Raw genomic sequence first — 288,358 nt, 5'->3', positions numbered from 1 at the left:
GATTTGTTTACAGCTATTAAAAGCTGAAGTACATCATGGCAAAAAATTTTCTCAACAATGCAAATAGAAAATCTGCGATGAAAGATCCATGACTCAATTGAGAATAGACAAGGCATCTCTGAATAGTCTTCCTAGGGTAGGTTTCACCAGAAAATTCCTTTAATCCAAACAGGGTTTTTCATCATAGTTCATTGATTTTTTTAAAGATTTATTTATTAATTGGAAAGTCAGATATAGACAGAGGAGGAGACACAGAGAGGAAGATCTTCCATCCAATGATTCACTCCCCAAGTGAGCGCAACGGCCAACGCTATGCCCATCCGAAGCCAGGATCCAGGAACTTCTTCCAGGGCTCCCACGTGGGTGCAGGGTCCCAAAGCCTTTGCCTGTCCTCGACTGCTTTCCCAGGCTGCAAGCAGGGAGCTGGATGGGAAGTGGAGCCGCCAGGATTAGAACCGGTGCCCATGTGGGATCCCGGCACGTTCAAGGCGAGGACTTTTTAGCCACTAGGCCACCGTGCCGGGCCCATAGTTCATTGATTTTGCAAATAGAAATTTTAATTCTTTTATGGTTTTGCTCACACTTAAAACTTTATGTATGCTAATTTGGTTCTATAAAACTATGTAGTGAACAGTTTCAATTGGCATAACCAAAATGTTGTTCACTCTGATTAATACCTTAGAATTTTCCTCTCTCCCCATCATTTACTCTGCTTCTACAAGTTTGTTCTAGATTTATGACATAATATACTATTGTATTGTCCTTCTGTGGCTTACTTCACTTACATACATTCCAACATACACAGATTATCAAGAATGGTAGCATTTCCATCTTTTTAAACAGATTTATTTATTTTTAGGGGCAGGCATGATGACTCAGTTGGCTAATCCTCCACCTGTGGGTTGCCAGCATCCCTAATGGGCACTGTTCTTGTACTGGCTGCTCTGTTTCCCATCCGGCTCCATGTTTGTGGCCTGGGAAGACAGTGGATAATGGCCCATTGTCTTCAAAACCTGCACCTGCGTGAGAAACCCAGAAGAAGCTCCTGGATCCTGGCTTTGGATTGACTTGGCTCTGGCTGTTGCAGCCATTTGGGGAAAGAGCCAGTGAACTGAGGAGCTTTCTCTGTTCTCATCTCTATAAATCCACCCTTCCAGTAAAAAATAAAGCCTTATATCAATATATATTTTTTAAAAAATATTGAATTTCTGTTGGAAATCTGGAGTTGCAGAGAGAGGAAAAACAGAGATCTTCCATCTACTGGTCTACTCCAGAAATGCTTACAATTGCAGTAGTCGGACCAGTCCGAAGCTGGGAGCCAGGAGCTTCTTCTGGATCTCCCATGTAAGTGAGGGGTCCAGCAACTTGGGCCAGCATCTTCTACTTTCCAAGGCCAGAGCAGGGCATTGGACTGTAAGTAGAACAGCCAGTACTTGAACTGATGCCCGTATGGGATTACCAGCACCATTGGCAAAGGCTTAGTGTGCTATGCCACAGCACTGGTCCCAGCATTTCCCATCTTTTAAAGACTGAATTTCCAATTGTACAGGAAAATATGACATTTTATTTATCTAGTAACATTTAGGTACCCCCCCCCCCTTGGCTACTGCACTTAATGCAACAATGATTGGAACATCATGTATGTTGTCTGTTGGGACCATTGGGTCAATGGTATTATCCAAATCTTCTGTTCTGTTTTTGATTTTGTGCCTGAATGATTTGTCTAACATTACAAATGGGATATTGTACTCTCCTGTAACTGTTGTGTTGGCATCTATCTTTTTGTGTGTCACTTTTTTGTGTGTATTTAAGAGCTCTTGTGACAGTGTTGATCTAAGGTCTATTATGTTTGATATAAGAACAACCACCTCTGTTTTATTCAGGTTACCATTTGTATGTGGTGTCTTTGCCATTTGTGTCCTTAAATTTAAAGTGAGTCTCTTGCAAATAATATATAATTGGCTCTTGCTTTTTAATCCATTCAGCCGATGTCTTTTGATTAATGAGCCTAAATCATTTATATTTAAATTAATATCGATAAGGATTTATTATTGCCATTTAGTTGCTTCCTGTTTTGTAGTCATCTCTTGTCTTCCTTTGTTTAATAATGTTTTGAAGTAGCTTTTAAAATTTTTATATCTGGTATAGGCTTTCCAACAAATGGTTACTATGAAGCTTGCATAAAACTTTGTACTGTTTCAAGTCTTTTTGAGCTGATAACCACTTCATTTTAATTGTGTATTAAGTCTACACACTTGCTTTCTACCCAGACACATGCTCTACTATTGATGTTAACATTTACTTGCTTAAGAAGATTTATTTATTTGAAAGAGTGAGAGAGAGAGAGAGAGAGACAGACAGAGAAGGAGCTCTTCCATCCACTGCTTCATTCACAAATGGCTGCAAAAGGTCAGAGCTGGGCCAGGCAGAAGTTAAGAACCTGGAGCTTCTTCCTGTTTTCTCATTTGGACACAGGAGCTCGGGCACTTACATTGTCCCCTGTTGCCTTTCAAGATGCATTAACAGGGAGCTGGTTTGGAAGTAGAGCAACTGAGACTTGAACGTAGGCCCAAATGGAAGCCATTGTTGTAGACACCTCTTACTGCTATTCCATAGAGCTGATCCCCAGATTTAGTTATTTTTATATTGTATATTCATTAACAGTTTTTGTGGGTTTTTATTTTTATTATTTCCCATTACACAGATTTGTAGATATAGGGCTTCTCTCCATCACTTGCTTTCTTTCTCCCCTTGCCCCACCTCCATTTTCTCCCTATATTTTACAGTAATATAGTCCTTCATCTACGGTTTCAATTCCAACATTCTGCTATTTATGTGTGTCCTGACCTTGCAGGTATAGGCAATGTTAGAGAGCCTGGTATCTTGTTGTCAAGGTATATTTAACAGTTTCACTGGGGTCCTTTTCTTTGGGAGTAGAGATGCATACTGCAGTGCTTCTTTGTTTTCCAGTATTCTAGTCTCCATCACACTGTTTATTTATGAGAATAAGAGTGCATACTTGTTTACCTATTTTTGTTTTGTATTCTGCATGAAGTTTACCTTATATTAGAGAGAGCATATGGTATTTGTCCATTTGGGATTGCAGGAGTCATTTTTGTAGTTAGAGTTACCCAGAACACTTTTGTAACTTTAATTTTAGAGGGAAAAATGTTTGCTCCGCAATGACAGCACTACATGATTCTGTCCTTGTCTCTGTCGTTACCAATGAGATTTAAACTTTTGCATGCTTTTATGTGGCTGAAAAAAATGTTAATTGTGTATTGAATTCCTTGGATGCCTGAGTGTTTTATTTACTACTTCGCTATTCGGTGATGCTACCGTTAATGAAGACAGTGAGGAAGACATCAAAGTGAAATATATCAGCTGTTTAATACTGCTTCCAGTCCCATAAAAGTAGAAAGACTAACACATGTAAAATGTAATTTTATATTATTCACATCATTCTCCTTGGTTGTGCTGACTCTTACGTTCATCCAGGACTTCACTGATTTGCATTTGTCCTCTCATTGCATCGGAAGTCTCCAGACAAGGTGCTACTACTTCTGCACTTTATGTAAAAGGGAAGTGGGTCTAGGAGAGGCTGTGTGGTGGTTTTACATTCCCCACTGGGAAGTGGCAGAGTTAGGAGTCAAAGTGAATTTCCTGATCTCAGGTCACCTATTGAATAACCAAAACTTCTTTGAGACAGCAGGCATCAGATAAGAAGTGGTCCCTCAGTCTGTTCCTCTTTCTTCCATCCAGGTGGACCCCATGAAAATGAGATCTCTTGCAAGACTCTCACTTAGGCATCATTGTTCACCTGAGAAAAAAAAATATTCAGTAGTCAGGATAATATTCAATAAATATTTGCTAAATGAGTTAATCATTCAGTCCACCCTCCTTTTTATGGAACTACCTTATCAGTGGGAGCTTGTGAATTGGAAGCTGTTTTCAAAATAAGAGACCCTTGAAATTCTACAAAGAATGGCAAAACATAAACATTCAAATACGATTTCAGAAAAATTAAGAGGAAATTAGTCCTGAAAAGGACCTCTGCCTCTCTCTCATTCTCACTCATGTCATGAGGTTTTTGAACTTGGTTTGAATCCCCTAGGATTTAAAGCTGATTATGTGCTCCAAGCATTTATTACTAGTTTTCCTTCAACCATGTCTCACTACAAAAAGCCCAAGCAGCCCATGAAAACCCAAGGGACCTTCCTAATCAGGACCCAGGTTTTGCCTAGGTTTGTGTGTAAAGATCAAATTATTTTCTTGGCGAGTGGATTTGTGCAGTGTCAGTATAAAGAACTGTCCAATTCAACTTTTAGTTTATGTCTTTTCACATTTCAGGAAGTTGGAAAAAAGTGTATAAGTCCAGGGGCTAGCATAGTGGTACAGTGAGTAAAGCCACTACCTGCCCTGAAGGCGTTCCATATGGGCTTCTGTTCATGTCCCAGCTGCTCCACTTCCCAGCCTGCTCCCTGCTAATGGCTTGGGAAAAGCCATGCAATGTGGCCCAAGTGCTTGGGACCTTAAAACTCCTGTGGGAGGCTTAGATAAAAGTAGGACCTAGCTCCTGGCTTTGGCCTGGACCAGCAGGGTGGCTGCAGCCAGCTGAGGAGTGAACCAGCAGTTGGAAACTCTTTATCTTTCTGTTTTTTTTCTCTCTCTCTCCTCCATCTCCCTCTCCCTCCGCCTGTTTTTGACTTTATAAATAAGTAAATGTCTAAAAAATTAAAAACTCATTAAATTATCAAAAACATTGTGGTAATTAGAACAATAAATTCAGGATAAAGTTGGATTTATCATAAGCAGCCATCAGGAAGATGTTCAGAACCTTTAATTACTGCACAGACACCCTGCATTCACTCATTCATTCAGTCACAAATTTCAGATCAAATCATGAACCAAAATGAAGATGGCTTCTGTCTGTGTGCAGCACACATTGACTATGATTTCATAGCTTACTTGGTTCCATTCTGTTTTCTTTCTTGCTTTGAGATTAATTTTTTAATTCTGTTTTAATTTCTCAAATGATTTTTAGCAATATCCTTGTTGTTTTGTAGCTAACGTTATATAAGTGATAGTTCTAAAAAATTAAAACTTATTGTTAGCATTTCAATGTCCTTAAAGTCAGTATTGTGTCACTTTTTATAAAATGAGGAAATCTTTCAACAATTGCAGTCAGTTTATCTCCAAAATTGGACCTTTTACTATAATTATGCTTTTTTGTATAGAAATATTGTAAATTTTATAATTTCTGAATTAACAAAAATTTCCTTAAAGATTCATTTGTATTTTAAGGAATTTAAGAGGAAAAATAACTTCTAAAATATTACATATTTATGATTTCTGGTTATCTTTGTTTCTTATGGAATAACGACGTTTTAGTCTGGTGTGATTTCCCCTTAGCCTAGAGAACCTACTGGATTCTTTCTAGATTATTCCTGCTGGTGAGGAATTCTCTGGTTTTCTTTCACTTCACAATATCTGTATTTCACCTTAATCTTGAAAGAATAGTTCTACTGGATATATAATTCCAAATTAACACATTCAATTTTCTCTTTTTCTAAATCTCTCTCTCCTCTCTTTCTTGGACTCTGAAGACACAATTTTTCTCTTTCCTGGCATCCATTATATATATATATATTTTTTTTTTTTTTAAGATTTATTTACTTTACCTGAAAGTTAGAGAGAGAGAGAGAGAGAGAGAGAGACAGACAGACAGGCCAGCCTCCCACCTGTTGGTTCACTTCCCCAAACAGACACAATAGCCAGTGCTGGACTAGTCTGAAGTTGGAAGCCAGAAGCTTCTTCTGGTCTGTCATGTGGGTGCAGGGGCCAAAGCACTGGGCTGTCCTCCACTGCTTTCCTAGGCCACAAGCAGGGAGCTTGATGAAAAGTGGAGCAGTTGGGACTCATGGGGCTTCAGGCAGAGGATTAGCCTGATATACCACCACAGTGACCCTTGCATCCATCATTTCTGATGATTGAGCAGAAGGAATTTATAGTATTATCTGATAGAATATACCATTTTCAGGTTAATTTCAATATTTAGTCTTTGATATTCATCAGTTTGACTATGATACATGTGCATAAGGATTTATTTGAATTCTACTTGGGATCCCATTTTTTTAAATTACTTACTAATTTATTCGAGAGACACAGAGAAGCCCTCATCTATTCTTTCATGATCCAAGTGGCTAGCCTGGCCTGGGACCAAGCTAGACCAAAGCCAGAATCAGGTATTCAATCCCAATGTTTCATGTGGGTTTTAAGGATCCAGCTGAGCCATCATCACCTCTAGGGTGTGCACTAACAGGTAACTGTAGTCAGTAGCCAAAGCTGAGACTTGAGCTCAGGAGCTCTGATGTAGGATGGGGGGATCTGGAGATTTTGGTGGTTTGATTGTTCAGCTCTCTTCATTCTATATTTTTTTCCTTCTTTTTTTTTTTCACTTCTAACTCCTGTGATCACTCCAATCCCTGTGTTCTAGTTACTCAACCCATTGACACTTCATTTTAGTCATTCAGGCTTTGCCTATTCAAGACTAAGAAAAATTGCTAAGAAATTGTAGCCCTTCTAAGTGCCATTCTGGCCACACAATTGTAGACCCTTGGACAGTTTCTGTCTAAACTTCAGTGTATTTATACACATGCTTTTTAATTTTTGTCTGGAAATGAAATCTTTAGTAGGGGTAGAATGCTAGGAACTACTTTCCTGTTACCTAAAGGCAGATGAAGCTCATTCTAGCAAGGAAGAAAAACATAAATAAAATGAAGACAAAATCCCAATTATTGAAAAGTACAGAGTGACAGTATTGATAACTCTATACTTGGTGTTATTGGCACCACCAGTTCTTTATTGAATTGCTTTGATGATTAAATACATAGAATAAAAAATGTAAGATCCTTAAAGTACTGGAACATAGTAAGCATGAAAAATGTTATTATTAGGAATATTGTGAAGAATTCTCTGAGGAAGAGGTACCCAAACTTAGACTTGAAGAGGAGCAAGAGTTCAGATGGTAAAATGGAAAGGCAAGACTTTCTTAGGCGTAGTGAAAAGCACAGACAGAAACCTGGTCATAGCACAGAACAAAGCAATAGCATCACTAAGACCCAGCCTGGCTGGCCTGGCGAAAGTGAGGAGAGGAGCATAGTGAAAGGGGATCCTGAGAGCAAGTAGGGACCAAACCGTGGAGGGATAGGAGGCCCTGCGGGCAGGTTAATTTTACATTGGGAGTCATGGAAAGCTGCAGAAGTGATTTAAGGAGAGATGATTACACTGTTGTTTCAGAAAGAAGTTTCTGACCATTGCATGAAGAATGGAGTGAATAGGGTAGAACAATTCAAAGGGGCCTACAGGAATGTAGGCAAAGGGGATTATTCACATGTAGGGAATGTGGTGATGCAAAGCCTAAATTAGGTAAAACAAGCTGGAATGATGAGCTGTCTGGAAGGAGCTTGGATACACTCATGCATGACTTAATGATGGGGATACAGTCTGAGAAATGCATCATCGGGTGATGTCACCATGCAAGCCTAGATTGGGCTTACATAAACCTGGAAGTGTAGCCTAACCCACAGCTAGGCTACACAATACAGCTCTTGCTCTTGGGCTGCAAAGCTACACAACATGACTGAATTCAGTAGGCAATTGTAATATGATAATGAGTGTCTGTGCATCTAAACTTAGTAGAGTTAAACACAGTGCAAATGGTAAAAATATGGTACACCAGAGTCGGGCATGTATGAGCAGAGCCTGCTCCGTGTGAGTCAGTAAACGGTGAGTGAATATGAATGACTAGAACATTGCTGTCCACCACCTCAGCCTTTCTGAACACTGTATACTTAGGCTACACCCAACATATAAAGTCTTTTTCCTCACTAATAAATTAATCTTAATTTACTACAAAAGTTTTAAAGTTTTTAAAGCTGTTTTTAAGTCCCTGCCCTTCTTTCTAAAGTGTTGCTATCTTTACCTATGACTACTGATGACAGACTTACTTTATCTATTTGAATGAAATAAGCTCCCAACAGACATTCCTCTATCCAGTCTTAATCTCCTCTGTGTCCTCTAGCCAGCTCATAGGCCACCATTCCCAAAGGTACAATGTATGATACATTGTGTCAGAGTCTCTGTTAGTTTCAGGATAAAGCAGAAATTCCATAGCATGGATGATTCTTATGATGTAGGAATCTTTCTTTTCATTCTTGGAGCAAGTATTTCTGTGATGCTGCTGTTTGCTAAGAAGGATGGGGGAGTGTTGTCTGGAATCCCTGAACTCACATTACCAGTAGTCTAACCAGGAAAACAGACCTCTTTCAGACTCACCTTCCTCAACTTCTGTTCTCTGCCCCTGTGGATGCCCCTCAGTTTTCTCCTGTAGTTACCAGCCACTTTGCTCTGTCCCTTAATGCCTTGGAACCTTTGCATATACCATTGACTTTTCTTCTTATGCAGAAAAAATATTTTGTCTAATTTCTTATATACTTAGTAGTAATTTTCCCCACGTATTCTTTCAAATTTCTCTTAAGAATTTACTTTTTTAATAAGAAGCTACTTTTAAGCAATTTTCCCTCCTGTCACTTTCAGTAAACTAAAATCTTGAGGACAGAAGGTTGTTCCAATTTTATTCTCTTGTCTACTGCAATGACCAACCTATTTAGCCATCAACTGTTTATTTGTTACATCCTTCTCATTTTACAAATGTGGAAATTAAAGCACAGGGTGGGGGGAAGCAGTAAGTGTTACAAAGGTCTTGGAGTTGTTTTAAGATCATTGTTTCTAAGCAAGGGGTTGTCACTGTTTCTCTGAGTACAACATTGAAAGGTTTCATCACAGATCACAGTGACAGGACAGAACACGAGTTGATAAGCATGGGTAGGATTTGGAATTATGTTTAGCTGGTACAATTTGGGGCTAAGGAACATGATTAATAGTTTAATGGCTTCTCCTAGCAGAATCTAGGAGCACAGTTTGATAGATGAGAAGCAAAGAAGGTAGTGAAAAAGAACTAATATTCAAGGAATAGACACTGAATTCTATTCTTTATATACATCTCACTATACACAGTATCTGTCTTCCTTCTTCAGAAGGAACCTTTGATAATAAGCAACATGGAGGCAAGCACAATGGCATAGCAAGCTAATCTTCTACGTGTGGCATTGCCATCCTGTATGGGCACTAGTTTGTGTCCCAGCTGCTTCACTTCCAATCCAGCTCCTTGATAATGTCTTGGGAAAGCAGCAAAGGATGGCCCAAGTCCTTGAGTCCCTGAACCCACGTGGAAGACCTAGAAGCTCCTGGCCCCTGGCTTCAGGTCAGTTCAGCTGTGTCTGTGGCAGCCAGTTGGTGAATGAACCAACAAATAGAAACATTCTCTCTCTCTCTCTTTCTCTCTTTCTCTTTCTCACTTTCTCTCTCTCTCTCCCTCCCTCCCTTCTTCCCTCCCTCCCTCCCCACTTCCTCTCTCCCTCCCTCCCTCTCTTTCTTTTCCTTCCCTCCCCCTCCACTCCTCCTTTTCCTGCTTCTGTCCCTCTTTCTCCCTCCCTCCTCCTTCCCCTTGTCTCCTTCCCTCCCTCCCTCTTTCTCCCTCTCCGTCTTTCCTCTTTCCCTCTCCCCCTTCTCCTCTCCTTCCCTCCCTCCCTCCTTCTTACCCCTGCATCTCCCCACCTCTCCTCCCCTCTATGAATCCCTGAGGAACACAGATTCCACCTTCCTGTGGCTGCTTCATGGCTTGTTTGAAGCTTAGAGTGCAGAGGGAAATTCGAGTTCTTAGATCCATAGCTGTTCTCTCTTCAACACTTCTGCCTTCCAGTTTTTTGAATCACCCACATTAGGAGGCAATCCATCCTCCAAAGGTAGCTGTGATGGTTCATTTTGTAAGTCATCTGTGAACTTGGTCTCTGTTCCTCATGTATAATATGGGCATAGACTGGTCTTTTGTAACCTTCACAGTGCTTCTCAAACTGTGATTGTATGGTATATTGATTAAATGTTCAGGTAACTTTAGGCAAGTTAGAAGGACTTGCTTGCTGCCAGGAACTCCAGAAGGCAAATGTTTCTAATACTTTGTCTGTTGTGTCTTTTCCTTCCTTTCATTTCATTTGTGTTTTTTCAGAGATTTAAAAAGACAGTCCCAAGAAGGTTGGGTGGGGACCCGCCTGTGTGGATATCACCGTGTGGCTGAACTGGGAAGAGAGTTGAAGTGGTTAGAGCTGCTGAAAGCTGAAAGAGAGAAAGTTAGTTTCCATCTGCTGGTTCACTCCCCCAAATGGCTGCAGTGGCCAGAGCTGGGCTAATCCAAAGCTGAAAGAAAGGAGCTGCTTCTGCATCTCCCACATGGATGCAGGGTTCCAAGGCCTTGGACCATCCTCCACTGCTGCTTTCCCAGGCCATTAGCAGGGAGCTGGATCAAAGTGGAACAGCCAGGACTCCAATTGGTATGCATATAGGATGCTAGCACTGCAGGTGGAGGATTAGGGTGCTGTGCTACTGTTACCTTTATGAAGAGCAGAATGGGGGGGGGGCTGTATCCCATCAGTACTGGCTCATACCCCCTCCTCTTCTACATTCAGATCTATTTTTTATGGTGTTTTCAGTTGGTTCCAAGGAAAGAATTATATAATTTATTGCCAGAGCTGAGATATTTTTGAGCATATAAAAGATTTTTATTAATTTCATTGAAATTATGGGTATAAAACATGGTAGTGTCCTGTACAAATCAAGAGATGTGGAACTCTACTGGTAAGGAATACAACAGGGAAACTCTTGGTTCTTTAAAAATCTGAATATAAACAATGAAGAATCCAGGGGAAGGATTTTCCAAGGGTCATGTGGTAACTTAGGACCACAGCAGTTCACCCTGGAGGCCCTGTGTTAACTTGACACTGGTTTAGCCCCCACGATTTGCTTCAGCAGAGGAAATCATGACCAGACTAGAACCAGGAAATCCAAAGTAGGTGCTCTGCATCATCTCTGTGTAATTCATCAGATCTAGATCCAGCTGCTACACAAGATAAGTGAACTAGGGCATGACTGAACACTTTTCTTTAAAACTTGTGCTAATGTTAGGCATTTCAGAATTTGGATACTTTTGGCATAACCATGCATTACCTCTACTGTTATTTGTTCCACATTGTTCAAATCAAATCACTTTTACTTTCAGAAATGTACATTAGCCTCACTCAAAGCAAGAAGATTTTTTTTGATTCCATGGGACTGTATCCCATGGCCACATTTTACTCTATGACTCATTAAAACATGAATAACCATTAAAATGTTTACTTTTGTAGCCTCTAAAATGATCATTAGCACACCTGTGCTATGTCAACAGTATCCTGTAATGTGCCCAGAGGCAATAAATGAACTTTTCTTAATTTAATTATTTTATGCTATTAGCTCTTACTATTCTGGCTTTCCCCCAGTTTAGTTGGAATTGGGGTCCCAGGGTCATACAGTAGGTCAATTTTCAGTTATTTTTGCACTCTCCATACTGACTTCCTAGTGGTTGTACAAGCCTCCACTCCCACCAGCACTGGTAGAAGGTACCTTTCTCCCCACATTCGCTTAAAAGATTCAGTAAATATTTGTAGAACTTCATACAATATAGCATCAAATTCACCACAGTTTGCATAGCCTTTTATATTTAATCTAGCAGTTTCCAGTCCTGTTCTATGAAGAACACAATAACTTCTAGGAACTTTGAAGACAAGTATGATTTCTAGGAACCATGCTGTTCTTCATAAACAAGAAGGCCATTTTATGCTGTCTAATTTAGCCCACTGAAACAGGCCTGTGGTTCAATTTTCCTATCTCTTCTTTTTTAAGCATTTGTATGTATTTGCTTATAGATATCTCTCCATACTTTTTGGTTGTCCAAAGGATTCCTGCCAGTTATTTTTTAAAAGGCACATCTTATATGTCAGAAGTTAAGCCAGTGGCATTGAATGACCCTGCAAATATCTGTTGAACGTCTGCCATTTCTCAATTCGCATCCAAGCTGAGGAAAGTGAAGAGCATAAAGTGCTTGAATCAAGTTTCTTCATGCTAGTAAGGCAGAGAGATATGTAAGCAGACACTCATAGTACAATGTGTTACATGCTATATGAAGAGAGAATTGAATGTGCCTCTTGCTGTTGGCAAGTTTAGCAGGAAGGAAGACTAATGTTTGGCTCTGACATAAAAAAACTGCATTCAACAGTTCAGACAGGTGAAAATGAATATTTCTTTACTGTTATTTTTCATGATAGTTTTAGAGATCTATTTATTTGTATTAGAAATGCAGATTTGCAGAGAGAAAGAGAAATATTTTCCATTTTCCAGTTTACTCACTAAACTGCCAAAACTGCCAGAGCTAAGTCCATCCAAATCAAAGACACAGGAGCCACTTCTGGATCTCCAACACAGGTGCAGGGTCCCAAGGCTTTGGGATATGCTGCACTGTCTTCTCAGGCCACAAGCATGGATGTGAATCAGAAGCAGAGCAGTCAACACATGAACCGGTGGAGTATAGGACGCTGGTTCTTATAGGCTGAGGATTAGCCAGTGAGCCATCGTGCTGTCCCCAGGATACAGTTTTGTGGGTATAGGAATTCCACCCTCCCTTTTCCCTTCCCTCCCTGTTTTCCCCTTTCACCATTTCCCTCCTTGGTATCACAATGGTATAGAATAGCCCTTTATTTATGTTTTTAATCTTACGATACAGTTCCATAGACTCTGGAATTTCCCTTATCTTCTACCCAATTCTGTTCTCCCCACTGATTTCCCTGATATTATTACAATAGTATAGTCCTTCAACAGCAGTCACAAGTCCATCGTTATGCCACTTAAGTGTGTCATAACATTGTAGGTATAGACAATGGCAGAAAATCCAGCATCTCAAGATGTATTGAACAGTTTTGTTGGAAACCCATCTTTTATTCAGGAATAGAGATCCATACTGCAGTGTATCTTTACTTCTTGGTATTCTAATCTCCATTATACAGTTCCTCTAGAAGACTATATGAATATGCATGTTTACCTATGTATCTGTTGATCTTGTGTTTTGCATGAAGGTTGCCATATATCAGAAAATATGATCTTTTCTTTCTGGGAGTGGCTTATTTCACGGAGCATAATGGTCTCTAGTTGGAATCATTTTACTTCAAGTGGTAGACTTTTATTCTTTTTAATGGCTGAGTAGTAGTCCTTAGAATAAATGTACCATAGTTTCTTTATCTCCTCCTCTTTTGACAGACACCTGTTTTTTTTTCCCTGTAATCACTATTGTAGATTGTGCTGCTGTAAATAGAAGATTACAGATCCCTTTCTCATATGCAGATTTCCCTTTTTTTTGGATATATCCCCAAAAGTGGGATAGTAGGTCAATTTTCAGTTGTTTTGGCACTCTCCATACTGACTTCCATGGTGGCTGTACTAGCCTACAATCCCACCAATGGACATTTTTTTTTTTTTTGTATAATCACTATTGTAGATTGTGCTGTTATAGATACAGGATTACACATCCCTTTCTCACAAAAGTGGGATAGCAGGTCATACAGTAGGTCAATTTTCAGTTGTTTTGGCACTCTCCATACTGACTTCTGTAGTGATTATACCTGGCCTACACGCTGACCAACATGAAGGAGGGTACCTTTCTCCCCACTTTCATGCCAGCAGGTAGTGGTAATAGAGTTCTGAATGTAGACCAGTCTCGCTCAAGATGGACCCTCAATGTGGTTTTCATTTGATTTCCCTGAAGGATAGTGAGCCTGACATTTTTTTCCCATATGTCTATTATCCATTTGAATTTGTTCTTTTCAAAAATGTCTTTTCATTTCCTTTACCTATGTCTCCACACGCTTGTTTGTTTTGCTGTCATTGAACTTCTGAAGCTCTTTGTAAATCCTTGATATCAGTTGTGTAGTGTGCAAAGATTTTCTCCCATTCTTTTGGTTGCTTCTTCACTTTGTTGGTCATTTTCTTTGCTGTATAGAAAAGTTTGATGTAGCACCAAAAGCACAGGGAGTAAAGTAAGTATAGTCCTTCAGTAACAGTTACAAGTTCAGCAGTGTGCTGTGTAGGTGTGTCCTGGCATTGTAGGTATAGACAAATGTAGAAAATCTAGTATCATACTGTCAATTTATATCTAACTATTTTATTGGGAGTTCTTCATTAATTCGGAATTAGAGATGTTTACTGCAATGCATTTTCACTTCCTGGTAGACTAGTCTCTATTATACAGTTCATGTATGAGAATATGTGTATATACTTGGTTATCTATATTTATTTTGTACTTTTGTACAAGCTGTCTTAGACAGAACATATATTTGTCATTTTGGGACTTATTTCACTAAGCATAAAAGCCTCCAGTTAGGACCATTTTGTTGTAAATGGTTGTGTTTGTTCCATAGAGTAGATGTACCTCATTTTCTTCATTCATTCTTCTTTCCATGGGCATCTGGGTTGTTTCTGAATCTTCACCATTGCAGATTGTGCTGCTGTAAATACAGGGTTGCAGGTCATTTTATTTTATGTAGATTTCACTTCCTTTGGCTATAGCCCCAGGAGTGGGAATAGCTCGATCATATGACAGGTCAATTCTCAGTTGTTTGAACATTCTCCATAGTGACTTCCATGTGGCTACACTAGTCTACACTCCACCAACAATGGCTTAGAGTACTTTTCTTCCACATCCTAGCCAGCAGTTGCTGTTAGTTGATTTCTGTGTGTAGGCCATTCTCATTGGAGTTAGGTGGAAACTTAATGTGGTTTTTATTTGCATTCCCCTCCTCCTAATAACTAGGTAGCCTGAGTTAAAAAAAAAAAAAAGGTGTTTCTTTATTTTTCTAACAGAATGCTATTTTCTTTATCAATTACCCCTCTGTGAAAGATAGTTATAAAGACTCAGTAAATTTGCATTTATAACAGACTGTCTCCCTCCACAGTATAAACTGGAGCAATGGGTAATTCAAACCACATGACTGGACTCTTCTGCCCTGCTCAAGATTCTCTACCCCAGTCAGGCCTTACAGTGGCATCTGGGCTGAGGGGAAAGTGAGCCAGGAATCATTAGGATGTGACATGAAGATTATTGCTCCATTAGCTGGGCTCTGAAACCTCACTGACTTTGCACTTACCATTGGTATAAGTTGACTTATCAGGTGACCTCCCCACCTATATTTGAAGGCATGACACTAACGTGCACGAACGATATCCATCAAATACGAACACTTAGTGTCTTCAATCTAGATGAGCCTTCTTGGCCCAAGCACAGTCTCATTTGTCTACTAAACCTCTCAGCTCTCATGACATCTTTTGGGCCTGGAGAACTCTAAATATGCTATGTTTAGATAGGACTTGGCACACAGGAAATGTTCAATATGTATTTGTGTAATTGAGTGTAAGGTAATGTTTGCTTTGCATAATTTTTTTACTTTAACATAGTAAAATAGAGTCCTGTTGTACAAAGAGCTCTGTGGCTTCTGGGACTTTGAAGAGAACTGTGGACACTGCTTCTCTGCTGCCTTACTGCCATGTCGCCAGCAGTGCCAGCCACTTCCTGGGTTGTGCTCTGCTCTGCAGTATCTCTGATCCTTTTGGGGTGCTTCCACATGCCCCTGACCTTCATCCCAAGTTTTGTGGACTACTTCCTCATCTTGCAGAATTGCCTTTATTTCATTTTTTCAGCCTATCTCAATCCATGATTAATCCGAAGTCTGTACTAAGGTGCTTCTGGCTTGACTCTTTTCTTATATAAAGCCCATATTTGAGAAATGCTCTCATTTTATTAAGATGTTTTTCTGTCAGTCTACAATGTTCCTGTGCAATAATTCATAATTTTACCTACAGGCTTATAAAAATCTTTAGAACTGTTAGAGCTTTACTTAGAATCAAAATTGGCTTACTAGTTTTTAAAAGCTATTCCCAGCAAATATTCAAAATCACCAAAGTGGTTTTTCTCAAAAATCTGAATCAAATAGTCTTTTTTTTTTAAAAAAAAAAGATTTATTTATTTTTATTGCAAAGTCAGAGGAATACAGAGAAGAGGAGAGACAGAGAGGAAGATCTTACGTCTGATGATTCACTCCCCAAGTGACCACAGTGGCTGCTACTGCGACGGTCCGAAGCCAGGAGCCAGGAACTTTCTCCAGGTCTCATGCAGGTGCAGGGTTGCAATGCTCTGGACTGTCCTTGACTGCTTTCCCAGGCCACAAGCAGGGAGCTGGATGGGAAGTGGGGCTGCCGGGATTAGAATCGGCACCCATATGGGATCCCAGCACATACAAGGTGAGGACTTTAGCTGCTAGGCCACGGTGCCAGGCCCTAAATTCCTTATCTTATCCTCTTTTTATCTGACAAATTAAAAGGCTGAGGTAACTGAATGAACATTTACTGGATGATTCTAATCCCAATGTATCATTCTAAATGTATATGGTTTATTTCTACAATCCTCATAATATATTCCTGATGCTTATATAATGTTCATCTTGCAGAATAAAGAGCCAAGTGTCAGCAAAGAATCTAGGATTTTCTTCAATGATCTGACTAAAAGTATTGAAATTCACATCTGGGCTCATCTATTTACAAAGTTCATTTGATTTCTCCTTTTCTACAATAAGTAAAATATCTGAATGCCTTGAATGTCAGTCTGACAGTGTAGTTAAATTTTATGTACTGCATAGGTTGTTTGTACCATGTAATGCTCTTGCAGTAGTCAATGGACATGATACATTTATACGTGTTTCCCTAGTTTTTGAAGTAGCATGGTGAATGGGCTAACCTTGAACATTTGTGTAGTTGATGACTGAACTGTGTTCTTCAGACCTACTCTTAGGACTGGTTTAATGTGGAAGCCTTAGTTACCAACAAAGAACAGATAATAATAATATTGGGAAAATTAAACCTGTTGTTTGATGAGCTGCTTTTCAATAGTTTCCAGGAAAGCATTAGAGAGAAGAAAGGGTGCTGCTCATACACATAAACACACATTTCCTGCGCAGACTCAGTTCCAACAAGAAGTTTCCAGGTCCCAGAGGGAGCAGAGCTTTCTGCTGAGCAAAAGAAAGCCTCTCTGTGGCATGCAAAAAAGTCACAACTGACATCCTGGCATCTGTGCCATGAGAATCCCCAGGGATGAGGATTGTTTAAGTATATCTAACTTCCTCCCCAGGAAAATCCTCTCAGGCCTTTGCAGGAAGCCTGTGAGGCAGTTGCCCCCTGAACAAGGTAGCAGCATCAGTGATAAATTTCTCGAAGGTTCAGGCACCAAGACTTCCTAGACCAGGGGCAAAGAAACCAGTCCGTTATACATAATGTACGAATACTTCCCCCAAAAGGATCATGTTGCTTATAACAGTGTAACCGAAGAGTTGAAACTATACGTGTGTTTTTTTATAGATGAATATAATCAAAATTTTGAATTGATCATACTTTAGTTCACTTTGTAATAATTTAAACATTAAATGTGCATAGCTAGACATATACTTGCACATATCTACATATAGATTTGTGAGCTAGGGGTGGTATTTAGAGTATATAATCCTGACTTTTTAATCAACTCACTGAGCTCCTCTGAATCCATTTTCTCAGCATTGAAGCAGAAACGTTAAATTCCCTTCAGGGTCAGATGATGCATTGTAAGCACAGGAGGAGTCCTATATTCTCAGGGTGAACTGCAGTCAGTTCTCCTTAAAAACTAGGTCAGATGTGTTCTCAAATGTCCTTCCATCATAACACTTGCTATAGGTGAAATCAAGTAATTTTCATCATTTTGGGTTAGTATCTGTTTCCTTGGAAACATTATAAGCCATAAGAAGACAGGAAGTGGGCCTTTGTTGTTCCCCACTGGGCCTGTGCACCTGGCTCAAAAAGAGACAATAATTTGAGAGGATGTGTCTGGTTCTGAGATTTTGCAAAACAGTGATTTTTTGGTTTTTTGTTTTTAAAACTTTTTATTTCAGAATAGGTTAAATTCAAAAACAAAAGTTATAAAGTAGTACAAAGAGTTCCTGTATGCGCCACATCCAGTTTGCCATGTTGTGAACATCTAAAACTAGCATGATAATTTGTCACAATCTGTAAGTCACACCCATTAACAACTCAGTATATGTTACAATTCATGAAATACACCCAGCTTCCCACATAATTTTTTTTATTATCCCAATTCTTTCCATACCTTTCAACCTACCCAAGTTTTAATAATAATGTAAATTAGACAAATTATTTGGAGGGTAGCCTGGCAGTATCTAACAAGGTTGTTTATGTAATCTGTGACTCAGCAAGTTGTACTTAGTGGAATGTATTTTACAGATAAATCAACTGTGCCATGGCAAAGAGCAAAGTCGATTATAAAACATTAGAAAGTATATGAGTATCCATTAGGAGAGAACTATTTAGATAGAGCATGATGTGGTAGTTTCTAAGAAATCAAAAAGCTAATGCAAAGATGAGGAATGTCCTCCCAGTGTATTACATTAGAACTAAAACACATGTGCAGAACTCCATGTTTAGTGGGGCAAAAATAATCTGCACGTGAACTTTTGTTGGGGGGGGTGAAGAATGTCCGCTTTATTATGCAGAGGTTACAGGTTTTAGAGGGTAAGGAAGGGGAGGGCAGGAGGGAGCCTCCGGCAGACCCCACGCCCACCAAAGATGCTGTAATTGGCTGTATGACAGGTCTATGTCTCTAGATCTTCCGGTGATGTCAGAGGTCATGTTCAGGTATACTCCCCTTGACCTTGTGGCCATATTGGGAGTCACACTCCATGTGTAGGCCTGAAGGCTGTGCCTCAGGCCATGGGGAGGGTTATGCTTATGCCACAACTCCCTAGGCAGTAGGGCAGGGACCTGGGGTGATCGCCCACATCGTCCCCCTCTGCTTTTAGAACAAATTCTACCACAAAGCCGTCTGCCATAAGGGCAGTCATAAGTCCTGGGATTCTAGGATGTTGGTACAGACATCTGAGGGCAAAATTAAACATAAGAACATCATATGCTATAGCATCACATTGCAGGCAGAATGCCTATCACAGCACTGTAGAATGTCCCTGATAGATATTAAGTCCAATACACCATGGAAACTAAAAGGTAGCTTCATCAGGGACCAGAGACCCTATTACCCATCTGGCTATTACCCATCTGGCTCCTTATATCCCCCCCGCCAGGAGAATGGACCCTAGCTGCTGCCAAAGACATAGGACGGCGACCACTCTGGCTTCTTCGTGCTGAAAGGGGGGCATCAAAATGCCAAGGGCAGCAGCAGGGCACTCTCCAGGGGCTTATTTCTAAAGGTCCCTGATAGAAGGTAAAAGTCATCTGGTGTCTGATGTATTGATTGGAGCTTGGAGACTTTTCTTGCTGACTTTTGAGCATTAAGATGTAAGGCCATTTTGTATCTAGGCAGGAAACAAATAATATTAGATCCTCTAAAGCAATTACAGTATCCTAGATCATAGCACAATAACGAAACACTTGTAATTTACTTAAGTAAATCATATAGTAGGTTGTAAAGGATCTACACAATAATCCAGCAGTTATTAGTAGTACTCTAGTAAGATTTTGCAGAGTTTTATATACTTATGGCAGAAGCAAGTGATTAAATGGTTCTAAGAGAATAAGCTATATATTGACAATTAGGGAACAGAATAGTCTTAGATAGACAAGAAAATCCTCAATAAGTTTACATATGAGGAAGACATGGACTCTGCATTAGAGCAATAAAGTTATCCTACACCTTCATGGGTCTAGCAAAAACTCTTAAAGGGAGGCTGGTGAGTAGTCCTGTAGGGGCCTGGCCAATGGAACAGGCTGGGTAATAACAGGCCAGCCAACTTTCCTGGATATTCTGATCTTCTATATTAATTTTTGTCTCTAAATGAGAACAGAGGTATTTGCCTGAGCTAAGCTGGGTTCCTGAGAGATCCTTATGGTCACTCTAAGAAGAAAGGTTACCAAAGCTAGAGCTAAGGAAAGAGAAAGCTGCTCTCCCGTGTCCAGAGGGGAAAACTTTGTTTCCCGATTCCATGAAGACCACCTGGGGCCCCTGGGTGCTGACCTGGTGTGGCACCGGAGTCTTTGGAGAATTCTGGGCTGCTTTAGTCCTGAGTGGGAGACTCATTTGAGATGGCTGACACCAAAGTTCTCGGCCTTGTGCAGTGAAAGCTCTTGGGAGGTCTCTGAGAGTTTCACTGGGACTGGGATTACAAACCTCCTCTTGTCCTGCTGCTCAGCCAATGGATCCCTTCCTGGTCTATAAGGCACAGTGTAACCACCTCTAAGAGGTAATAAGGATGCTCAAAGGTCCCACTGTAAGTCTCTGCAGCTTTTCTTAATGTCCAAGTCAGTTAAGAATCTGTCACTTATAAACCACCTTTTTCTCCCAGGATCTAGCTGAGGATTTTTAAGATCTTTCTCAAACATTTTAAGGTGGAAGATTTCTCTGTGGCCCTATTTGTTAGGGATTTGAATAATTCATGTGGTCAGGAACAGTTGCTGTGCTTGATCTGCCAATCTCTTAAAATCTCCTATATCACCCGGTGTTGGAAGGTGGCTGGCCTCCTCCTCCATTGTCTCCTAGATGGTGATGGATCTTTCAGGAGGAGATTGCGGAGTTGTCTTACTGCAGAGGCATCCTCCAGTGACAGGGTCCAGGACTTTACATTATGAGCAGGCACCCACACAGGCTGTAGCTCAGTTTCTCGGAAAACACAAGCAAACCCTCTTCCCATAGTTAGTAAGGGGTCAGGACCTCTCCAGTAAGGGGTGGCTGGGTCCCTCCATCGAACCAAAGGCACTGTGTTGGGCATGCAAGTGGTCTCCAGTGGTGCACAGCTGGCAGCTCGCCAGAAGGTGAAATCTGAAGAAAATTTAGGGTGAATATGGCCAAGTTAAGACGTTCACAAGGAGTAGTATATTCCCCCCTCTGCTTTTCAAGCATGTTCTTAAAATTTTGGTGTCTTCCTCTAACTATGCCCTTGCTTGAAGATATAGGGAACAGTGTAAAGTGAAAACTGTCAGATAATAGCTTTGCAAAACATTTACCCCAAAGACCTATTGCCTGTGTAAATGAGACAGGAGTGCAGGTTAACAATAAGCTTAAATATAAATGTATCAATGTCATAACATATTTTGAAAACAGCCTATTAGTAATTTAAATTACATACATCAAACAAATCGGTGCTAACTAGTAATTTTATTGCTGAACAAAGTAAAAGACTTTTTGGCAATGTTTTAAAATCATTTAGATACTTTTACAATCCTATTAGAAAGCTCTGGGAGTGGCTGCAGAATCCAGGTACTGCCACAGTCACAAGGCAAACCTACTCTTGCTGTTGATACACAAATTATGCACCCTGTGTTTGTGACTGAGGATCCAGAATGCCGATGAGATGGACAAATGAATAAACTTACCTGCTTTAAACTTAATTCACAAAAGCTAGGACATTTTCTGATTAATAGACAGTAACACGTGATAGCAATGTTAAACAATTTGTTCAACAAACGTTAAGATACACATGTGCACGCGCACACACACGCTTTTGGAGACTTTAAAAAGTTATTCTCAACCAAGCTTAGTAATAGTAATGTTCACCAGAAACCAATACGTGAAAAGCCATTAATTCAACAGTCTTGAACCAAGACCCTGAGAGAAAAAGTAACCACTATGAAGTCCCTCCATCAACGCAAAAATCTGAATTTCAGTCTTCCCAGTAAGATAGCTATCCTAAGAATACGTAGTGAACAACCAGATACAACTATTTGTGCTTTTAATTTTTTAGGTCTAAACTAAATGATGGCTGCCCAGGGCACTGGAGACGAGGGGCTGGTCTGCTCTGCATGTTTCCCAGGCATGAAACTGCGAGGGCTCCCTGAACTGGTTGAGCACCCCTGCTTCCTTTTCCCACCTCCGAGCCACCAGCCCCAAGGCCTTTGCCGGCTGCAAAGTTACAGACGTGAGGTAAGCCCTTCCGCCCTCCTCCTCCTGTCCCAACTGCCTGCAGATCTCCCAAACCGTGTACACATGGTCTGCTTATCCTAAGCCCTCAGCAAGACGGGGGCTGGTCTGGGGTGTGAGACATCCCCCCTACTGACTGGCCCTCCTTAACAGGGAACCAGGTTTCCCACTAGTTGGAGGTGATGCCTTTTTTGTGTTTAGATTAGCAGCCAGATACAGGACAGGCAACTAAATGTTTCAAGCCCATGGCCCCCAAATCCCCTTAGGGTGTTTATTGGCCAATTTTAAAACTCTGGGTCTGGGCCAGGACTTACGCATTAAACGCCTTGTTCATTTTTCAACCGTGGCCTGGCCACAGTAAGTGTTGGACAGTGGCTCCAAATGGCCAGCGGAAGGCACGTTTGACTTTCAGATACTCACGGAATTGGGTAATTTCTGTCGTCACGCGGGTAAATGGTCTGAAGTTCCGTATGTGGAGGCTTTTTGGAATCTCCCTTCCTGCCCTTCCCTATGTTCCTCCTGTTCCACGACTCAGGTTCTCCTGGCCAAGGCCAAGCCCGCCCTGTCTCCCAAGGTCTCTTGGACTTTTCACCTAACCATATCTTTTCCGAATCGTCAGAACTTTTAGGACTGAACCCAACTCCGTCTTCTCCTTCCCCGCCAGCCACCCTGCCTGCACGTCTGTCTTTCTCTGAGCCTTCGGCCCATCTGCCTCTGTACGTTACCCCTCCAGTCCCTCTGCCCTGTCCCGAGGTCACCTCCTCTTTGGTCATCTCTTCGCTGCTCCTGGTCCTTCTGTCATGTTTCCAGACTCCCTCTTCACTTCCTGAGTCGCTGCTGGATTCCAGTGTCACTTTTGCTTCACCTTCTGTTTCTCTGCTATATTCCTACCCCTCCCTTATTCTATCTACTCCCATCTCTTGCCCACCTTATTCCACCTAATCCCACTCTTCTCTTTGTTCCTCCTTTTTCCCACTGTGTGGAGGATCCTTGCTGCACAGAGGGTCCCTGTCCTTGCCCAAGGACCTCTCTGACCTCTCTGCCTCCCATTTTCCCCAGTTCACCCTCCCCCACTCAGAAGCTTCCTCCTTCATATCCTTCACTTCCTGCGCAGATCCCATGTTCCCAAGCCCCTGCTCTCCACTTCCTGCTCTGACGCTATCTTCCCAGCTCTACTCCCCTCTGTGTGGTAGAATCCCATCCACCACCTTGCATTTTTCTTCCACTTGACAGGACCTTGCTCACCATCTTGCCTTTCTTCATGTGGCAGGACCCTGTCTGCCGTCTGGCCTTTCTCCATTCTCACCCTCAACCTAACCTGCTCTCCTTCTTGGGGTTCAGTAATGCCTGTTTCCCTGCTGCTGCTGTGCAGCTGCAGCGACTGATTTTAACTGTTCCTTTCGTCACCCCCACTCCCACCCCTTAGCTAAGAGGGGTAAAAGATAAGCTAAGGAAAAAAAAAAGCAAGTTACAGGTTTTTCCTTTCTTAAGTTTGTTCTGTAACTTAACATTTGTATATCAAAATAATCCAGTATAGAGTTGCTCTAGTCTACTACTAAATTACTGCAAGCCACGAAGTAGACCCACGTTCTTACCAATCGTCTTACAGAATATTTCTGGGTTAAAGCATATTGTAGAAGGAATGGGAAGTCATGAAAGTTTTGACAGGAATATATCTTGTATGGTTTATGTGCAGTGTAATTATCATTGGCCTTAAAAGTTGTCTAAAGTATTTTCTAAATATTTGCCATTGGTATTATTGCTTTTTCTAATGTACAATTTAGGTTAATTGTAAACCTGTGCTTGTTTCAAATTTGTAGCAGACCTTTGGCAAATGTTTTCTAAAACTTCTATTTGAAAGTTCTTACTTGACAATGTTATGTAATTAATCTGGTGTTTCCAACTCCTTTCTTCACTCCTCTTTTTTCTCTCTCTGACACTGAGGGACTCAGGCTGCACAGTTTGATCTCCAGACCTTAACGGGATGTCTAACTTGTCAGACCAAGGAGCCTCATTTTCTTCTTATAGGCATTACCTTAAAACTACCAGGACTTTACCTATAACTACAAATTCCTAGATCAGTTCATTACGGAATTCAGGATAGAATTGAGCATCCCTTTGGCTGACATCCCAAGGCTGCCTCTGTGGCCCACTTAAACGGTGCCCAGAGGAAGAGTAGTGAGCTAGGCATCAGGAGGCTCATTAATGCTGCTTTATACAGTAACCTGTTCTCCAGGAGACCCAGCAAGGCTAGTCTACCCTCAAGTAGCACCCGGTTATAATATGGGAAGCCGGAATACTGGGCAACAAGCTGCCAGTGATAGAAGTGGCTTTCAAAGAATCTTGTTAGCTCTGCCAAGAGCCAGGCCACTGGAAATGGAACTGCCCTGGGGGTCAAAGTATTCCTGGGTCAGAACCATGGTGGGCCACAAACTAAAAAGCCCTTCACTCTGCCCAGCTCCCGAAGCATGCGTCGCTGTGGAGGGATGGCCTGGGGTCAGCAACATCACAGGAAAGCTGTATATTCCATCCACAGACACCATCTGTTCTGTACCAGCCTCCCTTTCAGGCCAGCTCTCCTCTCTGTCCAGCCAGGTAATGGGAGTCAATGGGATGTCTCCCCAGTTTCACACTTCTTTTATGATGTCTCTTCCAGTACCTCACATGAAAAGATAGATGGGTCCTGGACCTTACATGCACCTGGCCAACTTTTGAATTTGGGTAACAGCAGAACTTTCCTGGGTGCATCTAGACTTGAAACTCAAGTGTCCGTGTGTGTAAGACCTTAGAAACAGTTTTTACTAGCTGGCACTGTAACCTTGAAGGCCACTGTCTACTGGAGCCCCGGCCTTACCATAGGCCCTGACTTAGCTCCTGCTTGCAGCCACAGTCCCCATGAGCAGAGGGAGGGAAAGAACACAGGATTAGTAGCAGGCCAGACTATACATCCTGTCTGCTTCTCAAGACCTCACTAGATAATCTTAACCAGTTTTTATGCGTGCTCCTACCCAAGCCTCCCCACTAACTCCATACAACAAAAGCCCGGGACATCGGGGCTGAGCAGAAGTGTCCCCAGTTCTCTGCCAAAGTCAAACAGACACTCCATCCAAGAATGGCTGGAATGCAGAGTCCACACAGAAGGTCAACACCTGCCATGATGATCCATTCGTCACCACAGAAGCACCCCAAAGAAGCTCTTCAAGACCAACCCTGAGACTACATATTCCAGTGAGCTTCAGGAGGAACTCAAGTCATCATTTTTGATAAGTAACCCCTCCCTCCATTCCTGTGTCATCCACTCAAATGTACAAATTTTTTCTAACCAAACCAGTTTCTTTTGCAGGGCTAGGAGCCTGCCATTCCACCCCAACACATAACAAATGGGAGGAATGTGAGAGTAATTCCAACATCCCATCCTGGACCCTGGCACCACTTCCTGCTTCCCCTTTCCCACAGCTTGCGAAATGTGTGCTGTTCTGGTTATGCACCACCAATAAAAAGTAACTTCATGTCTTACCTGAGAACTTCACCCTCTGTCCTCTCCCCTTAACACTTTCCTCAACTCCTGATCTCTCACTCTTGCCAGCAGTCCTTGATTCTCATCTCCTACCTAGGGAAGGCTTGCTGCACCAGCCTCTACAGTCTCCTGACCTCACTCTTTTTAGTGGATGGTAGCTCACTGTCCAACCTGCATGGTTGCACCATGTAGCCTTTGTGGTAGTCATTCCCTAGTCTGTCCTGGAGGCCAATTGCCTCCCTATTCTGCCATCTGACGAGAGGGAATTCCTTACCACCAAAGGGATGCCCATCACCAATGCCTCACTCACTAACTCTCCTGCCCAACGTTTTCCACTGTCTCTCCTCAAGGAGCCCTTAAGCTTAGGTTGCCTACTCACCAGCTGCAAGGACATCAACCAGATGAGAATTGGCAGATCGATTCCACCCTTGTGCTCACGCAAAAAAGTTTGAGAACAAGTGGACTGCTATCTTCCAGACCTAGTTGCTACCACACCATCAGACCCCAATGCCTCTCCTCTTTAGCCTGGTGCTTGGTCCTCCTCACGACCCTCCACCTATGCTCACTCCAACCTCAGTGGACCAGACCTCACTTGGTGACCCTGCCTGTGGCTGCCAGACTCCTTGGTCACACTTCCTGGTATCATATTTCTCACCTCAAACATTTTAGTCCTTGTACCAAGGATGAATTGTCTGCCACTTCCTTGAACCACCAACTCTGCCGACTACCTCATTCCTCTCTTATTGCTCTTCTGGACAACAGGTAACCCCTTCCTCTTCATTTCAGCTGGATTTACTCCATTAGGGTATTGGAACCCATGCCAATGTCAAGGGCATGTGTCTAACCCACCTCTCGACAAATGTTACTATTCCAAACAACTGCGTGCCCTGGGAAACCCAGTATCATATCACAGTCCTATGCAGAGATATATCGCAGGGTGTCCGGGATCTCCATTCTGTTTGCCAGTCCCTACCCCATCTCTTAACATGGCTCAATGTAATTGTCTTGCCTCTAGCACCAATTCTTCTATTTCAGTCAACTGTTATGAATTTTCTAGCAGGTGCCCCAACTAATACTGCTTTCTTGGTCAGAAGCTAAACAGGAAATTTTAAGCTCCCAGGATCTTGAGAGAACCAAACGGGCAGTCTTCATTCCAACTTTGGTAGGCATGTCAGTTGTGACCTCCCTGCTGGTGGTAGGCCTCAGTGCAGGAGCTCTGGGTCTCACTATCATTGAGGTCAACAAGCTCCAAGCGGACCTCCATCAGGTGATAGAAGACTCAGCCCGGTCCCTGGCATCCTTACAGTGACAAATTGCCTCACTGGCTGAAGTGGCACTCCAGAATTGATGAGCCCTGGATCTGCTGACTGCAAGCAAAGGGGGAACCCGTGTCTTCCTACAGGAACAGTGTTGTTCTTATATTAGTGAATCTGACATAGTAGAAACTGGGATAAAAAAATCTCTCCAGTCAATAAGGGATCGACTCAAAATGTGGGCACTCAGGTTTTAACATCTGGGAATCCCCCTAGTAACCTGGCTCATGCCTATACTAACCCCATTAATAGACCTTTTATTAACAGTTGTCCCTTGTTTTCTAAGGTTCGCCAAAGAAAAAATCCACGAAGCCTCACAAGTCACACTCAACCAACTGTTACTCCACCCCTACATTCTGGTGCCCACCAAGCCCTCTCTGGACAATTAAGGACTACGACTCTCTCCAGCAAGAAGTAACCAGAACAACTTCATCACCCCTTTTCCTATTACCAAGAGTCCGGAATGATGGCTGCCCAGGGCACTGGAGACGTTGGGCTGGTCTGCTCTGGATCCAGCATGTCTCCTAGGCTTCAGCCTGGAAAGAAGGGGCTACAGGAGCCAGTTACATCACCAACCTGGCAAGATTCCAGTTGACCAATGGCACACCTGAATGGACATTCCTTACATAGTTGGGGCACACACAGACCCTTTGCCTGCCCACGTGTCTACAGGAGTTTGGCCTCCCTCTTACTTCCCTCCTGTGCCCAGGAGCAGATTTTCTAATAAAGCTTCCATTACAACTCTGAACTTGCTGATATTATTCTACCCGCGGGCAGGCAGCCAGTGGTCATCATCTAACACTAAAATTAAACCTTCACAACTCCATGGATGTATACAATATTCTGACACAACAGAATTTTACTCCATTTGGCAAAAAAAAATCTTAATATAATCCAATCAGCCTGATCTGCTGTCTCCACAAAACAGGAGATAAATCTGTTGGCATTCTTATGAGGCCTCAAGAATGCCAAGAGAAGCCCTCCCTAGGATTCGAAACCTCTGAATTCCTGGATGCCTTTTTAAGGATGGCTAAAAATATCTGAAACAAGATTTTTTTGTTGATGTTAGCATAATACATTATAGATTAGACTCAGTTATTGACATGAAATCATTACTCAAATATCTTTAAAACAAATATAAAACCTTTACCAACTTAAAGCAGTGAGAGATTTGATAACCAGCGAAAACACAAGAATTACTTTAACATATAACAATGCTTTCTAGACGATGAATAGCACATTATTTCAACTTATACCTTGAAATAATTCAATAGTGCATTAGTTTAATTGCATACCAAGTTATTTACAATATAAATTTCACATTTTTGAAAATGTCACAAATGAAATCTTAAGAGTTGCAAGAGACTAATATCTTCTTTCAATTCTAAATTCCCAAAAGTTGCCATGGATACACAGATGAAGTTCACTTGCTAAACATTTATCACAACAAAAGACCTTCCAAGGTAGAATTTGCAAGTCTAGGGAACAAGTTCTGTAAAATCGGTCTTTTTTCCTTTACTTTTTCTTCTTTATAATTTTATAAAGATGACCAGGCAACAGAAAACTTAGGGTCAGGTAATAGAAATCTGGATGAATCAAAAGCATCCAGCTATGGCAATAGAAGGTCAGGCTAACAGAATCAGCATCCCAAGAACTGCTATCAGAGCAAAGCATTCAGCCAAGCTTCCAGTGGGAGGGGTCTCACCTTCCTCCTGTTCAAATTCAAAATGGGAAGCTTGACTCTGCACTTCCAATTCCAACACTCTGAAATTCCTATGCCTCATGACCACAAACAAGCAAACAGTACATGCTAGGAGCTCCACAAAAAGGCAAACACCCTCTAACACAGAAACCGAACCAAAGGGTCGAAATCTCAAGAGCACAGACTGCGGGTGCTCACCTCTGGGCAAAGTCTGAGCCCACAAATTGGGGCTTAAAATCTCAGAGCCCACTGAGTAGGGCAGAAAATCTCAACCCACAAGCCGAGGCTGGGCCTCACCCGGTTTTACCTGAGGTCCTGAAATTCCGAAGATTTGAAGTTCTGATGTCGTTGTTCTCAAGTCCTGAGGTTTTGAAGTCCCTATTCTGAAGTCCTGAGGTCTTGTGTCTTGAACTTCTGCTGTCCCTGTTTGGGCACCAGTTCTGGGGGTTTAGGCCTGCCAGCAGGCCCCTCGAGGTCACCGAGGGTGAGGCAGACGGTGGCCTTCGGCTGCAGAGACAAGCTCGTGAGGAATGTCCCTGCGCATGAACTTTATATACATTCCACCCTGTAGCTCTGAGGGGTACTCTGCATCTTTAAAAGTTTAAATCCCAGGAATATTCTACTTATGATTCACTCAAACTATGTTACTTATTTTTAAGATTTATTTATTGAAAACACAGATTTGCAGATAGAGACAAAGATCTTCCATTCATTCATTTATTCACCAGTTGGCTACAATGGAAGAGGATTTTAGAGATTACCATTGAAGCACATTAGATTGTGTGGTTTGTCTCTTCCTCCTGCTGACACCCACTAAAGGGACAATAAAGGACTTTTTTAAAAAAAAAAACATCCTAAATGGACAAGAGTAAAGGACAGAAAGAGAAGATGCACCCAGATTATTAAAGGGAAGGGGAAGATGTAGCACTACTCACCAGAATGCTGGAGGTCGAGGATTTTGGAGACAGGTGTCTGAAACAGAGCCAAAACACAGACCCGGAAGAGGCTCCTGGCTTCGGATCGGCATAGCATCGGCCGTTGCGCTCACTTGGGGAGTGATTCATCGGGCGGAAGATCTTCCTCTCTGTCTCTCCTCTCTGTATATCCACCTTTCCAATAAAAAATAATAATAAAAATAAATCTTAAAAAGTAGTAATCCAGCCAGGCCCTGTGGTGCTGATGCTGCATCCTACATCAATTCCTGGGTTTAAATCTCAGCTCTCCTTCTTGTCTTTAGCCTTCCATTAAAGCAGACTGGGGGAAGGAGGTGATGGTGACATGACTGGCTTCCTGCCACCGGTATGGGAAACCTGGATCGGTTCCTGGCTCTGGGTTGTGGATCCCTGGCCATTACAAGCATTGGGAGAGTAAAACATGAGCTAGGAAATCACTGTATCTTCTCTCTGAGTGTGAGTGTGAGTGTGAGAAACAAACTTAACTTTTTAAGTAATGACAATACAAACAGGCTATTCAGAAATACTGTAACAGATAACAGTAATTCTCTGGGAAACAGCTAAAGAAGAGCAGATGAAGGGGATTACCATTTATCACTGTGCACTATAATCCAAATTTTAAACTATATGCATGCATTATACCTTTGAAAAACACTTTTTAAAGCTGTTCTTTTTTTTTACATATTTATTTATTTTTATTGCAAAATCAAATATACAGAGAGAAGGAGGGACAGAGAAAAAGATTTTCTATCTTTTGATTTACTCCCCAAGCAGCTGCAACGGCCAGAGCTGAGCCGATCTGAAACCAGGAGCCCAGATTTTCTTCCAGGTCTCCCACGTGGGTGCAGGGTCCCAAGGCTTTGGGTCATCCTCGATTGCTTTCCCAGGTCACAGGCAGGGAACTGGATGGGAAGCAGGACCACCGGGATTAGAACCGGTACCCATATGAGATCCCAGTGCAATCAAGAAGAGGACTTTAGCTGCTAGGCTACCAGGCTGGGCCCAAAGCATTGTGCTAATAGATTATATTTTCAGTGACATGGATGAGCCTTTATAAAAATATAATCGACTTGAAAGAGAAATGTAAACTGATGAATAAATCAAGTTATAAACTGGAGAAGTCTCTAAAGAACTATTTTTTATCAAAAATTTAAATTATTGATAATTTTTGAAATTTTCGTAATGTATAAAAACTATATTTGCATAACAAGACAATTACTACATTGGTGATAATTCTTTATATTATGGAATTATTTTAAACAGACCCTATGCAAATATAATTCAACCATATACCAAGAGAGTTATTCTCTGATCAAATACGGTTTATCCAACTATTGCAAAACTGGAAAAATTTAAAGAAAACCATGAACAATAAATGAAGTCAAGAACAGTGAAAAGACTTTTAATAACATTTGGCATCATTCCTTGACAAAAACCAGGCTAGTTTTGGGAATACAAGGAAATAAGATATGTGTCCTGTCCTCCAAGAATTTAGAGAGGGCTAGTTTTTTTTTTTAACATATTAAAAGGAGAAAGGATTATAACGTTAAAAAACAAACTTAAAAAAATGGCTATTAAAAATCATCCACTCATTGAGTAAATAACTTTGGAATGTCTGTGAGCAAGACAAACGTTCCTGAGTTCTGTGTTGGGTAAAGATGAATAAGACCCTGACCATTAATTTAAGAGCAATCATAATTATAAACACAGTCAATATAACAGCAAATATTTCTTGAATATTTTTCTTTTAAAGGGCTGATTTTTTAACTTCTTAAAAATTCATTCATTTTTATTTGGAAGGCAGACTGGGAGACAGACAGGGATCTTCCATCTGCTGATTCACTCCCCAACTAACTGCAACAGCCAAAGCTTGGCCAGGCCAGAACCAGGAGCCAGGGGTTTCTGCTGGCTTTCCCACAGACACAGGGGATCAAGGACTTGGGCCATCCTCTGCTGCTCTTTGAAGATTAGCAGGGAATTGGAACAGCAAGACTCAAACCAGCTTCCATATGGTATACCAGACCCACGGGCAGAGATTTAACGTACTATGCCGCAGCACTGGTCCTTTGAATATTTCTTATGTGGTTGAAATAGAGGCGCTATTGAGACAGAAGCTCCGAAGCTATGTGGTGGGGGCGGGTTGTAGAACAGAGGTGAATGAGTCAAACTAGTACCTCACTGGGTCTCATGGATAGGTATTTAGAGAACTGAGGCCGAAGTCTATAGTTAAGAAAGAAACTTCAGAGTTGAGGATCTCATGGGTGGGCAGTTATGGATAAGGACGTGTATTGAATGTTATTTGGCAAGGCAGTACATAGTGACAAAATTGGAAATCACAAAAAATGCCTCAAATTTAGAATAAGATTAAGTTAGCTGTTATACATTAAGGGACTAGAATACCTCGTAGCCACAAAATAACAAACCATAGAGCCATAAAGATCTTAAGGTATATATGTAAAATAATGCTAAGCCAGAAAAATGAACCCAAGAATTAGAACTGAGTAAAATCTATTTAAAATCAATGACAAGAAGCAATGGGACAGTGGTTAATAGATTCAAAAATAGACTATTTCCCTGACAATATAAGCACACACTTTTAAAGATTTAAATATTAATGTACTTAAAAGGTAACAAAGCAGAAAGAGAAGACAAGAAAAAGACAGTTGTCCCGTACTGGTTCAAATCCCCAAACACAATGACTGAAGCTGGGCTAGGCCAAATGTAAGAGTTGGCAACTCATGGGGCTGGCACAGTGGCTCAACTGACTAATCCTCAGCCTGCAAGTACTTGCATCCCAATATGAGTGTTGATTTGTGTCCTAGCTGCTCCACTTCCTGTTCAGCTCCTTGCTTATGGTCTGGTAAAGCAGTGGAAAATAGCCCAAGTCCTTGGTCCTCTGTAACTGCGTGGGAGACTTGGAAGAGGCTCCTAGCTCTTGGCTTCAGTTCAGCTCAGTTCAGTCTGTGGCAGCCATTTGGAGAATAATCCAGTGAATGGAAGACCTTTCTCTCTGTCTCTTTCTCTGTACATCTGCCTTTCCAATAAAGTAAGTAAATCTTTTTTTAAAAAAAAGATTTATTTATTTTTATTGCAAAGCCAGGTGTACAGAGAAGAGGAGAGATTGAGAGGAAGATCTTCCTTCCAATTATTCACTCCCCAAGTGACCGCAACCGCTGGTGCTGTGCCAATCCGAAGCCAGGAGCCAGGAACTTCCAGGTCTCCCACGTGGGTACAAGGTCCCAATGCTCTGGGCCAGCCTCAACTGCTTTCCCAGGCCACAAGGAGGGAGCTGGATGGGAAGTGGAGCTGCCGGGATTAGAACCTGTGCCCATATGGGATCCTGGCGCGTCCAAAGTGAGGACCTTAACCACTATGCTATCGCCAGGCCCTAAAGTAAATAAATCTTAAAAACAACAACAGCAACAACAACAAAGATAGCTGGCAACTCAATCCATGTGTCCTATGTTGACCTGGTTAACAGGACCTCACCATTGCCCCTATGGTAGGCACCTCAGGAAGCTGCAGTCTGGAGAACATACCAAACTCAGGCCCCCAAGTGTGCGAGGTGGACACCTGCGCCATCAAGCGCTTTAAGAGAGAAGAATGGTTTCCTTTGCTCATTCAGAAGAGACCTGTCATGACTCTAGATATTCCAAATGTAAATCTCTTGTTCTTACCCTTAGCTTAGTTGTATCCTCATGCTGGATTGGATAAGCATTTATAAATAAAAGATTTCACAAACCTATTCAGAAATATCAGCAGATGTCTGGAACAACAAACAAAAATAGAAACTTCCTGCTTTGTTTTCCCTAGAAAATCTGTAGTGTCAATAAGTCTTTATAGTTGAAAGTCTAGAAATCGAGTCTAGTAGATTTAAAGTTATTTTAGGACAATTCCTTTATCTTATACTCCCTGCTCGATTGCCGAGCACACAATTGGCTAAAACAAACTGCTTCATATGCTGGCTTTTCCAAATGCAGCAGCATATAAAACCCAGATGGGAAGTCTTAAAACACACACACTTGTGGGCTGCCTACCTGATCTACCAGGTTAGCCTCTCTGGTAATGGAGCCCCCAAACTGGTGTTGGTGTTGGTGTGAAGCTTCTCATTTAATTCACGGGTAATCAAACAATAGAAGCCTCTGCAGAGCACCACTGGCAGGGCAGATACATATGGTCTTTGCTGGAATACTTCCAGTGATAACCACTCCTTCCTCATGGAAGGTATTTTAATTACATAGAAAAAAAAATGAGTGACTGTCTGTAGAGCCAAACTAGTTCTTTTTGCCGTCTCATGCACCAGTGAGCTCCGGCAGATGAATCAAAGTTATGTGTTTGCTCCCTCAAAGAAGTGCTTGCATCCTTTCTGTACATTTACCCAGTTTCATCTGTCTTGCCACAATGATCAGCAAGATTCAGGGTGGTTCAATTACAGTTCTTCAGTCTTTGGCTAGAGTTTAAGACTCAAGCCAATCCAGAAACTTTAAAATGTGAAGCTCAAACAGAAAATCTTCCCTGTGAAGTTTCAGAGACAGAGCATTATAAATCTAGGGCTAGGGCCAATGGCAGTCATGTGTCCTCCACAGTAGTGGGTACAGTGACAGGCCAGAAGAACAGAACTGATGCATTGGCACCGAGGCTCCCCATGTGCCATGCGTGCTCCTGCTGAAGGCTCACAGTGGAGTCCCCAGGGAAAAGGACACTGCCTTTTCCATGATGGTGGCCTTTGTGGGTGCAACCATCCTGCACCAATAACTGGTCCATTTAAGGTGAGAAAGACCTAGCTGGGTGTTCTGCTTTAACTGGAGATATCCCTGCAGAGTTATCTCAGCTCCAGGGCTCCCTCAGGGGATGGGCTGAAGCTGCTACTGTGAGAGTACCATAGACCAGCTTCTTTCAGCCTCTCATTTCCTTCATTTTCATGGCTGTTTCTGATAGGAACCCAACCTAAGCCACTGAAGGAATCCCACCTGCGTATGGAAGAAGCAGGACTGGGTTGAAAGAACTCGGATGGAATCCTGACATCATCTGATGACTTAATTCTATTGTCCCAAATCTCTCAACAACATAATCACACATGGTTCAAATATCTTACTCTCCTAAAGTGACTTCTCAGTCATGAATATAAATGTCCCAAGTGGGCCTGATAGAGCAAAGTATGGGGAGATTGTTTGGTTGAACATTAGATCAGCTTTTTTAGCAGCCCCCAAATTCTGAGTTTATTGCATCTGTGTCCAAACAAAATCTCCTATATTTCTTTCTGTCAAGCCAGTTCTCTCAAGCTGGGTCCAAACATCATTTATGCTTCTCAAAGAACTGTCTGTGCTTTATGGCTAGCAGTATTTCTTAGACATTCTAAACACATGCACCAAATATGAACAAAGTTCTAGAAAGAGTTGGGGGAGGAAAAGAGGGGAGTCGTTTTTTGCAGTTTATAGCATGAAAACAGTCAGTGTATATGGAACACAGTTTTTTTCAAAACTGTACACACTGCTCACCCAATCCTACGTCTAGCCCCCTGAAAATTGCAGCACACTTCTCCATGGCCTCTTGGAGTTCTTACAGTTCTTATTTGGGATTTAAATCAGACTTAATGTGTGTTGCATGTAACAAAAGTCCCAGAGACATTCACATTGCCCGTAATGTGGTCGTGTTTAAAGATTAGATCCCTTGTGATTAAACCCAACTGAGAAAAGTGATGTGGTGAAAGATTCAAGAAAGCTTATTTTCTTTCATTTCTAACCATAACATTTTTGGAGCTGGGTGGGACTTTGGATTGTCTAGTGCCAGAATGTTTGGATGTGCCCACTCCCCTGATACCCTCCCTTGCCTTCCTCCACAAGAGACCATGGAAGACAATGCTAATCAAACCCAGAACTCTTCAGTGAGCTCCAGTGCTGTGCCTTCCCCAGAGTTTCTTCGCACAGGGCCTCAGTGATGCCCCATAGTGCTCAGCATAGCGCATCAGACAGTAATTATCAATTGATCAAGTCTGATAAGCCAGATGCATTTTGCTATATTTTCCTGTTGCAGTCACCCTACTCTGCTAAAAGCATAAAATAATTGACCTACATTTACCTTATTGCTAGTAACTGTACTTAAAACTCCTACTTCTCCAGGGATGAAATTGTGGCTTAGTAAGTAAAGCTGCCACCTACTTCCAATCCAGTTTCCCTGCTAACGGCTTGAGAAAGCAGCAGGAGATGGTTCAAGTGCTTAGGCCCCTGCCATGCATGTGGGAGACCCCAAAGAAGTTTTTTTGTTCCTGGTTTCAGACCAGCCAAGCTCCCTCTGCTGCAACCATTTGAGGGGTGAACCAGTGAATGAGAGTTTGCTGTTTCTGTATAACTCTTGTCAATGAACCACTGTCTCCATCTGTTCCTTGCCAAAATTTTTTCAATAATTTCAAACAGTTTAGGCCTGCCAGCTGGTCAGGTGCACACGTCCTGCATTACAGAATGACTGTGTAGCCTTTACTCAGGATGCTGATGACATGCACAAGGATATAGGAGTCATTTATGGGGCCAGAGATGGTCTAACTGGACTGTAACAAGGCCTTAGATATTTCAGTACTACTACTAATAAAATGCTACGACAAATAGAAACATGCCCTGTATCCAGTGACTCACAGCTCTAAGTTAATCCCACAAGGGCTCCACCTCATTGTTAAAAACAGAGAGAGAAAGGGAAAAATACAATTCCATGTATGTCTGTCTGTTTGGTAACCAAAACAATCAGCCATAAATGGGAAATGACTCCTGATAAATGGTTTTGTTTGAAGTTGAGACTACCCTTCTGGCCCTTGATATGTCACCTAGGGCTTGAAGAAGCAAGCAGCCCTCAGGCTTCTTGAATCCTTTGAAAAGCTCTCCAGCACTGGCAGTTTTCCTTATGCCCAGAGGTTGGCAGAGCTATAGGTGAAATGGAAAACAACTGGCTGGCAGGAGGTGTCCTGGGAGTCAGTCATAAATGACAGAATGATGTGTCAGGATCCAGGAGATGTGGACATGATGAGTGGATCATTCTTTCTCCTTGGCACAAAAAGAACACACCTGGAATTCTAGTCCCCAACCTTGAGAACTTAAACACTGAAGCTGAGTAAACAATAGACACCAGACACAATCCCACTGCTTCCTCGATGACTTGAATGATGATCAAAGAGGAAGGAGACCCTCCTAGGATTCATATAACTATAACAACTATATATTTTGAGGAGTCAGAAGAAAAGAACTAGGCACATATAACTATTGGGAGTAAAAAGAATGGAAATAAGTCATCCAGTGAAGCACTGTGTGGTCTTCATTGACCTGGTAAAAACCAACTATCAGCCCCATGCCTACCTCAAGCCCACCACTGAATCTCCCTTCTTCACAATGTCTGAATATCACTAAAGCACAACGCTAGATACAGAGTGACTCATCTTGGAAACAGCATTTGTGAGTCAGCCTCTGGTCTGTAACCACTAGACTCAGCTCCAAGAGACTTTGAGATTTTACTTTATCTACCAACAAGTGGACATTAAATAGGTGGTTTATATATCCATGGTAGACTGCATAAAAGTCATAATTAATTTAGTGTGTTGAACTAGAACCAACCCAAATGTACTATCTCTTTTCATCCTCATAATAACCCAATGACTTAAGATTGTTTGACATTCTGACTTACCCAAATGAGCATGGGTGGGTTATCTTGAGGTACCCTTTACCCTTGCCTCTCAAATTGTGCCCCTCTCCCACGGTAGCCTTTTTCACATGGTCCAGTATAGCCACTCCTACTTCTGTTTTTTTTTTTTTTCAATATAGTTCTGTGGATATTGGCAAAGTAAATACTTGTCATTTTGTTTTCAAAAATACTTTAGGGATAGAAGACCCTTGAGTCTTAAAGAAATCAAGTCTTTCCTATCAGTCTTCCTCATCCATAAGAGTATCTAGCCCAAGACTCACGTCAAAGAAGATTTAAGACAGCCAGTGTAAGTGAAAAACACTTTGTAAAATTGCTAAGTGTCCTTCAGTGAAAAGTGAGAGAGTTCAGAGAATTATAGAAATGGTAATAAGACAAGCAAGACACTAACCCAAAGAACTCTGGTATAAAATCATTATTTGAACTGTAGTAAGAAGTAGTAGTAGCCACATATCTACCTAATGCTTGCAACTGCGTAACTTATATACACCTCTTTCAATACCAATAACATTTTCCAAGCCATTTTATATGTTAAATAGAATTACGTATAATTTCTAACAGGCTGCCAGAATTTAACAAAGCTGTTTTGACACTGGGATTGTACCACAATTAGGAATTGAGAAGCTGAACTTTGAACCCAGGTCTGGCCTTCATCTCTGACACACTGAACACACCATTTGTTCACCTAAAGCCACAATTTCACTATACTTTTGCAGGGCATCAGAACATAGTGTCATCCACTCGGAGAAGGGAGATAGGAAAATTCATCTCAGATTTCAAAACGGCTGCCCTGTAAGAAATCGGAAGCTCTGCAAGGTTCACCTCACATGACTTTCTCTCCCCTCTTGCTCCTCTGAGCCAAGCCTTTTGTTTCTCATATTTTCTCCTTAACATATTTTCCCACAGTGCTTTTTCTGAACTTCTTCTTTCCTTGAATCCTCAATTCATCCTGAAGAACCCTTGCTCTCCTTTATCCCTAACCTTACTTCCCAGTTTTCCTCTCTGAGGCCATGACTCATTTCAAGAGTTGGTCAGAAAGGCTAGCCCAGCCTCACTCTGGCATGTATGTTAGCCCACCCAGTTCTTAAACAATGGGAAGCCCTAGGAGACTCTAAGGTAGACTGTGTCAGCCACTGGACCTTGAAAGGATTTCCTCATCCTTGGATTGGTGAGATCAACAGCATCTCATAACTATCAAGACCACTTAAGCAGAACCCTCAGAGCATGCTCCACATCGGGGACCCTGCAATGACATCAGATGGTCATTCCCCAGCCCCGGGTACTGAGGTGGTTGGGAAGCTGAGTGCAGCTTCTCCCTTATCATTCACACCTACCCCCCATATACAGGAAGAAGAAAAAGAAGGGCTCACCCACTTTCCGGTTGTCCTCAACCATTCCAACCCTAAACAACTATGTTAACATCATCAAAAATAAAATTTTATTTTAAAAATGGGAAACCTAAAAAATTGAGCAATGGGCTCTATAGAAATTCTGCTCTCCTCTTAAGAGGTGTGCAAACCTGGGCAGGCAACTTGGCTTTTGTATAAGCTTCAAAGTGACCCTGGTCCCAGTGAACCACAGTGAGGATCAGAGGTTTTGCTTGACAAGGGCATGCTTTAGAGTACCTATTATCAGCATATTTGTGTGCATAACAGATTCAGTCATTGGCATTATACTTCTCCCACTGCATCTCTGATTGCTGGGAAAACAACTCTTTCTTAAACCAAATATTCAACTTACTCATCCCTTCCAACCTTCACCTCCCCACCTTCGGTCGGGAGCCATTCAAGAGCCATTCTTCCTCCTAACGGCATCATCTACTTCCTCTTCCACCCTCCACCCTGCTGCAGGATTTCCCTTCTCTGTCACAGTGCCACCCCAGTAGCTAAGGCTGGAAAATCAATACTGTATGTTTGTCCTACTTATTCATGGTCATCATGTCCTACTGGACTCTTCCATATTGCTTCCCTGGTTTCACCTTGTCACATGTTGCTCTTTGTTCACAAACCCAGCCCGCCCCCCTTTACCATAACACTCCTTTCTAAATATTTCCCCATTGCCCTCTCCTTGTGGAGCCCATTCCTCTTCCTCTTTCCTGTCAGAAAGTACCTAACATTGTAAGGTTGACCTATCCAGACCTCTCTCGTTTTCAGTAGAGTTTCAGTGCTCATAGTTTTCCTAGTTTTCTGGCTACTTTATTTATGAATGCTCTGTCTCAAGAACATATCTTATATGTCGACTATTTCTAAGATTGCTTGTAGATTGACAGATAAAGAAAAGGCTCTGAAAGGATATACAGTGACTAATTAACAAAGGATCAGACTGCAAGCTTTAACAAAAAGGAGATGACTGAATTCGAAATTATGCTAGCTAATATATTTACCTATGTGCTAGCAAGGAACTTAGTGATGAAAAGTAAAGCGAAACAGTAGTATCTACTACCATACCAAAGATATTACATGTATTGCTCATTGAATTTTAACAACAGTTCTATGCTGGAAATGTTACTATCATCACACCATTTTATAGTCAAAGAAGCTTAGACTTGGAAAACTTAGATGATTTGCTGCCTAAATTCATCTTGTGCTTCTATAACAAAGGAGAGAGAGCAAGAGGGCTTTTGCAACAAACCCACAATCAGAATAACAACGCCACTCCCATAATAACAATCCATTCCTAAGAGCATGACCCCTCTCAGAGATCCTACCTCTCAACCCTGTTGCATTGGGAATTATGTTTCCAATGCATGAACTTGGATGCAGTTTTTAAGGATAGCATTTTTAGCTGTCATACTTGAAAAGAATGTCAAAGCTGAATACATTCCATTTACTGATGCATTCAATCCAATATTTATTAAATCCTCCATTACCTTTCTTATTTTTAAAGGCTTACTCAAGATCTTCAGAGTTCTCAAAGTGATTCTTGATCCCTCAAGTAGTCAGGTTAATGCATAATCTAAAGCTTTTTCAGTCCACAATGCCTGTGAATTAGGATATGCCTGAACTATATTTAGTAGTCATCGAGATTACATAGATTGTTCACAAAGATCAATTTTTGGAAGTTTAAAAATAGCACTTTGTTCTAGAAAATATCAAAAAGCATATTTTTCATTACCATCAGACTGAACCAAAAAAATGTCAAGTATTTTAAAGAGTTGAATTAGCTAATCAGAACTAGAGAGTCATACCAATAGTGTCTTTTGTCCTTCAGGTCCTGTGCTTCTGTACATGAGTTTTTGGGATGATAAATAATACACTAAACACTTGGTATTTAACCTGCAGTCTACTAACTGGTTTGTTGAGATGAATATAAATACTAGAAATAGTAACGGCCATCTCACTGATTACAATGAGCTCTAGGGGAGGGAAACATAAATAGAGGCTCATTTGTTCCGACTAAGATATGTGAGCAACCAGAATTTGAAGCTTGACTAAATATTTTTTTTACTTATTCAATAAATATTTCTTAAATTCTTATTGTGTGCCAGGCATTCTTCTGGGCTCTGGAGATAGAGGGTGAGGAACAGCAAATTCCTTTCCCTGTTGGATTGTATATTCTGGCGGAGAAAGCAAATACATACATGCTCATGTAGACTGTCGAAAATCAGAAAGTTGTATAAGTTAGCATTTCTATTAACACTAATCTCCTGGTATATAAATAAATGTTACACAACCAAGGGTAGGGTCAATGTAGGAACACTGTGTTCAACTTGGGTGATAATCAGAGCCCTTTACTGGAGCACTTCTCAGAGCATTCATTTGCATCTGATCTTTTCCATACAGGGCTGACGTCTGCAGAGTTCCTAAGTTTTATTTAACCACAGGACTCCTTCCACATAAAACACACAGTAAGAAACTATAGCATAAAGACTTCAGCTTCAAATCGACTAATATATATCCGAAATGCACACTAGGATGCAATGCTTAATGAACCTTAATAGACCCTGAACCCAGAAACGAGCTATTTCTGGCTACTAAGAAATCAGAGTAAATTTACCCACTGAAGAAAATTTATAACCAAAAAATATGAGATTGCTGTTTATGTACTATTTAGAACTAGAGAACAAGGTAGAGATTCCCAAACATTTTAAGACATTTGTAAAATAACCCACTAGAGTGTGTTAACAAAATATGATTCCTGTTTAAAACTCATAAAGAAATATTCTTTTATATATTGCATGAATTAAAATGGTACAAGTGTGATTTGTGAATATCACATACTTAAAATTGCACAGCAAATATATTACATATACAGAGCTTAGATATTCAATGTCATATGCAAGAATGCATGCCAAGGTAGGACAGATTACTCACAAGGATTACAGACAAGGGGCCTCTCACAGCTTATGACTAATGGGGCTGAATGGTAGGATAGAGTTACCTTTTAACTGGATCCTGGAGTCTTAGAGAACTGACAAAGAAATTATCTATGGATCAGAAGTTGTTAATAACTCAAGTTCTCATGATACCAGTGGAACCGTTCAAAGATGAATCATTTGGAAACACTTGCGCTATTTGGTGACTAGTATCACAAAAATCACTGCCTACACACTACATTGATCAACTGACTTGTCAAGTAATGTGATAAATATTTTTAATTGACCACAAGTTTACCATGAGCAGGTAAAGAAGTAACTACCAGAAATGAAAATGAAATCTTAGTCAGATCTCATAGACTTCGGATACTCAGAAACTGTGACCTGAATTCCATGGGAAGCAAGGGCCAAAAGAGTCTATTCTGACACAATTTACAAAAGATTCAAGATTATTGTTTGAGGCTTGAAGAATGCTTAGTGTTGATTGAATTGTTTCACCCCCCCCACCGCCCCAAAAAGTTCTAACCCCCTGTACATATAAGGATGACCTTGCTTGTAAATAGGGTCTTTACAGATGACCATGTTAAAATGCAGTCATTTTCGTGACTGGCACTCTTATAAAAAGAGGACATTTATTCCCAAAGCCAGTCATGGACACAGGGAGAACACCACATGAAGAAAAAGGCAGAGATTAGGGTTATGCATCTGTAAACCAGTTTACCAATCAACTGCTTGAAGCTGGGAAAGAGACATGGGAAAAATTACTTTCTAAAGACTTCATAAGGAATTAGTGTGAATTTAGGACCTAATACAGTGCTCTAGAGAGCATCATCCATACTTCTTCCAAAAAGAAGCACGGAAAAACCACCCACTCAAGCTCCCACACACAAAATCATCTCTATCACAGGGCCTACTACGCAGCAGGTAAGCATTGGCTATTCATTTTTTAAATTAACTTCAAAGTAATTAACTACAGTCAGGGGAGGGGAAAAGAAGTTAGCATACTAGACTCCTTCCTTTCCACTTCTCCCTTTATACTCAACATGAGCAATTTTAGCCTTAATCTACTTACAGGGGATGAATCATAAGATGTCAGACATAGACAGTATCATGAAAATTAGAAGTTCAACCATCTGCTCTACATATAAGGAAAACAAGACTTGATGAGGAAAATGAGAGATAATTTCTATGTGTGTGTTGTCTTCTCCTGTAGAGGCACTCTGTATGTGTTACTATATTAACACATATATTAACATTCCTCCTGGCATTTTACTATTGACCATAACTTACACTTTGTGTGTACATATGTATACAGAAAGGAGACAGATATTCCACGTACTAATTCACTCCCCAATGATCCCAATAGTTGGATCAGGCTACAACTATGAAGCCAAAATTGAATCTGTTTCCCACATGGGTGAGAAGTCCAGTTCTTGAACCGACTCCTGCTGCCTCCCTCTCATGATATGCATTAGTAGGAGGATGGATTGAAAATCGAGCCAGGATTTGAACACATGCACTCTGACATGGGATATGGACACTTTTGATTGGATTCTTATCCACTGCACCGAATGCTCACTGCCACCATGCCCATAGTTTAAACTTAAAGTGAGGATTATTCATGACAACTAAAAGGAAAGATATAAAGCCTACTGGTGATTCTTGTGAAGGAATAACAATATCTAATATTTAGAGAGAATTCATTTTGGGCGAGGCCCCTTCATATAGTACCTAACTGAACTATCTCATTTAAGAGTTAAATAAATGTTTAAATAAAATTCAAAAGTTTTGTTTTAGTCTTGTTTAATTGGTGAGCAAAACAAGGTCAGAGAAGTAAAGCAACCAGCTCCAGTGCTACAGTTCAGATTTAAACCTAAGTCTGGTGGTTCCTGAAACCCATTTTTCTTGTACAACTGTGCTATGCTTCAGTTAGGATCTTGAGGGGTCATAGAAAGCAGTGGAAACGGGCCATCTATCTGCTCTGGCAACTTAAAGCAAGTTTCTTCACTTACCTGAGCCCAAGAAGAAGTGGCTAGATTAGGTTGTGTTAATTGGGCCTGGTGCGATGGCCCAGTGGCTAAATCCTCACCTTTCATGCGCTGGCATCCCCATATGGGTGCCAGTTCATGTCCAAGCTTCTCTGTTTCCCTTCTAGCAACCTGCTTGTGGCCAAAAAAAATCAGTAGAGGATGGCTCAAATTGTTGGGAACCTGCACCTTTCTGCGAGACCTGGAAGCTCCTGGCTCCTGATTTCTGATCGGTTCAGCTCCGGCCATTGAGGCCACTTGGGGAGTGAAGCAATGGATGGAAGATTCTGTCTGTCTGTCTGTCTGTCTGTCTGTCTATCTATCTATCTATCTATTGTAAGGTTTCAGTTAGATTAAACTTTCTTGGGGAAGTCCTCACAAATATTTTGCCTCTTAGGATTGTCATGAAAATTATTTGAGTTACTATTTTATTTTTATTTTTATTTTTATTGGAAAGGTAGATATACAGAGAGGAGGAGAGACAGAGAAGAATATCTTCTATCCAATGGTTCACTCCCCAAGTGGCTGCAATGGCTAGAGCTGAGCCAATCCAAAGCCAGGAGCCAGGAGCTTCCTCCAGGTCTCCCAAGCAGGTGCAGGATCCCAAAGCTTTGGGCCGTCCTCGACTGCTTTCCCAGGCCACAGGAAGGGAGCTGGATGGGAAGCAGGGCTGCCAGGATTAGAACCGGCACCCATATGGGATCCTAGTGTGTTCAAGGCAAGCAGGCCCAAGTTACTACTCTTGTATCACTCACTATCTGATGTTCAATAAATGCTCAGTAAATGCCATATAACTAATGAGTTTTGTAACATTTAAGTTGGGGGCTTTCTTATGTTCTTCTCATGTGCTTACAACTGAAAACTCATCACGGTGCACTGTACTTGTCCATTCACTGACAGATTTTCCCCTCATGAGTTCAAACTCCTTGTACACAAGGAGTGCTTACTGCTGTATTCCAGAATCCAGAGGGACCCTAAGTAAATATTTGTTGAATGAAGTAAAGTTAATGTCTCTCCCATATTCTGGAGATCACATCTTTTAATGGTTGTATTGATGTTTAGAAGGAGAACTCTGTAAAATGTAGAAAATAATATTTTAAAAATAGCATGTAAGTCCCAAGGTTTAGCTAACTGCCTAGGATGCCTTGTACCTAGGTAAGCATCACACTGCTGGGAGAAAAGTAGCTGGTGTGCATTCTGGCCTGGCTAATGCCAATCTGTACTAACTATATCAGTATGCCAGCATAGTTGCTGCTGCTTTTTTTTTTTTTAAGATAAGTGGGGAAGGCAGAGAACTCTGAACCAGGATAGGCCACTCCAGTCTCCAAATGGGGTTGAGGGGTGCTGCAGATTGCCTGGAAAAGAGGTCTGGGGACTTATTGGAAAGGAAGTGGCTAAGGGCATCAAAACCACTCAAGTAACACCCTTGAAACACTCTTCTCCACATTAGGATCTCTGAGGTGTTATCAAAGGACTGTCCTCATCCCTGGGTGCTTATGAGTTTGACAGCAAGGAGTGGCCCTCACCCCTTCCCCTCTGTGGACATAGGAGGAAAAAAGCTGGAACAGTTGTCCCATCTATTTTCCTCTGTGACTGACCCTCCCTGCCCTAGTCAGAGGCCCACATGGGCATGTATCCCTCTCAACTATGTGAGCAATCTTAAAATTTAACAAAAAAGCTTTAAAAATGTAAGTTTGAGTTTAATTTCAAGATGAGCAATCATGCTAAGTACTTCCAACAAAGGTATTTAAAATGAGGAATTGATTGTACAATCATTGGAAGGTCATAACACAGAAGTTAACTGCTAAGAAAATCCAGGTATGAGTACCTAGAGGAAGCGACAGCTACCTACTATAGGACTGAGAAAATAGAAAGGAAGTGGAAAGTTTACAAGAAACTGGGAGTTCACAGGATATTTATACTATATTGATGCTTTGACAAAGAAGGACCCACAGGGCTGGAGTTCAGGCCTATTAGTGAAGGAATACCCACAGCTTTTCTTGGGAAAGCTAAAAGATCCAGGTGATAGAGCACTAACGGTCCTTTGCTTCCTGAAGGAAACAGCAAGAAACTCTAGGTATTGTGATTTTCCAGCAGTGGCATCACAGAACAGAGACCAGCAGGTCAGGCAGGAGCTAAGAAACAATAGGATCATAAGCAACACAGTAAAGAATCTGATATAAAATGAGTATTGATTTCACACAGGAAAGAGTCCACCCCTTGGATTTCAAAAAATAGTCACAGGATGACTACGTCAGTGGGCACAAATCTTTCCTCCTATGAGATTTTCATTCCCCATTCACGGCAGGGAAAGGAATGGGACGACCTAACAGGTTTTGCCATCTAAACTGGGACTTGCAAGGAAAGCACTAAGAGGTTGTTGGGAATTTCTGAATCATGCCGTCACTCTACAGCATCCTAGCTCAGGTTTTAGCCATCAAGTGAATGAGGCATTTCCAGCGTATGGTCCTGCAGCTACTGTTCACATGCTGTAATAAAAGGAGAGGAAGGAAGCTGCTCCAACATGGTGACTCACAGGGCCAAGCCAATTCCCAAAATGATTCATTACAAGGTGCATGTCACTTTAAATTTTGAGCAGCAAATGGATAAATAACCCAAACAGCAAACAGACAGAGGAAGGCATTGAGGGGTAGGAGGAGTGAGCAGGGGGCTTAGTGAAGACAGCATGTCAATGTCACATACCCAGGGCCTAGATTTTCTGTGCATCTAACTCACAGAAATGTTGCTGCTACAATCTTTTCTCCTATCCTAGCTTCCTGTCAGTGCCTGTCTCCTTCCACGGCCCTGTTGAGAATTCCCTTGTGACACAAGGAGACTGAGTCCAATTCTTAGCTCAGCTCCATACCAGTTGAAAGACTGAAAGTGAGGGAGGCATTTATTTTTGCCTCCTCTCGGATGTTTTCTCATCTGCCTTCCATGTCAAGACCTGAAGGATCAGCACGTTAATATATATGGAAGTGCTTTCTTGATGCAGGTGTTATTTCCAAAAGTAGTTATTTTATAAAAAATACACTAAATATATTTAAGATCTTTACATTTACTTGTACTTCAGCAAAATAACTACAAGGAAAAGGTAAAATAATGGGAAAGAGTAAAGGTGACCAAGTTTAATTTATAAATTAGTGGTAGTATCATCTGATGTGACTTAATTCAAAAGAGAACTAATAATTTAAGAGAGGTAAGTATCGAGTCTTTTGTAGGAACGCACTAAAAATGCTGTAAAGTTGAATAAAAATATGGTTTTATTTTAGTGCAACAATAATTTTGAAATCTATGTGTAATTTTTGAAATGTACACTTTCCATACATTATAAAACATTTGCACCAAAATAAACTCCTAATTTTACTTCCATTTTAATTAATTTTTTAGTCTATATACATAGGTAAAGTTCTACAGACCCTTTCTTAAATTTGTAGCTTTGCAAAAGGAAATATTGTAAGAAATTCAGAAAATGCAGGGAAAAAATTTAAATAACAATAATTTTAGCCAGTGTCCAAAAAAAAAACCACAGAAATTTGTGAATTGTGTTACTTGTCTGTTAGAGACTGTTATTTCCGCTTGTATTTCTTGACATGCTCAGACCTGGAGAATTACCATAAACTAGAAAGGGATACCAAGAATGCAGAAGGTAGGAAGAAAAAATAAACAGGTAGGGCTGTGAGAGGAGTTGCTGCAGGAACAATGATAACCTGCAGCTGACCACTACACCAGGAAGCCAGGAGACATTACAGTGTGATGGAGGCGACAGCCAACTCCAAGTCATATGACCCAAGGAAGCAGCCCCTACTCAGCTCCAACTCATTGCCATCCTATTTCCAGTGGGGTTGGATCACTAGTATTTTTAAGAGAAGGGATTGCATGTGGAAGTTCTCAATTTTAAAATATTAAAGTTGAATTTTTTAACCCTGTAGGTCAAACCAAAGACATCTGTAGGCCAGATGTGGCCTGTGGTACCAGTTTGCATCAGCTGCCAAGAAGAAGGTGGAGGAGAGTTCGTGGATGGTCTTAAGCAGGACAGCCCCAGAAACAAGTTCCCCATACAGGTGATGTGAAGGTAGGACTGCAGTGGGGAGAGGCTGGAGCAGGTAGTAATATAATACACCAAGTGAGGTATGCTGGGTGCTTCAGCTGGAACAGTGAAGAGGGAACGTGGAGAGGTGGGGAAAGGAGAGCTTGGAGAGTTAATGCAGGCAGGAGTACAGAACTCAAGCAGGTGCTGATGCTGTCATTTGCTGAAGCCCTGGGGACCCACTGTTTGAGTATGAGGAAGGAAGTGCCTTGTTGATAACAGACAACTGTAGAGAAGGAACTGCTGGGTATTAGAGATGCCTCCTTCCAAAATAGCAAAAAGATTAAACAGACTGTGGACTGGATGGCAGAGCCCTGAAGGAGGGAGTGGAGTGACCTCCCCAGGAGGTCAGTGGAAGGGAAGGGGAACCAATTCAGAAACCAGTTCTTCCCCTGGATGGTACTGGAAAAGATCAGTGCGAGGAGAAAAGCCACAAAGAACACAAAAGCTTGCTCCCTTGGTTGCAACAATCATTTCCTGAATATCAACAGTTTTAGGAGTTGATATGGGTGCTCAATATCGTGGGAAGCAAAAGCAAGGCAAAACTACATTGTCCTTGCCCTGGGGAAGCCTTTTGGAAGAGAGAGTCAGAGAACAATCTGGCAAACAAAAGCAAAAGGTGGAAAACTGAGATCAGTGCTTCAGCGGGAGAGGGCCTCAGTGCTCTGAGTCTGTCACAGAGGGCAGGGGCTGACTCCCAGAGGAAATGGTGAGCAAGCTCAGAACTGAGAGTTGAGAAAGCATAAATGATATTAGCGGAGGGAAAGCAAGGGTTTAGGCTCCAGAACGTACATGTGTGCATGGCAAGGACTGATAAAGGTGCTGTGGGTGCAGCATGCTGTCAGGGGCAGCAAGGCTGTCAGGGGGAAAAGGGTAGTGATTCATTCAATGTAATCTACAAATGCATCCATTAGAGCTGCAGACCCCTCGTGCAGACTCACTGTGGAGGTGTCTGCGATTTGTTTGTTTTTATTGATAAAAGTTAAAAAGCCGCCATTTATGCAGTCTCTGTCCCAGGCCTTGTGTGAGCTGTTGTCTCATGAGGCCACTCAGTGATCTCAGCACCTCCCTTACCTATCACTGTGTAAGGAAAACCCAAAACATGTAATAGTCATTGTTTTATGGTGTGTTCTCTTAGTATGGCGGGGGCTCCACTGAGTAGGTTTGACTTGGGGCTTCTCGTGTGTTTATAGCCACATGATGTCTGGAAATGGAATTCTGCGAAGGCTGCCTGGACTAGAATATAGGGAGGGTCTCTGTCCATGCAACTGCTTCATGTCATCACTGGTTTAAGCGTGTTTGTGCATGGAGAGAGCTCTGGGCAGTGTGCTTCTTACACAAAGAAGGCCTGCTTCAAAAGTAAGCAGCTCAAGGAGAGACAGGCAGCTGTTACCAGTCTTCTAAAAGACTGACTCTATTTGTTAGTATTGCTTTCATTATGTTTCTTAGTGGACACAACAGTCACAAGTTAGTCTACATGCAAGGAGTGGAAGCATAAACCTCACCTTTTCATAGGGCAATGTCATGTGCATACAAGAGGGAAGAAAGTCATGGTTGGCCTCTTGCAGATAAGTCGGCATCATCATTACAGTCACTATCTCTGTTTCACAGATGAGATTAATGTTAGAAGACTAACTGTTCCAAGGTCACAAAGTCAGCAAGTGGCAGATCTGGGGTGCAAATCTAGATATACCAGATTCCAAAGCATTCTACTTGAATTTCTGTTATGTTCCTTTTGGGGAATAGGCTAGGGTCAGTGGGAAAAGTCCTGGATTGAGAATGCTGGGCTCTGATCCCAACTTGCCATGTGATGTTAAGTTCTTCCCACCTGTGGGCCTTACAGCCCACAACTGTGTGAGGAGGATCAGGCTCCAGTACCTTGCACAGCATCTCCAGCTGTAGGGATCTGGGGCTCCTGGGGTCTGTGCTGCACTCACCGGGCTTGCTAATCCCCGCCTGGCTGCCTTCCCCACTGGACACAGGCCCATGTGCGCTCCATGCAGAGGGCGGGAGCCTCTGCTCTTCCCGTTTCCCTTTCCTCTTAGCAACGCTTCTCTCGGCTGCCTGGCTGCTGTGTTTACTCAGCTTCTAGTCCTTTCCAGACCCAGTAAGCAGTGCTTTGCATCTCTCCGTAACAGATCCCTTGGGAGGCAGGTTTCATTTTTTTTATAATCTCCTTTTAAATGTATGTTATTTGAAAAGCAGACAGAGATTTCACATCTGTTGATTCACTTCCCCCAACTGCCTATAACAACCGAGGTGGGGCCAGGCCAAAATTAAGAACTTAGAAGTTGGGCCCTGTGTGGTGGCACAGTGGTTAAGGTCCTCGCCTTGCACGCCCGGAATCCCATATGGGCGCCGGTTCTATCCCAGCAGCCCCACTTCCCTTCCAGCTCCCTGCCTGTGGCCTGGGAAAGCAGTCGAGGACAGCCCAAAGCTTTGGGACCCTGCACCCGCGTGGGAGACCCGGAAGAAGTTCCTGGCTTCGGACCGGCATAGCATCAGCCGTTGCGCTCACTTGGGGAGTGAATCATCGGACGGAAGATCTTCCTCTCTGTCTCTCCTCTCTGTATATCTGCCTTTCCAATAAAAAAATAATAAAAATAAATCTTTAAAAAATTAAAAAAAAAAAAGAACTTAGAAATCAACCCAGGTCTCCTGTGTGGGCAGAGCAGGATGCTGGCCCATGAGTCCATGATGGGTCATCCTGGCCTTATCTCCTCAGAAATGTCTAGAATTCCCTGTAGGAACCAACCCCAGATCTTGCTTAGCCCACCATGATTAGTACCCTCTGCGCTTCAGGTCACTCCTCACATGTGCAAACTGAGCTGCTGTCTTCTCCCATCACCAGCACCTAAGTTCTGTGTACCCAGCACTGTATGCCAGCCCAGGACTGGATACCACGGGCAGTCATTTCCCTCACAGTCACCTTGCCAGGTGGATGTGATCCTGTGCTGCCACAGGATCCCACCAGGGAGTGGTTTGTCAGACTCTCTCCTCTAATAAAATCCTTTGCCTGAATTAAAGCCCTCCTCTCTGTCACTCTCAATCACCAAACTTGACAGGTAGTAGGGAGCCAGCTACTTGAGCCAGCCCCTGTTGCCTCCGAGGGTACACTTCAGCAGGATGTAGCAAAGGGAAATGGAGCTGTGCTTCAAACCCAGGCACTCCAGTACTGGATGTGCACATCCCAAGCAGGGCCTTAACCGCTGTTACAAAGCCCCAGCCGGGTTTTGCTCGAGAGACACTTGTTATGTCAATATCTTGTTATGCAACAATAGAGAATATCAGGCTTTGTTGCACTTTGCAAACAACTGTAACTCACCAAAGTGTGTTGAATGAGAGAGCATTTACATAAAATTCTCATTTTTGTGCAGCTGTACACTAGACTACAAACCCTCAAGGGCAGGGATTATGTCCAACTTACTCATCACCGTATCAACATTGCTCTACCCAATGCATGTAAAAATGGCAACAAGGAAACTTTATATATTTATTCAGGCTAATCTAAAAAAATGTGTGAAAACTGCTGCCTATTTTCAAGGGTTGTTTCCCACTATTCCTATGATAGTCTCAAATTCTTTGTTGTTTCCTATTTGGTCCAAAAAAGAGTTGAAATATCTGTGAATATTTTCTAGCAATGAGAAGTTTGCATAAATACAATCGCATGCAGAAGCAGGGTGTAGGAAGTAGCTGGCAACTGAAGAGCAGTGTTTGAGGCAGGGAGCCCAAGCCTGCTACCGCAGAGCCTGCTGCTGTCTATGGCTGCCTCCGCTTAGACGGCTACTCCTCACAGGCAGGCCTCCCCTGCGCGGGATGATCTATAACCGTGTTAATCAGCAGACACATGCAAAGATAACACACTCACGTACACTCAGGAAAGTGGCCCTTGGAGACGGCACCAGTAAGCCCCGTGTCCGCTCTCGGAGCTTCCTCTTTTCTTCAGATGTTGTCATTTCATTTTCATTTCCTGATTTTTCTCCTCACATACCTTCTCCCCGCCCCACCCCTTCCCAAAAGTGAGACTAAAATTCTAATAATTTCTGCTTTTACTTCTTTTTACTTTTTAAAATGTTTCCCCCATTTCCACCCCTGGTCTCTAGGCTCACACATCTTCCTGTCGGTTTTTGCTTAGATCGAATCACACACGGGGATACACAGGAAAGGAATCAGGGTATCTGTAGCCATGACAGTATGTTCCAGAATTGCATTTGATAATAGGGCACACAAGAAAAATTCAAACATGAGAACCAAGTATCAAAACGAAAGTAAAAGGCAACTGGCCTTACCTACGGGTCCTCGGTGTTTGGTATACACGTTTCTGCTTCTGAGCTGCTTTCCAAAATGTACCTGTGAAAATAAAAACTCATGTTATTCTTATTAAAAGATGGTTTCCACAGCAAATACACAAAATTACTTTTATGAACTACCTCACACATACCCACAGCCTCCTCCTGTGAACAGCTTCCATCATAGTGGTAGGTCAACAACCAGTGATCTGCACTGATGTTATCACCCACATATATATTGAGATATATATTAGATTAACATATATCTATAATAGATTAATATATATATGAATTATTTCTTCATGTCCACTCTAAGATTTTAACAGATATATTGTATCTTATGGAACAGTTCCATTGACCTAACAATAGTCTCTGTATGCTCTACTTACTCCTCAACCCTTCTGTCCTGGCAGTCAGTCTTTTTCTCTCTCACTCACTCGCTCTCTCTCTCTCTCATCCGCTCGCTGCCTCCATAGTGGTTATTCTAGATCACTGGGGTTGGAGTTCCATAGCATGCAGCCTTTCCAAATTTTGTTTTACTTAGAAATATGCGTTTAAGGTTCCTCCATGTACGTTCATGGCCTGATAGTTTCTTTTTAGTGCTGAATACAAATGCATTGCTTGAGTGTCTATCCCTTTGCCTACTGTAGGGCACTTTGAATGTTTCCAGGTTTTGCAGATTATAATATAATGCTTCAGGGCCCAGCACAGTAGCCTAGTAGCTAAAGTCCTCGCCCTGTACGCACTGGGACCCCATATGGGCACCAGTTCTAATCTCAGTGACCCCGCTTTCCATGCAGCTCCCTGCCTGTGGCCTGGGAAAGCAGTCAAGGATGGCCCAAAGCTTTGGGATGCTGTATCTGCATGAGAGATGCAGAAGAAGCTCCTGGCTCCTGGCTTCGGATCGCCTCAGCTCTGGCCATTGCTGTCACTTGGGGTGTGAACCATCGGACAGAAGATCTTCCTCTCTGTCTCTCCTCCTTTCTGTATGTCTGACTTTGTAATAAAAATAAATAAATCTTTTAAAAAAATGTTTCAGTAAGCATCCATATTTACATACTAGTCTATAGTAATCAATACATGAATTTATTAGCAATTCTCCTTTGATAAAATCTAAATGTTTCCAATTCTAACATTATTTTGCCCAGTGATAAAGCAATGAATGTATAATCTTCATAGTCTGTATGCACCAGTTTGCAAGAGAAACTCCTAGTGATAGGACTGTTGCATTTAAAGGTACACGTATTTTCAGTTTTAGTTGTTGTTGGAGCACTAATTAGGTGTCTACCAGTGGCTTGCTGCAACCCTGAGAATGAATAAGATATTAAACTTTGCCAGTGTGGGAAGAAAAAAGGAGGTTCCTGCTTTTCTGGCCTTTGCATGCTAACTGCACACTTTCCTCCCTCACTGACAAATATCCACAACTTATGCCATCAGAGCTTGCTGAACATCCTTACCCCAGAACCACCTGAAGGCTCCACTTGCCTGGTGTCTATCTGCTAGTCTGTCCTCTCTGACAGGCAGCCCTGAAATGATATGTGCACTTGTTCATATGACTTTGGATGCCAGTCTGAGAGCAGGGAGGAAGAAAAATTGGCTTTACCAGTGAGGAAACAAAGACCTGGCACATGACACAGTCCAGCTGCAGTGGTTTCATGTCACTCCCTGTGCCAAGTTCATTTGTTCCTTCATATACTTCTTTGGAACAAGGCTGCTGGGCGCATCCCTGAAAAAAAAAACCTCACTGGCCTCACTGTTAGCTGTCCTCCAGCCTATGCTGCTTCTGTGAGCCTCAGTCCCTGCCCTTCAGCTCTCTACACGCCTGGGGTCTCACTGCTCACATACTGGGTGGTCCTGCTCCCCCGGATGCTTGCTGTTTCTGCAGCAGAGTTCACAGCTTCGCACCCTTACGGCTCCGTTCACACACAGACTTCCACTGGGCCCTCCATCATCACAGTCCTTCAAGCCAAGCTCTGTGGATGTCAGGTGAATACAGCTCACTGTGACATCTCTTCATCTCCCCTACACGGCTGGTTCCCCCCACCTGGCTTCTGGTGAGTGCTGGCAGCTCCCTTTTGACAACTATTGTACCGCCCTTACTAGGCATCCTGTCATGATCTGAGTGTCCTTCCCAGCTTTGCCACAGGAGTCATTGAGAAACAGCTTTATGTGGAACCCTAGCCATGCGCCTGCAGCAGGACCTGGAAGTAGTAGCTTAGTGGTACGCCACCCTTTTCAAACACCTGTCTTTTTTTTTTAACATGGCACAGAATTATTTTATATATTCTGGAACGCAGTTTGACACAATGAGGACAATTCCATATGTTAGAATATTTAGATATATTCATACTTCATTCTTTTTAATAACTACAAAGTCAAAATATGTGGATTTCATCTGATTTACTTAGCCACTCTGCCTTTCTGGACATATGGATTTTTAAAATCTTCACAAAATTTTTAATATCTTTGCTACATACTTGATCTTTAGGAACAACTCTCTGACAATGATATTTTTAGGTGAAATTATATAAATTTTAATAAATCCTGCCAAATTGCTCTCAAACAGCAAAGGCATTTTTTTCTTTTGAAAAATCACAATATTCTGGCTGAAGATTCCATGTTAATGATCACCTAATTTTCATTGAATCTTCCCGTAACTCCATGTTTTCTTCTCAGACTTTATGTGAGGAAATGGCATCAACTCCAAATTCATAAACAGAATTCACCCCAGGCACCCACAAAATCAAGTTCTGAGCCCTACTGTACTATTGTTGCACCACAGGGAAACCGAGAGTATGTACTAGTTAATCCCACTGCCAGCCTGTGGGAGCCCACCTTTGTTCATGTCTTTATTTTCTTTATTCCTCAAAGAGTAGCCCAAGAACAGCAGAATTCACAGCTTCACACTCCTGTGTGTGTTGCATTGCCTTCTATATTCTAGACCTGTGTTGGGGTGTTACAGATAGAAGTAACTTAGGGGAAAATAATAAGTGCCAGAATGGACATATATGGGGTGATCTAAAAGAATAATGAAGAGACATCTAATTCAGCCTTACAGTTAGCAAGCACATGTGTGGGTGTACAGGAAGGGGTATGAGCAAAACCCAAAGGCTCATGGCTTTAACATCTTCTCTTTTTACAAATCGTAATCAGAATTCCAAGCTCCTTTTGAGCAGCTGAAGTCATGGCTGTAGTGTTGTTAGACTCAACTGGAGGGTGGGCTCCTAACTCCAAGGTATTTCTTCCTGGACCCCTGAATCTGCAGCTCTTCCACCTGACCTGGACAGCTGCACATGGTGGTGTACACACACTACCAAGACAGAAGGCCACCTCCTCCTGTGCCTCACTGTGTAATGTGGGACAGACTGCTCAGAGTCATTAAACTGCAGTTTTGCCATTGGTAAACTGGTGATAGCTGCTCATCTCCTAAGCTCATACAGAAAGAACAAGGTGCCACATCAAGTCCTGCTGTGGAATATCTGTCATGAATAGAAGCTATGCTCATTGTGTTTCAGATTGCTTCCCAAACACTAAGTGACTCCTAGACCCCAAGCACTGTTTTCAAGGCAACTTTACTCACCTCTACTACTTTACATATAAGGAAACTGAGACCCACAGTAGGGCAGTTCAGTAGGTGGGTGGACTAACCTCCAGGCCCAGGACATGTTCTACTACCTGACAGCGAGTGGACTCAGCTAAAGCACCTTGACTTCTGCTTTCACCATGCCTCCCAGCACAAGTGCTTTAGAGAGAAACCACTGTATCCTCTCCTGCACACGTTGCAGGCTCCTCTCTCTGCCCTTCACCCAGTCTCAGTCTCACTTTGTCTTCACTTCAGCCTTGCCTCCTCCATCCGCTCCAGCAAATACTGCTTGCTGCACAGTCTGCTTCACTTGTTTCCCCCAAGACCACAAGCCATTTGGGTTTCGCTTTCTTAGCTCTGGGTCACTTCTTCTCAGAGGCTCTTTCCTCTAAGGAGGCTTCCTGTGTGCCATAGTTCATAGACCTTTCAACAACTCTTCCTGGTCTAATATCATTCATTAATTTGGCACTAAGCCTTTGCCCAGCCAGTTCTAATTACTTTACAGATAGTAGTTCATTTGATCCTCATAGCAACCCCAAAGGGGTGTGAGATACCATCAGTAGCACCCAATTTACAGATAAGGGAAGTGAGACACAGGAAGATTAAGTCACTTGTTCAGAGCTTTACAGCCAGCATTTGGAGGCAGTTCTAGGGGTTTCTCCTGAGCTTCTGCCAGGGTCAGGCTTTGCCTGGGTCATGGCCTTTGCTTCTTCCCCTCTCTGTTCTGCCTCTCTCACTGACTCTCTTGGGAGTCCACCCCTCCTCAAACACTTGCACACAAATAGTCAGATGCTAGAAATCCAGCTTAAGACTCTCTCTCCCAGTCCACCCCAAAGGTTACCACTGTTAAAAGTCTGATATGGGCAGTAGCGTTGCGGTATAGTGGTGTAAGCCACCAGTCACAATGCTGGTATCCCATATGAACTCTGGTTCAAGTCCCATCTACTCCACTTCTAATGCAGCTTCCTGATAATGTACCAGGGAAGGCAACAAAAGCCCAAATGCTGGAGCTTCTACCACCAACACAGGAGTTGGAGATGAAGTTCTAGACTCGTGAATTCAAACTGGCCCATCCCTGGCCATTGTGGCCAGTTGGGGAGTGAATCTCTATGTTTCCTCTCTAACTCAGCTTTTCAAATAAAGATATCTGGTGTGTACAAAGGATTTTCTTTCCTGTCAGGTCAGTTTATTTATTTAAAGGACTTTCCTTAGGGAAAATGATATTTCCTGAAATTGAAGCTGTCCTAGAGAATTCAAGATGATACTAAGGACAATAATGGTAAAAACTTTCTCTTATAAATGCTAATTGCTTTAGGTGCATTATTTCACTTAATCATTCAAAACAGTTTTCTGGAAACACTACTATTCAGTGAAGTCCTTCCCATTATGACAACTCCCACAGACCTATCACTCCAAACGTATTTATTTCTTAATCATTACTGTCTAGTTTCCACTTGCGCGTCCAACCACAGACTTAAATTTGATATTGTCTTTCTGGCATCTCCTCACCCACACAACCACACTCATATATCTCTCTGTTCTCCTGCCATAAAGACTGCCTCCTTTGACTCATCCTGTTCATCTTTTATCAGACTGATAATGTGTTCTGTTGGCATGTGTCTTAATTCTCTTCCTTGCTTGCAAACCTAGTTTTTCATTCTTTCTAGTCCCTCAAAGGATTCTGTCCTCATTTTACATGTGAACACCCCAAGGCCCCACAGCTGGAGCCCTCGCACAATCAGGAGGGGAGCTCAGATTCCACTGCCTCTACAGCCCATGTGATCCCAACAGAGTGTCCAGTTCGCACAGATTCAGTGTTGGGATGCCTCTAGGAGTAATAAACTAACTGAAACATTACAATGTATAGTGATACTGCATTAAATAATGTATTGTTTAGGAGTTATTCCTTTTTCAGTTGACTTTGAATCTTTTCAAAACAGATGAACAAAGTCCCATCTGTATCTCCCTAGCACTTTCCAATCTTCCTTTTCAATAAAAAGAAAGTATGTCTCAGGCTCAGGCCTTTGGCAAGCAACAAAATTTAGCTAGAATTTACTAGCATTGTTTTGTTTTCATGGTTACTTTCTATTTATGGCCAGTGACATCAGTTTTCCACGTGTGGTAATGGCAGTGATATAAAATTTTCTTTAAAAATAAATGCATTTTGGAGTTTTAAAAATGAGTCAATAATCCAGTAGGACAGTTACACCTGCTACTCAGAGTAACATAACTGATGGTGATATGCGAATAGCAAAATACAGGGAAATGTCCATAATCACATTTTTTTTTGTAGGATGTTGGTGAATTTTTGCTTGGCAAAAACACAGGAGCACCTCAGATCCAGGAATTCATTACCTCAATGTCCCTCAGAACACTTGCTTCTTGTGACAGGCTTGTTCACTTTAGGAAGCTCCTTGGAGGTCACCAAGCCCAACCACCCATTTCATACCAACAGATTGAAGCTCAAAGAGAAAAAAATGACTTACTTAATGTCACCTAGAACATGACAGCTATTCTGGGACTAAAGCCAAAGATTTCCTAGTTTTTTACCCCTGCTGTTTGCATCAAACTGCTTCCATCATACACAGCTGTCACATCAGACATTCATCTTTACACACCATGCATTCCCATAACTGAAGGAGACGCCAAGCAATCCCTCCCAGGTTCAGCAAGAGAATCAAGCCTGTTCCAAGAGGCATCCAATCCATGGTGTATAATAATTTCTCTGCTATGTCCCTAGGAGTATAACAGTTTTGTGCCAGTCTTGGAAGAATGGGTAAGAATAGTCCCTCAAATTGTTTTCTATATGGTTTAAGTCTCTTGCAAAATATCCATTGAGAAAAACTGCTACAGATGAGCTAGAGTCAGTCCTAAGACTGACTGCTTTTAGATTAAGGAGTTCCTTAAATGATCAACTGAATTCTCCCCTACTTTAATCGGAAGCCATCTCCTTTAGTTCAGGACTCATGAGAAGTGGAGAATTGATTAGCATGTCTCTCATAAAACTCTAGCATAACAGGAAATTAAATTCACCTGGTATAATCAGCGCTTTGGAAGGCTTTGCTGCTTGCTCTGGTCTACTTCAGGGTTGCCAAGGTGATTGCAAATTGACTGATGACATGTCCTAGGACCTTTCCAGGTAGTGATGTTAAATTTAGACATCAAGAAACAGAATGAGCAGAAGAGTCTGCCATGATGGTACAGGATACTTTAGTCCCATAGGAACAAATATTATTTAACCCTGAGAGAAGAATCTTAATGAATCCTTCCAAAGGATCTAGTGTAGGAGAAAAACAAAAGACACTTACACTGAATGGCCTCAAGGGGGCAATCTTAAGATCCTTAAGCAGAAGACAGACGAATTTCAGTTAAAAATCTAGACAACATGCAAATGACAGTGGCTGGTACACTTGCCCTCTCTAGAAATGGGTCCCCAAGAATGTTGGTGGGTGCAGTGTTAAGGATTTGACTAGACTCTGAGACGTTTCATTCAGAACTGTCAGTGCTGGTGCAATGGCTCAACTGGTTAATCCTCAAACTCCACGCATGGCATCTCATATGGACACCATTTCATGTCTTGGCTGCTTCACTTTCCTTCCAGCTCCCTGCCTGTGCCCTGGAAAAGTAGTGGAAGATGGCCCAAAGCCTTGGGACTCTGCATCTGCATAGGAGACCTAGAAGAAGCTCCTTGGCTCCTTGCTTTGGTTTAGTTCAGCTTGAACCAGCAGATAGAAGATCTGTCTCTCCTCCTCTCTGTAAATGCCTTTCCAATAAAAATAAATGTTTAAAAAATAAATAAATAAACTGCTAATTACCCAAGTTCTAAATATTCTTTCACCCAATCTGAAAAGGTTAATAGGTATCTCACATATGCATTCTGATTTTGACGTAGGATAATAGAAAACAAATGTCTTTACTAAAGCATATCAGCTACATTACATGCATTTAATGTAAATTGGATCAGACAGTGCTTTAGAGAAATTATTAAATATACACATTCTAAATAAATAAGAGATGCACAGATATTTCTGTAAGAATCATAAGGATGGGGGTGCCTTTTATCTAAAGCAAGACCCACAATAAAATTTTCCTAAGTCATGCAGCTTATGTTGCAAGGACATTCCCTCACACTTTGGAAGTCTTAATGCCTATCCAGATACACATTAGGTAAACCAAAAACTATGAGGATTTTTCCTTTTTTTCCCTCCCTACCTGGCAGCAGAATACAACAAATCAATATCTTAAGGGATTGACAAAATATGCAATTAGACACTATCAGTCACCATAGAAGAGCCTGCTCTTTCTTACATCTGTTAAAGGTGCATTTAGTGTACTGAGAACTTCCCAATTCTCCTGGAGCCTTAATTCTGCAAGGTCACATCACCATCAGCACCACTCATCTGTAGGCAGTCTCCTAGGGAAAAAGCGGGGTTGGACAGACCCAGCAGGAGGTCCAAAGGCAGTCCTGGACTCTTTCTCGCCCTACACCCTACACTTTGGACCAGACACTTCTCAATTCTTCACTTTTCCCTTTTGCAAACGCAGGGAAATAAACTAAATGATCCATTATACTCTTTCTTTCTAGTTAAACTTTCTCTAATCCTGTAAGTCTAAAATCAGGTCAGGAGAAAAGTCTCTTAGTAAGAACATCTTGAAGTTCTTTCCAGCTTAGTGATGAAAGAGAAAGAAGGTTGGCTGTTGGTCAAGGTTGGTAGACATACATCCGAAATATTTGTGTATGCTTTTAAGAAAGCTGTTTCCCTAAGTATTCCAATGTAGGGTTTTATGTAAACAAGCAATCACACTCACCCTGAAGAGCCTTTCTTCATTCTCTATTCGCTAGGGGAAGGTAAACAATATGCTTGCTTATTCCATAGCTTCACAAACAGGAAGGAGGCGTAAAATGGTTTAGTTCCACATTCATGGTGGATATGTATTTAAACAAACTTTGTTGCATAACAGACACTGCCTCTTCCTAAAATGCATCACACTAGAGCCAATTTTGGAAAGTACAGTGAGTATATTTTGCAAACTAGATGAACATAATAGAACTTTAATATTTGTGGTTTTTGGGGGGAATATTTGTTTTGTGAGCCATCTGTCTTACAAAAAGACCGCTTCTGTTATTCAAGGAAGGCAACATGTAGGTTAGATATTTGAATTTTTGTTATCGAACAAAGACCCAACTTAGTTATGTCCCAAAGTAGTTTATTTTTCTGGCAGAGAACACTACCAACATATTCTAAATGATTCAGTGATTTATAAATGCTTTGCCTCTGCTCTTTTCTGCTTGTAATAACACCCCATACTGAAGAGATTAGAGAACAGGTCTTACAGTCCTGCCTTGGGTTCAAATCCAACAGCAGGCACTAACTAGTCATAGCCTCCAGGCAAGGTATTTTTCTCTGACTCCTATTTGTGAATTAAGTTAAAAATAGTTCATTCACACACACACACACACACACACACACACACACACACACACACACACACACACTTTACCCCATGAAACTGTGGGAAGGATTAAATGGAATAATGTATGAAAATCGTATAGCAGAACTTCCCATAATTGGTGGCCATTGTAACAGTATCATGCAATCTACAAAGCATGCTTGGTTAAATTGCATGAAATATTTTGTTGTTCAAAGACAACACTAATACATATGAAGTCCAACTCTGAAAGTTGAATTTCTTTTTAAGAATAAAGTCATTTGTCAGATGCAAAGGATAATATTTAATGAACAAGGACCTTCGTTTCAAGGCTTTGGTTTGACTTATTTAAGAATTACATTTCCATGGTTTCAAAAATTACCACATTCTGAATCTTAGAAACTGTATGAAATTGCCATTTTTCTAAGTCAGAGGCAGTCAAACTGTGTCTATTTCATAAGGTTCAATCAAAGAGATTTACATACGGTCTGGCAGCTGAAAAGACTTTTTTTCCCCTCATACTTGCCACTTTTGTTTGAAAGGAAAGCATTTCAATAATTGGCATGAGAGATGACACTCTCAAGGAGATACAGCTTTCTCTGCCCACACAAACTAGGGATACACCCAGCCCCAACCAGTTCCAGCGAAATCTGAAAAGGGTAAGACCTTCCCAGTGGCTCTAAGTTCCCAAGGAGGGCACCCGAAGTACTTGACAGCCACTGTGCTGAGGAAATCGGCCCTTGCTGAAGTCACCTCCTGCAGTCTTGCCAAAAGTTTGAAAAAGAATATACAGGGTGATAGGGTGGAGAGGGGGGGTGGGGTGGGGTGGGGGGATGGTGATTTTGAGCTCGAGGTGGAGAACTGAGTACTCACAAGGGGTCACGCGCAAGAGTGCCTGCAAGCCCATGTGCGCATGTTTGCTTGACTCGCTGTTGCTGCCCATGCCTTTGTGTGGGAGCCGTGGGCTGAGGCGACAATGCCTTGTGGGCTCCTTGTGAGCGTGCACAAGTGTGCATGTCCATGCACTGGGCGGGAGTGTCCTAGAGTCTCCGACTGTAGTTCCGGATAAGTCTGAGCACGTCCCACTGTAGGGGTGCTTAGTGCCTGTTTGAGCGTCTCTCAGGGACACTCAGGTCGCTGTTTCCAAACTCCCGCGGGCGCTGGTATGCGCTCGGGTGCCCTGGGCAGACAGGTAGTAGGCACAGATGAGCTCAGCTCCTGGGTTGGCTGTTAGGCACCCAAGCCCTAGCTTTAGCCCTGGGGGGAGGGGGTGCTAGCCCCAGGAGCCAGGAGGGAGTGGTGGCCAGCCTGCCAGGGAGCAGCTGAGCCCCACCCTGACAGCCCCAGGAGGAGGCGGGAAGGGGAGGGGAGCGGAGGAGACAAGTGCCGGCCCTTTCGGGGCTGCAGGCGCACCATTGGCCAAAAGTTGCCCTACGTCACTGGGGAGGCAGTGCCCTAAAGTCCCGTGCACATAACGGGTAGAGCACAATCAGAGGTGGCTTTTCTCAAGCTCAGGCGGGAGCTGGCTGGCACAGCGAACTCAGAGCACCCCACACGCTGAGTGGAAGCGCCTACCACATCCACCCCACAGCGGCTGAATGAAGCTTACAAGAGTCCTCTCACGGCCCGCAGCGCCCCGCTGGGGGCGCGCTCGCTGAGGCGCGGCCAGCGTGCAGCCGGCCACAAGTACGCTCACCTGCCTGCAAGTGTGCCATGGGGCAACCGGGGAACAGCAGCGGCTTCTTACTGGCGCCGAACGGAAGCCATACACCGGACCACAACGTCACTCAGGAGCAGGACAACGCATGGTTGGTGGGTATGGCCATCGTCATGTCGCTCATCGTCTTGGCCATCGTGTTTGGCAACGTTCTGGTCATCACAGCCATCGCCAAGTTTGAGCGCCTGCAGACGGTCACCAACTACTTCATCACCTCTCTGGCCTGTGCTGACCTGCTTATGGGCCTTGCTGTGGTGCCCTTTGGGGCGAGCCACATCCTTATGAAAATGTGGAATTTTGGTAACTTCTGGTGTGAGTTTTGGACTGCTATCGATGTGCTGTGTGTCACAGCCAGCATTGAGACACTGTGCGTGATTGCAGTGGATCGCTACTTCGCCATTACTTCTCCTTTCAAGTACCAGAGCCTTCTGACCAAGAATAAGGCCCGTGTGGTCGTTCTGATGGTGTGGATTGTGTCCGGCTTGACCTCCTTTCTGCCCATCCAGATGCACTGGTACCGGGCCACCCATCAGGAAGCCATCAACTGCTATGCCAAGGAGACCTGCTGTGATTTCTTCACAAACCAAGCCTATGCCATTGCCTCTTCCATCGTATCCTTCTACTTGCCCTTGGTCATCATGGTCTTCGTCTACTCCAGGGTCTTCCAGGTGGCCAAAAGGCAGCTTCGGAAGATTGACAAATCAGAAGGCCGATTCCACGCTCAAAACTTCAGCCAGGTGGAGCAGGATGCGAGGGGTGGGCCTGGGCTTGGACTTCGCAGGTCCTCCAAGTTCTGTTTGAAGGAGCACAAAGCTCTCAAGACATTGGGTATCATCATGGGCACTTTCACTCTCTGCTGGTTGCCCTTCTTCATTGTCAACATTGTGCATGTGATCCAGGACAACCTCATCCCTAAGGAAGTTTACATCCTCCTGAACTGGTTGGGCTATGTCAATTCTGCTTTCAATCCCCTTATCTACTGTCGGAGCCCAGACTTCAGGATCGCCTTCCAGGAGCTTCTGTGCTTTCACAGGTCTTCTCTGAAGGCCTATGGGAATGGTTACTCCAGCAATAGCACTGCTAATTACACTGACTACCCTGGGGAGCAGAGCGGATATCACTTGGAGCAAGTAAAGGAAAGCAAGCTGCTGTGTGAGGATCCCGAGGACCCCGGAGGCATGGAAGACTTGGGGACTTGTCAAGGTACTGTGCCTAAAACTAGCGTTGACTTCCGAGAGATGAACTGTAGCACAAAGGACTCACTGCTGTAATGCAGCTTTCCAACTTCTTAAGGACCCCCACCCCTGCCACAGAACACTAAACAGATTATTTAACTTGAGTGTAACACATTTAGAATAAAATTGTATAGAGATGTGCAGATGGAAGGTATCCTTCTGCATTTTTTAATTTTTTTTTAAGCTGTAAAAAGGAGAAAATGTATCTGAGTGATTATTTGTTTCTTGTACAGTTCAGTTCCTCTCTGCATGGAACTTGTAAGTTGATGTCCGAAGGGCTTCAGTTCCCAGAGGACCTGGGTCTGCTACATTGTGGTGACTTTTCTATGTATCTACCTCATTGGCCAAGTATTAGGGGTAAATGTATTGCTGCTGCTAATTTGTATCTGAAGGATATGTTTCCTTCCTGCACCTTTGGACTTGAGGATCTTGAGTATCCTGGACCTTTCAGCTGTGAACATGGACTCTTCCCAGCTCCTCTTATTTGCTCAAACCGGGTGTTGTAGACAGGGATTTGAGGGGCAGCTTCAGTTGTTTTCCTGAGCAAAGTCTAAAGTTTACAGTAAATAAATTGTTTGACCATGACTTCACTGCACCTGTTTCTCCAAAGCCCCTTGACTGGAGTGTCCTTGCCTCTCCCACTGGAAACCACAGGTAACTATTTGTCATAACTGCCCGGCGGCTTAATGTGGAATGGTACAAGAATGACATGCTCTGATTGCTTAACCCTTTTCTCTGCCTCTGTCTCTGCCGTGGCAAGTCTGTATCTCTCTCCTAATGCTTGTGGTCCACATGCATTCCGCCTGCCCTCAGCATAGCTCAGCTTGTCCTGGGGTTGTTATTCTCTTTTGTGACCTCAGATGCACTGACTCATAGAAATGGAGTTCTGGGCATACATTCTGTCCCTCCACACACCCCTGCCACCCACCCAGCACTACTTGTTTAAGAACTGTTTATATTTCTATCCTGGCCATCTCATTTCACCAGGGATCGGCATTTTAAGGAAAAGGAAGATGTTCGTATAAGAAAGTTACTGAAACCTAGCACCATGATTCCAAGGGAAAATATAGGGTTTTGGTCCTCAGGAGAGAAGCTGGGAAGCACATATTGATTTTAACCCATTCTTTAGTTATGCCCCTTCTTCCCTCGCCCACTAGCTCTTCTCGCTATCCTCAGCACTATTAGCCTTAACAAAGTCTCTGTTGTGGAATTGTCCCATTGTTGAATTGGGAGTAGCATCGTTAACTTCTACCCTTCAGCTGCCAATGTAAGAATTGAAACAAATCTCCAGCACTTCTAAATACCCTTATAGGGATGAAATCGCAACTAGTAGAGAGCCATGGCGATCAACTTTAAAATCTAAGTGAACATTTAGATTCTGTCTGGTGCAAGTATCTTATTCTGCAGGGCCTGAGAGAAAGAATTTTAAAGATGAAGTCCAGGCCAGTGCACTCTCCCTGTGTCCTGCTATCCCTTTGAATCTGCTTTACAACTACCCAGATAGTGAGCCCAAGCCTTGAAGAAGGTTTTTGGTCTGTATGTGAGCTGTTTGGGAGGGTTATCAATAGAAGCAAAGACTGGGCCGTTACTGCCTATGTGTAGAGAGATTACACTACTGTTAAAAGGCACAGGAGGGGAAATCACAAAAGTAAACACATTTCTTCTCCTAGTCCCTTTCTATTTTTGCCTGTGTGTTCTGAGCCAGAGCTTGGCCCAGGTTTGATGAAGTGGCTCGCCCTCCTTGGCAACATCGGGCTGTGGAGGGAGGATCAGCCCACAGGGGTCATTGCCATTTCACTGGCTCATGAACCTGACTTCATTTCTCTCTTCCCTTCGTCCCCAGCCAAGGTCCCCAACCAGAAAAGCACTGGCCTTCTCTGCTTCCTTTCAGCGTGGTGATGGGGTATCTGGGCAAGCGCTAGCCATCAGGAGAATGCCAGGAGTATGGTTTGGAATCAGAGAGCACATGCGTTTAGCGTTTTTACCTTTCTCCTAGAGTACTTATACCTGTTTTCACACTGCCCTTCTCCTGCACTGGGCAGCTCCTCCAGCTTTTCTGCATGACCCTGTAACCCAACAGGAACTCCCTATGAAAAAGCCCACAGAAAGCATTTGACACCTGAAGAAACCAAAAGCCTGAGGGGGTGGAGGGTGCATGAACTGCCCAACAGAAGCAGCCAAGGATGTCAGAGCAGCTAACCAAACTACCCTGCCAGGAGCCACAGTATTCTTGTAGTCACATTGTCATTGCATTATGCCCTTACCCTCAACTGGGAACTTTTTTTCCCCCTGGGGCTGTAACATGACAACTTTGTTGCAGTGGATTTTTAAAAAAATTTACTTCAAGCTGCTAATACAAAATTCAAGGAATAAGTAATCTGCAGTAGAGACTAGAGAAAAAAATATCATTCATTTCAAGAATACACTATGAAATCCTTTACATTTAAGAACTTTGGGAGATTTCTTAACTCTACGACCAGTCAGGACTTTCAGGCTACCCCAGGCAGAAATTTCCCACAATTGTATTTCAGACACAAAGGTTGGAAATTTGTTTGTCATCATGTGTAAGTCCTAGGCAGTAAGTATAAAGTACCAGTAAGTATCACTAGTACACTATGTCAATAGAATATATATATATATTCTTAGAGTTAAAGGAATTGTTCATTTTAATTCTCAGCTAAAGGAGAAAACCAGCTACATTCAAGCCGTTTAGGACTTGATAAAGACAAGCAAGTGCCTCTGAGCATGTCGCAGTTCCCTGCTTTCCAACTCCTTTTGTGTGGCTTTGTGTTCCTCCGTCTCTCCGTCTCTCCGTCCCTCTGTTTGCTGACGTGCTGGTTACATAAGGTTTGTGCTGGATTCATCAACAAAGTTTTCTTTGCCTGGACAGCAAGTTCTGAGTCTGTCAAATGAGAACTTTCTCCTGAGATGCAAACTGACATGTGTGAACAGTGGCACCACAGGGTGGGCCTCCCACTGAGACAATCACTAGCGGAAGGAATCTGCAGGGAAGAGACTTTGGGAACAGGAATGGATCTTCTATAATCTTTGGATCTTTCTGATTGTGAACTTATCACCAAACAACCTAGACCAGAATCAACTGGGGATATGACAGTGCAGGTGTTTCATTTTTTTTTCTGCACCCAACTAAACTTATCTTTTAATTTCATTTTCCACAAACTCTTTAAACTCCTGGAGAGATTTATGGAGTACTTGCTGTGTGTAGTATGAAAAAATATGCATTATAATATCAATATATTGATAACACTAAATAAATTTTTCTGGAATGTTACAGAATGATAAGGACTGTGCTGGGCATCTAATAGGGGTCAGGTCATGTTTACAGACTTTGGATATAGGCAGCCTACCCATCCTCATCTGGAAAATGATAGAAATGAGGTTCAGACACTTGGATAATTTGCCCAAGTCACACTCAGCTTATGGCAGAGTCTGATCTAAAACACACATCTGTGGCATTCCAGGGTCCACAGAGCCATGCATCCATGCAAGCCAGGAAGCAGCATGATGCAGCTTCCGCTATGTGCCAGAACAAGTATAAGAATTGGAAATGCAATACCTTGTTGCGAGAAGAGGGAGACTGTTGTGCAGTGGGGCAGGGAGGAATGTGCCCTCCCAAGCATGTGACTTAAGGTTGCCAGGGACCTGGACAGGAAACCAATCACTGAACTATCTAGGTTGCTTCTCTGTGTCTCTGCTTCATCTTTTCGTGAGAGAATCAGGGCAGACTGTAAAGAGGATATGAAATTCTAAAGAGAACATAGCAGGATCAAGCAGAAACACAGGCTACCCCATATTTTGCTTAGTTAGTTCTCAGTGCTGAAGTGGAGAAGTTCTCCTAAGTTGGACAGGCAGGTGACTCTATACATAGGCTGTCCGTTTGGGTCTAGCATATTAGGGCAAAACAGGATTTTCTGACAGCAAAAAAAAAAGATTAATGCACTTTGAATGGTACTTTTATTAGCAGTACAACCTCTACTGACTTCAGCTTTATGCTAATTCCTACTTAACAGCACAGATATAATTTGAAGGAGAGATTTTTGAAGTATCTATGAGAACAAACTTTCCAAACATACTCAAGAGCATGAGAAATGCTCATGTTTTATGATTAAGAGGCAGGATGAATTGGACAGGGCCCTGGATCAAGATCGACACAGTGAGGGTTTGAGTGAATGGAGAACTCAGCCCCTCCTTTCTCATTGCCTTTCTCGGTCTCCCTGAAGCTGGGTAACTGCAGCTTTGCTGAGCGGACCCCAGTCTGCATGGCTGTGAAATAACAAGGCCAGTGTAGTCGGTGTCTAAGCTCTGGATTTATATAGCTATTCGCTTGAAGGCTCATTAGAGATAGTCATTTATGTTTCCAATTACAGTTGATGACATTTGTCATAGAAGTAATGACGGCTCTCCCTGGGAGTGGCCAGCCTGCAGAACACAATGCTGAGCAGCACTAGTCAGTGAACAGTGCCTACGTTCCAATAGTAGAGGACCGCCTGAGGAAACAGAGTGGGACACCAGGTGACCATGAATACTGGAGATAAAGGAGAGCCTTTTAGGAAGTCAGGTTGCAGCTAAGGTGCAGGAAGGCTTCTCTCGGTGGGACAAGTAATGTCTACCAGAACAGCGAGCATCCTCTCTAGGGGAGCATGCAGGAGAGGCCCAGATGAAGCCTGCAGCAGAGGGAAGCATAAAGTTCCTAAACTGAGCAGGGCACTAGGCTTGTCTTGTTCCAGATCTATGATCCCATGTCTTTTTAAAGCAACAGACTTCAAGTATCCTTAAAAAGTTTTCAGAACACTCCCTAATTCCAGCTGGCCTTCTCTCCAATTCCTCTCGATTTCAGAGGTTTCACTGGATTCCCAAATGGGAAAGCTCCGGGGGAAATCAGGATCTCAACAGCCCTTGGCCATGGGGGAACATCCAGAAATAGAGCAATAAGGTTAAGCAGTTTTCCAAACTGTTAGACCTTTTCATCAGCTGCTCTTCCCATGCCTTTTGCAAATGACCTACTAACTCCCAAAGAGAGAGGAATGAGAACTGCAAAGTCGCCTCTGCAGAAGCTAGTACATCCTTCTTCACCCTTGGAATCACTGGACTTCCTGTGGTCTGTCACCCTCACGGGTGGGAAGGAAGGCAGGCAGGTCCCTGGCCAGTACAGAGCATTTCAAAGCCCTTTGACCCCAAACCCTGCAGACCTGAGGTCTGTCCTAGCACAACCACAAACAGCCTGGGTTACCTGCTGCTCACCTTCTCTATATTGTCATTATCGCTAAAGAATGATGTTCAGGGTCTACGTGAGTCCTGTGTTTCTTTCTTTCTACCAAACCGTGTAAGACTGCAGGAAGTCATCTGTGCTACACATCTGGCTGCACTGATTTTATCTTAAAGACACACTTTTTTTCTTTCATGGATAATATATACTTATTGGAGAACAGTTGAAAATAAAACACAAAATAAGATAACCATTTTTACATTTTATGTTATATGCTTCCAGTTTGCACAAATGTATACAGATTTTTTTTTTTAGCAAAAAATGAATTAGATTCTTCATAATGTTTTGGCTCTACTGCTAATACTTTCACAAATGGCAAGTTGAAATGTATTTGAAACGCATAGTGACAGAGAAAAAGGAAATGACAAAATGATTTATTTTCTATGCTTTGATTCACTTCCCAAATGCCCGAAATAGTCAGGTCTAGGCCGGGATGAAACCAGGAGCCAGAAACTCCCCAAGTTGCCCCCAGTGGTCAGGAGGTACACATGTACTTGGGCCATCATTTGCTGCCTTCCCAGGTGCATTAGCAGGAAGATGGATCAGAAGCAGGAGCTGAGACTCAAACAGATAGTCCAAATGGGATGTGGGTTGTACAGAGAGAGGCTTAAGCTACAACACCACAACGCCTTGCCTCTTTAACTATATTTCAGTGTTTACTATGGGCTAGATTCATAATTTCTGCTGACTAACGGGCCTGGTTTTTAACAGTTTTCAAACATGATGGCACCCAGGAATCCCTACTTCAGTCATCTGAATTAGGGGATCTGAGGTGAGGATGCAAGGGTCTGCATTTTACAAGTTTTTCCAACTTCTCTCAAACACAGGTGGTCCATGATCCCATTTTGAGGAACAAGAATAAATAGATATGACACTGAAGTTGAATTCAACCCTACGCACACATTACTATTTGTTACATGTAGGTGAAAGGGTGCTTCTATACTTTCCTTTTTAAAATCACACTTTGTGCTTCTGAATTCACATGTCTTTGAAATCACACTTTCCTGTCCTCATAATCTGCTTCAAGAGCATAGGAAACTAACCACTGAACTCCCAGCACAAAGTCCTTTCTACATTGCTCGGTGCCTCCAATTCTCCCTGTTGGTTCATGTTAAAACAGGCTCTTCAAGTCACAACATGGACTCACACCTACTATTTGAAATGTAACAGTGTGTTCCTATCCTGAGAGAGTGTCTGCTGTGACAGTGGTGATGATGGCTGATCACGGCCAAGTTCTTCCTATCAGTCAGCATTGTATTTGGCAATTTTCACAAACAGTACTGTTTAGAGCTGGCAGCAAACCCTATACAATAGAACTGTTAGGTATGTGGTCATTCTATAAATAAGGTGAGACATAAAGAGCTGAATTGAGTTGTCTGAGCTCACCCAACCCACTGGAATAAACCTAGGTTTCTAAACTAGATTTTTGTGTGTTTTACCTCCAGTTATAGGTTGTCTGTCTAATGTTGAGGATTAGATAAGAGGTAAGCAGGGAGAAGATCCTGAGTGCACATGTGTTGTGGGTATATTTTTTCCTTTTTCTCCAGGGCTTCTTTTCAGAGGGGCCTGATTAATTTCTAGTCCTTTGGACTAAGGGACAAATCCACGCTGTCTAGGGAGGCTATGACTAAGTACCTGCTGGGAAACTGTCTCCCATCATTAGTCAGGCATGAGTTGAGTGAGTTTGTCTTGCCAGGTAGGAGGGCACGGGGAGGTGCCCATGACGGCACATTGGTTTACATTGAGTCAGGTCACCACTTTTGGGTCATGAAGCTCTCAACATCTGGAAATCAATTGAGCACTCTTCTCACTTTTCTGCCCACATCTCTGTCCACATCTAGGGGTTCTCAGGAAAGAACATCAGTGTGGGGCTGGCCTCCGCAGAGCCAGTAACTCTTAGCTCTTGCTCAGGGCACCTGGGCCCACCAGACAAAGTATAGGGGCTATGACCCTGCAGTCTCCCCTGGCTTGTTTTATTATTGTTATTCTTGCACAGACGGAGGGAAGACTGGAGTTGCTAAATCTGTACACTTCTCAAGGAAGAGAAAACAGAGTTCAAATCACAACAGCAACACCAATGACAGAGAACAAGTGGAATCCTAGGGAACTCCTACATCCTTTTCAACCACACCATACTGGTTTTGCCATCTAAGGTCTGTGCCCAAAAGCTACAGCTGCCTTTGTATGGGAATTTTCCTTCATTATCCCAACTCTGTGCCTCTTGTACTGTATGGCTTTTCTTTTTATAAAAATCCCTTTCGATGTTTCTAAATATTGTCGACAACACCAACCATCTGCTGGTGGGTGGGTGTTTGTTTTCAAGAGGCACTGTACTGACAGTTCTCTCAGTATGTGTTACAAGTCTGTTTGGCTTATGAACAGGCAGTCTTCATTTCTTGTTTCGTTTCCCACAGCATCTCTTTATAAATCCAATTGCTCACCTAACATTCTCAACCTAAAAGACTGCAGAGCTAACTAATATTCAGTATGTAAGGTTGCCAGCTTTAGAAAAATCTTTTTTATTATATGAAAGAGGTATTTTAGTTATTTGAAAGGCAAAGCAATGTAGAGAGAAGAGACAAAGGAAAAGGTTTTCCCTTCCCCCACTGCACCAAGTGGTCACAATAGCTAGGGGTGGGCCAGGCTGAAGTCAGAAACCTGAAGCTCTAGCCAGGTTTCCTACATGGATAGCAGGGACCAAAATACCTGTGCCATCCTCAGCTGCTTTCCCAGGTGTGTTAGCAGGGCACTGGATCAGAAATAGAGCAGCTGGGACTTTACTCAGCATTCTGGCATCAGAAGTGGTGGCCTAATCTGAAGCACCACAACACCAAGCCCAGAATCATGGAGGAGTTAGTGACATTGATTTACGTTTGAGTTTCCTGACATTATTGTATATTATCGCAACTGGTTCCCAAACTATATAGAGTCTAAAAATGATTTGGGGGAACTTACGAGAAAATGCATATTCCTGACCTTCCCATCTCTGACATTCTGGCTTAACAGGATCATAGTTGGGGGCCAGATACCTGTTTGGCCACAAATTCCCTGACAAATGGTGAAGCAGATGTGCTAGGGATCACAGCAGGGGACCAAGGAGGTCTCATTGCCGCCCTCTGTCTAGTCTTCCTGCTCTGGAGTAAGAAACCTAAAACCTGATCCTTTACAACTGCCCTGCATTCATACAAATAACCACCCTCCAAATGCAGGACCCTAACTTTCCTTGTGTAATCTGATAAAACAACTTTTAAGTGACAAAAAATTACCATCAAAGAGGAAGATAATCATAAAATGCTTCAAGCAATTAAACTTTATGATTTGTCACAACATGACATTTCAACAGCATCGTTGTCATTTGTTCTCGTGCCCACTGCACAGAGGTCTAGAGGTCAGGAAGGAAGAGGGACTTTTACTCCAGTGATAGGCTCCTTTCCTCCCCAGGAACCCTGCCTGGAGTTAAGTCAAACCATACCAAGGTCTACATGAATCAATTTGCCTAATGTACATAAACCCTCCCACTCAGAAATCCCAAGGGGACCCCGCCCAGCTGCAAAAGAGACTATGACTCACACATATACATACACCTCCACACTTGCACACACCCAAAAAAACACACAGAGCCTTTCACATGGATGCTGCCATGGTGTGTGAATGCAGCTTGCGCCTTCTGAAACTCACGTTCAAATTAGATTCCCTTGTGGGTTGGTGGGAGGTGGAACTCTGGGGAAATGTTGGGTCCTTCTCATAAGAGCAGGTTGTGATAAAGTCACCTCTCTTAGCACCCCATGTTTTGGCTCCTCCACTCTTCTGCTTGCTCTTCTGCAAATTCCTCACCAGACCTGTCAGCCTTCAAAACCATGAGTCAAAATAAATCTCTTTTCTTTGTGAATGACCAAGTCTCAAGGTGTTTTGGCTGTGACAGAAAGCACTCAGGACCTACATCAACACAAATTCACATGCCTGCATTTTCTGCATTTTCTTTTTCTTCTTCTTATTTTATGATACAGTTTCATAGGCTCTGGGGTTTCCCGTCCCCCTCCCTAACTCCTCTACCCTCACATTGTTTTCTCCTCTGGTATTTACAATGGATGGTCCTTCATGAACAGTTACAAGTGCATCATGCTGCTATTGAAGTGTTTCCCGACAGTGTTGGCATAGACAATGTCAGAGAGTTAAGTTTCCTACTGTCAGGATATATTCAACTCCTTTGGTCTGGACACAGAGAGGCATACTCTGTCTTCACATCGGACATGCCAGTGTCCACTACACTTCTATTGTACATCCCCTTAAATACAGAGCCAGAAAACACAGTCCACAACAGGGAGAGAAACAGAACATTTACATCATCATCAATTTAAACAACAGGCTACAGAATGACCAATGTGTCGCTTAAGTTATGAAAAAGAAAATAAACCTTCTTGTAGAAACTGGTGCTCCTGCATGTCCCAAGTGACACATCTGCATTTTCACATGGGTGTCTGTATACCTCTAGGGTCTTCCGTGTTTAGCCCTACATGAATACAGACACGTGTACGACACAAAATATTCTAAACAGCGTTCTGTTGGCACATAGCAATTTCTGAGCACAGTTTTGTTTGCTCCAAATGAGCAAATTTGAAACCATGGTCACACTGGTACCCAGGAGCACACGGGATCAAATGCTGGCCCCTCCCCTGTGAGAGTACGTACAGCCTTATTTCATTTGGTACATGTTTGTTAAGCTCTGACTATGTCATGGAAACCATTAGAAAGTGAAGGCCATTGAGTAAACAGACTATCAAAAAGCAGTTTCTCTTTGCCCCTGCTAAGTTTGTGTGGAAGAGCTTTTCTAAAATACAAAATGGCAAGTGTGGTAGAAGCTATGGAGGACTTACAGGTATTTGAGGGAATCTGACTAATTTTATGAGGTCAATAAATGTTTCTCCAGAAAAGTGAAGTTTCAGCTGACAGCTGATGAATGGCTACAAATGTCTTAAGAGTGTTAGGTTTGGGGAGAAAAACTACATGCAGATGTTCAATGATAAAAGGAAACTTCATGTATGAGAAAGTCAGAGGGCAGGTCAGTGTGGCTAGTGTGCAGAGGGGGAGGGCTCATCTGGGAACAGAATGTGTCCATAAGGGGCAGGTAGAAGCCATACCACACAGGGCCTTTGAGGTTGCACTGTGGACTTGGGTCTTCACCTTCAGCGCGATTAGGAACCATGATGTTTATGCAGGAGAGAAGAGACCCAGATTTCTGACAGAATCTAAAGATGCACTTACTCATTCAAAAGCATTCTCACACCGAACAGTGTTCACAAAAGGGTTTGTACTTGTCTGTTTTCTTATAAATGCTCATTCACGTGGAAGTATTCACTCACAAACTCTGCCTCCTAAAACACATTCTTAAGCATTTCTATGCACAGATGGGTAGATACACATGCATGGGCATGGGTACATGTACATGTATATTGTGTAGAAAGTCTGAGTGTTGGGAGGTGGCAAAACACTTCCTCACTGGGGGATCCCTAGCCCCATGTGTCCTTGGAGTAAACACTGGTGCACGGCTGCTTCCACTTTGAGCACTCTGCCTGTGGTGCTGCCTCTGGGCTGGCTGCTTGGGCGCATATATATGCCTTCAGCACTGCTCCCCCTTTTCTTGGCTCAGAGCATCCAGTTGCAAGGTGGGGTTTCTTCCAGAACATGATCACTAACTATTCTTGGCCTGGGCAAGGAGGGGAGGAGGGGCAGATCAGGTTGCATAAAGATTGCCTTGTGCCCTCCCAGATTTGTAAGCAGAGCCTCTGGCCAGCCCCAGGTTTGCAGTCCTCCTTTGCATAGAGCCAACAACATCAAGAAGTGAACCTGAGTAACTGGGGGAAATCAGAGATGGTCGGGTCGAGGTGGGAACAGTGGTGGGAGTAGAAGTGTGCCAGTAAGCAACCACTGCACCAAATGTGATGGTGGAGGGACAAACACAAAGCTTGATAGGAAAGATGTCCATCTGGTTCCCTAGTGCCTTGTCACAGGCGACACAAATTTAACAGCTTGGGATGTTGATGTAAAATATATAAGTATATAGTAATAAACATAACAACACATTGATGTTAGTGAATTTGCCTCCAGTGCATCTAGCATCTTATAGTAATGGAAACAGCCAGCAAATCAGTTACAACAACCCTGTAGAAGTTTCTCCAATGAAACAGAAACATAGCTGTGTGTATTTGACTCCTGTTCCCTACTAAAGCCAGCAAGAGCCTTGGCCAGCGCCACTGACGGGCTCCAAGGAGAGCAAAAGCAGTGTTCATGCAGAATCAAAGGATCACCTAGAGCCTTAAAGGTGTAGACCATTACATTTCCGCCAAGTGATTGTTCAATATTCCAAAGACTCCTACCCACTCACATGGACGTTTTCCAGTGTGAAGTCAAAAAATGTTTTCCTCCATAACTAAAAGGAACCCTATGTGTATTATGTCAATTGAGGTTATTTACATTTTGCTTTGGGGTGTGTAGGCAATGCCCTTCGTTTTCTCCAGTTGGATGTTCTTTTGGACTACCCTCACAGCGACTCCCAGATCCAGCAGGCTGAGGAAGACCTTAGGGCTCAAGGGAACATTCTGTAATGTCAGTCTCACATATTGATCCAGTGATAGGCAATCTACCAAGGGCTTTTAAATCTGCCAGGATGATGTCTAAATCCTCAATGTGACTCCGAGGTGTCTGAGGAGTGCTTGGACCCATTTCATAGACACAAATACTAGGGTTTAAAGACTTGCTAGAACTGTCACTCAGATCTTCACACTCATACTTGGGAAACCACATAAGTTTCACTACCCTCTCTTGCTCTCCTAGGAGCCAGGGCTCTTATTGTCCTTCTCTGTCTTTCTGATACATTTTATCTTCTGAAGTCACTGCAAGCCTTCCAAGTACTGAAGCCACAGCTGCCAAGTGGTAGATAAGCCATTTTCTTCTCCAGGGACAACCCCTAGGGTGCATTTAATGCTGAGAGGCCCTGAGCTGGAGGTGCTGGCTGAGCTCTATCAGCTATGTGGCTCATCATTTGCACTGTGGCCATGTCAGAGCTTTAGGGGTCTCTTGCCCTGCTTCTCACACCTTACCCTCCTGGCAGCTCAGGGTCTTCCGAGGTTGTCCTTGGTCACCCTGCCCAATTTTTTTTGGATCAGGCTGCTTCTGTGGGAACACCTGGTAGAATTTGTCCCAACCCCACAATCACTAGAGATGGCTCTTTGGTAGAAATTGCAGGCTCTGGGAATTCATTCAACTTCTTGAAGACAGCTTGCGTTGGGCTGAAATGTTTTATTTTAGTCAGAGCAATTAGATGTTCTTGTTTTGCACACATGTCTTCTAACGCGAGTGCCTTTAGCACAGGTGAACAGCATATTTAGTAACGGGGTTAGAAAAGCTTAGAGTAGATGACAGATCCAAATTATAAGCAGAGCAGTTGGCGAGTTCCTTCTCTGAATGTTGGTTTACCTAGTTCTTTCAGCCTTCCAAGTAATGTGACTCATTCATTTGCTAGTTTGGTCTTTTTTTTTTTTTTTTTACTTTGAAAAGGCAAAATCAAATAAAGAAATCTTCTATTCTCTGGTTAACCCCTTCAATGCCTAGCTGGGCCAAGCTCAAGCCAGAACCCAGGAACCCCATCTGGTCTCACACATGGGTGGCAGGGAGCCAGCTACTGGAACCTTCACCTGCTATCTCCCTGGGTGCACATTAGCAGGAAGCTAGAGGAAAAGCAGAGACAGGATTTGATCCCAGGCACTCTGGTATGAAATGTGAGCACCCCAAGTGATGACTAACCCTGCTGCACCACAGTTCCCATTACACATTACACATTTTTGAACATCTGTATATGCTAGTACTTGCACTAACTACCTGGGACATGGTTGGCACTTCCCTTTGGGTTACTAATAATCTCATGGAGAAGACAGACAAGAAATGGGAATTATAAATTGCATTTTTATCTAGTTCCTTATATTAACACTTAGGGAAATGTAAACATACAAGGAATACTCGAAGTGTTCATGAAAAGTGCATATTATTAAAAAAAAACTATGCATGTATTTCAAAGACCTATTGCAGCAAAGATTTTTAAATCATATTTTTCATGATCTTTTCAAAGTACTTCATAGTTGTGAACAGAGGTGTGGGACAGAAAATTGGTTTCTGTATTTTGCTAGTAGTTTTGGAAAGTTTACTGATATCTGTGAACCTCAGACTGTTCTTGAATCATCCATAAATTATAATTCTCTTCCCTTTTGAAATGGCTAAAGGAAAAAAGCAGGGTTGAAAACGACTCCCAAGGTTTTCAAAGTCTTGGCCTTGTCTTATCTCTGGAATAGTCTGCCTCATGCTAAGGGACTGGTGGTTTCAAGGGAATGGGCCACATGAAGCCATTTAGAATTGCCATATTTAAGACAATTGTTTGTTTTTGAGGCAGATGGGGGGTGGAGAACAAGGGAAGCAGAGAGAGAGAGAGAACTCCTGTCTGCTGATTCATTCCCCCAAATACCTATGATAGTCAGAACCTAGTCAGGCAAACTCTGAGCCTGCATGTGGGTTGAGGGACCCACTTACTGGAGCCATCACTTGTTGCCTATGCATCGGCAGGAAGCTGGAGTTGTAAGTAGAGCTGGGATTTGACACCAGCATTCAGAGCTGGGGTGCTGACATCACAAGAGGCAGTTTTACCACCAGGCCTAACACCCACATCAGGCTTACCAAGTTTGGCAAATAAAAATACAAGAGGTCAAGTTCAATTTGAATTTCATATAAGCATGGATATTCTTTGTTGTTTAAGTATGTTCCAAATGTTACATGGGACATAGTTTTATGATAACAAAATTATCCTTTATCTGCAACTCAAATTTAACTGGCAGTTCAATCTGACAGCCCTAGCAGAGAATGACAGTGAAAACAGTGAGAAAAAATCTCAACACTCAACACTGTGTCTCAAAGTGAACAGTGAGGGGAGACTGGCTGGTTTCAAACAGTGACAGTAAGAACCTAGAGATGGACAGAGAAGCATTTCTAAACATAGGATGCATAGAAAAATGGCAAAAGGTATATAAAAAAGATGGAATGTTTGGGAAATATTTCAGTTGTTTATGAGCCCAAGTTTGCAGCAGCATCATGAAAGTTCTGGGACATCTTGCAGGAAGCACACCTGCCTCACCTGGCCGGACCTGGCTTGTCCAGAGAGGGCTATTTATGGCTTGTCTGTTTGTTTTATAAGGACACCTAGTAACATCATGTGAACTTACTACTCTGTTCAGCACACCCAGGGGTACACTAATATATGAAATGAACATTTCCCTGAAATAGCCAGGATGCTACTGGGTAGGGAGGAAGTGGGCTCAGCACAAACCCAAAGGGCAGATCTAGAGTATGCCCACGTGTGGGAGACAGACTTCTGGTTGAACAGGAGGACAAGAACTTTCTAGCAATTAGAATAGTCTGTAAGGTACTGAGCTGCCTGTTGCTGGAGACATTTAGACAGAAAGAGAATGTGGCCCTCAGGGACACTAGAGGAAATCAGCTGTGAATAAGTATTTGCCGAACACACAGAAGAGGCCCACACCATCAGGCTGTGCCTTGTATTCCATGCACTTTCTACAGTTGAGGTACATGCCTCCTACACTCAGCCTTAATATGTTCTCTTCAAGTCTAGGGCCAAGTATGTGTGTGTTAAACCCCTCAGGGAGATGAGCTATCTAAAGAGAAGTCTTTGATCCAGGCCTTTCAATGGCTTAGCCAGCAAACTTGGATCACCCACCTCAATCGTTTGGGAGGGACTTAGTAATCTCAGACATCACCCAGAGCCTGCAGCTCCACTTATGGGACCCGAGGGTAGACTTCACAGAAAATCAGCCCTCCACTCTGCTAGGATTGTGAGAAGGCCTCACATAAGCTGAAGCACACAGCAGTGTACCAGGGTCCAACAGCCACTCAGGCCCTCCCTTTGCCCCTGGCAGCTTCTGTGACCTGGAGAAAAGTCCCTAAGCCTTTCCCGGCTTTATTTTTTTCTCTGTGGAAAAAACAAAATCAAACAAGAACAGGAATGACAATATCTGTATCATCCAGTACATAATGGACGTCCAGTCAGTGTGTATGCAGGGGATGCTGCAGTTGTTACTGTCATTGTAGTCCAAACTTCCAAAGAAATGGAAAACGTTTTTAGAAACACATTAATCAGGCACCTTGCCAAATAAGTTTCAAAAAGTAGTAAGGTGGAAATGGTCTCCCTCCCCAATATCTTCCTTTTGCAAATATGTGCTTGAGAGCAGAAACAAGCACGCTTGTGTTTAACAACCCTTTTCCTTTTTGCAGCCTGGAAAAAGCCAGGGCATCTGAGGGCAGGTTGCTCTGGTGCTTGGCTTAAATGACTTTGCGAACTCATATCCTTAGGGAGCCCAGTCCTTGTCTGTAAAATAAAGGGGCTAGAGTAGGACCAGCATTGCTGTGGGTTCTAAGAGCTGCACTGAAATGAGGCTGTCAACACAGATACTTAAGGAATGCTATGGGTTCATGGTACTCACTTGAAAGCATGCGTTCACACACACACACCCCCCAAACCAAAGGTGTGTGCCTACATGCACACCACAACACACAGGGCAAACAACATGCTAAATCACTTTGATGACCCTTCTTGCCTGCTATGTCTATCTTAGGTTTGGAAGTTAGGCCCAGAACTAGTTTGTTGCGGCTGGGGGTGCTGTGAGATAACCATGAACTTGAATGAGGAGAACTGGCATCTAGCCCCACTCTGCTGGCCAGGCTGATTTTTCTCGCTGAGGTATGACATTTCCTTCTCCCCCCACCTTTCATGTGAGGGGCTGGGTCCCAGGATCTCTAAGCTGTGTGTCTCTTGGGGAAGAGTCTCTGATCTATTTTTGTTGGATCACATGCTCTGTATACTGATTGTCAGCTGGCCGGCCCCAGTTTTGACATTTTTTTTTTCCTGTATTTGATCTGCTCCAATTTCATTGTGCATGAGTTTTTCAGCCAAGTTTAGCCCTTGCTGGATTACAAGGGTATCAAAATTTAGGTACTGGAGCCTTTGTCACTGTTTCTGCCCAGGAGCCCTGCCACCCCGTTCCTCCATCCTCTCTCCTCCTTCTTTCCATTTTGGCACAGACAAAAGCCCCACCTCACCTCACCCTTGCCCCTCCCCACCCCACCCCCTGCCTAGATGACTCCCTAAGTGGAGTCTGGTTTTCACATTAGTTGAGAAGGCCCTGCAGTCAGAAATCCTTGGCACATGAGTCATTTTGTCTCTTTGTGCCTCACTTCCCCCATCTATAAATAGGTGGAGCCTCGCACTTTCTCATCTCGCAGTGTTGGAGGGCCTGCCATGGCAGGAGGCGTGTATGGGCAGATCCAGGGCTCCTGCCCCACATGCAATCTCTGCTCTCGCTAGAGGACTCCCTGGATAGCCTGGCCCAGAGGAAGCTGCTACTGAAACAGTGTGCGTCTGCCTTCCTGCTTCCACTCCTGGTCGCTTCCAGGCCCCCTTCATGCCTGCCCTACAACTTCTACCCTAAGATGCAGAAATCGACTCCCTGTGATCTTCCAGACAAGGCCCTCAGCAGATGAGTTTGCAAAGACACACACACGCGCGCACACACACACACACGTTCCACCAAGGACCCAGACTGCCCCCAGACATAAAGCCATTGTGCTGGAAACAGATAGAGGAACAAGACAAGGCGCTCTGTTTATGAAACTTAGCTAAGTGCCTTAGAAATATATGACCTTGGACCTGACGCAGTAGCCTAGTGGCTTAAGTCCTTGCTTTGCACGTCTGGGATCCCATGTGGGTGCCAGTTCATATCCTGGCTGCTCCACTTCCCTTCTAGCTCTCTGCTTGTAGCCTGGGAAAGCAGAAGACAGCCCAAAGCCTTGGCACCCTGCACTACTGCGTGGGAAGACTTGGAAAAAGCTCCTCGCTCCAGGCTTTGGATCAGCTCAGTTCTAGCTGTTGCGGTTACCTGGGGAGAGAATCAGAGGATGGAAGCCCTTTCTGTCTCTCCTTCTCTCAGTAGATTCTTTCCAATAAAAACAAATCTTAAGAAATCTCTATAACCTTGCTCAATTGTCCTATTTTACAGTTGGGGGAACAGAAGCAGTGGCAATTTACAAACCAAAAGGTGTTGCCTAATTGGTTTCCCCACTTGCATTGCACCTCCAGGACCCTTTTCCCTTTTCCATCACCACCAGCATCACCAGAGGGGTACATGGCTTTGTCATTTTCCATGTGAAAGCTTTCACCACCCTGTATTGTACGTGGATAGAATTAGACTTCTTCCCAGGCCTTACAAATCTGGCATGGCCAGATTGCTAAACATACACCTCAGCTTGTATTCTTTGTACATCGTGCTGTGACGACCCTCGCCTTCTGTCTGCTCCACAAACATGCTCAGCTTTAGCTCTTCTCCCAGATCTCTGGTTTCCTTGTGTGGTTCAGTTTCAGCTCAAAGACACCTCCTCAGGGTACCAAAGGCAGGAGCATGACCCTCTTCGCACTTGCCAGCCGCCCTAGTGGATGCCTTTACAACACACAGCCATTGCAGCATCTTGCTTGCTTACTCAGTTTTCTTGTTTCGTGGTTTGTGTCCCCTCAATAGAGGGAGGGCTAGGATTTGCCTCTATCTCTAGTGTCTAGAACATAATTGGCTCATAGCTGACACAAAAGAAATATTGCTGTCTAAAGAAACAAATGCCTATGGAAGAAAATCTGAAACAGAGGATAGTATAAAAAAGCAAATAGAGTTACCCATCTTTCGCTTTTGAATACTACTTCTGCTGACATTTCTGAAGATTTCCTTTTTTTCTAGATCTTTTTCCTGTATATATTTGATGCACAATATAGATTCAACAAACTGAGATCATGCTGATCATAGTTTGCATTTTGCTTTTTTCATTTGTCACTGCATGTGTCTATATGTTACAAAATTAGCATTTTATAAAGTATCACATGATTTCTCATGATATATATACACATTTCATAATGGTCAATTAGGAATATGTATAATAATCTCTTGAAACTTTTGCTATCCCTTTTCAGCAAAAACATTCAAAATCTTCTTTCCCAGCACGGGCGCACACACACTGTGATCTGTAGTCATCCTATCATAAAACAGAATACCACAACTTCGTTTTACTAAATACCTATAACTTAGCATCTGCAAAATAATCTTTCTCCAATCCCTCCCATCTATACATCATTTTAAATGTTAAGTGTTACAGAATATTAAAATGAAAGCATCAAAAATTAATACTTCCCTATTATTGGACCCTGATAACCTATCTTTTTTTCCTGATTGATCTTTCCTCTTCACAAGTCACTACAATAGAACTTGACCTTAAGATACTGTGGTAAACTATTCCTGGGCTGTTTGAAGTTTGGTAAGACAGTTTCTTTCCAGGGTATATCAATAGATCCATCCTTAAGTTGGTATGTTCTCTGTAGCTCTTTTAATGGCAACTGCCTTAGTTGAGGATTTTGTGTAGATAATAAAGAGTTGTGCTTCTAAAATCTGCTGATTGAAGGATAAACCAATAAATGTGTTCATAAGTAAATGAAGTGAACAGAGGAGCTGGCATTCACAAGGGATGCCAGCACAATCTTAAAAAATAACTATTATTTATTTGAAAGGAAGAGAGAGAGAGACGAGAAAAATATTCTATCCACTGGTTCACTCCCTATATGCCTGTAATAATCAGGACTTGGTCAGGCCAAAGCCTGGAGCCAGTAATGCTCCTGGGTCTCCCTTGTGGATGGCAGTGATCCAAGTACTTGAGCTCAGCTGGAAGCACAGTCAGGACTCAAATCCAGACTCCAAGGAGGGATGCAGGCACCCCTACCTACAGCTTAATTCTCTGTGGCAAAGACCTCCTCCATTTGCCCTAGAGTGAATAAGGCAGAGCCAATGAACTTCACATAGAAGAACTGAGACCCTGCTCTGTAGTGACTTTTAGGCTAGAGGCCGACCAAGCTAGAAGATAGAAACACAAATAGAAATGTCTTTGAGAAATTCAGTCAGGAATTATAGTTATTGTCCTGTGATTAAACAAACTTATTTATTTGGGATACCCTTGATCCTAGTCTCAAAACTTCTCTACAGGTGCACCCTCTTTGGTGAAGGTTTGTTAGCAAACCACTATTATGTGTATGTATTGTGTCTAGTATATACACATACACTCTCATAATGGATTATGTGCATTTTAAAACATACACAAAATGAATGTTTTATTCACAATAAAAGCAAAGCAACACAGATAGTAATCCTATCATTTTTCCCTGTAACTCAGTAAAGTGTCTTTTGTGCTGCTTCAGAGAGCCATGGTACGTTGCAGAAACCACTATTCAAGGGCATTATTATTCCCTAGAGTATCTATGACTCATTACTGTACCAGACAATCAGTTCAGCAGGTTGTACTATTTTAGGTGGTCTGTAAGGGGGTGATGTGGCATAGCAGGTAAAGCCACCATCCACAATACAGCATCTTATATGGGCACCAATTCATGTCCCAACTGCTCCACTTCCCATCCTTTGTTAATAGTCTTAGAAAAGCAGTGGAGGATGGCACAAATGTTTGGATCCCTGCCACTCAATGACAGACGTGGATTTGGCCTGACCCACCCTCTGGCTATTGCTCCCATCTGGGGAGTGAACCAGTGGATGCAAAATCCATCTCAGTCTCTTTCTCTCCAACTCTTTCAAATAAGTTACAGTTTTCTAAAAAAAAAAAAACAAAACAAACAAACAAAAAAACTAGATGAACTATAATGCAGCAGACAGAAAAAAAAAAAAGAACAAATGGCTTAGAGGTGGCAAGGGTGAATATTGTTAAGTGTTGTGTTGTGTGAGATTCGCATATGAGAGGTTTGGGGTGGGACGGTGACATACCGTGTGACTCTGTAATGTGTGAACTCATCCGAACCAGCCTTTCTGGCAGCAGAGCTATTGCTGTATGACTTCCATCATCTGACCTTACCATTCATCTTCAAATGGGCTGGTTGTCACTAGTTTGATATCTTTAGTGATCTGACGTGAAATCACAATCCAATCACTCTTCTATTCAGAAGCCCTCAGTAGTTCCCCACTAACTGCAAGATGGAGTTCTGACTTCTCAACCCTGAGAGTCTCCAAAAACAGATTATAACACACTCTCCCAGTCCAGTCTTCTCTCTTTTGCAAGTCAAGTCCATGGGGTCATCCTTCCTTCCTCCTTTTCTCTTGCTTGCCTGCCAACTTCCTCTTTCCTCCTCCTTTCCTTCTCCTCCCTCCCTTCTTTATTTCATGAACTAGATCTCAGGAAAAGATTTCAGAGATAGAAGGGACTTAGAGCTACAGTACCCCAAACTTCATTTCTGAAGATGAGGAAATGGAGGTCCAGACAGGGGAAGGGTGTTGTCCCAGGTCACCGCCAGCTTGTGGCAGATCTGAGACAAGAACCCACTTCCTCTTCCTCCTCATCCATCAGTTGTTCCACTGCCCTTGTACCAAATGCTAAGAAGTCACATTGGTCCATCTAGAGAATTGAGAGTCATGGGGCTGTCCTTAAAAAAAAAAAATCCAACTTGCATTTACAGAGTACTGGCTCAGAGCTCCAGCACTGTGGCAAGGCAGGGATCAGTTTCCAGCCAGCTCTGCTGCACGAGCCCTCAGCCCTCCAGGCTGTTATCAGCTTTTCATTGTGGGTCTCTCCCACTAGTCTGTGGGCTTCCTAACAGCAGAGGTTCTCTCTCTCTCTTTTTTCCATTTTTCTCAGTACTCTATACTCACTGCATCAATCAGAACCTAGCATACAATAAATCGATCCTCTGGAAAATGTATTGAATTGATGAATAAAATCATAGTTTGTTTGTTAGGCTGCCATAATAAAAAGCCACAGACTTGTGGCTTAACACACTGAAATTCATTTGCTCATAGCTCGAGGGGACAGAAGCCCAAGACCGCAGTGCTGGCTCGGCTGGTTTCCTGTGAGGCCTTCCTCCTGGGGCTGCAGATGGTGTGCCTCCCATGGCCTCTTGACATAGTCTCTCGTATTTGCACACACCTGGTGTCTCTGTGAGATCCCTAATTCCCCCTTCTTATAAGGACACCAGGCAGATTGAACTAGGGCACATGTCAACAGTTTTGTTTTAGCTCAATCACACTGTTAAAGGCCGTATCTCCAAAATAGCAACAATCTGAGGCTCTGGGTGGGCTACAACTTCAATCTATGAATTTGGAGGAATAGGAGTTGATCCAGAAGGGTCCTCTCGTCATTCATTAGCTCATATTTTGTTATAAGCAATGGCCTTACAAAAATATTATGTGACAAAGTCATGCTCACTTTCAGAGGAAAGTGCAAGCCTTATGGAATACAGAAAGTGGTTAAATAATCATCCCAGCTGCATCACTGAGCACCTCTAGGCACACAATGTATTACCTCATTTAATCCTTGCCACAATGTCAGCAAACATTTAAAAGTGTCTGCCATGGCCATCACCGTCCTAGTTATAAAGATATGTAAGCCTGGCTCCTAATAGAAAGACTTCCAGGGTATAACATGGAATTGCACACACAAACAATTCAGTCTGTGGTCAACTGGTAAACTGGGAATGATTCTAGGTCTTCCAAAGTAGGAAATTTAATATAGATACTCTCCTTGCTCTCCTTTGCAGCAGAAGGTGAACAATAGCCAGTAGTAGCTCCTCTCTACCATATTGCTAGTGGACAGGCCCAGGCCTTGAGCCCACTGCACTGTCTCCAAAGTCCACTTTCTTATCCAATACCTCATACTTCCCTTCAATGGTCAAGAGTCTTGATATTTTTATTCTGCCAGAGGGCAAAACCTGCGTCCACTAAAGGGACATGAAAAATGAGCAAAGGCAGACAGTGGGGTGAAGAGAGCAGAGGAAACAGGATTGCACAGGTCAAGGTGTGTGAGTAGGTGAACAGGAGCCTGAGCAGGGCTGGAAAGTGAAGTGAGGTGGGAAATGTAGGCAGGAACCAGAGCAGGTACAGTGTTCTTGAGTGTGATAATGAAATCGACTTGATTCTCTAGATGCTGGCAGTGACCGAGTATTTGAGCAGGCATTCCTTTCATCTTACCTCCCCATGTGGTCAGCAATGGAAACTGAGGGACAGAGAGAAGTGACTCCCTGTTAGCACACAGCAACTGATTGGTAGAGCTGAGGCCAGCCATTAGCTCTCCTGAGCCCCACTGTCCCACTTAGTGCAACTCTCTCTGCAAAAGCAGATAACTACTGGGACCATGTAAAATACATTTATCCCTGTTTTCATATCTCTTTATTAGAGTTTTTATCCACTTTTAAGGCAATTGTGCATTTGCTGAGCTTTCAACCAATTAATATCATTCCATCTAAAACACTTTCTAAAAGATGTACTCATTTATTTGAAAGGCAGAGTTAGAACAAGCAAGAGAGAGAGAAAGAAATATTCCATACACTGATTCAGTCCTCAGATATCTGCAGTGGCTGGAGCTGGGCTGGTTGGGAGCCAGGAGCTTCTTCCAGGGAGTTAGGCCATCATTCACTGACTCCCCAAGTGCAAGAGCTGGATCAGAAGTGGAACAGCTGGAACCTGAACTGGCACCCATAAGGGATGCTGGCACTGCAGCCAGAAACCTTCCCCACTATACTGCAACACTGGCCTCTAAAATATGATTATGGTTCAAAGCCTGAATGACTATATAGATATCGCTCATGATGTTGCTTCCTTGTGAAGCTCTGTAACATGCGACAGAATGGCTTGCTGATACATTTTATAGACTAGAATGACCTGTATTTCTTATGTTCAAGTCTCATAAACACTTAGAGATATAAACTGAGCAGCTGCTCTGGCTGAGTTTGTTTTACCAAACAAATATATTATTTTAGGAAACAGTTCCTGATGCCTGCTACCTGCCAGACATTGTGCTAGGGCCTCAAGCACTAAAGATACATAAACTCAGCTCCAGATGAAAAGGTTGTCATTGCTACTGAGTGGGTACGCCTACACCACCATGTGCTTGAGTCTGGCCTGCAGTTTTGCTCTGCCTTTACCATATTTTGGGGTCCTCGTGGTGGTGACTCCCCAGTCAGCTGATGCTGATTCCATATGAGTGCAAGAAGGAAAAGAGGAGCCACTCTTGGTCTTCCGATGTACGAAACAGAATGCCTTGGTCCCCCGACCACCTGATCCTTCACACCACCCCTTATCCAGAGGTTTGTTTTCCACAGTTTCATTTACCTTTAGTCCACTGCAGCCCAAAAATATTAAATGGACCATTTCAGATAGAAATAATTCATGTTTTAAATGGCATGCCACACTGAGCAGCATGATGAAATCTCACATAGTTCTGATGCACCCCGCCTTGAACATGAATTTCCCTTTTGTCCATCATATCCACACTGTTTATACTACTCCCTCTCTCCCTTGTTGGTCACTTAGTTACCATACTCCCTGAATATAGGTTTTGGTTCAATTTGTAACTTTAGACATCAACTGGGAAACATGCACCCTACAGAGAAGGGGGAACTACTGTATGAGCAATTGGATGCATAAGTGATGGAAAAGCTGAGAAGCCAAATAGGGGAGGGTAAGCCATCACAGAGATTAGCAACAGCAGGACCATGCTACTGCTGCTGAGCCTGGATGGACACAGGAGAAGGTGGTGTTACCAGATCCGGGGAGCCAGGGAATTTGGCCAGAGCCAGACACACCAAGCACATGAAGTCAGTGTTGGGGAAGGACCGTGGGAGAAGCCACTGGAGACAAACTGAAGAAACTCCTTCAGTTCCTTGTCATTGACTCTGCAGCAGCCAACCTTGCCAGAAGCCCATTAAAGAACCTGGAGCGTGGAGGTCTCTAGATGCTGAGCAGAGCAAGAGAAACTGGAAGAAGCAAGCCAAGAAAACGTGGCAGCTGCTAGGTACCCTAAGTGACCTTGGGCAAATCTTTGAGCCTGCAAGAGTTTATTTCCTTGTTGGTAATCTGAGAAAAGCACTACCTCCCAAGTTTGTTGTGACATTTACATGAAATAAAGTATGTGAAAGAAAGCATTCTATAATCTTCAGAAGGCACATATACAAATGCCGGGGCTGTTAGGCTTGGTTTTAATCCAATGTGTTTTTGAACTACAGGCTCTAGGGAAGAATAGTGTGGGAAGGACTGTCATCCAAAGCTCTACAATGCTGCTTAATTACCTCAGTAAAAGGAAGTGTCTTTTAATTTTACTGCTTGTTATCTCATTCTGTCATTCGGGTCCATCAGCTTTTAAAAGTAAGGACTGCTCCTGAATACATTTGCTAAAAAAGATTGTTGGAGCATGGCCTAAGCTTTACCAGCAGATCTGTCCATGGCTTTAAATGAAAATGTGACAGGTAAATAGGACTCTAAGTGTAACTGCAAGACCATTTCTTCCTTCCTTTTTAATTTTCTAAGGGATTTGCACAACATCAGGAGCCAGATTCTTGGCAGAGACACACACAGGATTCCGGAGCACCTCACTCCTGGTCGGGTCAGTCTCACCTGGGCCCTGGGATCTCAAACAAGTCTCATACGTTAACAGTTAAGATCTACCCTTTTCCTTCCTTCTTTATCTCCCCCCCCTTTTTTCTTTAGAGTTGATATCTCTCGTCTCTCATAATCTTTGACAAGTTCCACGGATTTCCTCCTCTAAATGGTGCTGGTGGACAATGAAAGCTTAGTATTAAGCCCTATCTATTTTAAGCTGACAGGGCATAAAAATTTCTTAGAGAACTCAATCCCCGTTTGATATCAGATGTAAGCAAGTCACTCACAAAATTTTTGAGAGTAGTTTTTTTGGCCACCCTCAGGGCTTATGGTGAACATCATAAGATGGGGTGCCTTCCTTTCTCTTGGCGCAAAGTTGCCTGAACTTCTCCCTCATGTCAGGCTATTTTCCTGAGACCATGGGAATCCTAGTGTTTCTATCAGTGGCACGAGGCAGTTAGCCCTTCTGCACCAAGGTGATTGTGTCTTCATTAACTTTAATGTGTTTATGGCAGTTAATAAGTGGACAGCACCATTAAGTGAATTATTGCCCCCACTAGACTGTGCTTTGAATTCATCTAAGTTCTCTTCGAGCTCTGACATTTAGAAAATCTGTATCAGTCCACTAACAAAGGCCTATTATGGTCAGAGACACTGAGAATCCGCTGAGGGACTCAGAATTCCCAGTGGTCCCCCATGAACTGACATTTCATTGGGGCAGACATTTTGCCAGGGCATCCCAAAATATCAGGGCTGGAGGAGCCTCGGCCAGCATCAGCCTCAAGTGTATCGAGGGCTCCTGGGCCCGGAAGCTCACTGCTGTCATACTCACTGTTCCCTCTAACAGAGACTTTCTGCGCTCAGGCTACGTGTCAAGCCCTGGACTAGGTCCTGGGACTCAGTAATAAACAAGGCAGGTGAGGCGTATAACCTCAAGTATACAGCTGAGACAAAATACATGGTAGTGGAGTCACACATTCCATTAGTTTAATATTGAATAACAGCGATGTGACATCTGCAGAAGCAATACTCAACACAGGATCTGAATCCTGAGAAAATCTCACCTACAGAAACCAAAGTGTAAAAGAATAGACGGAGGAAGAAGCCATGCCAGGTTTGGTGTATTTAAGACATTGAAAGGCAACCGACCTACCTAGAGTGAAGTAAAAGGAAGGCAGTATGAAGAGGGCTGGAGGAGTCAGCTGGGACTAGCCTCACGGTCCCTAGTAAGCAACCTGGCTTTTATCCGGGGGGAGGGAGGGGAAGAAAACATGGAATGCCTTCAAAATCTCTTTCATGGGTAAATTATGTGATCTTACTTTCTAAAGACCCCCTGCCCCCGCAGACTGCATTAAGGAGATTGGATTGTAGGAGAGAGAATGAGGTTATTGTAATGGTTCAGACCAAAACTAAAATTAAAAAAAAAAGTCTAATTACCATAAATTGAAAAAAGGTGGAAGGATTTGAGACTGTTTATGAGGTTGAGCCTGTAAAACCTCCCGATCATTTGGCTATGTGAACTGAAAAAAATCAGAGGAATCAATGCCGCTAGATGTCTGCGCATCTGGGTGAATGGATGTGCCATTGTTGACATGGTAATGAACCCTAAAGGCAGCTGGGATTACACACCTATCTACTGGACATTCACTCTCCATATCCACAAGTTCAACTAAACTTGGATTCAGAAATCTTGCATCTATGCTGAACATGTATGGTTTTTCCTCTTGTTATTTACTAGGCAATACAATATAGCAACTATATGTAACATTTATGCTGCTCTATGCATTATAAGTAATCTAAGGATGATTTAAAGTATAATGGAGAATTGGGTAGATCAGATGCAGATGGTAGTCCAATTTATATAGGGGACTTGAGTATGCATGACATTTGGTATCTGCAGGGGTCATGGAACCACTCCCCCTCAGATACAAGGGATGATGTGAAGAGAAATGGAGGGCCTCACAGCTAAATCCTCACCTTGAATGCACTGGGATCGCATATGGGCACAGGTTCTTGTCCTGGATACTCCACTTCCCATCCAGCTCCCTGACTGTGACCTGGGAAAGCAGTGGAGGATGACCCAAAGCTTTTGGATCTTGCATCTGCATTGGAGACCCAGAAGCAGCTCCTGGCTCCTACCTTCAGATCAACTCAGCTCTGACCATTGTGGCCACCTGAGGAATGAATCAGTGGATGGAGGATTTTTTTCTATCTCTCCTTCTCTCTGTAAATATGCCTTTACAATAAAAATAAATCTTTACAAAAGAGAGAAAGAGAAGCCCATTTGGAAAGAATACAAATCCTGCTGGTTATATGAGAACTGGAGCACCAACACATCTGATCTGTGTCTTAAAACAATGTGAAAGCTTGCATTACTTTATCACAGAACTCAGTGGTACAATTCTGTCTTTAAGACTTTGGGGCCAGGGATGATGGTAAAAATCCTCTAGTGCACATGACAATCCCACAATAAAGAATCAACCAATCAAATTAACTAGGTCCTGGAAGATGTCATTCCAGATGGAGCGTTAGGCCAGCACCTGAACTGGCTTCAATGCAGAGGCTGACAAGAGCTGGGAAATTATGAGTTTTGCACCGTTTTCCAGTGAGTGCAGCTAGGGCCCAGGTGAAGGGAGTGAAGTCTCTGGGACCTTGGTCAGATCAGAACCTTGATGAGATCCAATCAGAAATTGCTGAACCCAATGTGAAACCAGGTGAACACAATATTAAGTAAGGACTCAGTAACTGGGAAAGATTGATGGGGTTAAGTTGGGGCAAAACTAGGGGTCCTCAGAGGTAGAAAAGGAGGCTGAGAAAACTAAGGAGCATAAAGAGAGGGAGCAGCACATCTCTGTGAATCTGATTTTGGAGGGAGACTTCTAGACCAGGGGTTATCTATAGTCGACTGGGACTCAGGCCCTTCTAATACTGTTAACTCACCTGGAGAGTGTTAAAGTGTCAATACCTGGGATCCCCTGCAGAGGAAGGGAATAAATCAGGTAGGTCCCACAGCATGGAATTTTGAAAACCCCTGCGGGTATTTTGTGCTGAAAATTGCTACTCTTATCCAGTTGCCACATGCAAACATATATATCAGGCCCAGAGGGAAAGAGGAAAGAGGGGGCAGCTCCCACACTGGCAAGTGGTACCCCTGTTGACTGCTGAAAATCTGGGCTCAGTGTCGCTAGGGCTCCCCATCTTTTTTTTTTTTTTCCTTGAGAAGTCTTAAGTCTGCTTTTTTTTTTTTTTTTCAAAGTTAGCTCCAAATATTTTAAAATCCCAGCCAAGCAAAACATGTCTGTAGAATGTATTGGGCCCTTGGGCTGTCATTTAGCAACCTCTGCTCCAGTCCACTGGTTTTCACACTGATTTTTCCAAACAAGTTATTTTAATTAGATTAAATAAATCTAAGCAGTACTCAGTGTTGGTAGTACAAAGATCTAGCCCCTCTTTCTGGGCCCAAACCACTCTGACTGGGGCTACTCCTAGGATCCCTCTGAACCCAGGAAACCTCACTGAGCCATTTTACTAGGTGAGGAAATAGAGATCTCTAGAATACAATCCTGGAGCAGAACTTACCCCCACAATGCCATTTGGAAATGCCCAGGTTTGTCTGTAGCAGCCACAGAGAAAAACCAGCCCTCTTGGCACCTAGTGGTTATGGGCCAAGAGTGCTAAACTTCCTGCAGTGTCCAGGACAATGAAGAATTATCCCCCACAAAATGCCGGTAGTTCCCCATTGGGAAACTCCAGGTGAGGAAACATAGACCCAGAGAGGGGACACTAGCTACAAGGTCATAGCTCACAAACGCTTTGACTTCTGCCCCACAGGCCTGAAAACTTGCACCTGTACCTGTAAGAAAAGTCACTGGCTGAGCTGGATCTGCCATCCTTAACACAGAACAAAGGGGATTTATAAACTAAAATCAGGTAAGACTGTTGAGGTGGAGTAGCCAGGATGCAAAAAGCGAAGTGCCAGATTTTAAGAAACAAAGAGGAAAAGAGATGAAGACTGTGATATCTCTTCAGACTGGGCTGGGAATCCAGTGGTTGGCACTGGGTGGGCAGATCAGCTGCTACAAGGAACAGAGGTGCCAGGAAATTCTGGCGTCAGGGCAGTTGCATAGGTTTGTTGGCTCCACTGGTCATTTAATCCTGAGGCCAAAATATGCCAAGATTAAAAATAGGTTGTGAGAGCAGAAGGTGAAAGGAAGGTGTTCCCCAGCACTCCAAGGAAAACAGAGCCAAAGGAAAACTCATCCTCCTATTTTCATTATTATAACACCACACATTATACAGTTTCACTGCTTATAAACCATCACTACCGAATCTCCCTCTCCACAACCAACAGGCCAGGGCAGAAAGAGCTCCATTTCACAGGAGGAGGAACAGAGCTTCCGAATCATGTTTACATGCACCCGGTTTTTCAATATCCAATTCCAGTTGTCTACACTTTTGTTTACAATCATTATGAAGAAAACCAAGAGAGAAATTCCTACCTTCACCTTATAGCTTTGACCAGAAGCTCTTCTACCGCAGCAGGCATCGAAGTCATCCGGGAAACTGGGAGATTGTAGTTGGTCCTGCGCAAGTAGAGGCAACAGGGTCTCAGCTCTGTCAGAACTCCAGGTGAAAACCTAATCCAGATCAACAAGACAAGTTGCACGTGAGTAAAGCCACCTCCTGTGATGTTAACATCTCATACGGGTCAGCTGCTCCACTTTCAATCAAGCTCACTGCCAAAAGCACCTGGGGAAGCAGCAGAAGCTTGCCCAAATGCCTGGACTCACTCGCACCCATGTAGAAGATCTGGAAGAAGTTTCTGGATTTGGCTTGGCTTAGCTTCTGCTGTTACAGCAATTTGGAGAGTGAATCAATGGGTGGGAGATCGATCAGTCTATCTGTCTGTCTATCATCTGTCTCTCCCTGTGTGTGTGTCTATCTCTTTCAAATAGTCTTTTTTTTTTTTTAATTCATGTGTCTCAGCAATGTCAGATTGCTAGAAGCTTCTGAATGCCCATTCCCCCCAGCTTGTGATGGGGACAAGATAACATCTAGATGTCCCATTAAGCCAGCTTACAGAGAAAGATGAGTGTTTGCCTATTTCCATGGTGAAACACTTGTACATTGGCCAACTTCAGAGTCGTAATGTCACATCACTAAATATGGAGTTTGGAACAGGTGCACAGATTGGCCCTTCTGAGACTACTCTCCCACTCTAAAGTAGGAAATCTTTTCCCTAAAATGTCCAGGCCTAATGGGGAACCAGAGTGCATCTTCTACAACAAAAGCATTTTCATGGGACAAGCACATCAATCACACTACCCTGCCATGGTCCTTGATAAGCCACACACAAGGCTTTGAATCTCAACCTTGTGACAACTGGCTGTATGACCTGGACAAATCTCAAACCTCTCTGGACTTCAGATCCCTCACCTAAACTAGGAATAATAATACAAAGGTATTCCAAAACATTTGTGGGAGAATGGGATAAAATGAACAGCTTATTTTTCAAAAAGTAATAAATCCACACAGTTTTTTAAGTATATAAATTTTCCAAAAATTTTTTGTGAAAACTTTATATATGCATGCACTTCAAAAACTTTTGCACCAAAATCAAGTTATCTTTTCATTCTGTTTTTCCAAATATATATATATATATATATATATATATATATATATATATATATATATATATTAGAGTCTTCTTGGTGATTTCTTCAACAGAAACCATAAAGTATAAGGGTGTGATATATGTGAAATATGTAAGACAATACTTGGCAAGTGAGCTTTGAGAAATGTTTGTGTTTCTTTTCTCACATCCCTCACATTTTTTTTTTCAAATTAGAAAAGATTGCATGACTCTGCCCATCCAGATGCTTTACTGGGGAATCACTGGCTCAACAAGTCGGTGGCTTTGCTCAACAAACCACAGGCAGCTGGCATGGAAGCCACTCTACATCACAAACTCTGCCACTAGGCTATGGTATCCTCTCTGCAGACCAACCTGGAGACCAAGCTGTGGAGACTGTGCATGTTTGCACTGGAATGACTTTGTCACAGCCAATGTCTGCGTGGAGCTTTTGAAAGGGAGGAAGTCCAGAGGTATTTTGCTAAGCAGCCTGGACTTTGGAATCAGGTTTTCACTACAAAAGGTCGCTTTCACCTTTTCTGCCTGTGCATGACGGAAACATTTCAAGCTATGGATTGTGTCTCTGCATCCTCTTCCCTTCACACCAGCTAATGTGTTTTTCATTTCTCTTGGCTGGATCCATTTCCCACACGTTCTCCCAAGCTCTTCCTCTTAGCTCCCCAGGGCTTCCCACAACAAACCTGTGTGCTTTGGCGTCCTAGCGGAAAGGGCTGCTGGAAAGCCTACCGGATGTGCCTTTGCCTGAGCTTGTCAGCCCCAGCCCAGGCTTCCCTGGCTGAAGGTGCTCAGGTGGCCTGCTTGCACCCTATTTCAATAAGCAACTTGCCATGCAACCTGCCATTTGCTCACTGTTCTGGCATGTGGCCAAAGACCTTCCCATCTGTACCTCTGTTTCTTCCTCTTTTAGAGAATAACAGTAATAGTAATTCTGTTTCGTAAGAACACTTTGTCATTTGCAATAGCCCTTGACCTGTGGCTTCCTGTTTAATCCCATTACAACCTATCAAGTAGGGGCTACCACAAAAAGCAAACTGCAAAGCAAGAACTATATCTCAAATCTCCTCACATCAAGAGTGAGCGAGACTTTTTCTCCTACCACATAGCAATCTCTTACATTTAATGAGAAGGTTGAACTGCAGCATCAAGTCTGGTTCAGTGTAGTCTGTACAAATCTGCTTTGTTTTCTGGGTCTCCCCCATCCTCATCCTTTTCTCCACCTAAAGAGGTAGCTCTGTTCTCCAAGCCCTATGGGGCTGGACATGCTGAACACACTGAGGATGATATCAGAGTGTTCACTCTTTAAGCTCCTTAATGGAGTTCTTGATCAGAAGGGCCATCACACATTTTCCTGCAATTTCTCATTCTTTTTGTGCCACCCCAACTTTCTTCTGTGCACTGTGTCCTGCCTCCCTCAAAGGGCCTCCTTTTGGGACCCTGAATGCATTTGGTGGGTTTTGTTTTCTCTCTTCCTGGCTTCTTATGGTAGAAGGGTCTTGCAGAACATTGACTGTCTGTGGCATACATCAGTTCCACAGGCACCAAAGCTAAATGCGGGACACTGTGAAGCAAAGTTATACATACTGTTCCACTGTGGTTAAAGAAACTAAAAGGGAGGGGGGATAGACACTTCGAATCAGAAAGCATTTCAGGCAAGGGGTTTTTCAAACACACCAGAAAATATCCCCACATCTACGCCCAAACATACTGCCTTTTCCATCAAGTAAAGTCTTTTGTCCCTCCAATTGCTTTAATTTCTCCTTGGTAGATGCAAGGTCCTACTTTGTATTGCAATAGACTGACTGCTGCCTATTACTTCTGCCTTTTCAGTGTCACTTGCCTGGTATCCCCAGCAGATTTCAAAGACTTCTACTGTGGCGATTTCTTCATCACTTTTTCTTTTAAATTCTTCATTGTGGCTCCCACCACCACCAATAATAATAATTATGATAGGTACTTCCATTTACTAAGGGTTTATTCTACGTCAGAGATGATACACAATACCTTATTTGACCTTGAAAAACAGCATTTCTGCTCCCATTTAAGTAAATTTTTAAGAGTGAGATGCAGTAAAAATGGGAGCTAGGACTTCTAGTTCAGTTTTTATCAGATTCTTTAATTCCTTGAACTGCTCTTCCCAAAGTTCTGTGATAGCCTGCCTTGCACAAGAGGATAGGAGACTAGGCCCTCTATGACAGAATTTCAGTCTTATCCTCCTAAGATTCTGAACAGAAAGAAGTCTTTCTGTCCCATCCCACCTTTGCATTTCATTGATGAAGGCATAAAGCCAGAGAGAGACACAAATCTGTACTGGATTGCCTGGACATTTGTAGGGTGGCATCATGCCAGTTTGGCCCCATTTCCTCTGCTGTCTGCAACCTCTCGGTCTCTTGCTTTTTTCAAGAGCTTCCACAACAATGGGATTGCTCAGTATTGGGAAGCTTAGACAGGAAGAGGGTGTGGGCACAAACGTGTGTCTTGCTTCATGGATCACACTATATAGGATGTCAGGGACATCCAGGTTCCCTGACGCTTTATTTTTCCTGAAAAGCCGTGCACAGATCAAGTGATTGCGTTCCCCTTCCAGTAAGTCAGCCTCCTGTAAGTGAGTCAGTTTGGCTCATGACTGAGAGCTTGTGCCATGGCTTTGTCTTGGTTCTGCTTGTCAGTTCATTGTATGGGGTTTATTTCATAGACAAGGTGACACATATGCGTTGTTGGTTACAGTTTAACCTACTACTGGCATTTTATATGAGTCAATCCTGTGTTGTACGGCCTGCTTTGTGCACTCTGGGATGCTAAGCAACCTCCTTGGCTTCTACCCACAAGAAGCCAGTAGCATCTCCCTTCGCCCAAGTGGGACTACCAAAAATGCTGCAAAAACACTGCAGCATGTCCTCTGAGAACAAAATACCCTTATTTTGGCTTGGTCTCTAGTCTTGTGTTTTTGAGTCTTGCTGGGGTGGGAAAGGGAAGGGTATGTTCTGAAGGCAGTAAATATCCCCGTTTTCAGCTGGAATCCACTCAGGTATCCTAAGGATGTGCTAGTCTGAAATTACAAAATATTCTGTGGCTCCAAGACATTGTATGCTTGCTTGGGGCCCAATAGTAACTGAGAAAACTAGTTTACTTTTCCCTACAAGAATCCTATAGGCAGCTACTATTGTTCCCATGTGGTTCAGTCAGGCTTCTGGGTATGTGTGTCAGGGGTGGGGGGAAAAACCCCATATATTTACTCTAAGAAACTGGTGGTATATGTGATTGTGGGGGTTGGCAAATCTCAAGCTGGAGTCAGTAGTCTCTGATCCAGTCTGGCAAGCTTGATATCCAGGAAGACTACATATTTCAGTTCAAGTCTGAAGGCAGGGGAAATGATGATAATGTTTCAATTCAAACACCATCTAGCAGAGTAGCCCCTGTATGCAGAAGAAGGCCTGCCTTCTGTTGTTTCCTACATAGGTCTTCAGTACCTAAGATGAAAGTCACTTGCATTGGGGTGGGCGAGTTGTTGTGCAAGGTTTACAAACCTGTGTTTTGAACAGAAACACACTCCCAGACACATACAAAATAATATTTGACCAAATGTCTGGACATTCTGTAGCCCATTCCAGTCAACATACCAAACGAACATTCCATACTATGTTACAGGTGAAAAAACTGAGTCTCAGTGTGGCCTGTCCAAAGAGCCACAGCTGGTAAGCAGCAGGAGAAAACGACAGGATGAGACCTGTGCTCTCAACTTCTGCATGAGTGTTTCTTGGTCCAACAGACTCATGCTGGGAGTGTGTTACCCTCTCTCAGGTGCATGGGACAAAAATAAGGCTTGAGAATCATGGATCTATCTGCTGTACCTTAATGGTTAGTTATACTAGCATCATTCAATACCTAGATGTGTCTCCTTCAGATCGTCAATCAGGCCCTGCCCTGAGCACCATCCCGTCCCTGTAAGATGATGACCACAGCCAGGGTGTGGACAAGTCATCCTTGTGGTTTCCTGTACTCCTCTACTCTCTCATGTGTCTTTTCTACCTTTCAATAAATCTTGTTCTTGTGTTAATATTTAAAAATAAAGAAATAAAACAACAACCCAGATTAGAAGAGACCATCAGTATAACTGAACCCAGTGGAACTGTTTCAGTAATGCAAACATAGATGGAAGGGTGCATATTGCTCAGCCGTAAAACCTGGTCTGAGGTCAGGAGAGGCTGGCCAGGGAATTGATGAGTAGAGCTCTTGTAGAGAGAGAATAGAAAGGAATTCAAGCAGAGGGAAACTCAGGGCGGCAAGGAAGGAGCAGCTGACCCAGGCTGGTCTTCAGAATTGGCTGTTCAGTATTGGTGGAAATATCTTATATTAAAAGGGACACTGGAAATGGGGATGTGGAAGTCTTATAGGAGTGGGGCTCAAAGGAAGTAATGACCACCATAAATTCATGGAGTCCCATCCATGCCCACATCTTCTTTCATGTGGAGGAAAAAGACCCAGAGAAGGTACTTATTCAAGGACATACAACTAGAGAATTCCAGAGGCAATGTGAAGACTCAGATTGCCTGCCTCTGTCTCAGCAATGTTTCAAGGTACCATCCACTTCTCCACATTCCCTAGACTTACCCGACCCTCCTTTCACCTGTAAAGGAGTCCTGTAGTGTTTGGAGCCCAAGAATTTCTGCTCCTGAGTCTCATACTGCTTGTCCCTACACAGTAGTGTAGATGCCTTTGTAAGTCACCCTCGTAAGTCTGTGTGTGCCGTAAGTTCTGAGTGCAGTGATGTGCAACAGGAGCTGCCCCAGGGGCTACGGGGGAATCCATGCTCAGGCTTGGCTACCGCATCAGCAGCTGGGAACACCAAAATAGTCCATGACCAATACAGGTCGAAGTGATCCTCGAGCCAGAACTAACCCACCAATGTGTTTTTTGTTTGTTGCTTTTTTGGCTACACAATGTTTCCCAATATTTTTCAAATTCACTGCCACCACTTAAAAATGAAAATCTCAACAATAAAGAAAAAAGGTGGATTCTAGACTGCCTGCCTAAAACACAATATCCTGGAGCTCCTGACTTCCCCTCCACTTTCCCTGGTGTTACCTGTCCACTATGTTCTTGACCCTTGAGGTGGCAGGTGGCATCTGCCAACCAGGGCTCTGTGGACAGGCCACAAAGTGGGTCTGCCCTGTGCTGTCCTAGCTGTCTTGTCCCACAACAGCCCTTCAAAGAACTGCAGCAGTGACCTTAGAGTGGTCCCAGAGGCCATCTGTTTGCAGAACAGCCAACACCAGCTTCTTCAGCTGCTGCTCCAAAAACTGGCTGCGGTTTCCTCCCTCTCTTCTCACTCTCTGAACACAGTGCCCAGTGTCTGTGTCCCTCGGAAAGGAACATCTTCAGAGTCAAACACAGAATTCCCCAGGTGGATTTGCAGAATGTCTTGATATGGACACACCATTCATTTGCAACTTAGCAACCAACACAGCAAGCACAAAATCAGCCCAAATAGAAGCAAGCCTCATACCACACCAACTTGATTCTCACTTTTTATGATTCCATCAAAATAGAATAAACTCCCAAGGGAGAACATCAACTCATTTCCTGAGACTACACACAGGCAAATCTCTAACAATGTGGGAGGAATGACAAGCATCTTGAAAAATTTCTTTCCGCTTATAAGTGTAAGCAGTGAAAAGAGCCCATGGAGAATGCTTATAAAAGTCCTTATGAAGTGAAAACAAACCAACTGCCTGTGCCAAGCATTTGCTGCTTCTCTCTGCTTTTGGAATGAACCCAAATGAACTCTCAGGTTAAAAGTGCACAGGTAGGAGCCCGGCGTGGTAGCCTAGTGGCTACAGTCCTTGTCTTGCATGCGCTAGTATCCCATATGGACCCTGGCTCTAATCTCGACAGCCCTGTTTCCCATCCAGCTCCCTGCTTGTGACCTGGGAAAGCAGTTAAGGACGGCCCAAAGCCTTGGGACCCTGCACCTGCATGGGAGACCTGGAAGATGTTCCTGGCTTTGGCTTTGGATTGGCTTAGTTCTGGCTTTCACAGTCGCTTGGGGAGTGAACCAGTGGATGGAAGATCTTTCTCTCTGTGTCTCCTTCTCTCTGTATATGTGCCTTTCCAATAAAAATAAATAAATCTTTTTTTTTTTAAAGTGCACAGGTAGAAAGCAGGAAAAAACTAACAGTGTTAGAGAAAAGGGCACTGGGTTAGGAATCTGGTGTCCCAGAGACTCTCTCCCATTCCGACATTCTGGACCTTACTCTCCTCCCTGTGAAATGAGACTATTGAATCAGACTAATGATTCCACAGAGCTTTGCATCCAAAATCCCAGTTCTGTGTGTGTAGCCTTTTCTACTGGTCTTTTGAACTGCCAATCTAGGCTCAGAGCTCTTCAAAATAACTTCAACCTTGATCATAACTTAATCACCAAGCAGAAACATTTACAACATCATAGGTATAATGTGCTAGTGATGATGTTAGTACCTACCAAAATAAACTCAGGAAGTGGAACTAAGCAATAATTGCTCATGTATCGGCATCATCCTGCTTGTACATCTCACGCTGGGAATTACAAATGTGGGGTTCATGGAGGAAACTTCAGGAGGCCCTTGAATACCCTAAAAGTGTATGTATGTGTGCCTGTGTAAGAGACCACATGAATTCCTCTAAGTCTCAGAGTCTCTTTGTGGCACAGCAAGTTAATCTACCCTTTGTGACGCCAGCAACCCATAGCAGAGCTCCTGGCTTTCCCACTTCCAATCCAGCTTCTTGATAATGCAATGTGGGAAGGCAGTGGAAGAGGATCCATATACTTGGACCTCAGTCTCTCGTGTGGGAGACCTGGATGGAGTTTCTGGCTCCTACTACAGTCTGCAGCTGTAGCCCAGCTGTTGTGGTCATTTGTTGCAAATGAATCAGCAGATAGAAGATTTTTCTACCTCTCTCTCTCTCTGCCTCTGCTTGTCAAATAAATAAATCTTTAAAAAAATTAATTAGTTTTAGCAAATTCAGTGTGATTTATAGATACAGTTCTAAGTACACAACAATATTCCCTTCCTCTATCCTTCCTACTTTCATTCCATTTCCCTTCCCTCTCCCATTTATTTTTGTTTTAGTTTTTGACATAATATCTTTTAAATTTGCATTACAGTAAAAAGAAATAATACTTCGCCAAATAAGAAGTTTAACAAATCAGGGCCAGGCAAAGTAGCCTAGCGGCTAAAGTCCTCACCTTGCACATGCCAGGATCCCATATGGGCACTGATTCCAATCCTGGCAGCTCTTCCCATCAAGCTCCCTGCCTGTGGTCTGGGAAAGCAGTTGAGGATAGCCCAAAGCCTTGGGACCCTGGACCTGCGTGGTAGGCCCAGAAGAGGATCTGGGCTCCTGGCTTTGGATTAATGCAGCTCCAGCCATTGCAGCCACTTGGGGAGTGAATCAAAGGATGAAAGATCTTCCTCTTTGTATATATGACTTTCCAATTAAAAAAAATAGTCCTTTTAAAAAAAACCTTGAGCAAATCAAAAACTAATAGACCTTAGTTTCATGAGAATATGGACAATAGCTATAAATAATAATTGAATGGAATTAAATTTTAAAGTAATTATAGATCATTAAAACTACAGTAGTTTTAATATAGGAGTTCAGAGCCTTTTCCGGGTCTCCCACACGTTTGTAGAATCCCAAGGCTTTGGTCTATCCTCAACTGTATTCCCAGGGTACAAGCAGGGAGTTGGATGGGAAGAGCTGCCAGGATTAGAACCGGTGCCCATATGGGATCCTGGCATTCACCATTCTTAAGCATTGATTTGGCAAAGGTATGAAACAGAGGTTTACAAATTATACATAGACTTTCTTTTACTTTTTGCTTTTAAACTTTTAGCTCCCACATAAATCTCAAGAAATATTTTCCAACGTCTTTGTCTTCCATGAATACGCTGAGATCTGGTACATCCAGTGGGAACTCTAAGAACCTGCCAACACTTTCTTGGGAAAGGACCAGACAAAACGACTTCCATTTCTAAGCAGCCTGCCCATGGCTCCTCCCAACAAACTTCCTTCAGTACCTGTAATACACACCATTCAGTACCTGTAGGGTGGGGACAGATAAGACTTCCCTGGGCCTGAATCTAAGAACTGGGTTCACTTTGCTCCCCTTGTGTCCCAGGCAGCTTATTCTTGGAGGGGCTAGAATGGCTATGCCTTAGAGGATGGAATAAGATTGGTATCAGAATGACTTCATAAACCTTTGGCCAAGGCTCCCAACCCCAGAACCATACAAAGCATACACATAAGCAGATTCATTCTGCTCTCTTCAGAAGACTCAGTAGTTGATCTCTGTGAGGTTGCTGTGTGGAAGAGAGTAAGACTTCAGATCCTGTGTCTCCTTGCTACTCAGCCTCACCTTGCGGAACTCCCTGCTATTTCTCCAGCTGCTAGTTTTGCAGCTTGCTGAATTTCCATATGGCTGACCTGAATTGTTACTGGCTTTGATGGCCTAGCTATAGGGAAATACAGCTTTCCCTGACCCTGGAAATGACAGTGGCGGCTGCTAGAAGCAAACACAAACATGAGGAATACCCAAAAAGTCATGGAAAATGTGTGGATTTTAGAAGTTTTTATACCAAAATAAACTTATCTTTTAATTCCTGTCTCTAAGAACTTTTTGAAGTACCCTCATATGGTCATACCAGGTGTATCACATAGGAGTCTTCATCTTGTCCTGAATAACTAGACAAGAGATTTCTCAGGAGGAACAGCAGTACTCATCCCAGAGCCAAGTCCAGAGAGGTTGTCAAAGAATGGCTAGTAGAGCTGCAGTACATGCTGAGTGAATGAATGACAACTGCTGCTCCCATCAGTTACGTGTGCCATATGCTGGTATGAAGGAGATAAAGAAGGAAAGCTGCAGAGGAGAGGTCACGGTTGAAACCTTTGAGCTTGGTCTGACTGGGACAGCATAAGGGGCTGCACCACTTTGTAATTAAACACAGGGGCTCTGCAGTCTGGCATTGATTGCTTTGTGCAAATGTCTTAACTCCTCTGAGCCCGAGAGTCCTGCAAAAACTGGAATAATGGTAGTGTCTATTTCGGGGACTGTAGGTATTACATGAGAAGACCCCCACAAAGTGCATGTAAGTTCCTTATCATCATTATCGTCGTCATCATCAGGAAAATGGGGAGGATAATGCATGAGGAGTGCAGCACCAAGAGGTCATTTGCCCATGATTCCTCCAGCACAATCAGCTACTTTCAGTTGAAATTTGCAATCCAGCTAAAACGCCTTGAGGATGCGGTTACGGGAATGTAGAAAAGGCATTGCTTCCTTGCCCTCCTCAGCAGGCTCCATCCTAGTGGGCCATTTTGCATGTGTTGCCCAGTGCTCTAAAGCTTTGTTTCCTTCTCTGACAGTAACAGTCCTGGGCTCCAGGACAGAGCCTCTAGGATGCTTCCAGGCCAGCACCTGCATCTGCAAGACTCCTGCAGGAGGAGCCACAGAACTACCAGAGGCTGTTGTTCAACTACAGCCCCTAGATAGGGCCAGCTCTCCTAGCAGGTGTTTCTTTGATGCCATGGGTCCTAATGGACCTTGTTTCTTTCTCATCTGTTTACTTTTGCCCTCTATGAATCAGACTTAGCTGCTTTATATTCCTCTCACTGAATTAATCACTACCTGATGGACAATGGGTTTCGTATATCTGTATTAAGACAGTGCTTTTCTTAGACATTTGGTGCAGTGTTTAAGATGATATTTGGGATGACTGCTAATTGGAGTAGCTTGCTTCAAATCCGAACTCTGCTCCCCATGCTTGCCTCTGCTACTGTGCCCCTGAGAAGGCAGGAGATGGCTCAAATTCTTGAGTCCCTGCTCACCCATGAGACTCCAGCTGAGTTCTGAGTTCCTGGTTTCAGCTTGAGGAGTTTCCAATGGTATCTCAGGAGTAAACTATTCGATGGTGTATCTCTCTCTCTTCTCATCTGTCTTCAAATAAAATAATTAAATATTTAAAATAAAAATATAAATTTGCCACACAGCAAACATTTAGTGCAAGAAAACTTCAAAAAGTTCATGGAAAGTATATATTATGGAAAAAAATGCACAAGTTTCAATTTGTTACACTAAAACCAATTTATCTTTTAATTTACTTTTTTCCCATAAACTTTCTGAAGTCCCTGCTGAAAGTTGAGAAAATGCATATCCACAGTGCCTGACCACATAATGTATACCCCATAAGTAGTTGTCATGTTGTGAAAGTCTGCCTGTCTAGCTGGGGAAGCAGAATGAGGTGGCATGAGAAGGATGCTGTTCAGGGAAGCCTCATGGAGATGGCATGAGAACTAGATCTGAAGAGATAAAGTGGAATTTCCCAAGAAAAACTGAGCAGGAGAACATTCCAAAAGGAAAATATTTTGCTATGGAAGGTACTGGGAACATCTGAGGACTGAGAATAACTGGACTTGGCTGGAGGGCTGGAAGTTGAAAAAGGAATTACAGAAAGCCAGGCCTTGGGTAAAGTTCCCAATATCACAGAGGGTCTTGAAGGCCAGGCCTTCAGAGTTAATAAGCTTTAAGAAGGAAAGCTATGTGACCTGACCAAAGCTTTAGGAGACTGACATAGCAGTGCCTGACAGAGTGGATCTGAATTGGGAGGGAGCCAGAAAATAAGGATATGAAACCACAAGATGGGACAAGTGTCAAGAGCTCAGTGCCTCAAAGAATTTTGATTTAAATGTGATGTGAGGCTTATAGCTTAAGGCAGGGTCCTGGGCACTCTTTTAGAAGATGAAGTTGTCACTTCCTCCGCTAGCGACATCAGTCTCCTTATCCCTCATGTGTGACAAGATGTTCTTGCTGACAATGACCTGGGGGCCTCCATATGTGGTTCTGAGATCCCTTGTGTTGGCACAGGCTGCGTCTGGCATTGATCTCATCGAGGAGATGGTTCATGTGAGGCATCCTGCGAGGAGAGCTGTAGGAGGAAACCAGACTTGGATTCTAACTTCAATAAGGAAAAGCCAGGGGTTATTTACCTGTCCTGCAGAAAGACAAACCAGAGAAGTGGCAAGGCTCAATAGAGATGCAAGGAAGCAGCTTTACTGACCTGACTTGTTAAACCTCCTCACCAAGAAATTCTAGCTAATCAAAGTCAAGAGAGGGGGTGGGAGGAAAGAGAGAAGTGTGTGTGTGTATACATGTGCACCTGCCCACCCCAGCTAGGGAGGCTAAGGGGGAGAGCAGGCCTGACTGTGTATCTCCTTCATATGTTTACTTTTCTCAAGTTTGTTCCTGTGTGAATAAGCCTTTTTAATCCCTTGTACTCAAAGGAAAGGAAATATCAGCCTACCTCTATTTCTAGAAACCTTCATAGCACCACCTCATTCTACCTCACTCCAGCCCTGAACCCTTGCCCTCATGCCCGCAGAGCCACAGTCTGCAGCCAGACTTCTGCATTCTGGAATCCAGAGCAGAAATGTAAAAGACACTATAGGTGAGCCTCAGTGTTAATCAGAGTCACCAGCAGGCTCAGACCAGTCTGCCAAGAGATAACTGGGCATTCAGGGTCTGTGTTGCAAAGATGGGCAGGTTAGTACATGCCCAGCAAGGACAAAACATTGCTCTCATCCCAGCCAGCAGAGGTGGGGAGGTATGCAGCAAGGGCAGGAACCTCCTTCAGCAAAGTCACTGGGTAACCCCAACAAGAAGCGCTGGTTTCTGTCAGGGAACAGTGCAGTGCCTCCTCTGGCTAATCCTCCTCCTGCAGAGCCAACATCTCATATGAGCACCAGTTCTAGTCCTGGTGACTCCACTTCTGATCCAGCCTTCACTTAATGGACTGGGAAAGCAATGGAGAATGGCTAAAGTCCTTGGGCACCTGCACACACATGGGAGCCTAGAAGCTTCTGGCTCCTGATGAGCTCAGCTCTGGCCATTGCAGCCATTTTGAGAGTAAACCAGTGGATAGAAGATCTCTTGCTCTCTGTCTATCCTCTTTGTAACTCTGCCTTTCAAATAAATATTGATAGACCTTTTTATTTTTTTAAAATGTTTTCTAATTCCTGGGAGAGTCTACTGAGAATCCATCATTACTCTCTGTTTCTGAGCAGATATATGGCATGACTCTATGATTCAGTTTAGAATTTAAATATTTGAATGCAGTTACAGAGAGTGAAAGGCATAGAAAGAGGGAGGGAGGGGATAGAAGAAGGGGGAGAGAGAAGGAGAGAGGGAGAGAGGGAGAAAGTGAGAGAGAGAGAGAGAAATAGTCCATTTCTGTTTCATTATTCAAGTGGCTACATCAGCCAGGCTGGGACAAGCCAAAACCATGTGCTCCATCGGGGTCTCCCATGTCAGTGGCAAAGGCCTGAGCACTGGGTCATCTTCTGCTTTTCCTAGCCCATTAACAGGAAGTGAGATGGAAGTAGTACAACCAGGATACAAATTGGTGCTCATGTGGGATGCCAGTGTGGCAGATGCAGCTCTATCTGCTACAGTGTGCCAGCTCTGGAACACATTTTAGAAAGAGATTCTCAATCTTTGTAACAACACAGTTCTTCCCTTAAAATAACACGTTCCACTAAACCACAATGTAGAAACTTGTATGTGGGCAATTCATATATTTTTGGTTGGCTTGAAATTGTATTCTTGGGACCAACATAATAGCTTAACTGGCTAATCTTTGGTCTGCAAGTGCTGGCATCCCATATGGGCACTTATTGGTGTTCAGCTGTCCCTATTCTGATCCAGCTCCCAGCCTGTGGCCTGGGAAAGCAGCAGAGGATGGGCCAAAGCCTTGGGACCCTGCACCCGCATGGACACCAAAGAAGCTGTTGACTTTGGATTGACTCAGATCTGGTCATTGCGACTATTTGGGGAGTGAATCAAATGGCTGCCATGGCCAGATCTGGGCCAGTCCAAAAACTGAGAGCTAGGAGCTTCTTTTGGAACTCCCATATGGGTGCAGTTGGCCAAGAACATGGGTCCTCCTCCGCTGTTTTCCCAGACCACCAGCAGAGAGTGGGATCAAAAGTGGAGCAGATGAGACATGAACCAGCACCTAGATAGAATGCCAGTGCCACAGACAGAGGATTAGTCTAAGATACCACCATGCTAAACCTCAAGTGTGATTCTTAATACATCTCAGCCCATGTTGGCAGCTGTAGTCAAACATTCCTCATCTCCACCCGCCCACCCCTTAAAAAGGGCTCACCAGCCAGCCTTCAAGCATACGGAACACAGGCTCTCCATTTCCTTTCAGGCTTACATGTGGCACTACCCAAAGTGCTTTTCAATTTCTTTTAAAGATTTTTAAAATTTTTACTGTGAAGGCAGATCCACTGAGAGAAGAGACAAAGATCTTCCATCCACTGGTTCACTCTCCAAATGACTGCATGGCCAGAGCTGAGCTGATCCACAGCCAGAAGCCAGGAGCTTCCCCCTGGAGCTTCCTACCTCGTGCAGGGCTTCAAGGAGTTGGGACATCCTCTGCTGCTTTTCCAGGTCACATGCTTTTCAAACTTTAAGATCCAAATACATCACTTGGGAATAAAATCACTTGGAGAGTTTGGGTGAAATGATTCCAGTGCCACTCACAGAGGGTCTAAAGCAGCAGACCTTCCCCATGTGGTTCCTCAGCTTCCCTTTAGGAAAATGGTCTATATCTATCCAGCAGCCATTGAAATGACCAACTGTAGAGTCCTGCCCAATGTGAATACTCCATGCTAGACAGTGGTTAGCTGAGCCAGTTGGCTATGCCTAAAAGGACACAGACTCAAGAGAGTTGATTTTCCTCTTCCAGTGAGCATGGAGACCTACTCACATTACTCATTTACTACTAGTATATTTTGAGAACTTACAGAGAAGATAGGAAGCCATTGAGCTGTAGAGCCAACCGATGGAGAATGTTATTCAGCTGCCGGAGTATGTTACATGTTAGTGGCTTCATAGCTCATCTGTCTGCAAGGCTCTTCTGAATACAGGGCTCTCCTATGACTCAGCTCCGTTCTCCTGGTCACCAAGAGAAAAGGCCTAATTGGATCCAGCCAGAGTCCCGTGCTTCTGTTGGATGGAACATGCATATCTCACTGCTGGCTAGCCTTCAGCTGATAGTCTTTGGGTCAAGTTGAAATTTTAATTGCATCAACCATGGCTGGGATGCCAAGCTCAACTGACAATACACATGGCAAGATATATGTTAGAAAACTTCAGGGAAAGTCTACAGGATGGTAAGCTCGTTGCATATCCCATCTCCAATGGTAACTGAATAAGCAAAAGTGACTGAAATGGCCAAAGACATGGAGACTTCATAAATCAAAGGGACAGCTGCTTTAAAGGGTGAATTCTACCCTCGTTGGTGACAGACACTGGACATGATGCACAGACCAGCTCAGCAGGTGGATTACAGACTTTGGGTTCCTATCATTGCTTACCCACTCTCTGGCTGTGCAACTTTCAGTATGTCACTTAGCCACTCTGGCCTTGTAAGTCTTTCTGCAAGAATGGCCATAAAGGGATGATAAGGGTTAAATCAAACACTGAATGTAAAGCACAGAGCCTGGTACTGAAGAAAAGATAATATTTAGTTTAAAAGAAAAAAAAACGAAACTGACAATTTCCCTTCTCAGAAAATGTCCTCAGAGAAGAACAGAACAACATTGCAAGAGGAAACCCAAGTTCTAAGGAAACATGACCTATTGTTATTCTTCTTCAAACATGTAGAATAGTTGGGGACAAAAGGGTGGTATGTGGTATGGTGGGGATGGAAGGGAATGAACACAGGACCAGCAGGTATCCTGGGCACAGGCCCTCACCATTGCTCTGCCTTTGGTTTTTGTTTTGTTTTAACTAACCCTGTAACCTCCTGCAAGCAATGCATAGTTGGGCCATCTGTTCTCAGAGGGCATGACCACCCTGACGCTCAGAACTCTGGTGGAAGTCAGTCAACTAGCAGCAGATTACAAGAAAGCTGTTTTCCCTTTTTTTTTCTTTTTTCTTTTTTCTTTTTTTTTTTTTTGGTTGTAAGCTAAATTTACTCTGAAAGGTAGTTTTGGGCTGAAATAATGGTCACACTTGCCAGGATGAGAAGTTGGAACCTAAAAGTGGTCTTCAAGCACTTTTTAGAGGAGCCTATCACCTGGACACAGGGTTTAGCTGGCCCTTGGGCACCAGAGACTGGAAGGCAGACTTCATTCCACTTGGAGGGCGACTATGCTGATAAACACAGGTGTCTTCCTCCAGGCGTCTTAGGGCACAGTCACACAGAGCTGCATTAAATGTCACCTGCTTGGGTCTCTATTCCTTTAAAAATTGTATTTATCTCTATTTAAAGTAAGAGAGAGAAAGATTCCATATGCTAGTTTACACCTCATATGTCTCTAAAAGCCAGGGCTGGTCTCCCACTGGGTGGCAGGGATCAAAGTATTTGAAGCAGCACCACAGCCTCTGAGTGCATGCATTCACAGCAGGAAGTTGTACCAGAAACAGAGCTGGAACTTTAATCTAGGCGCTCTGATATGGGATACCAAGTGATGTGTTACCTGTTGCATAAAGCATTTAGTTCTGGGCCTGTATATGTAACCCTAATCCTAAGCCTGTCGCCAACAACCTCGTATAAAGTGCAAGGCCCTTAACCTGCTGCACATGCAGTCTGCCATCCCAGGATACACTGTCTGACTCTCTCAAAGGAGTATCAGCTCCACCACCAGCACAAAAAATAAATAACTAGATAAATAAAATAAAAATCTGTTTGTTTCATGCCCCACCAAATCCACAGCTCTTTAAGCAGGGCCTTGAACAAAGCAGATTCTAAGTATTCAGGAAAAAAAAAAGTGCTACAATATAAAGTTCTCCTTTGTCCTGGTGAACAAAACCTGAAAGTAAAGAACAAATTCGCTTGTGTTGGAATCCAGAACTTGACCTGCCAAGGAGGAAAGGAACTGGAGGAACCAGTGATCTCAGTTGAGCACATATGCCCTGAGCAGTGCCCCATGTGGAAGACCTAAGTGAACACTGCCCTGAGGGTGGGAGGCAGGTTCACTTGGGCACCCTGGCATGCAGCAGAACCTCGCTTGTGAAGAATCTCCCACCAGACTGTGAATAGGCTTCGAAAGCCTGAAACATTCAGGGACTGTCCTGAAATTTCCCCTCCACACCCAGGAGGTCTGTGACTTTCAGGAACTGTCAATTGTCTGTGGAGATGTAAACAAAAGAACAAAAGTAAAGCTACTCATTGGAAAGGAAGGACTCTCAGACTGAACGGAACACAAAACCCACCTGGAATTTCAACACCTGGAAGGTGATGCAGAAGGAAAGTGAGAAATGCTATCCTATTTTGCAGTCTCAGTTCTTAAGAATTTCATAGATGGTACCCATGACCCAGAACTTCTTGTGAAGCAGTTTTGGCCAGCAGGCACATCTGTTTGCCCTGCGAGTTTCCACATAACCAAAATGAGTCTTGAGCATCCTGAGACCAGAGGTTCTCCACGTGTGGCACACAGACCTCTGTGCATCTTGCAATCCGATGCATAGTGCCAGCACCACTCTGGAGTGATATCACTTTGCCCTTTCAACTGTGACAATATTTACACCGACCCACGCAAAAGTGATGGCAAGTAAACCCGCCAAGAGCCTTATCGTGAATGAAGGCTTGGCATCCAGCTCTACTGTGGCTGCTGTATCCGTACAACACCACTATGCAGGCCACAGAGACGAAAAGGCAGCTCCCGCCAACAAAATCTTTTATTCAGCAGTAAATATTGGACTTTGATTATAGCTTGACCTTCACATATTTGAAATAATGACTAACTGACAAACTATAGTTAATCTGATGTGGGAGTTCGGCAGACCTTTACTCAGATATGAAGTGAACCTGTCACTTCAGTGCAATTTGCTACCAGGATTTGTTGCCAAGATAAAATTCAAGTTTTCCAGTGAATTTTGGAAAACTTCTTTCTACCATCAGGAACCTGTCAGCTTCCCCAAAGTTTTTTCTAATGAAATTGATAGTGATATTAACAAATGTGATTTCTTTTATTATAGAATGAAGTGTGTCAACATTTAGAAGATATGCATCAATATTAGTGAACTAATATTTTCCCAATGACTAATGAATAATATTACAAAATCATTCAGGGTAAAAGAAATTCCATTCAAAATCTTGGTTAAACCAGTGGATTATGTTTAATCAAGCAGGAAAAGTTTGGTGATAAGGTTCCAGATTACACATTTAAACTAGTATTTCAAACATTGCTACTTAAAAAGTTTCTGTGTCACGTCACAGAAGAATAGCCACAACTACCTGAAAAAGTCATTAAAATATTTCCCTTGCCAACTAGGTCAAATTTTATCTGTATATTTTAACAAATCAGTATATTGTAACAGATTAAATGTAGAATTGGGTATAAAAATCAACCTATCTTCTATTAAGCCAGATGTTTGGAGATGTAAACAAAAATATAAAAACCATTTCATTCCTCAAAATTACTTTTCATTTAAAAAATTCTTCTCCTAGGAATATGCTAATGATGTTAACATTTGATGAGGTAGTTATACATATTTTTAAGCGCATTAAGAATTTGTACATTTAAATCTGATGTTTTTATTTCACATGTGATGAACAATCTACCTAAAGATCATCTATTTGCAGTCATTCATCATTCTGAAAGGAGCAAAGAGATACAAGACAAGGTGCTTCAGAATTAATCTGTAAATGTCCGAGAACCAGACACAAAAATAAAGAAAAACAGAGCTGCCAGGCACTGGAAGGGACGGTCCTGTTTGTGCTGTTTGCTGGCTTGCAGCAGGAATTCTCTGGCACCAAGGATCTCCGCTCTTTAATAGGGATACTGGCAACCTGAACACTGCCCCCCCACAGTAACCAGAATACTGCAGGCTATAAAATGAGGAACAACAGAAATAACAGTCATTTGCCCTGGAGAAAAGTAAAAGTAAGCGTGCAATGTACAGAATCACAATAATGTCTTTAAATCTCTAAGTTTCTCAGATAACGTGTAAACTAAAGGGACATATAAAAATGGCTCCAAAAACCTATTTTGTTATGGCAAGATTTGTTTTTCTTCTATTTTCTCTATCGTGCTCTCTATTTGTCCTACCTTAAAATATTGTTTCTGGTCTTCTCTCATTTCCTTCTCCTCTTCCCTTTCAAACTTTCCTTCTTTCTCTCTCTGTGTCCCTCTCCTTCAATTCTTTTCCTTAATCTTCTCCCTTTTAGTCCACGATACCTAAGAAGCAAATATATACATATTTTTTTAAGAATGAGCTTTATGTTTTGGGGGAGGGGAGCAAAGGACAGGAAGAAGAAGCAATAACCTGTTTTTAGTTTGACCCCGTAACCTGGTGTCTTTAGTAAGACAAAGGTATAGGTAATCACAGCTGCCAAGTATAGGAGCTCCATCTTCTGCCCCTGGCATGAAGAGTGCGAAGGGAAGTGAGGTCCAGTCCTGGCCTTCAAGTATTGCTTATCCCAATATCATTGGAGGGACAGAGAGGGAGTCACAAAACAAGGAGTGTGAATGCTTGGCAGGCAAAAGAAGAGAAGTGGGGCAAGGAGGCAGACTAAAAGCTTCTCTTCTAGGAAAAGACTTTCAGACAATAATTTGAAACAGGCACAATTTTAAATACCAGAGTGTTTATGAGAACCACATAATATTCCATTTGAATTCCAAGGAACCAAAAATCTTCCTGTTGTTCCTATGTAACAGAAACTAACATTACATTGATCTAACAGTATTGGTGGGTATTTGCTGATTACTCACTATGTGCTGCACACTATTTTAAAAACTAAGTTAATTCTGAGAACAACCCGATAAGAATAAACCCAATCCCCATTTTATGCAAGTCTAGGTTGAGACGCAGGGAATCAAAGGAGGTTATCCACAGCAAACCAGAATAGAGTCAGGAACCTATAGCGTGTCTTCCCCTGATTTGTTTCAGGGTCAGTGTTCCTTTTTTATTTTTAATTGAAAGTATAGAAAAGACAAAATAATTCTGATGCTGTCAGCATAGTTCTATTTCAGAAAAGTCCTGGCATGAAAGGAGAACAAACTAGTCTGTACGTACTCTCAGCTCTTTTTTCTTAGTGGCTCCAGAGTAGACAAATGGTATTCCCTGAGCCAAATGCTTTAGGCCCTTCTGGCATAATACCATTAGCATATTCTCTGAAATCCTAGTTGTCTGAAGGCATGAAAATGAACTGGATATCCAGAAGGCCACTAAAGAGCAGGAACCCAAATGTCATGATTATGAATGATCTTCCCAGTTTTGTTCCACATCTGCTCAGCTTTGTATCATTTACTGAGTGCCTTCATACTATGACCTCATTTAATCTTTGTGATAAATGTAAGGTAGACAAAGAGGAGTTGTGACCTCTGGATCTTTGCACAGCCTGTTCTCCCTCTTAGAACATTTTTCTCCTTGACTCTCTCTCTCTCTCTCTCTCTTTTTTAAATATGATTGCTTAGTCATCTAGCTTATAATTTCCAAGATTTTGATCTAATGTGTTAAAGGGAAGGAGAGTAGTCAGTCTCAAATATCTTTATTTGGTTCTGGACTAAATGAGATGATGACCTATGTCTCTCCTTAGGGGGAAGAAACTTTGATACCAACCCTTCCTTGGCTGCCTGGACATGCCAGAAATATCCAAGGATAAGTGAAATACAAGCTACTTAGAAGTTTATGAGTTTTGTTTCAGGCAGATTTGGTCACTGGTAGATTCACTATGGTTGTTATGGAACAAGAGAGCTATGATAAGAATTCAACATTACTCAATTACTCCCATTGTGTCATGGGAAAAAATACTGCTGATATGGAATTCTGGGAGGGATTCTTGCATTATCAGAAAGAATCATAATAAATCTAAACAGTCAATCACATCCAGCTCCCTAAGTGGGCTCATGAAGACGAACTGTATAAAGAAGAAATAATAAACTCTCAAAGCCTGCTGCCACGGTCTGCAGATGATATGGAAGGCCCGGGGTGTCTGGCTCTTGGGTGGAAGAGCTGGCAGAGCTGCAGCCGACCAGGCACCTGTGGGCTTGTCACCACATCTGTCAGAGAATAATAATGGCTACTGTTTCACTCTGTCTTCCAAACCTTACACAAGATTCTCTTTTTGCCCAGCTCTGGCTTGGGACCATAAAAGAAACCATACAACATTCCCAACTGAACCCAACTGACACAGCTAAACCCAGTAATGCCCATGAGTAGTAAAAGACAAACTAAAGGAAAGATTGACTAGCATGGCAAGAGTCGTCACGTCACAGTGACTGTGGACTCCTCGTACACCTCCCGGGTGCCCGGTTTTTCATCATACTCCAGAGCTGTCACTTACACAGTGATATGCTCAGGGATCCACTCCTCTCTCTCCCCATGCCCATCACCCTAATTCATAGTTTCTAGTTTCTTTTTATTTAATAAATCATATATATATATATATATATATATATATGACTTTCCAAAAAAAATATATCTAGAGAGAGAGAAGAAGAAGGAGGAGAAGGAGGAGGAGGAGGAGAGAGAAAGGAAGATCTTGCATCCACTGATTCACTCCCCAAGTGAACACAATGGCTGGAGCTGAGCTCAGCTGATTTGAAGCCAGGAGCCCTGATCCTCTTCCAGGTCTCTCACATGAGTGCAGGGTCCAAGGCCATTGATTGCTTTCCCAGGCCACAGACAGGGAGCTGGATAGGAAATGAAGCAGCTGAGATTAAAACCTGTGCCCATACAGGATGCTGGTACACGCAAGGGAAGGACTTCCATCACTAGGCTATTGCGCTAGGCCCCCTAATTCATATTTTCTTTACCTGTTGCTTTGAAGAATGAATATCTTTCAAATCCTCCACTCCTCCTGCTCTCTGGGTCCTAGGCACACTCTGTGTGTGACATTACTTCTGCCTGGAATGTTCTTCCCCTGCTCATACTGCAGTTGTGATGGGAGGTTAGTTTAAACATCATTTCATTCCAGAGTCTGGAATTTCTTCAACAGTCTGACATTGGTGTCTTATGATGTATGTCTATTTTAGTTCTCGTTACACTTTCGATACTATTTAATTAGCTGTATTCTCTTCCGTCTTCAGCAATTACAGCCCAACACATAGGCTTGTCAGATGGATAAATGGATGACTGGATAAGTCTTTACTTCTTCAAATCATCTTCACTCTAATGTCTTCTATACTCTACATTGAAGGCTTATTTTTTCTCTTTTGCAAGCCTGACCTTCCTCAGTGCCTGATCATGGCTGGCAGGAAAAATCCTATTTTCTTATCTGTGCATCAAGAACCTAGTGCAGCTTCTCCTAATATCCCCAAGTATTTGTCTGCATAAATCCTCTTCACTTGGAACAAACTGGTCAGATCATTCCTTGAAAAAGAGTAATTTTTGGACTAATAATTTCAAAATCATCCAATTTTTGCTTATCTATGATATATGCTAGGCATTGTCTGATACATTTATGTTTTGTCTTATTGATTAATCACAGTTAACACCATGAGAATTATATTTTACTTGCATTTTACACAGATGAAAACTGAAGTTCAGTAAATCACTTGCTAATGTTACAAAGTCAGTAGATAAGACCAGTGTTTATTTATTATATGATTTCAAAGGTGATATTCTAACCATTGCACTCTATTACCTCTTCCTATAAGAAGTACTTACTGTTTGTTGAATTAATTAATTGGGTGCTTACTATAGCTTATCTCATTTGAAATTTCAAAACATGAAAATGAGTATCTACTGAGGGAACTGTTCTCATTCCCAGATTACATATAATAAAATCAAGACTCAAAACAGTGAAGTAACCTAATCTAAGTTACCATAGTTCATTGAACCCTGAGCTGTTCACCCTGGGAGCTAGAGCAACTAACCACGATACTTCCCAATCCTGGTCAAACTGGAGCTTCCATCCTCTTACTCGAGGGTGAAAAGAACAATTTCCAGGGACGCTGAGTCACAGCTCCCGGAGGATTGTAAACCAGTGCTCTGCTGTGTTTTCCGTCATGATCTCGATGTAAAGTCTACCTTCTTTCTTGTCCAGAAAAGCGCTGCATGCTATGGTATGATGAGAGCCACTTATTCCCCCTTGAACACATTCAACCCACTCAGTTATTGCTCTATTTATACCTCCTGCCTGTTAAAAATTCAAATTACCTCTGTTGTCCCTGAGGACATCTGCTTCCTGTTTTCTAAGAATAAAAAGAATTGTGAGTCAGGCAAACATCATGCCTACCTTCCAGAAGCTTCAAAACAAATAGTGATGTTACCAATAGGAACACTGTGACCATTAGACAAAGGTTCCATGAAAACAAGCTCTAGATACTTTCCATTCTTGCGAGCATTGGAATCAGGGAGTCTCAGAAGTTCAATGTTGACCCCGGGGTAGACCTTAGGGGAAACTGCCACCTTCCCAAAGGAGATAGAACTTTGTTTTTTCAAGAAGAGCTGAAATTTTGAAAGAGCCAGATTCTATTAAACGGAAGCCTAGAAACTGAGTGGGGCTAAAGGAATGTGGAGGTAGGAAAGAAGAATGAATCCTTCTGTAAATCCTGTAAATAAGAGGTCATTGACGACCTCTTGAGTATTAAGAAGCTTGCATTTACTTATCAGCTTCTCTTTCCTATAAAGGAGAGCGTAACAGTTAGTTACCTCATGGTGTTACTCTAAGAAATGATCGAAATAGTGAAAGAAAAGCATGTTGCATGGTGCTTAAGCTTAAGGAGTGCTACTTACTATTGTCATCACATTTAGAGCTTAGATAAAACAGTGGAACAAAATCATTTCAGGAGATACAAGCTAACTGACACTCACTTGAACTACAATGGTGACAGTGGAAATCAAGTAGGTTTTAGGGAGCCAATCACGATATAGAATAAATAAGCAGATACAACTGCTGGATGGGAAGCTTGGGAGAAGGAAAATTCAAGAACTGCAAAATGTCTCACCTTGGAACAGGTCACCAAAGGGAAAAACAACTGTAGAATTTGCCTCTCAGTACCTTTTCACCCTCCAGCTATTTTACTCCAATCTACTTTTACAAACATCAACCTATCTCTGCTTTGCATTTATCGGAGCAGAATTGATTGCTTCACCTTCTCAGTCATGTTAAACATATTCATCAGGCTCTAGCTAGTCTCAAAGGCAAGTGATTCCAACATTGGCACAGGACCCAAACAGACTGAGAAGAGCCAAGAAAACTCAATTTTAGAACTTGTTATCTGAGCTTAGAGAAGGAATCTCTACTTTAAAACTTGAGTCTTGTCACTATATAAACTTGAACTACTAAACTAATCATTTCATATCTGAACTTAAAAATACAGCACAATGTATGAAAAGTAAAAATTCAGGAATCTTGGAATCCCCAAGATGAGAGAGACTAAATCAAACTAAAAATGAGACTCTTCACTTCTCAAGAGATGCCATGCTGGGTGTTGGGAAGCCCAGTGTTCTTCCAGTGGGGCAAAGCTTATTAAAATAAACCAATTCGGACATAGTGCAGTGGCCTAGCAGCCAAAGTCCTCGCCTTGAACGCGCCAGGATCCCATATGGATGCCGGTTCTAATCCTGGCAGCTCCGCTTCCCATCCAGCTCCCAGCTTTGACCTGGGAAAGCAGTCAAGGACGGCCCAAAGATTTGGGATCCTGTACCCACATGGGAGACCTGGAGGAAGTTCATGGTTTCTGGCTTTGGATCGGTGCAGCACCAGCCATTGCGGTCACTTGGGGAGTGAATCATCAGACAAAAGATATTCCTCTCTGTCTCTCCTGCTCTCTGTATACCTGACTTTGGAATAAAAATAATGAAATCTTTAAAATAATAATAATAAAATAAACCAGTTCTTGGAGCTCTTTATCAAGCTACACCTGAGAAGAACCATAGTCTTTTCATGCATGAGAAGCAAAGACTGTTTTCTCTTTTTTTCACATAAATTAGTTTGATTTGGGCTTATGGTTCATTGCATTTGAAGAAGCCCATGCAGACATATGTAAAATGCTGAATAAAACTGGAATAGGAAATATATTGCATCAAAACTGACTGATATTTAGAGAAAGAAATATCACTGAAGAAATCCAAGTTGAACATAAATAGCAGCCAATTTAGAGGCAACTGATAGAGATGAAAAGTCTACATTAAGTAAAAAGTGTAATCATCCCTCAAGTTATTAGTCATCAGAGAAATGCAAATTACATTATAATGTGATATCATACATATCCACCAGAATGACTAAAATTTAAAAAACTTTAGCAATAGTAAAGGCAATTCCACGTATGGGCAAGGATGAAGAGTGACTGGAACTCTCACAAACTGACAGAAACATCTATGCCACCACTGCAAGAAGCTGGATTATAGTGTCAGTTCAGACATACAACTGATAGGAATTCATACAACTGGACACAACCACACATCTACAAGAATGTGATAGTTACAAGTAATTTGAATACAGTCTCAAAGTTTTTAAATAACTGTGATATGTTTTGTAAGTCAAATACTATATGAGCATGAAAAAAAATCCACAGAGCTCAAAACAAGAAAATATAAGCTTATTAACGTTTTAAATCAGGATATTGATTAACTCTAGGGAGAACAGGAATAATTGGGGTATTCTGGGATGCTGGTAATTTTCTATTTCTTAATCTGCATTCTGGTTACTCAGGTTTGATTATGGCACAGCTTCTCCTCAATGCTGTGCCCTTTTCTGTGCATTTGTTATATTTTACTGGAAGTTCAGACATGGAAGTATAGGTATGAAGAGGCATAGGGCAATAGAGGAGATTTGGAAAAGAATCTGGAGCTCTAAAAGTAGGTGAAAGGACTGGTTTCATTTATAATATCTTGAAGTCTTAGAAATGAGAGCAACTAAATTAACCTAGAAATGAGTGATTTTTTTGTTGTTATTGCTACTGAGGTCAATGTCGAGCCTTCCCTGATAGAACAAAGCAAAAATGAATCCCATGGAACTGTTTGCCGCCCTCTGAGTCAGACTATCTCCTATGTGATGGGAATAATAGGAGCTGCAGCCTTGACTAGAACTATCTCCCTCTTGCTTTGAGGAGCCGACAGGTTAGGATCCCTGCTAGGATGAGGTTGCTTTTTGAGAACCGACAGACTTAAAGAAGCAGAAAGGGTCAGATGAGGACTCCTCATCTCTGTTTCTTTGCAATTTCTTCAGTACCTCTGACCCTCCCTTGGGTCCAGGTCAAGCTCACCTCCTCTCTTTCCTAGCTTCTTGGTCTTACAACTTCTCTTCCACAGAGCAGTCATAAGGATCCTTCTAACATATAAGCCTGGTCATCTCTTCAACCTATAACGTTTAATAGATCCTGTGTTTTGGGTTTCAGCTTAAACTTAGATCATAAGCCTCAGGGCCCCAAGACCTGGTCCTTGACCATCTTATTCAATGTTATCTCTGGCCTCCTGGTCACCTTTACAATCTAACCACATCAGCCAGATCAAACATTCCAGACAGTATGTCAGATACAGACTGTGGAGGTGGTATTACACCTCTGAGTCTTTAATAACAACACTCTTGATACTTTGTCTACCTGTTGAATATTCAATTCGTTTTAAAAATTGTATCAAAGCATTGGCTCTTCTACAAGCCATCCTTTTGCTCTGACCTTTTGCTTTCCTTCACCATACATGTTAAGGGGCATCAAATACATTCATTTTCTTCCCTATTAAAATTCCAGATGCTCAGTTGCTAGAATTATCTTTTTCATCTACATTCCAAGTTCTTACAATAGTGTTAGTTATATGGTAGGTTCTCAAGAACATTTTGGTAAACAAACCCTTCAAAGTATAACTCTAGGTGATATCATGGAATTTCCATAACCTTAGCATTGTTTAGGTACATACCACAATGCTAAACATAACTAAAATTTTCTAACTGCTTTAAGCAGTCCTGATAGTGTAGCTTCTCAGGGTCCTATACCACAAACTAGCAAACAACCAACACAGAGGAGGAAATATTAGGGCTCCTCTCGATATTTACTTTCGATCCAGCTTTTTAAAAAAATTTGTATTCATTAAAAATTATGTTTTATAATATGCCTAACAGTGTATGTGTATAAAATTCACAATTAAGAAAACGAATCTTTGAGTAAATGCTAGCATTATTTCCCTGAAGAGTTCATGATGAAAAACATTTGGAGATACTGTGTTAACAGACACATGGGGCTCCATGTTCCAGCACTTGAGCAAGAACGGCAATCTATCCTGTCAGCCAAGCTGCAGAGAGTCATTTCAACACTGAATGATATTTCTCAGAGTAGGTTAAGTGCCTGCACTCAATTCTCCTCTCCCCACTTCTCTTATTCCTGCTTCCCAATTACTGCCAAAGTGCTAGGCTAAACCTGTCCAGGCATTATCACATTGAATACAACAGCTCTGTGAAGCATTTGATCTATAAATAAGAAAACTGAAGTGAGAAAGCTTTGCCCAAGATCCCAAAGTTACAAATGGTAGAGCTGGAATTTAGTCCTTCCCGGTGTAGGAGCTTATGAAGTAGATAGAGTTCAAGAGCAGTTCTGAATTCAAATATAGAAGACTTCATCACATAGTAGAAAGGCTGTGCGACAGTGTTTTCTCTGCTTAGAGGTAACTGACGCATTGCTTTAATGTCTAGTCCAAACCCTTTAACGATTCTCCAAACCAGACACAAGTGAAATGTGATACCTAAAGAAGACTGCACTTCTGAAGGATGTTGTATGCTTCCTAGTATAATTGGGAAATCGCTCTTATAAACAGGGTAATTCCTCACCGTCACTACTCTGTTACCAACCCCATCAGGGCAAGATGTTCAAAGTCATCAGCCATAAGTACATCATCAATGTTTAAAAAATGGGTCTCTAGTGAAAAGTGCAGAAAACCAGAGTGCCCTGCCTTCTGTTGTCATGGCCCCACCCAGTTATTTCTTGGAGTCAGCAACTGAAGAAAGGCAGGGAAGGGTGAAAGATTCTTCCAAGACAGGCAATGCAATAAACACTAGAGCAGCCCAGAATGGATCTGGCTATTGCTTCCTACTAGCCTGGGAGTAAGACTTGGGGAAATGCTTTTCATGACTTAGCATGCTTCCTTCATGCCCTGAGACCTCCCAGTGCACCCTAAACTCTGAAGGGCACACTGTACGAGGTTCATCTCCCATCTATGTCCTGCACATTGTTTACCAACTTTCCATTCCCCCAATCTCCTGCTCGCAAATGCTCATCCCTCTACTTCCCCCAGGAAATTCTTAGTAGAGAGAGGTGGTCACTGAATCTGGGGTCTCTATTTTAATAAAAAAGCAACCTAACTATGGCCATCCTGTGCAGGAATTTAAAATGAATTTCAGGGTTGGTATCTGTTTACAGGCACCTGTGCAGGAACCCACAAGTTTCAGAACCTGCCCGGAATACCTTAGCAGAGCTGGGTTCACAATGTGCTTCAGGTGTTGAGCTGAGACTTTAATCTTTTCCTGCCCTCTTCTCTTTGAGGAATGTGGTCTGGCCAGGGGTGGAGCCGCTGTTTACCAGGCGTTCAATTTTGGGTTGGTGCACTGTTGTCACACAGGGCAAAGCAGGCCAGGAGATCTAACAGGAATATCCATCCTGCTGGTAGGAATAGCATTTCGGAAGCATCTGATTTTCCACTGAGTTAGAATGCAGGCTGAGTGACTGTAACAAAGCCTAACATGAGCATAGACCATCAGAACAGCAAGCGTTCTCATTATGAATGGTGAAGTTGATGATGATGCTGATGTGGCAAAGAAAATGATAAGAGCAGTTGCAGCCAGTGCTACCTGGGAGCTTTGAGACACATTTTATATGGATTAGCTCACTTATCCTAGCCTGATATTGTTGTTGCTATTGCACGTATACATTTATGGAAAAAGAAACATGAAGTGATTAATTCACCTGCCCTATGAAATACAGTTTGAAGGAAGAGGAGCTCAAAACCCACTGTTTGACTGGGTTTGAGGAGGTCCTTTCAGACAGCGGAAATGCCATTCTCGTTGGAGCCTGATCTAATACCAGTCCATACCTGATTTATATGCCAGTCCCCTAACTGATGAGAACAAAAACGACTGTGATGGAGGGAAGATTGGCAGGAAGAGAAGGTGCGGAAGCCGTATATCTTGGTCCCCTAACCATGCAAAACTTAGTAGGCAGTTATATTCTATGGAACACACAATAGCTACACAGTCTCTCCAACACTATTTTCTTCGAATGGATGTAATAGACTTTGGCATATTCAAACATCAATTGTATATAGTTAAAAAGATGAACTACTGCTGCATGAAACAACAGGAATAAACTTCACAGTTATAACCTTGAATTGAGTTAGAGAGCTTGATGTCAGAGTATCTGTTGCTTATTTTCATTTATAGGAGTTTCAGAAACTGACAAGCCCAATCTGTGGTGATAAAGAACACAAAGGTAACTGACAAGCTTTTGGCAGATTAACACATCTTTCATTTTAAGAAGTAAAAACAAACAAACAAAACAAAACAAACAAAAAATAGGGCCCAGTGTGGTGGCCTAGTGGCGAACATCCTTGTCTTGCATGCACCAGGATCCCATATGGGCACTGGGCAGTAGAGGATGACCCAAAGCCTTGGGACCCTGCACCCATGTGGGAGACCCAGAAGAAGCTCCTGGTTCCTGGTTTCAGATCGGCTCAGCTCTGGCCATTGTGGCCTCTTGGAGAGTGAAACAGCAGACAGAAGATCTCTCTCTCCTTCTCCCTGTAAATCTGCCTTTCCAAGAAAAATGAATAAATCTGTAAAAAAAAAAATCCTGGAAAAAATTACCAGCTATCTGATGTGCAATGTACAGTCAAGCAGATTTTGAAGTTTCTATCTCCTAGAGTATTTTTACAAACATCTGATTTACTTCAAATATTTATTGAAACCCTACAATGTTCCAAATTTTTAGACATGGAACATACATTAGTAAGCAGGGCAGATATACTCTCTTGCTGCACATATTGTAGTTGGGAGATATTGACTCCAAGAAAAAAAAAATGAATCACTGAAAAAAATAAATGATAAGTGACATAAAGAAAATTAAAAATGGGTGATGAGTTATGAGTGATTGACTATTTCAAATTCAATGGCCAAAAACGTTCTCACTTAAAAGGAATGTCAGTTTGTTTGTCGGCAGCCCCACTTGCCTTCCAGCTCCTGGTTTGTGGCCTGGAAAAGCAGTGCATGACAGCACAAAGCCTTGGGACACTGTACCCACAAGGGAAACCTGGAAGAAGCTCCTGGCTTAGAATGGGCTCAGCTCCAGCCCTTGCAACCGCTCAGGGAATGAATCAGCAGCAGGAAGATCTTCCTCTCTGTCTCTCCTCCTCTCTGTATATCTGATTTTCCAACAAAAATAAATAAATCTTAAGGGGAAAAAAAGGCAACCTTCTGGCTCAGGCCAGAGGGACAAGAAGTCATCCACAGGACAAGGAAGAGGCATTCCAGGTAGAATCCTTCAAGGCTTTTAGGTGAGGAGGAATTTGTTCTGCTTAGAGAACACTTGGTCAACACGATGACATGGACCAGAGAAAGTGTGGTGCAAACTGAAGTCAGAGAACTTAGACAGGAAGTAGAAGGAAATTCAAATTACTTTCCAACTTTAGTCATTAAGAATGGATCATGTGTGTATGATAATTAAAACCATGGAGCCAGATGAGGTCATCAGGATAGAGAGAGGCAACAAAGAAGCACAACAAAGCCTGGGGCCATTCAAACTTCAAGACAAAGTGGAGAGGGAGCCAGCAGAAGACTCTGGAAGGAGCTGCTAAAGAAGTCCAAAGAAACATGAACATCATTAATTTCATAGCAATGAGAAGATAAGGTTCCTGGAAGGCAGGAATGATGATGATTCATGTTTAAAAGGTAAAATGAGAGGGGAGAGAGGGATTAAGCAGGATCACAAAAAACAAGCACAGTGAAAGAGTGCGGATGGAAGCCTGACCCCAGTAAGTGCAGTACAATCAGAAGATGAGACATTAAGATTGAAAACAACACTTTCCAGAAGGCTTTTATTTATTTATTTATTTATTGGAAGGGAGCAGAAAAATGAGGGGTAAGCTTAGAGGAAGTTGGGCTATTGCAGTGCTATAATAGGCTAAGGCTCTATTTGCAGCAACCCATCCCATGTGGGCATCATTTATGTCCTGGCTGCTCCACTTCTGAACTAGCAGGAAAGCAGCCTAGCATGTCCCCAAGCTCTTGGGCTCCTGCACCCACGTCAGAGACCTGAAAGAAGCTCCCAGATCCTGACATGAGGTTGGTTAAGCTTCAGTGCTGGAGCCATTTGGGGAGTGAACCAGCAAATGGAAGATCTCTGTAACTTCACTTTTCACATAAAAAGTCTGTAAAATAAAGACTTAAGGTGGTTATAAACTCAAGTTCCAGTTTCTATTATGTGTGGATTGTAGTTGGAGACACCCTTGCATGTTTTCATGTTTATAGGATTGATCCAATATGTACAGAAAATGGGTAAACAGGAGCAACAGGACGTGGTGGTAGGGGAGGGAATTTCCTCAACATAGAAGTGGATAGAATACAGAGCATATGAAAGGGGTTGCATTTTCTTGAATGGGAAAACACTTTATGTACAAAAATTCCACAAGCAACTCTGACCATAATTGTTCTCCCACCCCCATCCGCCTGTTCATGTTAGCCACCAAAGGAAAAGCTTCTGATACACTTCCAAACACTCCACAGTAGACACTTTGTTGCTGAGAACCTGTGACCATTTCCTACCTGTTCCCTCTTTCCTACCTGTCCTCAAGGTTGAGGACCAAAGACTCAAGATAAAGCAAAAGAAGTTTTAACCTGAAAAAGGGACAAGCAGTCTGGGGAAGGGTGATTACATCAAAGTTCTGGGAACACTGGGACCAAAGCAGCAGCCAGCAAAGTCCCAGGCTAACCTGCCTGGCAGACCTGCTCACGTTGTAACTTTTGGGTTGGAGTACTTCTCTCCTGACATTCAGTGTTGGACAATCTGTTATTTCCACTTTTACCTATGACAGATGTTTATAATATCCACAAGAAGAGCTGGAAAGCTGAACAGAATACATTTGAAAATCTAAACATCCAAAACAATTACACATCTAAAAATTTTAAAGGGCAACACGGACTGGAGGGAGGGACGAGATGCCAAATGGAAAGCCTATTGTACCTGTTGGGGCATTTGCTGGGTCCTAAATTGCCAGAGCACGGGACTACAAGCCAAATAGAAAGTGTCTGAAGAGCTCACAGAGCTTATGCTTCACTGGGCTGGGGAGCAAAAATCAGACCCCATGACCAGCTGATGCAGAAAGACCCTGATAAATACCTTCAGCTCTGCAGAACCTTTGGAAAGCCATGTCCTCAGCAGGGAGATCCAGACTCAGGTAAGATCAATCCGGAGTCCTAACTGGATTAAATTAATTTAAATGCCTGCCAGAAAAGAAGGGGAACCGGTCACATTTTTCGTATTCCAAATAGATTATACACACCAGGAAATAGTGCCAAGAAAAAAACATGTACTAGATAGCACTCAGACGTTGAGGTTATCAAATATGGATTTTCAAATGACTGTGATTAATACATGTAAGAAACTAGATGGCAAATTAGAATATTTCACTATGAGAATTAAAATCTGCAAAAATGAAATCAAAAGCATGTTTCAGAGTAGATGATTGCATAACTCTGACCCATGTTTGTTAATGTCTGTGCTGTGCAGAGATATCCACTCCAAGGTAGAGAATGAGAAGGAAGGAAGGGAGGAAGGGAGGGAAGAGATGGAGAGAAGGAGGAATGGAGGGAGGGAGAGATGGAGGGAGGAAGGGAGAAAGGAAAGGAGGATGGAATGAAAGAAGGGAGATGGAAGGAAAGAAAGGAGGAAGGGAGGAAGGAAGGGAGGGTGGGAGAGATGGAGGGAAGGAGAGATGGAGGGAAGGAGAGATGCAGGGAAGGAGAGATGCAGGGAAGGAGAGATGGAGGGAAGGAGAGATGGAGGGAAGGAGAGATGGAGGGAAGGAGGGATGGAGGGAAGGAAGGATGGAGGGAAGGAGGGATGGAGGGAAGGAGGGATGGAGGGAAGGAGAGATGGAGGGAAGGAGAGATGGAGGGAAGGAGAGATGGAGGGAAGGAGAGATGGAGGGAAGGAGGGATGGAGGGAAGGAGGGATGGAGGGAGAAAGGAAGGAAGGAAAAACTGGCCCAGATTTTCGAGGAGATCCCAATCCTCACTCTCTCCTCTGCCTCCAAACAGTGGCTCGCAGGCTTAGTCGTGAGATCTCACAGCTGGCTTCAGCCGTGATTCTGAACTGAGGGGGAGAAAAAGTGAATCTCATCAGGATTTTGTGGACATAGATCAGGAGCTAGGGAAGGACACAGGAGGCTTAAGGGCTTACTTCCTCCTACCTAGATGATATCAGATGCCTTATTTCAAGTTCTCCTGGGCCTTTAAATCCAACATTCAAATCCCCTGGATGACCTTCTCAATGAGGGGGTCAACTAACTTTGCGCAGTTCTGAAGTTCATGGTTTATAAGAAGCCCATTTTTCTTCTTCTTTTTTAAGATGTGTTTATTTTTATTGGAAAGTTAGATTTACAGAGAGAAGAAAATACAGAAACATCTTTTATCCACTGGGTCATTCACCAAGTGGCCACAACAGCCAGAGCTGAGCTGATTAAAGCCGGGAGCTTCTTCCAGGTCTCCCATGAGGGTGCAGGATCCCAAGACTTTAGGCCTACTGCTTTCTCAGGCCACAAGCAGGGAGCTGGATGAGAAGTGGAACAGCTAGGATACAAAATGACACCCAAATGAAATCCTGGCTCATACAAGGCAAGAACTTTAGCCACTAGGCTACCACACTGGACCCCTATTTTTCTTTCATACATCACCTACTAACTCCTACCTAGGGCTCCTGTCTTCAAACACCCAAACCCCTGACACTGCTCACGTGGCTGTTTGGTATCTGCCTCTGTCTTCTTTCTGGTCCTATCTCTGCCCCTTAAACTGAATTTATAATCACAACAGGTGTCCCCCAGATCTTTGCTGTATCAGACTGTTGCATCTAAGGCCAAGTCATGTGATTTTTTTCCATCCAGAATGCTCTTACCCAACTTGGACAGCACAATTCACAGTTAACCTGTGGTCCTGGTTTCAATGCTGTATTTTAGAGGAAGCTTTTCATGAGCTTCCTCTCACCACTATCTCACTGAAATGAATTACATTTTCCATTATACGTTACACTTCCCCATCAGAACAAGTACCACCCTGGGTTTTTAACTGTTGATCACTTGTCTGTCTGTAGCTGCATGTAGGCAAGAATTACAGCTACATTGCTCACTGCAGGCAAAAATCCTGCAGGGTATCTGGTGTATTCTACAGTAATCTAAAGATGTAAGAAGAATGGATGATGGTGAAACACTTAGCATAGCACCTGTCACAAAGATGGCATTCATTATTTCTGGTTGGATCATAGAATTAGAAGTTTAGGATTTGGGGCAGCTTCAATGACCATCATTAACTCTGGCATTATTAGTAATAAGAAAATCACCCCCCGCCCTTTTAGCAAAATCTTTAGGTTTCTCTGCCCAGCGTGGACCTAAACAGGCCTCACTAGGTGGGACACAAAGATTAGTAATGCCTCATTGGGGTATTGGGGATTTCTCTGCACACCCATCCTAAATTAAATATATATATTAATAAATATTAATATATATTAATATTAATATATTAATAAATATATATTAAATATATATATTTACATATATATATTGTACCTAAACTGATAACTGTATGGAATCAGGTTGAATACAAACCAAAATTGAAATGTCTATGAAGAAGTCACAGGATGTAGTTAAGAAACCGCATCTTCCTATCAACATACTATTAATCAGTGTCATGTCAATTGATGCCATGAGGTTGTAAATGGCTGTTGAGGTTATATCGGGGCCTTTAATTGTTTGGGATGATGCTTAGCTGGATTTACCTTCAGACCAGAGATGGTCTCACCAAGAAATCGTTGAACCCACTAGGATAATAAGACACTGGACTTTATGCTTGGTAAATACTTCCAATGAAAGAACCTCAACTGAATTTGAACTGTGGTAACACAGCAAGGTAGAGAAATCCACCATGGGGAGAGGGTTCGGGGAGGGGTGGGGGGAATCCCAGTGCCCATAACACTGTGTCACATAATGCAATACAATTAATAAAATTTAAAAAAAATCTTTAGGTTTCTCTGTATATAGAACCATGTCATCTGTAAATGGGAATAACTTCATTTCTTCCTTTCTTGTTTGTACACCTTCTCTTTCTTTCTCTTGCCTAATTGTTTTGGCTAAGACCTAAAATACAGCATCTTGTAAGTGACATTGGATTGTCTTTTCTAGTTCTAGATCTCACAGGAAATGCTTTCTATTTTTCCCCTTTTAGTAGGATGCTGGCTGTGGGTTTGACACAAACAGCCATCATTATGTTGATATGTCTATAATTTATTTACAGTTTTTATCATAAATGGATGTTGAATATTGTTGATTGCTTTTTTCTGAATTTATGATCATGTGCTGATCATGTGGATTTTTATCCACTTTCTGATGATAAGATGCATTAAGGGCATGGATTCGTACAGCTTGAACCATCCTTGCATCCTTGAGACAAATCCCACTTGATCACAGTAGATGATTTTTCTGACACGGCTATGGATTTTATTTATTTGTATTTTGTTGTGAGCCTTATACTGTTTTCTTGAGATATTTTCTCTCTGAAAACAGAGGGTATTGGGCTAGCTCCCAGAAGGCCCCATCAGCTCTCCTTTCTGTCCTTGTATAGTAGGAAACACCAGTATCAGCCAAGCTCCTGCTGCAAAGCTAATAGCCATCCAGAGTCCTGTGCCATGGTGCTATGCTGGCAGTTCTGGCAGATCCAGATGGGGTTGCCAGCCTCACACTGTGAGTCTACTGTCTGCCCTGCTGGGGGACATGCTCGCAGGAACATTCTAAGGAAATACAACTTTCACTCATCAGCAACAGGGAGACTGTAAAACAAGGCTTGGGGTACTGCCTAGGGAAATGTTCTTGATGCCAAGTCCCAGATAAATAAGGTTTCAGTTCTCTTCCCAAGCAGAGGTCTACTAGTGTCTTAAATGCATAGCCACTGGCTCCAAGCAAAATTTTGCTAACTCCTGTGGGATTTCATTTCATCTGTGCTTGGCCCCATGGTGGCCAAAACAAGTTTAAAATAAACTGCCTTCTTTCAGGCGTAAAACTTTAAATAGGGTGGATGTTATTGTGGATGGAAGGGTGTCACCCTGGCAAACATGAAGTCTGTTTGTGACATCTGCCTCTACAAATAACTGATTCATACACAGCGCTGAGAATTCTTTGCCCCTCTCTGGACCTCAGTTTCCCATGAAATGGGCATGATTTCCAATAGCCTTTCATCTCCAACAATCTCAGATTCTCTGATAACTGTGAAAGTGGCCCATGATCACCCAAAGGAATAATGACAATGATAGCACTTCCATCCTAACTTTGGGTTCCAGTTACTTCAAATTGCTTTTTTCCACAACTGTCTGTGTTGAGACTCCAAACAGACCAGCAGGATCAATTAGGGGCTTATAAATTAAATTGTTCAATTGCTATTTCTGAGACAGAAAATATTTGACTCACAGACTATTGATTAATGCTCAGAGAAGATAAAACTATAGTTAGTAAGTATGATACACTGAAAATACACTTTAGTGAGGCAAATTGGCAAAATTTAGAGATTGTCAGCTTCAGACTTGCACTATGTAGGCTAAGCCTCCCAATTGCAATACTGATATTTCTTACGGGTGCTGGTTTGTTTCTTGGTTGCTCCACTTCACATCCAGCTCCTAGACTGGGAAAACATCAAGGGACGACACAAGTCCTTGGGCCCCTTCATCCATGTTGGAGACCTCCAGGGGGTTACTGGCTCCTGGGTTCAGGTCAGCCCAGTTTTAACCATTGTAGCCATTTGAAAAATGAACTGGTAAATGGAAGATCTCTCTCTCTCTCTCTCTCTGTCTCTCCCTCTCTCCCTCCTTCTCTGTAACTGCCTTTCAAATACAACTCAAATACCATCTTTTACAAAATAAACAAAGACCACCAACTTAAGGACAGGGAGACTAGCAGCCAGTCCTTGTCCAGGCCCAGCCTCAGTCCTATGGCCTTGGTTATGCAATTCCTCAGTCTGATCTCACTTTTTCCATTGGTACAATAGCATTCCTAAGCCCTTGGCTCTGCTATTCTGGAATTCTATTACCTACAATAAGTCACCCCAAAGCTGTGGGAACCTCTCCTGATAGATTTGGAAAAGGATTTTGTTTGATTGTTTTTGTTGTCTTATTTGCATAGCCTACTAAGGCTGGAATAGCCAACACTGTGCAGACTGTGAGGAAACATTTCTTGTTAGTTGGTTCAGAAGCTCACATCTCATTGGATGGGCCAAGGGCTTACTTTTATTGGGAAATCAGAAGGTCAATACTGAGAAAGGCTTATGGGTAGTCTGAGCTCCTATCACTCTGTCTTGAGGTTGGAGCACGGGTTCACTATACTGATACCTCTCCAACTTCCAAACCAGATCTGGAAAACACAGACAATCCACAATCTAGACTGAGCCTCCAAATACTTAGCAGGAAAGTCAGCACTTAATGCCTCAATTCATATCAGAAAATTGTATAGTGCCAGGCAGGTTGTGAGATTTATGGATCTTGGGAGCAGGCTTCTGACAAATGAGACTGAGCCATTACATCTGTACTTTCACCCAGCAAAGGAGAGTTTAGTGTCATGATCACTGGCTTGGGAGTTTTAAAAAGGGAGGGATATAACTGAAGGAAACATAGGAAGAAGAAAAGATGGGAAGAGAAATAAAGAGCCATGAGGAGAGTATATGCTATGGAACACGGAGGCCATCTAATATGAATTTCTGAATAAACAGAACAGATGGTTCAAGACCCAGAATAGTTAAGACAAAGCTAGTTACATTACCTTCCTTCTTGGAGATTTATTGTCTGAAATAGCATGTTAAAATCCTTATAATATGTTTTAACAACCATGTAAGCCTAACCTAACACTAGACATACTTTTTGATCATGAATTCCAGTTTTCCTCCCAATGCTTATTAACATTCCTAGAATATATAGTCAGAAAAACTGGTCTAGGAAGCTAGTATAATAGAGTAAAAAGGTATAAAGCAGAACTTGTCTCTATTTTTAGGAGCTTATAAAAGAATGACTTGCCTAGATGCAGAGTTTTATAAGACTTAAAGAATAGTCGAGGGTTACTAGAAAGGATTTTTATTATCCAGGTAAATGGCATACACAGTATATCTTGCTCATTCCTTGGTTTATGCATAAATTTCTGGGGCATCCAATGCCTCCAGATACCGTGCAGGGCTATGAAAGATGGTATGAGATCTGTAGACTAATTGCTCCACCTCTGTGGCACAAATTCCCATTGGGGAGCACAAATTCTAAATCAGAATTATAAGGCATGAAGAATATCCTGAAAGAAATACACAGGGCTCTCAGATAAGCTGATAACGACACCTACCTGCTGTGGGGGTCAAGGGCAGTACCGTTTTAAGTTCCGGTTTGAAAGATGAAAAGCCAGGCATGCTCCTAATGAGAGAAAAGATCAAAACACACTTTACAGGGAAAACTGGGTTTGTGCATGTCCATTAGACTAGGTTTACAGAGAACTAAACAGATACTGTGTTATTTTTAATTTAAGCAGTTTGCTGCTGGACCTCTGACACAGGCCATTAATCTAAGGAGACTGAGCAGCTGGCAAGACTTTCTCTTTTCTAGAGAATTCTAATGGGAAGACACAGAAGCAGGTCAAAACCCCCAAGTGATATTTGATGTATTTTAGTTCCTGGAGTCAAGGAAGGAGGTAATTTCATATAAGAATAATGCTATGAAGAAAATAAATAGGGTACCATGGTAGATGAATAAGTGAATGGTAGAGAAAGAAGCGGAAGAAGCCTGAATCACAGGTGACTGCCGAATATCTGTGCCGGCCACCAAGGGGCTCAATGGAGAAATTTCAATGATCAAAGATAGACTTTTTGTCATTCTAAAACCACTGTTCTTATGGATCTTTGCTATACAGCTCATTCTGCTACAACCACTTGCAGCAATGGAAAAGCCTAGTGGAATACAAGCGAATGAGAATGTCTGTGTTAGGAAGACAGCTTTGAACACAATCTACATATACATTTAATTTTTTAAGGCAAATGATTCACAAGCAATGTTTTTTCATTTTCTAACACAGGTTACTTGTGGCACCACTCACAACATGCTAATATACCTTTTATGTCATGACACTGAGATAAACAATTCCACATATTACTCAATTTGGTGAGTCTCTGGAACAAGGGACAAGAGTCATCCTCCAGAGCAGCTGGAACTTAGAAATCTTGGGATTCCTATGTAAAGCAGCATGGCCTATAGATGAACATGCATTGGTTTCTTGTAAAGTTCAATGTACTCTTTATCATATAATCTAGCAATTCCACCTCCAGGTATTTATCCAAGGGGAAATGAAAAGATTTGTCCAAACATTTATACATTAATCTTCAGAGAACCTTATTCAAAGTAGGCAAATACTAGAAACAACCCAGACATGAGCGTGGACAAACAAACTGTGGTCCACGCCATGGAATGCAGATGAGTAACTGAAAGTATTTAAACGCTTAAGCATACATCATGGATGAAACTCAAACATAGTCTGGTGAGCAAAAGCAGTCCAATACCCAGGAGTGCATTCTGGATGATTCCAACATGGAATTTTCTAAAAGACAACAAATGGCAGGAATCCAACCACTACCTTCCAAAGTCCATGTTAGTAGTAAGTCAGTGTCAGAAAGCCCCAACCAGAATTGAACCCAGGTACTCTGACATAACGTGTGGGTGTTTTAAACACTAGGCTAAACCGCTTACCCTTTGCTCTGTATGGAGGTGAAGATACAAGTAAACACTTGGCCAAATTTCATCAGACTATATAGGAAAAGTAAATCATTGTGTGAATGGACTATTATACATATGCATATTTGAATAAAGTTGATTTTTGAAGGGTTTTTTTTTTTAGAAAAATCACTGGCTAAATTAGGAGAGAATGCTTTAATGATTTAAAGTATGAGTCTCAATTTAATGACAATACAGCCTATAGATGTTCTGAACCACAGGTAACTATTTCTCATATGAACATTACCTAGCTGTGCTCTAGAAAGAGGAGAAGAAGGAACTGGTTTCCCAAAAAAAAAAAAAGAAGTTCCGGGAGCCACTAGAAGCTGACAGGGAGTCCATAATGAAGAGGTCAAGGAGGGTCTGCCTATGAGACACACCAGGTCAGTGCTTCTAATAGGGTCTGTGAAGGACCAAGGATGTGTGTGTGTGTGTGTGTTTTATTGCTGTAGCTTATTTGTATTGTAAAAAAAGAAAAAAGGAGAAAAAATTTAATCACCTCTGCTAGAAATAACAGAAGTGTCACATTGTGGCATGTGCTGATGTCACAGACTGCCAGCAAACGTGCACAGCTGATGCACCAGGCATACTTCTGCAGCACCACCTAGGCATTCCTGGAACTCCTCGGGTGTACTTTGGAAGCAGGCAAAGGCAGGAGCCCCACTGGAGCATGAAGATGAATGTGGCTCTGTTTGCATGCCGCCAAGAGCAAGGTCTGAGGAAATGTGCTCACAGAGATTTCAGCACAGGTTCATGGGGTCAACAGAACACTGTTTTTGGAAACTTTTCGTTTGGCCACATGCACAGGGTGGTGAGAGACCTGCATCCTGGGAACTGATGAGGAGGTTGCTACAACCAACCAAAGAGGCAATGACTGGGATTTGAGCTGGGACAGAAGTTGCAGAACTGGAAAAGGGTGCATGGAGGACAGAAAGAAGGAAAGGCAAGATCACTAGAGACTGGTGAATGATTTGGGGATGGAGGTAGACTGAGCTGGCTTTTTGGTGCCTGAGGACACAGACATCTGAGGAATGAGAAGGAAAGGGAGGAGCTTGTGTCTGGGGCCTCCAGCTACTCTGGAAAATAGGAAGCTGTCTCCTGGGCAACTCCACCTCTTGCCCAGAAATCCCTGACCCACTGCTACCCACAGTGGTGACAAAGGGAGATAAACAGAGGGAGCGCCTCTGTATGTGCCATTTCCCATACCTGGTATGCCAGCTTCTTCCCACCTTCCGTCCACCTCCAGATCCTCCTCACCTCCCAGGCCCAGCCCTGGAGTTACCCCAGGCAGAAGTCAGCCACTCCCAGATGCTGCATGGCATGCTATATGTCACAGCACAGCACAGCAGCTGGTCTGTTGGACTGCTCCTACAGCAGAACCACCACAGGGATTGGGTCCAACTCTTTCACTGACCTTTAGCCCAGTGCCTGATGCCAGTGCCATGCTCAAAAAGCAACAAACAAGTGAGGAGACAGCACAGGGAAGGAAGGAGACGGGCAAGCGGGGCAGTCTGTGGATCGGGCTCAGCAGTAGGGTGTGTAAAGGTACAGGGACCAGAGGTCACATCAGTTTTACTTTGCTCTACCCTGTGATGCACAGAACTGATCATTGTTTGAAACTTGAACTTCTCTATGCCCAGACACTGGACGGGCCCTTCTTTGAATACAAAAAGATAAGACGCAACCTATCAGGATAGTAATTATTCTATTTATTTATATATTTATTTAGCTGGTACTGTGCAGAAAAACATCTCCCCCTTTATGAAGCAAAAACAGCATGAACTGAGGAGTTGCTGCCTTTGGTCTCTGAACAGGAGTCAAAAGAGCAGCTTTGCAGTTCTTTAGATCTGCTGATGCTTGTGTCACCAGCATTATAGCAGAGAGAGGTGGGAGTATGACCAACCTGGAGATGGAAGCCCAGGTTCAGTGGGAATGCTCACTCTCAGAGCAGCCTGGGTTTTATGGACAAGTCTGTTCTGACCGGTTGTGCCTTTTCCATGGAAGATCTGAATAATCATTTAACAGTAGGAATAATCGCAATGATTTCCTAATCCAGAGAAAAAGCTTCTATAGTGTAGAGAAAACATAGGGATTGTGACCCCAGAGGGAAATTAGCATGACAGTCAAGAAAATTTTCTACTGGGAGCTAAGATTCCTGAACACAAGACATTCAGTACGAAAACCAGGAAAATCTAGGGCAAATTGGCATGTCTACACAGCCTAGTTGGAAGGGACCTTGGAAATCATTGTACAACCCACTGCCCGCTTCATAAAATATAGTCCCCAAGAGGACTAGAATTGTGAACAAGTTCACACAGGAGCTGGTGGCAGGAGTGAGGCTGGAGCACAGGTCTCCAAGCCATCACCCTCCTCCAGGGTGTCATCTTTCAACATCAGTTCATCATTGGCTTTCACTCTGGTGCCACAGCTACTATTCAGCACCATCCAGCCAGTGAATTTTGCCACAGCTCATTGTTAGGTGGAGAGATGTCAGTGTCCCTGCACTCCTGCTTTCTTGGGAGGCAGAACAGCTAAGACAGGAGTTGCCCAAGAAAGCAGTCACATGCAGGGCAGTCCCCTGCCCTGCCTCACCTCACCTCACCATGGTTGGTTGTGCCTCAGAACTCTCAGATAACCTCTATGCTCAGGAAAATATCCTTCCCCAAGCCAGACCTAGGCTCTCCACATACAGTCTCACAAGGAGTAAAACCTCCGTATCACGCTACCTTAGCACTACTTAGAGAGAGGTGAAAGAATAATGACTCAAGCGGAAAAACTCAGGGACAAATTGTACCAAGCTCCTCAGGCTGCCTGCACATGGCACCTCTGATTTTCCTCCTGTCACATTCCTCAGAAGACTCAGTGGTTAAGTCAGCATGTGATTCCCTGCTCAGCCCGTATGGAGCCTGTGGTCCTGGGTGTGGGGAAATGCATGCTTCCTAGAGAATGATAAGAGCAAGGTGCTGGTTGGATGGCTATGACTCCCCAGATGTTCAAAACAAGTGTGCAGAAAGTGACTGACATCTCCTCCTGCCTCTCTTAAGCCTCAGGCTGTCTGCTCACCAGTGCTGCTCAGGTCTGAATCTGCTCAGGAATGTCACATTCCAGCCTTTCTGGGACAACCACGGGTCACAAAGCAGCCACTGTGATGCTTCATCTGCCAACATGGAGCATTTCTGAAAGAGTGGGGCAGGAGTGGCAGCCCAAAGACAGCAAAATCATGAGGCTCAGAGCATTAGATTCCAGAAAGTAATGCAAATTTGTATAAAGGTTAGTGAAGAGCAAAAACAGAAAGAGAAGCTCAATGATAATATTCTATGTTGAGCACTAATTTCTAAGCTCCTCTCATTGCCACCATCAACTGATTGCTACAGTAAATAGCTCTATAAGGAAGCAAAACTGGTTGAAATCAGAGAACAGAAAGACCTAAGGTTTTAATGCCCAATTTGGACAAAAAATTGATTAGTTGTAATTGGGCATACTTCTGGGCTTCTCCCATTGCACCACACGTCTGCCTGCCTCCTTGCTGCAAAGGGGATTGCAGACTTGCAGCGGCTTTTCTGAAAGGCAGGGCAAGATCCCACACAGAGCAGGTAACAGCATAGGTAGTAGGAGATGAGGAACCTGAATTGAATTCTAGCTCTTGAGTAAGTCACATCACCTTTCTGAGTTTCAGTTTCATTATCTGTGAAATGGAGATAAAATGTGTACCTGCTTTGTAGGGCCATGAGGATTAATTATATGATACATGCAACATCACTCAGCACAGGAACTGTCATTACTGCAAAGCAGTTTAAGCTGACACTTGTGACACTAGCATCACACATGAGTACCAGTTTGTGTCTCAGCCTTGCTCCTTACAATCAAGCATCCTGATAATGCATCTAGGAAATCAACAGAAATGATCCAAGTGCTTGGTCTCTTGTACCACATGAGAGAACCAGATGGAGCTCCAGGCTCCAGACTTCAGCTTGGCTCAGTTCCAGACACTGGGATGTGTTTTTCTCCTCTCTCTTCTAAACTTTGCTTTTTAAATAAATAAAAATAACTCCTTTAAAAAAAATAGCTTACCACCATGTTTGGCACAAAATACGCACTTTCTAGTTATTGGCTGTATGATGAAGAAAAAAGGGCACCTAACTCTAGAGCTGTGGTTCTTCACCTTGATGAAGCGCCTGCTCCTCAAGGTTCCAAATGCCTCCACCAGACAGCTGGGATACCAGGCATTCTTGAAATAGCTGGTAGTTCTCCCCAAAGCTCCTTCAAGCCCTTGAGCATTCACACCATTCCCTCTTTTGTAGATAAATCCTAAATGCACTCAGAGGGCACTGGGAAGAAGGGCACTAAGGAAGAAGCAGGTTAGCCAAACACCAGAGTGAATCTGATCTTGTTCTATAACAAAGACGGGAGACTTCTGTCTTTGGAGCTCAGTGTGACTGAGTGCCAGGGCAGGAAGACGCCACAGACACATGTTGCTTTGTGAGAATATGGAAGCCCAGAGACATGAAGCCACTTGCCCAAGGGTACAGAGCCAAAGTCAGAACTGGAACCCAGGTCTTCTGACTTCCAGTCCCAGGCTCCCTGCCATTGCTTCATTAATTACTTCTTGAGCTTTCCAAACCACTAGCACACATAAATTTGTTTGGCTTTCAAAATCCACACAGGTCCTCCCACAGTTCCTCTTAAGGACATAATCACTCAGGGAGAAGAATGTACTAAGAGGTCATTTGAAACCAAAGGAGGCCTTTCCCTCAGAAAAGAGCTCCAACGAGCAGCAGGCTCAAATGCTGACTTGATAGGCAGGTTATCTGGGCTCTGTTCCCCTGGGCACCTTTTATGGTTTCCAGAGTTAGCAAGGTAGAAGTGTCAGGCTGAGAGCAGATGCATGCTGACAAGTGCATTCCTAAGCATGCCCAGCGGCCCTCACCAAAGGTTTGGAGAAACAGCCTGCCCCATCCCTGATCAAGTTTATTAGGAGGTGCCCCACCCATCACACCCACAAATTCCAAACAAAGGGTCTGTTCTCACTGTCCTTCACAACTAGGTCACTGGCTAGGCTGGACAATGATTCCAGATCCCCAGATTATCAGAACTTGGCAGTGACTCTCACGACATGCTCTGATAAAAACCTACCCACTGAGGAAACTGAGGTCCCAGGTGGGGGTATGATTTGTCCAAGGTCACTTGGTAGGCACAAGGTGAGAATTTTGTTCTTTCGTCCACAGTCTCCTTTAGCCTAGGATAACGACCTGAACAGTTTGGGGAACAGAATGGAACACAGATGCAGGGAGATAGCAGCAACTCCCCAGCAGCCCTCTAGGATCACTCAGCATCTAGGTCCTGGCTCCTGACCATGCAGATGTCCCGAGCACACAGCCAGGTGCTTACATAACATGAAGCCACGCCCATTTCAGAAACACAAAAAAAGGAAAGGGAGCCTTTCTCACTTTCCAACCTCCCACCCTTGGAAACTGATTTCCTGCACAGATACGCCAGCAGGAGGAGGAACTACTTAATTGGCAGCAGGAGAGACATGTTAAGTGAAAGCTGAAGAAAGACAATCCCAACAGAGCTGAATGGCACTGTCCGAAATTTCTTCCCTCAGAAATTAAAAGATAACATATAGTTCCAGAATTGAGTAATCTATGGATTAAGCCTGCAAAGTTGGCTTGACCTGAATCATTTGCTTTTATTGGGATTTGAGTTATGATGTGGGATTTCTTGTTCTTTTGTTTTTGTTCCATTGCCAGGAGTGGGATCCTACCCTAATACAGTCCCTTGGAAAGACCCAGTTAAGTGCAGACAAGACAACAACCCCACTCTCAAAATCAATACCTGGCCATAAGCAGGGATCATGCACAGAGTAACACAACAAATGTATTTGCTGAAGTCATCTTCAGGAGCTTCCCCATACGGGATACCTTGTGTATCAAACGCAGACATCACCCAGACTACTCCAAATCAGATTCCAGCTGTTGTCAAAACATTCCTGCATGCAATGACACACAGGACTCTTAAACATTCATACAAAAAAATCTTTTAAAAAAATTTTTGTCCTAATTTTATTTATTTGAAAGGCAGAGAGACATCAATCTTCCAATCTGGTGATTCCCTCCTCAAATGTTTGCAACAATGAAGGCTGAGCCAGGCTGAAACCAGGCGAGCCACACTCAGTCTGGATTTCCCACTTAGGCTACAGTGTTGCAAGTACTTGAGGCATCATCTGTTGCTTCCTGGGATGCACATTAGCAGGACATTGATTACAAATGGAGTCAGGTCTCGAAACCAGACACTCCAAATATGAGATAGGACCATCCCAAGTACTGTCTTAACCGCTGCAACAAACATTCACCCCAGAAAATGTTGTTCTAAATCAAATCCTTACAAGTTGAAAACTGGAGGTATGCCTTTCAAAGAATCACATCATCTACTAACTTCACAAGGCAGAAACATTTATCATCCTCAACTCTCACCTGAGCAAAGCATACTATTCTTTTACAGACAACCTTCAGTTAAGGACCAGCTAAGTGCTGGCAGGAAAGTTTGTGATACCAGAGTCACTCCATTAATGTTTAATTACAAATAAAAGCAAGAAAGAGAAACTTTTATGGATACTTTTACTCAAAACAAAATTTTGGAGAACAGGGAAATGAATGAACTAGCTAGCTTTGAGCCAAGACTACAAGTAGCTACTGCTGATTCTAAAGACAACAATGCCAGGAATACTAATTGAGCGCCTTCTGTGTGCTGGGCACAGTACTAAAGACTTCATTGTGGCTGCGTTCTTAAATCTTTGGGATAACTCTGTGAGTAAGTATTTATTATTAGCTCCATATTTCTAGTGAAAGGATTAAGAATTACGGAGCTTGGATAACTTGCCTAATAAGTGTCAGACCTCAGATCAGATCCTAGGCCAGCCAAATTTGGAGCCTGTGTTTCTTAAACCATTATCTGCCACTGTTTGCCAATCTAGACAACCTCTTTTAATTCAGTTAATTAGGTTCCTGGGAAGAAAGGATATTTTATATTCATTAATTAGAAGACTGTACAGTTCAAGCTGAGCACACATATTCAGTGATAAAGTTTGGCTTGTAATCTGGTTCAGGGAATGCTCATATTCTTCACTTCGTCAAGAGAGCTCCATTAAATCCGTATCAGTGTAGTTTGAATAACAGCATCTGTATTAAACGTAGGAAATGTTCAAATACAAGACACAAAGTCTGCTCTTAGGGAGTTCCAGTACGGGAGAGGGAAGCAAACTTGTTAATATGTCATCACTACTAAGTCCAGGAGGGTGTTAGGGTATGTAGGCAGAGTTCCACGACCACCAGAACCAAAGGGGCAATGGGATACAGTAGTTATTTAACACTCTAGTTTAAACAGCAAGACAGGCCTAAGGCTACCTCCCGGTTCCTTTATCTAGTGAGGTTTCTCACCTAGACAAGTCCCTTTAGAGCTTCAATTTTTACTGCTTTAAAAATGCTGATAGCAAAAGTGGGTGGACATTTGGTGTGGTAGTCAGGAGACTCACCTCTCACATTGGAGAACCTGGGTTTAATTCCCAGCTCCAGCTTCCAATTCCAGCTTTCTGCTTATGTAGACCTTGGGAGACACTGGTCCAGACACTGGGTCAAAGTCAGGGACAGAGACCACAGTTCAGTTTTCCAGCTTTGTCTTCTTCAGGGTTTGCATGAGCAGAAACCTGGAGTTAAAAGCCAAGAACTAAAACCAGGCACTCTGACATGGTACACAGCCAGACGCCTACTCCTGAACATCTTGTTAATGAAGTACTTTTGAATAGATGGACATGAAGACATCTGCAGAATTGTGTTATAGGAAAGTGCCAGTTGCATTTTGACAAGCAACTACAGAGAAACTTTTTCACTAAACCAGGATGTTAGTGATGTTTTACTTTCTGCATGCTTCTATAAGGTATAATTCTTTATAATAAGGACACATGGGGTATTATTTTATAGGAACAGTTTTTATTAAAGGTTAACATCCTGGAGCAGGTGTTTTGCTTGGGAATTAAGCCATGGGTTGGGACACACACATCACACATTGGAGTAACTGGGTCATTTCTCATTCCAGATTCCTGCTAACTGCAGATCTTGGGAGGCAGTGGTAATGCTTAAGTAGCTGGGGTTCTACCTCCCCCATGGGAAACATGGATTGAATCCTGTTTTCTTCCAGATTTGCTTTGGTCCAGTCCTTGTCATTGCAGCCATTTAGGGAATGAACCACTGGGTGGAAACTCTCTCCATATAACTACTTCACTGTCTGGTTTTCAAATGAAGGGCTTTTTCTGTTCTTCTTTAAATTTTATTTATTTATTTATTTGAAAGGCAGAGTTACAGGGGTTTGAGGGAGCACACAGAGAGAAAACCTTCCCAAACTCCACTCATCTAATGATGAAAACAGCCAGGGTTCAAATAAAGGTTTTTTAAAATTTATTATAATCTCCTAAAGGAGTTTAATGGGATTTTTTTAAACAAAGGAGAAGATGCTAGCAAATTATTGGTTTGTCCTCAAAAACAGTATGTATGGCAAAATGGTGGCACTGGGAAGGTCAAACTAATATAGCAGTGAAGCGAAGGTGGCCTCTCTTCTTTGCTTGGTGGAGAAGGAGCTAAAGAAGAGGAGAAGCTGACAGATAACTGTGAAAGCCCTTGCAGGGAGGTCCAGGGGAGGATACTGGGAAGTGAAATCAATCCAGTGGAGGGGGCACATTTAATAGGGGAGGTCTGACAGCTCCTTGTCAGTCCTGAGAGTTCAGAGACAATAGTGGGTGAGAACTCTGAGGCAGGTCCTGAGATGGAGTGAAGGGGAGCCAGCTGACAGTGAACTTTGGTCGCAGCTAGAGGGGTTAGAAGGAGTGTCGGGGGTTCTTTCCCCTTATTTGCCACCAGCTAAAGCCCTTCTAGCCAGCAGCAGCAGACAACCCTCCCATGCCTATACTCCAAATCCCAGGTTTCCAGGCATCCTTGAGCTACCACCACAGGCTCTCTGCAGCCACAACTCTTTGTTCCCCAGAGCATCCCTGGGGATGTGAAGGTGAGGAAGGGCAAGAGGGTGGGAGACCTGTGGCTGCAGCTTCTAACAATACTGCTTCCGGGTATTTAGTCCCTTGTGGAATAGAACTTTTTGTTGCTAAGGAAGGGAGACTGGGCGAGTCTAATAGAGTAAATTCAAGAGGTCTGAATTCCTCAAAACCCTCCACATAACAGCGGCCACAGAAACCACCTGACCATGGGGTCCTGGCTTTTCTGTACAAAGCTAACCAACAACTCAATGGTATTAAAGGTTCCCCTATTGTAGGACCCATCCTCCGCAAAGAGTACACAGAATGTGGAGGGAGAAGGGGAGAGAAAAGAGAATAGAGAGGGCAGTTAATTCTCCAAATTCCAGAAGCAAGTTTAGAAGAAAAAAAAAAAAAAAGCAGGGGTGGTGAGTGGGAGGAGATGACACAATAAAAATATCAGCTCTGAAGCCCAAAATGAAAAATGAGAGCTTAAAAGGATGAGGCTTATTGGACGAAGGACTTTGATTTCTTTTTAAAGATGTATTTATTTGAAAGGCAGGGTTACACAGAGAGGGAGATATAGAGTTCTTTCCTTTACTGATTCATTCCCCCCAAATAGCTGCAACAGGCAGAACTGGACTATGCTAAAGCCAAGAGCCAGGAACCAGGAGCCAGGAATTTCTTTCATGTCGCCCACTTGAGTGCAGGTTCCCAAGCACTTGGGCTAGCTATTACATTTCATGCTTTAGCAGAGAGTCAGATTAGAAGTGGATCAAGCGGGACACGAACCAGTACCGTATGGGATGCTGGTATCACAGGCAGCAGTTTTACCTATTAACATCACAACATCAGCCTCAGAATTTGATTTTACTGTTTTAATTTTTTTTTTAAATCAGAAGTAGGCATTTCATATGTGCCCTGTTTGGAAATTATTATCATCTCATACTTGTAGACTAGCTTAAGAATATAGGTGCCAAATGAATCCTACTCCTCTCCAGCCCAAACCTTTAAAGTAGTTTTGTTTTCAGGGGAACAATCTACTACTGGAAGTAAAATAAATCTACAAGAATATTTGATTCAAGAGGCCAAAACCCCAAAAGAGACTCTAACTTCAAGGTTAAATATATGTGTGAGTCTTTCCTATTTCATTAAAAAGTACTTCATCTCCTCTACAGGGCAATGATAGGTCTTGAGCCTTCTCTGATAGGTTTAAGCTAGGTGCTGGTGACGACCTCAGCTGTCCACTGGTAAATGAGAGGGTATGAATCTTTATTTAGATAAAAGAAAGAAGATGAAGCCCTCTTGATTTGTCCAAGCATTATCTTAGAACTCTATTCCCCATATGTGTTCCTAGAAAGAAAAACATGGTCCCATGGCCAAAAAGATGGATGGATGCTGAGCTCTAACTCCCTTTAGGGGCTCAGCATGCATCGTAGCTGGTATGCCATATCCTTATGTTCCACACCACGGACTCAAGAAAACCTCAGATGGAAAACATTTGAGCGGCTGGGAGGATTACATCTACAATAAAAATTTATAAACATTCTTTCTTGTCAATATTCCTGAAAAAATACAGAATAAAACTACTTTCATTGCATTTACACTATGCCACACTATATATGACCTAGAGATAAAGAATAACGAGAGATGTGTGCAGGTTATATGAGAATACTATGTTCTTTTATATGAGGAACTTGTGTTTCCCCAGATTTTGGTATTGTGGCAGGGAAGGGGGCAGTTCCTGTAGCCACCTGCTAGGGGGAAACAAACATTAGTACACTGAAGACACTGAGAAACCCTGCAGTGAGGAAACAGACTGAACTTTGTCCAACCCCATATTGCACAAAATTAGGTCACCGGGGAACATTTCGTTCCATGAAACACGTAGGACAATGGCTTTCGGACATCTTTGTTCATAGTACACTTTCAAATCCTGATATTTGGGGGCAGTTGAAATCAGTAATACATACAATGTGCATAGGTCTCCTGTTTAACAAGGTTTCTCAATGAGGTTTGAATTGCATGACTTACTTGGTGCTCTCCTGTACTGGTTCAAGATTGATTTGAACTTGGCTCTGACTCTACCACACTTACTTATAAATTCCTTTAACTAAGCTGCCACTTAGTCCAGAACAAACCTTCTCTTCCTTAGGTAGCAGGCATTGTGGCACAGTAAGTTAAGCCACAGCTTGTTGTGCTTGCTTACCACAGCAGGGTGTGGGTTCCAGTCCCTGCTACTCTGCTTCTCAACCAGTTTCTAGCTAATGCGTCCTGGCAGGCAGCAGATAACAGCCCAAGTGCCAGAGAGACCTGGGTGGGTTTTTTTGTTTGTGTTTACTTCTTGAACTGATTTTTTTTTCATCCCTGACTATTGTGGCATTTTAAAGTAAACCAACAGATAGAAGATTCATATTCTCTCTCTCTCTCTCTGTCCTTTCAGCTAATGAAATAAATGAGATTTTTCTTTAGAAAATATCCTTTTCCTGGGGTTAAGCTGACACCAGCAATCCAAGCATCCCACTTAGCATCAATCTAAGTCCCAGACGCTCTGCTTCTGACCCAATCCCCAGTTAATGTGCCAGGGAAAGCAGCAGCAGTAGATGGCCCAAGTGCTGTTGGAGACCCAACTGAAATTTCTAGCAAAGTCCTGCTATTACAGATATTGAGGGAATGAACCAGTGGATGGAAGATTCATATTCTCAATCTCTCTCTCTCTCTCTCTCTCTCTCTCTCTCTCTCTCTCTTCCTTTGTCTCTAACTCTTGACTTTCTAGTGAATAATTTTTTTTAAGATTTATTTATTTATATTGGAAAGTCAGACATACAGAGAAGAGGATATACAGAAAGGAAAATTTTTCATCCAATGGTTCACTCCCCAAGCAGGCTCAATTGCTGGACCTGAGCCAATCTGAAGCCAGGAGCCAGGAACTTCTTCCAGGTTTCCCAAGTGGGTGCAGGGTTCCAAAGCTTTGGTCTGTCCTTGACTGCTTTCCCAGGCCACAAGCAGAGAGCTGCACGGGAAATGGGGCCACTGGGATTAGAACTGGCACCCATATGGGATCCCGGCATATTAAAGGTGAGGACTTTAGCTGCTACACTATTATGCCGGGCCCTCTAGTGAATAATTAAATATATATTATTAAATAAATAAATTAAATATATATATATTTGTTACCTTTAAAGCCATAGTTATGAACAGAGAAAGGCAGAGTCAAAGAAATAACTTTCATTCACCAGTTCACTCCTCAGATGGCCACAATGGCCAGCACTGGACCATACTGAAGCCAGAAGCCAGGAGGTTCCTCTGGATTTCTGACATGGGTGACAGGGGCCCAAGTACTTGGCCCAACTTCATTAGCTTCTACCAGACCATTTAGCAGGCAGCTAGATTGGAAGTGGAACAGCCGGGACATGAACAGATGCCCGTACTGAATGCCAGTGCTGCAAGCAGCAGCTTAACGTGCTGATCCACAAAACTGACACCTCAAATAAACAAACCCTTTAAAATAATGTGAATAAATCCACTCTTTTTTAGAGAGCCCTGGCATCACATCCCTTTAGAGCCAAGCAACTCTACTCCGCACAACCTTATGCTGGCCGCTCAGCTAAAGGCTCTCCCTGGTGGGCATCACTGCAACAGGGCAAACAGTAGAGAAAGCAGAGATTTACACACACAGGAAATAGTTTGTCAGTCCATCTGGAAGTGACTGAAACCATACAGGTTGAGAGCACTGGCTCTCCTAGAATTGACATTCTTAAAGGAAAACTGGGAGCTCTGGTGAGAAGACTTTCATAGGAGATTATCACAGGGCTGGCCCTTGCTGCTCCAGGGGTGTGGAGGGATATGAAAAGCCAAGTGCAGGGCTGGCTGCTGCACTGCCAGAACGGAAGCCTTTTCTAAAGTCCTCCAAATGCAGGGGGAAAGTAGCTTATAAGCCTCAGTGTATACATGTTTACTATATTGCAGGATGGGTTTGAAAAGGAGTATCTACCTGTGAACCACAATTTGTGCCCTAACTGTGCATCACCACCAGCGGTTTCCCCCCATCCTATTATTTGTGTGTGACTTGAACATGCATAGGCTCTACCCTCTTGGCAAATTTTAAGTATATAATATGGTATTGTTAATTGTAGGCATTTTGCCCAACAGTAGAGCTCTCAGGTGTATGAATGTGATATGACTGAAATTGACTGTACCATTTAACTTACGGTTTTCAATTTCTTCTTCCCTCTAGTCCCTGAGAATCACATTGGACTATCCGCTTCTATGAGTTCGACTGTTTCACACATCTTATGCTTATGGCATCAGGTAGTGTGTGATTTTTCCAGACCTGGTTTATTTCACCAGCATAATGCCATCCATGTTGTGCCAAATGGCAAGATTTTCTACTTTTTAAAGGGGTTTGTGATATTCCATGTTTTCTTTATCCATTCATCAGTCAGTGGACATGTAGGTTGATTTCATATCTTGGCTATTGTGAATAATAATGAAATAATGGAATGAATGTAGAAGTGCAGATAATCTCGTGAAGATCCGATTTTTTTTTCTTGTAAAGAGTTATTTATTTGAAAAAGCAAAGTTGCATATAAAGAAGAAGAGACAGAGACAAAGACAAAGAGAATCTTCTATCTGCTGGATCACTCTCCACTGACCAGGGTTGGGTCAGGTCAAAGTCAGAAGCCAGATAAGCTCTTGATTTCAATTTCTTTGGATACATATTCAGAAGTGAAATTTCTGAAGAATATGGAACTTCTAGTTTTGGTTTTCAGAGGAAACCCTGTACTATTTTCCATACAGCCTGTACCAGTTTACATTCCTGACAAGAGTATAAGGGATGTCTCCACACCTTATCAGTGTCCGTTATCTTTCTCTGTACCTGCCATTATGACGCCTGCTCGGTGATATCTCCCTGTGGCTTTGATTGGCATTTTCCTGGTGATTAGTGATGCTGAGTGTCCTTTCATGAACCGTTGAGTTTTTTCCTCTGGAGGGATATCTGTTCAGTTCCTTCACCATTATTAAAATCAGGCTATTACCTTTTTTGCCATTGAGTTGTACTTCTTATGTATTTTGGATAACAACACTTTACTGGATATATGCTGTGCAAATATTGTTATTTGGTAGGCTACCTTCTCATTTCCTTATTCCTTGCTATACAGAACTTTTTCATTTGAAACAGTCCTACTTACTTATTTTTGTTTTTGATTTTGGCATCAGAACTATATAATTGTTGCCAAGGCATTTGTCATTTTTTAATCAATCTATCAGAAATATAAGATAATATTTAACTCAGTAGGAAACTGTGACCAGTCAAAGGACATCAGACTCGAGAGAAAAGATTACTGGGTGCTCATTTTGGCTCTGCCACTAGATCAGCCCGGGGTTAGACTTGATCACCTCGATAGCCCTGTCCATGTTAACATTATTCTGATCTATAAAGGATGCAATAAATAGCTCTAAATTTAACGTATAAAAAAATAAGTGAGGGAATTTGAAGAAAATATTTATAAATGATTACTTCCATTAACACATCCTAGAAATGTAACCATGTGCCCAGCATTGTTCTAAATACTTTACATGTATTATCTAGTGTTTTTTAGATTTATTTATTTTCATCAAAAAGAATTTACAGAGAGAAGGAGAGATAGAGACATATTTGCTGGTTCACTCCCCAAGTGATCTCAATGGCTGGAGCTGAGCTGATCTGAAGTCAGGAGCCAGGAACCTCTTCCAGGTCTCTTGCATGGGTACAGGGTCCCAAGGAGGGAGTTGGATCAGAAGTGGAGCATTTGGGACATGGACCAGTACCAATATGGGATGCTGGCACTGCAAGGCAGATGATCAGCTATTTGAGCCATTATATCAGCCCATATTGTCTCTGTGGTCTTATGGCACACCCATGAACTAAGTGCTATTACATTATTTTGCAGATAAGAAAACTGGGGCTTACAGAGATTAAAACAAGACAGTATTGATAGTAACTAATAGAGTTATAATTTAAATCCCACAGCCTGATTCTAGAGCCAATATATTGCTGATTTTTCCAAAACACTAAAAGGATAAATATGTTCTAAGATAACCTTCACATAAATACAATAGATATATATGTAAACAAGTATATATATATTCTCATAAATGAATTGGATGAAGACTAGCATATAGGCAAATGAAGATATGCTGCAGTACACATCTCTACTTCTGAGTAAAAGAAACACTCTCAATGAATCAGTTAAATATACCTTGACAGCATAACACTAGATTTTCTACCTTTGCCTATACCTACAATGCCATGACACAATTAAAAAGGACAATGTTAAACTTGTAACTGTTACCAAAGACTATACTATTGTGATCATATGGGGGAAAAAATTGATGGTGGGTGAGGGAAGGGGAAGAAAAGGAAGAGTCAGGAGGAATCCTTAAATCTACAAAGCTGTGTGTCATGAAAAATAATAAAAGGAAAAAAAATGTTGTAGGAGACACTGATGGTATACCTTTTCATGCTATTAAATAGGAGTGAAGCACAAATCTAGGAAAGAAAACACAAATACCTACAGGGGAAGGTTTCTAAAGGAACTAGTATCGTAAAAGTTCAACCATCCAGCAGCATACAGACTGGAGATTTTCATGCATGCCCCTGCAGCCTAACATGTGGCTGCCAGAGCTGTTAAGTTGGCACAGAAAAGCTCCAGGGCTGGATTCAGGAAGGAGTGAGGTAAGCTGCAGGGTGCACTCCCAAGGGAGGAAGTTGGCAGGCATCCATGGGAAGGTGGTACGAGCCTACACAGTGGGAACTGGAGAGTCCTTGCACCTCTGTGCTGCTAAGATGCTGAGAGGTCAATTCATCAAACTCCCACCCAGAGCAGGCGTTGTCTCTACCACCCTGTGTGGCTGTTTATCAGGCTCTGCCTGTGCCTTCTGAGACATCACTCGCCCTACAGAGACAGCCCATTCTACTGCCATATCCAGAGACATTAGGAAGATTTGTTCCCTTCAATGAAAAAAAAATATGCCTATGGTGATTTCTACCATGGGACTTGGTTCTGCCTTTTGAGATCTCAAAAACTGCATTTGACCTCATTTCCAACAAGAGCTTCAGAAAACAGAAGCCTCATCTTTTTAAAAAAAAAAAAGACTTATTTTTATTGGAAAGTCAAACATACAGAGAGAAGGAGAGACAGAGAGAAAGACCATCACATCTGCTGCTTCACTCCCTAAGAGGCTGCAACAGTCCTGAGCTGAGCCAATCTAAAACCAGGAGCCTCTTCTGGATCCCTCACGCAGGTGCAGGGTCTCGAGACTTTGAGCCATCCTCGACTGCTTTCCCAGGCCACAGACAGGGAGCTGGATAGGAAGTGGAGCAGCCGGGATTAGAACCAGTGCATATATGAGATCCCAGTGCATGCAAAGTAAGGACTTTAGTCACCAGGCTACTGCGCCATGGCCATCTCACCATGTCTTTTACAACAAGCCTTTTAAAGCATCCAACTCCTACAGATATCCCTTGTGGGACAAGTTATATCTCATCATCGTCTCAGTCATTGTCCCACTAGCATTGGGAGACCGATCCAGGCCCACAGCTGAGTGTCCTTCATAACACCAAGCCCCTCAGGCCATGGTTGTGGCACAGCAAGTTAAGCCTCCACCTGTGACAACCGCATCCCACATGAACACTAGTCCGAGTTCCGGCAGCTCCACTTAGGATCCTTCTCCCTGGTAATGTGTTTGGGAAAGCAATGGAAGATTACCAAAGTGCTTGGGACCCCATGTGGGAAACCCAGATGAAGCTCCTGGCTCTGGGCTTCAGCCTGGCTTAGCCTCAACTGGTATAGATATTTGGGGAATGAACCAACAGAGAGATCTCTGTCTCTCCTTCTTCTGCTGTCATTCTACCTTTCAAACATATATAACTAAAATCTTAAAAAAAAAAAAAAAAAGAAAACCTGAACTGAATGAGGAAACCTCAATAGCAACAAATAAATAAACAACAACAACAAAACAAGCTCAGGCCCTTGATAAGATCACTTAGACAACATCTATATTCATCTCTTGACCCAGAGCACTTTTCCAGATCCTCCCTAAGAGAAGGTGTTTTCCCCTATCCAGGACTTCAAAGAGAAGTTCTGAAGATCACCACTATGACCCGAGTGCCTATCCAGGGCCTGGCCCGCAGTAGCTATCAGATGAACAGAGCTGATGAATGAACATGAGTATTTCACTGTGATCATTCTGTGTTCTCAATTCTTGTGGCGTTCTACATCTCATTTCACTCGAACCTTACAACCTCATGATTAAAACATGAGTATATCCCTTGTGTCATCTGTATGATGAAGTAACTGAGAATCTGAGAGTTTAAGAAACTTGCCCAAAGTGTCTCAGATAATAAAGGGCCTTCCTCAAAAGCCCACACATTCACCTGCATGATGCAAGAGGGGAAAGGCAAGTAGACAGGAGGGGCAAATGATAAGACAGAGATAGGAGAAAGAGAGCACCTATAATACAGCTTTCAGGGTGACACACTTCTCTGCTAAGGGGCGTCCTCAGGCCTGTGTGTGAGAACAGCTCTGACTGGGTCCTTGGCTGCATGGTGTCTGCCTCTCCATCTTCCAGGCCATGTAGGCTCCTACCATATCCTTCAACCATGAAGGCGTCACTGTCTGGCTTCTGCCCCAATCCTGCCATGAAGACTTTACAGGATATTTGTTCTCTGCCTGTCTTCATGCCTAGTACCTGCCCTAAAAGAAAATACATATTCCAGGTGAATATCACATTCACAGCTGTGGAGGCTACTTTGGACAGGTAAGGAGCAAGTGTCTGTAGGCAACTGAGTTCTCCAGCCTATTCTCTTCTAAGTAGCCGGACAGACTTAGAGAGCAAATGAAATCTGATCACTTTCTGTCTACTTCAAACTCATATGATCCTCACTGCATTGGAATACAACAAAAGCTGAGAGATCACATCTCCTGCCTGTCCCTCAGCATCACTCTGTGCCTCCTTGCTCCTACCCGGGCCAGTTTGCGAAGCTGAAAGCCTGTGCTCTGAAATACTCATGGTGCGTGCTGGTCCTCTGCTCAATGTTTCTCTCCTCCTTCAAGTCCTTCCTTGCGTATTCTCAGGAAAACCATTTTTCAATCACAGGCCCAGGCACACTGCTTTGCTGTAAACCCTCAGAGTGTCTCTCTTCTTTCACTACTCACTTTATTTGTTCAAAGCTAAGCGTTGCTAACTTAGTCTGAGCACCACAGAAGCATGGTTGTACCTCATGCACCCACCAGTGGCCATGGGAGAAATACCTGAGCATTCTAGGAGCTGCTGCTCTGGCCAGGGCCTTGGCTCTAGGTGGCTGTGTGGACCCAGGCAGCTCGCTCTCAATCTCTAGACCTCCATTTTCCCAACCAGGAAATAGGGCAGCAGAGCTGGGTAAGTGAGGACTCCCCTGATTCTGATGATCTAGGTTTAACCACTTGAGAACACTTGCAATACAGCTTCAGCACCAAAGCAGAATAATTACGGAGAATTATCAGCCTCAGGGAAACCTCTGGGAATGGACCTTCCTCTCATGCTTCTCATGCTGTGGGTTACACTGACAAAAACAAGCCCAAGAAACTGCCATAAATCATTCCAAGTGGAGCTGCCAGAGTTGAAGAAACAAGACAAAAAGATACCTCAGGGCATAGCTCTTCCAGGGCCCTCACCCAGCTTTGGAGAAACAGGGCTAGCCAGCACTGTGCCTTCTGTAAAGTCAGCAGCCAGAATTTCCTTTCTGTGCCAGGCCCCTCCCTCAGTGGAGATTCCTACCCTTCAGGTTCCCAATCCCTCCTGATCATATCCAGTTTTTCTGGTGCCTTACAAAGGGGCAATAATCTGAGAGGTTGGGGGGTTGAGCTGCAGATCAGCTGCTATTGAGGTGTATGTATGTAATTTTTCAATGCTCTTTCTTTTATTCTGATCCATATTCTCGGTTCCCTCACACTGAGAGCATAACCTTGATTAGACATTGGGGGAAACACTTCCTAAAGGGCTGTATAAATGCAAAGATTGCTTTCCCTTATTGATTCTAACTTGTTCACTAACAGCCCACCTAGTACAATATCTAATATGTTACTGGACCAACCAGAAAGCTTGGTCCCAGATTAGTGAATTCCAAGCACCTCAGTAACAGGTAGCTCATCACCCTAGACTGGCTCAGCTTGCCCTAAGGAACAATCTTATTCCCCCTTCTATAGAGTCTTTTAGTCCAAATTAGGGGCCCTGGCCCTAAGCTAGACTGAGTCAGAAATGTTGCTGGTACAAGAAAGCCTGGGTCTTCATGACCCTGGAGCTTTGGAGTCGCAGTGCTGCCAAGGGCTTCAGAACATGTACTGGGAGGTTAAGTAGGCCATAGTTGAGTTTTGCTCTGCTACCTTTAATCTCTCTTTAAGCTTCAATGAAGTAGAGAGTGGTGTCTGCCCTCAGTATTAAAAAGGACGATGCATGCCAGTGTTTAGTTGGTGCTGGTGTCACGTACTAGGCATATACAAATACTGCTGCTGTTACTGTTGTTGTCATTTTTACCTCAGGGACAGAAGTGTGCCTACCATGGCATACTCTGTTCTACCCACCCTGGTCTTGTCCAAATTCGCTGTGTTCCTTTCCCACTTCCTGTCTTTGCCAAACTTTGCCTTGCCCTTCCTGTTTTCCCTCTCTTGAACAACTCTGCAAAAACAGAAACTTCTAAATTTACCCTATAACTTACCTTGTTTTCACTGTTTCACAAAACATACCTTTGGAAACAAAAATTCTAGACAAATAGATCTCTGGATCAACAAGTGTAACATGTCCTAGCATCCTATGGAGATGTCTGGGTCTCTGGGCAGTGTGGCCTAAGCAGTACACTCCTGGGGGCAGTGGTTAAGAACCTGATTGTGACACCCATATCCCATGTTGGAGTGTCTCTGTTCAAGTCCCTGCTCAGCTTTTGATTGCCGCTTCCTACCAATGTGCACAGTGGGAGACAGTACTTGAGTCCCTGCCACTGGAGATCCAGCCTGAGTTTTGGGTTCCTAGCTTCAGCCTGGCATGTCCCTGGCAGTTACAGATATTTGGAGGAGTGAACCAGAGGATAGAGGAGGCAATCATTCAATTGCTCACTCTCACCCCTCCTCCCATTCCAATAAATAATTATTTTAAAATGGATGTCTGAACTATTTGAAACCAATATGTTGAATTCTGGCTTTACCACTGATGTCAGCTGCCGAGATGTATAACATCCCGAAATCTTGGTCTTCCTAACTATAAAACTGAAACATTATTATTTTTAAAATTTATAAATGCTTTTCCCTCCAGTAAATAGTGCAAATGAAATAATAAAATATTTAGCAGAAGATTGCTCTGTATATGGGAGCAGTAAGGCAGGCTCTAACCACTGGGCCTTCTTTCCCATCACATGATTTGGCCTCTTCCTCTCATCTCTAGGGCAGCCAAGAAGCCCCAATGTACAGCTATCATGCTTTGTAGAGCTCTGCTTAGATGACTTGACTGTGCCTTAGCTTTTCCATCTCTTGGAAGGGAGTAAGAATTAGTTCTACCCCAAAAGGTTGGTTGTGAGATTTACACAAGTAGATATAGATAATGCTTGGCACAATGCTTGGTAATTTTTAGGCATCACTATTATTATATATTGCCACTTGCTTAATGTTATCCATATTAGGAATCTATGGTTATATAGAATCATCATAAAATGTGCACGGGATTAGAGATTACAAATTACTTCACTGCCCATCATCCAAGATCCACCATCTTTCTTGGCATACTTAAAGCTAAAATGTTATTTTGTAAGGTAGGCCATCATGTGCCTGCTGAATACATATGTTTTATAAAACAATGTTTCTATCACTGCTAGATTCAATGCCAACCTTTATAAAGCTCCCATTCTGTGTGCCAGGATTGGGACTGGGAATGTCAGCTGGAGAGACAAGTATTGAAAGACAGGGTTCACATTAAGGATGCCAGCTAGTCTGCCTTTTGTAGCTGGTGATCCATGCAGTCACTCACCCAACAAGTACTTATTAAAAACCTACTGTGACTCAAGCAGTACAGCGACGACATGGTAATGACCACCAAAATGCAGGCTTCAGTCTCACCGAATTTGCCTTCAAAAGGCAATCAAAATAGATTCCAAGGGAAGAATTCCATGGGAAAAGATCCATAGTATCTGTGAGCAGGGGAAGAGGAGTTGGGGTACAAAAAGGCAACTAGGACAATGAAAGTAAGATAAGACTTTCGCAGAGCTGGATTTCAGAGGAACATGGGTGTGATCCAGGTGAGGGGGGCAGAATGTACAAAATTATTTATCCAAGGGATTTCCAAGAATATGACTGTTTGCTTCTATTAATTTGCTCCTAGGAGTACACTTAGTTCTTTTGGGGGAACCCTGTTTTGGTTTGGTTTGGTTTTCAAAACAATAAGCTCTTTTATAGGCAATTATTAAAAGGCCATTTGACACAAGCAAATCTTAAATTGACCCTAGCACTATTCTTCCCTTTATGAGGATTAGAACAAAATGTTATTTTACCAAATTTTTCATTTAGATCACTTGCTTTGAAAAACACTCATTTCATTTTAGGAAAATTTAGTACGACTTTCCATATGGTACAGAGAAAAGAGCTGAAGGTTTAGGCTTGGCCCATGGGTGTCCAGGCTTTGCCTCCCCTCACCCTGACAGCACCCTTGGTCCAGAGTCACGGTAGTTTGTTCCAGCACTGGTTCCCCACTGCTGTCAGGAGCTGACATGGTATTTGACTTTAGGGTACTCCTAGAGCTTGAATTTGCTTTTGCAGAGCCACTGGCAGTTATTTTTGGGAATCATAAGACATCCAAAGTCCTTGAGAACTGGAGAAAATAAATGCATTGCCCATCTTTACTGAAGGGCAACAAAGATTGATTCTGTTCATTTTAAGTTGTTCTTTTAATATCTGAGCAATTTTCCAAGGAGTCCTTATCTAATGGCAACTCTTAACATCTTCCCATCCTTCTTCTGTGCCTTTGTTCTTTTCTAGTCTGAATTTAGGAGTGCATCTTGACCCTCACTGGCTTGCCCCCTCTCCTCTGCTGGACTCAGAGGTCACAAAGGACATAGAAACGGCCTGTTCACAATGCTCTAACCAATTACCCTGAATCGCCTCACCTCTCTGACGTGGGTTAGGTGCAGAGGATTTGGATTCAGGCAGACAGAGGCTCCAACACTGTCTTTGCCATTTTGTTCTCATGACCTTGCACAGACTGCACAGACTCCAACAAATATTTCTCAGCACCTGCCATGTTCCAGGTGCTGTGCCAGGAGCTGGAGACAGAGCAATGAACAAGCCAAGCTCTTTGTTCTCACAGGTAGTTTAGCACAGGGAAGAGGGCTCACAAGTGAAATTGTAAGCAAACAAACAAAAATGAATGAGCTATGGCCAGCAGGAGATAAGCTTCGCAGTGACAAAGTGGGGAAATGTAAAGAGAGCCATTTTAATGAGCAGACAGATGACTTAGGGCAGATTTTTCAACCTCAGCACTGCTTCCATTTGGGGCTCAATACTTCCTTGTTGGGATGGCAGAGTTGGAACAGGGTGGGGGTGGGTATCAGCTGCCTGTGCATTGTATCATATTTATCAGCATCCCAGGCCTCAATCTACCAGATGCCAGCAGTCACTCCCACCCTATATTGTTAATAAAAAATGCAAAGTTATTATTAATACCCCCTGAGTAGACAGAGAGCGGAGACCAGCAACATCACTCCTGAGCTCAGAATCATTAACTTAGCATATGGACTTTGCAGTCACACAGTTTGGGGTCTGAGTCTCCCTCCTGCCATTTACCATTTTGCTAGGGTGATTCAACAGGTAACTCTCTTAGTAAAGTCCTCTTAGCTTAAGTTTCCTTTGGGGTGAAATGAGAATATTATTATAAATGTTTTTTTTTCATGGTATCATGAGGAGAAATAAATGCAGTAATAACCAATCTACAAAGAGCTCTCCATTTCATACCCTTTACTGCTGACCCCATCTCTGTCTCTCCATATGAACAGTGGGAGCAGAAACTGTTTTGTATCTATTCTCCTACATCACAGTACAGAATACTTACATACTGGATGATTTTATATGGCAAAAAAAACAAACACCACGCACACATCAAGCTATAGAAGACAATGCAATGGCGGGTTTCTGGGGAAGCAGGAGGCAGCTCTGCTCTTCACTGTTAGGAGCAGGCTGGGCTCCAGGGGAAGCTGGATCCCCACAGGCAGCAGCAGCTCAACGACAATGCCGGCCTTGCTCTTCCTCTTTCCCCTCCAACCATCTAAGGGACCTTTTCTTTTCCCACCTGGCATGTTTGGAGCCCCTGATATATTTTTTGTGTGACCAGGCCCCATCTCTCTGTAACCTTGGTAGCCCAGCCACTGGACCCAGAGACATTTGTTTTTAAGTACCCATGCCAATCTAGGAAGAGAATGCTGGTGTCTTGCCCCTCTGGTTCTTCCTGAGTTTCTGCTCCTATACAATTAGGTTTAAAGGGAGTAACAGAGTCCAACTTTCCCCAGCTACCTCGTTCCCCTTTCTCCCTGTCCAACCGCAACTTACCACAATCAACATCTTTACAGATCTCGCAGTCCAGGACTCATCTAAGAGCCATGAGTAATTCCTCCTGGGAATAGATAAAAGCAAACATAGATGGGCATCTATCCTACCAGTGTTTCCTTTCCTAAAAAAAAAAAAAAAATCATTTCAAACATCTTCTAAGACTTTGCCTGCTCCTGTACCTGGCAATACCTACTGGAATCCCTGGCTGCTTCCAGATCCTGTGTTGAGGCAATTTTGGCAAGAGAAGATAGGCTGTGTTTAAGCTAACACATACACACACTCTCTCTCTCTCTTCCTGAAAAACCATGTGCAATGCACAAGAATCTTATTTGTAGCACTCTGGTGGCCACAACAATGAACAAAGCCCACTCCCCTGAATTCCTATAGAGCTTGCTGGTTAAATTTTTATTCAGAACAGAGCTCTGATTGGTGGCAAGGACAGGACAAGCATTTATCAGATATCTGCCATACACCAGGCTCATCAGATCCACCAGGTATGAGATGCACAAGATACAAAACCACAGGAAACTGAGGCCTGGTGGAGGCAGGTGTGGCCAGTGACAATGTAGTGCCATTTGATGAATGCTGGGATGATCCTCTGGGTACACAGAGGAAGAGGCACTTAACTGAGGTTTGCAGAAAAGTTCATAGAAGAGGGTTAGGCCCTGTTAATATTACTGTTATTGCCTTCAGGGCATCCAAGCAGAGTTATGAATTCTGTGAGGAAGTTTGCAGGCAGGATATTTCATTTGGCATCCAGGGAATGCAAAGACAAGAGCTCCACTAGAGCAAGAGACAAATGGGCTCAATTAAAATGTCTAGAAAAGGCGCAGGCAACAGGTTAATTCTCCGCCTGCAGGGCCGATATCCTATTTGAGTGCTGGTTAATGTCCTGAATGCTCCATTTCCTACCCAGCTCTCTGCCTGTGGCCTGGGAAAGTAGCAACGGAAGGGGCTCAAGTCCTTGGGCCCCTGCACCCACATGGGAGACCCAGGGGAAGTTCCTGCCTCCTGGCTTTGGAGTGACCTGGCTCCAGCCACTGTGACCATTTGGGGAGCAAAACAGCAGATAAAAGATCTCCCTCTCTCTGTAATTCTTTCATATAAAAATGAATAAATCTTCAAAAAAATTTTTTTTCAAGGAAAAATGTAGGAAGTGGTAAAGAATGAGTGGGTAGTTACAGCCAGGGCTGGGAAACAGAACTTGGGCGGCAGACATGGAGTGGAGTTGCCCAGATCCTACAGCCCAGCTGTTAATGCTCTCAGAGTCTGTCTTAGCAGCACAGGGCTGGCCTAGAGTAGGAGTGGAAAGATGAGAGGTTTTTCAACCGGTCAGTTTAGGGAAAGAGACACAAAATTCTAGACTCACCGTTCCTTCTTTTGGGATGGTCACCAGAAGAGAAGCACCACATTCTGGGCTGTGCTCGGGGCCAAGCAAAATCTGGGGCCAATTCTGGGAACTCCGCTGGGCAGGCGCTGGTAAACCTGCTTTCCAAGGACTGAGTGGGAAACATTCGCAAGCCAGCGCAGTTCCACAGCTGAACAGCATTCCCTAATGCAGCTTTAATCAGTACTAATGAGGACTGTTGATCTGCAGCTGAATCCACTATCTGATTCCGAGTTAGCTTCTAACATAACCAACAGCAAAAACTGTCATCATTTACCAATTTCTCATTAAGGAAGACCAGTAATTACTTTGCACTAAATAAATGATCAAGTCATAAAATACTGCTCTATCTAAAAAAAGCAATCCCATCAACAAAAATCATGTCTGTATGATTCTAGCGAGGGTTTCACTCAAGCTTGTCAGGGACATGGCCAAAAGCCATGACCAATGAGTCTGTGCACAGAGTAATTTAATAAACGCTGAAAATGGCATGAAAGAATTTTACCTTAGTGGTGAGCCACAGGGTGTTTGTACAAGGGAAAAGCCAGCGAACTTGGCTTCAGAGTATTTGGCATTAGGAATTCAACTGAATAGTTTAGGTGTGAGGACTACAAGACACTTCTAAAAAGATTAAATGATCTCTTCCTCTAATATACTTTAAAAAATAATCAGAACAGTGTTTTCATGGGTCACATGTTGAAAGTTACACAAATGGTACAATGTTTTCTTTGAAAGAGCCATAGCCTTTTCCTGATGCTACTTACCGCACTGACCGCCTACATACTCCAGTTATTTTAACTGCTTTCACCTCTGCCAAATGGCAATAATACCTGCTACATTCTTCTCTCGAAGGATTCTACAAGGATTGGGTGTAATATTTTAAATTATACTAAAGGATATCTGTTTTGGTGCTGATTTCTAAAAATAATGTTAATCATTTTTCGTGGATTTTCACACCAAATCGTTCATCGTATGAGGCTGATATCATTACCCATTTAACAGATAAGGATACTGAGGTACAGCATGTAAAAGGTAATCCCAGATTTTCACAGCTAGTTAGGGAAGAATTACACCTAGAACTCAGATTCCCAACCTATCAGATCCCCAAGCCCATAAGTTTAATGACTGCTGAATGCTTTTATTCTTAAAACAGAGTGGAAGAGGAGAAAGTAAAGTGGGCATTAGATCTATTCCTGAAATCCTGTGAGTAGAAGATAGGACAATCACGGTGCCCAAAGACGTCTGTGCTAGTCTCCGGGGCCTGTGAAAGCGGCGTGATACACGCCAAGTGGAATTAAGATCACTAAGCAGCTGACCTTAAGCATGAGAGTAGCCTGCATTATCCAGGTGGGCTCAATGTAAAGAGTCCCTTTTATAAAGGGAAGGGAGAGACATTAGGGAAGACTCAGATGAGGTGAATTGAGAAGGACTCAATTATCATTGCTGGATCTGAAGGTAGAAAAATGGGCTATGAGCCAAGAAAGATGGGCAGCCTCCAGAAAGAAACACAGCCTGCTGGTCTGTTAATTTGAGCCTGCTGACACCCATGTTGGCCTTCTATGGAACCAAAGACAATGGTGTATGGCTCTTTCAAGGCACTAGTTTGTGGCCATGTGTTAACAGTAACAGAAAACTAACCCACAACGTACATGTTTGATAAATGAAAAAGTTAGACTATGCTTTTCTTTTCCTTCTATACTCTCCAGGTCTGTCCTCTGTGCCGATAAGTCAATATTCCTAAAGCACAGGAAGGAACAGAGATGATTTATTAAAGTTCCTCGTTCCTGGAATGTAGCAGGGCACAGAGTTGGAATCTCAGGACTTGCCCACCTCCACTTAACTGAATAATCTCAGTTCCCTGCAAGTGATTACCTTCTCTGGACCCCTCTGCTAAGGTAGCCTGGAGTTAATGACAGACTGACAAGGCAGTGCACCTAACTCAGGCCTCTGCAGTCACCTTGTTCCATCTATTTTATTCAAAAATCAGAGAAAGAGGACAAAACAAGAGACACTGATAGTAAGACACAGGAATTCCTCCCCCCACTCCGATCCCCATTCTGCCCTACCACTGTTCCACATTCTGGCTGTATTCCCAAACTTCTGGAAACAGAACCATGCCAAAGCAACTCATGGGCCTCTTCAGTTCAAAGCATGGCTCCACATTATATATTCAGGAACCATGGGAGATCTAGGGGGAAGAATTCAGCTGGGTGTGAGCTCTACTGGACCAAGGCCTCTAGGCATTTTCTAAGGAGGACAAAAATATTTAATCATTTTTGTTGTTGTTGTTGTTGTTGTTGTTGCTGTTGTCTCTCCAAACTCAGTTGGGCAACTGGAAGAAGGCTGTAGGGAAGAGGGCAGAGCAGCAGAGGGACTCTAACGCCAAGTCCTTCCAGACTGGACATCCTAAAGAACTCAAGCAGGAATGCAGTGGGCCAGAAGATCCCTGTTAGAGTGATTAACACAGTCTGTCAGTGCAGGGCATGGGATGATAGCTTTTCAGGCTGTTTTCATTCTAGCTTCTCTATACTTAACACAACATAGGTCTCTCCACCATTCTTTGAATTTCTCTTCTACAGGCATTGTGCTTCAAGAAAAAAAAAATAATAAAGGAAATTTTTAACCATTGCTGTGGTTCGAAATTCCACTTTTAGATTAGAATTTTAATGTTCAACCTTTTCAGTCCTTCTCTCTCTCTTCAGGCAGTGTGATGATAACAATTCCTTTACCTCTTCCCCATCCCCCCAACACACACTGCACACCTTTCTCCTAGCTGGGTACCCCACCTTGGTGGTTCTGGTGCTAGGAAGAAATGGTGTGTGTCACTTCCAGATCAGAGCATCTAATTGCTACTTGGAATCTTTCCACTGCTTCTTCCTCTATCAGGCTAGCTTGCACTCAGGGGTTAACCTCAAACCTAGGTTACTGAGCCACCGAATGAAAAGAGTTGCCCTAAAGCTGTGGTGTCTCAAACTGTTCCCCAGGCTGCACACCAGCACTATCTGTGAAGTAGCTAGAAGTAACACAACCTATCAGTAGGCCCACCCAAACCTACTGAAAAACTCCTGAGGTAGAGCCCGGCAATTTGCAGGGGATTCTGACAGCCACTGGTCCAGGCTCTCTAACACCTATATCGTCTCTGGACACAACTCTGCAAGAGCAAGATTTTGTTGTATTAGGCCACTGAGATGTCTGGGCTATTGGTAACCAAAATATATTTACAAACCATAAATTACTGTAAGTGGAAAACAAGTATGTTTGCCAAAAGCAGGAGCCGACTATGACGTACAAACATAGGGAAAATCAATTTTATTAAATCTGGCCAGGAGTTATCACCTGCCAAAGACTTTCAGTCTGGGGTCTGCTCCAATTTTGATAAAACGGAGAGATTAGTAGCTTTTAAAAGAGAGGTCAAAGAGATATTAGCACCAAGCTGAGACTTTTTCTTTGGGGAAAAATTGGCTCAGATGAGGAAACAGGAGAATTCTGACTCTGAAGTTCAGTTCTGTCTAATGTCTTGCCATTGTATTAGCTGAAATAATCTCTGATAACCCTGAATGACAGGTGAGCCGTCATAGGGGAAACACTAATCAACTTCATTTTTTGCTTTGGTGGCCTCAAACAGTGATTGCCTTTGCACAAGATCACACAGTACATCAGAGGCAGAACTGAGCCCAGGATTCCCATCTTTTATGCCTCTTAGGCCTAGGTACCCCTCTGCACAATACCTGATTACTTATGGAAAACACTGGTCTAGTGAGACCCTAGGGAACAAAGACTGTCGGTGACCTCTGCCTGTTTAACACATCTCTACAGATTTAGTAACTCCAAACAACGGAAATCTTTCCTCTCGGGGCTTCAGAGGTCAGAAGCGTACAGGTCAGTGTCACTCGCCCCAAACCGAGGAGCTTGTAGCACCAAGCTCTACCTGGTGGCCGGAGGCAACCTGCCTCTCTCAGCTCCTAGTGGCTACCGCTGTTCCTTCATCTGTGCTTGGTTCCCACCAACATCTGCTTCTGTAGTCAGGGTTCTCCTTTGTCTCTAATTTCCTGCCACGTCTCTGTTTCATAAGGACACTTGTGATGTCTTTTAGGGCCGATTCAGTTTATGTAAAATAATCTGCTTAACCCAAATCCATCATTTGATCCACATTCTCAAAGATTGTTTTTCCAGATAAGGTAGCATTTACAGGTTCCAGAGACCTTGGCAAATTTTCCAGCCTACTCCAGACAGTCTAGTTCAAGCGCCATCACCAGCTCTGATTGAGTTCTTGGGCGCTTCCATTGCTCTATTTAAGCTTCCTGCTGCTAGGTGATTCCAGAGGGTTTCCTCAACTTCAACAGGGGGGAGTTCTCAGGACTGTAAAGTGTTCCTTCTATCCACCTAAGGAGCACATGTGTACCAAAGCAAGAGTTTGTCAGAGTGGCAGGAGATGGAGCAAGACTCAGGTTTCTTGACTGACAATTTCTGAATACTCTGACCACCTTCTTCCACTCCTAACACCTGCCTCTCTCGGTGTGTTCTGAAACTGCTGTTTCTAGATCCCAGGTACACAAAATGCAACTTAATAGTGAGAGCTTAAGTCACCAGGAAGGTCAAGGGCACCCCTCTTCTTTCAGGGCCTGGAGCAATAAAGAACATAATCAGACATATCCTAACTCACAGCTTCTCTGAGGATGAACAGAGCCAAGGCCCTCCAAGCCCTCAGAGTTGGTTTTCTTTGTTTTTTGTTTGTTTATTGTTTTTGAAGAGGTTTCTAAAGCCTTCTCTGAGTTCCTTTCCCAGGACTGAAGTAGAGCAAGTAAGCACCTCCAGGGCCTGGGCCTGCCTGTACTGTTGGCAATGTGATGGCAAAATAAATGTATATGCCAATTCTATTGGTAAAAATGAAATCATTTGTTAATATTGGATGTTGGTGAGGATGTCGGAAAATGCCTGTGTTTTTACAATGCTAACAGGAATCTACACTTGTATAAGTGCTTTGAAGAACGATTTGGTAGCATGTATTTAAAAATCATATGAGCCTTATGATTCAGCATACCCACTTCCTGGTATGCATGCTAGCAAAAACACCAACAATTGTACAAATTGTCTGCATGATAGTGTCTGTTTCTAGTTTGCTCTCTAGTGCAGTCCTCTTTTGGTTCTCTAGCAAGGAACTGTATTTCCTCACCCTCCAGTTTCTGGGAAGTTTGACCAACGGAAGGTATCAGAAGGAAACCAGAGGGCAGAAAAAGACAAATTAAGATGTGGTTCCCCTTCTTGATCATGGTGCCCCTCCATGGTCCTTGCTCCTAACTCAAGGTCCTGACCTATGTGTTCTGAAAACTCTACTTCATCTTGTGCCTTCCAGTTCTAGGGTGGTGACATTTTTCTGTCTCTCCCAGTCTCTGGATTGCCTCAACTTTGAATGAAGCCTCTCAAGTGTCCCATCTCTTTGGTCACCAGTCCCTTGCATTAAACGCCCTCTATTTTAAGTACCTGGGGAGGTTTTCTGTTCTCCTGGATGCCAGCTAATAACAGCATTGGATACAGAATTATTTACCACATCAAAGAGTTAAAAATATCTTATATGGTCACCAAATAGTACAGGGAATTATTCAGATGTTTAAAAATGTTAATAAATTCACATTACATCAACATATGGAAGACACTGTTGTTGGAACAAAGGAAACCACAGAACAGCATATATTACACAGTTTGACTTATATTAATTAAAACAAACAAAATAACTCTACATATTTTCTATAGTTTTAGGCAATCTCCAGGTTTAAATGTAAACCTACATTACATATAAATTACAGGAATATCTAGAAAATTTCACATCAAATTGATTGTGTTATCTCTCTCTGGTTAGCACCTAAGATAGAAGCAGAATGCAGAACAGAGGCAAAAGCAAACTATAAATTCACCATGTAGTTTTCAGTTTTTGCAAAGAAAATACACTTGTGTTTGACTTGCATATGTAAAAATTGTCAGGCTAAGACAAAAGTTTTCACTTAGTCTATCATAGCGGGCAGATAAAGATGTGTGAACAGCCAAGACAGGATTCACCTCAACCGAGTGCCTGTCCATAAGGGGGTAGTGACCACAAGTGAAGCACCCAGGGCAGCACCTGGCACACAGTGCTGCCATATTAAGTGTGGGGGCTGCTCTCATCTCCTCACTCCTCTCCAGTCAGATGGGTCCTTCCAGCTCCCCCTCGAGGGTCTCAAGGTCACCATCTGTGCCTTCCTTAGTCCCATCAGTCCTCCCTTTCCTCCCTTCTCCATCCTTCAGCTGCCCTTGACCAGCTCTGTGAGGCCTACCCTGCCCTCTCATTCCCATCCCCATCCTCCAGTGCTTGACATGCCTGTGACCAGCTCTATGAGGCCCGATCTCCCCTCTCCTTCCAAGAAGTACCCTTAGCTCCTTCTGAGTACTTTTGTCAAAGCTGCCTATAAACATTTTGCAGAATACCTGGTGTAAATCAGGTCTCTGGAAAGTTTTATTAAGTTATTGTTTTCCATGATGTAGTTTTGTAGGTATAGAGAGTCTCCTCCTTCCCTTTCTCCTCTCCCTCCCTACCTTCAGAACTGTGGAGTTTCAAAAAATTCGCCCATCATTTTTCTCCCCCACTCTCAAGTATATAGACAGCACTGAGGCAGAAACCAAGTTTGGAAGGTTCATTTGTCTTTCCTCAGTACCTAGTTGAGTTCCTGGCACAATGTAGAAGTATAAGTAGCAATAATAATAGTAAATATTAATAGCTACTGTTTACTGCACAATTACTAAATGCAGAACTTGTTTGCATATGGCTCACATACATTAACTCAAACATGACATTAATTTCTATAGAAGGACTTTGAAAGTGTCCCCATTTTACAGATGAAGTAACCAAGAGATGAGAGAATAAGAAACATGAATAAGGTCACACAGATGCTGCCAAAACTGGGATTCCACCCAGGAGTACACCATACTTATTGAATGATATGATCATTATTAACACAACGCTGGTTTGTGGCGTGGCTGAGATCTACATGCTCCAATTAATCTTAGAAGTCGTACAACTTGTTTTAGAACAAATGGGACTGATTGCCTAATTGACAGAGTGTCCGCTGGGAGGTCACAGCCCCTGGGAGAAGACAAGTTCTTTTTCTTTTGATAAACAGTGACACGGGGCTTTGTGTAATTGGGCTGACCGTAGGGCTGCAAATAAGGAGTAGGGCAAGTTGACAGCTACGTGGAAACCTCACCTGGCTCCCGACTATGTTACCTGGCCTTTAGGTGCCAGTCCCAGTCAGGCCCATCATGGCTAGGGCTCCGAGAAGGGAATTCTGGGAAGAGCAGAGAACTGGCTGCTCTGAAGGTGATGCCAAGAAAAGTAAGGAAACACCAGCCCCTGACTCAGGCTAGGGAGATTTCTTAGTCCCAGCCTTTGGAAGCAAGAACTTCCTGGAAGCCACACTCGTCCCTGTGCCCCCATTAGGTGACTTGTTCAGCAGGGAGCTGTGACCTCCATGTGCAGATGTCAGAGACATCGTGACCATGGCAGGAAGGCAGCTAAACTCTCGGTGTTCCCATCATGCTGCCAGGCACCTCAGGAGGAATTTTAAATAAATTATCTCCTTTAATGCTCAAAAACAATCCTGGAGATTCCGTCTGCATTCATTTGAGTAATAAATATTTATTCAACACCCACTGAGTTGATGAGACCAGTGCTATTTTTAACTGTTTTACAGAAGAGGAAAGAAAAAAAAAGACCTAGAGAGATTAAGTAACTTGTCCAAATGTAACACTGGCAGTGTTCAAGTTGCATACAAGTCTAGCTGGAGCCAGATCCCTCTCCCTGACCTGTCCATGCAGAATTGTCCTCAGCATGTGAAACCTCTATTTGCTTCTGCATCTGCATCAGGCACTGCACTTCCTCACCCGTGGTTCAGAGCTTCCAGTGAGATCACAGTAGCTGCCCATAATAAATGCTCAGGAAGTGTTCCTTTGTGTTACTCTATTTATTTGCACACTATATCACTTAATGTTACATCTAGACCATGACACCTGGAATATCCAGTGCAATGCATCTGCGTGTTGTTGTGAAGAGCTCATTTAGATATGATTTGTAATTCACTCAGTGAAATCTGCACGAAGCAAATTATTCTCCAGCCTCTGAATGAGCGAGGGACTCATCAGCTTGGAGACTCCAAGAATCAGGGAATAGGATGGGGGTAGAGAGCCCGGGGCTTAAACACAGCCTCAACTCTCCCCAGGAGCTCCAGACCCTGCAGGTCCACGCCACAGACACTGAATTTGTCAATTCCTTAATCACAGGAACCTCTTCTTTCTAAACTCTATGGACAATGAGACAAAGAAAGTAAGGGAGGGAGGGTAGGAGGGAGAAAGAGAGACCAATTAAGCACATCCTGTTGAGTTTGTAGCCAGATGTCTGTCAATTAGAGAGATATATGTCCATGATGATAATAACAATAATTGGACAAGATAAAAGCCGGGAGGAGGCCTATCTTATAGGCAAAGAACGTGAACTTCCTAAATTCTTCTACAAGCGTAGCCTCTAATAAGAAATAGTCCCTGTAACTGTCACCAACACCTCCTTGTCTGAAAAGTGTCTTTCTACTTGTGACCAAAGGAAACATACCCTAGTCCTGACTGTGCCTATGCTCTCCTCCCTCCATATCTGTGGGCTGATGCAAGAGATGGGCTTGGCAAATGCAGGCATGACGTCAGAATCTTGGCTCAGGGATGTAGCTGGTGGCAGTGGGGATGCTGGAGAAGGAGTGGTCTATCTGGAAGTCAGAACCTCTCTGGGGAAATCCCAGGACCCTGCCTACTGGCTGCCAACCCGGAGTAGGTATTTCATAGATGAATGTTGTAGTGGTCTCCTTACTAAAAGAATGAAGATAAAAATTACTCTGAGACTTACTGGGAAAAAAAATGTAATTCTGGTGTGGGTGTTTTTGCCTAGTAGTTAAGAACTTCCATCTCGCATTGCAGTGTCTGAGTTCAGTGTCTACTCCAGCTTCCTGTTAATTCAGATGTTTGGAGGCAGCAGGTGGTTACGGTTCAAGTAACTGAGTTCTTTCCACCCATGTCGGAGAGCTGGATTGAGTACCTTGGCTCCTGACTTCGGCTCAGCCCAGCCCCCCAATCGATGTGGGTGTTGGGGAGAGAGCTAGCACATATAAGACTTGTCTCTCTTTCTCTCTTTCCCTCTTTCCCAATCTGTCTCTCCCCCCTCTCTCTGTATATGTATGTACACACACACACACACACACACACACACACCCTTATAGATAACAACAAAGCAATCTCTGTGTGTGTCTTCCTGCCTCTCAAATTCATCAATTGATTTATTCTTTTAAATTCAGTCCTGAATATGACAATACACTGTTTACTCTGATAAAGCTCAATCCAGGCTGTTTAACACAAGCTGTTTTCGGGCCCCGGGTCAGGACAGTGTCAGCTCTGGACAGCCCTCCGGAGTCTGCCAGGATGGTTTTCGGCCACTACTCCTGTGTCTCAGTGCTGCTGACAATGTGGGCATTCACCTAATAACAGGCCTTCAAGGACAAAGTCTGTTCGGTTTCTAAAGCACCCAGGCTTCTTTCTCTTTGTGGCAGCCCTATGAGGAAGACAGCCAAGCCACAGTAGGAGCAGCAGGCAGAGCATGGTCCCTTCCCAGACCTGAAACCCGCTATCTGCTTCTCACGGTCAGGTTAGGTCAACTAATGTTCAGAACTTCACCTGCTGGTCCAGGTGCCAGGGGGGCAAAATGACCCAATCACAAACCCTGCCTCCAAAGCCAAGTCCTTCTCAGCACAGCAGAGTTACCTGGAAACAGACAGATGAAGAAGGGAAAAAGAAATAGAAACTGGGAAAGCGTCACCAAGATTCTAATCAGAGGATCAGACTGCTGGTAGCACTGTCAGTCTTTTCAAATGCCTCCCTGTGCCCCCACTTGATATATCACTCTTCCCACTATCTTAGGATTTAGGGTAAATGAGATACATTTCATTTGAGTGCAGACCCTAGCTCATTCTGTGACACCAAGAAAGACACTGAGTCTGAATTTCTTTTTATTCTCTCGTCCACAATAGAAAAAAAAAAAAGTTGTAAGAAATCAGTTTCCTGGGCCCAGCAGCGTGGCCTAGCAGCTAAAGTCCTCGCCTTGAACGCGCCAGGATCCCATATGGGCGCCGGTTCTAATCCTGGCAGCTCCACTTCCCATCCAGCTCCCTGCCTGTGCTCTGGGAAAGCAGATGAGGACGGCCCAAAGCTTTGGAACCCTGCACCTGCATGGGAGACCTGGAAGAAGTTCCTGGATCCTGGCTTTGGATTGGCATAGCACTGGCCATTGTGCTCACTTGGGGAGTGAATCATCAGACAAAAGATCTTCCCCTCCGTCTCTCCTCCTCTCTATATATCTGGCTTTCCAATAGAGAAAAAAAAAATAAAATGAATCTTAAAAAAAAAAAAAAAGAAATCAGTTTCCCAACTACAGGCCTTAGAATTCCGGGGTCATGGTTTTTGCTATATGTAAGATCCCAATTGCTACTGTTAACCTAATATTGTATTTTTTTAAGATTTGTTTTTGATTTGTTTGAAAGGCAGAGTTACAGAGAGGGACACACAGAGAGACAGATCTTCTGCCTGCTGCATTCACTTGCTACTGACCACAACAGCCAGGGCTGTGCCATGCTAAGTCAGGAATCCAGAGCTTCTTCCAGATCCTCCACATGGATCCCCCACAAGCACGTGGGCCATCTTCCTTGCTTTCCCAGGGAGATGGACTGGAATTGGAGTAGCCTGATCTTGAACCAGCCCTCATAAGAGACATCAGCCCTGCAGGCAGCAGCCCAACTCACAACACTACAAAGTCAGTCTGAATGTATTTATGTTTGAAAAGGAAATTTCCTGTGCTCTAAGGGCCGCTGACCACCAGGTTGCTCTGGACCAGCCTGGTCACCTTCTACAACATGCTGCATGAGTAGAAAAATGACAGACAAGCCAGCATACTGGAGCAACAGGTAGAGAAGATGAAGGTTCTGAAGGAAACATTGCTTGTCAAGGGCCAGTGCATTTCTACGATGCAAGGCATCTCTACCCAAACCCTTTTACAGCCCAGAATGAGGGTGATCAGAGCATTCCTAGTGCAAAGGCTGATCACCTGGGGCAGAGCAGGGGGAAGTGGCCTCCTTGGCAATGGCAAACTCAAGGGCATCAGGCTGTGTTCAGGGGACACTGGGCTGGGGCTCACCTGCTCCAGGTGGACAGTGATTATAAATCTGACAATAAATAAATGCTGTAACCTGGAGGAGCTTAACTTGGTGCTTTGAAATTTGATTCTTTGTCCCTCCTGCCACAAATCTTCCCCATCCCCTCTAGTGTTTGAAGATAAAAACTATAGAGCTTCTTCAAAGTTCAATGGCAGTATTTTAGTTTATTAAAGACTCGAATTAATTAGTCTGGGAAGGCTAAATGGTTATGTGTGCCCTCTCATGAAAATTAAGAAAACTCCACTGGGGTAGAAGGTCATTTTACAAGTGGGGCCTCTTTAAATGAGGCCCCTAAGTTTATTTAGCAAATCAACTGAACTACCAAAAAAAAAAAAAAAAGACTATCAGCTTAGCAGCATTTCTGGAATACAAATCAAGGCCAGTCTGAAGGAGAGATGTCATGAATTCCTTCTTCAGGATGATTCAGGTTAATGGCTCCCAGGCCTCAGTGAGCATCAGAGCTGCCTAGAACAGCCATGAGCATGCAGGTTCTTGGGCTCTCCTCCTTACCATTCCTTCTGCAGGTGGGATCCAGTCATCTGTCTGCTCCCATCTCCTCAGGTGATGGGCTACCAACAGGCCAGAGGCCACACTTTAGTGGGTCTTGTACTATCCCTGAAGTGAGGAACTGCTAGGGCTAGAATAGTCATTTCCATTTACCTAAAAAACTTGGAAACTCTGCCTCCGGCCTCCTGCTCAATGAGAGGCCATTGGTGTGGAACATCCTATCTCTCCTGTGAGCTGAACCCCAGGCTCTGTAACACCAACTGCAAACTCCACACACCAGAAACACCATGTCAAAAGGCAAAGGCGCTTCCTGACCAAAGCTCAGGCTTGAAACACTGGTGCAATTATACAAATGTAGCAACCAAAGGCCACAGAGAGGAAAGGATTTGTCACACTCCAGGGCGTCTGAGAGGCAGAAGAACTGTCTCCTGATCCCTCTGCCAGCCCTGCCCTGCCTCCAAGCATCTGCCGCACTGTCCTTCCCACAAGAACAAGAATCAGGGGCTGGGGTTGGTGCAGTGGCCTGGCAAGTTAATCCTCTGCCTGCAAGTGCCCGCATCCCATGTGGATATTGGTTGGTGTAACAGATACTCCACTTCCGATCTAGCTCCCTGCTTATGGTCTGGGAAAGCAGTGAGGATGACTCAAGTCCTTGGGCCCCTGCACTTGTATGGGAGACCAGGAAGAAACTCCAGGCTCCAGCTTCAGATAAGTTCAGTTTGGCTATTACAGGTTTCATGGAAAACCTCTCTGTCTCTCATCCTCTCTGTAAATCTGCCTTTCAAATAAAAACAAATAAATCTTTTTTAAAAAAATTAATGAATCAGGTGACCTCTGGGTTCTGCCTTTCTGCAAGTAATCACAGCTGGTAATTCTAGCATTTCTTTGTGTTTGTCTTCCCAACCAGGTGGCTGACTCCATAAGACTTAGTAGCAACATTCCTAGGCCCTAAGACCACACCCAGCACAAATTTTTTTTAAAAGGCAGTAATTATGCACTGAATGCATGGACAGGTGTGAGTCCTGGTGGTCTTTCTCACTTGGTAGAAAATAGGAAGTTTGCAAAGGAGAATGGAACAAGTGTGCCATGGGGTGAGTGGAGGCAGAGATTGTACTAAACAGGCTGTGGAAAGCTTGCCAGCTGATAGAATCTCTGTGTTTAAGTCTGGCTGATGAACCTAGGGTACAGCTAGAAAAGAAAGTAACCCAGCCTGAGACTCCCACCTCTCCAAAGCGGACTGGGGTCCTTGAAGCCACCCAGCTTTATGGTTTTGCATCGCCCTCTAGTGGCCAGGATGTATCCTTAATAATTCTGTGAGGTTCTGTAGGTTTATAGGTCGGCCTTGAGTATAATTAGACATTTCCATGCGTGTGAAATGTTTTAAATCGCTGGAGATCACCATTTATTAGCTAATAATATTGTGCCTAATATATGCCTAGTACAGTGCCTGGTGAAAGGATTTGGCACCAGGAATGTCAGCTGTTTCCCCTCCCTGCTCATGGTGCCATAACCACACTACAATCTCACAGTAGTGAGTTCAACACCATTGTGTAGGTGTTGGGAAGGAAACGAGCAGCATGATAGCACAGAGCATACCACATAACAGACTATCTCAAGGAAGACTTCCCTTGGGACACCATGTTTCAATTTGGGTGTGCAAGACGAGTGGAGGGATGAAAGGTAAGGGTTCTGGGAGAGCTCTGTAAGCTTAAAGGAAGGAGAGCAGGCGAGGGCTGCTTAGAATTGTGGAGGAATGAGATGTAGCTGAAGCTATAGGTAATGTTACTACCCCCATCAGCCTCCCATTCCTGTAGCAGCTGAAGCCCCGGCTGTGCTATGAGTTGATGACATGACTCATCTTCCAGGTAGTGAAAGGGAGCAGTGAGCAGGACAGGAAGAAGCACAGAACCCATGCAACCTGTCGTGCACAGGGAGCAGCTGGGAGGTACCGGGAAGGTTACCTGTGCCTCCCTGTCCCACTTAACAGGTGAGCAAATAGGACCTGAGTTGGACTGCCTTACAGCTCCTTCTCCCACTTTCATGTTCCCACATTTGCACGAGCCGAGCTCTCTTTCCTGCTGTCCAGCCACGGTTCCCCTACCAGCCCAGCCACCCTGGCCTCACACAAAGCCCCAATTCTTGGGAGCACCCCCACCCCACACAGCACTAGCTTCCCTCTGCTGTGGATACTCCAGTCTTAGCAACCAAGATCGTGATCATGAGAGGCTTCAAGGCCACAGGGACGGGCTATTTACCCTGCTGAATCCTGTTCTCCACGTCTCTACCATCAACCGCTGCTGCCAAGCTAAGCGGCTGCCTGGTTCTCAGCCCAACATGCTCTCCCTCCCGTTCTCCCTCTCTCCCTTCGGAGGCTGCATACTCTTAGCTCACACTGTTCTGGGGAAACAGCACAAACGAAGGTGGCCTCGTTCTTCTCTCATATGAAAGCCCTTCCATGTGGGCAGATCAGTGCGCAAAGCAAGATTTATTTAGGCCAGAAACCTCCTGCTGCAGCATTCAGAAACGGGGTTCCCCCAAGAGAGGAAAAGACCTGAAAAATTATGAGGATAGTCTTTTACAGAAGCACAATATTAAGGAAGAGAACAAAACAGGACAGTAGCTAACAGCTAGAGGGTGAGGACAAAACTCACCCTCGGATTAGATTGTAACGCTGTCTAGCTCGCTCAAAACAGAAAGCCATCAACAGGATATGATTGGTAACTTCTTTGTATTCACATGATAAGCTAAAAAATCAGTAGAGTAGAAACACTTCCTCCTTGCTATTCTTATATCAGAAACTTAAGAGTGGGATTGATACTTTGATTTTGCTAAAGGAAGTTTGTGGACAGAAGCAAGCATCTGTGCACTTTGAAAAGGGCATCCCCTTTGCTCATTCCAACAAGGATCTGACCCTAAACATCTCTTAATTCTAACTCCTCCAGCACTGCTCTTTCCTGGTTCCTAGCCTGGCTCACTGCTTCTCATCCTCCAGGCTGACTTAGTTGTCCTCTCTTCTGGAAGCTGCCTCCCTCTCCCCAAGAACTCCTCTTCTGATTGTCCCCCTCAGACCACCCATTACACTATGTATTGATTCATCTACCTCTGCAGAGTGACTTGAGCCCCCAAAAACCAAGGACTGGGGCTGCCTCATTTTTTTCCTCCATCCCCAGGAGCTAGCAAAGTTCCAAGATCTCAAAAGGTACCCTGAATTATTTCCTAAATAAATGAATGGATGAAAGCAAATGACACTAACTGGAGCTGCCTGCTTTTATCCACCATGTATCTTCCCTGCCTGTTCATCATCTTCTGGCCTCTTTATGTCTAACAGGGACCTGCTGACTGTTGTCACTTTGCCTGAGAGAAAGGAAGCAGTCTGCCTCGGCCGAGACAGTGACTCGTCAACCTTATTACTTGTGGCAGCTGCTGGTGTCCCACAGCCTCCCAAGGGAAAGTGGGGGAGAAAGCAACAAGGAGCTGTCTGCATTTCAGACTTGTTCCACAATCCTCTCCATCCCAGCTTATTTTCCTGGTGAGCAGGAATGCACATATTTCAAACTTGGATTTGCCTTCTCTCCGATTTCCACAGCATTCTGAGATTTGACTCTCATTGGGTGAGCCTACAAGTCATGACAGACCCCAGGCCAAAAAATCCAGTGCAAGAGAATTTGTGCAGGGCAACCCCCAACAAGGAATCAGCTCTCACCACAGGCTATAGGCAGAAGCATCCCAGTGACTCTGTTCAATTCAAACCACCACCGGGTATCGAAGACAAAACAACACTGTGCCTGGCTGGGTTAGGTGATTCTGATCCTTGGAAAAATGAGCTTGTTCTTGCCAGTCACAGAATTAATATTCTAGCAGGAAATGAATAATTTGCTACCACAATTTGAAGGCAATTAAAATGCAAATAAGGAGGAAAAGTGTAAAGTGTTTCAGGAGCGCACAGCCTGGGTGGCCTGGCCTCACCTGGGCGATGAGTGTGGCTGCTCTGAGACTAACCTTTGGGCTGCAAACTGAAGGATGAGAGTATGTGCACCTGCAATGTGTGTGAGATGTCTGCATGCATGGGCCACATGTGCATCATGCATGTGTGCTACACGTGGTCTGTGTGCACACATGCATGCACACGTGTGTAAGCAGTGTGAGCCGCAAGTATATGGCATGAGCATGCTTCATTCCTGAGGGAACATCCACAGGAACGTGTGTTTGCCACAGCATATGCGTTTGCAGGTGGCAAGTGTGTGTGCCCTGATTGGTTATATTTCTCTTAGACACTCTTTGGCCTCAGAATCAGTCAGTGTGAAGCAGATTTCAAGGCTTCTCTATACAGAGCGGTGGTTCTCAAGTCTCACTCAGTTCATGGATCACTTCATTAACAAGAACAATAGCAGCTACTCCAGGTCATTTGTGTGGCAGTCATTCCCCAGATGTTTGATGTGTGTTCTCTTATTCACTGTTCCAGTGAGCCCAGGAGGCAGCATGTTTATTGTTCCAATCTACAGAAGAGACAACAGTGGCTCAAGGAGAGGAAAGTTTCTTCTCAGGGTCATTCAGCAAATTAGGGTTGGAGCTACAATTTGACTCCAGTTCTGCATGACTCCAAAGCCTGTGTTCTACTCCAGAGCCCATGTTTCCTGATCACTAGGGCATGGGACATGGTAGACAGGCCAAATACAGGTGTCAGACTCACTGTTACTGCAGTAACACCCTCTCAGAAGTCAATTACAAGTCTTCCATGAATCCCTGTCCAAGCTCAACCACAGATTCTGTGTGACCTTGGGAAAGTCCCTGCCCTAGAGTTTCCTGAACTGTCATTCCACATCATTAGTTTAGCTCCAACTCTCACAAGCTGCAGGCGGGTGAGTTATATAATCCTGCAAAACCTCTATTTCCTCATCTCTAGAATGGAGCTATTAATGGTGCACCATGAGAGTACAGTTTAGGGATTAACTCACTTCATGCATGAAGAATGCTCAGCCCAGTGACTGCCTCATAACGCACGAGGCATGCTCTATAAATTGGAACTATCCTGACACTGCGAACAAGGGAGAGTCTGAGAGCTAAGAGGGCCAACTGGGGAAGCAGATAGACCTTGACTCAAACATCTACTGCCTGCTGATGGCGATGAACATTTGGCAGCAGTTACAAAACTACCAAATTTTCCTCCCTGTAAAGTGGGCATGAAAAGAGTACCGAGTTCACCTGTCAGCTTTAGGAAATTTGAGATCATGCACATAGCATGCAGTGTTTGCCTGATGAGAAGTGTTAGGTAGCATTGTTATTACTTGTGAATGTTAGTAATATTAGAAATAACAATTTTTTGGATCTAACTTTATTCTAGTTCAAGGCTTTAGAAGAAATAAAATAAAGCATCTGGTTTGATCAGGTCTACCAGATATTGGATTATTTGTAACATTATTTTTAAAGGAAAAAAACTAGACCTATGGGTCAGTACAAAGTCAGTTTCCTTTGACTCTGAGCTTGAGCAGTTCAGTGCAGTTCACTCTGGTGTTGGCTCACAGTTTGGTTAGGTTCAAGGCCATGACCGGGAGTTTGTGATTCACTCTTGCTAAAACTATAATCATGGTCATATTCTAAATATTTATACTACAAGAAACCAAACCTGCCTGACCTTCAGGGATCACAGCCACCACTACCTCACTCAATGGGGTTCATTCATTCATCCAACTCAGGGCTTTGGACCAAGCAGCCCCCAGGCACTGGGCATGCTGATGGCTGACAGCGTGGAAACCTGTGGGCAGCCTTGGTTGATTTTGGAGAAAACACTGAATCAGAATGCGGAGGGAGGGCAAATGCTTCCACACTGTGCAGAGCCCTGTAGAAGGTGCAGGCCTGTCATGGTACAGCCTGCTCAGAGTGGGAAAAGCCCTTGGACTCAAGTCAGAAAACACTCACACTCACACACACACACACACACACACACACACACACACACACACACACACCAGTCTAGCAGGCAGAAACCCCTGAGAAACAGGGAAGCACTAAGAACACATAGCAAGGTGGGGGTCCTGCTCTCCTAGGTCAGCACCACTCCACATGAAGACTCTCCCTTGCTCCCACAAGCACCTTCATGCAGACAGTGGGTCTTCCAGGAATGTTAGCCCACAAACCACTTCAAATAGAGTGAAGACAAGCATTAAAAAGCAATGTTACCAATAATAATATCTATCACTTACTGCATGATTACTTAGTCCCAGGGACATTGTTGAACATTGTAGATGTACATTTTATTTGATATTTGAAACAACCTCTTTGAGAAAATTGTTATTATCCTGTTTTATGGAAGAGGGCATTGAGACACAGGAAAGGGAAGAGATTTTCCCCAAGGTTATACAGTCAGAAGTTGCAAGTCATAATGGAAAACAACTCTGCCTGTCCCCAAAGCCGCCGCATGTGATCACAATGGAATATCCCCCTCAGCAGAAACAGAGCAGCGGTACCGGCTCTGTTATACCTCCCCCTTGAATTCACCTGGGCAGGCAGCAAGGAGAAAAAACTGTAGCAAGTGGACAGCAAAAGACTTCAAATCTATTCCTGGGTTGAGTACCCACTCATATCAGGACTGTGTCAAGTTCAAGGGAAATGGAGATGGCCAGTAGTGCAGAGCTTTCCGTTGGCTGAAATGGGTGGCTAGAAGAATGTTCTAGTGCCAATCTAGGCTGAGGGAGGCACTGGATGCTGTAAAGAGTACCTTGTATCATGTGGCATCAGCAAATTAATTTTGTTAAGGTGGGAGCACAGTATAGTAACTAAACCTATCGCCTCTGAAGACAGACTGCCCAGGATTAGATCCCAGTTATGTTGATTCATATAGTATCTAGCATTTACAGATTGTCATTTTTTCCTTGATAAAAATGGGTATAATAGTGCCTAGTTCATATTATCATTATCAGAACTTCATAGGCATTCAGAATAGCACCTTGCAGGGAGAAAGAACTTCATACACTTTTCCCACATTTTTGAAAAATTAACTCAACTGCAGGGCCCAGTACACTGGCTCAGTGGCTAAATTCTTCCCTTGCCTGCCTGGGATTCCATATGGGTGCAGGTTTGAATCCCAGCTTCTCTACTTCCATCCATCTCCCTGCTTGTTGCCTGGAAAAGCAGTAGAGGATGCCCAAAGCCTTAGGACCCTGCACCCATTTGGGAGACCCGGAAAAAACTCCTGGTTCCTGGATTCAGATAGGTTCAGCTCTGTCCATTATAGTCACTTGGGAGTGAACCAGAGGATGGAAGATTTTTCTCTGTCTGTCTTTCCTTCTGTCAGGAAATTTGCCTTTCCAATAAAAATGAATAAACTTTTAGAGAAAAAAGATTTAAAAACATAAGTCAATTACAGATCACTGAACCTGATTGTGTGAGTTAAGATGGTTTTGATTATGAAGTAACAGAATGCCCAACAGTAGCCTAGTAGCAAAAGTCCTCACCTTCCATGTGCCAGGATCCCAAAAGGGTGCCAGTTCTTGTCCCAGAGGCCCTGTTTCTCATCCAGTCCATGCTTGTGGCCTGGGAAAGCAGTTGAGGATTGAGCAAATCTTGGGACCTTGCACCCATGTGGGAGACCTGAAGAAGCTCCTGGCTCCTGGCTTTAGATTGGCTCAGCTCCAGCCATTGTGGCTGCTTGGGGAGTGAATCAGTAGATGGAAGATCTTCCTCTCTGTCTCTCCTCCTCTCTGTATATCTGACTTTCCAATTAAAAAAAAAAATCTTAAAAAAAAAAGTAACTGAATGCCTGACATAAAATAACATTAATAAAAAACTCTTTAGTAGTTTCTGCCATCTGAATGGGGGTGTTCCAGGCTTAGGGGTAACCCCATTATTTTTCACATATCATTGATGCTCCCCATCACATCCAAGATGGTTGCAACAGCCGCATTCAGCTTGTCTTTACAAAGCCATGCCTTCAAAAGCCACAGAAAGGTAGGGACAGGGACTACTCCCTGTACTGTCTTAGGAGGGACCAAAGTGTTTCCTAGAAACTTCTCAGAAGACTTCCCTTTCCTGCCATGAGCCAGAACCAGACCATTGTTAAAGTAGAAAATCACGATTCTCACATTTGCTACCCTTCAAGAGTTGAGTATTGCAGTGAGGAAGACAGATGGAAAAGAGCTGTTGGGTGAACAGTCCACTTGCCTTATAGGATTGTCTTGAGAAAGAAATGTGAAAAGGGGGCAGAAATGCTGTGAAAGATTCAACCACTTCCACTAGTCAGGGACAGTCTGTTCTCACAGAAGTAGCAATAACAGTGCTAGAACCTATGCACCACAGGGGATGGCTCCACAAGTGTAGGAAGCAGCAACTCAAGGCCGCCTTGGTTGATCGTTTTTTTCTGTTGGGATATGGCATGCAAGGGGAAAATGAAAGGAAGCCAATTAATTGCCTCATGGCTCTGATTATGGAGACTGATATTGTATGACTTCATAATAACTCAAGGTTGGAGAAGAGCTGGGGCCTCAATTCCCCGCTCATTTGGGCAGCTTATGAATAAAGCCTGGAGGGAGAAAATATGAGGCTGGTTTTAGAACACAGGAAAATTTCTAGAATAGGAGAAAACTCATTTGGAGAGCACTTGGATGGACCATTTGGAAATGAAGAGGTAGTACTGATGGCCTAGATAAAAATCAGCAACTTCTTTCTATGAAGGGCCAGAGCGTAAACAGTTTAGGATTTTTAGGCAATATAGCCTCTATCACTACTCCACCCAGTGCAGTACATGTGACAGTAGCCAATGTGTTAACCAATAAGTGTAACTGTATTCAAATAAAACTTTATTTATACAAGCAATTGGTCAACTGCATTTGACCCAAAGATGGTAGACTGCAAACTCCTCTTCTACATGACAAGTTACATAGGGAAACTTGTGTAACCTGGGCCAGTGAGACCTGACAGATAATGTGAAGACATGAAGCTGGCTGAGTAGGGACCGCAACATGTGGAGAACATCTGACTCATGGAAAGGGGGCAGTTACAGAAACCAATTCTTCCAGAAAGCCAGAAATGCAGATATCTATGGTACCTTCTAACTTTTAGATGTTGGCAGTCAATTCAAAATGTTAAGCTTGGTGTCAACCAAACTTTAAAAAAGAGAAGAAAAAAGTTCTATGGATCAGCACAGCTTGGGGTCAGCCAGGGTGTGACCTCTGGCCTAGATCAACCTTCCTGTGTAACATGCTATGACAACCTAGTACACATGACGCAGTTGAACGACACGATCCAGGAAACTTAGCACATAGCCAGACTGACCTATTGCTAATGGAATGCATATTTGCCACACCCTGCCTGGTGGCTGAGCACATGTGGGAAGTCACTGATACCACATCCATGCCGCTGATGTTACCATGGGTCTCCTCCTGCCTCATCTGTACTGAGTTTTCTATAAGCAGCAATGGAAATCACCATGCTTTGGACACCAGATGCTGAGTAATATTTGTCATAGGTTGTTGACCAACAATAAAATCACATAGGTATCAACTTAACCAGTTCATGGTTTCCTCAGGCTCCAACCCTAACTCAAAGTGTCCATCAGTGGGGATATTCTTTAGACAGAGGCAAAAAAAAAAAAAAAAAAAAAAAGCCAGCAACTCATCAAGCAGGACCTGCATAGAGTGGAAAGCCTCCCAGCCAACTTTTTCTGCCTGGTACAAAGAACCTTAAGCTGGGTCGAATCCAGCTCAGAGGAGTCCATGTACCATCTACAGTTCCAGCAGCTGCAGACAACTCAGCCTGGCTTTTCCTGTTCTTGGCTATCTCTTAGCTGCATGTGTTCACCTGTTCCTTAATGTCTTTGTCCCTCCCACCAGTTCCCATAACATGACAGCATCCTGAGCATTTACCTGGAGTTGCATTCTTACCAGCCTTAGCTCTCCATCACCCTGCCTTCTGCCCTGTTGTTTACTGCATCCCAGCATCACCCTTCTGATTTCTCTGGATGTGCCCCACTTTTGGACCCTAACTTCTGCTGGACACTACTAGCATCTGGTTCAGACAAATACCTGGCATGGCCATGCTCTCGATAGCCAGTTTGCTGTTGGAACCTCTTGACTCAAAACCATATCAATCACTTGCTGGTCCAGAACTTCTAGCTGGGGGCTGTCTGCTTTGACATACAAAAGTCCCTGAAGGTCTTCAGAAGCCATGCTATTGATTCCTCCAGGCATCACTGGAAGAGGGAGAACAGGTATTGCTTATAAGAGAAAGAGATGTGAACTTTCTCCCAAAATACTGTTTATCCTCTTGTCAATTGAATCCAGTTCATTTGCAATTAGGTGCTCGGTCTACCCTATTCCAATGGTCCCTCAAGTCCTGTGACTCTTCAGTTCTGCCTCGGGAACTCAGGTAGAAGGCTTAAGGGGGTAGAGCTGCAGCAGATCAGAGATGTCCCCAATAGCGAAGTCCCAACTTACCTGTTTTGGATGTTACAGTCCTGCAGAAGACTACGTTTGAAAAAAAAAATTATTCCAATGAAGAGACAAAAGTTAGACAATCCCAACGCCGATATCCGGGAACAGGTACAGAAAGAATATGAGTTTCCACATAGAAGAAACCCATGGGACATCTGGAGAGAAGCAATTTGCTTGGCAAAAGGAACTTCTGGAGATATTGAGTTAAATTTTTGTTTGTAAGAAAAGTCTCACATTGGAAGGGTTCACATGATTTGAATGACTGACTTTGCAGCATAAAAGAATCCCATCAAAGAAGTGCTACTTTTCGGCCAGTGTAAGTACACACATATGCTTCTTTCACCTAGTGGCATTAGGGGGACACACTGTCAGTCTTCCCCAAGGGAATTAGATAGGGAGGCACTTCCCAAAGCTGCCAGGTGACTCTGCTGGAGCCTTACTTACAATGAGCCCCAGGGTGACATGCAGAGAACTGTCACCAGGGTGAACCTCTTAGCAAGGGGGCTCACCTCCTGTTTTCTACACCTCACTGTTCATGCCCAGGTTTTTTTGTACAGTTTTTCTAGGAGTTCAGAGGCCCCAGGTGTTCTTGAGTGTAAAGAAGCAGACCCTGCTGGCAGGGGCTGATGCAGGATGCAGAGTCTGCAGGGGAGAGAGTCGGAGAGTCAATCAAGGGGCCTGGCCTGTGGACTGAACTCTGAAAGTCCTCAAAAACCCTGCTGCTAAATTAGCCTGCAGCTCAGGCTGAAGGCTCGCTGGGCTGCAGGCTTGAACACTGAGCAGCGCTGAGGGAACTGACAACGAGTGAATCATTCAAGAATCACACATCCTCAGAACCAGCACCTCAGATCCTCAAGGTTTAAGAGGAAACTAGCCCTGATACTGTGTGCAATTAACTTCTCAGGCTTTGCAGTTAGACAGAACCGAACTGGGGACCACTTAAAGACTGGCACACCAGAACTTACTGGAAGGCTTGAGACACGTCACATAAGGGAAGAGCAGACTTAGGATGAGTCAGAAGCATGGAACAAGATGTTATTAGGAATTCTAGGATCTAGGGCTATGATCAAAGTCCTGAGGGTTTATTCTTTTCTCACATAGTGAATTCAGGATTCCAAGTCTTTGGAGAAAGGTTCCAATCAGACTTTCCATGTCTTCCCAGAGTGATTTGAACACATCTCCAGGAATGGTATTGGAAAGGGAAAATACCTTGGTTGACCCCGACAACAAAATCCTAAACGCCAAGGGTGAAATTCTCTCAGTGTAATTTAGAGCATGGGGAGGTGAGAGTGGCAGCCTAGGACCATGAATTACAGGGAGTTACTGTTGTGCATCTGCCACAGCACTGCCCAGGGGACTGATTGACTGAAACAATGTGTACCCAGGGCATGGCATGCTGCCTGACACACAGGAAACCCTCCACAAACGCCAGTGCCTTAATTGGCAACACAAACTCCCACGTGGAAGTAGATTTCCTCAGGGGCATGTGTACTGGCACCATCATCTCTCACTGAGACTCTTTGCCCCATGTTATGATAAGGTCCCTTAGATGTAGAGATCCCTTACCTGAAGAAAGTGCAGCTTGTGTCATTAGGAGTCCAACAACACACAGCTGGGACCAAGACTGGCTCAGACTTGAACTGCTTCCCTAGCCCAGGGTCCTCTGCTTTAGGCTCTTCCAATCTCATCAGACAAAGTCAAGTTTGAGATTCTGATAGTTTAACTGCACCATACCCTGAGGACAGGAGAGGAAGAGAGTAGGGGCAACATCAGAGATTTTACTTCTCCTTAATACTCTACTAGGACAGAAACAGCAAGCTCCTTGGGCCCTAATACCAACCTCAAAAACCAACAACATGTATCAAGTAGAGGGTGTCGGCATCTGGACTTTGAAGACACACACAGTTTACTTAGCTAGAGAGATTCCTTGGAAATCGAGCCTGCAGATGTCTGGCCAGTTGAATTACCCTAACGAGGACTAACAGAGAACTGAAAGGAACAGAGCTGAAGCATTATCTGTAAACTTGTTCTCACCTCTCTTTTGATCTTAGACAAAAATATCAACATCAGATCAACACCAGAACTGAGTGGAACCGGCCTTCAGGTTGGATACCCCTAGCTGCCTCCCTGGAAGGCTGCCTGCTTCATATGCCCATTCAACAACACACATACGTTAAGACCCATTTGGAACCTGTTACCATGTCCAATAGCAAAAGCTATTGTATCTTAATTCATCGCCACAGCAAACCTGTCACTTTCCTCTGTAAAAACTATTGTGCTGATTGAATCATCAGAGAAGTTGTCAGTTCATGGCACAGAATTCTTCTCCCATTGATATTTCCATTGATTGTCCCTTGTCTTTGGAAAAGCCAAATTAATAAATGAAAGTTGGGGGAAGAGAGCAGGGATGACCCTGTCTGAAAGTTGGCCTCAAACACCTTCTCCTCCCCAACGAGACTTCACCTGAAACCCAAGTACAGCAGATGATAAATCCCAGTCCTTGTCTTTCTGTTTTCCCCCAAAACAGCAGCACCTCCCCCAACTCCTGCTTTTGCACTGGAAGCCAAAGCCAACATGGCCCAGGGATGAGAAAACAACAGATCCATCTGGTTGAGTGTCAGCAACAGCTCACTGAGCCCAGCAGTGTCCCTTGAACCTGAGGAGGCAACTGGCCCTTCAGTTCCTCCTGCAGGGCCAGGACACTCTTCCTGGGGAATCTTTCCACCACCAGCAGGACCAGCTGTTTGGCCGTGTTTGAGCTGTCACCCAGCCAAGGCAGCTTGGTGGCATGCCCAGACTCTAACCCAGCAAGCACACCAAGCTTGTAGCTGGTGCCAAAATTTGTTTCAAACATCATTTGAACCAGCCAGTGAATTTAAAAGACTGTAAAAAGAGAGCCAATGAAATTGGAAAACTGAAAATATAAAGTCAATGTATTATTTACTTTCATTCAATTATTTAAATCTCACATGTTTTTTCTACAGAGGATCAAAAATGTCAAGAATCAAATTAGTTATTTTTACAAGGGCAATATTATGTGTAATCTAAAAATTCCAATGATATCATAGAAATGCAACTTGAGCTAAAAATCGATAGAGTACATATAGTGGGACAGGAAGATCATATGTTAACAGATGAGGAAATGAACTCAGAGAGGTTGAGCTTCTTGCCAGGGTCACACAGCAGTGAATTGTAGTCAGGTCTGTCCTGTTCCCTATACTGTGCATTTGTGTTGTGTCTCTGTGCGTGCACAGGCACACTCACATGAACTTATCCAGACCCTCCTCCATAGGATCTCTTTCGTTCCCAAGCATATAAAGGACATCATATCCCAGTGTTTCTACCTCAGTCACACATCCATTCTTTCAGAGTTATTTACTGAAGTCCAGTCATGTGCCACTCACTAACTCAGACATTTCCAGCATAGTGGCCCCAAAGTCACAGTTTCTATACCATGTAGTGCCTCAAAGGTTCCTATCTATAGAAACACATTTGTTTTCAGAGAAAGTGCTATATCATTGCCTTAAATAGTATCCTTGAGTTTTTCTTCATCAATAAAAGGCAACCACACACACTCACACAAACACAATAACATGAAACACAACACTGTGATGAATTTCTCTTCATGATAACCCTGTAGCCCAAGGAAGACAGCCTGAGCCAGCTCCTGCCATATGAAAGCAGGAGATAGGAACTGTCAAGAGGTGGTGAGACTCTCATTTCCTTAGGCAGGGAGATTAAGGGAGCATTCAATCAAGCACAATCTTCTACTGTATGATTTAATTGTTTTTAACGTTGTGCTAAAGAATCGCCAGATTTAGAAAAACATGATCTAATCTAAGTCTCTCCTTGTTCAAAGGAGACTGAAGCCCAGAGACATGCAATGACTTGACTAAGGTAACACAGTAAGAGAATTGCAAAAAACAGCCCAGCTTCTGTGTTCCTCCCAAATGACGTGCTGTGCTGCAGTAGGCTCCAGATCACCTGCTCACACCTGAATCAAGCCTCATGTTTATGCTATGTGTTACCAATGGCTTGTCTTGATCCACTTCATTTTTGGAGGGCAAGAAACCACAATCGACCCCAAAGTGACAGAGGGCAGGGATCCCTCTCAAAGAGACACATTGTCCAGTGTCTCTCTTTTTTTCCACCTGCTTGTTTTCTATGTATCACAAATAATCTTCTAACAGAAATATTCACCCAAGAGACTCCAAATAAAACCTAACAAGTTGGTGGAGTCTTAGGAACACTACAAAGTTGACATTGGATGCATACACAACTTGCTACACAAAGGAACTCCAAGGGATGGAAACAGCCAGCCTTACTCTTCAAGTACTCTGTCCTCTACACTCTCAGCACCGGCATCTCATACTCAGCAACCTTCACCACGTGATTCTTTAAATCAAGAGTAGGATAGAGGAGGAAGTGAAACCCTGTGCACCCACTGAGGTCACCTGTAGTTTACCTTCCCTGATCCACCTCAGAGAGCAGCCTTCAAGAACAACCCTCGTGACAGCACAATGTTGGAGCACACAGAAGCCACTGCCCAGTGAGGAGGCTGAATTCTGATGTCCTTGCTCACAATCCCACCCTGGGAGGGCTAGACCAGGCTTTCCATGCTCCTCTCCTGGGAGGAAAGGAGATAGGTAGAACTGTAGATGAAATCCAGCCACTTTTTCCTCTTTCCTTTGAAGCTTATTCTGAAACATCTTAGAACTTGACAGAGATACTGAATTTCATGCTTTGTGGAGCTAACTCAAGTTCTGCTTCTTCATAACTGAAGGACCGAAACCTGTTTAGCCTCCTGGGTTAGGTTCACCAATCTACCCCACTTGAGCAGCATAATACCCCTGTGCCTTCCAGGGCTGCTGCCAAGAAAGTGCCAAAAGCAAAGAGAAGTGACTCTTGTTCTAACATGGAAAGAGCAGGACTTCCTCTGATGCAGCTGGTGTTTCCTGAAATAGAACGGGATTTGAGCAAACGGTTTTCACTAGGCAGCAGGAAAAGTTGAGTGTGACTCGAGGTTTCCTTAGTGATGACTCAGACCCTCACTCTTGGCCACTCACTCCTCTGACTGGGCCTGACTTTCTTCCAGTTCTCATTTTCAGGCGTGACAGTCCCTCTTTTAGAGCCCTCTGCCAATGTGCACTGTCCCTCCAGCCTGTTCTTGCTCTGGGGACACCACTTCTCTCCCTTTCTTCTTATGTCATGTATGCTCTGCACAGATTTCTATTTATAAATTGATCAGCTCTTGATCAACAGCTTGGGTTTATTTCCAGAACATGTACTGACTGGCTCTGCCTCCATCCGAGAGAGACAATGACTAGGGCTAAGCTCAACCAGAGGCCAGAGCTTCTCCTGGAACTGTTTCCAGTTGCAGACACATGTCCAATTCATAGCAGAATTAGGTGAGGGAAAGGGTATCAAAGGTGTTGGTTCAGCAAAGATTGTATTAGACATGAGGCATCACGTGGACATCATTCCTAAACCCTCAACCCTGTCTGAGATTGCTCTTATTGAATCAGCATGTAGTGAGCCCTGACTGAGCTAGGAACTGTGGATAGGCTATGGAGAGGAAAAAGTCCCTTCCCTCCTGCCTCCCAGGGTAGAAATGGCCACAACAGAGAGAGTTGAAAGCACTGGGAATCTCAGGGAGAAGCAGCCATGAGCTTGTCCCCATTGCCTGTGCAGCTCACCTGCAACACTCCCAGCCATTGCATGCCCTTCACACTCTCCCCTCTGCCTGAGATGAGGTTTTCCCATCTCTTCACTTAGCTGGCACCTTCTCATCATTAGCCTCTTGGTCCCCCCTCCCCTACTCCATCAGAGAGGTCTGCTTCAATCACCTTTTTTGTCTCCTGGGACTCCACAGCCACATCAGGGATGTCTATCACATCTGCTTCCTCCCACTAATCCCACTGGAAGCACTTTTTCATTACCTGACATTATCGTGTTTATTTATTTGTATAGTGGGTAGTGCCTGTTGCCCTTGAAACAATGCAGTCTCCACAAGGGCAAAGATGCTGCAGCTGCATTCATCACATGCCCTTGATGCCTAGGACAAACTTGGTCAATACCAGATGATTTGGTGAATGCATGTTCTACAGAGGGCAGCTTTTCAAAGTCTCCAGCTGAGCAGATATATAGATAAGTACCTTCCTTATAGAGGCATGCAGTGTTAGGGGAATGGAGGCAAAGTGCAGCAGGAAGGGGTCCAAATGGAGGCTGAACATGAAATAGCCTTTGGATGCCAGACTCACAAGTCTTACATATTTTTCTTCTAGGGCAGTGTTGAGGTCACTCATCAACTGAGCGTGAAGACAGCTCATCACATCTCACAAGGGGTCTTATACCACACAAGCGAGGGAATCAAGGATCCACCGTAAAATCACCAGGATCCTGTTAATGCTATCACCATTGTCTCCCTAACACCCACTATGTGTCAAGCACTTCACAGTCTCCACCTTCTTTAACCCTTGTAACATCTGCAGGAGAGGTCTTATCTTCCCCACTTGGCAGAAAAGGAGAGATTCAAAGAGAACAGAGTTGCTTAGAATATCACCAGTTGGAGAGCTTGGGTTGAATCCCTGCATCCTAAGACCACAGCCTTAATTCCATTTCTTTGTATTCCTTGGGACTGGGAGGGCTTCTTGATTTTGTCCTATCTTGGATGGCCAAGATAGGACATCCTCTATAGCCCACTGCCCTTATTTGCAGAATAGACCTGGTTGTCCCTAATAGAAGACACCCCCTTCCCAATCTTTACTAATTTGGACTGTTGAACTCTCACCAACCCATGTTCTCTGTTGCCTCCATGCAGAAATTCAATGTGAATGGCATATGAGGCCAATTCCTGTCTGGGCACTCAGCTATAATTTAATCTATTTGGGAAACAATCCATTAAAGATCTGATGTCTGTCTTCAAGGATGACACAGGGTGGCAGGAGAATAAGGCACGGTTAGAAAAGGCAAAGGGAAATTAGTGCTCAAGATGTTTCTATACAAGCCTTTCAGCTGGTTGACCTCTAGGATATAACAATCCTCTTAGGGTATAACAAAAGTTTATCTGACCAGCATCCTGCCCTGTCAATCTTTCAAGTTCAGCTCAGTGAGGGCTTCTTCAAGTGAAACTTCTCTTTTATGTCAAAGTCCCTCCATTAGGCTCAAAAAGCAATGTTGCCTCTCGTTCTTGGCTGTCACCACAGGGGCCCTGTTGTATTTAATTGTGAGATTATTTGATTAAGATCAGTCTTCCTTATTAGAACACAATCTTCATGAAGACTTTTCCTTGATATTGTATTTCCCACGACCCAGCCAAGGCCTGCTCATACTGGCTGCTCAACAAATACAGGTTGAACAAATGAACTCAGAGTTGGAAGATAGTTAACTGCAGGAGCAATAAAGGGCAAGTCCATCTCTGATGTTCTCTTTTACAGTGCAGATAATAGTTGCTCTGAGTCCTTTTCAAGGTCAGGAAATGAAATCAGGTGCTTTATAAATTATAACATGCTAAACAGGTCACTTCTACTAAGGAGGTACGATGAGTCTCCCAGTATCTGGAGCACTTTCAGAACTGTCCACACCTGAAGCTGGAGAGAGGTTAGTGAAGGAAGGCAAGGCAGCAAGGTGGTTCTCTCTATTTAAATGGAGAGAGCCAGCCAGGCAAGCCTGCAAGCTCAGTCACTGCCGTGCCACCTAGAGTCAATAAGGAATCTAAGCAATTGTCAGGAAGCCATGCCTCTACTGGAACAGGCTACTTGCACTTGAACTCTGATGTGTCCAAGGGCATGGTTGTTGTCAGAGCAAGGCTGTGTGGATGTGATATGTAGGGGGAAAAAAAAAGAGAAGCAAAGGTCTGTACGTGTATCTCCAGCACAGTCAGGAAAATAATTCCTTGAAGGGTAATCAGCTCCAAGCACATATTCTCAGAACCTGAGAAGTGAACTTAGCATAATTCTAAGAACTCCACAAGCCAGCCCTGCCTATGGGCAATTATCACTAAACAATTCAATTCCTAACTTAATCTCACTGAAACTGGTTTCTACAAATTGCTGGAGAGAAATGTCACCTCTGGAAGTTGCAAATGTAGGCTTGAGTCTGAGAGAGAGAGGGAGAAAGAGAGAAGAAAAAGAAGGAGGAGGAGGAGAGAAAGAAAAGAAGAGAAAAGAACATCTACCAAGTTCCTGCTGTATACCAAGCTCTGTGCTCAGCTCATGATGCGCTTGGTTTCACTTACCCTTTGGGCAATCCTCGAATGCAGGCAGCATACCATCACCCTCATTTTGCAGGTAGGAATCAAGCCTAGCTGCCTGACCAAGGCCACAGCTCAAATTTAAGCCTTCTAAGTCCTGTTGCCCTGATCCACATAATACCAGCAAGCATCTCACAGCAGGGTAATCACGAAAGGCAAGTCACCTAGTGTTGGGTGGATGTTGTGTAGAGCTTGACTCCTTATATCAGGGGCATGCAAACCACCTTAAAGCTTAAAGAAATGCAGAGGCAGGCTGGAGGGGTGGTATCCTTCCAAACTTAGGAATACTAATCTGCATTTGCACAAGATTCCCAGGGGAAATGTGACACTTTGGAGTTTTTGCAAACCTTTGATGAAAGAAGTTATTGGCTCCTGCTCTAAAGTGTTGAGCTGGCTTCTGACTTGGCCCTACCTTCTTAATCTGGTTACAGAGAATTTATTGCGCTATGTCTCTCTCTATTACTTCTAGGCTAGTCCTCCTCAGACTTCAATGGGAATGCAAATCTGCAGATTCTGCTGCTTTGAGTCTGAGGAGTTTGCCATTCTAAAGTACTCCCTGTGGGATGTGGTAAGGACCATGGGGCCACTGTCATTTGTGAGAAGGTAGAGGAACCTGGCACATTAAGCAATTGAGTCTGCAAAGTGGGAAACCAGACATTGCCCTTAGAGGCCTCTGCTCAGGGGAAGGTACCTCCACTAGGCTGCATATGTATAGGGGATAGAAAGCAACTCGCACCCTCTGGTGCTCTCAGCACCAGCTCCTTGTCTGTCATGAAAGAGGCACACGTCATCATGGAATGGATGCATGGGCACCTGTCAGTTCTCACCACTTCCCTGCTCAACAATGTCCCTCAGCTTTCATGCCACATGCACAGTGAGCCCCGTGCTGTGCACTAAAGCCTGCACATACAATCTGACCTGGCTGGCTTCCATTGCCTGCCCCTCTACCCCATTCTCAGCACACAGACTGTTTTCTGTTCTCAAACACACCATACTCTTTTCTGCCTTGGGGTCATGCACCTGCTCTCCACTGGACCTGGCACTTCCTTCCCCCACCTCCTTGCCTAGCTGGCTCCATCCTGTCATCCACATCATGGCTCAAATTTCACCTCCTCAGCGAGGCTGTCCCTGAATGACCTGTGTAACCTGGCATACCCGCACCCTACCCCAAAATGCTCTAGCATAGTCTTTATCTACCAGAACATATTTCATTTGCTTATTTGGAATAACTTATAGCTTATCCCCGTTCCGCACCTGTTTTTTTGTTTTGTTTTGTTTTAGATTTTATTTTTATTTGAATGTCAGAGTTATGGGTGGGAGGGAGAGAGGAAGCGAAACAGAGATCAATCTTTCATCTGCTGGTTCACTCTCCAAATAGCTGCAATGACTGGAGCTGAGCTGATTCAAAGCCAGGAGCTAGGAGCCTTCTCTGGATGTAGGGGCTCAAGGACTTGAGCCATCTGCCACTGCTTTCCCAGGCCATAAGCAAAGAGCTGGATCAGAAGTGGAACAGCCAGGACATGAGCCAGTGCCCATATGGCATGCTGATTCCACAGGCAGAAGCTTAACCTACTACACTGTGGCACCAGTCATCTGCGACCTAATTTTTGATGAAAAAAGGGACCTTGTCTTCAATCCATGCTGCAGGAAGGTGCCCAATAAATAACTATGGAAGAGATAATCTAACACCTCTTGAGGAATCCATAGGTTGCTACCATACAGGAGTGGGGATTAAGTACTTTGCAAGGCCAGAGGAGGAGGGCATCATTCCTTCTGGAGAAGGAAGTGGGGGTGGTAAAAAGAGCAGGCTGACTATAGGTGGTGATGTGGAAACATCACCTTAAATGGTGGGAAGTATTTAGGTAGGTAATTATGGGCAGAAACAGTTTCCTCAAGCAGAAAGAAAAGCTTGAGCAGAGGCACAGAGACTGGCAAGGAAGGCTCTGGGAACACAAGATGGGTGGAGACTCAGTCCTGCCCTGTCCCTGCCCAGCCCATGGCTCCAGGCAGGGCCAGCCCTCACTGGGTGTGGCAGAGCCACACAGGGCTCCTGCTGCCGAGCAGCTGAGGTCATTACCTCCCTGAGGCAGGGCTAGCCACTCCCTCAGCCAAGCTGACAGAACCCAGCCTTCTGAGGAGGCAAAGCAAGGCACTGGGAGAAAACATGTGAGCCTGGGATTTAGGACTCCACCTCTGCCTCCTCTTCACTTTACTCCTTAAGGCCCACCTGGATCCCATCCTTCTGTCTCCATGGTTCCTTTAGTCCAAAGGTCAACAAACTTTTTCTTTTAAAAGCCAGAGAGTAAATATTTCAGGTTTGTAGGCCAGATGGTCAACCTCTGAGCTGTGCTGTTACAAGAAAACAGCCACAGGTGACATACCAGCAGGTGGATGTTTCAATAAAAGATCACTTATTGAAAAAGTGACAAGTGCATTGGCAGCCCTGCCACTTCTGAGACCCCAAAGACCCTGCCTTGTTTGGCAACCACCTCCACACCTCCACAGCCTCTTCTAACTGCCTCTGATTCTTTCTATTTAGGCACTAAAAGAACTGTAAGGACCTCTTTGATCACATGGTGCACTCTCTATCCTGCCTGACTTCCTGCTCCTTGAAGATCTCCTTGTCTCCAGCTGGTGTCTTAGTAACTGGGATGCCTCCTCACTTCACAGTCACAGTTTCAGACAAATGTTACTGACTCTCCAGATGAGGTCTCAGGCATTCCTATCTGCCCCTTGTATGCACCCTCTACAGGGCTTCTCATACTATCAACAGCTTCTAAACCCCTTTGACCACTCATTTCGAATTTCTAAGTTCTAAATGGGAAGGTCCCACAAGGGTTCACTTACTCACTATTCTATTCCTTGAAATGAGCACAGGGATCCAGGCACACAGAGCATCCTGGGTAAACACATATTGACTGTTACTAGGTTGTGGCTCAAAAGGCTCATCCATTCATCCAACACTACCGTTCAAGCACCTACTGTGAGCCATGACTCTCAAGTTGCTCATGTCTGAGAAACTGGAATCTGCAAATTTCACTATGTGACCTGAGCAAGCCACTTTGCTAAGTAACCTAGAAGATGAAGGGGACAAATAATCTTAGGGTTTGAACTAAATTTTTAGTAATCCTAGTATTCTGTCAGATTCCTTAGGATCAATAGGCAATGTTGTATTCCTCTCAGGAAATTTTAAACAGACTAAGTAATCCACTGTGTTTCTGTGACTCCTGTTTTTCTTTTGGGGATTAGAGGGAATGCCCTTGCTAAAGAAAAGGTTAGAAGACAAATACCTAATCCAAGCTATTCTCAGCTAGGATGCAGTCTGATTAGGGAGGGCAGAAGCCAGACAGCCTCCAAGGTGGGAGCAGGAGCAGATGGCTGGCTGTGGGTGGTGTCTGAGGAGACACAGCAATGGGGTAGCAGCTGGAGGGAGCAGGGTGAGAACTGACAAAGGCCCAGCAAAGCAAGATGGACACAGGTGTTCCAGAGTCTGAGGGATGAGAATCTGGATGCCTGGAAGCTAGCAGTGGTCAGAGGCTCAGGCGGGGCACAAGGAAGTTGCTAGGAGTTCTAAGAGCAGGCAATTGAACCAGAGCCTCGGGAGAGATGGGTAGAGGGTAAATGAGGTCCAAGTCTTGGAGGAACTGAAGTCCAAGACTGGGGCTTGACTGGTTCCTGAAAGTGGAACGCTGACTAGCCCAAAAGGTCAGAGCTTGAACCACAGCAAACTGACTTTATGCTTCCTATCAAGACACCTATGTGGAAGTCTGTAAGTCCCCAGTTAAGCCTCACCCAAAATCACACAGAAAATAAGAGGTAACATTCAGAAGCACAGCCCATTTTGCCTGCTGCTTGGGACACGCACTCCCCAGCACCTAACCTCTGTGAAGCTGACTGGGCTGGATTCCAAATCCAAATGGGATCCTCTAGACCTGGAGTGGACGTAGAGTTGTTTACTGAGTGCTTGGTGAAAAGAAGCTAAATTACTCTCTACTGGGTTCTGCCTCCTGTCCTGGGGAATTGGACTGACATTTATGTCTTTAGCATCAGCCCATTAGAGAAAATGGAATGGTTTTTTCCATTTCTACCTCAGCGTCCCAGAGACAGTGGTGGTCTTAAAGTTCTGCTAGCACAACACCAAAGCCACAGGTCAGTTCAGGCCAAAAAATGACACACAAAACATTACTACTGTTACTAGTAGGCTTGTGAGAGCACTTAGCTTCCTCTATGCCTCACCCTGTTTGGTCCGAACTTTCATCTCAGAGAGGACAGGGTCATTCCACTGTCATCTCCATCCTCTCTAGGACATCACCCATGTTGTTCTTCAAAAAAGTCACTGCTCCTAAATGATGGTTGATTTGTTAAAATTTTTAAATGCCGTCTAAAATATGTCTGTCTTATTTAAGGCTTTAGCTCCAAGTGTCTAAAACTTAAGATACTCAAGAAACACATGTTGTGTGAAACAGCAAGGCTGAACTGTACATTCTGAATAATGCCAGGGATGAGTTCTGAATGAAAAGCATGGTAATATATGCTCATATGACTGATGATATCATCACCATCGGGGTGGTAATAGAAATTATTCTGGAAGCAGGATTAGGCAGAAATAAAAATAGGAGATTCAGTCATTAATTTTATGTTTCTATTATTTGAAGTGAAAGCCATTCAGACATCATCTCACTGTCACTGAATATACAAAGATGCAAAATCTAGGATCCTACTGTGCTGGAGAGGATCTGAAGAAAGAGCCCTCTCCAGCACTGTCGGTGTGTGCACTAACACAGCTTCATGGAGGGCAATCTCAACATCTATCAAAACAAAACAAAGCCAAAAAACATACACACCCTTGGGATTCTCTTATTTCACTTTTGTGGAATTTAACCTCCATATGCAATCACAAACACATGAAATGACATATGTGCAAAGTTATTTGTTGCACCATTGTTTATACAGCAAAGTACTAAAAACAATCAAACCAGCCACCACTAGAGGACCAGCTACATCAGCGTGGATTCCCATAAAGCAAGGGAAAGCTGTGTAGCTGTCAACATGAACAAGGAGAATCTTAGCATACTTATAAGTTTTCTAAGACAAACATGTGATTGAGGAAAGCAAGGTGTGAAATATGATCTGCAAGATGCTACAGTGCTTAAAATGGTGGGAGAGGATGTCACTGAGTTATTTTTTATTTGTATATAATACCTCTGGAAGAATGCACAAGAAATCAGCTTTTTTAAAAAAAAAGCATTGCCTACGGATTAAAAAAAAAGGTGTGCAAGAAGGAAATGGAGACTTTTCATGCAGGCCCCTGTTTAATTTTTGAGAAGCATGAGAATACATGAACTGCTCATATAAATTACTTAAAATACTTTAAAAATGATAATGAGTTACAACAACATACACGCTATGAAATATCACTTTAGGAGATTGAGGCATCAGAGGCTCAGGCTTCGAAACAGGCCGTTGAGCTTTGGCCTTGCTCTGACATTGACACTGACCCTGCTGATGCTCATGTTAAGTCTTTTCCTTTCCTGAGCCTCAGTGCCTCCATCTAAAGGATAATGAAGGTGACCTGGGCAATTTTTCAAATGTCCCTTGTTGCTTTGACTTTCTGGAATTTGCTCAGTGGTGACAAGGTTTTACTTAAATAAACCACAGGCTCTATAAAATATCTCCAATATATTGTCCTGCAGTTTATATTACTTTGCTTCCTTTGTCTCTTTTTAATGGGAACTTTTCTTTTGTTTTCAACATTTCTCATCTGATTTCTGCTGAAGAGAACCATTTGGGTCATGAATATGACTATGGCCTGGGATACAACAGTAGAGGGAAGAGGCCAGGTCCCTAGCACGTGAAGGTGACTAGCAAAAGGAGAAAGAAAGGGATGCCAAGAAGCAAATCCTGATGATGATAATGATGATTATTATTATTATTATTGGAAAGTCAAATACTACAGAGAGAAGGAGCAACAGGGAGAAAGGTCTTCCATCTGCCGGTTCACTCCCCAAGTGGCTGCAACAGCCAGATCAGAGCTGAACTGATCCAAAGCCAGGAGCCAGGAACTTCTTCCGGGTCTCCCATGTAGGTGCAGGGTCCCGAGGCTTTGGGCCATCCTCAAGAAGCAGGAGTAAAAATATTGTCTCAGCTACATGCTGAATCCCTATCTCTGTTTACCCCCACTGAGCATTCCAAGAAGCCAAAAGCAACTTTTTTTCCCACACTGCTGCATACCTGGGAACTGGATGGCTCTGCATAATCACATTTTAGATGATGTAAGATACATTTTGTTGCATCCTCCTGAAGTGAACATTCCTCTCCACTAACAACATTCTAGTTTCTTACTCAGTAGTGGTGGGAAGAGGGGGACAAAGGCTCCTCCTAGTTCCAAGCCATGAGCTGTATCCCCACATTCAGGTTTCCTAAGGTGGCCAAAGACTGGAATTTTATCTCCTTCTTCTAGTGGCCATTGGTCTCATGGCTTTTATCCAAAGCATTGGAGAATCAATTGTTCTTTTTTTCTGTATAGTAAAGGCTGTTTGAAATTACTTAGTTTGGCCTTCACTTTCTCTTTCTTGAAGTCAGAAGACAGTGAATACGGCTTTTTGAACCTGAGTCACACTATCATTTCCAGATTTGGGAAGTTTCTAATCATTACTTCTTAAATAGATTTCTGCCTTTTTATTCTATCTCTTCTCCTTGTGAGACGTGTTTTATGCAAATGCAGCTCTCCTGATGATGTTCCGCGGATCCTACAGCCTTTCCTCATGTTTTTCCCTTTACCTCCTCTGATCTGATCATACCAAACATCCTGCCTTTGAGCTCACTGGAGCTTTTATTATAATAATAATTATTATTATTACTATTAAAGTTCATTCATTATACCCATTAAGTACATATAATTATTTATTAAAAATAAGAATTTTTTTAAAGCAGGCCCAGTACAATGGCTCCATTGGTTGATCTTCCCCCTTCAAGCACTGGGATCCCATGTAGGGCACTGGTTCATGTCCTGATGGCTCCACTTCCCTTTCAGCTACCTGCTTGTAGCCTGGGAAAGCAGTAGAGGATGGCCCAAAGCCTTGGGTCCCTGTACCTGCTTGGGAGACCCAGAAGCTCCTGGCTCCTGGTCAGCTCAGATCAGATCTGACTGTTGTAGCCACTTGGGGAGTGAACCTGTAGATGGGAGATATTTTTCTGTCTCTCCTTCTCTCTGTAAAATTGCCTTTTCAATAAAAACAAATGGATATTTTTAAAGTATCTGCACATAAATGCTAGCTCCAGCGGACTAACTGTATTGCCTGAAGAACAACACCGAGTAGAACCCTGAGGCTCCATCTGGGAAAAGTAGTGAGCACAGTGCCTCCCCTAAGACCAGACCCTTAATTTGTCTTCTTCATGAAATAGCCTGGACGGGGCTATGTTTTACATTTTCCTTAGCCTGTTGGGATAGGATTTGGGAAGAATTCTATCAGTATGTATCCACTCAGAAAGGTAAGTGTCCACATCTGTTTGTAGGCTTATTGGGTGTCCCAGTTCTCAAAGATTTGTGCTTGGTGCCCAAAGTAAATCTGTTCTCATTACCTGGCCTCAACAACTTGTACTCTGAAGCACAGATCTGCTCCTGTGTCACCTGGTTTGCACTCACTTCTCTGACCTCAAATAATTTGCAATCTGGAAAAAGTATAAAATGAGAGATAATATCAAAAGCATTATCAGAGACATAATTTTTAAATTTTGCAAAATGAATGATAGGAAATAAGCTCTTGAAATTGAAGTAGTGGCAGGTTACTCTGGTGATTTTCAATCTGACTTTCATGGTTCCACTGACTCAGGCAAAGATCTTAACTGAGCTTCTTCTTAATGGAATTTTATTAGTTCTGACTCCACTTGACATACTCAGAAAATAAATATGGGATAAAAGGAGACCTTTATCGGGGAAAAAAACTATTCATTAAAACATTTTAAAATAAAAATATGCACAAATATAAATTAGTGTGTTTTTGGAGAGAATCTGAACACATAAGTTCCATACAGCAAAATTCATTATTTTTGGTTACATGGTTCTATGAGTTTTGACAAATGCATTGCTTGATTACCATTACTATAATGAAGAGATCAACCTGTTCTATTAGTTCAAAAACCAGTGTCTCCCCCTGACTCTTAGCACCTGCCAGCCACAGATCTATTTCATGACTTGTTCAAGATGCTGTGTTGGTGCAGTCATACGGTAGGCAGGTCTGACTCCTTTCAGTTAACATACACATTAGAGATCCATTCAAGTTGTTGCATGTGTTGGGAGTTCATTCCTTTTTTATTGCAGAGTAGTATTCTGGGTGACTACCCTAGCTTATTTATCTTTTCATCTTTTTACTAGCTGAAGGATATCTACTGTGATATGAAAACTATGAACAATGCCACTCTAAACATTTGTATAATGTCTCTGTGTACATAAATCTTCATTTGTCTAGTATAAACAAATATCTAGGGTTGTAATTTCTGTCATTTGGTTAGTGTGTGCTTATTAAAAAGAAACTGCTAGAACATTTTCAAATGAATGGTATGTTATTTTAAAAGTTTAACTATATTGTCATGTCTTCGTCAAGGTTCAAGAGAAGGAGTGGAGCGGGAGCAAAGTGACCTACAGGTACACCCAATTGTTTTTCTGACATTAAAACTCACAGAAAGAGTGGGTACCTCCCTCCTGGGATGCCACTCCGTCTGGTGAGCATGAGAACCAGGACTTGGGCAGGCATGGCTAGACAGAGAGTGGCACCCGTCGGCAGGTGTATGGGCTGGCTAGTGGGGCTGGCTGGGTTAAACTAGGCTTTAATGCCTGTTGACAAGTATGAGAGCCGAATGGGATGTGGGACAGACTGGATTAGTCTGCTGTACATACTGGCAAGCATGGAAACCAGGGATGGGGTGGGCCTGGTGAGGGTTGTTGAGAGTTGTTCCAACTAGGCTATAGCTCCCACTGGTTTACATGGCCAAGTGTATGGAGGGCAGGATTGGGATAGGCTCTAACACCAGTTGGTTTGTGTAGAAGACAGGGCTGGAGACAGAAGTGACCCAGCAATTGCAACCACCAGCATACGCATAGGCTGATAGAGATGATAGACTGTGCTGGACAATGTACTGGCAAGCACACCCAAGAATCTGGTCTGGGATTACTTTAGATAAAATTTCTTTGAGAATCCCCCAGACTGCTATACTCAGAACCCCAACCATAAAGAGAATTGCAGATTCCATGGTGTGACCATGGAGTGCATGTGTCAAAACTGAGCCTCTTCAGTGGTTCAGACAGAGCAGTGGACAGCATATCCAGGTGCACATGGAGGATATGGCAGTACATTGGAGCTTGTAGAGGTCATCTGATTCCACAACAGAGGACAGAACAAATTGATCAACTAGCCCAGCCAAGTGTTAGCAGTGAAAATCTGGGCAAGTGGAGACACTAAGGTGGACTATATCAGCCATTGTATTCTGAAGAGATTTCATGCTTGGAATGATGAGATTGGCGGCAATACAGAACAGTTGAACTAACAAAACCACTTGAGCAGTGCCCTCGGAGCACGCCCCACATTGGGGACCCTGGGATGCTTTGGAGAGTGGGTGTTGCTTCTCCCTTTGTCTCTCCCTTTATCCCAGATACAGGAAGGAAAAAAGAGAATGTGGAAAATAAAGGTCTTACCCAGTTTCTTGTAGCCGTTGACCCTTTGTGCTCTAATCAAGTATGTAAAGATCATTAAAAATTTAAAAATATAATAAAAATTAAAAAGACTCACAGATATCAGCTACAGAGCAGTTTTTGGAAAAGACATAAATGCATAACATTGGTTTTGGAAAAGAAATTAGACATGCTACTTTCACTTACTTGAGTAGGGTTATTGTGATCCAATCCTAATTGCCACTCACCAAGATCCTGCTCAATTGATGCTGTGTTTACACCCAGGTGAAATTGAGTGTTTACTTAACTGCTTCATTTTTCAACTTCTCCATCAGGTTTTTATGATGATCAAGAAAAAAAGTATGGAAAAGAGCTCTGCAATCAACAAGTCATAAACACTAAATGTTAATGAGAAAGATATTACTAGTGATTTTACCTTTCTATGGGTGACTTTGACATATCTAGATGCTCTTGGAACCTAAAGTCACAGATCATGTGATTATTAAATGGTAAAACTAGCAGAACCTTACAGATCTCCCATCAAGTCCTAGCCCTTCATGATAGCCCTTGTGAAAAGATGCAGGCCTTTAAAGGCCAAGTTCACAGGAAGTGACTAAGAAAGCTGGGCTGGGCAATTCAGAACCGACATAGTTCTTTCAGTATCTTGGCACAACCTTCTTCTAAAGGATGGTTTGAGCAGCAATCAGACACAACAAATTTTTAAATAACTGCAACAGGCCAGTCCTCACCACAACACAATAACCTCCCAACTTAAAGTAGACCCAGTCACTCCCAATCGCATATCCCTGTCTCACTTTCATCATGTAGCACTAACTGTAGGGTGTGCTTGTTTGTTCTTTCACCTCTCTGATTAGAAGATGAGCTATGTCAGGCAGTTACCGCTATTAAATACATTGCCTGGTATATAACAAGTCTTTAACAAATGCTTATTGACTGACCAGTAGAAAAATGGACTTAAATCAAATTATTCACATTCAAGGATGTGACCAAACCAAATTTTCTCTGATAAATTTTAAACAACCTAACTAGGTGACTTAAAAGCATCACAGGCCAAATCAGAGCCTGTCAATTGCTCAGGCACCAAATATGAAGAGTATAAATCCTATTCCCATGCTGTAATCTCCCATTCCTGTTCTGTCTTGCTCTTCTAAGGGACACATTGTATAAACAGCATCAAGTGTTAACTTGTTAAATCAGTTACACCCAAAAATGTTGAGATTATTTAACAATGCAATAATATGAGGTCATATCAAGAATTCCAAGGAACGGCAGAGTTTTCAAAGACTCTAGTTCAATGCCAGGGAGTTATTGTTTCTCAAATGATTTTTGAAAAATGAAAAATTAACTCAGTACCTAATCTCTTTCATAGTAGTTCATTGTGCTTAATTCCGTATTTCAACTCTTCACTTTAAATCCATTCCATAATTGTATTATTAGTGTTGCATTTTAGAATAATGTGTAAAGCATGTATTTCTAATTTTAAATAAATTTTAACATTATAATCCAACTATCCCTCCAGAGGAGGGAAAAGTGACTATTTGTCAACATATTCGTTATGAACAAACAGTTCCATTAGCCACCAATGTTAAATCCCCAGAAGTACTCAAACTGAATTCTAAACTCCAGAAAGATATGGGATTCATAGGTCTACTGGTCTACTTCTAGAGCTAGGTACATAAAAGGAATCTAACAATTATATTTGCTGAATGCCTAAATAAAATTAAGAGTATTGAAATGCTCCTATGGTTTATTTAGGAAGAGATTAGGCTAGATTTATAGCTAATACCTCTATCTCAGAGTAGATTAGAATGGCCTTCATATGCAGAATCTCAGGCATTATCCATGAGACTCCCATATATTGGGCTGAGTTCCCTGCTCAAGCTAACTTCTATTAGTTCCCTAGTATAAGTATAATCAAGCATGAAATAACCAAACTCTAGGAAAAAGGAGAGAAACAAAATGGAAGTTTATAATGAAGGAGACAAAGTGTTTTTTGTATTAAGACTTAGATTGGATTAAGACTTAGAACAAAGTTCTCATCACCCCCACACAACTTAACTGGTGTGCGAAGCTTACTGAGCTATTTCCTCATTCCAAGTTTTACCCCAAAAGCAATGAAGTTCTTTAGAGTGTGTGCTTTCCCACCTAAAATTCTTCACTCTGTGCTCCAGAGTAAATGATATGTGAATGCCACCACAGGTGAGCCACTGCTAAGTGGTCAATATTCACTTGTCACTCCTCACAAATATACACAAGGAACTGCTGAGTTTGCTGTTGCACCTGCATCTGGCCAAGGATAGCCAGCTATACCTGCCCACTCGATGACAACAAGGTAATTTACCTATATCCTTCCTGCATCTTGGTAAAAACTGTGTACTTGTTAGGAGTTGCATGGTGAAAAGTTCAAGGAAACTGGCTCGATTTTATAAAAAGCAGGTTAAAAAGTATATTTTTTATTCCCTTTTCCATGAAAATGTTAGTGCTGCCAAGTCTCCAAAATGGCCTCCAATGAACTATACTTCCTGGAATGCATGCCATTTGAGCACTCTTCTCCAAACAAAATCTGAGTAGCCAAAATGATGTACCAGTAGTGACATGTAAGAAGCCTTGAAGCTTCCACTTAAATCTCCTGGAATGTTGTCTCTTATAACTCAATCAACAGGATGTAGGACATCCAAGACACATAAAGAAGTCATGTCTTAGTACTATCTTCCCCCAGTCCTTGAAGAGTTCCTAGCCAAGAGTAGCCCCAACTACCAGCCCTAGTAGGAAGCCATCATGGATGCCAATCCAGTGGAACCTTTGGGTTACACTGGCCCTAGCCACCATGTGATTACAACCATACAAGAGACCCAAGAAAGTATCATTCCAATGAACCCATCAAACCAACAGACAGCAATAAGATAGCTTTTAAAACACAAAGTGTGAGAATGGTATATTATCCCTTTCATGTTTCACTGTCAGCTGTTTTTACATGCCATTTATTTAATACTATTTAATACTCACATGGGCAAGATTTTGCCCTTTTCTTAGAAGCTCAAAAATAGCATGTTTGGTTTAAAATATCCAAAAATTCCATCTGAAGGATTTTTTTCCTATTGAATTTGGAAAACTTTGTACTGAATGTGAAACAATGGAGTTGTGGGTTTTTATAAATACATAATTGCTGACTTCAAATACATGGCTGTGTCTACAGGTCTACAGCTTTTGTGATCATGTTTCTTTTTTTTCCAAAATCATTGCAATTTCAAACGATATTTCCCATAAACCACAGGAATTTTTTGGAAACTCTGAATCTGGAAAATTGTCTCTTATAACAAAGATGAGGAGTAAAATCCTGAGTTAGGTCATTTGCTCACCCGGCTGGCCAAAAGATGTGCCATCCAGAGGTCTGATGTTCACAGGTGGTCATTTTGCTTCCTCTTTCAGATTTGAAAAACTGGTTATTGAGTCTTGTGCTCTACAGAACCCAACCATAAAGGAACAGAAACAATCACTAGTTACACACTCACATAAATTCACACACACACACACACGCAGTAATGTCTTGGGTTATGAAAGAACTTCCCATTGTCTCCATTTTATAATCTATCTTCTTTGTATTTCTCTATGTTCCTCTTGGAGTAATTGGATGCCTTTCTTTTGTCTTTTTTTTAAGATCATGGATTAAGTCACAGGCTTAAAATAGCTATAACGTATTAGTCATCTGTTACATCCCAGCCACCACACTATGCGCTTTAGACACAGTAACTCATTAACTTCTTAGCAATTTTGTAAACAGGCATTTGTCATCCCCATCTTGCAGTTGAAAAGGTCATATCTCAGAGAAGTAAAATGATATATTAAAGTCTCACAAATACTAAAGACATGGAGACTTGATCTGAACCTAGATCTATCTCTCCAACAGCATAAACATAGCTGAAGAATGTCTGAATTCACACAAATTTCTGTGGTCCGGAAACTGTACCACTGTGGCTGAGTCACTGAGAAGAAGCTCCACTCACAGAACTGTGCAGCCTGGTATCATTCTGCAGGAAGGACTTACATCTGTGGTTTGCAGATTGCAAAGTGTCAACATTTTAAGACCACTTATTTATGTTGGTACAGTCATTGGTATAATTCTGTATTGTTCATATGGCACCAGTGGCTTTTCTGTCTGATAAGATTTTTGTACCATTCCTCCAACACAAGAATTCTGGGATCACACGTTCAAGGAAAGTTTGGCAAGAACCCAAAACAGAATCATACAATTCTAAGTGGTTTGACAATCTGGAATTCAGACTGGAATGGACTATAATGCAAGAACAAAGTAGCAGTTGGAGCACGGAGGAAGCACGTTTACAGATCAATTCATCTATACCTAAAAGACAATGGGCTACAAAGAAAAAAAGGTTCTTGGAGTGAGTGTTGTGTATAATGTATGCAAGTGTTGTATGTGTGTCTGTCCAAGTGTGTGTTTATATTGAATGACATAAAGTCTGCTTCTCCATAAGTCATTACCAAGAAAACTTCCCTTTCACCAGAATACATCCCCTTTAAGCCAGTTTTTCCTGCTTTCACTCATAGACAAAGCTTGGAAAACTGAACACCCAAAGGAGATGGCATGTCGGTGTGCTCCAGGGTGCAGTGTGTTGCTCTGTTGTGTTACTTCTCTGATTTCTTCCTGTCTTTGATCACATCTATAGTTCCTTATATCCCTTATTCCCTCTGAGACACTGGACATTGAAGATACTTGAATGGTAAAGCATGCTATGTTTGAATTAAGTCCTGCAAATGTTCATATATTGGAATCTTTTTAAAAGATTTATTATTATTATTATTATTATTATTATTATTATTATTATTATTATTTGGAAAGGTGGATATACAGAGAGGAGAGACAGAGAGGAAGATCTTCCATCCGATGATTCACTCCCCAAGTGAGCCGCAACAGCCGATGCTATTCCAATCTGAAGCCAGGAGCCTCTTCCTGGTCTTTGACACTAGTGCAGGGTCCCAAAGCCTTGGGCCGTCCTCGACTGCTTTCCCAGGCCACAGGCAGGGAGCTGGATGGGAAGTGGGGCCACTGGGATTAAAACCGGCGCCCATATGGGATCCCGGGTGTGCAAGGCGAGGACCTTAACTACTGTGCCACCGCGCCGGGCCCCATATATTGGAATCTTAATTCCCAACATAACAATACTGAGAGATGGAGGATTTTTCAGGAGAGATTAATGCATTTCTTGTGACAGTAGGTTCACTTTTACGAGAATATTTTGTTAAGTGGGTCTGTCCTTCATGTTCTATATCCACTTGTCCTTTTGCTTTCCACCATGAGTTGGAGCAGCGTATGACCCTATCCAGCCTTCAGAACCATGAGCAAGATATTTCTCTATTAACAAAATACCAGAATTGGGCATTTTGTTATAGCAACAGGAGACAGATTATTTCTGGGTTGATGAGTTTTTTCATCCAGGGAAATATGGACACATTCTTCCACAAAGGAGAGTTCTGAGGATTAAATGAGGTATTATTACAAAGCACAAGTGCAAGACATCTAAGAAGCTGTAATAATACTTCTATTATAGTATTGCCATTATTAGGCATTCAAATATCATCTGTAATTGTTATTAATATTCATGTCTTAAAATAGTTACGCTGTAAAGACAAGGAATCATGGCTCAGATAGGCTGCCAGCCTCACTCAGGGTCCACTTGTCCAGGCAATCAGCCCTATGCTCTTTCTTCATCCTTTTACCAGAAGCTCACATCCATAGAGCAGGGATAGTGTTACCAGGCAGGTAATGCGCACCTCACACAGTGCTCTGAGGACTGGAGTAGCTACAGAAATCAGCCCAATAGTCTTAAATTCCACTGTTCCCTCAGTAACAAATAATCCCAGCCAAGTGAAATCAGTCTGTTTCCCAGTTCCCAGAAGCCTTTGGAAGTATCTTGAGTGGGTTTCTACCCTCCTTTTTGCTAAGAGTCAGGCAATCATTCTGAAGGGTTTTCTCCAGAGGTCTTCAGAGGCTGCTTTAAGCAGCCCTAAGATGTTGTAGTTGGGTGGCCAAGATGTCTAAACAAGTAGGCTGGGATCACAGAATCCTGCAGTTGGAATCACACTAATTTCCGGGTGAAATCAGAGTTTCTTGCACATTGCTTTATTACAGAAATTATGCCTACTGATTTCCAACCTTTTCTGAATCAAGCTATAGTCACAACAGAAACAGCTGGCATCAGAGGACTTTACAAATATGGCAAATGATCATATAGGATCTTATCCCGCCTCCCCCCCGACCCCGGCAGAACGTCTCTTGCATCTGAAGCAGTACAATGGTGATATCACAAGAGTTGTCAATTTTTCCCGGCATCCAGTAGGAATGTTAGAGAGTAACTCTGACTCAGATGAGTTGACCCTGGGTGGCCTCAGGTTCTGGTTCTCCCTTCATGACAGAACTGAGACTGGTGTGATGGTTCAACGACTAAATCTTCATCTTGCACATACTGAGACCCCACGTGGACACTGGCTTGTGTCCTGGCTGCTGCACTTCCCATCCAGCTCCCTGCTTGTGGCCTGGGAAAGCAGTAGAGGATGGTCCAAAGCCTTGGGACCCTGTATTCACATGGGAGACCCGGAAGAAGCTCCTGGCTCCTGGTTTCAGATTACTGCAGTGGACAGAAGATCTTTCTATACCTCCTTCTCTTTGTAAATCTACCTTTCCAATAAAAATAAAAATAAATGAATCTTTTAAAAAAAAACATGACAGAGCTAAATTAACTGCTCTCCAAAGCCCATTGGCTGTAATAATTACCACTTTGTTTAATATAAAATTATCTGAATATTTGTTCACCGAAAAGGCAATGAGAGGACCCCTTCTTTAACTGTCTAGCTGTTTTAGACAACGACCATATGAAATCAGCATCTTTAACAGTCCCATCTTTATAGATGCATGCATTAAGGATGAGAATGGTTAGACGCTTTGCTCAGGATGATGCACTGAGCAAGAATTTACCTTGGTAGCATAATCCCAAAATATGCACTCCTAATCATTAACAATAACAATGAAAATTCTAGTGAACTACCATGCACAGTAAGAGTTTCAAATGCTTTCCTGGATGTCTCCATTTTTATCTATCAACAGTGTGTCTGTCAGTGCTCAGGCATCATGTAATGTATAGATAGATAGATAGATAGATAGATAGATAGATAGATAGATAGATAGATCGATCTAGACCTCTACTAAAGTCTTAGCATGCCAACCTTGGGCGTGTTCTAACAAATCATCTAGGCTGAGTATGTTTAACTCATCATTTTTGGCCATGCATTAAAGGGTCTATTAACCCAATGAAACAATGTACAAAATGGGGATGTGTATATACTTAATCTTGTGGGAGAGTTCAATGACCTATTTTGGATTTTCACAGAGGTCCACAAACTTCTAGAGTGTGCAACTCATCTATTGAAATTCAGTAAAACTGAGACTTTGAGTGAGCAACGAATTTGCCCAAGTACACACAAGGAGTGACAGAACTAGGTTCAGGCCCCAGATCATCAGAAACACATCCAGAGCTCTTGGCTACACCATACTGACCTAACATAGATCCACACAATAGGTATCAGTAGCGCGTAAGGGCCAAATGCTGTATTGAGGATAACACACATAGCTCATTAGCATTGGGCTTAGAAAATCATCGTGCTTCAAGTAACCAAGTTTAACCTTGAACCTCTACATCTTATAATTCTTTCAACGTTCTCAGCACTGATAATTACCACCATTTTGCCCATGTGCTTATCTGGTGTGAGTGAAAACTTAGCGCACATGTTTTATTCATATTTGGTCCAAGCTGCTTTCACCTAGCTCCAGTCCTAGCCTCTGTAAATATTTAAGGTGGTTAGGCATTGGTTCCTCAACATTTTAGTTGATTATGTCAATGCCACCAAATCTGACAACAGCTAAACTGCATAAAACAAAATAAGTTAATGGCTAATATTTGATAGAAATTGAAGTGTCTTGCAAAATTAAAATCAACCAAATCTGAACTGGATTTGGTAGAAATAAAGCCACAAAGGAAAGTTCATAATGGAAGCAGAAAAAATGGTATGAAGAATCACAACTGACGACAAATTAAGACATTCATATAAAAATTTATATGTCAACAAATTTAAGTCTATAAAATGATTTTGGTAAGATAAAAAGGAAGATGAAAAAAGTAGAAATAGTTTACCTGCACTGTAATGAACACTGATCTAAGAAGAAGAATGGCTTAATGAGCATTTATTAAGAAAAATGTTTCCTGGTTGCAGCTTTCAATGCTGTAATTGTAAGTATAGACCCCTGGTGGCAAATCACAGATATCAAAATGCCTTCCAGGTTAAGAATAGGTTCAAAATGATGGCATCAAAATAGGGAGGTTGACACCTCCTGTACTAGAACTTAGCAAGTGATGAGTGCAATAACTTGCAGTTGATGCTCCAACAAAGGAGGCAGATCAAGGTAGTTATGATCTTTACAATCACAGTGGAACAGCCAGCCAACCAGCCCAGATACATCCCTCTAGATACACCTTAACCCTACAAGCTCAATGAAAAAAAGAATGAAAAGATGATGATGGTTGTCAAGTGAGGAATTTCTTGAAGCAGCAGAAATTTCCTGTAGAATTTCCTATAAATCCAAAGCAAGACTGGTCTCTTTCCTCTTTGTCTCCTATTTACAGTGGAGCCCAGGAATTACTCAGCCCATGACACTTCCAGTACTGGGCACTGGTTCATGTGGCAGACCTGGGGACCTGTGTCCATTCACTGTCTTGGCCTCATCTTTCTTAACTGGCATGGGGGTTAATGGAGAATACAGCTCTCTCACATATGCTCCTGAGAACCAACTGCCAAATTTTCAGGAACTGTGAGAACTGGTTAATAAGCACAGCCATTAGTAAAACATTACAATAAGAATATAAATCTGTAACTAAATACACACATATCACATTAAAAAGAGATCACTAATATTCAAAACTCATCTCTTCTCTACTAGCTTTCTAGATCCTTCTGTCACCTGTGCTCCTGGAGTTGATTACCTCTGCTGCATGTGAGTGGCGCGACACGACATGGTGCTATGCTCCAGTGCATCCTTCCCAGCTCCATTACAGCTTAACATCAGCCCAGGTAGGTGTATCTATTCCACAGAAATTAGCAAATGCCATCTATATGGGTTTGTTTTGAATTTTGCTGACTGTTCAGATATAATAAAGTGATGTTATAAAAATAGATTATCCCTCAATTGTGACAACTCTGCAGCTGTTACACTGGGAAGTGCACAAAAACCTTGGGCGATACTCTTTCTGAATCAGCAAAAAAGCCACTCACATTCTTGACAAATGAGCGAGTTGCCAACATCTTTGCTGTTTCACTTTCTTATCTACTAACAGAACTATCAATCAATGTTCATGCCAAAATTATAGTTGTTATCCAACTGAAACCACATTTGAATCTAGGTATGAGTTCCACATAAATCAACATAGGCACTGACAATCAACTGACCTATATGGAACATGTAATAAAGAATTTTTACTTGTTGTAAATTGTGTACATCACACACTCTGCTTTTCATGAATCTGTTGTCTGATCCTAGGCTCTGCCTTCCTTTGGAGGCTTCTCCATCCATTTCCACAAGACCCCCAGAACCTAACACAGCCACCAGGCCTCTAGGCTTTGTGAGGTCATGGTGGGCCTAGGGAGGTGCCTGGAAGCCTCAGGTCAGAGGAGAGGAAGGCCTGTGTTTAGAGTGAGAGTTGGCTCCAAAATAGCTTTTGTCTGCTCAGGGCCTTTATTTATTTTCACACCAGCCTAAGGCCTTTGACCCCAGTTGGAAGTCAAAGGATGGGAAGAAAGATTCTTTTCTGTCCGGGGGATTGGTCACACAGTGGGCAGAGGAAAAGCTTCAGGATGCCATGAAGGTCAGCAGTCCAGCCTGATCCTAGAGCCAGAGAATGACAGCTCATGTCAAAGCTGCCAAGAAAATGACCCCAACTTCTTTCTGGAAGTGGCACGTTCTGAGTCGGCAGAAAGCCTACACTCACAAGGGGATCTCCTGTTTTACCTTAGGCTGGTCAAATAGGGGACATATTTATTTATTTCATTATTTATCCATATTTGACTCACACTCTAAATAATGTCTACAGCCCAGTCATTCAGTTATCACTTATCAAATAAATAAAATATTGAGCACCTTCCATGATTCAGGCACTGTTCTAGTGCTGTGGATGTGATAGGAACTCAGGCAGTGTTTGACTTCATTGCATATAAGGCCAAGTAAACAATGTGGACATTGTACTGGTTTTACATTGAGCTACATAAGAGTTGAAAGTACTTTCTCTACAACTTTCAAATTGGATTCATTCCTGACTCAAAAACAAGCACTTTCCTAAAATATCTGTCAGTACAATAGCAATAATACCCAGCATTTTTATATGTCAGACCCTTCACATTTATTAACTCATTTGATCCTCAAAAACAGCTCGTGAAATAAACACTATCATCATCCCCAGTTTACCAAAGATGGAAATGATTAAACACTTGTCTGGGGGTCACACAATTGATAAGCAATAGACTTGGCTGAGGCGATCATTATTCGTCCCAGTCAGTAGCGTCAAATGAACACCCATCTAGCTCAAGTCCCACAAATTTTAGCAAAAATCTAGCTTAAGCTTCATACAATAACTTCAACTCAGAGGAGTTTATAATGGAATCCTGACTACCACTTTTCTATACATAGAACTTTGAATAAGAGTTATTTTTTATTAAGTTTCTCTAAAGTTGTTTATGGTATACTATGTAAACAATTATATACTATAAAATGACTTCTTAGGAGTGGGTGAAATTGTTAAGGAGAGTCGATGATATAACAGTAGTACAAAATTTGTCATAGTCCAAGCTGAAATGATGTGAAAGATGAAGAAGTTCATCAGAGGGCCAAGTCCTACCCAGGATCCCCTGGACTCCATGAAATCAGCTACTGCCAATACCTTGGTCACTGGAAAGTGGACCTAGCACACAGGAGCTATTGAATATTGGTTGATAGATTGGTTGGCTGCATCTGGCTGTTCATGTTAGTAGACAGATGGATAGAAGGATAGATCAATGGACTCAGACTCTTCTTTGTAGTGTTTCTTTTCCATGTATCCTGTCTTCACTAAGCTGACAGGAACTTAAGAACAGGGGCTAAGTATTTTGCAATGCAACGCATTACACCCACAATTAAACTCTTCATGGGAGCAGTCTAGGAAATTCAAAATAATGGTCTAGCCAATTAGACCTAAGACTATCCTAAAGGTGTCATCGGTCCCCTAGTGACCTTTATTTCATAGAACTTTCATTCCTGTGACATTTGGTGTAATAATACTTACATAAGACTTCTTCCCTGAGAATTATTCTGGTCATTCTGCTTCCTTAAGAGAAAGGGAAATTAGCAAGCATTCATAGGGAAAATATTTCTCTTCAAGATTCTAAATTCAGGACTCAGCACAATAGCCCGATGACTAAATTTTCACCTTGCATGTGCTGGCATCCCATATGGGCACCAGTCCATATCCCAGCTGCTCCACATTTTGCGGAGCTCCCCACCTGTGGCCTGGGAAAGCAGTGGAGGACAAACCAAAGCCTCTGGACCCTGCGTACATGTGGGAGAGGGAGACCTGGAGGAAGTTCCTGGCTCCTGGCTTTGGATTGGCTTACCTCTAATTGTTGTGGTTACTTGGGGAGTGAACCAGCAAATAGACGATATTTCTCTCTGTACCTCCTTCTCTCTATCTGCCTTTCCAATATATATATATACCATATATATATTATATATATATATTCTGGTTACATATTTTCTCTTTCTATATATATATATATTTAATAAATTTTAGAAATAGAAAATATGTAACCACAATTACACAATTGTTAAAAACCCTGATTTTATAGTCAGACAAAACTGGTTTTGAATCTCTATAAATGTCTTATCTACTGAGCTTTAATTCTTTCACCTGGAAAGTGGGGGGACAGTGACACCTTGTTTAGGTTATCTGGAGGATCATACTGCAGGTGAATTACTTAGCACAGTTCCCAGAACAGGCTTAATAAATGACCATGATTATCTCTATGATAAGTGCTACCTATTTGAAAATTAGGAAGAGACTCACTATGCCTACAGAAACACAGTCTAAATAAGTGAAAATCTTATTATTCTTAATGAAATTACACTGGTTATCTGCCTTATTGCATAAGCAGTGCCATTAATCAATTTCACAACCACTCCTGAACAATATCCAGGTAGATTACGGTTTTGATAATTTCTCTCCCTCATATGTTATGAGAAGAGGACAAATCTTTAATTCAAAATTTCATCCATTCATATTTTTCAATTCACCTATTCAGCAAATCTTGGTTGAAAATCTGCCTATGTCAGACATGGGGCCAGGCTCTGAGAACAGATGAAAGATACAGGCAAGGCCCCTGTACTTCTTAAAGCTTCCCATCTAGGAGGCACACAAGTATTATTAAAAAAAAAAGTAAACTACACAAAATACTGTTTGAAGTTTATATAGGATAAATAGAAGGAGCTAAGACACACACAAAGAACAAATCTGGTCTAAGCAAAACAGACTTTATGTAACGGGTAAGAGAATGGAAGGCACAGGATTTGGGAGAGGGTCAGACTATGTCTATATAATCCCTTAAGGCTTTAAACCAATCAGAAATGCAGCTCCTCCTCAGTCATCCTTCTGTTTCCCTTCACGTGCTAGAGTCCCAAAGTCACATGTCCTAGCGCAGACAAAAGCCAGTTTTGTTTTATGAATAAATGGCTGTTTTGCCACCAGGATTACCATGCAGCTGTCATTTCAGCCTGGCCCAGGCAGCTCCCACGGACAGGAAAATAGAGGTGGCTAGGGTCACTGCCAACTGGGATGGTGTTCAGAGCTCTTGCGGCCTGTGCTGTAGGCATGTCTATGAGGCAGATATGTCTATTCTGTCCCAAGATGAACAAATAGAAAAAGTTCCCAATTCCTAAGAAGCTTTAAAAACAAAAGATTCACCTTCACACGCAACATTTGGGCAATGGATTAAAGGCGAAGTGGTTGAGAAAAGCTTTCATCACATTTAAATATGGCACTCTACTTTTAGAAGGTCAAGATATAGAGGAGATCTTCAGGTTAAAAAGTAATTTTAATGGTGATGGCAAAAATTTATAATTCCCCCCCCCAAAAAAATAGAATAGAAGGTTAAAAGACAGGGCAGGTGCTTAGCCTAGAGGTTAAGATTGGGGTATCAGTGTCCCACATTAGAGCACCTGGGTTCAATGTCCAGCACTGGCTCCTGATTCTGTCTTCCTGTTAATACAGAAGCTGGGAGGCAAAGATGATAGTTCAAGTAATTGGTACACACACACACACACACACACACACACACATGCATGCACATGCCTGCCTCTCAGATATTTAGAAAGAGAACAGATGAACACCTTGATAAATGACAAACTGCTCTACTTATGAATACAAGTTAAAGCCTTTCAACATGAACATGGGATTCTCCCAGGCTATTTGTTTTACAAGGCACATTTGGAGGAGAAGGATGCCCCTGCCAGCTTTGCTATGATGACCAAAACAGGTTACTCTCCTGTTTGTGATTCTTTCTGCTGCAGATCTCACTTATGCTACTTACTAAGCTTCGGCCAACTATTTCCATCCTTAAACCATGGTGGTGGTGGTAGCAGTATCTGATGCAAGATGTTGTTGGGTTACAAGACAGAGGCCTCACAAAGAGTTTTCATAGGATCTAATGCATTATATGCATTCAATACCAACTGCTATTTTTATTTTCAGAAACTTGCATCCTCTCGTATCAAAAGTTGTGTAGCAAATAGAGACCTTCCTCCAAAGCAGTGCTTTGCAAACTGCAGGTTGGTGAATGAGGAATTCAATTTGTAAGTCTTTTTTTTTTTAAGATTTATTTATTTTTATTGGAAAGTCAGATATACAAAGAGGAGAGACACAGAGGAAGATCTTCAGTCCGATGATTCACTCCCCAAGCAGCCGCAACAGCTGGAGCTGAGCCAATCCGAAGCCAGGAGCCAGGAGACCCCTCCAGGTCTCCCACACGGGTGCAGGGTTCCAAGGCCTTAGGCTGTCCTCAACTGCTTTTCCAGGCCACAAGCAGGGAGCTGAATGTGAAGTGGAGCTACCGGGATTAGAACCGGTGCCCATATGGGATCCTGGGCATACAAGGCGAGGACTTTAACCACTATGCTATCGTGCCAGGCCCCCATTTTGTAAATCTTAAACTGGATATTTAAGAACTAGATTAGAATTTTTAAACAATTAGATCAGAGTACATTTCGTGTTGTAAGGACTAAATGGTGCTTTGTCAAACATGATATGTGTGTATGCATAGTAGAATGCAATGTAACACGCATTTCTTACAATGCCTACAGCCAAGGAAGGTTTGAAAAATACCAAGTATCAAATACAGCGCAGTCTGGTAATAAGTTCCATGTTCTATTTAGGAAAGGCATTACTGCCCCCTGCTGGAACTCATGATTTCTCGTAGATTATTCATGTGAACTCAGCCACCCTTCCCACCCCTCTGGAAGTTCACCTGGAAGAATATCACCCCTTGAGCACCCCTGCTGTCCCAGATGACAAGTCAAAGACCACACTGGAGGCAAGAGTTGCAGTTCCTCTCCACTTAAAACAATGCTGGCAGTAGACTCTTGGGGAACTAAGCTGTCAGACCCCCTAATGGAGTCTCAGCTGTTATGCTCCATCACAGCTGGGCAGAGTCCCCACCCCATACCCAGCAGCTTGTCTCTGTTTCTCTGGGAAGAAGATACCCACTGAGAGGAAATAAGAAAAATGTCTCACGGCCAGAATTTCCAACAGACTCCATTTTCTAATCTCCTAAATTCTGAAATAATGGTGCAGGGCTGGAAACTGGAGACGTATGAACCAGAAAAGCTATGCTGTCCTGCCCAAGAGGTAACACCACAGAAACAGCACTTTACAAACATATCCACTTTAGGGCAGGCCCAGCACCAGGGAGCCTAACAATCTCTTTCCTAATGACAGGTGCATTGCACAGAGACGCAGACCTAGCCACCTGCATGTGGTAGGTATCACAATCAAAACTGCAGGCAGAGGAATGATTGAGGCTTAAGGAGATAAAGCAATGTGCTGCAGTCCCTAAGTGAGGCCTGCTTCAGACCCAAGAACCCATGAATGTAAGCCTACCACTCCAGCATAGCTCCGAGGCTAGTGGCATTTCTTAATGTCAAGGCTTCCATCCAGACAGAAATAAAACGTGACTGAATTGCAAAGTGGCAGATAAAACCCAGTATGGAAAAAAGTCTAAAGCTTAGCTTTAAAATAAATAAACTGATGGGCGAGGTCATAGTAGGTATTTTTTAGAATATAAACTATTATATTAGCTCTCTTTAAAAATAGCCTCATTTGTTTTGAGTTCTGAATTAGGCTTCTTTCTTCCTTGAATAGTCTGGTCCTCAAAGATAGATTTGTTTCAGCCATTTCCTTGTCTGTGAAATAGACAGTAAACAAATCTTTATCAGATCATCTCATATTTATACTGTGTGCCAGGCACTGTGTGTACTTGGTCCTTTTACATATATAATTCTGACAGCATTGGGCTCAGAGAGATTACTCAACTTGCTGCAGCTTACACACTAGTTAGAGATCCTACCCCAGGTATACCCAACCTCCAAACCCAGGGCCAGTACAGACCCTATTTCCTTGAATGACATGACCTTTATTCACACCAGCAGTGTGCATATAGTCTTGATACCAGCAACTATCTAAAGGAAAAGAGGACCAAACTGTTCAAAGTCACGGGAGACAAGGAATGACTAAGAAACTGTCACAGATCTGAAACATGACAATCAAATGTATTCCGGCACCCTAGATTTCATCCTGGGTCAGGAAAAGGATAATAGTGAAGAAAAAGGATATTGTGAGATCACAACAAAGGCTGGAGTATTGGGGCAACAGCCTGACTCCAGAGCTTTCCCACCTTCCTGTCTGCTGCCAGGTAATACATTCTCATGCTGCTTCCAGAATTTTCCCAAAACACAAACTTGAGCATGTCTCTCTCTCACACTTCAAACCTCTTCCTCAAGGCAAAGCCTAAAGCCTTTCAGGGGTTTCACTCTTCCAATCTCTTCTCCCTACTTAAAGTCTGCTCCAGTCTAGCTGAGCTCTGCTTGACACATACCCTGCCTTGTCAACACCAACCTGCTGGCCTGCAGTTAGAACCGAGTAGAACCCTTCCAGCCTACAAGTGGCCTGCAATTCCGGTATCTCCCATCAGAGCATATAGGGTTTGGATCCCAGCTGCTTTTTCCATTCTCTTCCCTGTTAATGTGCCTGGGAAAGCAATGGAAGATGGCCCAAGCACTTAGGCCCCTGTCACATTTGTGGGAGACCTGACAATTTCAGACTCCTGACTTTGTCCTGACCCAGCCTTGGCCATTATGAGTATTTCAGGGAGAGAACCAACAAAATCTCTCTCTCTTCCTCTGCATCACTTTGCCTGTCAGATAAACAAAAAATAAACCTAAATTAAAAAAAAAAATACCCAAAACAGGACAAACAAAACCTTTTACTTAGATGTCTGTTCTTTCAGAAAGCTCTTCCTGTTGTCCTTATTCCCATGCCTGGGTAAACTCCTCCCCTGAGCACCCATGACTTCTGGCAACTAACTCCCATCACAGCATTTCTGATTCTGAATCATGCTGTATAATATGTGTCATTCAGCCCTTTCCTTTTCCCCCTGTGGGTTCCACATCTCTGAGGTGGGTTGTGTGTTCAGACACAGCACTGTCATTGACATTTTACTGTGACGAGGCTAGTCCTTTGACCTACTTCTTACATTTCGGGGTTTCTCAAGGAGAAAGTGCTTAGTCCAAGGGTGTCTCTACACTCCTTGCCACATGATTTCAAGCAATGCCAGATTGGGCCTGTGCTGGGTACACTTGTGGTAAGCAACAAAATTTAGTTTGAAGTTGTGCATTTTCTGTTATCATTTACAGAATTATACTTATGGAAAGCAATACAATCTTTCTTGTACGTATAAATAAAAGTATTTGGGTAAAGGAAGAAAATTAAGAAAAAGTTTGGCGAATTGCTCTTTAGGTAGCGCATCTGGCGAACAGTAAATGCATGCATAGTACACATGCGCATGTGTAAACAGGTGTGCAGCACTATGGAGGTAGCCCTGGATGACAGAGAGCCTGTCCAGCTAGGTAAGTCCTCATTCAGGAGTCCCAGAGTACTGCTCTCCTTGCCATAACCTACCTATATGACTGGGAGAAAATTACTTTTCAGTTTCTCAGTTTACTTACCTTTAAAAACCACAGAATAAAATTATGCTATGAAAAGATAAGATTTCATCTCCAAGGTACCTTCTTAATCTCTCAAATACAGTATGCAGATAACAGAAAAAAAGAGATTGAAGATGTGAGGCTGAGTGACATCCCAGGTCATATACCAACTGAAAGTCAAAACCCAGGCTTCCCATTCCTGTGTGACCTGCCCTCCTCCACCAATTCTAACAGCCTCTAACCCTACTTACCCATCCATCTACAAAACACATTATATTATGTTTACAAAGCACAAACACACACACATTTTAAAATCACATACAGGTAAGTAAAAGGATAAAAGCAGGATGAGATTTCAGAGCGTTGCCACTCTGGGATAGGGAAATACCCACTTGAAAGTTAGGAAAACACCTTGCAGGGTTTTCCACAATGCTGCAATTCCCCCTCCTTTCTTCATTTAGATTAGATATAGGGAGCCAGGAATTAGCCTGAGCAAATTTTTTTTTTTTTGGTATTTTTGGCAGGGGGTGGGAAAGGAGTGAGCAGTTGGGGGAAGTGAGGATAAAAGAGTAACTAATTCTTTACATATATAAAATACGCTTAAGCAGAAGCCAGATCCAATCATCACCTCAGTCTCAATGGATCAGAAAAAAATAGTTATCAACCAATTCCAAGAGGGAGTAGTTAGTCCTGATTTTTTTAATGAGAATTTTCAAGTCCTTTTAAGGATTACTGTTGCAAGAAATTTATACACAAGATATGGTTATAATCATATAATACAATTTTTTATTTTAAAGACTAGGCTTACCTTTGAAAGCATGCTGAATGTGTTTATAACCAACCTCATTAGGGACAAACTGACCAGATTTACAGGTGAGTCAAGGTGCACAGAACTACAAAGTCTTAGCCAACATTTCCCCATGAAGTGCTGTATGGATAGACACCAAGTCTTTCACATGTGTATGTGTGCACATGTGTGTGAATACATGGATGTTTTTTCAACTACAAATGCAAATTTTAGTTGTAGCAGCTGAGGAACATGTGGCTGGACAGAAGTCCATGTGAGAAGATGCAGAGGTTCCAAAGGACTGTCAATCTCTAGGCGAGCCAAGGGAAGATGTGGCTGCCAGGGAGGAGAAAAAATAACAGAAAGCTTAAAAACCACTCTGAATTACACAGAGTACAGTAATGTCCTCTTGTACTCTTCACACACCAGCCAATATATCAAAAGCCGGGGTACAGTTATGGGAACCACATTTTCAGAGGAATAGACACAAAACTGGCTGGGAAAGGGGAAGGATCTGTAACTCAAGTCAGATGAGGAGCAGCTTTTGGCATGGACTTCAGGGCCAAGCATGTTTTCTTCAAATATAAGATGTGTAACTGTTCTGGAACGCATGTGCCCCTGACCATATACCAGGAATGTTGCTGAAAGAATTCTATAGAGAGATTAGACTGAAGAGCCTAAATCGCAAAAGCCCTCCCAGAGTGGGGACACTGTGGCTTGCAGCATGAGCAAACTGGCTTCTATCCTATGAGGCAGTAGATTAAATCATTTCATTTCCTTCCTGAGGAAGAATATTCTCTAGAGTAGAGAGCATTCTGAAAGCCAACCGAGCGCCTAAGAGAAAATACGTGCTGATGTGTTAACCAGAAAATGCCATGGTCACTCAACTTACCACTCCTACTTCACTCCACCATATAACCATATAACCGACCAATCCATTCCACCCCACCACACAGCCAACTTGCCTGCCCAGCATAGGAAGTTAGAAATTAAGGGCAGGTGGTCTAGCAATAAAATCCAAGCAAACAGGCATCAAATGGAGAAGAGCAATAGCCAGATTTTCTTTATTTATACACAGGAGCAAGGCAGAACCACCAGAAATGTACATTCTTAGGTTATACATCTCATCACTGAATCTGAATTATTAGGGGTAGGAACCATAAACTTCATGTTCAGCAGGCTCTCCATGCAATCTGAGAACCTCTGGTCTACAACAATATTCTTCATAGTTTGTCCTTCAGTGTGCATTCAGACCACCAGGTAAGCTTGCTTCAGAGGTTCTGATATGCAGGTCTCAGCTGGGTTCCAGAATTTGCATTTCAAATCATCTCTCAGGTGGCACAGCTGCTGCTGCTGCTGCTGCTGCTGGACTGTACTCAGAGTTCACTGGCTTAGAGAACCCTTGATTCTGTTATCAAATGAATTCATGTCTAGTGGAAAACTTCTGCAATGATGCCCCACTGATTTCCCCACCTCCAGATCTTCACATGCTGGGTAATCCCCTACCTTGGGGTGGGGACTGGGCCTGGTGATTTGCTTCTGCTTCGTAGAACAAGAAAAATGAAGGAGACAATGATTCTGTGATTTTCTTTCTCACTTTCTGGCTCTGGCCAGCAGGCTGCCATGTTGTGAGCTGCCCCCATGGTAAGGCTCACATGGCAAGCAATTGTGTGCAGCCCCTGGCCAACAAGCGACCTTGGAAGCCCATTTGTCTCTAGTTGATCTTGAAAGGACAACAGAGCTAGATAACTGCAGTCTGGTGAGCTACTCTCAGCCACAGGACCTTCTGAGGTTCCCTGGGGTTCTGGCCTTGCAGAAACTGCAGGATCATCAGTTACTGCAGCCTACTGGAGATGCTGAGGAGTACTCAATGCCAAACAGAGGTGCCTTGTAAAGTAGTTTACCTGGAATCAACTAAAACACTTCAGGGTTTATCCATTGTTCAAGTCTCCCATTTAACTTATTCATCTTAATAATTAAAAGCAAAATGTGTGTGTTTGTGTGTGCAAGTGGGCAATATTTAATTACAGTCTTTATAAACCATTGACGTAATTCTTTTCTTAACATTGAGTTTTCAAGCTTTGGCCCTTGGGAAGCTTCCCTGGCAGGTCATGAGGTCATGTTGTGCCACTGGCTCCAGGTAGGACTGAGATGGAAGCCCAAGTCAGACTGTATACCCTGTGTGCCATCCAGAGTCTTTGTCTTTGGAACTTAACAGCATGGTGGATTGTCTCCATGCCACCACCCATGAGCATGTACAGTGGCACCTCCTTCCCTTCTGAACACAGAAAAATAAGGAAGTCACAGGAACCTCTGCTGGCTGGAGGAGGAATCTTTCCCTGAGAAGCTGGTTAACAGCAGGAACTCTCCCCTGCCTGTTTTCTGCTCATGCGAGCCTGACTTCCTCACTGGAGGAAGGATTCTCTTGTTCTCCAGAACTGCGATAGAACGTTTCAGGGGTTGCTTGTGTGGAAGGGCTTTGGTCAATTGGAGGAGATTCCAGATGCAGAGCACAGAACCAAGATACCCCCTTGCTGCTACTTTGATGTCTCCTTGTGCAGTTGAGAATAAGCCCCTCTCCCTTGGGGCGTTCCTCTTCTTGGTGCAAAATAGTGCTGGACTCAGACCCTCCCACTTAGTATCTGAGAGTCAAAGCACATCTCCCCTCACAGGGCCAGGCCGCCCCCACTCAGCCACCGTGCCCTCTCTGCAGAGCACCCAGAGGGACTGCTGTGCCACAAGGGACTCTGGCAGATGTTGTCCAGCCTGCTCCTAATGGTGTCCTGTAGCTCCTCATCACCCAGCAGGACTGCTGCTGCCAGGGCCAGCAGGAAGTATTCAGTAGCGTCGTGGGCATCCTAACCTCGTGGTGTGGGGGCAAAGAAGAAACAGTAGGAGTGAACATTTCCAGGGCCAGCTATGTTAGAAACAAACTCTTTCTGTCCCACATCCCATCCACATCTGTCAGTTTTTAAGAGAATTCCTCTCCCACCCTCCCCTGGTCCCATGGCATTGCCTTTCTCTGCATTACTCCTCGCCAGGTTCAGCAAACCATCAGATACTATTGCTCTGAGCATGGTGCTTCAAGAATGACTCACACCTGACCCATCCATCACTCCCAGACTTTGAAATGTAACCCAACTAGGAAAATGGTCCTTCATCCTGTTCTCTGTGGGTCTCTGTGGGTTTCAGCTTGGTAGGAGCTGGAAGGGAAGCAGGCCAAGAGCAGAGAGTGATTAAAAAAAAAACTTGCAGAATCAATGGATACGGAAGGAAAAATCCATGATGGCACTTGAGAACCAGGGTCTAGAACTAGCAGAACTTAAATCTGTCTCTCAACTTTCCAGCAAATAAATTGCTTTTCTGGTTTAAGTTTGTTAGAGTTGAGTTCTTCCCTTGGCATTTCCCTAGGGTCCATATTTGTCACACTCAGATTGTGCATATTTTGTCCTTGAACCGTGAACAGGAAGGTGTGGGGCAGCAGCAAGATGACTCAGGAGTCCTTCATCATTGCTCCCATCCCTCTGTGCATTGTAGCAATGGGTAACCAGTGTTTCAGAGAGGGACAGCTGATCTATATATATATATATACAGATATATATATCTGTAGTTAGCTTGGGCCAGGCAAATAAGGAAAGGACAGCAGGGCTGCCATAAAGATTCCCTTGGCGACCCAACACTGGTACAACTCACAGACACTGGGTGAAGAGACAAAGGGTTGTGCTACAGAGGACAGAGACCACTGATGGGTGGAAGCCAAACCTGGAGACATGGTTGTGGATCAGTGTTGCTAGAGAGAATTGCAGACCAGAAACACAACCCTACAAGTTACTGGAAAAAAAAACAAGAAGTTCTAGATACACCTCTGGCTCAATAAGCTGGAGAACCAGAGCTAACTACTTGCTAGGATCCAGGCGTAGTCATATTTAGAGGCCCTGTGTTGTAAGACCTCAAATATTAACAGATATCATAAAATCAGGTTGACCTACTTTATAAGAAATGAGTTGAAGACGACCTACAGCATTTTTAGATAAATGATTAAGCATTCATTTTGTGTTTAATTTGGGAGCATTTCTATTTATCTACATAAACTCTGGTTTTATATGACATTATACAAAATGAGTTATAGTAGGTCTTTAACATTTTGTGGACACATTTTGATTTCCAGTGTGGGGCTTACAGTTCTGTGTGAAGGAAGCCATGTATTTCCAGACTCTTGTGGGGCTACGGGAACTAGGCGATGGACTCAATAGTTGCTGACATCATAGAAATCCTAGCAGGATGAGGAGGAATAGCACCTACGAGCTGTATCCTCAGCAGAGGTGGCAGCACCTGCAAGGTCTCTGGTAGGCTAAGTGAAAAGAGCCATCTATCCCCCAGGAAGCCACTCCCCATCCAAGTCAAGACACCCCATTGTGGTTCAATGGATCTCTCAACTCCACCCTAAAGACTCCTGACAGTCTGTGTGGGGTTAGGAGAGAATGGCTGGGTGGTAGCACTCACATTACCTGGGACATCTGGCTCTTACCTTCAGCTGGTAGAAGGTGAGTCGGCCCAGGCGGTAATATACTTTGGCATAGTACAGGGCCTCCTTGGGGCTCTGCAGCCAGGGCGGGCAGAGGGAGAGCGTCTTCAGGTAGCAATCTTCAGCCATCTCGTACATGTGCAGGGAGTAGTATACTGTAGCCAGGCGGTGAAAGGCCACCAGCTCCTGCCTCTGATCACCTAGGAATTGGAAGACTGCAAGAGATGTCCTATGGCCAACATTCTGACCCATTCCTTCTTTAGTATGTTGGGAGAACCACTAAATATCAAAAGTCATACTTGTGGTATAAAAGAACAACACAGATAACCCTTTAAAAAAATACCACAAGCAAATGTGAAAGTAAACCTGCAATAAGTGACTGTGAGACAGCTAAGCAGAACATGTATGCTGGTGGGAGGTTTCTGGGATGATTCATGCAGAATATTTTCTTCCTATTGAAGCTATCACTATAACTCAGGATCCTGGGAAAGAATTATTTCTAAATACCTGCGGTGGGACTTGTGACCATCCTACCCTGATGAGCAACTGGGTTCTTAAGGATGTAACTATCTGTGTGACATCTATTTTCTCCACATTCAAGTCTCTCTCTTCAGAGAGCTCTCCTGGGCTGCCAACAAGCAGAAGTGATGCTGTAACTCCTTTGCCCATTCTAGTCTCAGAGGAACTATGGCTACCTCTTTCAGTTTTGAACCAGACTTTTAAATGGTGATTTCTAACAGGTCTATGACTTGCTGTTTGGGGTTTTGGAAGGTTTATTGTTTTGATAACTAATCACTTTAATACAAAATGATCTTTTCCTAAGGAACAGAGGTTTTAATCCTGTCTTTGGAATATGAGCAAGGCTGCTGTTCAATGCATCTAAAACTTTCACATTTAAACTTCAAAGAGCCAAAAGCCAAAATTTAAGAAAAAATAAATAAATACAGGAGAGAAAATTCCCTGATATGAACAAATCCAGGCACAGAGAAGATCTTCTTTCAAGTCCTGCCTAGGGAAGGATAAAGAGTTCTCAGAGGGAAGTGGAAGTGAGGGGAGGGAGCAGGGAGAGAAGGATGGAGCGGCTAAAGCCTTTCCTGAGATCATTGCTTAGATGAGGCTTAAGGTGGGCGACAGAATGGGAGGTGAGGGACACAAGAGCAGGCTCAATAATATAATAAATACCCAGAAGCTGTTTTATAATCAGAAGAGACTCCATTTATCCTATATCTGATCAAGGCTTTGCTAATCAAACATGTTTTTCCTCTAGCACCGACATTTAAGACAAGCTATGTTATTCTACCCTCTTTCTGTGTTAACAACTTATATTGTATCCCATTCGCTTTAGCTATAAATGCAAACTGTTCCACTACATTGTGAATTACGTTAATGAGAATCTAAGCTTCATTTGCGTTTCATCTCCACAGGAAAATGTGTTTTGACAATCAATTAAAAATTCAGTGCATAGCCCTTTTGTAATCGGGACACTGTCTATGCCTGGGATAAGTTATCATTTACATTTAAATGATAATAACAGGGAATAATAACAATTGTAATATTAGTTAATTAATGTGACAAGGCAAAACTTAACAAGACCTTATGTATCTAGCCCTGTGCCACAATCTTTACCTGGATAATTATCCATCTTCATAGCATCTGCATGAGATGGGTATTGTTTTTAACACTGATTTGCTGACAAACTTGAAGCTCCTACAAGTTAACCTGGGATTGGAACCCACGTAGGTTGACTCTGGAGCTGAGGCTTTCGCTGCTTGGTAGAGTTGTGCTGACCTACTTTAGATGTCCACTCCACTGCAAGGACCACCTACCTGTGACAGTGCTCAGCCTGGCAGCCAGGGTGGCATATTCCAGAGCTTTCTCGTAGCCTGCGAGGCTGATCTGCAGCTCCGTCAGTTTGTTGAAAATGCGCAGCTCGGTCCTCAGGGCCTTCATCCTTCTTGCTAGAGGGACGGCCCCGGTCTGAGGAGGAGACAGCGAGAAGCTCAGCCTGCACTCTGTACCAGACTCTTATGGTCATCCTCTACTGCCAGGGGTCAGGTAGGCTAAACAAAGGGGATGGGAATTCCTTCCCTCAACTCATTCTCCTGGTCCTTGCTTTTGATACTACACCCAGATCCTAAAGGTGGGATAACAACTGGGGATACTGACAGCAAGAAAAAGGAGATACATTTCCCACAGTTGCATAGGAGCTCATTCACCTCTCAGATATGCGTTCCCATAAGTGGCCACAGCACCAATCACATATGAGTCTGCATCTGACATATGAAAGTGCTCTCTACATGCTCAAGTCTACTATTTTTCTCATGGTAGAATTTAAAGTAAGTCACATCATCTTTGGAGCCTTGGTTTTTTTCATCCATGGAATGTGTATGAAAATAAAAAGTCAAATATGTTTCTTGTATCCCCACCCCCTAGTTCAGTGCCTTGTACATGTGAATACTTGATAATATTAATGACCAAATAAAAAACTAAACAAAAGAATAATGGACAATGGAATGAAGAAATTTGGGGGGGGTGGATGAAAAAGATGAGATTTCTGAAAATCAGGTCAGTGATGAACAACTTTTGAGGTCAATGCTTACTATCTAGATATTTATTTATTTCATATTTATTTAATGTCTAGTACCTTTTAAATTAATTCTTATTTTCTCACCTTATCCTTTACAATAATATCTTTGAAAACATGGATTTGATGAGCTGGTATTATATATTTCAAAATTTTAAAATATATACCTGCACTTGTTTGATAAGAACATAATAATTAGAAAATGTTCATCTATGTACCCTTTAAACCACATCCCAAGAGGCATCAGTGGTAAGTGGGTGCCACTGGAGATGATCAAAGTGCACTGTAAACTTTAGGACACAATGCATTCAATAGATATGGTTATCATGGTGAACTGTGCCAGGCACGATGATTTACCAACTCTAAGGATGACTGAGTTTCTCAGATCCTTTAATGAGAGCCTACTAGATGGAAGAGAGGTCAAGTGTATGGAAAGGAGGAAAAGAAATATTACAGGAAAGGCAAAGAGAGAGCCCAAGCTGCAGTCCAGTGTGGGACTGTCCACACACCAGAGCCCAACATGGCACCCCGCATAGTTCATGACTTACTCGGTAGTACTCCACCGCACGGTGCCTGTGGCGGGTCCCATTGAAAAACACATCACCTGCTTCTTCGTAGAGTTTCAGGGCCAGGGAGGGCTCCTCTGACTTCAGGGCTGACTGGATGGCTGCCTGGTTGGGATTGACATGGCTGTCAAAGGGAGAGATAAATGCTCCCACACCCACACAGGAGTGGCAGGAGTCAGGCTTCTACTGAAATCCCCAAATCCTGAATTGTCCCAAACACTACAGCACTGGTAAGAAAGCTCACAGACCTTGTCTGGAATTTTCCCACCGTGGTATGAGAAATTAGTTACAGTGGTACTAGAGGGGATTTTCAGCAGTACATCACAAGCAAAAAAAAAAAAAAAAAAACTTCCATGTTTTTAATAGTTAAGTGTTAATAGTTTTTAATGCTTAATAGTTAAGCTTTTAGTAGTTTATGTGTTTTAGAAACAAAACATGAGTTTAAAAAATTTTTTTATTAGAAAGTCAGATATACAGAAAGGGAGATCTTCCATCCAATGATTCACTCCCCAGGAGGCTGTAATGGCCAGAGCTGAGCTGATCCAAATCCTGGAGCCCAGAACCTCTTTCAGGTCTCCTATGAGGGTGCAGGGATCCCCAGGCTTTGGGCCATCCTTGACTGCTTTCCCAGGCCACAGGCAGGGAGCTGGATGGGAAGCAGGGCATCCAGGATTAGAACCAGTGCCCCTATGGGATTCCGGTACATGCAAGGTGAGGACATTAGCTGCTAGGCTAAATATCAAACATGATTTTTTGAAATCATGTTTAGGACAAGGTTAAGTGCAAAAAGCAGTGGTATAGTTGGGTCAAACAAAAATATATAAATAATCATATGGAAGGTCCATGGATGTAGCAAATGCATGAACCTATTGTCTAAATGACAAAAACTGGATCTGACCCAATAGCCAGATGGTGACAGTGAGATTCAGAAAATCTCTCTAACGACAAATAAATGATAGTGTCTCCCAGTGTAATACTGTAGCCTCTGGCCCCACAATCTTTATTTCTAGAAGCCTATCTCACATTGTACCTGAACCAGGTGAGGAAGGTAAACTGTAAAGGATCTATAGCTACATTCTTACAGTGCAGATACAGGACTTCAAAAAACTTAGAGGAAGTTTTACTTCAACAGGAGTAACCCAAGAAGTATCAAGGTACATGACAGCCTCAGACTGATGGTGTCTGTGACCAGCTCAGGCCAGTGAACATGCAGTTGCTGGGAAGATCCTGTACTGACTGTTACTACAGGTGTGGCTACACAGAGAGCAACAGGGCAGTGAGATGGATCCTAGAGTTGGCAGCCTTAATAGTTCCCGCTGGGCTTCAAACTCCAAGTATACAAGAAAGACTGAAGTGTATACTTTCAGGGCATGCTCTCAGCTCTAAAATCCCAACGTAGAATAGTGTAGAGCTTGAGTGGAGGCTCAGAGTCAAACTACCTGTGTGCAGTTGTCAGCATCACCACCTACTGACAGTATCACCTTGGGCGAATGAAATCGGGATTGCAATGCAAACTACTACCACCTTTGTAATGATCGATCTGCATCATGCAACAGAAATGCTTCGCAAAGCTGCCTGCCTGTGGGAATCGTGTAATCAACGTGATATAGTCATTATGGAGTCTATAAAAAATTTTCTGTATTTGCATATTAGAATAAGGGAGAGTACAAGACAAAAATGAGAAGGCAGAAAATAAAGGATGCGTTTTTATGTGATAATTTACTACTATATTATGTAATATTACTATGTGCAGATAATACTAATAGCAGTTTGCTATTTGTTAAGCATTTACTAAATCCTGAGCACTTAGAAAATGCTCACTGTGAATTTGCTATGACTAAAGTAAGATTTTGTCAGGACACACACACAGATACATACAAGGGTACTTAAGGGAACTGGGAAAACAGAATTAATAGATGAGTAAAATGTTGGTGCAAACATTTTTACATCCATGCCTAGCTTTTTCATAATACATATTTTTCATGAACCTTCTGAATATTCTTTTGCGCTGAGATATACCTGGAGAGATATAAGCTCCAACCACAGAGACACTGAGGCACCAGGTACTCATGAAAGTCACACACTCAATATTCGATGGCCTGTGATCTTATTCCAGCCTCTTCCACCTCCAAAGCCCAATGGAGGATGGCCCAAGTCCTTGGGTCCCTGCACCTACGTGACAGACCTAGAAGCACTTGGCTCTGAATCAAACTAGCTCTAGTCATCATAATCATTTGGGGAGTGGTCTAGGGGATGAAAGATACTCTCTGTTTCTGTCTCTCTGTTAACTCTGACTTTCAAGTAAAAATAAATAAATTGAAAAAAAGAAAAATATAAACAAACAAAAAGCTGTAAGATAATTAACACACCAAACTTGCCTTAAATTGCAGCAAAACCCTGAAGTTACACCAAGTGTTCAGTGTGGCAGAGGGACACAGTTAACATCACAGGTGACATCCCCCAGCACTCACTTGAGTATCAGGCACTGATTGCCTTTTGCTGCCTGCTCTCAGCCTGCCAGACCTCCCTGGTCTCCACCATGTGTCCAGGAAGCAGCCTGAGGCGAACTTCTCCAATGGGCTTGGTATAGACATCCGTACTCTGTGGTTCCAACTGGTTTGTTTGGAGGTGCTGCTGCCATCCCTGCCAACCCCTGTCCAAACAAGGCCCCAGGTAAGCAGCTTCCTGTACCTACCTGCAGGTACAGCTCCACCAGCTCATCTTCCTGCATGAGGTAGTGAATCCGCCCAGCCCCAAGCCAGGCTTCAGCAGCCTTGTCTCTCTCCCGCAGATCAATGAAGATGCGTAGGCTCTCCTTGATGCAGGTAAGGGACCTCCGGAGGGACCTGGGGGGTGCACGTGGCCTGTGAGGTCTCAAAGGGGCCTGATAGGTCACTCAGCACACACAAGAAAACTAAGATGCTGTGGAAAAACTCTTGGATCACACAGAGCAGTCAGGACCTCACTGGAACACGGGCTCTACTCCAGCTGGCTGTGTGACCACCCCTAACTTGCCCCAAGAGAAAGTAAAAAAGAATTCCATTAGTTTCCTAAATGCCTTGATTTCACTATTTGTAAGATGGGCACAAGGTTATACTTGTTAGAGAGGATTATGGTGAGGATTAATCAGAACAGTGCCATTCAGTAAGTACTTAATACATAGAATGCTAGGTTTTCCTTATTACTACTGACTCATGATGGGTTCACCCATCTTTCAACTGCACAATATTAACATTTTTTTCATAAGCACCTAACACAGTAGATACCAAAAGTACACTGAATGAATGCAGAAGCAAGTGACCACAGTGGTAACTTTAAATCATCAAAAAGATTCTAATGTTTTGTTATGAAGAGAAATTACAGTAGAATGAAATTTTTAAAAGATTGGTGTGCAAAATTGTATTATGAAGAAACCTGTTCCCCCATAACATGGATTAATGAAGTGCTGTCCAGATGAAGTTCTGGAGTGGGAAGGAACACTGGACAGCAGTTAGAAGCATGTGGAAATTTTGTATACAAAGGTATATAACCAACTCTTCCCCAGCTTGTGGAAACACTGGGCTAGCCTGGACCCCAGATCTTCTGAGAATGTGGCTCAGGTACAGCACAGCATTCTATCAAAGTTCCCAAGTGACTCTATTATGCAGCTTGATTTAATATAATGCAACCTCCTGATTTTATTGAGGAATGGGAAGGTGGCTCAGCACACTAGGAGAACATACAAGGCCAAAATTCCCTTCTCCCGAGCCCCAGCGTGGGACTCATCCCATTCCACCAACATTTCTCAAAGTATGGCCCATGGCAGACCTGCATCAGTGTGACCTGGGGAGTTTAGTGTATAGCTCCAGAGCTACCTCAGTGAACCAGAATAATCACAATTTCAGTCTAGATGACTGAATTCCTAAGGCACATGAAATTCATTCTCATACACACCAAAATATGAGAACTGCTGTACGAAACCATGCAAATTCTAGAACCACTGATCAACCATCTCCGTACACTTAGGTAGGAGTTTCTAACAGACTTTGTTACCAGCTCATGGTGGGCAGCTTAGCACCAGACTACCTTTATACACAGTGATGGAAACAAGTATTTTCCTCTACTAATGGGACCCTGGTCCTTTCTGACCATGAGGCAGCTGATTACTTTCCAGAGAAAGTGTTAGATATTAGGCCCTTGTAAGAACTGGAAAGAAACTCTCTGAGCTGGAGCTGACATTGTAACTCAATAGGCTATTCCTTCGCATGCAGCGCCAGCATCCCACATGTGTGCTAGTTTGTGTCCTGGCTTTTCCACTTCAGATCCAGTTCCCAGCCTGGGCAAGCAGCAGAAAACAGCTCAGGTCCTTGGTCTCCTGTACCCATGTGGGAGATTAGGAAGAAGCTCCTGGCTCCTGGCTTTGGATTGGTCCAGCTCTAGATGTTGTGATCATTTGAAAAGTCAGCCAGCAGATGGAAGATTTCCCTCTATTTCTCCTTTATCTATAAATCTGCCTCTCAAATTAAAAAAAAAAAAAAACTTTTTTAAAAATTAGAAAAAAATCTGGGCTTTCCCACACTGCCTTTGATTTAAGATTTGCTGACAACTAGGAAAGCCCCTTGCCACCTGCTGTCTAGTAGTAGAACATCAGACTTGCTGTGAGAGTGCTTTTTGCTGATAAGCTCCACAGATGGCCAAGATAATCCCCAAAGTCCCCATTCCAACCACAATAACCACAGGGCCCTGTTCTTCTTGCCCTTGCTTGGTAACCAAGATATTTAAGCAGGATTAAGAGGTTCAGCATGTCTGGTCTCTGATGTGCTCCCCACTTTCACTGGAAGAGTTCATGAAGATAGGACCCTTAAATCCTGTCCTGATCCTATTTCTCATTGAATCTTTGTTTACTGCAGTTTGTTGTCCTGAGATGCTTGGGGCTTTAGTTGTTTTCTCTCTACCTGCAAGGATCATGTTTTGGATTGTTACAGAGAAGCCAACTCGTAGAGCAGCATTTGCTTCTTGGGCTTTTTCTGAATTCATTATGGCTGTGAAAGAGAGAAAATAACTTTTCTCTACAAGTAATGGCCTATAAAGGAAAGGAACACTTACAAAGACCAGGTGTTCACACAGGACAATTAAGATTCCTTAAGAATGGCAGTTTCCCAAAGACAATTGCCTCTTACCAAGACTTATACCTGGTTCAAGATCTCCAGCAAAAAACAAGCATCTTTATGGTCTGAAGTTGGGAGAATTCCAGGTTCTTTGTAGTTTCTTATCACCTTTCAGCAAGCTATTATATTCTATTTGTCAACAGTTGTGCTTTGTCACCCACCAGCTAGACCACAGGTTTCACTTGGGGTAGACCCACATCCCATTTCTGCTAGTTGTCACCTGCAGGGTGGCAGCTAGTATGCTTCAAAATCAAAAGAAACAAAGAACCCAGTTGGCTCAGCATTAATTCAGCCTCATGCCCCTCTATCTCTACCCCTTCGCCCTGTCAAGGCATCTGCTCCTCTTTCCAATCTTGACCTCTCTTTCTGACATTTTTCCTGACCCCATGATCTGCCTGTGGAACTAAGCTGTTGTTTCTTCCTGCCTGCCTGAACATCAGCCATAACCCTTTGGCCAGATGACCCCAAAACACCTGCATTCTCAGACTTGCTTCTGCCAGCAACCCCTGCTAGAGCTTCCTAGATGCCTGGTCTGTCTGGAGCAGTCTGTCTGACCTCTGGCCAAAGCCTGACCTCCACTAATGAGGCCTGTCCTGTCTTGCTAACAAGACCTGACACTTGGGCCCGGCGCGGTGGCGCAAGTGGTTAAAGGTCCTCGCCTTGCACGCCCGGGATCCCATATGGGCGCCGGTTCTAATCCCGGCAGCCCCGCTTCCCTTCCAGCTCCCTGCCTGTGGCCTGGGAAGGCAGTCGAGGACGGCCCAAAGCTTTGGGACCCTGCACCCGCGTGGGAGACCCAGAAGAGGCTCCTGGCTTCGGATCGGCATAGTATCGGCCCGTTGCGGCTCACTTGGGGAGTGAATCATCGGACGGAAGATCTTCCTCTCTGTCTCTCCTCTCTGTATATCCGCCTTTCCAATGAAAAAATAATAAAAATAAATCTTTAAAAAGACCTGACACTCCTGAGGACTGCTCTTAAGCCATTCATTGGGATATGCATCTTCAGTACACATGGTCTCACTGAATTGTTATAGAGTCTCAACTGTGAGAGCTCATTTTGCAAATAAAAAGGAATGAATGGGTTCTATTCCTTTTTTTGTTTTTACTTTTTGAAATTTACCCAAGCATCCTTGCTCATTTCTAAAGTTTTGGTTAGAGCTCTCTGCTGCACTGTCATAACAGTAAACAGTATCAGTATTGCTACCTGGTCTTTACTGAGCACTTAGCAGGTACTAGGTACTTTACATGTACAATTTTATGTAATCATCACATCAACCCCCAAGAGAGCAGTATTATACTTTAACTGTTTATTTTACTTTCACCCATTTGAAAGGCAGAAGAGAAACAGAGAAAGAAAAAGAAGAGAGAGAGAGAGAGAGAGAATCTCCCATGTATTAGTTCACTTTTCCAAACTCATAATAGCCAGAATGTGGCCAGATCAAAACTTGAAGTCCAGAGCTCTACCAGGTTTCCCACATGGGTGGCAGGGCCTCAAACACTTGGACATCATCCACTCCCTCCCAGTATGCATCATCAGAAACTGGGTCAGAAGTTGAAGAGCTGAGATGCAAAGTGGCTCTCCAATATGGGATGTAGTCAACCCAAGCAACAGCTTAACCTGCATGCCTGATCTAGACAGCAGTACTATTAATGTTTCCATTTTACCAATAGGAAAAACAAGTTCAACTCTATCTGAAAGGTTGACTGGAATCAGGTAATAAACTCTGTCTAAACCAAGACCTAACCTTAGACTCTAACCTCACATACTTCAAACTTCATTTATGTCCAGACATCAAAGAATGGAAAGTCTTTTGCATTTTTTCAACCACTTTGAAAACTCTGAGAGTGGATACTTAGCCTAGCGGTTAAGTTACCTGCATCCTACATAGCAGTGCTTGGCTTCAACTTCCAACTCTGGCTCCTGACTCTAGCTTCCTGTCAATGCAGGCTCTGGGAGGCAACAGAGACAACTCACGTGATTGGGTCCCTGTAACTTCCATGAGTTAGCTGCATTTGGCCCCAGCCCAGCCTCAGCAGGCATCTGAGGAACAAACCTCAGGACCAATGTGTCTCTCTCACATTCTCCTTCCCTCTCTCTTCTCTCTCCCCTCAAAAACATGTAATTTACATGTAAATTTAAATGCTGAACTGTTTAAGAACAAGAGATTTTAAACTTTGAACAAAAGTCCCTCATCTGTACAAATGGGGTGATTGTGTCCATCGCAGCCATGGGATCAAATGAGGACAAACTGGCGAAAGCAATTGCTTGCTTGCCTAGGATTATAGAAATGTGGAGGATTAGTCATGTTAGTAAAACTGAAAACCAAACAGTGAAGCACTGCTTTCAGTTCTACAGGAATAAAAAGTCTTAGGGTTAGAATAGAAGCCAGATGCAATGGCTCCTAGGTTACTAATGAATTCACAAGTGAAGAAACACTCATTATTTCATGAAAACTTCTCACATGTAAAGCATTCCTTCTTTCTGAAAATAATAGCATGTACATCTTTTGTGGTACTTATCATAGTTTACAGGCTACTTTTACTGATTGTCTAATGTTTAGATCCTCTTGTATTGTCTAAGCATTGTGAGCTCAGGGACTTTATCTCTTTGTCCAGTATTTTAGTACAGTGTATGGGTCATAGTAAGTGGTCAGTAAGAAATTGTCAAAGTTATCAGTAAAGCCACAAAGTTACTCTACACTCAGTCTGGTTTGGCTCTAGAGAAAGATGCCATGAATTTATGTTATGTCGCCTGAAGGACAGATGATTCCTCATCCCAGTGAGAGATTTAAAACTTGATCAAACTAGATTCTATAATTGTCACGTGGAAGGTAGACAAGACATGACCCTGAAGGTATTGGACAAAGGGGCAGTAAACCATTCCCAAGTAAAAAAACCTAAGGCCAAGTCAAAGTTTTCAGCATCTGTTTTGTTCTCCTGCACCATTCCCATATTTCTAAACTCTAGAGAAAACCGTCTTTTTTTTTTTAAGATTTATTTTTATTATTTTTTCATTGGAAAGGCGGATATACAGAGAGGAGAGACAGAGAGGAAGATCTTCCGTCCAATGATTCACTCCCCAAGTGAGCGCAACGGGCCGATACTATGCCAATCCGAAGCCAGGAGCCTCTTCTGGGTCTCCCACGCCGGTGCAGGGTCCCAAAGCTTTGGGCCGTCCTCAACTGCTTTCCCGGGCCACAGGCAGGGAGCTGGAAGGGAAGCAGGGCTGCCGGGATTAGAACCGGCGCCTATATGGGATCCCGTCGTGCAAGGCGAGGACCTTAACCACTTGCGCCACTGCGCCGGGTCCAAAAACCGTCTTTAAGATAAGGAATTTAGGGCCCGGTGCCGTGGCCTAGTGGCTAAAGTCCTCACCTTGAATGCACCGGGATCCCATATGGTCACCGGTTCTAATCCCAGCGACCCCAATTCCCATCCAGCTCCCTGCTTGTGGCCTTGGAAAGCAGCCGAGGACGGCCCAAAGCCTTGGGACTCTGCACTCGTATGGGAGACCTGGAGGACCCTGCACCCATATAGGAGACCTGGAGGAGCTCCTGGCTTCAGATTGGTTTCAGATTGGCCATTGCGGTCACTTGGGAGTGAACCATTGGATGGGAGATCTTTCTGTCTCTCCTTCTCTGTATATCTGACTTTGCAATAAAAATAAAATTAAATCTTAAGAAAAAAAAAAGATGAGGAATTTAAATCAGTAGAAAGTGAGTGTGGGAGATTAAAAAGCCACCCTAAATCAAAGCGTTGCGGAGCTGGAACCAAGCTAGTGCCTATGAAGGGAAGTCAGGGTTCTTCCTAACAGTCAGGGTTCAGACCAGATGCAAAAGGAGGTACCTCTCATCCACACAATGCACTGGCATTGTATAGCTATCCACTACTGACAAGGCAGGCAACATGAACTCAAGATCAGGGATTGGCAAAGTACAGCCCAGGAGCCAAATACAGCCTTCCTCCTGCTTTTGTTAATAAAGCTTTATTAGAACACAGTCATACTCACTCATTTTATGTATTCTCCATGGCTGTTTTTGCACTACAACTCCACAATGGACAAATTCTGTCAGGGAGCATAAGATATGCAAAGCCTGAAACATTTACTATTTGATGCTTTATACAACAATTTGCTAGCCTCACTCTAGACAATGCAAATTGTTTAGCTTCTTCAATTGTTGATTTCCAGAATTTTTTCCATATCTCACATTTATCCTTAGATTTACAAAATGTTTAGCAAATAAAGCATGCCCACTGTGCAGTTCTGGAGGCCCACTGCAGTCCACTCCTCACTCTGCAACCCCCTACACCTCCTCCTAGATAACAGGATTGAGTCTTGTCTCTACCCATACCCATCATTGCCAAAGTCTGTCAATTAGATCCACAAAATTACTCTATACCTTTCTCCAATTTTCAGCATCTTACTTGACTTCAAGGACCTCTTCAAATACTGCCACTGTCATGAAATCTTTCCTGATTAATTCTACCACCTCCCCCAACCTTCTTCTTTCCCTCCAAACCTGCCCCTGCAGACTTCCACCCTCTCTTCTGTGAATACTTCCTGCTTTACTTGCTATGACTTTGGGCTTGGGAAAGATAGAAATCTGTTAAGAGGAGGATAGTTGAAGAAATCTATCCACTACATCAGGACTCACGTAATAAATTCCCCCTAGAAATTGGTACCAGGGAAAAAAGCTGCTCGAAGAAATGTGTTTGTTTATGTTCTATTTTCAGACAGTAAGTACTTCACATGAATTTTCCCCTTTTTGCTCAGCTACCGGGAAGCTTAGCAATAAATTACAGTAACCACACCCATGTACATGGAAACACCTGTTTTTCCATGTCTGTTGTTCTTTGTTCTTTTTTTTTTTTTTTTTAGTTCTCTATAGGATCGGGTAATTGGTACATATTAAGTAAATATAGCAATACAGCACGTTCTCTTTGAAGAACAGGACACTTTGCAAAAGCACAATGACCTTTTGTTTACAGCATATACCTAAAATACTTCCCAATCTTCCTCTTAGTATCACTCACACATTGGTGGTGAACCAGAAGTAAATATTTATATCCTCCCAACTACACAAATAAGAATCTCAGAGCTTGGAATTATTGAATACAGGATTAAAAGACCCCAGTGTGGGTCAACTTCTCAGACAATGGAGTAAGGATCTTCAAAAATTCACTCCTCCATAAAAGCAATCAAAACATACTCAAATTTCTTCTGAATTCTAAAAATCAGCCAAACGTTTAAAACAACTCAAGAACTGTTTACGCAAGAGGATTAGCTGAATCACTGACCTTTGATGTTTTCTAATTTACTCTAAAGCTCTCCTGCTCATCCCAGCTTTTCTGTAGCCTTAAAAACCAACATTTTCACAAAAGCCAGCTTCACAGAAGCCACTGGAGGAGACATATCGAGTTTGCCATTTCCCAAAACTTCATCTCCCCAAACTGTCACTATTTGATCTGTCTGAATGTTCCTGAAATTCTGCACTAATAGGACTCATTTTAGTTTAACTGACTATCTGGGGCATTTGGGGGAAAAAATAGTAGTGACCATTGTCATCTAAGGTGATGAGAAAAATAAGATGACAATAAATAAAAAGTAAATGAATAGTATGTCCATAAGAGGTTTTGAAAAGCTTCAACAAATTCCTGTGACTCAAGACCACATGTACACGCAGGCCTATGTGCTTGCCCAGAAAACACCTAATATAAATTAATATACTATACTTCTCAAGAAAGCCATTGAGAAAAATTTGAAATAAATAAAATAAGACAGAAGACAAAGAAATTAAAATACTGTCCTAGAAATCGTATATTTAACACAAAAGCAGACAATAGCAGAGGAACAGATTAAAATGATGAAAGATATATAAGAAGCAAATTGAAACATGGCAGATGTAAGCCTACCTTAGCAATAATTAGGTGTAACTGAACACTCTAGTGTGTAAAAGTGTTACTACCAAAAAAAAATTTTAAGTGATTCAAATATACTATCTAAAAAAATCACATACTTTAGATTCCAATAGATTAAAAAGTAAAAGATGGGGTCCCTATAGACACCAGGTCCCTCCTGCCATCCAGCTTCCTGCTTGTGGCCTGGGAAAGCAGTAAAGGACAGTACAAAACCTTGGGAATCTGCATCCACTTGGGAGACCTGGAAGAAGCTCTGGCTTCCTGGGTTTGGATGAGCACAGCTCCAGCCACTTCTGTGCCTGGGGAGTGAATCAATGGACAGATGTTCTTCCTTTCTGTCTCTCCTCCTCTCTCTATATATATGACTTGCCAATAAAAATAAATCTTTAAAAAAAAGTAAAATATGCAAAAATATACCACACAAACCACAACCAAAAAGAACCAAAATAGTTACACTAGTATTAGATAGAAAGCCCAAAATTTGCACTAAGGATAATAGAGAACATTTTTATATGACAAAACAATTAACTAATTAAAAAGATATAACAACTAACAACTGAGGCCCCACGTATAAGTAGAAAAATCAGACAGAAATGAAGGGAGAACTGAAAATTTCAATAACAACAATTGAATACTTGAATAATTCACTTTCAGTCATGGATAGAATAACTAGACACAGAACAACACAGGTGTCTTTAGTCATAAGCCAAATGGGCGTAGAAGATTTCTGTAGAGCACTGCATCAAACAACAGACTACACACTCTTCTCATATGTGTATAGAATATCCTCCAGAGTAGACCATTTGTTATCACAAACAAATCTCCATGAAATTCAAAAGAATGAAGTCAAGCAAAGAAAGTTTTCCCACCCCAATGGAATGAAATTAGAAATCAGTGACAAAATGAAATTTGGAAAATTTACAAAGACAGAGAAAGTAAACAACATACAATTAAATAAAACTCTGAGTCAAGGAAGAAATCACAAAGAATGTTGGAAAACATGAATGAACACAAAGTCACAACAAGTAAAAATACATAAAATGGAGTGAAAACAATACACAGAGGAAATTTATAGCTGGAAAAAAAGATCTCAAATAAGTACACTCTACAATTCACCTTAAAACAAAGAAGGATATAACATACACAAAGCAGCAGAAAACTGAAATAATAAAGTTTGTAAAAGAACCAAATGATTTATAGGACAGAAAAACCAAAGAGAAGCTCAATAAAGCAAAAAAATTTGTTTAAAAGGTTTTGCTTTAAGAAATTACAGGTCTCTAGCTAATTTTACAAAGCAAAATGAAAGAAGAAGCTCAAACAGTAAAGACTGTACAGAAATAAAAAGGATTTTAAAGGAATATTATGAGCAATTATGTATCAGCAGATTAGACTAGAGGATAAATTCCTGAAATGACAAGAACTAATAAGGCTGTTCAAAAGAAACAGAAAAGCTAAATGCACCCACAACAATTGAGATAATTGAATTACTGATAAAAAAAATCCAATGTATAAATGTCTTCACTGTTGACTTCTACCAAATATGTAAAGAAGAATTAATATCAAATCTTCACAAATTTTTAACAAACTAGTAGAAAGCAAGCAAAGAATTCCCAACCCATTCAATGAGGCAATCAACAAATTGAACAACAGCATGATTAGGAAAGAATATTTTCAAATAATGTGTCCAATAAGAAATTTGTATCTAGAATATATTTTTTAAAGCCTCTTGCAAATCAACAATAATAAAAAAAAAGAACCCAATTTCCAAAAGGTAGACTGGCTTGAGTAGACATACAAATGCTCACAAGAACTGCATTGATTATTCAGTGGCATGCTTTTTCAATTCCACAGTGCTGTAATTTTTTGTTGTTGCAGTTTTAACTTCATACCTGTTGTTGAGGGTTCTGTGGCTTCTCATTTAAGAGATGTATAGTGATGGAGTAATAGAGACTACCATATCCAGATGTGAACATAAAATGCAATATTTACCCCTACATCCAAATCAAAGATGGACTCCCAATGAAACTGTTGGACATATCTGGACAATGGAATGCTGGATTGTCTGGCATTGTCTGGCATCGTCTGACATTGTCTGTTGGGGCATATTTAAATAACAGACTGATAGAATCATGACTCCTTATGAAGGGTGATATTATTGTAATAATATGGTGGAAATCAGTCAGGGGGTGGGAATTTGGGTGGGGAAATTTCAGATCCTATGGAATTATATCATTTGTTTAAAAAATAAATTTGAATACAATGCAGTAGAGACATAGGTCCCTGATTTCAAAGATTTCTTATAAGGTCCCAGTGCAGTAGCCTAGTGGCTAAAATCCTTGCCTTGCATGTACCAGGATCCCATATGAGTGCTAGTATATATGCTGACTACTATGCTTCCCATCCAGCTCCCTGAGTGTGGCCTGGAAAAAAGGATGACCCAAAGCCTTGGGACCTGCACCCGCAGGAGACCCGGAAGACGCTCCTGGCTCCTGGCTTTGCATCAGCTCAGATTCACCCATTGCAGCCATTTGGGGAGGGAACCAGTGGATGGAAAATCTTTCTCTCTGTCTCTCCTTCTCACTGTAAATCTGACTTTCCAACAAAAACAAATAAATCTTTTTTAAACAATTTCTTAGATTGCCCATAATCTTAAGAATCTGCCCCCCAAAATTCACTTTGGAGAGGCAGAACTAACTCTGGCTGTGAATGCCAGTGTCAGATTGCAGAAATAGCTGGATCCACACTCAAAAGCTTAGAACTGCAAAGTGCCTGGTTCCATTTATCTTTACAAATGGAGCACCAACAGAAATGACTTGTTCAAAGACATGTTACTTGGTCACAGCAGGATCAGGTTTTCTGACTCCTAATCTGGTTTTTATTGCTCCTCCCTAAGCCCTGTGACTTCAGCTCCCTCTGGTCACTTTTTGGACCACCTGCAGTTGCATCCCTTACTTCCAGTTTAACCACCATCACCTAATCAGAACAATCTCAACACTGATGTGAATAAGGCCTCCTTGGTTCACATTAACCGCATCCAGGACTTCGCTGCTTTCCCCTTTTGGATTTCAGTGTTTTTTGACAGCTAGGGTGGGGGCACACAGGCGGAGAAGCAATGGAGTAGGCGGTCTGGGAGCAGGATTAAACTGTGGCTGAATTTGTATAGCAGCACAAGGCGACAGCGAGTCTGACACTTCTTTGGCACCTTTGCCCCAGTCTCTTGAAATCCAACTTTCTCAAAGCCTGGTCCCACGATTCCTTACCACGAGTTCATGACTGTTTCAGTTCAAAGGTTAATTCAGGGTTACCTTCTGGATCTGCTCCAGAAGCTTCAAGCTCCTGTTATGTCCTGGAATGGCCCTCCTCCTGCTCACATCATGCTGTAAGAATCCAAAAATCCCTCCCTGGTGTAGAAGGCAAAGACAGCATGAGGCTTGGGGGACTCCTGATTCTTGTAAGAGAAGGAATGAGTAAGGGTGAGGGGGTAGGGGAGAAGGAAATATTGAAAGAGAAAAAAATTGTTATCTGACTGTTCATTATCTGATTGCCCAGGTGCCCAAGGCTAAAACCTATCATTTAGTGAAGCAAAACCTATCATTTAGTTAGCCTCTCCTCAGCCACCTCTCTCTAAGCAACACTAGCAAGTGTTTCTGCTCTGATTTATAAGCCACTCATCATTATGAATACAGTGCTACAACCCAAATCTGCTGCAGACTGACACTGAAAGCCATACAAACCATAGGATCCATCCAATGGGATCCATTAAAGCCTTGCCACAGGTTCCTGATAAACTTGTTGTGACTACAATTTGAATATCAATGCATTAAAAGAGGTCTCTGTATTGAAAAGTTAAGTTTATATTTTTTGCAAAAAAAAAAAATAAGAATAGTACTGGAAACTCGATTGTAAAATAAAGGATGTCTCTTTGCACTATTGTACAATTTTGTTGATACCAATAATTCAAAATGTTAACATTTCTTTTACTGTATGTTTATTCTAAGACTTAGTGCAAAGCTGCATTTATAATCTAGGTATTCTTAACTAAAAGATAAAAACAAACTTCATTTTGCAATTTGTTGTTTTGTTTGAAAAGAAAGGTTTTAATCAAGCTTTCTGTGCCACGAAATTATACAGTCCTGTTTTGAGTGTCCTTTCTCTAATAGCAATTATCCTCAGGTATCAAAGACTTCTTAAAGGCTTCCATAGTTCTAGCTGTAGCATCCACTCCTCCGATTAATGCCCACTCCACTGCGGTCATGAGCTGAGTTGGAAAAACACACAAGAAGTAGTCACACAGTGAGTATCACTGAGCCCTTTCTAGTTCTCATGTATTGTTCCAAGTGCTACCTAGTAACACGCCAGGAGAGATGCCATTATCATCCTCTTGTTGAGGAAACTGAGGCATGGAGAAACTAAGTAACTTGCCCAATATCATCCAGCTAATAAATATCAGATGGCACAGTGTGGTGGCTACAGAATCAATACTGTATTTCCATATCCATACCATATGCAGTTGAGCTTGTCTTCCTAAGGGAAAGAACACTGTTTCCCTTAAGCCCAACTCACCTGGCTGTGTTCAGGTTCCGATAGAGCTGCCCAAGGGACTCCAACAGCCTTCCCTCCATCTCCCGGTCCCTGAGTTGCTGAGCCAGAGCTAGCCAATGTTCATGGTAGGTGATGCATGCCGCAGGATTTGGGGACACAGAGCTGTAGAAATGGCAGAGGGATTTGGTGACCTGAAGCTGACCTGAACATAAAGCAGGGACATAAATAAGATGACTTGAAATAGGACACAGGCAAAGAAGGCTCCACTTCTCCCAGTAACATGGGACATACTCACTCTTTAGGTGCCGATGCCTCAAGCCAAACAGCAATGCCATTTCATAACAAAGGCGGCCCTGGGTCAGCTGGCATCCAGACACCAGGACTTGGGCCAGCCAGAGCAGCACCTGTACTAATTCCATGTCAGTCTCCTTGCTGGCTTGAAGTTCAGAATAGAGTCGGACAGCCTCCAGGAGATAGTCCCTAGCTGGTTGCTGAGCCCAAGAAGTAAGGGTGAGGTGACCAAGATTGGCCATTGTCACTGCTTGGTTGTGCACATCCCCTGTCTCCTGGGCTTTGTTCAAGGCCCGGAGATAGCTCTTGGCTGCCCTGCTCACTTGGCCTTCACCTTGAAGTACAAGACCCAAGAGGTTATAAATCACTCCCCTTTGGGTGACATTCTCTTTCTCCTTCAGGGAGTATAACAGTGGCTCAAGGATGTCCAAAGCCTTCTTGGTCTGGCTGGCTAAGAGATGGGCCCATGCCAAGCAAAGGGATGACTCAAAGGCTTCCTGCTCACTTAGCAGCTGCCCTAATGTCAAGGCCTGGCTCAGGTAGTAGATGGCACCCTCAGGAGACCTGTGTTGGAGGTAGACTTTGGATAGGATGAGACATAGGACCCTCTCGATGCTCTGGTCAGCCTGCTCTTCACAGGCAGCCAGTGCCCGCCTGAGTGTTGGACAGGCCAAGGCAGAAATTTCACCCCAGCTGGGGGAGGACACACCAGGGAGTTTGGCAGAATTCTGAAGAACCATGTAGACCTGCCACGTCAGAAGAGTCATACCCGGGGCACTCGAAGCTCCCCGTTGCCTCACAGAGGCCACTGCAAGGTGTGGAAGATATTTTTTATCATACAGAAAACTCAAGATAGTAGCCACAACATCTGAGACAGGAGGCTGTCCAGTGAGGAGCTGTAAGCGCTCAGCAAAGGGCAGGACCTCCTCGTGCCGGCCGAGGCTCAGGAGCATTCGGATGGCCAAGAAGCAAGCCCTGGCTTCTAGGGGGCTACTGTCTGCTACAATACTCTGGCGCAGCACATAGGCCACCACGTCAATCTCATTCTTGGCGCTGGACTCACGGTCAGGTAGGCAGGCCAGCAGTGCACCTGCCTTGTCCAGCAAGGCTGAACCTTTATGTCTCAACCTCTGTCTCAGGTAGATGGCAGCCAAGTTGATGTACAAAGCCGCCACCAAAGAGAGGTCATCAAATGCCCCATCGAGGATATGGATAGCCTCCTCAAAGTACACCCTGGCTTGGGAGAGTTTGACCTTCCTGATGCTCAGCCGGCCCAGAAGGAAGCAGAGTCGGGCATGAGCCCAGGTCATGTGGATCCTCTTAGCCCACTTTCTTGAGGCCTCTAGGTATGCCACAAGTTCATCTTCCTCCGAGAAGCTATAAAAGGAAGAAGTGAGGAAAGAGAAGGAGAAATCATAGAGGCTCTTGAAGTGGTCAGTGTAACCCTCATGATCCAGAAAGGTCAGCAGGGGGATGAAGTTCTCGGCTTCTTCTTCCTCCTGTCCAGTGTCTAGGTCCATGAACAGTTCTGGGTCATCAAGGCCATCGGGCTCTGGCAGGTGATAGCTGTCTGAAGCAGCTGAAAGGAGCTCCTCCTCCATGCTGGAGTCCTCAGAGCTGCTGGACTGCCTGGATCCCATGGTGTGCTGCTGCTTCCAGTCCCTGCCAGGGTGGGTGTCTCTGCAGTCTTCAGGATGGAATGCTGTAAGGACAGGTAGAACTGAGCAACCTCAACTGAAGTGGTCAGCTTCTAGCAAGAAGGCAGACATGGTGGCCTGCAAGGAGGGAGGTCAAAATCAACACAATTTCTACTCACCACTCAGATCATTTGGGAGGTCCTGCATGGATTCGAATCCACCTGAGTAGAGATGAAGGAACAGCCTGGTTTTAGGGTCAGAATGGGCAGCCACTGTGGAAACCTAGTGCTGAACTTTTAGATCACCAGTCCTCATTATAGACAGGACCTCCTCATTTCATTGAATCCACTCATTTTACAGTCAGTAACTGAGTAGAAGTGAGACCCAGGGTAAAAGCAGACAAGCTCCATGTATAGGTGTAAACTCTGAGGCCAAAGGGATGCACTGCCTATACCTCTCAGTGGGTTTACACCCAGCCAGGACAGGGGTCTTGAGTGCTGGACACTTGGTGGCAGGCAGTAATGCCTCCCTTTCCATGGGTATTACATCCTTCCTCACACTCCACACACTGGCATGTATGATGTGCTGGGCACTGTGCTACATAAAAGTGGCAGCACCAAGAGCAAAATGGAATGGTGAAGAAAGGAAATCACAAAAGCAACTGAGGTCCCCAGTTTTATGCCCTAGGGTATTTCAGCGGGACAGGGTGGAGAAGGGGTGAGCCTGGAGGACAATGTTTGATGCACTGAGTTTGAGAGCCTTATAGGGAATCTAGGCAGATGATGAAGCAGGTCTGGAGTCAAGAAAAGTTGAAACCATGCAAATATGGATTTGTGACCCATGGCAGGTCACAAGGATTTGGCCAAAGTCCCAGGACTGGATGTGACTGCACCACTGAAGCATTTGGAAGAAAAGTAAAAGCTGTAAGGGAGGTAGGCTGTGGGGAGCTGCTAATGAACCTGAGGAACATCAGCATTTCCTTGCAGACAGTTGCTGGTAAAGGAGTCAGAAAAAGCAGTATTAGAAAGAGCCCGGGAAGGCACGTTGGGCTTTGGCAGTGCGTAAACGAGTCTTCTGGGCAAAAGTAGTTTCAGTGGGATGGTAGAAGTGAAAATCAGATTTGCACTCCCTTGTCCTAGGGCTAGCAGGAGGAACAGTTTGTCTCTTCCTGGCACAGAAACTGTACCTGTCTGTGTTCTAACTCTGAGGTCCTCAGTGAACTCTTAGAACAAGCAGGCCCCAAAGCCCCTTCCTAGTGTTTTCACGGGTAGGGCCTTTTCATGACTGTCAGAACAGACCCTCAGGATTGGCCAACCCTAATAGGCAGAAAGCCCTGCAGTGAGACATGGCAGAGCTGACGAGCATGGCTCTAAAGAGGTGTTAGTGCACTTGGCCCCTCTCTAACAGTGAGGCCCACCTGCCTGTCTCACTGCAGCTATTTCCTTCTGGGTCAGGATACCAAGAGCACAAATAATACACAAGTACAGTACATAATGGGGACCCCCCCCCATGGGGAAGAATCATAGTGAGATATCCCTTCCCAGGCAGGGCATAAGCCTTGGAGGAGCTAGAATTGCCAATCAGATTCGCCTCCAGCTTGTTACTTTGGTAGGTATCCTTGTAACCCACACAACCGTAAGTCTCTCTTGTCTATTAGATAAGAAGCAAAGGACTGCCTGTGACCTGCCCTTAGATATCTCCAATACTGCACCTACAGTAAGTAGAAACTTTTGATTCAAGTCAGTGACCCAGGCCTACACAATTGGACACTGCTTCATTTTTCAGATCTCTATGCCTACACCTTCAGCTACTTGGGTCAGCTGTGGAAGCAATGTGATCTACCTGTGGACAGAGAGTTCTGGCAGGGCTGGGTGCTGATGTCTGGGTAGGTAGCCCTCATAAATGATCCTTCCACATAGAGTATGCCTTGGTTATGGGATCTTGCCTGGGGGTCCCTCTGCAGACCACTACAGTACCCTTGGAATGTGGTCTACCTAATTGGGCCTCACAGGGGTACACACACCACCATCATCACTGAAGAGGTAGGAGAAACTAGAAGTCTTCCTCAAACATCATTGATAAATTATGCTACTTTCCAAAACAGAGTAATGTGTCTTTTCCAAAGAGAACTGAGTGTCATTCATTAGTTCATTTGTTCACTCACTCATTTAGATATTGCTGAAAACTGCTTAGTGCTTAGTGATCCCAGTGTGATGAAGTGCACTGTCCTAACAACTAGTTAGTTCTAATCCTGGCTCATGTGCAAACTCATTTAGGCTTCAGTTTCCCAATCCAAAGAATGGGAGGAAGGAGATATTGTGTCTTAGCATCCTCCCAGTTGTTAAAATTCCACAGCCCCATCTTTAGGAGGGACCTCAGCCATAACTCAGGATTTTTTCATCCCCAAGATTAGGATGAAATTCCCAATACAGCTGGTTACCTATGGAACAGGTGAGTGGTTCCATTAGAACTCATACTTTCTACACAACAGGTCTAGTGCAACCACAGAATTATTTGAAAGCCTAAGTGGAAAACTGCTAATGCAGTTAGCAGGTCACCAACTGATTCATGGTCATAGCATTCTAGTCATGTGTGGAATCATAATCTGGGAATTCTACTTCTACTTTGGGATGCTCTCAATCTGGAGTAGCTTGGCTTTGAAAGAGGCTTGAGGCCCCCACACTCACTGAGCCGGTAGACAGATGTGATGTCAGTATGAGCAAGCGTGCGGAGGAAGCTGGCACACTCAGCTTTGCTGTCACATTTCAGAGCCCACAGAGAGCATCTTTCCTCATCAGTGAAAAAGGCAGAGTTCTTGCTCCTGCATCAGGACAAAACACAGAGAGGGACAGGTCAGTAGTGCAAGGTTCCGGGCTTGACTTCTCACCATGCTAGGCTATCATGAAAGACAACAGAGGCCATCAATACATGTGCCCACAATCTGAAATCAGACACTTCGTCTCACTGTCACAGACTGTATTCATTTTTCCAAGGAAGAAGAGCTTTCCCAGCCCACGTGGGGAAGACTGAGTGGTTGCTAAGCAGAGCAAAGCAAGAATGGAAACATTCCCATTGAAATTCCATCTTCCAAGGAAACTAAACTGCTTCTCTCAACCTTTCCTCATTGTTTGAGATCATGTGGTGCTCAATGTTAATAAGGAGAACAGGAATCAGTTGCCTTAAATGTAAAAATTAGAAAGGAGAACTTAAATGAAGCTTCTTTGTCCTTATTCACCTTGTTACTCCAGGTGAAAGGTAGGGACAAGTAACACAATCTAGTGCAACCAGAAGTTTTGGCTATAATCAGAAATGTGATGTTGATTCAGGACACAAAATAGCAAAATTATGTGACATTCAGAGAGGAATAGAATAGCTAAGGAATGGGAAAAGTGGAAAGAAGGAGGGTCCAGGACTGCAGAACCAGCACTAGACCTGTGTTCTGACATCTGTTCCAAGGCTCTTCCTGTTGTATAAATTATTAAGTCTAATTTGTTTACGAGAAGTATGTCATAAAATTAAAAATTTGAAAACTAGAATTACCCTAAACAGTATTCAGTTCAGTAACTGGATGGGCATTTTCAAGGATCATTTTCTGTTCTAAATAGAATTTTTTTTTAACTTTAGACTATTTTTTGTTAAGAAAAAAAAATTTAATCTGGGAACCCAGGAATTATAACAACTAACACTTTGGGAGGGCCTATTCATAGATGAGACACTCATTTAATTCACACGGCTGCCCTGTGAGGCAGGTGCTATATTTAACTCCTTTTTACAGACAAAGAAATTGAGGCAAAACAAAACGAAGTCAGAAGTAAGAAGGCGTCAGAGTAGGAAAAAGGAGTCTCTATTTAAAGCAGAGGTCAAGGAGAGCTAGAATGGTTATGCTCTGTCAAATCACTTCTAGACCCCAGATAAACACTGTTTGGAAACCAGTAATGAGAGAGCCACATGAACCTCTCAAGATCATTTCGCAAAATATTGGCAGATCCAGCACTAGAACTGTGTTCTGACATCTGTCCCAAGGCTCTTCCTGCCACGCAAGGCAAGCTCCCATCTCTATGACCTGATCTCCTGACTTTTCCCAGCACCTGCTTCAAAACACGATGTCATTAAAACATAGAACAAATTTCACTTGGGATAAGAGACAATACAGGACCACAGATTTTTTTTAGAGCTCTTAAATTTTGTGAAGTATTTCTAACCTTACTGTCTTTTTGTGTGTGTTTGTGTACCTCACAGCAACTCTATGATGTGGGTTTTTTAAAATGCATGTTTTTAGGTAAAGATAATGGTTTTAGGAAAGGTTTGGAGACCTGCAGAATTGCACAACTACAAAGTAGTAAAGCTAAGAATCAAACTGAGCTTCAAATGTCCTGAGTGCCAGGCATTTAGTGGGAATTCAAGAAGCGACAAACCACACTGGGGATTTTTAACATGGAAGCTGGGTTAGGCAAATTCTGGTCACACAGCAGGCTGAAGTGCTCTAATAGGGTTACTTCTCCATTCACACATAAAAATCCTTCATAAGATGAGATGTAACAAAAACAAATGTTTTAATGCACTTCTTAATTTTAAAGCAAGTAAGGGAAATCACTGGGAGCCAAAAATAAAAGGAAAAACTTAACTTAGGCTCAGAGGTGAGAGAAGGCAGTCTGCAGAGCTTGGGCGGTTCAGATGGGTTTCAGTTGGGACTTTGATCCTCATACTGAGTTTGACCTTGTAATTCCCTCCACCTTGGGATAGTAGGTGTTACCCTGTAGCTATGAAGCAAGAGAAGTGAATTGAGCTCCCTACAGTAAGTCAGGACTCTGGAAGGGCTGTACTTTTCATATGGAAGAAACTGGAAAACTAACATTTGCCAAGAAATTCCTTTCAATATGCCTGAGTCCTTGGGATAAAGCTATCAAACACCACGGTTTATACTTTACTAAAAGAATATGTTACTAGAACATTAGTTCTGGATCATCTTGAGTTTCTAAGATGTCACGGGAAGCAAATGCTAAACCTGCACTGCAGACGGTTTTTATTCTGTCCAAGATCCATGCAGCATATGTCTTTTATTTTAAAATGTTGAAAATCAGCTCACATGCAAAATATCCAACCACTCCAGAAAATAAACAATCCATGAAAAGAACCAGTAGGCACACAAAAAGCTAAACTAATAATGATGTGAAGAAAAAAAAATTTTAATAAGCAGACTGAAAAATGATTAAATGAAAATAAAAAATGGAAGTTGCAAAGATGCTTATGAGTCAAAAACAAACCTACATGGAAAACAAAACCAGGAAAGTCAACACTTACACGAAATAGGATCAATAGATTAGTCATAATAAAGGAGAGAATTAATGAACTGAAGAGCATTCCAAGCAAACCACCCAGAATGGTGCCTAGAGTGATCAAGGATGAGGACAGAATGAGTCCTACCTACCTCCAACAGGAATTCCAGGAAACAGACTAAAAAGAATGAATAAGAGGCAACACTCAAAGGAAGAATGACTGAGAACTTTCCAGAACTGAAGAGAGATACGAGTCTTCAGACTGAAGAAGCACACAAAATCCTAAGCAAAATAAATAAAAAATATCATTTAATATTTCTTTAAGAATACACATTTCTTTAAGAGTATAGGATATCACAAGAAATGGAATAATAAAGAAGATACAAGCAATTATGAAAATTAAAGAGGATATAAAAAGATAGACTTTATAAAATTACATATCATGAAATACTGTCTTTTCCTCTCTGTTCTTTTTTTCTGATTTTGAATGTGGTAATCTGTCACTATGGCTTATGTTTTTTTTTTTTTTTAATTCAGGCATCTCAGTGTATAGATTTCCCCTACATACTTCTTTATTAAAATGAGGTATGCATGTGTGAATAAATGCTACATGTATAACAGTAACTGCAAAAGGCCAACTGTAGAAAAATATTCATATAAAATTTCAAATACATAAAACCTTAGCCTTTTTTGTTTAACAAATGTCTGTTTTTAAAATGTGTCAGAATATGGACAGGAAAGATTCAAATCAACTTCATGTAGCTGCTCCCTCTGGTCTGGGAATCAGGATCAGAGATAAAAAGCAGAGAAGGACAAAGATACATCTTCAATGGTATCTAGAATGACTGTTTCTTTAAAACACATACACCATGCGCAAACATTCACATCAAAGGTTTTCTAAAAGCATAGAATTTTTTAAATAACCAAAAAAGGGAAAGCTGTGGTAATGTGTCATAGCTTCAAAAGCTCTGAGATCTACAAAGTCATTCTAGTGAAGCCCAAATACTACGTCTGCTTGTGCAGAAAACCAAAATTTTAAATTTTAAAAACATGCCACAAATTTTAAAAATCAGTCTTCTATGAAACCGGGAAGCTGGTGTTAAAATTCTGTGCCAAAAAAGAAAAAAGAAACTCACAAATTTGCTTCTGTGGATGAGTAGGTTCTTTTTCGCATGTGTGGGACATACAGGCAAATGGACTCGGAAATAGTTTCTGGAGAAACACGGTCAGTTTGGTACACAAAGACACACACCTACCAGCACAGAGAGAAAACCTACAGGAAGGGACATAGACCTCAACAAACCTGAGGTGGCTTTCAGGAACCTGATCCTAAACAAAGCCAAGCTGAGAGTGACACCCACTGGCCAGAGTTCAGCCCAGCACAGGGATTTCACTCCCTGCAAATGTGTCACTTCTCAGAGCCCAGCTCCCATCCCTCATCATCCCTCAGTGGGTGTGATCTATACATGTGTGTAGTCTAGAAAGGGCAGTGTGGGTGTGTGTGCATGCGTGTGTTAAGTTCCCCTTTCCCCTTCCCTACTGAATATGCAATCTCCTTGGGGACCAAGTGTAGAACAAGAGAGCGCACTGTAGAAGCAAGGAGAAAGTCATACTGCTGCCACATGCAACACTGGGATGGTGTTCTTGAATAAGAAAGTGGCCCTTACAAACAAGCCAGATAAAGTGACATAACTGAGTTAATCGAGTAGTGCTGAGCTTTTGTTATTTGAAGCCAAGATGTAAGATGTGGAAGTCTAAATATGATTTATGAAATATGGCACCTGTCCCCAATATCCCATTAACACTACCTCTCAAAGATTCCTACCTGTCATAATAACAAGAACAAAAATACACTAACATCCAATGAGCACTGAAACATACACACATATACTCATGTAGCATTGTGTTTTATATGCTCATTTTAACTAAGGAGAACCCTACTAGGCAAGTGCTAATATTATATATTTTCACAGATGAGAAAGCAAGAGAAAATGAACATATCCAAAGTAACAGAACGAGTAAGCTAATGACGACACTCTTAACGCTCCCATGAATTCCAGAACCCTGCAAATGTCTAAGCCACTCTACCTCCAGTGACCTTCCAATGCCTAGCCATAAAGAACATTTCCCAGTGATCCATGCTTTTCCATCCCTACTCCGTCCCCATAGCTGGTCTCTTCCTCTGCCAGCTCCTCTGTCTCGACATTCTTTCCTCTTCCCTGGAAGTGGAGGACTCTCCAAGACTCTTGCATATCAACTCTATTTTCCATTCCCTTTATTCTTTCTCCCTTTCCCCAGCACTTCAGCTGCAGTGTCTACTGAACTGAATGTCAGTATTCTCGAATGTCAGACCCAAAGTCTTGAGTTCAGCCCCTGCCTTTCTGGAATCTCTCAATTCCCTACAGTAACACAAGAAACAGTTTAGTGCAAAGTCCTCACCCTTCCTGCCCACCAGCCCTACCTGAGGACCTTCTCCAAATGTCACTGCTAGGCTCCACCCTGTCCAGACAGATAAGAGCGTCTGGAGGTGGGACACAGGAGTCTATCTTTGCAAAGCTCCCTCAATCTCTGGCTTCTTGCTGATTGGTCCTCAGCAATGGCCTATTCTCTCCACTCCCATGCCTTTCCTAGGTTCCAATCACAACCTTCTCACTGGTCTCCTGTCCCTTAGGTTTCCCTACTGATGTACTCCTCATCCAAAGCCAGGCTTAGCTGCCTGGAAACATATTCCAAATTATCATGTGTCAGCCTTCTCAGAGGCTTTCAGGTGCTGCCAGGGGAAGGGCAGACCTTGCATTGGCAGTCCCTGACTTCTTGCCACTGAGCCTTTGCTGTGTCAATTCCTTCCTAATAATTGACCTTACAATGAACATGAGCCATTCTACAAGCATCATCACACCACAATTTCCTACCTGTCACCTCCTTGCTTCACTTATACTTGTTAAACTATCTTACATCACGCAAAGCTCAACTCAGTGTCACTTTTTAAGTTCTTGTGATGCCCAATTTCTTCTTAGCAGTGACCATGGATCTATGCACTTCTCTGAGAGCTCAGTGGGAGAACTTTGTTTAGAATTATTTGGGTTCCACACTTCCACACAGGGAAAAAAAAAATGACCTCTTGGTTACTCTCACCACAAAGGTCAAGGCGTAACAGGAGCTTTTACCTTTTGGTCTAGTCTTCTTACTGACTTTCTCCCATGAAAGAGGGAATTTCAGTCAGTAATTAGATTGCTTGGGCCACATTGCTTGGGCCAAATTTTCCTGGTGTAGTGGGCCATGGTACTTCATGGTTAACAGCCGACTCCATTTCCCCTGGTGCTTCCTAGGCTCACGCTCTTGGTATATCCCTGTGCAAGAAGCCTGGGGCATCACGCCCTCTCTCTGCTCTCCAGGCAGTCAGGCTACACTGCACAGCCTGTGTGCTGCTGATGGTTTAGGCAGAAGGTCTGCTTCTCAGAACCAGTCATTCTGGACTCATAATGGAGCGGGTGAAAGATTCACTCTGCTCTCCTGCCCAATACTGACTTCACGCCCTAAAACTCCATTATGAAGTTCTACAGAGGGACCTGCCTCCCAGACCTACACAGGAGGGGAATCCCCAATGACCAATCTCATTGTCTATCACATCCAGTGTGCACCCATCTCTTGATGGGCCCTTTGGCTAGATAAGTTGAGTGGCAGGATCCTAGTATCAAGACCACACCCTCAGAGCCTAACAGCAGAGCCTTTCCCTAGGGGTCATGCTTCTCTCCTTGCACAGAGGCAGCCCAATGACCATCTTTTGAAATGGACTCAACTGACTTATTCCTGATCACTCACTCCTTCTTGTTATGTTCTGTGCCAGCCCTGTTTGTCAGAATATGCTTCTCTGGCTCCATGTTACCAGGGCATTCTTGAAGGACATCTACAGATGAGCCCAGAAAGGGATAGAGCACAGGGGAAGCCAACCAGCTCCAGGACACACCCACTGCCATACTCACATGGGGGAGTAAGAATCAGGATCTATACTCCTGGTGGGGACAAAGCCCACTTCTCCTGAGCTCATGGACTTCCCGATGAACCACTGCAGCCCAGGGATGATGAAGCCGATGATCTCGATGCTGTCTCCCTGGTGCACACTCAGTTCATCCTTTGCTTCCCATTCATAATCCTTCAGGGCTTTACATCTTCCTCTACCTGTGCAAACAGGACCCAGGTCAGTTTAGTAAGACACAGGCAGTTGAGCCTGTCACTGCCTTCCAACATCAGATGGATGAAAGGGGTCCCAGACATCAGGATTTAAAGAGCTGCTAAATACTCCCCAACCCAATAAAACAAACAAACAAACAAAACAGACAAAAATCTAGCAAGAATGACACAAAGTACCTAGCTTTTCATTTTGCCAAAGTTGGACAAACAAAAAGGGGGAGATATAATGAATTTTCACCATTATTTTGTAAGAGAAAAGATGTTTCAACAAATATAAGAAAGATGCTCTGGAGGAGGAGGTGGCACAGTGGCACAGCAAGCTAATCCTCTGTAGCACCAATATCCTATTTGGATGCCAGTTCATGTCCCAGCTGCTCCCCTTCTAATACAGCTCCCTGCTAATGGCCTATGAAAGCAGTGGAAAACGGTCCAAGGCACTGAACCCCTGAACCCATATGGGAGACCTGGAAGAAGCTTCTGGCTCCCAGCTTTGGACCAGCCCAGCTCTGTCTGTCTGTATGTCTGTCTCTGTCTTTCTCTCTCTCTTCCTGTCTTCCTGTCTCTCCTTTTTTAATTCCAACTTTCATTCAAATAAACAGATGTTTTAAAAAGAGATGATAATGATGATAATGTTCTCATACTACTGAATTTAGTTTAGAATTGAATCAACAGAAAAAACTGGAAAGTGTTCTGTATTTTCCTATTTGTCTGACTTTGTACTGCTGTGATTATAAACTCTTTGTCCTGTTTGGCACAAATTCCCAGACCTCAGTGCTAGAACCAAGCACCTTGCCGTTCCTTTGGCCTCTATGACTCTCATTCTACCCAGCCTTAAAAGGGACAACAAAAATACATGACATTCACAAATAGTAGGACTAGTCCATGAGATAAACCATACAGTGCCTGGCACCTAGTCGATCTTCAACTAATGTTAGCTTCCTTGCTGCTGGTGACACAGTGGGGTCTAGAAGACCCTCCTACCAACAGTAATCACCCAGTTTGGTAAGTTGCCTATTTAGGTTCTAGTCATGACATGTTTTTATGAGTTTTGTGCTATTCAGCTGACAAAATCCAGTCAAGTCCATTTGTTCCCAGGAGCCTTTTCCGAAATGAGAAAGTGGATGCCCAATGAGGATACATGACTTTTTGAGGTGCTAACTGATGGAAAACTGAGTCTAGAACTGAAGCCTAGAAGAAAATTCTGGTCACCCCTTCTTCCACCAACACTGCTCTGGTTATGATTATGGCTTTGTGTGCTTCCATTTCCATGTTTGCACTAGTTTCTCTGCTCAAACTGCTTGCTTAATGTTTTCTTCTTAATGCTTTCTTCTTGCTTAATGTTTACTTCCTTCTATCTCTTTTTTCTTAGCTGCTATTTAGACTTAGATAATTACACTTGTTGCCAGGGCAGGTGACAGAGAGTGGCATGGGGGAAGCGCTACGGATAAAGAGGAAAGGAAGGTAACTAGATATCTAGAACACACTGAACTGAATGCAATAAACACATGCACACGCACAGATATGGGTGTATGCACAAATAAGTACAAATTATCTACAATGTATGTAATGTATCTACATATGTGTACATATTCAATCACTTATTTCACAGACATTTACTGAATATCCACTATATGCCAGGAATTCATACTCTTCCTAAATCTAAAGGAAAAGGCAATGGTTTTGAAAACAAAACTCTACAGGAAAATGCAATGGTTTGACCATAGATTGAAAATAGGCAATCTGTAAGTCATACTTGATTCACAAAATGGTTAATTTTGCCCGAGCCATGATTTTTTTTTCACTCATATATCTTTAAGTCCCTGTGGACCCTGCCTTTCACTAACACCTCTCATCCCTTCTTTACATTTATCTGTGGACCCTGCCTGCCCCAGCAGGCCTCTTGTCTCAGACTTCAACTGAGCCCTCTCATTTTACAGACAAGAAAACGAACCTGTTCAGATATTAACTGGCTTCTTTAATACAGACAGTAATAAAATGAGACAGGAATTCACATCAATTAACTCTAAGCCTACAGAAAAAATTAGGAGGCAGGATATAATTATCTTCCTAACAATACTATGTTTTTCACTCAGCCATACCAATCTGATAGGAGCCTGTCCAATCCCTCTTCCTGGAAAGGCCACAGCTTCCTGGATAATTCTTTAGGAACCATCTGCCAATGGAAAATGAAATTTGTAAAACAGATTTCAAAGGCTTTGAACAATGAAAAATTCATTACAGTAATAGCAATGGTGATTAAGTGTGGTTCTTTCTCTAATTGATGACAAACGTTTATGGAGAACTTGCCTTATATTAGGCACTGTGAAAAAAAACACAAAAGTTCAGCAGATTTGCAATGTTTTTGGTTCTGTGGTTAGTTTATCGGTTCAATGACTAATAAATGACTCCTTTACATTCTCAATGTCCTATTTCTCACTCACAGAGTCTACAGCCTTGGGGTAATGTTTATTGTCTCTCTGTATGCTTCACTTTTTAATATCTTTCAGGAGGCATTCTCAAACTTTAGGGTGGAAACTATTCAGAAAGAATATCCAACCCCAGGAGAGCCCGAGGAAGGTTTGGGGCTTTGAACTTAATGGTACAAATCCCCAGGAGGTGTCACTACATGTGATTAAGTGCCAGCTCATGTATTATGAAGAACAGTGCTGGAGGCAATGGGTTCTGTTTCTTCAAAGGTACAAGAATTTCAGAAATATAGACCTGTCTCTAATTGCACCAAATTGAGCAAAGTTTAACTGTTAATAATAATAATAACAATAATAACAATAGGAGGAGGAGATAAAGACATCTACATTTGGCTTTTTTTCTAACACCCTGCTCTGAAAATATGCCCACTCTTCCGCACAGGCTCCGCGCTCTCCAGGACCTTCTCCCAGGAGGCGGTGGCGACTTACTGGTGGAAAGGGAGAGGCAACGGCTCCAGGGCTGCCACTGGTACCAGGCCCCGCTGACCAGTCACCAAGGACATGCCTTCCCACTGGGACACGCCTTCCCATTCAGACTCGCCTTCGGCCATCTTCACAGAGATTAATTCATTCTTGCAAAGTGTCAAGTACTCCCCTTCACTCTCAGGTGGCTGAGCTACAGAGCACGTGGCTCTGCAGAAGAAGTGGCCTGTAGACAATAACAAAAGGCTTTTCCAAGGAGTAGCAGGAAGTGAAAGGGGATTATCACACAAGATAACACTTCTATCCAAAGCCAAAGCCCAAGCACTTCTTGTCCTAGGAGTAGCTAGTCAAGGGGGATGGATGCACTGCAACATGCCCTTAGGATGTCAGAAAAATTGGTACCAGGAAGAATAGGTACTAGAGGGGAATCTATTTAAAATAGACACCAATAACCCTGTGTAATTTGTGAGAATGAGGCTGAATTGGAGCTTTCCCTTGTCAGTGAGATGAAACACAAGAATGTATTTAACCAAACATCAGTTACACCAACAAAGAATGAATTAGGGGGCCCAGCAGTGTGGCCTAGCAGCTAAAGTCCTCGCCTTGAACGTGCCAGGATCCCATATGGGCACCAGTTCTAATCCCGGCAGCTCCACTTCCCATCCAGCTCCCTGCTTGTGGCCTGGGAAAGCAGTTGAGGATGGCCCAAAGCCTTGGGACCCTGCACCCATGTGGGATGCCTGGAAGAAGTTCCTGGATCCTGGCTTTGGACCGGCATAGCATCGGCCGTTGCGCTCACTTGGGGAATGAATCATCGGACGGAAGATCTTCTTTTCTGTCTTTCCTCCTCTCTGTATATCTGACTTGGTAATAAAAATAAATAAATCTTAAAAAAAAAAAAGAATGAATTAGGGTAATCTAGTAGAATATAATTTTTCCAAATAAGTTTTATTATAATAGTTCAATATGAAATCCTTTTATTGTTTATGCTTTATGCCTAGTGATCTTCAAAAGAATCATTTTGCAAAGCACTACACACAAAAAATCTAACTCTTTCAATATGTTATCATTAGCCACACCTCAGTTTTCCACTGGTAGGTGGTAATGTGGATGTGGTTTGCGCTCATAATCAAATTGGAAGGTTATCTTCAATACCGCTTTGCCCAATTTTAGGAAACATTGCAGGTTTTGCAAAACTTCCAATTTTACTTACAATCAAATTATAACACATATTTAGAAAAGCATTTCTTGGTCTTTGATACACATTGGAATTACATGGGAACCAATGCATAAGTCCCCACTTCTGGGGGTTCATCAGCCTACATGGAGTCCTGGCATGAGCCTCCTTTTAAAATTCCTTAAGCATGGGATATATGTTTGGTCCCATGGTTCAGATCCCAGTTGGGACACTTGGTCCTATATCAGAGTGCCTGGGTTTGAGTTCTGGCTCTGCTTCTGATCCCAGCTTCTTGCTACTGCACACCTTGGGAAGCAGCAGTGGATAATTAGTTGGACTCATGCCCTCCATGTAGAAGATTTGGGTTGAATTCAAAGGTCTTTTTTTAAAAAAAGATTTATCATTTATTTGATTGGAAAGGCAGATTACCAAGAGAAAGATCTCCCATCAACTGGTTCACTCCCCAAATGATCACACCAGCCAGATCTGAGCTGATCTGAACTCAGTAGCCAGGAGCTTTTCCAAGCTTCTCCACATGAGTGCGGGATCCCAAGACTTTGGGTCATCCTCCACTTCTTTCCGAGGCCACAAGCAGGGAGCTGAATGGGAAGTGAAGCAGCCAATTCACAAATTGGTGCCCATATGGGATCTTGGTGCTTGCATAGGGGAGGTTTAACCAATTGAGCCAAATGCAGAGCTCAGAGTTTTCAGGCTTTGACCTGGCTTACTCCCAGCTGTCACAGGTATTTGGGAACTGAATCCGAACATAAAAGGTCTCTCCCTCTCTGCCCTTGAAATAAAATAAAATAAATCTTGTGGTATGTGTGTGTGTGTATATATATATATATATACATATATATATGAGGTTGACCATCGAAGTAGTCACATGATGTCATTGTTTGGAGTACAAACAGGGGTTAACAGGTAGGTTCATTTGTGAACACTTTCATATTTGAACAAGTTGTGCCTCCCTTGTATCCAAATTACTCAGAGACTGGTAAATACCTGGGTGAATATCTGGGTAAGATCCCAATCCCACCTTTATGCCATGCTCACCTTCCTGCATCAGGAGGCCCAGGTACATTGTTTTCAAGTGTTTGTCATCTACTGACACTTGAAGCTCTGTATCCTCCACCAACCTGCAGTTGAGCCAGTATTTGTGGTCAAAGAGGAGATGCTCCAGGCATGTGGACACGTAGCCTGAAAGTCAAGCCAATAAGACTTCTGGTTCCTGCCATTAGCTCAGCACAGAAAAGAATAAGCAAGATCCCATGATCACCACGCCTCTTCTGAAGGCGGCCAAATAACTGCAATTAGGACAGCCTCTTCCTCTCCCTTTCAAATGTAAATGGATGGATGGACAGATAGAAAAATGAAGCAGTAACACAACTCTATCTCAGTCCTTTGAATTTCATTAATGACCAAACTATCAAACGCAACTGATTAGTTATCTAATAAAGAAAACTCTTCCTAGACAAAAAGAAACAAACTTCTTCACAGAATATTGTAATAATCATTAATATTTACATTAGATTTAGCATCAGTCAGTTTGTGATATTTCAAATGTTAACCATCCTCTAAAGGGCTCTCTCTCTCTTGAAATTATGACAGCCGGACCAATTATGAAATGTCAAATCCTACAGATAGGCACATTATGAAGTGGGCTTTCCACCTGTTCTGGGTCATACCTAAATTCAAGTAGGTAGAGAACTTCCATATCTCCTCCAGGGTCTTGAAGGTGATGAGGAACTGGGCCCTCTGGGAGTGGATGCTGACCAGCCTTGCAGAGAGGTCCTGGATAAAGAGAGCAATGAGTCAACCTGGAATGAGAGATTGTCCTGTTCACAAATTTACCTATGGACCAACTGCTTTGTATGAGCCTCCTGACTGCAGAAAGATTGTCACTATTTATGTGATCACAAGCCGAACTAAAGGAGGCCTGCAAGTCTCTTGTTCATAAATGTTTGAAAAACAAAACAGGCCATATCACTGCCCTGATCTGGTTTTCCCCAAAATCTTCCTCTGTTACTTGCCCACACATCTATAATTGATGGTAATCAGTTATGGTCAGACGATTCTTCCCTAGGACATTTCCCACCATGAAGACCAATGTCTGGAGTCCTCTCATGAGAGAATCTTAGAGGAGTAACAAGAGGAGAGAATACCAAAAAAAGCTCCAATAATCAGCAAAATCAGACTCTTGGGTTCTGCCATCTAAGACCCTGGATCCTTGGAGGATGCAGAATCCTATAACCTGGTTAAGAGGTGCTTGGTGAAAATTGATTTGCATGGGGCCTGGCATAGTAGTCTAGTGGCTGAAGGCCTCACCTTGCATGCGCCAGAATCCCATAAGGACACTAGTTCGTATCCTGGCTGCTCTACTTCCCATTCAGCTCTCTGCTTGTGGCCTGGGAAAGCAGTTGAGGACAATCTAAAACCTTGGAATCCTGCACCTACACTGGAGATCCAGAATAAGACTCTGGCTCCTGGCTTCAGATTGGTTCAGCTCTGGCCATTGCAGCCACTTGGGGAGTGAACTAGTGGATGGAAGGCTTTTCTCTTTGTCTCTCCTTCTCTGTAAATCTCCCTTTCCAATAAAAATAAAATTTTTAAAAATTGATTTGCATGGAATGTAACAAACCAGATACTCCACCAAAAGCAGTATCAGCAGTACCTTATTTAATTCCTCAATAACCCAATGAAGAGAGTGTACGTAATTATCACATTTAATTCATTCTAAAAGCTCCTTTTTTTTTCATTGAACCTTTTCTGAAATAAAAGATGGGGAATACTTCATCCTACTTGGTAGCTTTAGTTTTCTTTCTTGGAGGTACATAAAGTATTAGTGCAAAGTATAATCAATAACATTGTGGACCTAACGAAAAATTACATTATCTCTGGTTTATATTCTAGGGGACTGGGCACAAGAGGTTGAGCAATGTGCAAATAAGTTGCACAGCACACAGCGGATCTCAGGTACAAATGACTCCAGCCCTCAGCTTCAGCCTGTGCACTTGTCCTTCTCAAGCCTTAGCCCAAAAGGCCAACACTCTTATCAAAACCAGCTCCTGCCCATACCAAATACACTCAAACTAAAGAAATGATTTAGTTGTACAAATTGGCAGCTAATATTTCCAAGTTCCAGAGATTTAAAACTAAAATCATTATAATTATTAGCTTGAGCATGCACTCACCTTAAATAGTGCACGCACCTCCTGGTCCTCAATCTCCAGTGCCCAGAGACGCCTGCGGGCAGCTTCCTGCAGGGGTGCATTCACGCACCTCCTGGAGCGGCTCTTCACACAGAAGGAGAGTGTCAGATCTAAAGAACAGTAAGAAAGAGATTAAGCTGGAAACACAATTAAAAGAAAGAGGGAATTAGATCAATCTGCAATGTTTTTCTTTGTGTAAAGTTTAAATTGATATCCTCATTAGTTACAGATTACAGTGGTTTTAACAATTTGGAGTGTATGTTTAAGCTATCCATCTAAGGGAAAAAGTATACTTGAGGCCCAGGCAGGCTCTGGAGGTGAGCTCTAGAATCCCAGGAGTTGATGGCCTGCCACTGTTTATTTCTGCTGATTTCCATCCCAGGAGTTGATGGTAAATAAAGGCAGTCAGGGTGTGTAGGGGCTCCTATGTGAATCTGGGAAACTGTTGATCCACATCTAAGGAAATGGACTTATGTAACAGACATGGACTATTTTCTGTGTTATACATGTACACATCCCTTTTCTTTAGCCAGTTTCTTTCTGATATTGAAATTATTAATGTTTGTCAGGGTAATGCATTAAAGTCTACCTGTAGTATCTTCAAAATACCCACTTTATTTACCAACCACTTGCAGAGAGCATCCTAAGAGTTCCAAGTATGAAGAATACCACAGAGGATAACACAGGCATGGGCTCTGATCCCACAGAACTCATATTCTATTTTGAAAGTAACTAATTTCACAAACACAATAATTTCCAATGGAGCAAAATTGCATGAAAATGCATAACTGGGTTGAGAGGAAAAGTAATGAAGCAGCCAAAGAGTAGGGTGCACTTTGGGCTGGAGCTGCAGGAAAGGGCACACTGAGAGGGTTCATCTTCAGATCACACTTTGCAATGTGCCTTCATTGGACCATGAGCAAACCCATGAATAATCACCTAGCACAATAAACAGGAAGGCATAAGACTGCATCATCTCCCTTCTAACTTACCTGGATCTTGCAAAGGAGTTCTGTACAGCTGCTCTCATACTCACCTGGGTCTACAAGACAGCCCTAAACTCCCACCTTTAAAAGGCCTATTTTGGAGCCTAGCACAGTAACCTAGTAGCTAAATCCTCACCTTGTATGCCCCAGGATCCCATATGGGCACTGGTTCATGTACCAGCTGCTCCACTTCCCATCCAGCTCCCTGCCTGTGGGTTGGCAAGACAAAGGAGGATGGCCTAAATCCTTGGAACCCTGTACCCACGTGGCAGTCCCAGAGGAAATTCCTGACTCATGGCTTGGGATTGGCTCGGTCTGTCCATTGTGGCCACCTGGGGAATGAACCAGTGGACGGAAGATCTTTCTGTTTCTCCTCTCCGAAAATTTTCCTTTCCAATAAAAAGAAATAAACCTTTTTTTAAGTTAATATATTTTTTAAAGGGCCTATTTTTAACCTGGAATCTTCAGAAAGCTGTAACTACAGGCCAAGTTGCCTACAATACTTGACTTTGGTGTCAACTTCAAGTAGCTGGCTGTTCCACTCACCTTCTTCCTGGGCCATGTTCCAGTCTCATCCAAACCCTCCGCTTTGAGCAGCTTCCTCCAGTCTACTGTCTGGAAGCTTCAGTACTTGTTCAGTGCGAAGGTGAAACCCAGGGAGGAGTCACACAGACTGGGGCTTAAGGTTTGTCTCCTCCCTTCATAACTGCCTGATGAACAATTCATCAGCTCTCCCAAACTTGACTTTTCCCATTAACGCAATGGCTTCTATAGTATATATCTCTCAGGGATTTAAGTGACTTACTAAATGAGATTCTGCATATCAAACATTTTGCTCAGTGCCTGGCACATATCAAATGTTCAATGAATATATCCGTCAATAGCCCTGTCGCGTCCCCCAGTACTCCAGTAATTACTGCTCACTGCTGACACTCACCCCATTAAAACTATTGAACTTGATAACAACTGATTCTGTGATTGCTATCTTACCTATTCCATTTCTCCCATCCTTCCAAAAGCCTGATCTAAGTCCCCTCTGAAATTTCAGAATAGCCCCTGCCAATTGACAGCCCCTTGCTTTGCATTTGAATACCATTGATGTGGAACTCAGAGGACCCAAATTTAAATAAGCACATTTCTTTTTTAGACCTCAGTCAGGGAGGACTGATACTCAAAGTAGAGCCTCTGGGCCCACAGCAAGACCGTTTAGTGCCCAGCAAGGGTCATGAATCAAGTTTTTTTAGGTTCAGTCTGAAGTATATTGATGGATTTTAATCCTTGCAGAAGCCGGCTTGTAATCATGATAATGTATCTGATGGATTCCCTCCACACCAAGGAGCCTGGCCTTCTCACTCGCTGACCTTCTTGGAAACTGCAGTACAGTGGGAAACACTGAGAGGTGGGTAAGTTCAGCCTGCAATCCATTTGGTTTCACCTACAGAAACTCTTTGTTCACTTGTTTTCATGCACTAATGAGGCAAAACGCTGACGCTACTGCAATTAGGAAACAACAGATGGTTACTAAAGGTTTTTTGGGGGATGACCCAAGTTGACACCCAGAGAAACAGATTGACACAACAGCAAGAAGCAAAGGGTGAGGTTTTTCTCATCATCAACCAAGCAATTAACAGAATTTGAAACTGGAAAAAAGAAAATCCTGCTCTAATATTTCTTCAGTGTCTCTTACATGATTTATATTCTTAAAGCATTCATGATCTCCTTTCCACAAACCTTCAGCTTACATCCCAGGAAAGGTGGGCTTTTGGAGGAATAGTGGAGTGTAGCAGTTACAAACAAGAACCAAGTTTGTACCTATTCCTCATCATGTAATGACAGAAGGGCAGTGAAATCACTTCTGTTTCCCACCTGCTAAGTGGATGCTTGGATGACTCTACCTAAAGGTAAGAACATGTGAAGATCACCTAGCCCATGATAGTTCCCTCAAAAAGGGACCCTGCTACTACGTCACAGACATCATGCCATCCATCAGCTGCCCCCAGATTTTCTGTTTTAAACATAGCACATCTCCTTGGGATTCAAATACCTGGAGTCATGTTCTGTGACAGGAAACATCTTTCCTTGTATTCAGATGGGCTGATATCCTCACTTGATATGGTTGGATCCCTGGACGGAGCTTCTTTGCCTGGAAAAGATCCCATGAAAGAGCATTTGAAAAAATGTAAACAGGATATAAGAAAGTGGCATTTTTTGCTTCCCAAGACTCATGGCAAAGAAGACTTCTGTTATCACTATTGCTTTATAATTATTTTGTACCCAGTTGTTATCAGAAAACTGCCATACACACTATCTCAATGTCACAGATGCCTTGGGTGTCTCCTTTTCATTAAAGAAGCCGAGGCCCATTCATAGGGCACACCAAGTCCCAAGGATTAGCACATTGAAGGTGGTCAACACTTACAGTGAGTCTATATGGATTATCCTGTATCTGACTACCCTAAGATAAAGACTGGAGAACAGATGGATTAGAGTGAAATGAGGGAAAGTGGCATACATGGCCAGGCAACTGGGGCATGCTGGTAATGGCCGTGTAGACAGCCCGGTATGCTTGTCCTACGCAGAAGGATCCTGAGACCTCTCTCTTCCAAATTCTACACAAAGTTCCTGTCTTTTCAGCCAAAATGGACTGAAAATGAGAATAAGAGCATGACATTGATGAGGGCTAGAAGGAACTGATTTGGATGATAGAAAGTTGGAAAGAGAACCATGTGCAGCTATGAAGCAGGAAGTAGATATGGGACAGCACAGGGGACAATTTTTCAAGCACTGCTATACTTGTGGGCCTCCTCTAGGGTATCCTCCAGACATAGCAAGGGAACCCCTGTCTTAAGCACATTAATATCAGCTGCTGGATTGTTTTTCTGACCATGAAACTACTCAAGAACAATAACAGGCAGTTAGAACGGTATAAGCATTACCTGCTCCTGGAAGGAAGGGATAGGAATCCTGGCTCAATCAACACTTGTGAGTTACCTATTTAATCCTCTCAGGTTCTTACAAAATAAACATTCAGAGTCAACAAGACCTTGGTGGGTTTTGCATTTGGGAATCTTTGCTTCTAATGACACAGCCCAGGGGTGCAACAAAGATGGGCATCCACAATCTCTGCTGGCCAGTGCTGGACTTAAATCATCACATTACTGCCAAGAGTCCTTGGCTCCATTGTATGCTCACGCAGGTAGAAATTTGGCGCCCAAGAGAAAGCCCTTCAACTTGGGAGCAGTTAGCACTGTGAATAATGTGCAGAGAGAATGAAATGAATTTCATCTTGAACGTGTGTCCATCAACTCACAGCTCTTCACCCACTAAATCTTGTTAGCTGTTCAGTGCTGGAAGCCAAGCAGCTTAGCTGGAACGCTGGCAGTAATGAGCTGGAGTTGAACAAGATCAGTTTAAAGCTCAGCCCCCTCAAGGAACCAAAAGCAACTGAAGCAAAAAAGCCCAGGTTTGAAACATCATGAGATATCATGAGATACAAGAATGAGCAGGAGTCAGGTTTTCGTGTATATTAACTAGATGGCTTTGGGAAGAACATTTTCTCTGCCCACCTCTTGAGATTTCACTTTCCCTACCTACAAGGGAAGAATTGACCTAAATTTGAGTTTCAGAACCCCAGTTGGTTATATGAATCACATGATTGCTTTTTTTAAAATACAAATGCCAAGAGGTCCTGATACTGTGGTTTGTAGTGCAGCTGTGGGTATTTTCTTTCATGCCTCAATGATTCTACTTCAAGCCAGGATTGAGAACCACACACTGAGATTGGTGCATTTAAAATATTATTGTGTGTCTGAAACCACCTGGGTATGCTGATAAACTGCAGATTGTGCTTTGGCTCCTGAAAGCTGAGCTTCTGATGTGACTGTGCTACTGGTCCTAGAGCCACACCTGGACTGGCAGCCTGCTTACCCACTCTAGGAATCAGACCACAGGCTCCTCTTTGTCTTCCTCTGCCTTCCCCACTCAGTGAACTTTTTACTTTGAATTGCTTGACATCATCTAAAAATCAGAATACATAATTAAAATGCTTGGGTTTGCGCTGTAGTCCAGAGCCCTGATTTTTAATGCCAAAACTCTGCTAATGTTGAGTGGTTGCAATTCCTCTATGGAGCATTTGTTCTCTGGCCACTCTGTTCACCACCCATTCTAGTCACTCAGTAATACTTGCCCCAACAAGTCAGAGAGTGTGTTCCCGTTGTGGAACTCCATGGAAAGAGACAATGGCCTAAACAATGACAGTAAGCCTTGCTTGGAAGGGACAGTACACAGTTTCTAAAGAATGCATGAAATTTTTAGCAGAAAACTGTAGTTTTGCTAAGTATGATCTGTGGCCTGCCTAAATAGGAATTATTTAAATATATCCCTTTTAGAAAGATGCTTATGCAAAACAAACTTGTAGAAAATCTGCATATCTTAAAATTGCCAGTGATTTCCTGAACAGAATAGAAATGTGCTATCCTTAGAAGAAATAATGAAAAAATGCAATACATTTAAATTAGGAGCTTCTGTTAATCAAAAAATGCAACTAAATGAGTGAGAACAAAGTGGCAGAATAGAAGAAAATATTGACAAAAGATACAGTCATCAAAAAACATAAACCTGGAACCCATAAAGAATGCCAAAAATTTTTAAGTCATAAGTGAGCAACTCACTAGAATAATTAAACAAAAAATTTTTAACAGGTGCTTCAGCAAAGATGGCATTCAAACCACCAACAAATATTGAAAATTTACTTAAATGCATCAGAAACAAGAAATAAAGCTATGAGGGAACAGAGTGGCCACATGAAAAAGACAAATAAAGGCAAGTGTGAGAATACACAGCAACTGGAACTCCCATACACTGTAAATGTGAGAATAAACTTTGGACATTTTCTTTGGAAACATAGTCAATTCAAGCTCAAATTATGCACACATGAAAAGAATACATACATATGCTCACTAAAATATTCAGACCAGCGCTGTTCCTAACAGCCAGGTTTGGATATGGTTTGAAAGCATCCCACAAAGATTCGCATGCCCAAAGCTTCATTCTTATTGTGGCAACATTAAGAAAGGGAACCTTTATAACGTGAGCTCTCATGGGAAGCAACTAGATCACCGCATGCTACTCTCAGAAAGAACTGATGTTGTTCTCACGAAAATAAGTTTTTCTAATGAGTCAATCGTCAGGCTTCCCATCTTGCCTCCTGAACCTGTCTCTCTCTCACCTCCTGCCATGGTGCCAACCCTTCCACAAGAGGCAAACCAGTCCTGGTACCATGCCCTTGAACCCCCAGAGCTCTGGCAAAAGAAATCACTTTTGTTTATCAAGTATCCAGTCTAAGGTATTTCGTTACAATAACAGAAAACAGAACTAATACGTCTAGTAACAACTCAAATGTCCATCTGCCCTAGAACAGACCAGTAAATCACAGTCAGTGATGAAAACCGAAAAGCAATTTAAAAGAATATATTTATACTGTTGTGGTCTTAGGCAGTTAGTTCAGGATCACATGCTTGGAAGCATCACCTGAAACCTGAGAGGGGGCAGTATTGTGTTGTTGCATAATCACTCCCTTTCCAAGCCCCCATAAAGGCCCATGAGAGGAAGGGGCTCCCTTGGTTGCATGCTTCTGTCCTTCCTGCACTCCAGCTCTTGCCTCCCTGCCCCCCAAGTCCCTGCTTGCTCATTGGCTTCCTGCGGACAGACTCTGAATACAGGTAGCTCCTAAACATGGCCCCGTATGTCTATATTCCTTACCTGCTGTTCAGGTGAGTTAGTGAAGATGTGAATGCTAAGATGCTTTGTATTTCTAAGAGTTCTAGGAGAGGTGAGGTCTAGCAGTAATGAAATGTGGACAGAGAAGCCAGGAAAAAGTAAATGTCTGTAACTTTGTAGGTGTATCCAGGTTGTTCACTACAGGTGTCTTGGGATAATTTATATTGCTGGGGAAGCTGGGACATAGGTCTTCAGTTTAACAGATGGGTTTCACAGTAATGACCATTTGTTCCTCTCAAGGTTTCAATTCAGACTGGATTGCACATGGACTTGTCATTTGCTAATTTCTAGTAGGCCCTGCCATTGCCAAGCTTGGTTAATGAAGACTCCTTAATGCATGTTAGACTTGTCTGGTATTGCCTCTCTCGCACCCGCAGCTATGCCTGCACAACATAGGTGGGAATATTTACCCTATAAAGGTTCACCATAGAGTCCACACATTTTTATACACAATTATATATGAAGTACAAATTTAGTAAAACGGTGATTTTAAGAATATTCTGGGAGCCTTTCCCTACCTATGTTGCCTCTGATTATCTAGCAATAGAATCTTAGAGATATAGATTTTTAATTAACAGCTTAGATATTTCTGTCCCCTACATTCCGAGAATTTTCAAGCCACTTCACCTGAGGCTTTCAGACCCATGAGGTAAAAAGGCAGCTCCCTGAGAAAACAGTAAGGAGGGACGAGCGTTGTGGCAGTGTATGCTAAACTGCCACATTAGATCAGAGGACGGGTTCGAGTCCTGGTTTTTCCACTCCTGATACAGCTTCTGTTAACGTAACCAGAAAGATAGCAGAAGATGGCCCAAGTGTTTGCATCTCTGCCATCTATATGAGAAACCCAAATGGAGTTCTTGACCCTGTCTTCAGCCTGGCCAGCCCCAGGGGTTGAGAACATCTGGGGAGAGAACCAATAGATTCAAGATTTTTCTTTGTTTCTCCCCCTCTCTGTCATTTTGCTTTTCAAATAAATAAACCTTTAAATAAAAAACAAGAAATAAAGTATAAAATTAGGGTTTTGTAAAAGAAGAACATATGACAGTTGCAAAAGAAATTTACAGTTTACAGTTTTTATACATGGAATTACATTTCAACATGAAGGAATTTGAAGACTTAAGCTGGGCTTTGACTTAATCACTCTGTATTTTAACATAAGCAAATAAAACTGTTCAGCATATTGATTTAGAGGGATGACCATGGGGAAGGGACAGTAACAAAAACTGAGTGTTGCAGTGAATTAAGAGGTCATTTCTACTGTTTAGAAGCAACCACACAAGCTCACAGAGAAAGTTAACAAAAAGTCACAGGTTCCCCTAAATCACTGGGCTCAGATCTTGCTGTGTCCATTAAACTGACCAGACTTCAGAACTGTAAGGTCCAAAGTCTCTGACCAGTAAACCTCATGCATAACTTCCTGGAAATGAGAATCCTCTCCCTACCATAAACTTTTGTGTTCCTGTTCACCCATCACCCTCTTCTTAACCTTAACAAGAAAACTAAATAGTGAACATTACTCTAACATGTTTTTCTGCTCCAACCCACATATTTTATTCTCCTTTGACCCAACAAGCATATTATCAGCAGTTTTTGCGCTGTAAACCCACATTCTCCTTGCTGTGACAAATATCAAATTAGAACTACAGCTATACCTATCTGTATACATAAAGCCCAGATAATATACTAAGTGGAACAAAAGTAAGTTACATAGTGATATTATTTTGTTTAAGTTCTTAAAATCTGCAAAAGAATTCATCATAGTACTTGAGGGTTAATGAATATGTAGAAGTATAAAACCACTGAATTCATGACTATGATTAACTTTGTGGAGAGAGAAAAGGATAAGACTGGTGGGCTTATTATTCTGATGTTATCTATTGTTGATATGCTCCAAATGTGTCATGAATCCTTTAAAACTCAAAAGTGAAATGTTATAATTGCCAACATTCACTATTGCCCACATCCATGCCCTATTGTTATACTAATTATTTTCATATTTTCCAAAAAAAATTGAAATGAAGATTATAAACATCAGTGATCTATATAAAGCAAATCTCTCTTTTGTATTTTCAATTTAATGACGTAAATCTGCAGTGGTGGGCAGAATGGTTAAGATGTTGCTAAAACACCTGCTTCACATATCCCTGGCTCCAATCCCAATTCCAGCTTCCTGCTAATTGTGCACTCTGGGAGGCAGCAGGTGATGGCTCAAGTGCTTGGGCCCCTGACACCCCTGTGGGAGACCTGGACAGACTTTCAGCTTCAAGATTCAGCATGGCCTACCCTGGGTGTTGCAGACTTTTGCAGTCAGAAGCTCACACACACACGTGTTCTTGCTCTCTCCCCTCCAAAAATAACTTTTAGAAACAGTGAAACTCTGCCAAATTTCTTCAAAAATGTTTCGAAGATGAGGGAGAAGCGATAGAAATTTATTGTTACACAAATGAACTTTGGAATGATGTTCCCTGTGATCCATGGTGAGTAATCACAATATTATTAAATAATGACAAGAAACACAGAGGGTTGGGAAAGTCAGAGAGGATGGCAATTGACCAAAAAGCCAGCTACTCACCGTATGCAACTGGGAGATTGCTGTGAGCAAATGAGGAACATCACCGGTAACAGATGCCACAGGCAGGGGCCACATGTGAGTGTGCAGCATGCAAGGGGGAAGGGTTAGTCAGGGCCAACATCCGTTACTGCATCCTCCCCGTCCCCCAGCAGGTCAGTTGGGCAGCCATCCAGTGGTTAGTGCTATCAACAGCCCTCTCCTTTCCTGCCTCCCTTAACCCTGAGAACTCACTGTTTTCTCCTCACTGTTAACTCCCACGAAAACAGACACAAGGCCAAAGCAGCCAAAACAACATGAGCACAGATTCCTCCAGGGGAGTCAGGAACTGGGAAGAAAGGATATGGGAGTGGTCTGCATTAGCTAACAATAAAACAGTGCATTATACAATTTAATCAGTCATCCCTCCCCACACTCCCACCAAAGTTCCACTTGATTGATACCACCATTATACCCAGTTTAAAGCCAGGAAAACCAAATAGAAGAGACTTGCTCAAGGTCATATATCATCAAGTCACTCTGAGACAGAACAGAAACAGAACCTGACTCATAAAACTCAAAGCCCTCCCTGCCCAATGGAGCGCCTCTGCTATGTTGTCTTCCCCATAAACCTTGTCTAGGTTAAAAGTCAGACCACCTGTCAGCTTCTGTCATGATTGCGTCAAAGACCTTCAGGTCAGTAACAGCTCCAGATGTCTCTCAACCTTTGTTCCAGTTCTCTGGGTAAACAGGGGCATCTAGAACAGGAATATTTACATCACCTAGCCCCAGGCCTACAGCTCCTGTACCAGCCACCCTAGGGAAAGGTTCTGATGAATAGGAGAATATGGAAAGACTGTGTGAAAAGCCCTGGCAGAAAGAAATGGTGGGCTGAGTCTTGGTGAAACTGTGACTCTAGGCTGCCCACCAAAAGTTTTCAAAAACAAAAAATAGGTGAAAGATCTAAACATGTGAATGACAGTGCCATAGGAATTTCTGGGATGCCTTCTTCAGCACTCAGTGCCTGTTTTGGATAGCAGAGCTATGCTTTACATGAACTCGGTCTGCAGAACTCTCTTGCACAGGAAGCTCCGGGCTGTCAAACAGCAGCAGAGACAGGAATCAGAGGTGAGCGAGCAGGAGCAGAGCCCCTCCACACCTCTACACAGCAGATTATGCCCTGACTTTTAGGGATGACCTGGAGAGAGACAGTTATATGTGAGCATCCTAGAAATGTAAATAATAATAGCTGCTATACTTTGTACTCAATTAACAATGTGCCAGGCTGTTTTCAGTGAATTACATGTAGACTTAATCCCAACCATGAGGAAGGCATAATTATTTCATAAAATCTACTGATGAGGAAATGAAAACGTAGAGTAGATAAATTACTTGAGGCAAGTAGAAAAACAAAAGTAAAACCCAGATACTCTAGCCTCAAAGACTAGTGGTTAAACACAGGGTCACCTGCCTAGGCAGAGGTGGCCCAAGCTGCAGGTGCCAAGGCACCTAAGTGGAGACTTGGGAAGCATGGCTGCTCCAGGACCTCGGGTGCCTTCTACAAGCCCACATCATGAGACTGCAGGGAAAGACGAAGTTGTCCATCAGAGAAATGAGAGCCCTGAACAAGGGGTTCTCCTTGACTCCTCTCTCAGGAGCCATGGCAATGCTCCCGGATGCCGCTGTATAAGCTCACAAAGGCCGGGAACCACCTCTGGGAGTCTCATACTTTTCTCCATCTCTTGAGCAAGCCCTCCCCCAACACATCCTCTCCCTGTAACATACACACTCCCAAGCAACTGCTTATCTTGATAAACACCCTGGGAGAGACCAAGGGGCCCACTCATTGTTCTTCTCTTGAGAAGAAGCATGGAGCTTGCACTGGTGTGACCCACCATCCTAGGGTGCCCAGAGCTGTCAGTTGTAGCCCTGACTGCATCCTGAGAGGACGCCAGAGTTAGACACACCAGGAAGTCTGGTCACCTGGTGCCAGCCTTGTGTGATTTTACAACTTTAAGCAAAGATGACCACCTTAACTTGATGTATTCAGAACATTTAAGTTAGAGCAGGTGGGAGGCAGGAAACTGCCTGTTTTTCTCCAGAAACAGCAACCCTGACCAAAATAGTGTTGAGTGACTGAAGCCAAATTTATGACCATCCATGGGCCACAGAGGAACTCACTGCCTGAACTTTCTTCCTGTCTAAGGGAATCTTGGGAGGAAAGGAAGGAAGGGCTTAGTCACACCCCGGGAGTGGCAGCCAAGAGCAGCTCGTGCTCCTCCTGGGCCAAATGAGCTCAAAGCCTCTTTCTTCAGGAAAAGTAGATGCTTCCCAGCTTTGCTCTTTTCATGAATCTGGAATGACAAATACTGAAGTAGTGAGGAGAAGACTGCCAGGAGACACACCATCTCCCTGTCTCTGGAAGAACAGCTTCTGTGACTCGGCAGGTCTCCTAGCCTCTGCTGGGTCAATCACCTGGGCCAAGCCATAGGCCAGTCCTCTGCTTCCTCAACCCCCACCCCGCAAAAACAACTCACCTGGGCCCCAAGACAGGCTACGCTCCCCGGGGATGCAGAAGCAGCCACCCATGTGTGCACCATCCTCCCTGGGCCGAGGCCCCTGGGAACACCAGCCAGAAGAGCGCTGGGAGGGAACCAGCTCCCCTCGGTGTCCCTCCTTCCGCCTCCTCCCTGGCACACGAAGGACCAAAGCTGCTCAATGTACAATGCAGCCTTTGATATCCCAGCTGCAGCAGGAGGCCAAGGCAGGATGGGAGGGGCCGCCCAGCCTGGAGGCCTGATAGTCCTTACACTGTCAGGCCTCTGCCTGGGCAGCAGTGCTCCTCCCTGCCTCTCTGCAGCTTGCTTCATGCCTATCAGGCTGTGGCACATTCCTCACATTCTAGGATCCACATACACACAGTCTGGTTCTTGTGGGGGTGGCCAGGCTGGGGGAGGAGGGCAGAGAGCATCCAGGAATCCAAGCTGCTGGTCTTGCTCCCTTCCTGACTGCCTGGGTCCACACGCCCCTGCCTGCCTCTCTTGGAAAGTGGTCCCCACCCAGCCCTCTCTGCAAGGCAAAGCTGTGGGCTCAGTGTCTCACCTCAACCCCAGCAGCCTCAGGAGCCAACTTCTTCCTGACAATGACCTGCCTAGCCCAGCGGCTAGCTCCCAGAGCTCGAAGTGGCCTGAGGTAGCTCAGCATTTTACAGGTGAGGGAACAAAAAATACCAAATATATTTAAGCTACAGATAAGCACGAAAAACTGGTCCCACCAGACTAGTCTTTTTTCCCCAGTCAAAGAGACAGTAAAGCAGGGGAGTGCAATTGACACACTGTCGCTGAATTTTGGGAAACCCCCATGATGTCTTACAAAGGATATGGGGAAAAGTGGCTGAATACCTTGGAGGATGGCAGACCCTGACTGCCTCCCCCAGTAAGCTCCTGAATCACTGATCACTCAGTGTCTCCCTCGTGCCTTGGCAAAAGTCCAGGGCAAGTGGTATGAAAACAAAGAGGTGAAGGCCAAGAGGAGGTGGAGTCCTGACTTGCTGACAAACTGAAAGGCAACACTGAGTTCAGTTTCACAAGCATTTTAAGGAGGACAGTGGCCTGAGGAGCACTGAGGTGGCAGCATGGAGGGTGACTTTGGGGTCAGTCTCACTGCAGTGGTCAGGAGCAGGGTTGCAAGCTCCAGCTCAGCCCCAGGGAACAGGTCTTGTGCATGTCCTTAAGGGCCAGCTTCAATTTCGACATTGACTCACCCTGAGTGAGACTCCCATGGGACAGGCACTCATCGTGTGTCACTTTAATCTCATCACACCCCCATGATGTAGCCAATAACATTTCTATTTTATAAGTGGAGAAATAGATGAGGAGAGGCATGGAATTTCCCCAAGCCCTCCCCACTTTCCACTAATGTCAGGTGTAGGACCTGATCCGTGTCTAGTTGATTCCGTAATCAAGAACATCTCATTCCTGATGTACAAACTCCTTCTTCGACTACCAGTTCACACAACGAGGAAGGATTGTGTGACCTAGCACAGAGGCCACTGGAGCCAACACAGAGGCCACTGGAGCCAGCTGACCATTTGTGCAAGATTATAGAGATCCAACATGATGTGACCACAACCATCTTGGTTTAAACAGCCATCTCTCCTTTTGGGCGGCTCTGCCAATCATTCCAAACCCTGTGTGATAAGGAAAGTGTTTAAAGTAACCCGCTGCTCCTCCATCACCTGAAATGTCTCTTACTTGATGCTTTGAATGTCTCTTAGGAATATTAATCTTTCTTGAGAAATTCCAGGTGCCTCTCAGGTAGCCATGGGGCAATCACTTTTGTCTATATAAGCCCTTTCTTCCTGCTTTGTGGAACAGGCATCCATCTTGCAGCTGTCCCATATTATGCTTCTGTCTGTATGCCTCTAATGAATAAATCTTGAGTTATTCTACCTTTTACCTTTGGAAACCAGTTCTTACACTGCTTTCCTGAAACAAAGGTCCAGGAAGAGAGGGGTGACATGGGAGGATGGACACAGGAAGCACAGCGATCACACTGCCCCCATGGAGGATGTTTTCTCTGTGCACATCCCTTTAAGGTATTTACTTCCTGTACTGTGTCCTTTGCCCTTCCTTCACCAAAGCACAGTGTTTTAAGTATGAATTACCAGTTTTCTTGGACCCAAGATGAAAGAGCCAGTGTATCTTCAGAAGACAGCCACTCAAAACTCTTGCAGGTTTGTGAGAACCAAAGAGTGACAAGAAGCCCTGCTCTAATTTAACTTCCCACCTCTCTCTGACTTGCTTGTACGTCACTCTTATACAGGTGCAGCAATAATCAGAAGCTAAATGATGGACGCCAACCATTGTGAGGATCCCCAAGACAATGGTCATGGATGGCACCCTGAGGCAGCTGGTTGAGGCATAAATCCTGACAAGTCTGAAATGAACAGTCCATGCTGGGTGAAGTCATCACATTAAAACCAGCACTTTTTTGCTTTCAGGAAGCGCAAATGAATTCATGACAACAAAGAGATTTCTGAGCAGAGAGCAGCAGGGGTAAAGGCCCTGAGGTAGGAACTTTCTTGGCTTGTTAGGGAAGAGCATGTGTGGCTTCAGTGTAGAAGAAGCAGTGGAGGGCCTAGGGTTGAAGTCAGAGAAAAGTACAGGAGGCTAAACTGTACAGGACCTTGAAGGCCACTAAGGACTTCAACCATTCTCTGAACGAGATGGGGACCAACTGAGGACACTAAATAGAGGAGAGGCATGATTGAATTGTGGTTTCTAAACTATCACCCCCAGCTATTCTGTGTAAAATTGCCTATGGATGGCATTTCAGGTCTGAAGAAACTGTGACCTCCAGCAGACATGACGACAGTCATGTACCTAATGGTATCAGTAGAGTTGATAGGAAGGGCTCAGGTATTTGGCATATTTTGAAAGAAGGGTATATTAGCATCAGAGAAATAGAACCAATAGAAGGTAGACACATAGACAAACAGATGATAGAAGGATGGATGGATGGATAGACAGATAGATAGATAGATAGATATTCAGAATCTGGTTCATGCAATTGAAGGGGCTGGTAAATGCAGAATCCATTAAGCTGACCAGCAAGCCACTGATGTTACTGCCTTAAATTTGAATCATAGAGCAGAAAGCTAGAAAATTCAGGCAGTGTTTCTATGCTGCAGTCATTAAGAGAATTCCTTCTTCAGGAAACCTCAGTGTTTGCTCTCAAGGCCATCCACTGATTGGAGGATGCCACATTCTAGAGAATTACCTGCTTTGTATTCAAAGTCCACTGATTTAAATGCCAATAATATCTAACAAAATACATCTGACCCCTGACCTATGATGTGACAGCATAATGATTTTTTAAATCTCATAATGGGGACAAAAGCAATACACATTTAGTGGAAACTGAACTTTAAGTTTTGAATTTCAATCATTTCTTTGGGTAGCAAGATACACTGCAATACTCTCTTGCATTGCTAGGTGGCAGCAGTGAGTTACTAGAGATGGGTGTCTAGATTTCAGGAGTAATTTATAATCCAAAGTATATATTTAGAAGCTGTTGTTGATTTAGAAGTTGTTGGTGTAGTTGGCATTTAAAGTCACAAGACTGAATGAGATAGCCTAAGGGATTAAACAGAGGATAGCATATAAAGCATATGTCACAACTGAACCTTCTTGTAAGGACACTGATTCTCATAGGAATAACAGAAGACAGAAACCAGTAAAAGAGATTAATAGGGTGGCTAGCAAGCGAAGATGAATCAAGAAAGTATGGGGATACAGAATTTAAAGAAAGAGAGTGTTTCAAAATCCAGAGCCAGTCACTATGCTAATGAGTAAGAAGTAGAGACATCCTCACAAGGATAAAAATTTAACTAGGGAAAGTTCCAGAGTTTATGACCCCACTTTGGCTATAAAGAAGAGGGACAGGACATGAAGCAGGTGAAGTTTTGAAACAGGGGGACAGAATATGAGGAAAAGTCCTGTTGCTGCCTGATTAGTGTCAGCATCAGGATGCTATGACACCTCGATGATAACCCAATAGTGTGACCCCAAGAATTTTGTCCTCATCACTCTGTTTTATGACTCTGTCACAAAGTCTGATGAAGGTGTCTGTGACATTATAGCCTGGCGTCCATCACAAATGCAGATATTTGAGCTACAAGTGAGATGTTCTCCAGACTTTCCTCTGCCAGGACAGATCAGGACAGGACCAGGGGTCAGCTGAGCAAGCAGCATCAACAACTTGGCAAGGCAGAGCTGCTGATCCCAGGGGCAGAGGTCACCACACTACTGGTTCTGACCTCATTCTGGAAAGCTAACTGTGCTTTTTAAGACATCAGGTCTCCATTCATCTCTTGGCTGCCAGAGCAAACAGGGTCAAGGTCAAACTACTGATGCCTCACCCTGGAAGTCAACAGAAAAGTGTCCTTAAATAGTACTGTGTCTATCCTTCCGCCTCTCCTCCTCCAGACCCATTTTCAAGATGAAGAAACTGAAGGTCATGGAAACCAAGTCCTTTGTTCCAACACTTTTGGCAATGTTGAGGCAAAGTCTATGTGAGAACTCAAACCTGAGGACTCTCAGGTTAGTATGCTCAAATGTGTTAAGGCTACCTGGCACATGATATAAAATGAGGCCCCCTAGTGAGCAGGCTGGAATAAACCTATGACGGGGTGTGTGTGTGTGTGTGTGTGTGTGTGTGTGTGTGTGTGTGTTGCCAAGTTCATGATCCAAGCTCAAGACCGACACTCCCTACCACTCCCAGGAAAAGGAATTTCTCCTCAGTTGAGTTCATAGGCATTCAGCACAGTGGATGAGAAAGCAAGGAGCAGTCTGGCCAGTGACCCTCACATGCTTTCCTGAGCACCAAGGGGCCTGTGCAAGGAAGTAATGGCAGCCTCACTGGCAACAGTGAGAAAGGGAAGCAGCTTAAAGGCCCTTCAATAGGTGAGCGGTTATTCAGCAGTTACAGAGAATGAGGTGGGTCTTCAGAGAGAGTTGAAGAAATATCTCAAAACCTGAAGAAATGTGCACTACAGAAACATGTCTTCCTAGGGGTATGCATCAACTTGCTTGTCTTCCCTCAAATACACAGTGAGTGGCCCTTGGGCTACCCTGTGCTGGGTGAGGGGAAACCAGAGGGAGTAGAGCAGGGCGACTTTAAGGGACAAGGGGACGGGGTGGGGAAGAAGGGGCTGATCTTGCTTTCCAGATCTTGTGTGCTCTGGGAAGCTTCCAAATTAGGATGCTTCGTGATGGTGTCATTTTACATGCAGAAACGAATGAACAAAGGTAGATGAAAAAGGCTGGGGAGAGGATCCCAGGGCGGGGTGGTTTGTTGTGGGTGTCTGGGGATGGCTCCCTGGCTGGTGTAACTGGATCTGATGTGACAGCCAGCAATGGTCCCTCAGGTCAAGCATCTCAGTGCTCCATGCCAAACACTACCCCCACAGCATCTGAGCAGGAAGCTGACACTGACATCTGTTACTTCCCAGTGTCCTGTCGGCCTTTGTAAAGCATTGCCTGTAAGTAGTTATTGCTCCTTGGAATAAACCACTTTTAAGTAGCATCAACGTCTTGGGCAGACACCATCAGAGCAGCCATACTGTCTCCTATCAAGGTGGCCGCCCTCTGGCTGTGACTTCCACCACGATCTCATCATCTCATCGCCTCCTCAAGTGCCTCTGTTTTGAATGAAAGTCAATTTAAATGTCTCTGCTCCTGTGGGCCCAGGGAGCATCAGAAAAAGCCTCTGCTCTTCTTGAAAATGCCACTTCCTCTACCATCCCAACTGACAGCAGCAGCCTGTGGAGTCATACAGATTCCACAGGACACCTCCTTCCCACCTTGGCACCTCACAACCCTCGGATTCATCTTCACGGGCACACAAATCTGCAAGGAGGACCCCTGGTCTTGCCACCACTTGGCTCTGCTTTTCCTCCAGTAATCAGGTTGGACATTAGATCTGTGGCCAAAAAAAAAAAAAAAAACTATTTCCTTTTTCATAAATGAAAGCAACAAAAATTAAGTGGAGATCTTTTAAAAAGTCCTATCCCACACACACAAAAAATAGTTGGAAGGATTTTCAGAGTTGTCTATAAGTGTTTGCCTTTCACTTGTGTAAAACTTGCAAATAGGTGTGCATGTGTGTGCAAATACATTCTATTTGTCTCAGGAAGGGAGTATTCTTCAAGCACCTGGGACTTGCAGGAATGTGAAAAAAGGGGGACAGATGGGCAGATGTACTAACGTACCAGCCAGTCACAACAGACAAAAATCTCAGCTCCAACAACAAAGTCCACATGGAAACAAATGCAAGTGAAAGCAAGGACGTCTGATCATGAGAGCAAAGGCCTCCCCTCAGGCTCCGCGTCCCCGTGTTCTCCACTGTCAACAACTGCGAGTGTTGCAAGCAGCTTCTCTGGTGTCTCACCTCTGGCTTAGGTGACACGGCATGGGGTCTTGCAAGCATTCAGGTCTTCTTTCTGTGAAGACTTTGACGGACAAGTTCCCTGGAAGGGAAGCTCCCAGACTGGATGGTGCATTCTAGTTGATGCATTCAGCATCATCTCCTTTGCTTTGCATTCTGCAGTTATGTTAACGGATATCAGCTTTACATCAACCCTTCAGGTCAGGAGACAGCCTGTTCTTCCCAGAGCACACAGCCTAATCTCTGGGAGAGATTTATCAAAATTCAGACGCCAAGATTTTTTTCCAGCCCCAAGAAATCAAAATCTCTACGGGTAAGGTCCTTGAAGATCTCTTTTTTTTTTTTTAAAGATTTATTTTTATTATTTTTTCATTGGAAAAGCGGATATACAGAGAGGAGAGACAGAGAGGAAGATCTTCCGTCTGATGATTCACTCCCCAAGTGAGCCGCAACGGGCCGATACTATACCGATCCGAAGCCAGGAGACTCTTCCGGGTCTCCCACGCGGGTGCAGGGTCCCAAAGCTTTGGGCCATCCTCGACTGCTTTCCCAGGCCACAGGCAGGGAGCTGGAAGGGAAGCGGGGCTGCCGGGATTAGAACCGGCGCCCATATGGGATCCCGGACGTGCAAGGCGAGGACCTTTAACCACTTGCGCCACCGCGCCGGGCCCGAAGATCTCTTTTTAAACTCATATTAAATAATAATAATAATGTATCTCAGCAAATAATGCCCCAGTGAGTTCTTTCTCGCATATGAGAGACAGGCCCCAAACACAGGATGCAGAGGTCTAAGTACTCAGGTTTCCTTTCACCTTTTAGAAAGTTAATTCAGCGTTTTAACCAGCGGGGGGCAGCATTGCAATGACAGACTGGCTGTTGGTGAACATTAGCAGACGCTGATGGGACCCTTGAATTCCTCAAGGATGTGCGTCCACAAATAACTGGGTAAGACTGGTAACTGTCCAGGAATTCCCTGTTGGTTCATGTCCTCTACCCCACTACATCCTCACATCACATTCATATGGACTGGAACTGCCGTTTTGTAAGTAGAAAAAGCAGCTGACTTGTCCTAGGTCTCACTGCTAGTAATAGGCAGACACACCAATTAATTACTCTACACTTCCTCGGCTACTATTTTTTTGAGCTAGTGTGTTAGTATCATCTCTCATCACTCACCAGGTCAGAACTTAACAATTTACTCTTTCAAATGATACTGAGTGAGCACCTACTCTGTACCAGACAGGACACTGTTGAGTGAAAACGGAGCTCTTTGCCTCACAGAGTGTACATGCGTCGGTTCTGAGAGGTTCTGAGAGGTCTGGTTGTGGAAGAGAAACGAAGGCCAGAGCCAGCTCAGCCTCAGAGACCCCATGTCAAAAGAAAACAAGACCAGTGTGAGGGGTAAAAAGCCATGTGCAGGCCCTCCTCTGCTAGAACACTGGTGTGTGCTAGAACACACAGCTGGTGCTCAGAAATATGTATGAAAGAAATCAGTATGAAGGACTGTTGCATGCGTAAGCTGGTAGAGTACACATTGGACTGAGCAGTAGAAATCTCACCAGGCCGACACAGCACATGAAGCCTATGCCTGTGGATCCCAGCACCCTATACGGGCATCGACTTAAATGCCTCTACTTCTGATTCAGCTCTCTGCTAATGACTTGGGAAAGCAGTAGAAGATGGCCCAACTACTTGAGCCCCCTATACCCACTTAGGAGAGCTGGAAGAAGCTCCTGGCTTCAGACCAACACAATTCTGGTTGTTGCCTTTCAAATGAAAATAAATAAACCTTTTAAAAAGAGAATCTTAGAGGATTGTAGGGAATGGGATGCTGTTAAGTCCTGTCCTTTAGGAATTCATGCAGCAAAAGATATGACAGGAGTAACAGACCATAAAAATGTGTGGGACAAGACAATCTGTGCCTGGATTGTGTTACAAATAAGGCAAGGCAGAGTGACTAGAGAGACGTATAGAGGGCTTGGTGAAGGCCCACTGGACAAGAGCAGATCAAAATGTATGTAGGAAAGCCGAATCAGAATTTGCCATTATCTCAAAAAGCTTGAAGTAAATGTTGCAGTAAGATAAAAGCAAATGAAAATAAACACAAAAATATTCATGCAAAATATACTTCCACACAACTCGGAAGAACAACGAGAACGGAGCAGGGCAAAGGCAGAGAAACCGACATCCCACTCCAGACCTGCTGAGTCACTCTTGAAAACGGCCTGACGGGAGACGCGGCCAGCTCGGAGGCGGGGAGATCAGGGGGATCGTCACCGGCGGGAGGCCTTCGGCAGCGGTGGAGGCAGACTGCAGCGGCCGGACGTTTGGTGAGCTGGGGGTTGACGTGGCAGCCTCCGCATTTCTTGCCCCCTGCTGAGGCTACAGCCTCAGAACGCGGAGCAGACGGCCGAAACTGTTGGGTCTGTGTGGAACTACGTACAGTGGTGTTGTGTTGGTGGCTGAGGGGGCCCCGGGAAGGCGCATCGGATGTTCTTGCGCTGAGGGGACCAGTGCGGCTCGGTGCGCAGAGGTAGCTGGCGAGGGTCTGGAGTCCCCCACATCCTGCCTGGTGAGTGCTTGAAACCACCAGGACTCTGGGCGCCCCGCCTACAGCAGCAGCACCTCCGTAGCGCAGGTGTCAGGTGACAGAACTCCTGCACCAAACTGACACGGTGCGAACCTGCCGCCGTGAAGTCATTATAACAGGGCGCCTGGGCCACTCCTCCGCTAAGGGCCTGTGTGGGGGAGCCACACGGGAGCAGGGGCTCTGAACACCCACACACCACGAGTGGTGGATTCACTGCATAAGAGCCACGCCTGGAAAGTGCCTCACCCACAGTCCCGTGTGTGGGAGACGCACCAGGTGGGCTCTGAAAAACCCTGCAGTCCCTGACACGGAGAACGCAGGGAGAAAGCACATAAAACCTTCTACGCCCTGCGGATTCCCGTGAAGGGAGCACACCCAGAGAGCGCCTCCATCCCGCCACGCCCTGGGGTGTCACACCTGTAGAAGAGGTGCCCAGAGTGTGCCTGGAATCCACTGGGCCCCCAAGGTGGTGCTCTACAGCCCCGGGCCCTGAGAACGCACCAACGGTGCCTTGAAAATTACCACGCCCGGCAACACCACGCCTACAGGCTCCAATCTCTACAGGAAAGCACCTGACAGCCCCTCAACACACGGGCCCATTTGCCTCACCAGAATACACCAACGCAATGGGAAAAACCACCAGAAAGAGTTGTGCTCCAGATGAAAGAGCCAGCACCCCACCAAACAAGGGCCAAAAGCCATTATCAATATCGACGATACGAGATGAAGACATGGAAGTGTTACCAACAAAGGAATTGATGAAAATAATGCTAAAATCTCTCAGAGACGTGGACATAAAGCTGGAAGACCTCCAGAACCGCATAATCACCGAAATACAACAAATCAAAACCAAACTGGATGCCCAAGATAATAAGATTGAAAGCCTCATCAACAGAATAAATGCGGCAGAGGAAAGGATCTCTGAAACAGAAGACACACAAAATGAAAGTGCCCAGCGAATTAAACAGCTGGAGACAAACCTCAGCAAAACTAATAAAATGATGCAAGAGATGAAGGATTACCTTAGAAAATTGAATATTCGGATCATCGGCCTCCCCGAGGGAGTAGAAAGAGAATCTGGGATGCAAGCAGTGCTCGATGAAATTATACAGGAAAACTTCCAAAACACTTGGAACGCGAACCCACCCCGCATACAGGATGGACAGAGAACTCCCAACAGACATGATCCAAAGAGATCTTCACCCAGACACACGGTGCTCAAGTTCTACTCCAATGAAGACAAAGAAGGAATCCTGAGACAAGTACGAAGTAGAGAAAAGATCACATACAGGGGAAAACCCATCAGAATCACTGCTGACTTCTCCGAAGAGACCCTACAAGCAAGGAGAGAATGGACAAAGATCTTCCAAGTCCTGAAACAAAACAACTGTCAACCAAAAATAATCTACCCAGCAAAGATCTCATTTGTATATGAGAACGAAATCAGATACTTCAATAGCAAAGAAAAACTAGAAGAATATGTCTACACAAAACCAGCTCTGCAAAGTCTCCTTAGAAATGCGCTAGTCCCGGACAAAAAGGAGGCAAATCACAAACAAAGTTGGCAAATAAGAAGGTCTCCAAACTAAAGGCCGCACCAACAAGACAATTACATAGGCAACAACACACACACAACACAATCACATGGCAGGGCAAAATTGCAACCTCTCAATTTTAACTCTCAACACAAATGGTCTAAATTCACCAATCAAAAGACAGAGATTAATAGAATGGATCATCAAACAAGACCCAACCATCTGTTGCCTACAAGAAACGCATCTAACCAGAAAGGATGCAAAGAAACTGAAAGTGAAGGGATGGAAAAAGATATTTCACGCCAATAGACGAGAAAAAAAAGCTGGGGTAGCTATCCTAATTTCAGACGAGATAGATTTCATTCTAACTAACATCAAAAGAGACAGGGAAGGCCATTTTATACTGGTGAAAGGAATGATCCATCAAGAAGCAATCACCATCATTAATGTTTATGCACCGAATCTTAATGCACCTACTTACGTAAAGCAATTACTTACAGACTTAAGGGAAGACATAGACACCCGCACAATTCTTGTAGGCGATCTCAACACACCTCTAACAACAATGGACCGGTCTACGAAACAAAAACTCAACAAAGAAACAACAGAGCTCACACAAACAATAGAACAACTGGACTTAGTAGACATATATAGAACTTTTTATCCTAAGGCCACAGACTATACCTTCTTCTCAGCGGTGCATGGCACCTTCTCCAGAATCGACCACATGATAGGACATAAAGCGAATCTAAACAACTTCCAAAACATTAGTATCATACCATGTACCCTCTCAGACCACCATGGGATGAAACTGGAAATCAACAACTCAAAACTCCCCAGGAAGTATAGGCAGTCTTGGAAATTGAACAATATGCTATTAAACGAACAATGGGTCAGAGAAGAAATTAAAGATGAGATCAAAAAATTTATGGAAACCAATGAAAACTCTGATACAACATTCCAAAACTTGTGGGACACCGCCAAAGCAGTGCTACGAGGTAGATTCATCGCAATCGGAGCCCATGTCAAGGCCCAAGAAAGACGCCAAATACAGGAACTAACCTCACACCTCCAGGATCTGGAAAAACAGCAGCAGAAGAGTCCCACACACAATAAGAAACAAGAAATCATCAAAACAAGGGAGGAGATAAACCAAATAGAAATCAAAAAAACTATACATAAAATCAACAAATCAAAAAGTTGGTTTTTTGAGAAAATAAACAAAATAGACACTCCACTGGCCCGATTGACCAAAAAAAAAACAAGAGAAAGTGAGAATCAATAGCATTAAAGATGAAAAAGGCAACATAACAACAGACACTGCAATCATTAAGAAAATAATTAGAAATTACTACAAAGAACTGTACTCCCACAAATTTGAGGACCACCAAGAAATAGAAAAGTTCTTGGACTCCCACCACTTACCAAAACTCAGTCCGGAGGCAACTGCAGAATTAAATAAACCCATAACCGAGGTAGAGATTGAAACAGTCATCAAAGATCTCCCAACGAAAAAAAGCCCAGGCCCAGACGGCTTCACTACAGAATTCTACAAAACATTCCGAACAGAACTAACCCCAATCCTCTACAAGCTCTTCAAAACAATAGAGGAGGAAGCAACCCTCCCAAACTCATTCTATGAAGCTAACATCACCTTAATCCCAAAACCGGACAGAGAACCATCAGAGAAGGAAAACTACAGACCTATTTCTCTGATGAACATTGATGCTAAAATTCTCAACAAAATCCTAGCCAATAGAATTCAAAAAATCATCAGACAGATCATTCATCCGGATCAAGTAGGATTCATCCCTGGAATGCAGGGATGGTTCAACATTCGGAAATCCATAAATGTTATAAACCACATCCAAAAACTGCAAAACAAGAACCACATAATAGTTTCAATAGATGCAGAAAAAGCTTTCGACAAAATCCAACACCTCTTCATGCTAAAAACTCTAGCCAAAGTAGGCATAGATGGGAAAATCCACAACATAATCAAAGCAATTTATGAAAAACCCAATGCCAGTATCATACTGAATGGAGAAAAGCTAGAACCCTTCCCACTGCGATCTGGAACAAGACAAGGGTGCCCGCTATCACCACTGCTATTCAACATAGTCCTAGAGGTACTTGCAGAGGCCATAAGACAAGAAAAAGAAATCAAAGGCATACGTATAGGAAACGAAGAAGTCAAGCTTTCACTATATGCAGATGACATAATCCTGTACATAGAAAAACCAGGAGACTCAATACAGAAACTGCTAGAACTTATACGAGAGTTTGGCAGAGTGGCGGGGTACAAAATTAATGAACGAAAATCAACAGCCATAGTGTACGCAAATAACACCAAGATGGAAGAAGATCTAACCAACAGGATACCATTCAAAATAGCAGAGAGAAGTATGAAGTATTTGGGAATAAATTTAACCAAAAGCGTAGGAGACCTATTCGAAGAAAACTACAAACTATTTAAAAAGGAAATTGAACAAAACCTCAAAAGATGGAATAACATCCCGTGCTCCTGGATAGGCAAAATCAATATCATTAAAATGTCTATACTACCACAAGCAATATACATTTTCAACGCAATTCCAATCAAATTGCCCAAAACATTCTTCACGGAACTGGATACAATGATTCAAGAGTTCATCTGGAAACACAAAAAACCACGAATAGCTAGAACCATCCTGAAAAATAAGAAGTTAGCAGGGGGAATCACAATCCCGGACCTCTGGACATACTATAGAGCAGTGGTTATCAAAACAGCCTGGTACTGGCACAAAGACAGAAAGGAAGATCAATGGAATAGAATAGAAGCACCAAAAGGGAACCCACACAAATACAGCCAATTAATCTTTGACAAAAAGACCAATGACAACTCAAGCAAGTGGGAAGGACTCTTTAGTAAATGTTGTTGGGACAACTGGCTGATAGCCTGTAGAAACAAAAAGATAGACCCACATCTATCACCATACACTAAGATCCAATCTACATGGATAAAAGACCTAAACCTACATCCAGAAACCTTCAAACTCTTGCAGGAAAATGTAGGAAATACCCTGCAAGACCTAGGAGTAGGTTCCGACTTTCTAAGAAGGACACCAAAAGCAATAGCAGTTGAGAACAGAATAAACAAATGGGACCTCATCAAACTAAGAAGCTTCTGTACAGCAAGGGAAACAATCAACAAAGTAAAAAAGCAACCCACAGAGTGGGAGAAGATCTTTGCACACGATATAGGCGATAGGGGGCTAATTTCCAGGATATACAAAGAACTTCAAAACAACCAAAAAACCAAAACAAACAAACCACTCAAGAAATGGGCACGGGAAATGGGCAAACATTTCACAAAGGAACAAGTCCAAATGGCAAACAAACATATGAAAAAATGTTCCAGCTCCCTAGCAATAAGGGAAATCCAAATTAAAACATCGATGAGGTACCACCTAACACCAGTAAGATTGGCCCACATAAACAAGAACACCAACGACGCTTGCTGGCGAGGATGCGGGGAAAAGGGAACCCTACTCCACTGCTGGTGGAGCTGCAAATTGGTACAGCCTTTATGGAAATCAGTCTGGAGAACACTCAAACAACTCAAAATCTGCATACCATATGACCCAGCAATAGCACTCCTAGGAATATATCCAAAACACCTGTTTTACGACAAACCAACATGCATCCCTATGTTCATTGCAGCACAATCAGTAATTGCAAAAACATGGAAGCAACCGAAATGCCCATCAGCAGAAGATTGGATAAGAAAGCTTTGGTTCATCTACTCCATGGAATACTACTCAGCTATTAAAAAAAACAAAATGCAGTTCTTTGTGGCTAAATGGGCACAACTGGAAACTATAATGCTAAGGGAAATGAGTGAATCTTAGAACTACAGCAACACAAGGACAACCAAAAAAGCAGCCAAAATTATCACATGGAAGAAACACTTGAGGGTCTGGGGCTTTCCCACGCTACAAGCATGAATAATTCTAAGAATAAGGCTACCCAACAATAATGCCGCAGAGGTCACATCAGGTGACTTCTGGGTCCTGTTGTGTTTTGGACAAGCTCATAGGACCATTCAGGTTCCAGAGGCCAGAAACTAAGCTCCACATTTGTCAACCGCAGCTCACTGAGCTGCTTGTAACACAGCAAGGGATGTCAGTATAACAAAGAATACTTAAGTTAGCAGAAGACATGGTGACATGAGAACAATCTCAGGCAAGTAGCTGCACTTAAGCTCTCGAGAAAGTGAAGGAGAGGTCAGCATTACGGGCAGGTGATTAAGCTGCAGCTGGCAACACAGGCATCCCCTATCACAGCACTGGTTCAAGTCCTGGCTGCTCCACTTCCTTTCTAGTTCCCTGCTAATGTACCTACAACAGAGAAAGACAGCCCAGGTGGCTGAGGCCTCTCTACCTACAGCGGGGAGACCAGGTTCCAGGCTTCTGGTTTCCTCTCTCTCTCTCTCTCTCTCTCTCTCCTTTCTGTCTGTCACGCTGACGCTGCCTTCCAAATACAATAAAGCCTTCAAAAAAAAAAAAAAACAAAACAAGGATCACAGCCCTGTGATTTCTTGGAGATTATATGAACAAATATTACTACAGTTTTTCTTCAAGTCAAACAAACATAAAGAGATGAATCCCTACAATATTTACTTGAGGCTGAGGAACAGAAATGCAATCTGGGACACAGCTGTACTGACTGAGGTGATCTCTGATGTGTCCACTCCACAAAGCAAAGTTTGCACGTTTCTTAAGAATAGAGAACCCAAGTTGTTGGAGAGAAAGCAGGCAAGCTCTGATTGGCCAGCAGCAGTAGTTACCAAGTAAACTCATCTTAAAATCATGGGTGGCTGTTTCCTCAACAGATGCTGAGAAGAAAAAAAAAATGCATTCTTTAAGATTGGCTGGACTGGCCTGATGGGGCATTTCCAAAAACAATGTTTGTGATCTGGATTTTTTTTTTCTTGTGGCTTCTTGGCTCAAAGTATTTTAGACAAATATGACAAGAATTTTTTTGTATGTGTGTGTGGTCAACATCCACAGTTTTCTAGAATAAATCTGTCACCAAATTGAAACCATCAATAAGCCTGGAATTTCCCTTGAGGTCTGAGAGAAGGATCAGTCAGGCTGCGTTCAGTCTGTGTCTTACCTGCTTGGAGATGGAATATGAAACTACATGGAAACCTCATGAGCATTTAAGGGAGTTTCTTAAGCCCCGGAAGGACCACTCCAGCATTGAGGATGGCCTGTGGGCTGACCTCCTTGGGATGATCAGCATGGTCCATAGCATACATCACTCACACTCACTCACATTCAGTGCTGGCTGCGATTACACTCGATGTACAGACAGATCTGGGGAGGGTTGACACTGTAACAACACAGGGTCTCCCAGTTGGTGGACTCATTACATCTCTGCAATTCCTCGGGTCTAGTTCAATGTGCCCTCTGATGCTGTGTGCATCATCAGCATAGAAATCTGCCATGTATTTTATTAGACTTATCTCTGTGTATGTTATGTTTAATTTATTCTTTATTTTTCTTTATTTTATTTGATAGGAAGAGAGAGACAAGCAGATCCTCCACCCGCTGGCTCACTCTCCAAATGCCACCCAGTCTGGTTCTCCCAAGTAGGCAGGAGGGAACCAGGCACTTGAGTCATCCACCTGCTGCCTCCCAGGTGCATGTTAGCTGGAAGCTGGAATCTGAAGCAGAACCAGAACTTGAACCCAGACAATCCAATACAGAATGAAGTGGTGTTTTGACCATTGTGTCAAATACCCATTCCCATATTTTATTATTGTAAATAGTATTATCTGTAGGCTTTTTAGATGTCCTAAATACAGACACAGATGTCCTAAATACAAATGATCATGTCACCTGCAAACAGAGAAAATTTTTATTTCCTCACTTTCAATCTACATTCCACTTACTTCCTGTTTGCTTGCTTTCTTGGCAGCATTTTGAATAGGAGTAGTGAGAGTGGACATCTTGCCTTATTGCTGACCCTAGGGATAAAGCATTCAGGCACAGGCTGTCAATATTAAGCCTGGTGTTGGCTAGACCTGCTAGAGCTACAGCTGACTTTTATTAGGTTGAAGCTGCTCCCTTTTATTTCTCTTTCTTGGGAGCTTCCATTATGAATGCATGTTAGCTTTGTGGAAAACCTTTGTATTTCTTAAAGATTGACTGGTTGGGGCTGACGTAGTAGTGTAGCAAACTAATTCTCTGCCTGTGGCACCAACATCAAATTTGAGTACCAGTTCTAGTCCCAAATGGTTTAGAATTTCCTTTCTGATTCCTTCTCTGTCCCAGGGGCTATTTAGAAGCATATGGGTTCTTAAAATTCCCAGTTATTTGGTGGTTTTCTCTATATTATTCTTTCATTCATCTTTTGCTTAATTCTATCATGGTCAGAGAACAAGCTTTCTATGATTTCAATCCTTATAAATTTGTGGAAGATTGGTTTTACAGGCAGACTATGCTTTATCTTAATAAATGTTCCATGTGTACCTGAGGAAAAAATACTTATCCTGCTTTTGTTAACTAGAGTGACTTATTCATGTTTATGAAGTCGAGTTAGCTGACAACATTTTTTAAAGATTTATTTATTTTTATTGCAAAGTTAGATATACAGAGAGGAGGAGAGACAGAGAGGAAGATCTTCTATCTGATGATTCATTCCCCAAGTGAGCGCAATGGCCGGTGCTGTGCCGATCCAAAGCCAGGAGCCAGGAACCTCCCCCAGGTCTCTTGCACATGGGTGCAGGAACCCAAGGCCTTGGGCCATCCTCAACTGCTTTCCCAGGCCACAAGCACAGAGCTGGATGGGAAGTGTGACTGACAGGATTAGAACCGGCACCTATATGGAATCCTGGCGCGTTAAAGGTGAGGACTTTAGCGGCTAGGCCACGGTGCTGTGTCCCAACATTCTTGAGGTCTTGAACCACCACCTGGTTGATTAGAGCCCTGCATATTCTCAGGCACTCCAGTGCTCTACTGTCTTCTCCAAAGCTCAATCTGAGGATATATAAAGCTAAACTGATGGAATTTAAAAAAAGAAATAGATAAACCTACAGTCACATTTGGAAACATCTCACCAAGTGGCAGAGCAAGTGGCCAAAAAAGAGAAGTTCCAAAACAAAAGCATGGAAGAAGTAGAATTATAACCCATGTTTCTCCTTCATCATCATCATCATCAAATGTTTATTGCTTTCCTGTGTTTGACCATCAGGGGTTGCAAACTCCTGTGTCTTCAAAGGCTGAGCAAATGAACAAATTAATGAATCATACTCAGCTTTCGGGGCTCAAAGAAGCAATGGGGAGGTATCATCCTTGTGTTCAGGGAAGGATATGCCCAGTCTAAGAGCTAGTCTTTGCTCGACTTTTAGAAAAATGAGGAAAATGGCATAAAAGACAGCCATAATTTCTGACTTTTCAAGGTACACAGCCTTGGCCACAGTTAGGCTTGGCAGGGAAGAGACCAGCAACAGCACCAACAACCTCTC

General features: G+C 43.0%; 2 protein-coding genes across 3 annotated transcripts; one reads left to right on the top strand and one right to left on the bottom strand.

Annotated features, from left to right (window-relative positions):
• The first annotated feature begins 62,344 nt into the window (after positions 1-62,344).
• Positions 62,345-209,729, top strand: ADRB2 (adrenoceptor beta 2). Its single transcript, XM_040973061.1, has 2 exons — positions 62,345-63,759; positions 207,363-209,729. Exons 1-2 carry the CDS (start codon positions 62,553-62,555, stop codon positions 207,368-207,370), a joined length of 1,215 nt encoding a protein of 404 aa, XP_040828995.1. The 5' UTR covers positions 62,345-62,552; the 3' UTR covers positions 207,371-209,729.
• Positions 209,730-218,095: 8,366 nt separating this feature from the next.
• On the bottom strand, positions 218,096-270,457 carry SH3TC2 (SH3 domain and tetratricopeptide repeats 2). Of its 2 annotated transcripts, XM_040973047.1 has the most exons (18): positions 270,309-270,418; positions 261,490-261,588; positions 258,442-258,569; positions 256,936-257,041; positions 256,738-256,739; positions 256,304-256,424; positions 254,077-254,296; positions 253,261-253,334; positions 250,954-251,149; positions 244,382-244,515; positions 241,874-241,915; positions 240,062-241,759; positions 239,788-239,968; positions 226,854-227,004; positions 224,141-224,263; positions 222,835-222,985; positions 221,012-221,208; positions 218,096-219,341 (listed from the first exon to the last, which is right to left on the bottom strand). In XM_040973047.1, the coding sequence occupies exons 1-18, from the start codon at positions 270,358-270,360 to the stop codon at positions 219,150-219,152; spliced, it is 3,867 nt and encodes a 1,288-aa protein (XP_040828981.1). In that variant the 5' UTR covers positions 270,361-270,418; the 3' UTR covers positions 218,096-219,149. The 2 variants fall into 2 exon arrangements, with proteins under 2 accessions (XP_040828981.1, XP_040828971.1); XM_040973037.1 differs by lacking the exon at positions 256,738-256,739 and having other exon boundaries at positions 256,304-256,447; positions 270,309-270,457.
• Positions 270,458-288,358: the final 17,901 nt, after the last annotated feature.

This window comes from Ochotona curzoniae, unplaced genomic scaffold, assembly GCF_017591425.1.
Source record: "Ochotona curzoniae isolate NIBS_2020 unplaced genomic scaffold, NIBS_Ocur_1.0 contig_1, whole genome shotgun sequence".
Classification (NCBI taxonomy): domain Eukaryota; kingdom Metazoa; phylum Chordata; class Mammalia; order Lagomorpha; family Ochotonidae; genus Ochotona; species Ochotona curzoniae.
Note: the sequence above shows the minus strand (reverse complement) of the source record. Positions and strands in the feature narration are given on the sequence as shown.

What these genes read in the sequence shown, in the direction of transcription:
- ADRB2 (XM_040973061.1), top strand. Translation starts at nt 62,553, where the DNA reads ATGGGGCAACCGGGGAACAGCAGCGGCTTCTTACTGGCGCCGAACGGA.
- SH3TC2 (XM_040973037.1), bottom strand. Translation starts at nt 270,360, where the DNA reads ATGGGTGGCTGCTTCTGCATCCCCGGGGAGCGTAGCCTGTCTTGGGGC. An exon ending in GGGCCTCCTGATGCAGGAAG is followed by an intron (nt 254,297 to 256,303) that starts GTGAGCATGGCA and finishes TATTGTCTACAG; the next exon opens with GCCACTTCTTCTGCAGAGCC. An exon ending in CGGAACCTGAACACAGCCAG is followed by an intron (nt 227,005 to 239,787) that starts GTGAGTTGGGCT and finishes TGCACCCCCCAG; the next exon opens with GTCCCTCCGGAGGTCCCTTA.